This window comes from Hyperoodon ampullatus (genome assembly GCF_949752795.1).
Source record: "Hyperoodon ampullatus genome assembly, chromosome: 2".
NCBI classification, from domain to species: domain Eukaryota; kingdom Metazoa; phylum Chordata; class Mammalia; order Artiodactyla; family Ziphiidae; genus Hyperoodon; species Hyperoodon ampullatus.
Window position 1 is genome coordinate 161,901,494 of NC_136915.1, and position 261,415 is coordinate 162,162,908.

Here is a 261,415-nt window from a genome sequence, read left to right on the forward strand (position 1 = left end):
TATACAAGCATATGCATTACACAGGTAAAAGAAAAGATTTTGAGAAACATGACAGCTCCCAAATATTTGAAGGGCTGTTGTGTAGAAGAAAAGTGAAATTTATTCTATGTAGCTACTGGGTAGAACTAGGACCAGGGGTGAAACAGATGGAAGTTTCAGGGTGGCATGTGTCAGTTTACCTTTAGGAAGAACTTTTTGACAATTAGAACACTTCAAAATAAATGGAATCCCTCATTGGAGTTATTGTACAGGGAATTCCAGAAGATTATCCTAGATGACCTCTAAGGTTCTTTCTAATCCTATGACATTGAGCCATATGTCAAAATTAAACACATCTGGGGGATGTAGAGGGAGGTAATTGAATTTTATAGGCAAATAATTGTTAACCAGCTGTGGTTGTTTTAGGTATGGACCAAGTAGAGTACAGGGAAACTATTATGTCTCTATGGATAAGTCTGAGATTTTCCTAAGAAGGAGGGAGGATCTGAGTAGAACCCTGAATACTGTAAAGGGAGTCATTTGGGCACCATACTGGGGAGAATCTGAGTATTGCAAAAGTCAGAGTTAAAAGGAAGACATCCTAGAAATAGGCCTATTGGATAAAACATATATGCCTGCTATAGAAGGGGTGGGGATTTGAGGAACAGGAGCTGATGAACATTAGGCATTTATAATCCAGTGTATCCTGGAAAATAATTTTGAAACATCAGGTGAAAAATTTAGACATTGTACATGATGAGGGGAGGGGAAGCACAGTCAAAGCAATGAGAGGAAGAAGTATTTTTGTTTTAGTGAATTGCTTGGTGAGGAACCTAGAAAGAAAAGGCTAGCGGCAGGAGAATCCAGCAGAGAGATGATCTGAGTCTAAATGATCACTGTATCCATATAGACATAGAGAAAGAAATATTGACTAATATGTGAGAAAATGTAAGGATGTGGCAATAGCCTGGAAATCCAGATGGGTAAAGACAGGGATCAGTGAAGCATTGCTTACCAGTTCCCTGCTTCTGGAAATAGTGGCATTACTCCGATTATAGGGAAGGTAAAGATGATGAGCATCTATGTCTTCATTGTGCCTTGTTGGTGTTGATGATGGGTTTGATTTTTGGGGCCATCCCCTGGCCACGGTTCAGGCGAGGCTACCCCTGTGCTACTGTGCACCATCCCTGCTCCTTTTTTTCATCTGGTTTCTGCACCTGCCTGGAGTTCACAGCTGCCCTCATTTCAGCTTGAGCTAATACTACTTGGGATTGTTTTAAATGTTTTAATCGTTTTAAATGTTTAATTATAATTCTCAGGTGAGTCACTCGGGCTTGGTTACATTGAGATGAAATAGTGTCCTGCACCTAGGTAAGTAGGTTTCTCCCTGGTCTATCAACCGCCCCCCCATTCTGAAAATTCCCATTTCACTTTGAAAAACATCTCCACTTACAAGATATTTGCTTCAGTCTAGGCAGGATCTTAGGACTCTATGGTAGAGGAATCTTCATATGCTAAACAAAGGTAATATTTCACATGCAATAGTTCACATGTGCAGGTAACTGGTGATGACCAGGTAGGAATGACTAATAAAGTGATATATGATTCCACCTGCTTTTTATTGGTTGATTGGTGTTTTTGTTTTTAGTTAAATAAAGGTGGCAGGTGGTGGATGGGGGCTCACATGAATAAATACTGTAGAATTTGTTCTATTATCTAAGCATATACCACTTGAAAAAAATTAGGCCTGGAAAAGTTGATGGATTTCTGAAAACATTACATTTTTTGTACTAATAGTAAGTGCTTGTATGACGCTTTTTATATGCCAAATACTGTTTTAAGTGCTTTATGTATATTAACCAATTTAATTCTCACAACAGCCCTGTGAGGTAGATACTGTTGCTATCATCACTTCACAGATAAGGAACTGATGCACAAAGAGGTTAAATATTTGTCTAAGAGCAAACAAATACTGAGCCCAGTTTTGACCTCAAGCACTTAAGTGCCTCCCTTAACCACTGCACTATACTACACTTACCCGTTACATACTGTGAAAGAATTAGAGAAGCCAGACCATTATCCCCCAAATTAAATTCTCTGATAATAAAAATCAAACAACAAACCAAATCATGGCTCTATGACCACCTTTATCCCTTGCCAATGATTTTTTTTTCTCAGTAGTTGCAACACTTCAGGAATTAAAAGGAAAAGACAAAGTATTTTAAACACAGGAAAACTTTGACTAAATGGAAAATTCATATTGTATCCAGTGCTAAAGCATAGTGTTTCTGTTCCCATTTGGTGGGCAATTTCAGTTATTTCTGGTCATACCCTGGATGGCAATGGAATAATTTCAGAGCACTTTTATAGTAGTGAGTATTAATGGTTCATCTAAGGTCAGCCTGGTTCTATGAAAGACATGTAAAGGAGAGCTGTATCCACCTTTTTCCCTGAAATTTATCTTCCCAGTGGTTGTTTCATTTCTTCTTTGCAATGGCTCCCACATCCTCTGCTTTAAAGCAAATTTTCAGTGTGGTACCTCCAATAGTTGATGCTTTTTATAAAGGAAATAGGGAAGCTAAATGAATAGCTAAAGAATAATTATCAAATTCTTTGAGAATGTAAAAAACTGGATCAATATTAACATGCAAGAATGCTCAGTAGGGGGGAGATGGTAAGTGAATATTTATACATATATATGCATGTGTGCGCACATTAAAAACATTTCTCTTCTGCCTGAGTCACCGTCTTTAGACAACATAAGTTAAAGATAAGTTCTCATTCAGAAACAGGGTCAAAGGTAGTTTTATTTTTCTCCTTTGTCATCAAAGGAGACCTGACCACGTGCACTATATATAAAGCATGCCGGTAGGAAGATAAGCTTTACTGTCAAGCATGTTAAGGGTAACAGAAACACACGTGGTTACACGGTAAAGGAGTTCAAGAGGAATTCATGGTAATACAATATGAGGAACCGGGTCATAACTGCTTCTCCAATGAGACTGTAGAGTGCAGACAACCGAGGCGAGTGCAACTTAACATTATGAAAGTTTCAAAAAATTACAATGAAATAATGTACCTTTTTATTATCTTCATGTACATTTTATATCATTTACTTTTGACTGTAGGTGGGCTTGGTGACGAGGGTATTTAAAGGAATTCTCCAGGGCATTTTAGTGAGCCTCACCTGGATGGCAAGCACCAAACGCCTTGTGCTTTTCTGTCCCAACTGTGCCTGCTAAAGAGTGAGCTGTGCACCTGGGGCTCTCAGCGCGACTGATTGATTTGACAGGTGGAGGTGGGACAGGGAAGGCTTTAGACCATCCAACCCTAAAAAAGGCGGTAGCATGTAGAACCTAACGTGGGAGGGGTTGGCTAAGGCGGATTCGGATGTGGGAGGCCGAGGTGCCGCGAACGAACCGAAGGGCCGAAAGACCTGAAGCAGCGGTAGACGTGCCAGTGAGGTAGGTACGGGGGCTGCGGGGGGCGGGGGCGGGGGCGGGGGCGAACCCACCCTCAGAGAAGAAGGGGGCGCGCGGGCGGGCCGGGGCCGGGGCCGGGGCCGGGGCGGGGCGGGGCGGGGCCGCCGGGAAGCCCTCCCTCCGAGTAGCGGAGGTGACTGGTCGGGTGGGGGGTGGGAGACGCTCTGTCCCACGCTCTCCCAGTGCTCGGTGGTTTAAAGATGGCGGCGGCGGCGGCGGCAGTGTTGAGGGCGCGGAGCCGCGGGATGGGGAGGGAAAAGGAGAATCTGTGAGGCGTCGAGAGGCAGCGCGGCGGCTGCTGTGAGGAGTCGGGTGCGGAGACGCCGGTGGCCGGACCGCTCAGGGCCGGGGCCTCGACTGGGAAGGAGAGGCCGGAACAAGCGCCTGGAGCCCCAGGCCGGAGCCGAGGAGGAATGTGACCACGGGTCGGCGGGTGCGCGGGAGTACGCAAGTGCAGGGATGGGGCAGCAGGTGGGCCGCGTCGGGGAGGCTCCGGGGCTTCAGCAGTCGCAACCCCGCGGGATCCGGGGCAGCAGCGCAGCCAGGCCCTCCAGCCGCAGGCGGGACCTGGCGGGGCGCACCGCAGAGGCCGGCTTCAATATCTTCACCCAGCACGGTGAGTGTGTCCGGGAGCCGGCGTGAGGGCGTGGGGGAGGCCGGAGGTGGGGTTGGGGCGGGGTGGGAGGCAGACAGGCAGCCCTAGGGGGTCGAGGGGTGGAGGGGTGCCCAAGAGTGGGGGCGGAATCTGCTGCCATCTGGGCCAGTCACGGGAGGCGAGTCACACCCCTCCTCCCCCGCTCCCGTCTCTAGCCTGGCTGGCAGCTCCCGGGGGCGGAGGAGGAAAGAGAAGTGGTCTTAGGGACCTTGGATGGACTGTCCTCTGCACTGGGACGCGACTGTGCGGCTCGCGGAAGATGGTGGATAGTGTCCTCGGGAGAGAAGGATGAAGGGAGGTGTGAGCTCAGTCCAGGTGTTAGTATAAATTGGTCGTTAGCGAAGGGAGCATGAGTTGTGCCTCGAGGGATTGGGAAATAGGAACTGAATCTCAGCAGGTAGTGGCCTATGAAGTATATACGTATAAATCAGGCAATGAGCAGTGTCAGGATAGTGAACAGTGTCCTGAAATACCCTTCTACGGGAAAGATAAGGGTAGTATCTTAGCACTTTGAATTTTTTTTTTTTTTTTCAAACTGGAAATGAAGGGCTTTGCCAAACCAACCTCTGTTCTGCTCTTTTGATTAGGACACATTTCTGAGATGGCTGGTAGGGGTTAGAGGTTGGTGGGCATCGTTAGGACTTTGGATACAAACAAGAGTTTTTCTTCCTACCAGGTGTGCATATATATATATATATGTATCCACACATATACATACTTACATCCTCTATATGGCCTGGAACCTATTACTTTGTCCTCATTATCAAGGTATTTTTAAAACAGTTGTCTCCAGACTCGTGATCATGTACTCCCAAGAATTTATGTATCTTTATTACTGAACTAATGGGTAACTTAGAAATGTACACAGAAATAGAATTTAAGAAAGGATGAGATGAAAAAATAAATATAACAAGGGTTCTAATAAATTGTTTCCTGCAGCCCAGTGGATCCTTTTGCACTTCCTCTGAGCTGCACCCACACCACTTTTGAGGCCACTTGTCTAGAGGAAGGAAGAATGGAGAAGGGGGGAAAAAAACAAAATTAACCTTCATGGAGTTGAGATACCCTAAGACCTGATAGAGGCTGAAGAGATAGATGTGACTTCTGTATAAACGACTGGCTAGTTGAGGTTGGATGAGAGGTAGCAAACTGGACTTTCACTGAAGAGGCATATGGAAAATAATAAAAGATAAAAGAGGGTATTCTATACTGCATGGTGTAGGGAAGACGAGGAGGGAAGAGAAGTGTGAACTATTTCTCAGAAATGGAGTTTTGGAGGAAGTTAAGACAAATGATAGTATGCAGAGAAAGAGATGAACCTTAGAAGCTGTGGCTGCTAGGTGAGTTGTATCAGAGTTCTGGGTTTGGACTTTGTGAACAACCTGAGTTTCCTAATGGAAGAGATATAGGTGATTTGGGTCATTCAGGAGTTACGTGTCTACTCTAAAAGATGTGAGTGAGCTTCTCTTCCAGGTATATAAACATTTTATGAAGGTGCCATATAAGTTAGTCTGTATCGAAATCACTTCCAGAAACATTGGAGCAAAGAATGGGTAAATAGTTTTCAGGGAAGAAATGATCCAAGTAGCTTTGCTTTGTGGAAAGTGTTAGTTATGTATTAAACTTGGCCCAGTAGGTAGTGGTGATCCTCTTCCTCTAGCATCTATTCAGGACGTAAGATTTTCTGAGACGGAGGAGGTCCTGAAGAATGGAATAGGAGGAGATTTTGAAGGATGAATAGGATTTGGATCTATGGAGCAAGAAAAAGAGGGTAGGCTGTGCAGGAGAAACAACTTAAGTGTGAACAATTGAAATGAACGTAATTTGTTGATGGAACAGTGAGGAGACACATCTGTCATGAGTGAAGCAAATCCTCCAGGAGTGAATCCTAGAGCAAAAATTGCAAGAATCAAGTACTGGTCTTGGCTCCACCTGGCTGGGTGATTTAGTCACTTACCGTCTTTGGGTTTCTTTATCTGTTAAATGTTGGATTGGATGATCTCTAAGGTACCATCTGACTCTTAAGATGTTATGATTCTACTGATAATTGAGAAGCAGTGGTAAGAAAACTTTGAATATGTTGGGTTATGGGCTGGGTTATTGAAAATGTGGCAGAGGAGTTTATATCCATTTACCTGATTGGTTAGTTTATAGGCTATGTAAAGAAACCCAAGTGTGAGGTGCTGAAAGCCTTGGCCTTGAGCGGAGGCAGTGGAAACAGGTGGGGTGAGTTTGAGGGATATTTCATGCATTCAACAAAGAAAAGTTTTTTGAGCCCCTATTATGTACTGGGCCCTGGGGATGTTGCTGTGAGTATAACAGGGTCCCTGTCCTTGTGGAACTTAAGGATTTTATGATTTGGTTTAGAGGATGAAAGAAGAGAGGACGACTTTGGAATACTTAGGAGGCATTCTGCCTGGATTTGAAACCTGGCTTGACTGCTTATTATCTTTGTGACCCTGGACAAATTATTTAACCTTTTTGTGCCTTGGATTCTTCATTTGTAAAATGGGGATAATAAGAATACCTGGTATAATAGTACCTAGATTAATGAGTTAATATGTACAAGGCACTTAGAATAGTGCCTGGCATGTAGTAAGGGCTAAATATGTGTTGGCCCCAGCCATTACTACTACAACTACTACTACTATTAAAAATAGGGATGAGTCCAAGATAATAAATTTTGAAATTGGCTGTATTGACAAATTTGGAAGTCAGAAGCTGATTGAAAGGATGGGAATAGGGTAAGTTTGTTGCCAAAGACTAGTATGTAAAGAATAGAATTGGCAAATAATATAGGAAACAAAGGTTAAGTGAGTACTGTTTTTAGACAGATGGGTGTTTATAAACTTCTATAGCTCAGAGTTTCTCAACCTTGGCAGTTATTGCCATTTTGGGGTGGGATGTTCTTTGCTGTGGGGGTCTGTCCTATACTTTGTAAGATGTTTAGCAGCATCCTTGGCCTCTGCTCACTAGATGCCAGTAGCACCCCTTTCTGGCAAACTACCTCACCGCCCCCCACAAGTTGTAACAACCAGAAATGTTTTCAGACATTGCTAGATTGCCCCTAGGTGAGAACCACTGCTTAGAAACACATGATAAATTCTGGCTTGAATGAATAAATTCAGTTAGATTCAAAAGCTTCTCAGTGGACCTGTTGTTTGACATTTACACAAAAAACCTCGCAACTAGTGTACAAGTCACTGTCTTGAGTTTCAGTATTGAGGTATTAGCACATAATTTCGTATACGAAAGTTAGGTTTGACTGTTGAGTTTACATGTAGGTTTAAATATAGATTAAATATTGTACATAGTAAAAATGTATGTACGTTACAGAAATGGGTTTATCAGAGTCCATGATTTTTCTTCTGTAGATAAAAGAAATGGTGTAAATGAGAATGATTTTTTTTATTAATATGTAAGTTGTTATAATAATTTGCTTTGCCAAAAATGCCTTTTGTGAATGTAATTTAGAAGGAATAAAAATAATTGGGCTGTTTTTTGGTATGAAAGAGGTGAGTGCTGTGTGATTTTTCTGAAATCTGCTATTGAACCTTTTTGGTGAGCTGATGTTTTGTGACTAGTAATCTAGGGTTGAATATCTCCTTGTCTTTTTAATATCTGACATACATTACAACAGTTGAGTGATTTCACTTCAACTTCCTTCTCTCACTCATTTGCTGTAAATGCTATTAAAAATTAACCTTAAATTGTGAAGTTTTGAGTAATAAAACTTTTCCCTTAAACTCATCAGTTTAATTGGTCTGATTTCTTTATTTAGAATTTGTAGTTCATGTTTTAGTCTTTGCAGAATGAAAAATGTCGGCACCACAGGTTGAAAATGATACTGTAGAAAAGAACAGCAAGGCCGTTGCAAGAGAATTTTAATTATGGTGACCTAGTATAGTGGCTACTGGTTCTTATGAAAACCAGACTTTTAAAAAGAAATCAGCTGTTAGGTTTTTGTTAATGTCCAAATCTGTGTAAGTTACAGGTATCTGGGTGTGTCTGTATTTTTAGAAAAGTGACAAAATAATTTGTGGTACAGATTCTTTTATCACAAGCCCAGTTGACAGTAAGGTCCCAGGTAAATTTTGAAGTCTGAAGTTTCTCCTTAAGGGTCTTCAACTTGCTTTAAAAAGAAAAACCAGCATCTTTCCCCCTTGCAATTATTATACTGTATCATTTTTTTTTCTCTTCACTCTCTCTGTCAAAATCAGTAATGATGATGGTAATATTAATTTATATTTGTGTAGTTTTTTTTGAGTTTATGAACACCTTTTATGTCCTTTATCTTATTTGATCTTTACAATTACAGTTGGCCCTTGAACAACATGGGTTTGAACTTGCAGGGTCCACTTACAGGCAGATTTTTTTCAATAAATATGTACTATAGTTTTATCGCAGTTGGTTGAATCCACGGATGCCAAACCTGGATATGGAGGACCACCTGTAAAGTTATAAGAGGATTTTCGACTTCGTGGAGCGTCGGTGCCCCAACCTCCGAGTTGTTCAAGGGTCAGCTGTACTCTGAAATAGGTGGGGACAGATATTAATCTTCCCATCTTATAGATGAAGAGTTAAGAGAATTAAGTGACTTCCCAAGGGCATATAGCTGTTAAGTTATGGGCCTGAAACTCAAGCCTTTGTCTCCAAATCTTGCCATAGTGTAGAGATTTAGAGAACATGGATTTTATTTTATTTTATTTTTTAAATGCATTTAAAAAATATTTTTATTTGGTTGCATTGGGTCTTAGTTGTGGCAGGCGGGCTCCTTATTTGTGGCATGTGAACTCTCAGTTGTGGCATGCATATGGGATCTAGTTCCCTGACCAAGGATCGAACCCATGGCCCCTGCACTGGGAGCATGGAGTCTTAACCACTGTACCACCAGGGAAGTCCCAAGAAGATGGGTTTTAAAATTAGATAGAATTGGGTTCAGATCCTGCCTTGTGTCTGACATTAGTAAGTGGTTTACAACTCCAACCTCAGCAGGTTGTTGAATTAAATGATAAAATTTTGTAAGGCTCTAAGTGCTCAGTAAATAGTAGTTTTGTTGTTATCATTGTTATTTACCTCAAGATGTTTGTGAAGATTACATGAGTCTAATGTGAAAATGTTTTGTAAACTATCTCAAATGCTGCTATTGTCATCACAATAGCATGCTAAAGTGTAGAATTGTCTTAGCATTTATATATATATATATATATTTTAAATTAATTTATTTATTTTTGGCTACATTGGGTCTTCCTTTCTGCACATGGGCTTTCTCTAGTTGCGGTGAGCAGGGGCTACTCTTCATTGCGGTGCGCAGGCTTTTCACTGAGGTGGCTTCTCTTGTTGTGGAGCACAGGCTCTAGGCGCGTGGGCTTCAGTAGTTGTAGCATACGGGTTCAGTAGTTGTGGCTCGTGGGCTCTTGAGCACAGGCTCAGTAGTTGTGGCGCACGGGCTTAGTTGCTCCGCGGCATGTGGGATCTTCCTGGATCAGGGATCAAACCTGTGTCCACTGCATCGGCAGGCAGATTCTTAACCACTGCACCACCCAGGAAGTCCAGCATTTATATTAAGTCTCTGTTTTGTCTAAGTCTCTATTTTTCTCACAAGTGACTCTTGATTATTAAAGGACTTTCAGAAAGCAGCAAAAAGGTGGGGAAATGTTGGGGATCTGAAATCACCTTAGACCTGCCTTCCTTGAGGGTAAATGTTATCTTCTTAGGATTATTTGTCTTATGGGTCTTTCTTACTCTTTTCATACTGGTGTTTTTCTTCCTTCACAGAAGGTGAACTAGAAGCACAGGCCAAGGCATATGTAAAGTTTAGGTTGAGACCTCATTCTAAGCTGGCACATTTGTTTGCTATTTAATATTTAATGATTTTTTATATTGTAATCTCCTTCATCTAACATCCTTTAAGAACTTTTTGTGCCTCCTTATATTATTTTTACCTCTGGTTATAAAGTTTCTTGTTAAAAGCATTTTTTTTTCTTTTTTCGCGGTACGCGGGCCTCTCACTGTTGTGGCCTCTCCCGTTGCGGAGCACAGGCTCCGGACGTGCAGGCTCAGCAGCCATGGCTCACGGGCCCAGCCGCTCCGCGGCCCGTGGGATCTTCCCGGACCGGGGCACGAACCCGTGTCCCCTGCATCGGCAGGCGGACTCTCAACCACTGCGCCACCAGGGAAGCTAAAAGCATGTTTTAATAGAACTTTTATATTCTTAATTTTGTGAGTCAAATTGGGCTTTTTCTCATATACTATGTGTATAAGATTTCAAAATACGTAATGTTAACCTCATCAATCTTAACAGATTTCTTCTGGAATAGATAAATTTGGAATGTCACTGTTAATACTTCACCAGATCATATAGAACCATTCTCAAACTTTAGTGTGGAGACCCAGATTGCTGGGTCCCACCCCCAGAGTTTCTTATTTACGTCTGAGGTGAGATTCAAGAGTTTGCATTTTTGACAAATTTTTAGGTGTTGCTGAAGGCTGCTGGTTGGGGCCACACTTTGAGAACTGTTGGTAATGTGAGATTAAGAATAGTGGTGGATCAAAAGTAATTCAAAGTTTGTCAGTTGTCAGAAAACGTAATGTATTGACTCTTCTACTTAAAACTGGTTCAGAAGTCCATTTGTTGCAAGTCTAGTGTCCACATGCAGGTGTCCACTGTCTTATGCCACTTTTTTTGCGGCAGGAAGAGGTGCTTTGGCCTCAACTTTTTTTTTTTTAAATCTCTAAAAGTTCATATGTTGAAGGTCTGTTGAGAGGTGCACTTTTGAAAGAATCTTGTGTCAGGGAAAAGGGAGGTAAGACACACAGAGTTCTGCTTAGAGTGGGCCTTAGTCCCTGGAAGAAGCTGTGAAGAAATAATTGCCACTTATTGAGTGCTGTGTGCCAGGCATGTTCTAAGTACTTAATTGCAGGGTTTTTTTCACGTAAACCCCATAAAACCTTGCTCAAATTGAAAAAGATAAGAGACCAAAGAAATTGGGATACCTATTTGTGATTCTGTAGTTATGTGTGATGATGCCTAGTTACCTTTTGGGGTTTGTGTATATGTACATATGTATATGTATGTGTGTGTATATAGGAAGATTTTTAGTCTTTTTTTTACCCTATCTCTCTTGAGACCAATGATGAGGGTTTCAGAATGGTAGACCAGGGTTAGATCTATATACTTACTCTGTGGCTATGGATTGAGACTTAGATATTATGGCCTAACAAATGGAGCAGTAGGCGCTCATAGTGCAATTTGAAATCTCATGGTAATGTTGAACTATTGGCTTAACCTCTAGACTTAGTATTACTAATATTTAAAGACTTTTATATCCCCCACTCCCTGTTGATAGATTATAACTCTCCTTTTCTCCTTGTATTGGAATCTGTGTAGCCACTTAAAGTGATCTATTTAGCTTATTATTGTAATATGCAACTTATAAAGACATTTCTTTTTCCTTTTTAGATAATATGATAGAATTAAAAAAAACTAGTTTAACACTCTAGAGTATTTTCTGTGTTTCTTTATTCAGTTATTTTACAGTAATTGCCTATGTTAATATCTCAGAGAATTTTTAGGTATAATTTAGAATTGCTGTCAAAAAGAATGATGCTGCTTAAGTAGATATTGATGAACACTCTCATGAAACAGTTAATAAACTAGTCTTGTTTTGTGTGTCTGTGTGTGGGGAAGTGTGATATTTTGTATAATAACTGTTGGTTACTAATCTCTGCCTTTTTGGGTTGAGGGCATAATTTCAGTATGTAAATTTGTGATCGTTGTACTAATTAGAATGATTTCTCAGTTCAATTCTTTTCTTTTTTATAAATAAATAGATTTATCTATCTATTTATTTATTTATTTTTGGCTGCATTACGTCTTCGTTGCTGTGCACAGGCTTTCTCTCGTTGCAGCGAGTGGGGGTTACTCTTCGTTGCTGTGCTCGGGCTTCTCATTGCGGTGGCTTCTCTTGTTGTGGAGCACGGGCTCTAGGTGCACGAGCTTCAGTAGTTGTGGCTCGCGGGCTGTAGGGCACAGGCTCAGTAGTTGTGGTGCACGGGCTTAGTTGCTCCGCGGCATGTGGGATCTTCCCGGACCAGGGATCAAACCGTGTCCCCTGAGCTGGTAGGCGGATTCTTAACCACTGTGCCACCAGGGCAGTCCCAGGTCAATTATTGTCAATTGAACTTTCACTCAAATAAATGCACAGATTAATGCACGTTAACTATAATACTGTGACAAATTTAATTTTGGTTGCTTAAAAAAATGAGACCTATATTGAGCTTCTTCTCTGTCTTTGCTTTGTGCTGTAAATGTGCTGAGTCTATGATGGTGGTACTGCGGGCTCCTCTGTAGTGAACTCTGCCAGTATTGGCTTTTGATCCAGCAGAACACAAAGCTCAGCAGGCCCAGGCAATTTATATTCCCTGGTTTGCTTTTCCAAGGAGAGGGAGGATTTAGAAAACCTTTCATTTGATGTGGTCAAGGTCAAAGAAAATGTTCTGTGGCTTAATATAATATACAATATGTACATACACAATTTTGTTAACATGTTCCTTTCTCTATGCTAATTTCAGCAAATTAAAATAACAATACTGAGTTAGTACTAAAGATTGCCACGTGGCATTTTGTGGTTCCAGATAATTACTAAGAAAACTTGGTAATTTTCTTAGGAAATCTTAAAAATTTTCCTAAGACTAGCAGTACTAACAGGCATAATTCATATCACCGATCTTTTTCTTATAGGAAAGAAAGGTTGACACTTGAAGGTTTTTGTTATAGTAGCTTTCTTTTATTAATGTTGAAATTTGCATTTTTTAATTGTGTGAAAATATATAAAGAGGTATCTCAGTGTAAAAAAAAAAAAACCATCAGTACAGAAGCATGTAGATGAGACATGAAAGTCCTCTTTGATGTTCCAACCCATGATCCATATATTCCCTTGTTAGAGGAAACTACTGTTCATGGTTTGATATGTTATCTTCCCAGAACTTTTTATGTAATTACATTTGTGTGAGTGCACATATTAATATTTCTCTTGCCATTTCATAAATGCAAGTAAATGCATTATACAGTATGATTTTTTTTCTCCCAGATTTGGTTTTTGCATTTAATATGTCTGGAAGACTTTTCTATGCCAGGATGTGTACACTTCTCATTCTTTTCAATAGCTTTATAGTGTTCTGTGCTCTTGATATATATTTTAACCATTTTGTTTAGATGTTAACCATTTTCTTATTGATGAGTATTCGTTTACAAGATTATTAAAGATCTCCTGTTTTCCTCATATTTTTTCTTATTACCAGCTTGAACCTTTCTGAAATTTATATATACATATTTGAGGCTGGAACCAACTTAATGTTTTTCCATTGTACTAATAATTGAATAGTTCATCAATTTCCACTGCTTTGAAGAGCTGTATTTCTTATATATTTAATTCTCAAATGTCCACAAATCTTTTTAAAACTCTTTCCATTGTTCCATTCATCTTTATTTCTTCCTGCACATTGTTAACATATTTTAATTATGGTAACTGTATTATAAGCTTAAAGTGCATATGTTTACCTGGGTAGCTCCCTATTATTGTGTTACTTTTCAAAGTTTATTTGGATGTTATTGCATATTATATCTTCCAAAGATTCTTGGGACCAGATTGTTAAGATTGAGAAATCTTGATGGGATTTTGATAGTGATTGTACTGAATTATAGGTTAACTTGAGGGTGAATTGACATTGCTGCATTATTGTGTCCTTACATCTAAGAACATGGTGTCCCTTTGCCAGTCTAGGTCATCTTTGTGTCCTTAAGTAAAAGATTTTCCATTGGTTTCCCATTGTTTTTGGACATTTCTTGTTAAGCTTATTGGTGGGCTTCTTAAAATTTTTGTTGTGATCATAAGTGTAATTCTTCTGCATTACATTTCCTAATTGCTTATTGCTAGTATATGAGTAGTGATTTTTGTTTGTCAGCCCTGGGTCTGGTTGCCTTACTGTATTCGTATTGCATCTAATCATTTTCCCTTTAATTCTCTTTCTAGGAAGGCAGCCAGATTTTCTGTAGTAGTAACTTTCTACCAACATTTTTATTTTCTTAAAACTGATATTCCTAGAGGCCTTTTTTTAAAAATAAGGAAGAGTTTTAAGCTGTTATTACTATTCATTCTTTATCACACTTCTGTACTGTAAGGCGTTTGGTTGGAGGAGGCATGGTGGAAGTAGGAGTGGGCTGCAGGGAGAGAAACCGTCTATCCTTTTTCTTAATGAATTCTGGTTACTATTATTGGTGGTAACAGTACATGTTTTGTCCATTTATTTTCTACAAAATAGCTAAGGTATATATAGTACATATATCTAAAGTATATATGTGTGTATATATATATATATATATATATTTTTTTTTTTTTTTTTTTTTGCGGTACGCGGGCCTCTCACTGTTGTGGCCTCTCCCGTTGCGGAGCACAGGCTCCAGACGCGCAGGCTCAGCGGCCATGGCTCACGGGCCCAGCCGCACCAGGGCACGAACCTGTGTCCCCTGCATCGGCAGGCGGACTCTCAACCACTGAGCCACCAGGGAAGCCCTGCCTGGTATATTTTAATACGGCAACTAGAGAAATTGTTTCTCTACATTTTCATTAAGAAGTGTCATTATTGGTGACTAGCGTCTAGACTAAAGCATACAATTTATGTTTTTGCACTGAGGGGAATATTAAGTTTGGTAAATACATTCCTGATGTTGTTGACAATTCTTAGTCACAGTGCTACATCAGTAGTTGAGACCTCTGAACATTGATTTTTGGTAAACATAAACCTTTTAGCTATGAAAAAATGTATTCTGTGGATACTATAGAGGAGTTCTGGATTCCCTCCAGATAGCATCTGGACTTGTGTTTAGCTCCTGAATCAATATATATATTTTTAACTATGCCGATAATCCATTAGCTAACTCGAAGACTAGATTCAGTGTGGAATGATTAATTTTGTGAAACTGAGAATTAACTTTAAGGAGGTATGAGGAGAGAATATTTTCTTTTATAAAGATGTATATTTATCAGAAGTTAAGTTTCTGATACCAGTAAACTCTGGTCTGTTCTTCAGAAATAGAAATAAAATGTGAAGAAAGCATTTTTTTTTAAAAGGAAGTATTTCAAGCATACAGAAAAGTAGAGCACATAACAGAATGTCCAGGTACCCGCCACCCAGATTTAACAAATGTTAATGTTATGTCACATTTTTAAAAAAAGAAAACATTATAGAGACAGTTGAATACCCTTTGCAGGCCTTCTCAAACCCATTCTTCTCCCTTCCTATCCTGAGTTTAATACTACCCTGATGGTGTTTATCCTTCCCCTCTAAATAGTTGCATTTTATATTCCACTTGTAATTATCTGTAGAGGGTATGTGTGGGGTAGGCGCCAGTTTGTAGCTTTGTATGTTTGAAAGATTTACATAAATTCTATGCCAGGTGTATCATCTTGCAACTTTCTGTTTCTATCCTGTGTGTTTCTGAGATATATCCATTTGAAATAATATAGTTCAATATTCCGCTGTGTAACTATACCACAGTTTATTCAGAATTTTTCATATTGATGGTAGGTTGTTTCCAGTTTTGCATAAAATACGTGCTTGGAGTTGCTATTTGCTCTGACCAGGAAATTCTTTATAGTTATTTTTATCAGAGATATATGTGGAGAGTTTATAAATAGTCAAAGAATATGACAAGATTTGAAATGGAAAAAAAAGAAAGCAGCCCCGTCCCTCTTCCTAGGTTGGCACTGTCCAGTATGGCACCTACTAGCCACATGTGACTATTCAGCAAATGTCCTTTGTCCTCATTGAGAAGAGCTGTGTTAAAATACACACTACATTTCAAAAACTCAGTATGAAAAAAGAATGTAAAATATCATATTAATGTTTTTATGTTGATTACATGTTGACACGATAATGTTTTAGATATGTCAGATTAAATAGATTTAAAAAAAATAAATGTATTTACTTATCTTTGGCTGTGTTGGGTCTTTGCTGTGCGCGGGCTTCTCATTGTGGTGGCTTCTCTTGTTGTGGAGTACGGGCTCTAGACGTGTGGGTTTCAGTAGTTGTGGTTCCTGGGCTCTAGAGCACACGCTCAGTAGTTGTGGCACATGGGGTTAATTGCCCCATGGCATGTGGGATCTTCCCGGACCAGAGATCGAACCCGTGTCCCTTGCACTGGCAGGCAATTCTTAACCACTGCGCCACCAGGGAAGTCCCTAGAATAGATTGTTAAAATTAATTTTATGGATTAAAAAATTTAACCTAGCATCCAGAATATGTATTCACACATTTTTTTTTTTTTTTTTTTTCTTGTGGTACGCGGGCCTCTCACTGTTGTGGCCTCTCCCGTTGCGGAGCACAGGCTCCAGACGCGCAGGCTCAGAGGCCATGGCTCACGGGCCCAGGCGCTCCGCGGCATGTGGGATCTTCCCGGACCGGGGCACGAACCCGTGTCCCCTGCATCAGCAGGTGGACTCTCAACCACTGCGCCACCAGGGAAGCCCCAGAATATGTAAAATGACATATTTTTGCTCACATTTGTGGCTTGCATTTCTATTGGACAGTTCTGTTTTAAATGGTAAGCTCTATGAGAGCAGGAACTTGATCTTGTTCACCACCGGAGTCCCTGTACCTTTAACAGTGACAGGCACAAAGTTGACCCTCAATAAATTTAAATGAATTGGTACATTCAACAAGAGAAGGTATTTTTTGCATTGTTCACTTAGAAATATTATACCCGGCATGTTACAGTGCAGAGTTTATTCTGTAGAGGTGCTTTGAGTTTTCTTTGCAGTTACTGATTGGTAGAAAGTTACTTTAAATTTGGCTTTATTATCCAGTGTATGTTTTTCCTTTTACTACCCTATTTTTAGCTTAACTGCACTTTTAAGTCTTAGGATTTCATAATGTTTTCATTCTGTCTTTATCATTATATTTTTCATTTTCTATTTTATTCTGTTATTAATCCTGCTGTTTGGGAAAATTCTAATGGATTTGTAAGTTCTTTGATCTAATTATTTCAAGTTATCTGTTTCTTGAAATTACTAACTGTCTTCAAAGAGAAAAGTCATCTTGGCCATGGGCTGTATCAGGAGGGCTTTAGCTCTGGCAAATTTTCTACCACGCTGTTACTTTTTCAAGTCTGAGGTCATGCTTATCCTTTTATGTTTATCTGTTTATTCTTTTTTCTTGGCAGCATATAAAATCTTTTTATTTTAAAAATTCTTCCTCTTTTTTTCCTTCCAGTTTATTGGGATATAATTAACATATAACCTTATCTAAGTTTAAGGTATACAGCTATTGATTTGATACATTTATGTATTGCAGTGTGATTACCATCATAGCAATTAACTGACACTTGCATCAAATCACATAATTACCATTTCTTTTTTGTGGTAAAAACATGTAATATCTACTCTTTTAGCAACTTTCAAATATATAGTATTGGTATTATTAGGTATAATCACCATGCACTATATTAGATCTTCAAAACTTGTTAATCTTATAACTGGAAGTTTGTACCCTTTGACCAGTGTCTCCCCATTTCCCCCGCTTCTTAGGCCCTGTTAACCACCACTCTCCTCTCTTCTCTGAGTTTAGCTTTTTTAGATTCCACATATAAGTGATATCATACAGTATTTGCCTTTTTTCTGTCAGACTTATTTCACATAGCATAATGCTCTCAAGGTCCATCCAAGTTGTTGCAAATGGCAGGATTTCTTCTTTCTCATGGCTGAATAATATTCCATTGTGTGTGTGTGTGTGTGTGTGTGTGTGTGTGTGTGTGTGTGTGTGTGTATGTGTATCTCTTCCATCTTCTTTATCCATTCATCTCTTGATGGACACTTAGGTTGTGTCCTCTCTTGGCTATTGTGAATCACGCTTAGTGAATGTGGGAATGCAGATATTCCTTCAAGATGCTGTTTTCATTTCCTTTGGGTATAAACCCAGAAGTTGGATCACTGTTCATATGGTAGTTCTATTTTTAGTTTTTTGAGGAACGTCCATACTGTTTTCTGTGGTGGCTGCACCAATTTACATTCCCACCTACAGTGCAGAAGGGCTCCCTTTTCTCCACACCCTTGCCTGCCAACCCTATCTCTTCTTTTTCTTAAATGATAGCCATTCTAACCAGCATGGGGTGATATCTTTTTGTAGTTTTGATTTGCATTTCCCTTGTGGTTAGTGATGTTGAGCACCTTTTCATGTACCTGTTGGTCATTTGTATGTCTTCTTTGGAAAAATGTCTATTCAGATTCTCTGCTCATTTTTAACTTATTTATTTTTCTTTTTGTCTTTCTTAAATTTTTGGCCACACTGCACGGCTTGCAGGATCTTAGTTCCCTGACCAGGGATTGAACTGGCACCCTCAGTGGTGAAAGCGTGCAGTTCTAACCAGTGGACTGCCAGGGAATTCCCTGCCCATGTTTTAACTGAATTGTTTTTGTGTTACTGAGTTGTATAAAATTCTTCCTCTTAAAGCTTAAGAGCTTGGTAGGTAGATGTTTGAGGAGTCTGTCTTAAATGATTATTTCTCAGTCTTTATATCATATACCAACTGTCTTTGGTTTTTGGTTGTTCTTCTAGTTCAGGAAATTTTGACTCTTTCCCTGGTTTCCACATTATTTACCTTTTCTGTTTCCTCTGTTGTCCTTATATTTATAGATTAGTTCTCATTGATCTTTTTTCTGTACCTCACCATTGGTTTCTTACTATTATAAAGTTTCATCAAATTTATTTTTGATTTACTTGTGTTGAAGTATTACTCTGCTGTAGTCGATTCTTCTATCTTAGCAGTTTTCTGTGGGTAATGTATGTGAGTAGGACTCTTGGTTACAAGTAGGAGAGACCAACTCCATATTATGTAATACCTAGAAAATTTATATGGAGATAGTGGAGGCTCAAGAACAGGAATGCAGCTAGGCTGGCCCAGAAACAGGACGTGGAAGGCTGCTAAAAACTCAGGCAATATTTATTTTCTGTCTCTTGTTTTGGCTTCTGTTTGCTCACTTTATTCTTCTCTCTTAGACATTCAATTCATACCATACTTTTCTTCTTCTTCTTTTTTTTTTTTTTTTTGTTAATCTCTGACCAAAAAGATGGTCTATATTGAACTTTAATTTCTTAGTCTCAGTTCCAGATTCCCAGGAGAGTAGCTGTGATTGGTGGTCAGATCACCTCCATAATATTGACATTTTGGGTTGAATGGTTCTTTTTGTGGGTTGTCCTGTGCATTGTAGGGTGTTTAGCAGGATTGTTGGCCCCTGTCAACTAAATGCCAGTAGCGCTCACCTTCTAACTGTAACAACCAAAAAATGTCTCTAGATATTGCCAAAATCCCCTTGGAGATAAAATCACCCCTGGTTGAGGACCACTGATCTAGAATGTATTTAGCTACTCTGGGCCTACCACAGTGTGAGATTGATGTTTCAGGAGAGTCTTTGCGAGCTAGGCAGGTACTCAAAATGCTTTAAGTATTTTCAGTTTTTTGTAGCAACTATAAATTAGCACTGTTTTTCATTATTTTTAGGTGTTCCTTTTTAAAATAATTTTTTCTTATTTAAAGTATTTGACATTAGCATGTTTCTTATTAAAATATTCAACTGGAGGGACTTCCCTGGTGGCACAATGGTTAAGAATCTGCCTGCCAGTGCAGGGGACACGGGTTCGATCCCTGGTCCGGGAAGATCCCACATGCCACGGAGCAACTAAGCCCGTGGGCCACAACTACTGAGCCTGCACTCTAGAGCCCGAGAGCCACAACTACTGAGCCCATGCTCCACAACTACTGAAGGCCGCGCACCTAGAGCCCATGCTCTGCAGCAAGAGAAGCCACTGCAATGAGAAGCCCGTGCACTGCAATGAAGATTAGCCCCCGCTCGATGCAACTAGAGAAAGCCTGCGCACAGCAACGAAGACCCAATGCAGCCAAAAATAAATAAATTTTATAAATAAATAAATAAATAAATAAATAAAATCTTCAACTGGAGTTGTAGTGCTTAACATTTTTGGCCATTTCCCTGAATCTCTAAATTTTTCAATCTGCTACAGGTTTATATTTTTTTTCCTTGAGGGTGAGTGTATGTATATGTGACGGTATTGGTTGTTTTAAGATAAAATTTATGACTTTGGTAGCCAGACAGACAGAGGTATAAAAATTTAGAACTGGAAGAGACCTTAGAAATTATGTATTCTGGGACTTCACTGGTGGGCCACTGGTTAAGACTTCACCTTCCAACGCAGGGGGTGCTGGTTGCATCCCTGGTCGGAGAGCTGAGATCCCACATGCCTCGTGGCCAAAAAACCAAAACATGAAACAGAAGCGATATTATAACAAATTCAATAAAGACTTTAAAAATGGTCCACATCAAAAAAGAAATTATGTATTCTGATACACTTTTTTTTTTTTGGCTGTGCTGCACAGCTTGCCGGATCTTAGTTCCCTGACCAGGGATTGAACCCCAGGTGCTTGGCAGTGAAAGCACGGAGTCCTAAGCACTGGACTGCCAGGGAATTCCCAGTATTCTGGTACCCTTGATTTATAGGTGAATAAGCTAATGCTTAGGCAGATGAAACAAGTTGATCATGGACACATAGCTTAGTAGTAGAGCACAGAAAGATTAGAGTCTAACTTTTATTATTTTTCTAGGTTCAGTTTCTAGTTACCTTTGGTGCCCATTTTTTGCTTTTGGTAGTATTACTTATGTAGTAATACTTATTCAGCATTTATATGTTACTACTTCAGGTGTTATCTCATTTAGTCCTTGGCAAATAAATGATGAAAACGGTCTCACAATAAGAAATGTCTAACTCTAAACGTTTTGCTCTTAACCATTGTGCTTTAGCAGTATAATAGCATTGGGAAAGGATTGGATGCTGTGTCCTGGATACTTTATTCTACCCTATCACTTAATCCTCAACACAACCCCAGAAGCTATATATATTTCCTGGTTTTACAGATGAAGATGTTTAGCTAAGAGAGAGTAAGTCTCCTACCTTAAGGCCACATAACTAGTAGGAAGCAGAGCTTGACTTAAGTTTTGTGGTTTTCCCAAGTTTGTGCTGTACCTAGGGGGAGATGTTCTGCACTGATTCTCCACTGTCTTCCCAAAGCTTTCATGGTAATAAAATAGAAGGAAAAATACAATATAACATATACAATTCACTTTATTAAGGATTAATAAATATTACCATTTTATTTTGAGACTAGCCTTCATGTACTTGTTTTGTGCCTTCTTAGATATTTTTTATTTTATTTATTCTTTTTGCCATGCCGTGCGGCATGTGGGATCTTAGTTCCCTGACCAGGGATCAAACCCCCACCCCCTGCATTGGGAGTATGGGGTCTTAGTCACTGGACCACCAGGGAAGTCCCCTTAGATATTTTTTAGAATTGAATTTAAAAAAATACTAATAAAAGACAGCTAGATAATTACTATTAACAGGAAAATATTTCCTTGAAAAACTATATTTAAGAGATTACTGATCCTACCAGGAATGACTTTGTGTTTGTTCCCTAATCTTGATGTAAACAGATTTTTCACACTTGCAATTCTTGAAGCTTTGGGGTTTTCTAGTTGAGTGCTTTCAATTATAACATCAGTCAGTGCCATTTATAAGCATGCTGTTAATAGCTGTGGACTCTGGTGTTAGACTATGTGGGTTTAGATCCTGGATTAAATTTATGATTTAGCACACCAATATCTTGATATAGGTAGAAAATAAATAACTTGCATGGGAAGACATAATTTCTAAGGTCTCTTAGGGTTCTGAATTTTTTATATGTGTCTGTTTCCTCATCTGTAAAATAGTCATGCTAATAGTACCTGCCTCATAGAGCTGTGAGAATTAAATAAATATTACATGTAAAATTCCCAGAGGGTGCGTGGTGAATGGTAAGTACTCAAAAAGTCATAGCTATTAATGTTTTTTTAAAGTTGCCTTTCTAACATTTTTATTGGTTAATGTACTTAACAATTATGGTAGCATAAAGGCTGAGATAATCTTGAGACCTTAATACAAGATAGTATATTGTATTTAGGCTTCTGTCCCTTGGTTTAATTCCCAGATTTCAGTGCTTCTGGATATATAGTTAAGTATAATGTATAGTTTTATTTTGGTACAGTTATCAGCATTCTGATTGGATATTTCTAGCACTTCACTTAGGTAGATCAGTCTTTCTCTCTCACAAAGGGCACTTTTCTCTCTCACAAAGGTGTCATCCTGAAATACCTTTCCATTCATATGAATAGGAAAGTTAGTTGTAGGGGCCTTAAGAAAAAAAAAAGGAGGGCGGGGAATGGTGAACCAGTGGAGCTAACTCCAGTGGAAGTGTGTGTTGTGTGTGTGTACACTGGAGATCATGACACTCCGTCGGTTGGAGTCATGGTATGTCTGGGCCTCATGGAAACTGGAGCTAGTAAGCCATTAGAAATTAAGACTGCATACTCCATCTTTCTCTTTTAGGGGCTGCAAGGTTTTGGCATTGTTTTTGCTCTGTATATCTGTTCAGTTTTCCTTTCTTCCAGCTGGCTTTCTCGGTTTCAGCTTGTAGTACGTGGAGTGTAATGGCTGCTCAGCTTCTTTATCATGATAACTCTCAATGTATTCTTTTGGCATTTATCCCTGCTGCTAAATGGCTCAGTCTTTCTCTTGTAAAATTTAAATCATTTATTTATTTATTGAATGCTCAGTATCTTTGCATAGTTCAAAAATCAAATGGTATAGGGACTTCCCTGGTGGCACAGTGGTTAAGAATCCGCCTGCCCATGCAGGGGACACGGGTTCGATCAGTGGTCCAGGAAGATCCCACATGCTGTGGAGCAGCAAAGCCCGTGCACCACAACTACTGAGCCTGTGCTCTAGAGCCTGCAAGCCACAACTACTGAGCCTGCGTGCCACAACTACTGAAGCCTACACACCTAGAGCCCGTGCTCTGCAACAAGAGAAGCCACCGCAACGAGAAGCCCGTGCACCACAACGAAGAGTAGCCCCCAATCGCCACAACTAGAAAAAGCCCGCGTGCAGCGAAGACCCAATGCAGCCAAAAATAAATAAATTAATTAAAAAAGAAAATTTTCTTAAAAAAAAATCAAATGGTACAGAAGTGTTTCTGCCATCCCCTTTCCCTGGCCACTCAAATTTTGTCAATCCAAATCACCAGTTTCTTATGTATACTACCAGATAGGGGTGTGTGTGTATATATACACACATATATATACATATATATATATACACACATAACATACATATATGCATGTGTATATGCATGTATATGCATGTATATGCATGCAGGCTTTTTTTTTTTTTGAGAACAATGGAAGCATATATACTGTTTTGCACCTTGCTTTTTTTTTCCACTTAATTTATCTTGGAGATTCTTCCATGCTAATAAGTAAAGAACTTGCTTTTCTTTTTTTTAATGCATGGCATTTCATTGTATGGATGAATTATATAATTTGGTTGTTTCAAACAGTGCTGTAGTGAAAAATCTTATGTATCATTTGAAACGTGCTAGGTATAGCTGTAGAATAAATGCCTTGAATTGGAATTGCTGACAGAAAGGATATAGAGATTTCAAAATAGCCATTTATTGAATAAACTGTTTATTCACCTTTTTGTATAGTAAAACCCTGTGTGCATTTGATTCTGTTTCTGGATTTTCTGTTCTTTCTGTTGATTTGCCTAATTATGTGCCAGTATCACACTGTTTTAGTGTATTCTTATAATGTGTGGTATAAATAAGAATATATAGACTTTTGTGCTAAAGAATGGTGGTTAAGAATATATAGACTTTTGTGCTAAACTGCCTTTCTTTAAATCTTCACTTCCTTAGCTGTGTGATCTTGGGCAAGTTACTTAACATCCCTATAATTCAGTGTCCTTATTTGTAAAATAGAGATGATAATACCTATCTAATAAGGTTGTTATTAGGAGTAAATGAGTAAATTTATATAAAGTGCTTAGAAATAGTGTTTGGCATGTAATTAGTGCTTTATAGGTATTAGCTCTTTGTTGTTGCTGCCATCCAGTAGGACTAGTTCATTTCTCTTTATTTTCAGAATATTCCTGGCTATGCCTGCTTGCTTATTTTTTTATATTAACTTTAGAATCAGTTGGTTTGTCTAGTTAGATTAGGTTATAGGTTGGTAAGAACAGCTCCCCACCCCAATCTTAGTGCATTAACACATCAAAAGTTTGTCACTCACACTACCTGTTCAGTGTAGATCAGTGTGTGTTGGAGGAGGGGGTCTTGGCAGAGGTGGGAGAGGGATTCTGCCTATCTTTTCTCACCCAGAGACCCAGGCTGTTAGTCTTACACCGTCATTCTAGAATGCTGGCGGTTGCGTTGCAGAGGGAAAGAGAGAATGGTGAATCAAGTACTAGTGGAAACTTTAAAAACCAGAAGAGATGTTTGGCATCACATCATGTCAGGGGGTTGGGGAAGGTGCAGTTTTGCTATGAGCCTGGGAGGACAGCTAGAAATATTTGATGGAGAGCAGTAATGACTACCTTAAGTTTGCTCTGCTGGTTGCTAAATGTTGGGTCATTCTTTGTGTTGTATGCAACACACTAACCTCCTGCCTTAGAGAGAAGACCTAAATTTCTATCTAGTAACTATGTTGAGCTCAAACTCTAGAACCTCTGAGTCTGTCAGATTCAGAGGAGGTTCCTTTAGGCCCAGAGAGCTGTGAATGAAACAGATGTTATCAGCTGGACTATTAGAAGAGCATCCTATTAGTATCTTCTCAGGCTCCTTGGTGGTTGTGGGAGTAGAGATATGAAAGGAGCTTCCACTTTCAAATCTACATATGTCTATATTATTTGAAAAACAATTTTTTTTTACAGTTAGCAGGTGTTGTGTAAAGAGAAATATCTTAAGACAACCTACCACAAAAGAATCCTCTTATCTCCTATTTACACTAAATTAAATGATGTATAATAAGTGGCACCGCCAGAGCTGGACTGTAATGTAAGACTTACTTTAGCCCACTGTGCTTTCCAGTATATCAAGCTGCCTCTCTTAATGCATGAGCTTCTGTGTTATAGCTTTCTTTTTTTTTAAGACTATTTTAATATTTTATTTATTTTCTTATATTTTTTTGGCTGTATCGGGTCTTAGTTGCAGCATGTGGGATCTTCGTTGAGGCATGCGGGATCTTTCGTTGCGTGCGGGTTTCTCTCTAGTTGTGGCCTGTGGGTTTTCTCTCTTTAGTTGTGATGCGTGGGCTCCAGGGCGTGTGGGCTCTGTAGTTTTGCGGCACGTGGGCTCTCTCGTTGAGGCGCAGGAGCTCAGTAGTTGTGGCGTGGCATGTGGGATCTTAGTTCCCCAACTAGGGATCGAACCCATGTCCTCTGCATCGGAAGACAGATTCTTTACCACTGGACCACCAGAGAAGTCGCTAGCTTTCTAACAATAATATAAATGTAGTTTTTTTTGTTACTTGCAATGAATATAGAAAGAGAAAAAGTAGTTTACTTTGAGGAGGATAATTTTGGGGAAAATAATGGATGTGAAGAATGATCTAAGGTCTAAGGAGGACCTCAGTGAGAGGACAGTCTGTACTAATAGGGAGGGTGATGGTGCATGTTAACTGGCTTCTAACTTGGAGATCTTTCCTGGAGTATTTTGTTTTATTTTATTTATTTTTGATCACTGAGTTTTGAGGGGACAGCTTACAAAGCTAACAGAAGAATGGCCAGCCAAGTGTGAAATGTTTGCTTTTTGTATTACTTGTACAAGTATAACGTGTTTATTACAAAGATCTTGCTTCATCTTTAAACTAGAAAAAGGGGGAAAAAGCCATCTACTTACTACTCGTTTCTTTCATTTCTTTAAGGGGAAGGGAAAAGAATTATTTTTTTCTTATTACAAAAGTGGTATATTTCATTATAAAAAAAAAGAACATAAGCAAAAAGTAAAACATACCCCAAACCCATCTTCCTGTTTGGGGACAACAATCATTAAAGTCCTCGTGTGTAACCTTTTAAACTCTCTTTTCATAGTTTGTGTTGTTAATCAAAAAGTATATAAAACATACATGCAATTTTTGTTAACTGTCTTTTTTTCACTTCATATATTTTGAAACTTTGTAAATCTTAAAGGAGAAAGGGGTTTTATTTTTTTGGTCCTCTTAGAACTTCTTTTGCATTTATTCTTCCTCACATTATTTAACACCCATACTTTTGTCTTACACTTTTGTTATTCCTGTTTCCTTAGTTAGATAAGTTCTTCATTGAAGGCTTCTGTATTCTTCATTCTTCTGAGCTCATTATTAAGTTTATTTAAGGACAGGATACATTAGTGGGAGAGATTGTAGGGAAAAAAAGCAGATGACATTTCAGCAATTATTTCACGGTACAGATCCAGTCACTAATTCAGTCCAGCATTGCTTAATTTGCTGATATAACCCCAAAACTAAGAAAGTACAACCTTGTATATGTATATTTAAAAACCTTTCCTTTTTTAAGCTAAAGTAAAATATTCCTATGATGTTAATTTTTTAATATGACCCTTTGAACAGAACATACTTAGTCTGAGGCATTAACTCAAAAATGTGGAGGAGGACAGCAGGGTTGTGTTCTATTCCTTTTAAAATGTCATGAGTTGTTTAACTTCTTTCAAGAAGAAGGAAGCGTGGGTTTACTGTCTAGTTTTTTTTTTTAAATAAATTTATTTATTTATTTTTGGCTGCGTTGGGTCTTCGTTGCTGTGTGCAGGCTTTCTCTAGTTGTGGCGAGCAGGGCCTACTCTTTGTTGTGGTGCGTGGGCTTCTCATTGCAGTGGCCTCTCGTGTTGTGGAGCGCGGGCTCTAGGTGCGCAGGCTTCTGTAGTTGTGGCAGGCGGGCTCAGTAGTTGTGGCTCGCGGGCTGTAGAGCGCAGGCTCAGTAGTTGTGGCGCACAGGCTTAGTTGCTTCGCGGCATGTGGGATCTTCCTGGACCAGGGTTTGAACCCATGTCCCCTGCATTGGTAGGCGGATTCTTAACCACTGCGCCACCAGGGAAGTCCTACTGTCTAGTTTTTAGGTGGTGATTTATAAAAGGATAGTGCTCCAACAATGTTAGCAGCTAATTTGTAAATGTACATATTAACTAGAAATGTGTAGAAATGTAATGGAAGTGAGGTCCCCTTTTTTCCTTTTCCTTAAAGAAGCATTATAGTTATTGAGTCTGTTGCAGTATAAATGATCAATAATATCTATTAAATTGCATCAAATGATTTTATCCCAGTGTGCTAAGATTAATTTTTTACTGTCTTTAAATCTTAAAAGGATTTTTTTCTCACAGGTATTCTCCTTAAGGTTAGATACAGAATTTAATCATAACATTGTGTATCTAGTGTATTTGTGGCTTGTAAAAGAGTTTTAAAAGTTGGGCATAAGCAGCTGATAAGTTATAAAAAACATATACATCTCAGGAAAGGAAACTTTAGTTAAAATGACAGGAAATGGAGGCACTTTTTTTTTTTTTAATGTTTGGCTGTGTTGGGTCTTCACTGTTGCGAGTGGGCTTTCTCTAATTGTGGCGAGCGGGGGCTACTCTTCGTTGTGGTGTGTGGGTTTCTCATTGTGGTGGCTTCTCTTGTTGCGGAGCACGGTCTCTAGGTGCACGGGCTTCAGTAGTTGTGGCATGCGGGCTCAGTAGTTGTGGCTATCTGGCTCTAGAGTGCAGGCTCAGTAGTTGTGGCGCACGGGCTTGGTTGCTCTGCGGCATGTGGGATCTTCCTGGACCAGGGCTTGAACCCGTGTCCCCTGCATTGGCAGGTGGATTCTTAACCACTGCGCCACCAGTGAAGTCCCTGGAGACACATTTTGGATAGAAAACAGGGATCACCAAAAACAAAACAGCAGCGGTACGTTGTTTCCAAAGAGAACATCTCAGCGGTGCAGAAAAGACTGAACATAAGCAGGCTTGAGACCAATAATCCTTAGAACCCCCTGCTTACAAGGTTGGCCCTTGGCTGGTGTCTAGGAACTTTGATTTTGGGAGGGTTTCCACCATTCCCAGAACTGTGAAGAGTGGCTCACTGTGTCTAAACTGTTAGTACAAACAATGTGGTTTATGTTCAGCACCTACTTTCCTTCTGGGAGTCTGGAATTTTGCTACATGGTAGGTAGAGGGTGCCTATGTGACCAGCCCCTAAGAAAAACCTTGGGTACCGAACCTCTAAGGAGCTTACCCTGTAGACAGCATTTTACACATGTTGCTAAAACTCATTGTTGGAGGAGTTAAGTGTGTCTTTTGTGACTCCCCTGGGAGAAGTCTCTTGGAAGCTTGAACCTGATTTCCTGCAGACTCTACCCCATCTGACTTTTCCCTTTGCTGATTTTGCTTTGTATCTTTTAGCTTCAATAAATCATTACTATAAATACAACTGTGTGCTCAGTTGTCATAGTGAATCATTGAACCTGGGAGTGATCTTGGGGAAGCCCCCCAACACAACAGTGGATCAGATAAAATTATAACTGGAATCTACGATGCTCATGGGAAAAGCCTCTACATGGAAGTATCCAATAGGTAGATGTCATTTTTTTTGGTTTAAGTTATGTCTAAATAGGGTAGTAGATAGAATAAATGAAACTAAAAGTAATTTTGGGGTTTATAGGAGAGGGAATAAAGCTCTTAATCTGTGACTGAGAAACTTCTGTTCAAGGTTCTATTTTTGTGAAGCTGGATCTTGGTGTCAGGCTGTCTGCTAAGGTTCTGTACTTCATAAACATGTTATTCTAAAAGGAGAACTTGAGGCAACAAATGTGACTCAAAGCACTATGATGTAGAAAGTACAGGGGTTTTGGAGCTAGACAGATTTGGGTTAGAATTGTGGTTTATTAACTATGTGAATTGTTTGAACTTATTTCCTCATTATAAAATGAGGATAATACCTGCTGTATGGCTGGCTTGATTATTAAACAAGATAATGTATACAAAGTTTCTCCCACTGTCTTGCACAGAATTGTCTTAAAAATTGTTATACTTTTTCTGCTCTTCAAGATATAGAGAGATTGGAGAAATTTAAAGGGGAAAAAGGAGAGAACGTGAAGCTTGTGTTTCTCTTCTCCTTATTGTTTTGTTGTGAGGTTGGGTGTGAAGGTTAGTGAGGAGAGAAGAATCATTAAGTTTTAGAAAATGGAATTTTAAATTTATCTCCAAAATCACCCAGGGGAACTTTTCATAGTTTAAGAACTGAGAACATCATTAAGTACAAAGTCAAGAACGGGCTAGGGAAGGCATAGAAACTTAATGAATGTTTTTCTGTACCTTTATGGTGAGGTTGTCATGAATTAGTTGACACCTGTGTGTTATCAAGTTTCAGTAACTGATTAAATGCATCCAACCTCTATTCTCTCATGATGAATACTCCCAGGTAATAATGGGACAATTTGGACTAATTTATAGGCATGATTTCCTATTAGAATTTTTAGAATCAGTGTTTAGAAATAGTGGCATTTTAAAACAGAATTGTATAATTCTGATGTATGTATGTGTTTTTGTTCTTTTTATAACTTTATTTTTTAAATTTATTTTTATTTATTTATTTTTGGCTGTGTTGGGTCTTTGTTGCCGTGTGTGGGCTTTCTCTAGTTGCAGTGAGCGGGGGCTACTCTTCGTTGCGGTGCGCAGGCTCCTCATTGCGGTGGCTTCTCTTGTTGTGGAGCACGGGCTCTAGGCGCCGGGGCTTCAGTAGTTGTGGCACGTGGGCTCAGTAGTTGTGGCTCACGGGCTCTAGAGCGCAGGCTCAGTAGTTGTGGCGCACGGGCTTAGTTGCTCCATGGCATGTGGGATCTTCCTGGACCAGGGCTCAAACCCTTGTCCCCTGCATTGGCAGGCGGATTCTTAACCACTGCACCACCAGGGAAGCCCTATAACTTTATTTTGAAAGTTAACATTATAGAATAGTTGCAAGAAAAAATTCAGAACTCTTTTACTCTTTGCCCTGTTTTCCTAATTGTTAACATTTTGTTTTGTTTATTTTGTTCCCTCCCTCTCTTTCTACCTTTTCCTCCTTTGCCTCCTCTGCTTAACCAGGAGTATGTATCAACATCACCTGTAGAATATTAAAAAGAAAAAAAGTGCATTCCTACTGAACCAAGCAGGTGCATTTACTAGGCTAAATCCCACAGCCTTGAAGTATATCTGCTTTAGTGTTCACTTTTCTCAGTATATTATTTTATTATCCCCTGGGTTCCATTATTGCTATTGAGAAGTTAGCTGTCATTATAATTATCCTTCCTGGAGACAGTCTATCATTTCTTTTTGGTGGTTTTGTAAATCTTTTTGTCTTTAGTATTTAGCATTTTCACTACACAGTAACTACTAGGTATAGATTTCTTATTATTTATCCTGCTGGTAATTCTTTGTGCTTTTTTCTTTTTGGCCATGCTGCATAGGTTGCAGGATCTTAGTGCCCCAACCAGGGATTGAACCCTTGAGCCCTTGGCAGTCAAAGTGCCGAGTCCCAACCATTGGACAGCCAGGGGATTCCCTCTCTACTCTTTTCTTTTTCAACATTGTTTAGACATATGTTGGACCTTTTGTTCTATTCTCATGTTGCTTAACCTCTGTTCTGTATTTTCAGTTGTTGTATCACTGTGCTACATTTTGTGTATTTCTTCAGAGTGCTCTTTACCTGATCTAATGAGCTATTTAATCCATCAGACTTCTAATTTCAGTGATTATATTTTCCATTTCTGCAAGTTCTATTTGATCCTCTTTAAACTGTTTTTTTAAAAACTGTGGTAAAATACACATAATATAAAATTTACCATTTTAACAGTTTAAGTGTACAGTTCACTGGCATTAATAACATTCGCATTGTGTAACCATCGCCACTATCCATCTTCAGAGTTCTTTTCATCCTGCAAAACTGAAACTCTGTACCTATGAAACAGTAACTCCTCACTTACCCTTCCTCCAGTCCCTGGCAACCACCATTCTACATTTTCTCTATGACTTTGCCTACTCTAAGTACCTCATATAAGTGGAATCATACAGTATTTGTCCTTTTGTGATTAGCTTATTTCATTTAACATAATGTCCTTAAGGTTCATCCATGTTGTAGCATGTGTCAGATGATATTTCATTGTATGCATGTTCCACATTTTGTTTATCTATTCATCTGTTAATGGACCGCTTGGGTTGCCTCCACCTTTTGACTACTGTGAGTGATACTGCTATGAACATTGGTGTACAAATATGTCTTTGAGACCCTGCTTTATTATGTTGGGGGTATATATCCAGAAGTGGAATTGTTGGATTATATGGTAAATCTATATTTGAGGAAGTGCCATACTGTTTTCCATAGTGGCTGCATCACTTTATGTTCCTCCCAGTACTACACAGGGGTTCCAGTATTACCACATAGTCATCAACATTTATTATTATTATTATTTTTGGTGGTAACCATCCTAATGGGTATGAGGTAGTATATCATTGTGGTTTCAGTTTGCACTTACCTAGTGATTAGTGATGTTGAGCATCTTTGCATGTGCTTATTGGCCATTTATATATCTTCTTTGGAGAAATGTCTATTCAAGTCTTTTGCCCAAAAATAAATCAGCTTTATTTTTTTGTTAAGTTGTTGGTCTTTTTTTTTTTTTTTTTTTAATTGCGGTACATGGGCCTCTCACTGTTGTGGCCTCTCCTGTTGTGGAGCACAGGCTCCGGACGCGCAGGCTCAGCGGCCGTGGCTCACGGGCCCAGCCGCTCCGCGGCATGTGGGATCTTCCCGGACCGGGGCATGAACCCGTGTCCCCTGCATCGGCAGGCGGACTCTCAGCCACTGCGCCACCAGGGAAGCCCCTGTTGGTCTTTTTTGATAGTGTCTTCTGTTTCTTCATTTACTATCATCATCCTCTTTTTCTTTAAACATATACAGTACTTTATATATATTGCTGAGTAACCAGTTATTCCAGAGTTTAGCAGCTTAAAACTACCAATATTTATGATCTCACATGATTTCTCAGTGTCAGATATCCAGAAGTTTCTGAGCTCGGTGGTTCTGGCTCACGGTGTCTTGTGAAGTTTCAGTCAAGCTGCCAGCTGGAGCTGCAGTCATCTGAAGGCTTGTATGGGGCTAGAGGATCTGTTTGCAAGATGGCTTATGCATGTGGCTGCTGGTGGGAGGCTTCAGTTCCTTGCCCCATGGGCCCCTCTGCATGGCTGTCTGAATGTCCTCATAGTATGGCAGCTGGCTTTCCCCAGAGCAAGTAATCTTCGAACAGAATGTCATAATTCCCTTTATGACCTAGTCCCCAAGTCACACAACTTTACATCCATCTTACTCTATTTGTTAAAAGCGAGTCCCTAAATCTACTCCAAGGGTAGGGAATTAAGCACTGCCTCTTGAGGAGAGGAGTATCAAACAGTTTGACAAGGAATAGATGAGAACAACTCTAGTACTGTGTTAATGCTAGTAATGAAGTAGTTTTTAACAACAAACTAAAACTCTAGAGAATAATCTTAGATGACAGAAGCAAAGTTTACCTCTTACAGGTTTAATGGGGCCAATACTAATAGTATTTACATGTGGCTGGCATTGTTCTAGGTGGTTTACACACGTATCGCTTAATTTTCACAGCAACCTAATAGTAGAACTAATGATAGAACTCTCTAAGTAACCTAATAAAATGAGCAGCCATTATTTAAATAAGTCAATAAAAGGTGAGATACATAGTGCTATGAGAAGCAATAATAGTGAAATTTTACCTAGTCAGGGAGGTTAGTGCTGATTTAGTTGAGATTTGAAGGATGGAGAGTTATTAAATATATTAGTAGATAGGAGTGGGGAAGAGTGTTTCAGATAGAGGGAACAGAATGTATAAAGACCATGTGGATGGAGAAAGCATGGTAGCATTATTTTCAATGTGTTAAGTATAATTGAAAAGGCTTTGTATACTTGTATTCTTCATTAGATTTTGCTCGATTACTTGGCAAAAATATGAAATAGTCTATTAGTTTTATGTATATAGAGTCTTAAAAATTTGTTTTTAAGCCATTCTTCTTATTCTACATATTATCAGAAATTACGTGGTATGTAAAAACATTATTTTCAAGCCTTTGTCAGTAGTTTCTCAAATTCATTTTTTGTAACCACTAGCTCTTTAAAAGTATTCTGCTTAATATTCATAATTCGATTGTTCACATTTAGATCAGTGAGGTAATTTGAGTAATTTTCTTTTAGTATTCTCCCTTTATCTTTTAAGTTTTGTCATTTTGATTATAGTGTGTCTTGATGTCTTCCTCTGCGGGTTAATCCTGTATGGGACTCTCTGTGCTTCCTGGACTTGTGACTGTTTCCTTTCCCAGGTTAGGGATGTTTTCAGCTATTATCTCTTCACGTGTTTTCTCAGGCCCTTTCTCTCTCTCTCCTCCTTCTGGGACCCCTATAATGTGAATATTAGTGCGCTTGATGTTGTCGCAGAGGTCTCTTAAACTGTCCTCATTTCTTTTCATTCTTTGTTTTGTGGCGGTGATTTCCACTACTCTGTCTTCTAGTTCACTGATCCATCTTGGCTGCTCTCCTTTTTATGGTATTTTGAGTTTTATTTGTCATATGTTGAAATGCCCCAGGAACACTTTGGCCATATACTGGGTTACTCCCATGGAACCACTGCAATACCTCCAGACACAAAGCCTGAGGCTTCGGGCACCCCTGCCTGGCCACGGGCTTGGCAATCTCCTTCTTCCAAGTAATTTTTCTAGTAAACTTCTTTTGCTTTAAATTATGTTTTTAGGAAACTGTTAAAGAAGATTGATTTTACATTTCTAAATTCATGCCCAGTTTATAAAACAATTCTTGGAAGAGATTATATTTGAAACATTGGAAACAGTATTTTTTCAAGAAGCAGACTTGGTTCTGTCTTACAGGGCCCCTACTGACTTCAAAATTACGAAATTTAAAAAATATGTTAACATTGCTTTGACCATGGAAAAAATCTGCTTTTCAGGTAAGAGTTTTAGTGAATTTGTCATGCTCAAATACTTAAAAGTTCAATTTAATAACCAAAAAAACTGTTCCTCACCAGTCCACTAGGGGAGACTCCAGTACTTAGGAAGAAAATTCTTAGGAAGAAAATACAGTTGCTACTATAGTTTAAAAATCATCTCTTGCTTAATAAAATTATTACTTTTCTGCTTGCTTACATTAAAAAAAGTATACTTTTTAGGACTGGTTTGGGTTATTAATTTGACAATATTCATCTGTGGAAGAATTTACAGCATTTTTTTTTCAGCTTTATTAAGGTATAATTGACAAATGGTAATTGTGCATATTTAATTAAGGCATCAAGTTGTATGTTTGTTATGTTTTGATATATGTTGATGATACAACAGGCATGATGTTTTGATGTGTATACATTGTGAAATGAACACCACAGTCAAGCAAATTAACATATCCATCACCTCACAAAGTTATCATTTTCCTTTTTTTTTAATGTTGAGAACACTTAAGACCTACTGTCTCAGCAAATTTCAGGTATACATTATTATTATTATTATTATTTTTAGCTTTGAGGCATTTTATTATAAAAAGCTGGTACTCATATACATAAATGAGTAAGAACTTAAAACTCATCATGCATTTACTTCATTTTTTAGCTTGACCTTCTAGTAAATCTTTAGCTTCATTGATTTTGAGTGCTATATAAGGAGATCCTCCCTTGTCTGGGTGATTTAAAAGCATAATTCGTTGATGAGCATCTCTTATTTTTCCCTTATTGGCAGTAAGGCTTACATCTAGTATTAATGCTGCTTCCTGTTTTGTCATTTTGGGCTCAAACCCACCTCTGTAATAGCCACCACTGAAGGCAGATTTTGGTAGACTTTGAAAAACTTGTTTTACTTGAGGCTCCATATGCTTCATCCTTGCAAAGCGTAATGGCCTGCAAATCCTGCAGCAGCAAATGGTTCCTGCTCGGCTCCTCTGCTTCCACTGGGAGCGTGGTTCATCCCACCCCACCAACTCTATGCCTCTACCACAAAGCGACGCGGCCACCACCAGCACGTGCAAAACCCCAAATACATTATTTTTAACTCCAGTCACCATGCTGTACATTAGACCTCCAGAATTTATTCACCTTGCATAACTGAAACTTTGTACCCTTTGACCAACATCTCCCAGATTCAAGAAAGCAATTTAGGCTCTTGTGCTTACTAGGAAAAGTTTATCACACTTAATGTTTCAGAAAATACTTCAGTTAGCCAAAAATTTATTCTTTCTTTATTTTTCCTAAGCCCTTTTTTGATTTCGTCTATGATATGATTGTATGAATTTTCTACATATCATAGATTTCATTCCTGTATGCCTTGAACATAGATTCTTAAAGTGACTTTGTCAGATTTAACTCATCAATTCATCTGATTTCTGCTATTTGTAAGTACAACAGATGGGTGAAATCATGTGCCATCATGATAGCATCCTTTGAAAAATGTTTCCATTTTTCAGACAGTCTGGGATAAGAGCAAGTATATATATTTGTCCATTGAAAATAAAGGTGGTATAGGAATTACTGAGAGTTTGTTTTAATTTGAGCTTGGGTGATGATTTTATAGGATATTATGGTGATAACAGTGTTGGGTAGAAGGACTGTGTTTGACTTTCTCATATTGTGTTTTTTTTAAAAAAATCTTTATCTCCCTAGCAAAATGGGGAAAGAGCTAGAGAGTGTTGGGATAATCAGGGCTTTTAGTTATGCATCTGGTTAGATTGACTAGCATGACCTAGATACCAGCTATGTATACCTATGGTAGAATGAGAGCCAGAGTATTCCTATGAACCATTTTTCGTAACTAGTTCTGTAACTGCTGAGTATGGTTCAGTTCCCTGCTATGTACAATGATTAATAAATGAAATGTGACTGGTTCATGTTTTGTTGTATTTTGACTAGAGGAAAGGCAAAATGTCACAGTGTCACTGTTAGACTCTCTTGCTTTTAATACTTTTTTGTTTGTTTGCAGTGTGTTTTTTTTTTAAAGTAAACAAAACAAAAGAAAGACCATTATAGTATTTTTGCTTAGGTCCAAACTTAATTTTTATATGACAGGTTCCAACTGATCGTCATTTTTTTCCTCTGACTTCAGTTGAGGGAGTAATTAATTGTTCCATCTTTCATATAACACTATATAAACTGTTTCTTGGTAGTTTTGGGAAAACTCTTGGGTTTTAAAAAAATTTTTATTAAGTAGAGATTACTTAAATGTTGTGGGAATATGTGTATATAGTTAAAATGATTTCATACAGGAAGATTGTCATATCACGTAACACCTAATATTTTAATATACAAGAGTTGGAAAAGTATTCAGCATTATCTGAATTTGAAAATTAAGTGCAGTGGTCTCTTATGTTATAGCTGGCAGAAATCAGTGTTTATTCTTTCAAGTATGGTTTATAATTCTGATCCTTCGTGATATAATACAAGTATAAAGTCCTGGGAAGGTCCTTAAGTCTAGTGTTGATCTGTGAAAGATTTCATTACTATCGTCATGCTGGGTTTTCTCTTCTGAAGATGACCTTCTTCACAAGGCCTTCATGTCAGTTGAGAGGAGCAATGTTTTCAAGAGAACTGGGAGTAACTTCCTGTCTAACTTGGGGATTAGCTGTGGTTAGAGTAGATAACAGGAAGTGACTGAACAGCTGCTTCCACTTTTCCCTTCCCTTCTCACCAACCCCATTACCAGGGCTAGGACTTTAAATTCTGGCTATACTGGAGCATATCTTAGAATATTCTTTGTAATTGCTGTCTTTGGTGACAAAATTTCTGATAACAATGTCCTTGGCAAACAACCTTATAATTAGTTAGTAAAGGTATTACCACAGTTGGCTGTTTTACCCTACCTGAATGAACTAGTGAATGTAGCTAACAACTTTCTAGTGACTTACAAGAGTAAGAGAACTAGTTAATATGATTCAACAGTAAGGGAACATTTAAGAAGGGAACGTAAAAGTTCTTGTGCTCTGAGAAATTCCTGAAAAACCTTATTAAACTATCCCAGGACATGAATAATGTCATATTTTTACCAGTAGTGTTCCACATCTTGAAAATGCAGAATTGAACTGGGAAGTTTATGTAATTCCAGCATCAATATTACTATCAAATTTTAAAATGTTATTAAAATTAATAGAAAGTTAACACATTAATATAATTCAAGATTGAAGTTAACACATTACTATAATAAATGAAAAGTTAACACACTAATATAGTGTTAACACATTAAATAGTTCAAGATTTAAGAGGTATACATTTAATTGTCCCGTATCTCTCTCCCTTTAGCCATCCGGTTCTCTTCTCCAGAAGCAATATTTCCAGTTTAAATACACTTTGAACATTTATTATTTAAAGGACTTCTTTGGTATGTGTGAATAATTAAAGTTGATAGCATGGATTTTAGAGTCAGATGTTTAAATTTTTCATTTACAGTTGTCCCTCAGTATCTGCAGGATATTGATTCTAGGGCCCTCTGCAGATGCCAAAATCTGAGGATGTTCAAGTCTCATTTAAAATGGTGTAATATTTGCATATAACCTACGCATGTCCTCTGTATACTTTAAATCATCTTGTGATTACTTATAATGCCTAATACAATGTAGATGCTATGTAAGTAGTTGTAAATACTGTGTACAGTATTTTTGCCCTAAGAATCTTTGCTGCAAAGAATTATGCTGGAAGCAGGTTCACTGCACAACTACTTGACCATAAGACAATTTTGCCTTAAAAAATAACAAAAGTAAAAGAGAGACATTAAAAAGGACCTAATGAAACATGAAAAATTGAAAACAAAAATTTAAAAAGATCCTATTATGAAAAATGAAAGTACAAAAAATACTTGAATATATTTAAAGTGTTTGGAGATTCATGGTTATAGTTGTTTTCGGCTGTATTGGGAATAAAGTGATACTTCTTTCTCAAAGTCGAACATTGAGGATTCAGGATCTAATGCTGGATGTAGGTTCTTTACAGTATAAAAAAATTTGCTGTTAAGTGTCTTCAGCTCTCCCTAGAAGTAAAATGGAAAAGGGATGCTGCTATTTCTTATTAATATATGTAACGTATATAACTGGTAGTACACATCTGGACTGCATTTAAGTGTTCCATCACATGCCCAGTCCTTATATTTCATCATATCATCTAAGCCAGATTCAGTGCTAAATACCAAAATTCTGTCTACATCACGTTCTTCACTATTGAATAGCAAAAAATTTTCACCATTTTCAAGAAACTTATACTCATCAAGAATCACGTGGACTTCCCTGGTGGCGCAGTGGTTAAGAATCCGCCTGCCAATGCAGGGGACACGGGTTCGATCCCTGGTCCGGGAAGATCCTACATGCCGCAGAGCAACTAAGCCCATGCGCCACAACTGCTGAGCTCATGTGCCACAACTACTGAAGCCTGAGCGCCTAGAGCCCTTGCTCCACAACAAGAGAGGCCACTGCAATGAGAAGCCCACTCACCACAACAAAGAGTAGCCCCTGCTCACTGCAGCTAGAGCATTCAGCAACGAAGACCCAATGCAGCCAAAAAAAAAAAAAAAAAAAATCATGTAACCATTTCTTTTTGGGGGGATAGGAGGAGCTTGAGTCTTCTTTTGCCTCCAGCTTCTTATATCGAGTGATAAAATTGGTAAAGATGGCATTAGAGAACAAGCTGTTGTATCTGAATTAGCTAAAGAATCAATAATTAATGCTCTTGAAGGCTTGTGAATTATTAACTGCCTCTTTTGTGTTTGCTATAGCTTGGTAAACTTTTGGTTTTGTTGGGTGGGAAGGATGACTGTGCCCCCCAAAAGATTTGCAAAAACTGATAGGTTATCATTTTCTAGTGTAATGAAACCTAAACTGTTGATCAGTTATTTTATCTTTTATGCAAAGTGGTCTTATGGCCAACCAGTTGTTTGGCAAAACTGCTTGTGGCTAAGTGTCTCATGGTGAAAATACCTAGATCCTGTAAATACAGTATAAATGCTATGTAGATAGATGCTGGCATGCTGCAAATTGAAGTTTTGCTTTTTGGAACTGTCTGGGTTTTTTTTTTCTTCCCCTGATTATTTTCCATCTGTGGTTGGTTGAATCTGCCAGTGTGGAACCCACGGATATGGTGGGCCAACTACATTTAATAGTTGCGCTTTCTTGGTACTGGGAATATGGCATTGGACAAATGAAACCACCTACCTTCATGGAGATTATCTTGTAGTGGGTAGAGATAGGCTCTTTTTTTTTTAAATTTACTATATCATGTGGTGATGAGTTCTGAGAGTAATATAAAGCTGGTAAATAAGAGTGATAGGGGGAATGCTGTTTTGGATTGGGTGGTCAGAGAAAGCCTCTGGTAGGGTGACATTTCAGTTAGAGAATTGAATGATCTGAAGGAGTGAGACTTAGGACTTTCAGGAGAAAAAAAATATTCCAGGAAGAGGACCATCAAAGGCAAAATTCTGGAGAATATTTGTAAAGCAGAGGTTTTTATCCTTCCAGAATGGCGGAGGAGGCTGGACTGGATAGAGATGAGTGGCTCAGGCAGAGAATGCTAGGAGATAATACATACAGGGAGAAAGAAGGTAAAGATTGTGTGTAGGATGGGGATCTATTGGTGTAGGGGGGTTATATTTTAAAAGGTTCAATCTGTCCACTTTGTGGAGAATAAACTCTTGGGGGCAGAGGTGAAAGCAGAGAAACTAGTTATGAGTCTAAAATAGCCATAGGATATGCAGCAGTGTACTGGATACAAAGAGCTTTATCAAATTTAGTTTGGTGTCGGGCTTCCCTGGTGGCGCAGTGGTTGAGTCCGCCTGCCGATGCGGGAGACACGGGTTCGTGCCCCGGTCCGGGAGGATCCCACATGCCGCGGAGCGGCTGTACCCGTGAGCCATGGCCGCTGAGCCTGCGCGTCCGGAGCCTGTGCTCCGCAATGGGAAAGGCCACAACAGTGAGAGGCCCGCGTACCGCAAAAAAAAAAAAAAAAAAAATTTAGTTTGGTGTCACTTCTCTCTAGGATTTGACTTTTACTGTTGAATAATGGGGTAAGAAATGACAGTAAATTCATAATGCATATTCATTTTTAAATGGTAACTTTAGAAATTATAGTTAAACTCTGTACTGATTTAAATTTGTTTGTATAGATTCCCCAAGCATCACTTGCATCTTAAAGAAATATGGTAAGATTCCCAAAAGAACTTCCAATACCTTTTATAGTTATATTACAGTATGTAGTAAATTTTTTTCTTAGGCCTTCCAAAAAAGGCTATGTTGCAGATTTTTGACAAATATTGGGTGCTGTGTTTTCCTCTCCAGTTTGACTAGGTGACTTTTCAAATTTGAAACTGCTTTGGTTTCTCCAGCGTGTGTCGATATGCTAAAAAGTATTTAAAAGTCAAAATTCTTAGACTTTAAGCAAGTAGGTTGCTAGTGGTGAAAATAAATGGAATATACAAATGTCAACATGTAAAATTTAAACTTTCGAGTCACTGAGTAATATATCTGAATTTGCTAGCGAACTTCCTGTGTTTGATATTGTGGAAAGGAATTGCATCAAAGGAAATAAGTCTCAGGACTCTTAATATCTAAATGGGTGAATAAAGGCATTTTGAATCAAAGTTGAAGTCATGGATAAGGGAGACATAAAGATCCGACATGGTAAAGATGTAGGAAATAGAAAATTGAAACAGACACTGTGAAGCATACTTAAATATAGTTAGTGTTGGAAGGAGAAGAGGAATAGAAAATGAAAGTTAAAGGGAAAGCCTAGTATATTGAGAGTTTATGAAATCTTTTAAATAAGGAATTGCTGGATCCAGTCAAATTTAGGGACTGCGTTGAAATAACTAGCATCGTCATACACCCACTCAAGAAAGAACTCTGAAAGTGAATTCCAAAAATATTATATTACACATTATATAGTTATAGCCTACAAGGGCATTGATAATTTTCTCTATTCTTAATTTCTATTAATTTCATCTGCTTGTATAATGTTCCTATGACTTATACAGTAGCTATTAAAAGTTTCACATTGATGGTGTAGAAGATAATTTCAAATTTTTTCAAATGTTTACAGAAGGAACTTTATCCAGAGAAGTAGTATGTATTTTTATTTATATATTTTCATACCTTTTCTTGGATTTTTATTTTTGCCATAGTCTTTATCTACAACTATCTTTTAGATAGTATAAGGCTACCTTTAACCCCAATTATGTAATAATTTATTATTATTTCTATTTAAGAAAAGAAAATAAGATATAACCTCAGTTTGGTTCATGGAATCATAAGATTTGAGCTGCAAATAACCTTAGGATGATCTCTTCCCCTGCCCCTTAATTTTGCAGATGGGGAAATAGAAACACAGTAAATTTTCATATCTCTGATGGAGAAAAGATTATAGCTTAGGTCTTCTGATTTCTGATTCAGTGCTCTTCTGTAACATTTTGCTTTATGTTTGTTTTATGATTTTTTGACTGTTTCAGTTGTACACTAATAAAGACAGGAGTTATCCTTTTTTGTTGTTAAATTGCTGCTTTATGATTATCTTGAGTGCTTTGTGCATACATATAAAGATGCTCTCTTTATATTGAGAAGATGACAGCCTTGATTATCTTCCTCCAAGTGAAAGTCAACTTGGAATTTCTAGGAATACAGTATCTAAACCTTTTAATCTTAATTTCCAGCTTTCTAGTTATGTTTATTGCTTTCTTATTTATTTTGATTTGAATTAAATTTTACATAGTTAACTTTATTTAGAAGAGTTAAGTATGCAAAGTATAAGTGGAAATTTTTCTGTTAAAAGCTTAAAGGCCTTACTAATTTTAATACGAAGAACCAGTTTGGCTTTATAGAGTTGTCTGATTTATGGAATATTTTAGGACATTCATTATTTTTTTGAGGTATAAGTAACTGCAAGTAGATTGAATGGTTTTGCTTATAAGAATCATTGGGACACTTGATTTAACAAATAGCTAAGGATGTTGATAGCATTTTAATATGCTTAATAGTTTAAAAAATTAAATGAAGAAAGTATCTTTAATTAATTTTTAAATTTTAAATAATGTTATTCTTAAATTTTTATTGACATTATTATTTAGCAAGCCAAATATTTACAGATATGTAGAAACAAACTTGGTTAACTCCTAACAAAATAGTTACAGTTTCCAAAACTTTGAGGTAATGAGACTGTTAAAACACCCATAAATATTGAACTCTAAAGCACCCTGTTGGTATGTAAATTGGTATATCTAGTGATTCTAGCCAAAGTAGAGGAAAAAATGAAAGCTGCTTATAACTGAAATGTGCTCTTTGTGGAAGAGTTGTGAAAGAAATTGCTTTCTTGAGCAATGTTTGATACTAATCACAGGCAGACATAGCCAGCTATACTGACACTTGGTTATAAAAATAATAATTGGCAGGAAAAGTCACAACTATCGTTGGCAAAGGAAATAACACCTCACTCCTTAATCACCCAGCATCTGTCTTGAAGGTGATGCACACACAGTGTTTTCCTTGATTGTGAATTTTAACCAGTAGCATTCTATGCAGTATGAATTGTGTTCCTTGATTAGTCATATCCAATTCGAGTTTTGAAAACTTACTGTAGGAGAAACACCTGTGCCTACCCCATTTACTTGAAAGATTTTAACTGGAAAGCACACTACAAAAATAAGTTGCAGTTATTAATAGATACAGTAAAATACTGACCTGTAAATAGTTTCCAGTAAAAATAACACAAAACAAATATGTAGTCAAAAATTTCTCAAACTAAAAACAGCGTTGTTTGTTATACAGTAAATAAATTGAGTGGAAGAGTGGTTATATTTAGCATTAGTGTGTATTATTAGACTCAAATCAGTAGTTTTAATGGTTTAAGAATATAGTCATTCTTGGGACTTCCCTGGTGGCTCAGTGGTTAAGAATCCACCTGCCAATGCAGGGGACACAGGTTCGATCTCTGGTCTGGGGAAGATCCCACATGCCGCGGAGCAACTAAGCCTGTTCACCACAACTACTGAACCTGTGCTCTACAACCTGCAAGCCACAACTACTGAAGCCTGCGTGCCCTAGAGCCCATGCGCCACAACCGTTGAGCCCGCATGCTGCAGGTACTGAAGTGTGCATGCCTAGAGCCCATGCTCTGCAACAAGCCATTGAAGTGAGAAGCCCGCGCACTGCAACGAAGAGTAGTCCCCACTCGCCTCAATTAGGGAAAGCCTGTGCACAGCAACAAAGACCCAATACAGCCAAATATAAATAAAATTAAATTTAAAAAATATAGTAATTTTATTATTTTCTTATTTTTGAGACATCTTTCTTGTCCCTTACTTAAACATTTTGATGCAGTAATTTTCTTGTAATAGAATACTATAGAAACTGACTGTTAAATGTAATACATATCTTGTTTATCTTTTTGGTATGTAAGTTTTATCTCAATTCTGAATATAATGTAGATGTTTAAAAACTACAGTTTTTTTGGAAACTGTGTTTTAAGTTACTGAATCTAGCTAAGCTTCAGTTTCTGCATTTTTAAAATAGGGATAATTTTAGCACTTTTCTACTCGCAGGGTTGTAAAGATTTAATGAGATGTCCACTCTTGCCACTCTTATTCAACATAGTTTTGGAAGTCCTAGCAACGACAATCAGAGAAAAAAAGAAATAAAAGGAATCCAAATTGAAAAAGAAGTTAAACTGTCACTGTTTGCAGATGACATGATACTATACATAGAAAATCCTAAGGACACTACCAGAAAACTGCTAGAGCTCATCAATGAATTCAGTAAAGTTGCAGGTTACAAAATTAATACACAAATCTGTTGCATTTCTATAAACTGACAATGAAATATCAGAAAGAGAAATTAAAGAAACAATCCCATTTACCATCGCATCAAAAAGAATAAAATACCTAGGAATAAACCTACCTAAAGGACGAGACCTGTACTCCGAAAATTACAAGATGCTGATGAAAGAAATCGAAGACAACACAAACAGATGGAAAGATATGCCATGTTCTTTTATTGGAAGAAACAATATTGTCAAAGTGACTATACTACCCAAGGCAATCTGCGGATTCAGTGCAATCCCTATCAAATTACCAGTGACATTTTTCACAAAACTAGAACAAAACATCTTAAAATTTGTGTGGAGACACAAAGGACCCCCAATAGCCAAAGCAATCTTGAGAAAGAAAAATGGAGCTGGAGGAATCAGGCTCCCTGACTTCAGACTATACTACAAAGGTATAGTCATCAAAACGGTATGGTACTGGCACAAAAATAGAAATACAGGTCAATGGAACAGGATAGAATGCCCAGAAATAAACCCATGCATCTATGGTCAATTAATCTATGACAAAGGAGGCAAGACTATACAATGGTGGAAAGACAGTCTCTTCAACAAATGATGCTGGGAAAACTGTACAGCTACATGTAAAAAAATGAAATTAGAACATTCTTTAACACCAGACACAAAAATAACTCTAAACGGATTAAAGACCTAAATGTGAGACTGGACACTCTAAAACTCTTAGAGGAAAACATAGGCAGATCACCCTGACATAAATTTCAGCAAGATCTTTTTCAATCCATCTCCCAGAGTAATGGAAATAAAAAGAAAAATAAACAAAATGCGACCTAATTAAATTCAAAAGCTTTTGCACAGCAAAGGAAACCATAAACAAAACGAAAAGACAACCCACAGAATGGGAGAAAATATTTGCAAATGATGCAACCAACAAGGGATTAGTCTCCAAAATTTACAAACAGCTCATGCAGCTTAATATCATCAAAACAACCCAGTCAAAAAATGGGCGGAAGAACTAAATAGACATTTCTCCAAAGAAGACATACAGAGAGCCAAGAGGCACATGAAAAGATTCTCAACATCACTAATGATTGGAGAAATGCAAATCAAAAGTACAATGAGATAGCACCTCACACCAGTCAGAATGGCTATCATCAAAAAATCCATAGTCAATAAATACTGGAGAGGGTGTGGAGAGGAAACCCTCCTACACTGTTGGTGGGAATGTAAATTGGTACAGCCACTGTGGAGAGCAGTATGGAGGTTCCTTAAAAAACTAAAAATAGAACTACCATCTGACCCTGCAATCCCACTACTGGGCATATACCCAGAGAAAACCATAATTCAAAAAGACACATGCATCCCAGTGTTCATAGCAGCACTATTTACAATAGCCAGGACATGGAAGCAACCTAAATGTCCATCAGCAGAGGAATGGGTAAAGAAGATGTGGTATATATATACAATCTAACTTTACTCAGCCATAAAAAGGAACAAAATTGGGTCATTTGTAGAGACGTGGATGGACCTAGAGACTCATACAGAGTGAAGTAATTCAGAAAGAGAAAAACAAATATTGTATATTAATGCATGTATATGGAATCTAGAAAAATGGTATAGATGATCTTATTTGCAAAGCAGAAATAGAGACACAGGCATAGAGAACAAATATATGGATACCAAGGGGGAAAGAGGTGGGTTGGGAGGAACTGGGAGATTGGGATTGACACATATACATTATTGATACTATGTATAAAGTAGACAACTAAGGGGAAAATACTCTATAGCACAGGGAACTCTACGTAATGCATGTGGTGTCCTAAATGGGAGGGAAATCCAAAAGGGAGGGGATATATGTATATGTATGGCTGATTCATTCTGCTGTGCAGTAGAAGCTAACACAACATTGTAAAGCAGCTGTACTCCAATAAAAATTAATTTAAAAAAAAACAAACTAAAAACAGAGCTACCATATGATCCTGTAGTCCCACTCCTGGGCATATATCTGGGTAAAAACATGGTCAGAAAGGATACATGCACCCCAGTGTTCATTGCAGCAGTGTTTACAATAGCCAAGACATGGAAGCAACCTAAATGTCCATCGACAGAAGAATGGATGAAGAAGATGTGGTACATGTATACCATGGAATATTGCTTAGCCATTAGAAAGAATGAAATAATGCCATTTGAGAAATATCATCTGATATTGCTTATATGTAGCATCTAAAAAAATAAGTGCAAAAAAGATACAAAACAGAAACAGATTCACAGACTTAGAGAATGAATTATGGTTACCAGTGGGGAAGGGTGGGATTGACAGGTACACAGTGCTATATTTAAAACGGATAACCGACAAGAACCTACTGTGTAGCACAGGGAACTCTGCTCAATATTATGTAACAACCTAAATGGGGAAGGAGTTTGAAAAAGAATAGATACATGTGTATGTATAACTGAATCACTTTGCTGTACACCTGAAACTAACACAACATTGTTAATCAACTATGCTCCAATATAAAATAAAAAGTTAAAAAAATTCAATGAGATGTGTATTTTGGTTGGTACATAATAGGTGTATCGGTTAAGAATGTAGACTTTCTGAGTTAAATCCCATGTCTGCTACTTATTTAGTTGCATGACCTTGCAAAAGTTATGTTACCCTTCTTAGTCTCTTTGTTCCGTCCCCTTGAGTCTTCCTTTTCCGTAAAATACAGCCTGTGTTTGCAGCTGAGTCATTTTCTCAGCCTGTTTCCTCCTCCTAGAAATGTGGGGAATCCAAAGGCCTATTTTCATTTTATACTGTCTCTGTTCTCTTTAGTTCAACCTGGCAGTGCTTCTGCTAGTACACTTTTTGTGATAGGAGAAGTTACAGCATTTTTGTACGTACTTCATATGCTCATGGAAGAGATCTAGAAGAAAGGAGGAGAGGGAGATACTGGTGATATAGAAGAGAGCAGAAGAATTGCTGGAGCTGATATTGAAAAGCGAACAGATAGTTCATTTATTATAACAAGAAGGAAGGCAGAGCATTTAGGTACAGATAGATGCTGATACTGTGGGTGGATATGGTAGTAATTCCTGGAAATTCTGATTTCTTTAATTTTCTGAGCAAAGTTATCAGCTGAGGGCAAAAAAGGGTATGGAAGAAGGCATTAGAAGTTTGAGAAGAGAGGAGAGCGCATGTAATTGTCATTTAGAGAAATGGGAGAGTGAAATGGCCTAGGAAAATACAGTATTATTCCCGGGCAGAATTAAGGGCTTACTTGAAGTTAAAGGTCATGAGTTAAAAGTGTCACCAGTCAGCTTGGTTGTGTGTGTGTGTTTTTTCTCCATCCATATTGATTTTAGGAGTAGGAGAATAGAGAATTTAATTTAATCAAGCTTGTGATTTTGCAAAGTGAGTGTATCCAAGTGAGAGGGGAGCGAGTGATTATGTTCATGGGTCATGGAACTTAAACTGGGTAGAGAGAAGAGGGGACTTCAAGGGGTGAGGGACAATGAAAAAATAGTTGAGTCGGTAGATTTGAGGTCCTGATGGGATCAAATTATGATAAGAGTTCATGTACTGGAAGGGATGAGTTAGTAAGATAGAATATGTATTCAAAATGAGTTGCATGAAATTTAGATTATTGAGAAAGGTGCATTGCAGTGTGTGGCTGAGGTAAGGTTAAATTTAGTTCTCTGATCTTCACAGCAACCCTATAATGTAGGTTGTGTAAGCATCATTGTTCATGTTTTATAGATGAACAGACTGTAGCTCAGAGAGGTTGGACAATTTCCCCAAGGTCACAAAGCTAGTAAGATGGCTACCTAGGACTCAAACTCTGTTACTTTCTCAATACTCACTCCTCTACCATACTGTATCAAGTTTCGAAAGATGGTGACTTGTTATCTTCTCTTTGAGCCTAAATGGCAGTCTCAAGTCAAGACTTTTGAGAAATACACATGAAAAAAATTATTTTCCTCTTCAGGAATCTTCAGAGACTAACATAGCGATAAGGGTGATGTTAGAGGGGTTCATTGCTACTGTTATTACCTAACTGATCTTACTGAACACACACACACGCACACACACACACACACATTAGATGCTTAAATAAGACAGTTTTTTGTTTAAACGCCCTTTTGTAAGGGGGCTTAGGGTGGGTGGGGGACAGGACAAGTAGGAATGTACTATTGTTTCAGCAGCACGCCTGGACAGACAGCTGTGCTGTTAGAATGTGTCTGCCCAAATTCATGTGCATTCTTTATGGTGGCAGTTTGCACCATGGCAAGTCTCTAGGAAAGGATAGTGGGCTACTGGATGGTGTCCATTTGGGATATGATTCTCCTCTCTCCCCCAGTAAGATAGTAATTATCATACTTTTTCTTTGTGGTCTTAAACATTTTGCTTTGTGGTAGGAGGCAGACTTTGAAGAGTTCTTTAATTGTGAAGGAAGAATGAGGGAATTATAATTAAGTATAGTATGAACTAATGTGTTTACATTTTTGTAAAATGTTTGCCAGAGTAGAAAAAATAGGGTGCCTAAATTGCAGTTGTTTTTCTTCTCTTTTTTTAAAATTGTTTTTAATTGTGGTAAAATACATACAACATAGAATTTACCATCTTATCAGGTAATGTTTTAATATGCTCTAGTTTTATTTTGTTAATATAATATTCTGTTTAAAATTAGTAGTTCCCTGTGGATGGCCCTTATGAATTTTGGCCAGAGGAATTCCTCTACATTACCACTCTTCTATCTTCTACCTGCTACTGGTATGGAAACTTTGTACCCCATTAGAGTGGAGTCTAGTGACAGAACAAGAGAAGTAGTAGACTTTAGCTGCTGATGTTCATACAGTATCTTTGAAACATGGGTCATATCAGCTCCTTCCTTCTTTTCCCTTTGAAGCCTTCATGCCAGCTCCTCAGAGAGATTGTATAGGAAAGCCTGAATCAGAGTGCATTGATCTTGATCAGAGTGTATCTGATCTTGTCATTTCCTTAATAGCTTTCATTGATTTCTTACCATCTTCAGGATGAGGTCTAAACTCCTTAGCAGAGCCTCCAAGGCTTTCATAATCTGGTGCCTGCCTAGTCTCAGACATGCTCTCTAGGCTTCAGCCATACTAAAATACATGTTGTTCTCTAAACATGGCCTGTGCCTGGCAAGTAGTAGGTAGTCTAGAAATATTTCTTGAAAGAATGAAAAAAAATACATATATGTATATATATGTACGTATCACAGTTGTACTTTTATACATGCTAACATGCTGACTTTTATTCCACGGCTAGCTCTTGGCTTTCCTTTAAGACTCAGGCCAAGAATCCTCTTTTAAGAGGCCTTCTCTGTTTTTGGCTATACTAGTTGGCACTCTTGCTCTATGATACCAAAACATTCAGGCCACATCTCTGTATGTAACCATGATAATTACTTTTTTATTTCTCCCACTAGTATGTGAGGTTCTTGAGGGCCAGGGATCATGTCTTATTTACCTCGGTACTCCCTAGCTCTTGGCTTATTCTTCACAGATACTTTCTATTACAGAAAGCTTTTTTTTTTTTTTTTTTTTTTTTTTTTTTTTTTTTTTTTTTTTTGTGGTACGCGGGCCTCTCACTGCCGCGGCCTCTCCCGTCGCGGAGCACAGGCTCCGGACGCGCAGGCCCAGCGGCCATGGCTCACGGGCCCAGCCGCTCCGCGGCATATGGGATCCTCCCAGACCGGGGCACGAACCCGTATCCCCTGCATCGGCAGGCGGACCCTCAACCACTGCGCCACCAGGGAGGCCCCAGAAAGCTTTTAAGATAGCTGTTCCTCTTGTTTCCTAATATTTACATTATGTAGCATTATATATTGAATATTCCTGGCTTTTAAATTTCACTTCTTCGCCTTCCCAAAGCGAAAATTGCTTCGGCACTTGACTTGTGAAATAATCAGTGTTCCAGTGAGTATGTGTCATAAATCAAAATCAGTGTAATATGATTGCTTATTATGGGATTGGGATGTTAGGTAGGAAGATTAGAATTGCAGACTTCATCTTCATTTGGAGGAATTATCTGAGCTCTTTAAATAATTGAACAAGATTATGTAAGTGTTACCCTTCTAGATCAGTACATCTGAGTTTGCACATTTTAAATTGGTGATTCATTAAATTGTTCCTACTTAAGATGTAACTATTGTTAATGCATTTGTGTTTCCTAATTTCCACTCTTTTTGTCAATCTTGCTTTCCTTCCTATTCTTGACGTCAAAAGTTGTGTCATCTGGGTATTCCTTAGAATTAATGACTTAGTCAGTGGGTGATACATGTTCTTACAAGATGGCTTTATGATAGATGTTCTTCCTTATTAGAGTCCAGAATCTTAATCATTTTACTGTAAGTTTTTACTCTCTCTGTTACTAAATTTAGTTGTGAAATCATTAGGTGAAACAATATTCAAGGAGAGTATAAGCATACTAAAAATGTCTTGGATTTTTTGGCATGAATCTAGGCACCATAAATATTTATTATATAAGCAGCAACTGTGTGAAAACCTGAATTTATTTAGATTTATTTAAATTTATTTATTTATTTTTGGCTGCATTGGGTCTTCGTTGCTGCACGCAGGTTTTCTCTAGTTGCGGCGAGCCGGGGCTACTCTTCATTGTGATGCACAGGCTTCTCATTGCGATGGCTTCTCTCGTTGCGCAGCATGGGCTCTAGGTGCATGGGCTTCAGTAGTTGTGGCTCACGGGCTCAGTAGTTGTGGCTCACGGGCTCTAGAGCTCAGGCTCAGTAGTTGTGGTGCACAGGCTTAGTTGCTCCGTGGCATGTGGGATCTTCCCAGACCAGGGCTCAAACCCGTGTCCCCTACATTGGCAGGCAGATTTTTAACCACTGCGCCACCAAGGAAGTCCCTAGATTTATTTAAAATAATTAAAAAAAACTAAAGTGTGGGATTGAAGACATCTCTGTTGTGTTTTTTCCTGGAGTAGACCAGATTTTCTGTGCCAGAACTACCTGACTCCAGCACATCAGCTTTTATGGGATTTACTCTTAAAATTTTTTTGTAGTGCTATAAAATATATATAACAGAGTTTGCCATTATAACCACTTTGAGTGTACAGCTCAGTGGCATTTATTACATTCACAATGTATTGCAACTCTCACCACTATTTCCAAACCTTCTCTAACAACCCAAGCAGAAAATATCACCAGTAAGCAATAAATCCATTCTTCCCTCCTCACAGCCCCTAGTAACCTCTAATCTACATTCTGTCTCCATGAATTTGCCTAGTCTAGATATTTCATGTAAGTTGAATCATACAATATTTGTCTTTTTGTATCTAGTTTATTTCAATTAGCATAATGTTTTCAAAGTTCACTGTGTTGTAGCATGTGTCAGAACTTCATTCCTTTTTATGGCTGAATAATATTCTATTGTATGTATATACTACTTTTGTTTATCCATTCATTTTTTTCTTTCTTTTTTAAAAAATATTTATTTATTTATTTTGGCTCTGCTGGGTCTTAGTTGCAGCATGCAGATTCTTAGTAGAGGCATGCATCCGGGATCTAGTTCCCTGACCAGGGATTGAACCTGGGTCCCCTGCATTGGGAACGAGGAGTCTTACCCACTGGACCACCAGGGAAGTCTCTCCATTCATTTCTTGTTAGGCACTTGGGTTTTTTCTACCTTTTGACTACTAGGAATAATGCTGCAATGAACATTGGCGTGTTAAGTATCTGTTTGAATTCTTATTTTCAGTTCGTTTGAGTATATACCTGGGAGGGGAATTGCTGGGACACGTGATAATTCAATGTTAAGCTTTTTGAGGAACAACCAAAATGTTTTCCACGGAAGCTGACCATTTACATCCTTACCTGCAATGTACTGGGATTCATTCTTAGGAGATAATTCTACCTATAAGGCCTTTAACTAGTTATATATTACCTTGGATGAGTCTGTTAATTTCTCTTTCTATTTCAGTTACTTCATCCTTAAAAATGGGGCTTGAATTAGATAATCTATAAAGTTTCTCCTGTCTCTTAAATTCCATGGCTGACATTACAATGAATTTCCATGATGTTTACATTCCCAGTTCTTTTGTCCTCTCCTCCCCTTTTTTTAAAAAAAAGAGCAGTTTGTACAGTGGGAGACAGAACCTCTATATGCCTGGTGGTACAAGTATATTCAAGTCTCCAAATACTTTCTAATTCTTATTTGTTAGATATGTTCATAGTTCAAAGTTAGTTTATTGAAGACTTTTCAAGCACATCTCCATTGAAATATCATAAACTTTTATTAAATTGTATTCTGTGGCTATGAAAATCATAACTTGGGCAGAACTTTACTTTTTGCACAATTTATGTCAAAAAAGGTTTTGCTACACACCATTCTACATTAGTGATATATATATTGTATTTATATATTATATGTCGTATATATTGTATATTGAATCACATAGTAAAATACTTATCACTTATAAGAAAGTAGGTTACTTTTAAGAGTGTAGCACCATTTGCATATAGATAATTATCTCTAGATACTTAATGAAAACTTGAAATAAAGGGGAGAAAGCCATCGAGGATAACTGCAAACTTAAAACACACACAAGTATATTTACACATAGCACTTCAATTACATACCAAAATGTATTACACATATAATGAGTAGAGAGACCAGAAGTCTTGGATCTTGTGTTATGGGCATTCTGTTAGAAGGCCATGACACTTCAATAGGCCATAATGTGTTAAGGTAAAGAAGTTTTAGTAAGAATTTTTTCCTTGGCTACTGATGACTGAACAGGGGGAACAGTATGAGTAGCTCTTATTCCTGGACCAAAAACTCACTTTTAAACTGGTTTTGTAACTTGTTAATATACAGTTGACCTCAGCTTTGCAGGAAAAGGGCCATCTTTTATTCTTAAGTATTTTAAAAGTTGATTTTAGCACCTGTTGTTTTCCAGGTAGCCCCAGAAAACAAGATTTGTGAAAGAGGTAACAGTTTTAGTCTGTTCTTGCTGTCCCCAATGAATTACATGAAGTAAGTAATTGCCATTAAATTAAATGAATTGGTAATTCCCTGGCGGTTCAGTGGTTAGGACTCCACGCTTTCATTGCAGGGGGCATGGGTTCAATCCCTGGTTGGGGAACTCAGATCCTGCAAGCTGCGCAGTGTGGCCATGAAAGTAAATAAATAAATATATAAATAAAATTAAGTGAATTAATTGCTATTAAATCCAAGGCTCCTTACTTTCCTGTTTATTTGGGTTTCAGTGGATAAAGAAGGAAGCAGTGATAACAACTCATTGACCTTCTGATAGTGCCTTTAGACCCAGGGCAAGATACTCCCAAAGACCGACAGTCTTCCTGAGGATGACTGTAGTTGGAAGGGGATGGTATGTCATGACTATTCTTGGAACTTGACTTGGCTGTTTCTATACTTCTTTGGCAGAAGCCAGAGGGTTGGGTTGGATCTCAGGGCATCTTTGGAATAATCAAGATGCTTGGTGTAGCAGCCCAGCTTGCAACCAGTTTTTGTTTTATTTTGTTTTACAGTGTTTTTGTTTGTTTGTTTTTTAATCTCTTACAGTGTTTTTAATCCTTGTTCTTCTTGCCAGTAACAGACACCTGTGCCTCACTAGTCCCTCCCTTTCCCCTAGGCAAAGGTGTTAAGTTAAAGTTGATTTTTTTCTATTGATATACTCACTCCTAAGTTTGGCTCATCAAAATCTAGAGTTTTACTTTGAAAAAGTGATCAACTACTTGTATTTTTTTTTACCATAGGAAAATGTAACAACATTAAAAACTAGCTGCTGTTACCACATAGCACAGGGAGATCAGCTCGGTGCTTTGTGACCACCTAGAGGGGTGGGATAGGGAGGGTGGGAGGGAGACGTAAGAGGGAGGAGATATGGGGATATATGTATATGTATAGCTGATTCACTTTGTTATAAAGCAGAAACTAACATGCCATTGTAAAGCAATTATACTCCAGTAAAGATGTTAAAAAAAAAAAAAGGCTGACAGCACCAACAGTATATCAACTGGACGTGGAAAAATGGAACTCACAAATGTTGCTGATTGTAGGGCAAATGGTATAACCACTTTGAGCAACTGTTTAGCACTTCTGCTTTTACTGTTAAGAATACACCTATCCCATGACCACCATTTCATTTCTAAGTATTTACTGAAAAGAAATGAAAGCAAGAAAAAAAAGCAAAAAAAAAAGGATGTTCATAGCAGTTTTATTCTTGTTTGTTTTTTTTTTTTTTGCGGTATGCGGGCCTGTCACTGTTGTGGCCTCTCCTGTTGCGGAGCGCAGGCTCAGCGGCCATGGCTCACAGGCCCAGCCGCTCTGCAGCATGTGGGATCCTCCCAGACCGGGGCACGAACCCGTGTCCCCTGCATCGGCAGGTGGACTCTCAACTACTGCACCACCAGGGAAGCCCCCAGTTTTATTCTTAATAGCGAAAAACTGAAAACAGCAAAATTGCCAATCAGGTTAATGTATAAACAATCTGTGGTATATTCATATAATGGAATATTAGTAACAATAAAAACATTTTTGATATACAAAAAAAAAACTAGCTGCTGTTAATAACGGCCTAATAAGGCTTTTGTTTTCTTGAATAGCACTTGACTATGCCAGATATTTGCCTTCATCTCCCAAAGTGAGAGGCTTTTAGAACTTTAAGAACTCTTCTATGCGTATAGTTAAAAAGGAGTGATAATTGATTTCTATCAATTTCTTACAACCTCTTTTGATTATGGAGAGAGTGGTAAGAATTTTTCTAACCAGTAATCTCCTTTATTAATTTGCTTCATCATCCCTTTCATCAGCCTTAATGTCTTACTGGCTAGGGCATGAGCTCACATTCTCATTTATTAGACTTACAAGACAGCATGCCAGACAGTAGTAAAACTTCCTAGGATATTTGTCTGCTGAGAGATTAAGAGCTAGATGTTTATTCCTTTTTTAAAAATAAATTTATTTATTTATTTTTGGCTGCATTGGGTCTTTGTTGCTGTGCGCGGGTTTTTCTCTAGTTGCGGCGGGTGGGGGCTACTCTTTGTTGTGGTGCGAGGGCTTCTCATTGCAGTGGCTTCTCTTGTTGAGGAGCACGGGCTCTAGGTGCACGGGCTTCAGTAGTTGTGGCACACGGGCTCAATAGTTGTGGCTTACGGGCTCTAGAGCGCAGGCTCAGTAGTTGTGGCGCACAGGCTTAGTCGCTCTGCGGCATGTGGGATCTTCCCTGACCAGAGCTAAAACCTGTGTTTCCCTGCACTGGCAGGCGGATTCTCAACCACTGCGTCACCAGGGGAGCCCTAGATGATTATTCCTTAAGGACATCTATTTAAGGAGAGTAGCTTCCCCCTCCCATCCTACTCCTCAGATAGCTAATTTATTTCCTTTAGGTAGCTTCAGACTTGTCTGTTCTAATATTCTAAATAAGCCACCAAATATTTGGTAAACTTTTACTATTGTGAAGTATCCTTGGCTGTGGAAGTCTAGTGTTTACCAGCTCCAAGTGACTGGTGGTGGCTTTTCTTTTTTGAGGCTGGCCAGGGAACAGAAGGCCAATTCAAGTGGTAAAGGGAATAGGGTAAAGGAGCTAGCTCAACATCCAATATCAGCCTGGTCTAATATTCTGCTCCTCTTTATTTTTTTTCTGGTTTTGGCATCCCTAATTTCCTATTCCTTCTCTGGCCATGTACATTTTCCACCTTGCCTATTTGTGCCCAAACCCAAAAACAAACAAAAACCCCAAGAACCCCCTATCTTATGTATTTTCTCCAGTTTTTGAAATAAAAAGTGCTCTAAGAAATTTCACAGGGAGTAGCAAAAAGGTAAAGGCACTAAGAGGAGGTCAGGGGATAATCTCTCTTTTGTCTTTCTCTACCTTCTCTATTTTTGCTTAGAATCAATAGAAAAGTTGAGGGATATTAAAAGAAGTTGTAGAAGGTTTTAAGACTATACTGTGGACTGAATAAAGTGTAATCATATATATTTCAAAATATTTCAAACTAATTCTCAGGTGTATGTACTAGTAGAGGGGATTTCAGCGAAGAATATCAAAGAAGAATGAACTATAGTCCTGGAATGGCTTTGGGTGTCTGCAAGTAGTAGGGATGGGGTAAGCTTCTTATTCCTTAATCCAAGGTGAGGAGGTAGTAGTAGGGGAGTAATATGTTTCCAGGGCATGCAGGGGAGGGGAGGGAAAGTCAGAGACAAAGGAAGAGAACATGATATGAGTGAAGAGATGCTCCACAGCTGCTTTTAAGACATATACGTACATAGGTCAGAATACAAAAAAGTGGAATTTTTTTCTTCTTTACCTGAAATTTGATATGAATACATACATGCACACACACAAATAGTTAATAAGGGGAAACCGTAATAAAAATGGTGGTTTACCAATATATTTGAAGCTTTTTTTTTCCTCCTTGCAAGCATGAAGTATCATGCTTCAGGGTTTTTTTGAGTGTTATTGTAATTTATTCTTTTAAAAAACATTTATTTGTTTTGCTTCTGTATAGTCATATATCCACTTAGGTTCAGAAGTCATTCTCTTCTGAATTAGTATCCAGATAAGACCTATTTATCACAATGACATTTTAAATAATTGATATAACATTTGATATCATATCTAATGGAATTGATATGTATCTTAAATCTTCATCTTTAGGTTCTCTCCCTTCACTATTTTTTTTTTTTTTGTCTGCGTTGGGTCTTCACTGCTGTGCGTGGGCTTTCTCTAGTTGTGGCGAGCGGGGGCTACTCTTCATTGTGGTGTGTGGGTTTCTCATCGCGGTGGCTTCTCTTGTTGTGGAGCATGGGATCTAGGTGCGTGGGCTTCAGTAGTTGTGGCTCGTGGGCTCTAGAGCGCAGGCTCAGAAGTTGTGGCACACAGGCTTAGTTGCTCCACGGCATGTGGGATCTTCCCAGATCAGGGCTCGAGGGAACCCATGTGCCCTGCATTGGCAGGTGGAGTCTTAACCACTGAGCCACTAGGGAAGTCCCTCCCTTCACTCTTAATATTGTTTTGTGCAAAGGAAAAGGTTATTATTTCTAAAAAGACAGTGAAGGCCTTTGTAGCTTTAAAATTTGTTACTGTGTTACTCTAATTATATCAGCTATTTCCTAGAAAATGCTTCAAAATATATCCTGATGGTTTTGGAAGAATGTATGGAAGTTTTTTTTTTTTTAACTAAAACTTTTCTTTATAATTTATGATTTTTTAAAAAATTTATTTATTTATTTATTTATTTGGTTGTGCTGGGTCTTAGTTGCAGCAGGCCGGCTCCTTAGTTGGGGCTTGCAGGCTCCTTTAGTTGTGGCTCGCGGGATCCTTTAGCTGCGGCTTGTGGGCTCCTTAGTTGTGGCACACGAACTCTTGTTTGCGGCATGCATGTGGGATCTAGTTCCCTAACCAGGGATCGAACCCAGGCCCCCTGCATTCGGAGCATGGAATGTTAACCACTGCACACCAGGGATACATCTTGAAGTCCCTAATTTATGATGTTTAATACAAGTTTCTAAATGTCCAGATAAGGTTTGTTATATACGTATTTTACCGAGCAGAGTTCCCCATAATATTCTGGGTAGACATTTGTCTGACCATTTTAATTTAGTATTTTCAGAAGAGATTTGCTTGCTTTTTGGTCAGAGTTAAAACAGAGCTAGTCCATGTGTATTTTTTAATAGGGATAGAAGAATAGGCTTTATGGCATGATTTTAGGAACACCAGCAGTGTCTCTCTGTCTGCTAGTTAATGACTAAAATTCTTTTTTGGGGGGAATTTCTTTCATCTTTCACTGTGTAACCTATTAAGATGTAGATATCATTATAGTTAGGGAGGTGGTGGGATTCAGTGCCATTGTATGTGCATTAACATCTTAGTAGGGACTTCCCTGGTGGTCCAGTGGTTAAGAAGCTGTGCTTCCAATGAAGGGGGCATGGGTTCGAACCCTGGTCTGGGAACTAAAATCCCACATGCCGCATGGCCAAAAACAACAACAACAACAACAAAAACATCTTAGTAGAAGTTACTTATTATATTATCCTTAAATTCTGAGGCTCTAGAGCACAATTTTTCTGGAGACCTTGCCTGGAGGAGTAAACACCCTTAGCTCTTGTGTCTTGAAAATAAATGGAGTCCATTCTCTTCCCCCTAATACCACTCTCCAATCAAAGATAAAATCACTTCAGTCCTTCATATAGAAAGAGATCGACCTGGGACAGTGTGTACGTGCATTCATGTATGTGTGCATATAGAGGGTAGTAGGAGTATCGTGAGGGGTGAAAGTCCTTGGGAAGTAAGGAGACAAATTCATAGAGAGGTCAGGAAAGGAGGGTACCTGTCCATCAAGGCCTACTTTATGATCTTCCTTAGAACAAGACCTGATTAAGGAGTTACTTTTTCTTGAAGTGCAGCATATACCAACTTTTAATTCTGGTCTTCGCGATTTGAAAATGCTGATAACCTCTTATTATTTTTAGGATGATTTAATTTGCTTTTTACTTTGCCATGAATTATTATTTTTTGTTTGTTTGTTTTTTGTGTTTTTTTTTGCGGTACGCGGGCCTCTCACTGTTGTGGACTCTCCCGTTGTGGAGCACAGGCTCCGGACGCGCAGGCTCAGCGGCCATGGCTCACGGGCCCAGCCGCTCTGCTGCATGTGGGAGCTTCCCGGACCGGGCCACGAACCTGTGTCCCCTGCATCGGCAGGCGGACTCTCAACCACTGCACCACCAGGGAAGCCCTGCCATGAATTATTTTAAGCTCTTGATCTGTGATCAGTTTTAGTGAGGAGAAAGGTAGTTATATGTGGTCTCTGTTGGGATTTCCTCCACTGTGGGAGTGTTTCATAGCATCAATAAGGAACATTTGTGACCAGTAGTTAGGTTTGATGATTTTATTGTTCTTTTTCTGGGTACATGAAAACTCATTCTGTGAAGTTTGACAGAGTTCCTTACAGAATTTTATGTCCATTTCCTTGTATTTAGGTGTAGCATTATTAAGTACACGTTGTACTTTTATTTCATAGCAGTGTAAAATGAACCTATTCTAACCAAATCTCTAACTTAGATGTTAAGCTCTTTGAGAGCAGTCTCTATATCTTTCATCTTTGTATCCCCCTTAGTATCTTGCTAACAGTAAAACCCTGCTGTAAGTGGGTTCAAAATGTGGTGTGTTATGAAGAGGTTAGTAGAATTATCAACGAGCTTCTGCACAAATGGCCCATCACCAGTCAGGTTATGTCACAATTATAGTCCCTGGAACAGAGTAGTAGTTTAAACATTTTTGAGTGAATGAGGATTTCTGTGTGTATTAATTAATGCTAACACAGATTACTGCAGTTTACACTTTCCACTTAATTCTTTTATTCTCAGATACAACTGTGTTGGGGATTTGTATTGTGTATTTTTTTTTAGAGAGAGGTATTATTTAATGTTTTGGTCTTAATGACTAAAATAACCTACCTTGTTAGCAGGTTTTTCTATAGAGTTGGATAGAATGAAAACAGCGTTCTTAATTCAGCAAGAGCTACTTTAGGTTATTTCCTGTATTTGACTTTCTCTGCTTATAGTTTACATAATTGTTTAAAGTCCCTTGGTTTTGACTTTCAGTGCTTCTCCTGGTATGCTTGGTGTTTTGAGAGACTGGTTAGATTCCTTTTGTGTGCAAAAGGGTTTATTCTTGTTTGTATTACACTTTGATGATTTTCATCTGGAATTGCTCTTTAGAAGTGATATTTATCTAAATCTCAACTTTCTGAAAAATTAAGGCAAGCAGAAAATGGGAGGAAATTCTAACTCAGAGGTCTTTTAATACTTAATCAGTATAACCAAGCAAACCTGTTTAAAGATAAGAATAGTTTCCAGATTAAGTTCATCTATATCATCCTCTGTGAGTATTGTGGAGAAACTTAAGTTTCAACTGTAATGAACTCTGAGTCAGTAAGTGTGTTAACCAACTCAGTTTTGACTGACTTGAATATATTATTTGGCCCCCAGCGTAGATTTTACCATTACTTATTGGATATTTTTGGCATTATTAATATTACTAAATGAACTAGAATTTGGCTGAAAATTTGAAGCCTCAGTAACTGGACAAGTAAGTCATGCTAGTTAGTGTCATACAGCAGTGTTTTTCATACTTTTTTGTTCACATATTTCCTAAAAGGACCTCTGGAAGATCTAGGTTAGAAGAGGATGTAACTGTAAAGGGGTAGCATGAGGGGGATGTGTGTATCTATTTTGTATCTTGTACAAACAGGTGGTGATTACATGAATCTATACATGTATTAAATTCATAGGACTGTACACCAAAAGAAAGAAAATAGATGTGTACTCTCTTGCACATGTTTTTGGTGACATCTGAAAACTTTTTTCATCATAAGTTTAAATAATTGCAAATTATATAATTTTTGATGTTATAAATAATGATATTTTAAAACAAAGCCCTTACATCATTTTAAAAGAGAAAGTATCCAGGAATCTAAGTACCGCAGTGATTTATCACTTACCATTACCATTTAACAGCTGAAAGTTGTAAATTATTCTTGTTTTCTTCGGATTTGTATTTCTGTCCTACTTCCCTCATAGAATTTTATCTTAATGCCACGTTATATTGACTCCCCAAATACCATATCATAGTTCTCTGCACCTAAGATAGGTATATAAATTGAAATTGGATATTTTTTAGTTTCTCTATGTTTAAAAATTTTATGATTGATTTAGGATTTAAACCTGTTAGTGCATAATCAAAACAATATGAATATATTTTTGATAATTAAAAGTAAGATTTTATTGGAAATGCATTATATCAGCTATTGCTGCAAAAATGCTATGTAGTAAATAATCTGAAAGTTTCAGTGGTTTAGAACAATGTTTTTTCCCTCTCCCTCATGGATCTCTGGGTCAGCTGGGTTTTGGTTGATCTCAGCTGAGTTTGACTGGGTTCAGCTGGATTTGACTCCAAGCTAAGGTCTGCTCTGCATGTCTCATAATCTTCCTGTGGAGAAAGTGGAAACACAAGAAGGGTGAGAAACAAACACAAATGAAAGCTCTTAAGGCTCTAATTCAAAATTGGGGGACTTTCCTGGTGGTCCAGTGGTTAGTACTCTGCGTTCCCAATGAAGGGGGCCTGGGTTCGATCCCTGGTCAGGGAACTAGGTCCTGCATGCATGCCACAACTAAGAGTTCACATGGCGCAACTAAGAAGCCTGCCTGCCACAAGATCCCGTTTGCCACAACAAAGATCCTGTGTGCCGCAACTAAGACCCGGCACAACCAAAATAAATAAATAAATGTTAAAAAACAAAACAAAACCAAAATTGGGCAGAGAAAGTCATATGATCACGCCCAACATCACTGAGGCCAGGAAACATACTTTCTATATTCTAGTGGTAGGTAACTGCAGCATCTTTTGGCCAAAGATTTGGATGTATAATTCTATAACAGGGAGGAGCTGAAAACCTGGGAACAAGAGTCCAACCTATTTTGTGCATCTTTTAATGAGATGCTTTCTCTCATGTCCATGGATATTATTTACTAGAATGAGATACCTAAATTGAGATCTGAAGCAGTAGGAGTTAGCCAGGAAAAATCTGGGTAGGGGCAGTGGGGCACAAAGTATTTGGGGATGAGGGAACAATATTTGCCAAAAAAAAGAGGGTTTGGGGAATTATTGAGTATGTGCAAAGCATAAGATGAGAGGCCAGGTGTTTACCAAAAGGAGAATGGGTAGGAGAGTAAGGCCGAGGTCCCTGCAAAAGATCCTTTTATGCCATGTGAGGGAGATTAGACTTTAACTTGAATGCAATGGGGAAATCATTGGAAGGTTTTAAACAGAGTAGTGATGTAATCAGATTTTCCTGTGAGCTAGAAGAAAAAAATCATCTTTGGCTGTTTATGCATATTAGATTGATGTTAGATAAGACCAGAGGCTGAGAGACCAGTGAGGAGACCACTGCAAAAACCCAGGTGAAGAACGAAGGTGGCCTAAACTAAGGTTGTGGAATTAGGGCCAGAAAGAGGTATTGTTGAGCCACAGAGAACTAATTTGATCTATTTTTAGCCAGCGAGTACATTGGTAACATTCTCTCATTTATATGTAATTTGAATGTTACAACAAGGGCAGTTTTTCAATTAACATATGTCCTCAATCTTTAATTTTATAAAATGGTGTGAATGTTATCAATATCTGTTAAAAATGATTTTACTATTTATTTACTATTTGTAAATAGTAAAGTTTAATACAGATGTCAATTATTAATATTATGCAGGATGTTCTTCATTTGAATTCCTTGGGAAAAGAGTTAATAAGTGAATATGTTGTTCTAGTGAGGCAAAGAGAAATACTATTTAACTATTAGCTCAGTGACGTAGTGTGTATTGTGTGTATTTTCTATTTCCTTGGTTTAACTATTTGTCCCTTCCTCCATAATCCAGAATATTCAAAATACATATTTGTCTGAAAGAAAAACTCTTGAAATTGTTACTGCTATTAATGGCTTCTAATTGCCAACAAGATAAATCTGAAATTTTTGGTGTGGCATTCAGGGTTCTCCAAGATTTGGTCCTTGCTTACCTCTCCTACTTTAATTTTCTTAGCACATCATTTCATGCACATACCTGCCTCTGCACAAAGAACAAACAGAAATCCTGGGGCCGTACTAAGTTTTTTTCTGTTTCCATCATGTGCTATGCAGTTTGGTGTCATTGATCTCACTTTACTTCAGATGGTTGATGTAAAAATGACTTGTATGTCTTTAAATTGGAGGTGATGGATGAGGGCCAGATTTCATCTTTCCAGTTTACAGATATATCCCAAGTGCTTGTTATAGTGTTTGGTACAAAGTGGATGTTTGATAAATATTTGAATAATTAATAAATTGATGAATTAATACTGAGAGTTAGGCATTTTAGAATTTCCTATGGATTGAGCTATATTGTTTCTTTATGTGGGCACAGACACATCATATACATTCCATGCAGAAATGTGTGTGTGAATGTGTATGTGAGTATATGTAAGCAGTTGTTGCATGCTTCCCTAGTCTCAGTGAAACAGCTGACTGCTTGGATTACAGAGGATTGTATTGTAGATCTTTAGGAATGATCTCGGTTTATTTGTGAGTCCCTCCCTAGGAATGTCAGCTCTGAGCTTGCATTGAAGTCATTGTACCAGGTGCTAGTTACATTGACTTTGAGAATTCCATGAGGGAAAGAGGATTGGCACATTCCTTTCATCCCTTAGATATTTCATTATCTTTTGCCTAAACAACATAGGCAATGATGTGTTTCTGCTAAGATGCAAAGATCTTGGAATGCTGAATTCCACACATTTTATGTGTTTAGGAAGGCTATTACTTTCCTCTAAACTTTTGTCACAATTCTGAACAGAAGGGTATTTATATCTAAAATAAGTGTGGAAATTTTAGATTGTCAAGTTAAGCTGTAAATTCTCATCTGTAGGTATTACTAAAATTTAATGTTCTGTGATATGATATTTACGGCATGGCTTTTTATTATTTTCATGTAACTGGTGTGAAAATGGGCTTCAGCCCCATTTTTTGCCTTTTTTCTCTTTATTTTTAAAATTATCATACAGTAAAATTGATTTTTGTTTGTTTTACAGTTCTTTGGATTTTAACCCCTGCAGATCTGTGTAATCCCATAATCAGAGCAGTTACATCATTCCAAAAAACTTACATGTGCAGTCCCTTTGTAGTCCCATCTTTCTTCTACCCCTAACCCCTGGCAACCACTGGTCTGTTCTCTGTCACTACACAATTGACCCTTGAATAACGTGGGGGTTAGGGGTGTCAGCCCTGTGAGCAGTAGAAAATCTGGATATAACTTCACAGTTGGCCCTGGTATCTATGGTTCCACATTCATGGATTCAACCAGCCACAGTTTGTTGTAGCACTGTAGTATGTATTCAGGGAAAACTTATGTATAAGTGAACTTGCACAGTTCAAACCCATGTTGTTCAAGGGTCAACTGTAGTTTTGTCTCTTTAAGAAAGGCATATAAATAGAAGCATATAATGTGCTTGTGAGACTGGCTTCTATTGTAAATTTAGCAAAATGCCTTTGAGATTCAAATTGTTATGTATATCAATAGGTCATTCCTTTTTTATTGCTGAGTAGTATTCCATTGTATGGATGTACCACAATTTATTTGTAAATCTGTTGAAGGACATTTAGGTTATTTCCTGTTTGGGGCAGTTATGACTAGAGCTGCCATAAATGTTTCTGTATGGGTTTTTGTGAATACAAGTTTTCATTTCACTAGGGTAAATACCTGTGAGTGGAATTGCTGAGTCATATGGTAAGTGTTTGTTTTACTTTATAAGAAACAGCCAGGCTGTTTTCCAGAGTGGTTGTATCACTTTGCATTCTCCCTAGCAGTGTTTGAGAGTTCCAGTTGGTCAGCATCCTCAGCACTTGGTATTGTCAGTGCTTTTCATATTAGCCATTCTAATAGGCATGTAGTGGTATCATTGTGGTTTTAATTTGCATTTTCTTAGTGGCTGCTGATGTTCAACATCTTTTCATGTGCTTATTCACCATTTATATAACCTCTTTGGTGAAGTGTCTGTTCAAGTCATTTGCCTGTTTTTTTTAATGGGTTGTTTTCTTAGTGTCTCAACCCATTTTTGTTTGGCCTTTGTATACCCTGAGTAAGTAATGTTTCTTGTTCTTATCACTTTTCTTATTAAAAGACAGTGTCACAGGACTTCAGAGAAAGACCAGCAGCCAGGTTTTAAAAGTGGGTTACTCTAGGGATGTCCCTTGTGGTCCAGTGGTTAAGAATCCGCCTTCCAATGCAGAGGACGTGGGTTCGAGCCCTGGTCGGGGAACTAAGATCCCACATGCAGCGGGACAACTAAGCCCGCGCGCCACAACTACTGAGCCCGCACACTCTGGAGCCTGTGTGCCACAACTAGAGAGGTGCCTGTGTGCTGCAATGAAGAGCCCGCTTGCCACAACAAAAGATCCCATGTGCCGCTACAAAGATCCTGCATGCTGAAACTAAGACCCAATGCAGCCAAATAAATAAATAAATTAATTAATTTTAAAAGAAGTGGGTTACTCTGTAAGTCATCCTGTGATTTTGGCTACATTATTTACCTGATAAGATTATTATAAAAATTAGATAATTTTAATCATGTGTATGAAGTGCTTGACATAAAGGTGTATCCAAACCTTTCTCATCCCCCTCAGTTCATATTTCAGAGTGCCTTCCCTGGAATACTAGTTGTTTGTTTGTTTGTTTGTTTTTTAATATCTTTATTCGAGTATAATTGCTTTACAATGTTGTGTTAGTTTCTCCTATACAACAGAATACTAGTTTTTTGAGATGCTTAAAAATAGCAGACTGAGGGCTTCCCTGGTGGCGCAGTGGTTGAGAGTCCACCTGCCGATGCAGGGGACACGGGTTCGTGCCCCGGTCTGGGAGGATCCCATGTGCCGCGGAGCGGCTGGGCCCGTGGGCCATGGCTGCTGAGCCTGCGCATCCAGAGCCTGTGCTCCGCAACGGGAGAGGCCACAACAGTGAGAGGCCTGCGTACCGCAAAAAAAAAAAAAAAAGACTGAGAAAAGAAATCTGAGATGTGCTACATGCTGTAGCTGCCTTTTGGATGGCTGCTATAAACATGAGTATATTAATGACTCTAATAAGTTAGACATTTCTTTGTTGTAAGACTTGTTTTATTCAGTATTGTCCTGTGACATCTACTCAATCTACTTTCATGGAACATACTTTGGGAAATACTGACTTATTAGTATGTTACCCCAAATAGTGTGGCACATGATAAACACTCATTATTTGTTAAATATATAGATACATGATTTCATTTAGTTTTAAGTCTTTGAAACAAGCATTTAAAAATCATATGCTTTTTTTAAAAAAAGAAATCTCTTTTTATGACTCATTTATTCCATTTCTAAGGCAGTTCTAGGCAGTAGTTTGAATGTTTGATTCCTATACCAGTACCATCAGTTTCACCTCTGGGTGATAGTAGAAATGCAGATTCTCAGGTCCCACCCTAGGCCAACTGAATCAGAAACTCAGAGTGTTTTCTCAGAGGAAAACCTGTGTTTTCCAACAGGTTCGTCAGGTAATTCTTGTGTGCGCTAAGACTGAAGAAACCCACTCTAGGGAATCACTCAGTTTGGGGTTTTGTTAGCAGAGGAACAACAACTGAGAAGAGAAGATTCAGATCATCTAGGTCTGACTATGATTAACCAGAATATCTTTTTGTACTATCTACTGATGTTGAAAAACTTTATAAAACACATTAGAAAACTCATACAACAGATTGACTCGTTTTATTGCCTTAGACAGTAGTTTTCCAATTATGGGTTGTGAAATCAGTCCAGTGGGGAGCCACACTAGCAGTTGAGATGGTAGAGAGGAAAAGAAAAGGCAACATAAGAATGCGTCACATGTTGTAAAAATGTTTTATGACCGTTTCATTTGTACATGTTTGTAAGCAAGGTCACACTATCACATATTTTCCTTGGATTACGGGTTGGGAGCATATAAGGTAGAGCAGAAATGCTGTAGAGGGAGGAGCACTGGATTTAAAGTCTGAAAACGGGCTTGAGTACCACTCAGTTAGGATTTTTGTTAAAGCCCTATATATTGTAGGATTGTTGTAAAGATTAACAGCGGGGCAATTTGCCATCCAAGGGACATTTGACAACCTTTTGAGGCATTTTTGGTTTTCACAGCTGGGGATGGGGTGCTATTGGCATTTAGTGGGTAGAAGCTAGGGATGCTGCTAAACATCCTACAGTGCACAGGACACCTCCCCAAAACAAAGAATTATCTGGCCCAAATGTCAGTAGTGTCATGGCTGAGAAACTCTCAATTAAATGATTCCATTAAAAAAATTGTAAATTGTCATAAAAGGTACATACTATTTTATTACTAATTTAAGTATTTTAGGAACACGTTTCAGTATTATCTTTCAAAGGTGAATTTTTATCATAAAGTATAACATGTAAGGAAGATGAAGGAAATTGGAGCAAATCTATGTGATCTTGGATAAATTATTTACCTGACAGGATTATTACGAGAATTAGATAGTTAGATGTGCACTAATTAGATACATACTTATACGATAATTATATATATATTTATACATGTTCCAAAAGGTTGGTATTCAATTTAAATAGTGTTTTTTTAAGTTGAATTTTATTTTATTTTATTTTATTCTTTTGTCTAGAAGACAGTAAACAAAGCAATATTTCATTTTTAAACCATACGACCTCTTTATTTTATTTAAAAATATATATTTATTTCGGCTGCGCTGGGTCTTAGTTGCAGCACGTGGGATCTTTAGTTGCCATATGCGGACTTCTTAGTTGTGGCATGTGGGCTCTTAGTTGTGGCATGCATACGCGATCTACTTCCCTGACCAGGGATCGAACCCTGGCCCCCTGCATTGGGAGTGTGGAGTCTTACCCACTGGACCACCAGGGATATCCCTTAAACAGTGTTTTAAAAAAATTTTTTTAACATCTTTATTAGAGTATAATTGCTTTACAATGGTGTGTTAGTTTCTGCTTTATAACAAGTGAATCAGCTATACATATACATATATCCCCACATCTCCTCCCTCTTGAGTCTCCCTCCCACCCTCCCTATCCCACCCCTCTAGGTGGTCACAAAGCACCGAGTTGATCTCCCTGTGCTATGCGGCTGCTTCCCACTAACTATCTATTTTGGTAGTGTATATAAGTCCATGCCACTCTCTCATTTCATCCCAGCTTACCCTTCCCCCTCCCTGTGTCCTCAAGTCCATTCTCTACACCTGCGTCTTTATTCCTGTCCTGCTCCTAGGTTCTTCAGAACCATTTTTTCTTTCTTTAGATTCCATATATATGTGTTAGCATACGATATTTGTTTTTCTCTTTCTGACTTCACTCTGTATGACAGTCTCTAGGTCCATCCACCTCACTACAAATAAGTCAATTTCATTTCTTTTTATTTCTTTAATATTCCATTGTATATATGTGCCACATCTTCTTTATCCATTCATCTGTCAGTGGACACTTAGGTTGCTTCAACGTCCTGGCTATTGTAAATAGAGCTGCAATGAACATTGTGGTACATGACTCTTTTTGAATTATGGTTTTCTCAGGGTATATGCCCAGTAGTGGGATTGCTGGGTTGTATGGTAGTTCTATTTTTAGTTTTTTAAGGAACCTCCATACTTTTCTCCATAGTGGCTGTATCAATTTACATTCCCACCAACAGTGCAACAGGGTTCCCTTTTCTCCGCACCCTCTCCAGCATTTATTGTTTATAGATTTTTTGATGATGGCCATTCTTACTGGTGTGAGGTGATACCTCATTGTAGTTGTGATTTGCATTTCTCTAATGATTAATGGTGTTGAGCATTCTTTCATGTGTTTGTTGGCAGTCTGTATATCTTAGGAGAAATGTCTGTTTAGGTCTTCTGCCCATTTTTGGATTGGGTTGTTTGTTTTTTTGGATACTGAGCTGCATGAGCTGCTTGTAAATTTTGGAGATTGGTCCTTTGTCAGTTGCTTCATTTGTGAATATTTTCTCTCATTCTGAGGGTTGTCTTTTCGTCTTGTTTATGGTTTCCTTTGCTGTGCAAAGGCTTTTAAGTTTCATTAGGTCCCATGTGTTTATTTTTGTTTTTAGTTCCATTTCTCTAGGAGGTGGGTCAAAAAGGATCTTGTTGTGGTTTATGTCATAGAGTGTTCTGCCTATGTTTTTCTCTAAGAGTTTTATAGTGTCCAGTCTTACATTTAGATCTTTAATCCATTTGGAGTTTATTTATTTATTTTTTTGCGGTACACGGGCCTCTCACTGTTGTGGCCTCTCCCGTTGTGGAGCATAGGCTCCGGATGCGCAGGCTTAGCGGCCATGGCTCACAGGCCTAGCCGCTCCGCGGCATGTGGGATCTTCTCAGACCAGGGCACGAACCCGTGTCCCTTGTATTGGCAGGCGGACTCTCAACCACTGCGCCACCAGGGAAGCCCTGGAGTTTTTTTTTTTTTTTTGCGGTAGGCGGGCCTCTCACTGTTGTGGCCTCTCCCCTTGCGGAGCACAGGCTCCGGAGCACAGGCTCAGCGGCCATGGCTCACGGGCCTAGCCACTCTGCGGCATGTGGGATCTTCCCAGACCGGGGCACGAACCCGCGTCCCCTGCATCGGCAGGCGGACCCTCAACCACTGCGCCACCAGGGAAGCCCCTTTTTTTTTTATGTATGGTGTTAGGGAGTGTTCTAATTTCATTCTTTTATCTGTAGCTGTCCAGTTTTCCCAGCACCACTTATTGAAGAGGCTGTCTTTTCTCCATTGTATATTCTTGCCTCCTTTATCAAAAATAAGGTGACCATAGGTGCGTGGGTTTCTCTCTGGGCTTTCCATCCTGTACTATTGATCTATATTTCTGTTTTTGTGCCCGCACCATACTGTCTTGATTACTGTAGCTTTGTAGTTTAGTCTGAAGTTAGGGAGCCTGATTCCTCCAGCTCCATTAAACAGTGTTTTGATAGGTAGGAATGGTGCAGAAAATAGAGTAGTTGTATAAAAAAATGATTCTGTATCAATACAAGCAGCTTCAGAGAAGCTTATATTTAAACACATACATAATCCAGTTCAGGTTATTTGAGAGATTAATATAGTTCTATGTTAGCCAAGTATAAGAAAGTGTAGCTACCCATGGCTTTTAATCAGAATTCCATGAAGGCTGCAAGGTAATGATATTCAGTAAAACAACCCGAAATGGCAAATTTTGAAGGGATAGGCAGAGATCCCACCATATTCTCTAGCCTCTTTCTTTTTTATTGAAGTATAGTTGATTTACAATGTTGTGTTGATTTCTGGTGTACGTCAAAGTGATTCTGTTTTTTGTATATATATGTACAGACACGTGTGTATATATATATATATATATATATATATATTCATATATATTCTTTTCAGATTCTTTTCCATTATAGGTTATTACAAGATATTGAATATAGTTTCGTATGCTATACAGTAGAACTTTGTTTTTTATCTATTTTATATATACTAGTGTGTATCTGTTAATCCCATGCTCTTAATGTATCTTCCCCAGCTTTCCCTGTTGGTAACTATAACTTAGTTTTCTAAATCTGTTTCTATTTTGTAAATAAGTTCATGTGTATCATTTTTTTAGATTCCACATGTGATATCATACAGTATTTGTCTTTCTCTGTCTGATTTCACTTAGTATGATAATCTCTAGGTCCATCCCTATTGCTACAAATGGCATTATTTCACTGTTTTTTGATGACTAATATTCCATTGTATATATATATATACCACATCTTCTTTATCCATTCATCTGTTGATGGACAGTTAAGTTGCTTCCATGTCTTGGCGGTTGTAAATATTGTTGCTGTGAACATTGGGGTGCCTGCATCTTTTGGAATTAGAGTTTTCTCCAGATACATGCCCAGGAGTGGCATTGCTAGATCATATGGTAGCTCAATTTTTAGTTTTTTAAGGATCCTCCATACTGTTCTCCATAGTGGCTACACCACTTTACATTCCCACCACCGTTGTAGGAGGGTTCCCTTTTCTCCACACCCTCTTCAGCATTTATTATTTGTAGACTTTTAATGATGGCCGTTCTGAGTGGTGTGAGGTGATACCTCATTGTAGTTTTCATTTGCATTTCTCTAGTAATTAGCAGTGTTGAGCATCTTTTTATATGCCTGTTGGCCATCAGTATGTCTTCTTTGGAGAAATATCTATTGAGATCTTTCGCCCATCTTTTGATTGTTTTTTTAAAAAATATTTTTCTGTTTTTTTAACTTATTTGGCTGTATTGGGTCTTAGTTGTGGCATGTGGGATCCCTCGTTGTGCCGGGCGGGCTCTTTGTTGAGGCGCGTGGGCTTCTCCTTAGTTGTGATGCATGGGCCCCAGAGTGCACAGGCTCAGTAGTTGTGGCACCCGGGCTCTCTTGTTGTGGCATGCGGGCTCTAGAGCACTCAAGCTCAGTAGTTGTGGTGTGCAGGCCTAGTTGCCCAGCGGTATTTGGTATCTTAGTTCCCTGACCAGGGATCGAACCCACGTCCCCTGCATTGGAAGGCAGATTTTTTTTTTTTTTTTTTTTTTTTGCGGTACGCGGGCCTCTCACTGCTGTGGCCTCTCCTGTTGCGGAGCACAGGCTCCGGACGCGCAGGCTCAGCAGCCATGGCTCACGGGCACAGCCGCTCTGCGGCATGTGGGATCTTCCTAGACCGGGGCACAAACTCGTGTCCCCTGCATCGGCAGGTGGACTCTCAACCACTGCGCCACCAGGGAAGCCTGGAAGGCAGATTCTTAACCACTGGACCACCAGGGAAGTACCGGGTTGTTTGTTTATTGGTATTGAGCTATATGAGCTGTTTGTATATTTTGGAAATTAATCCCTTGTCGGTTGCATTGTTTGCAAATATTTTCTCCCAGTGCATACGTTGTCTTTTTGTTTTGTTTATGGTTTCCTTTTGCTGTGCAAAAGCTTGTAAGTTTGATGAGGTCCCATTGGTTTATTTTTGCTTTTACTTCTTTTGCCTTGGGAGACTGACCTATGAAACATTACTATGATTTATGTCAGATAATGTTTACCTATGTTCTAGGAGTTTTATGGTGTCATGTCTTATATTTAAGTCTTCAAGCCATTTTGAGTTTATTTTTGTGTATGGTGTGAGCAAGAGTTCTAGCTTCACTGATTTACATGTGCCTGTTCAGTTTTCCCAGCACCACTTGCTGAAGAGACCATCTTTTCTTCATTGTATATTCTTGCCTCCTTTGTCAAAGATTAATTGACTATAGGTGTGTGGGTTTATTTCTGGGCTCTCTGTTCTGTTCCGTTGATCCATGTATCTGTTTTTGTGCCAGTATCATGCTGTTTTGATTACTGTAGCTTTGTAGTATTGTCTGAAGTCTAGGAGGGTTATGCCTTCAGGTTTGTTCTTTTTCCTCAGAATAGCTTTGGCAATTCTGGGTCTTTTGTGGTTCCATGTAAATTTTAGTATTATTTGTCCTAGTTCTGTGAAAAGTGTCATGGGCAACTTGATAGGGATCACATTAAATCTATAGATTGCTTTGGATAGTATGGCCATTTTAACAGTATTAATTCTTCCAATCTAAGAGCATGGGATATCTTTCCATTTCTTTGAATCATCTTCATTTTCCTTTATCAGTGTTTTATATTTCTTAACATATAAGTCATTCACCACCTTGGTCGGGTTTATTCCTGGGTATTTAATTTTTTTGATGTGATTTTAAAAGGGATTGTGTTTTTACTTTTTCTTTCTGATATTACACTGTCAGTGTAAGGAAATGCAACTGATTTCCATATGTTAATCTTGTACCCTGCTACCTTGCTGAATTCGTTTATCAGTTCTAGTAGTTTTTGTGTGGAGTCTTTAGGGTTTTCTATATATATAGTATCATGTCATCTGCATATAGTGACAATTCTACCTCTTTCCTTCCAATCTGGATACTTTTTATTTCTTGTCTGATTGCTGTGGCTACGACTACCAAAACTACATTGAATAGAAGTGGTGAGAGTGGGCATCCTTGCCTTCTTCCAGATGTTAGCAGGAAGTCTAGCCTTTTTCTTAAATAGATTAATCTCTTAAATTCATAGGCAGAAAATCAAGAAATCACCTGAACCAGAAATCCCATCATAAACAGCTGTTGCTGATAATTTATGAAACAGTCTGTTTGAGGCACTCTCTTGTCTAGGACTACTTACCACTCCTTCACCAGCAAGATGTGATAATCTTCATGTGCTCTGTGACTATTACACTGTCTGTTACTTTAGTTGTGAGAAGAAAAGAGTTAGCATAGATCCCCTCTGTGAACTGGAAAATTAATTGATCTTGAACATCATGTTCTAAGGATTCCAGATTAAAGAGATTATCTGTCCTTAGAATATGCGTCTTACCCACATTAAAGTTGGATGAAACCAGCTTTCATCTGATCATCCAGTACAGTCTGATAGAAAAGGCAGAAACTTCATTGCTAAGGTCTGAAGATAGGGCTTGGAGTACATTCCTTCTAATTAGCCTTTTCATCTTCACCAACCAAATAACTAACTTTTTATACAGCTCTTATTTTGTATCAGACACTGTTTTAACATCTTTACATACAATAACGTTTAATTCTTATGTCTCTTCTATAACAGTAGGTACTATCATAGTGTCCATTTTTGGTTGTGGAAACTGAGGCACAGAAATGTTAACTTGATGAAGGTCACAAAGTTACTAAGTGTAGAACTAGGATTCAGACACAGGGAATCTGGCTTCAGAGTCTGCGCTCTTAACTACTATGCTCTACTGCCTATTTATACTCATAACAGCTGTCTTGAAGGGCAGTTTTAATTAAATCAAATTTTAGGTGCCTAACACTTCACATGTGTTAGGTACTCACTAAATCAGTCATGATATTATCATATATTCTTGTTAAACACAACTAGAAAGAATTCTGCAAAGCATGACTTCAAAACGCCTCTTTTTATTTTTTTAATAACAGCTGTCTTTTTTTTTATTTTGGCTGCTCTGGGTCTTTGGTGTGTTGCTTGCAGCGCATGGGCTCTTTGTTGCGGCGCACAGGCTTCTCTGGTTGTGGTGCACGGGCTTCTCTAGTTGTGGCACGTGGGCTTAGTTGCCCCGCGGCACGTGGGATCTTAGTTCCCCGACCAGGGATCAAACCTGTGTCCCCTGCATTGAAAGGCGGATTCTTAACCACTGGACCACCAGGGAAGTCCCTAAAAATCTCTTTTTAAAAGCTAGAAATTATATATCTAAATAGGAATGCTTTAGAAAAATTTTCCCATGTAATAAGGAGTTATTTTGAGATGATCATATGTTTTTTTCCCTTTAATCTATTAACTTGGTGTATTGCATTGATTGAATTTTTAAAAATTTATTTATTTATGGCTGCATAGGGTCTTTTTTTTTTTTTTTTTTTTTTGCGGTACACGGGCCTCTCACTGTTGTGGCCTCTCCTGTTGCAGAGCACAGGCTCCGGATGTGCATGCTCAGCGGCCATGGCTCACGGGCCTAGCCACTCCGCGGCATGTGGGATCTTCCCGGACTGGGGCACGAACCCGTGTCCCCTGCATCGGCAGGCGGACTCTCAACCACTGCGCCACCAGGGAAGCCCGCCGCTGCTCTCTTGATCTGGGCCCAGATGTCCTGGTGAAGCAATTCTACTAGCTCCTGCTCTTAAGGGTTCTGTATTTTTATCTTTTGGATACCTCTAAAGTATTCTTTTTTCCTCCTTTCCTCCCTCCTCCCTTTTCCTCCCCTTTCTTCCCTTTTCACCTACAGCTCTCACCTGGATATTTGAACTAGTGACCTGGAAAGACATTATTGGCAGTGGTGGTGGTGTTAAAGCAGAGTTTTTTTGTTGCCCTGTATGATTTTACCCCACATCATAAATTAAGCCAGTGATAATAGTGAACTTTGAGTCATAGTACACAGTTACATAATACATAGTATTTATGTAGTACTTATAGTACTGTGTATTCTCAGACAGATCTTTTAGTAAAAATAACTCTGAGAGCTTTATTGACTAAGATGTATCTTTAAAAATTTTCAGTAATTTCATAATTTCACTGGTAGTCTTGTTTTAAGCTGGAGAGAAGTACAGAGTTTAGCAATGAAATCATACGGATTGAATCCTGAGCATGTTTTTATAGATTATTTGAACGAATATATATATATTATTTTGAGCCCTAAACCAAAAGAATTTTGTAATTTGAAGTATGTTTCTTTTCCTTCTTACCTCTAACACTCGTGCTGTAGGGAGGGTTCTATTGCTTTGAACAGCCATTGCTGCTGAAATAAGGGTAATGAATCAGGTCTTTGTTTCTTTTAGTTAAGGCCATTGGAAATATCTGAATTCAGCCAGCAGGAAATAGCTTGCAGCCAGGACCCAAGTATAGAGAGTGTAGTATATACCCATACACATGCCTCTTCATAGACATTGGAAAACTAGCTCCACCAGTCGGAAACAGGAAAGACCAGCTTTTTTGATTTTTAGCATCACATGAAAGGATTATGTTACTCAGTTATCTGCAGGGCAGTGACAGGTGTCCTAGAGGATAAGGTTAGAGGACCTTTAGAACTATAAGAAATATTTCCTAATGAATGCCCACATATACAGTATTTTTTTTGTTTGAGATGTTTGTGAGATGAGCCGTACATTAAAGGAAGCCTTTTGTTCAGCTCATTCTTTCACATTTGAGGACAAATCAAAAGTAAAGACACAGTATTTTGTTTTGGTCTAAATAAGATTCTTCAAAGAAGAGATGAAAGTTGTCAGTTAAAGAAAGGTTATATTTTTGGATGCATTCTGAGTTCGGGCATGACCTACACAAATTTTTAAAACTCTTCTGAGTCATTGTGCCTTAACTCTGGAAAAATTTGTAATTACTCTGCTGCTGGGAGTAAATTCCAGCAGTTTCCAGTTTCCTTTAATGGAATCCATTGGTTGGTGAGCACATGTATATCATTCTGATTAGTCTCTTAGGTTTGACTCTTAAATGTCATCCTATGTATGGACAGATGAATCAAGTTCGTTCCAGTTGGGGAGTCTCGCTGTCTTAAAATTCTTCTCTAGAAGGTAAGAAGAAAACATTTCCCAGTAGTTGTTTTTGTACCACTCTCTATTGAGGCAGCCTTGAATAGCAAAAAGAGTATGGGCTTTGGAGTTACACATGACCTATGGTTTTGAATCCTGGCTTCACCAACTAGCTCTGGAGCTTGAATAAGATACTTAGCATTTCTGAGCATTTGTACATTGGTGATAATAAAGCCTGTCCTTCAGGGCTATAGTTAATAATATTATAATTTGTAATATATCAATTAAAGTGTGTAAAGTGCCTGGTTTATAATACGTGCTCCATAAGTGGTAGCTATTATTATAATCAAAGTGTAGAGAGAGCTAAAATTGCTTTGAGTCTTTTTTTTTTTTTTTTTTTTTTGTGGTTCGCGGGCCTCTCACTGTTGTGGCCTCTCCCATTGCGGAGCACAGGCTCCGGACGCGCAGGCTCAGCAGCCAAGGCTCATGGGCCCAGCTGCTCCGCGGCATGTGGGATCTTCCCGGACCGGGGCATGAACCCGCGTCCCCTTCATCGGCAGGTGGACTCCCAACCACTGCACCACCAGGGAAGCCCTGCTTTGAGTCATTTTTAATTTGCATGGAAAACTCATGCTGGCAGAGTTTTTTGTGAACAGTAATTAAAAAATACTGAGTGCCTACTATGTGCAAGGTACAGAGATTAGTGTAGAGGAAAATTAGTGATCACATTGTTGAATGCAAACAGCTATCTGTTTAAATAATCTTATCTGCAAATGGCTGGGTGACTCTTTCCCAAATGCAAATATTTTAATACTATCTCACGACAACTATACCTTCAAAAAGAGGGCAAATGATAGTGTGAGAAATAATGAGAAGGGGGTGCTATTAGGGGATGATATTAAAGAATTCTCTTAGAGACAGCACAATCCCTAAGTTCCCCCTATACCACTCCTTTAAACAGGATTCTCTTTCAAGAATGACATCTGCACATGGAACTAATAAGCAAGGCAGGATACACTTTCTGTTATTAGAAGGAGTTTTTGCTTCAAGCCTATTGAAGAAATATAGTTAGCTAGGACCAAGTTATAGATCTTACCTCTTTTGTTGCATGAAAAGACCATACCTTCTAAAAAGAAACAGGAGAAAAACACAGTAGACAGAGAAAATGTGGCCCAGTCAACGTCTCTGAATATAATAAATTATAGCAAGTTCTCCATTTTTTTGAGGGTGGAGTTGAAAGTGAAGATTCTAGTTCATTTTTGTGAGGAGAATAAAGATCTGCGAATGGCGAGGAGACATCAACTTGTCTTTTCATGGAGACCAATACATAATTAAGTGTGGCATTTGAAAATAATTAAAATTATAAGCTCATTAGAATAAATTTCTGAAATATTCAGACTTTGGAAACTTTGCTATTTGATTTTGGGAACATGTGAGGACTATTTTTACTTTTGGGCAGTTGATATTTTGGCCACAAAATGGGTAAAATACTTTAGGATAGATTATAACATATGTTTCTTTTAAATTTTGTTCATCCTTGAAAATTAAAATTGTTTATGCTTTATAAAGATATAAAAACTACTTACCTATTGATAAAGTTGCTTTGAATTTCTTTCTAAAAAGCATATTGCTTTTATAAATTTTGGATCTTAGGAATCTGAATATGTAGAACAAAAATCTAAGTGAAATAAATCAAATTTGCACATGTCCCAAACAAATCTATGAACGGAGTTCTTTCTATTGCCAAGTTCCAAATCTTAAGTTACAGGAATTGGTAGATTATATATTAATTTTAATCTCAAGGCTAAAAATTGATGTAAGAGTATGCATTAGAGAATATATTTAAGAACAAGATAAGAGAGAGACTGGTTATAAATGTATGAAAAATATTATCAGTAGTTATTTCTGGGTGATGGGATCCTGATTGCTTTTACCTCTTTTTTTTCTTTTTTTTTTTTTTTTTGCGGTACACGGGCCTCTCACTGCTGTGGCCTCTCCCGCCGCGGAGCACAGGCTCCGAACGCGCAGGCTCAGCGGCCATGGCTCACAGGCCCAGCTGCTCCGCGGCATGTGGGATCCTCCCGTACCGGGGCACAAACCCGCGTCCCCTGCATCGGGAGGCGGACTCTCAACCACTGCGCCACCAGGGAAGACCCTGATTGCTTTTAATTGTCTTCCTTCCTGTGTGTTTTGGATTCTAGAAGATGGGCAAGTATTGCTTCTAAAATTAGGAAAAATGATATGTCAACAGATATTAAATACATATTTTAGGAAAATTAATGAGTAAGGCATATAATGTGCAAATATTTTCTCCCATTTATAGCTTATCTTTTCATGCTCCTAACAGTATCTTTCGGAGAACAGAAGTCTGGTTTTGCTTGTTTTTTTCACCTTTTATGCCTTACTATAAAAACTTTATTGGGACTTCCCTGGTGGTGCAGTGGTTAAGAATCCGCCTGTCAGTGCAGGGGACATGGGTTTGATACCTGGTCTGAGAAGATCCCACATGCCGTGGAGCAACTAAGCCCGTGTGTCACAACTACTGAGCCTGTGCTCTAGAGCCCGTGAGCCACAGCTACTGAAGCCTGCTCACCTAGAGCCAGAGCTCCACAACAAGAGAAGTTACCACAGTGAGAAGCCCGCACACCACAATGAAGAGTAGCCCCCGCCCTCTGCAACTAGAGAAAGCCCATGGGCAGCAACAAAGACCCAATGCAGCCAAAAATAAATAAATAAATAAATTTATTTTTAAAAAAAGAACAACTTTATTGACTTCTTTTTTTTTCTCTTTCTTTTTTTTTCCTTTGTGTAAATGAGAGTTTATTTATTTATTTTTTTTTTTTGCGGTACGCGGGCCTCTCACTGTTGTGGCCTCTCCCGTTGCGGAGCACAGGCTCCGGACGCGCAGGCTCAGCGGCCATGGCTCACGGGCCCAGCCGCTCCGCGGCATATGGGATCCTCCCAGACCGGGGCACGAACCCGTATCCCCTGCATCGGCAGGTGGACTCTCAACCACTGCGCCACCAGGGAGGCCCAATGAGAGTTTATTGACGAAGACAAAGTCAAGCTTCCCCAACTGCCACCCTACCCGAGAACAGATCCCAACAATAAAAGAACAGTAAGCATTCTTAGGGCAATACTTGCCCCCGCCTCCCCAACTCCAGAGTTCCAAGGTTCACAACACAGGCACACGAAACTTAGGCAAGGACAGACACTTAGGGAATCTCTGACCAGCAAGAGTTCTGGGTGTGTGTGGGCTTCCCTTGCCCTTTGTAAGACACCAGCTGACGTTATAAAGACATATTGAGGCAGAGGAAAGGGGAATGCAGGGCAGTCTCCTCTCTGTCCCCAATTCATTCCCCAGTTCGGCCAAGCTTGAAATGAGCCCAAAGGGAAGCTGTGATGGAGGCAACAGGCTCTGTCTCTTTAGGAGAGAGGTCCTTTTCCATGGAGCAGAATCCCTCCCTAACTGCTCAGGGGCAAACTGGGATGCAGCCTCTTCAAGGAGTGAAGAGTTCACGATTGGCTCAAATATTTTATTGACTTATGATTTACATTCTATAAAACTTATATTTTAAAAGATGTACAATTCAGTGCTTTTTAAAAAATGTACGTAGTTATGCAGCCCTCACTACAATATAGTTGTTAGAACGTTTCCATCACCCATAATGTCCCTTGTACTAGTTTGTAGTCAGTCAGCATTCCTAACCCAGTCCCAGGTAACCACTAATCTCCTTTTCTCTACATATGCTGTTTTTGGAGATTTCATATGAATGGAGTCATGCAATGTGTAGACTTTTAATCTGGCTTCTTTCATACAGCATAATGTTTTTAATGTTCTATGGAGATATAGATCCACATATCATAAAATTCACCCATTTAAAGTGTATAATTCAGTGGTTTTTAGTATATCCACAGAGTTCATCAACCATCAGTACAATCTAATCTTAGAACATTTTTATAATGCCCCCAAAGAAACCTTGTAGCCATTAGCAGTCATTCCATATTCCTCCCCACACCCCCAGTCGTAGGTTACCACTAATCTACTTTCTGTCTCTATGGATTTACCAATTCTAGACATTTCATCTGAATGGAATCACAGAATATATGTTCATTTTGACTGGCTTCTCTCACTTGGCTTAATGTTTTCAAGGTTCATCTATGTTATAGCATGTATCAGTACTTCATTCCTTTTTATTGCTGAGTAACTTTATCCATTCATTAATTGATGGACATTTTGGTTGTTTCCACTTTTGCGTGTTATGAATAATGCTGTGAACGTTCATGTACAGGTTTTTGTGTGGACATACGTTTTCACCCTTTTATTTTTAACGTATGTGATTATATTTGAAATGAGTTTTTATTAGATAGCCTATAGTTGGATCATATATCTGCCATATGTCTGTGTTTAGGCCATTGTCTTTTTTTTTTTTTTTTTTTGCGGTACGCAGGCCTCTCACTGTTGTGGCCTCTCCCGTTGCAGAGCACAGGCTCTGGACGCACAGGCTCAGCGGCCATGGCTCACGGGCCTAGCCACTCCGCGGCATGTGGGATCTTCCTGGACTGGGGCACGAACCCGTGTCCCCTGCACTGGCAGGCTGACTCTCAACCACTGCACCACCAGGGAAGGCCCCATTGTCCTTTAATGTAATTATAAGTATGTGGATTTAGGTCAACCATTTTATTTTTTTATGTTTGTTCCTGTTTCCCTTTTCCTGCTCTTTCTTGGGTTCACTTTTTTTTTTTTTTGTAAGTATTGCATTGTAATTTATCTGTTGTGTTTTGAGCTATATCTCTTTGTATAGGTCTTTCTAGTGGCTGCTCTAGGGATTGCAATATACATATTAAACCACATTCTACTTAGAGTCAACATTTTACCACCTCAAGTGAAATATGGAAACCTTACTGTCATGTAATTTTCTTTCCCCTCTTTATGTTGTAGTTGTTACATATTATATCTATATACATTGAAGAGTCCCTACAGATGGTGTTATACTTTTTGCTTCCAATCATCAAGCATATTTTAAAGAACTCAAGAAGAGAAGAGTAGTGTATTCTATTTACTATTTTTGTTTCTCTTTCTTTATTCCTAATGAATAAAGTTTCCTTCTGATATTTCCATTCTGTCTGAAGAATTTCCTTTAACAATTCTTTTAGAGCAGGTCAGCTGTCAATGAGTTCTTTCCTTCAACTGAGAATGTCTTTATTTCACCTTCATTTCTGAAGGATGTTTTCTGTGATTATGGAATTTTGGGGTGACAGTTTTTTCTCTCAGCACTTAAGATAATGTTTTTTCATTTCTTTCTAGCCTCCAAGGTTTCAAATGCCAAATCTGCAATATTCCAGTCATTGTTCTCTTGTAAGTGTGATCCTGCAGTGAAGTAGTGAAACTCCCCACCTTACCTCAACCTGTTACATTTATCTCTTATGGACTTTATTTCTCACCTAGCACTTGATATATTCTGCCTAGCAAAATGCTTTGCACATAGTATCCACTCAGTAAATAATTGGCTGAATGAATGAAATATGCAGATTAAAAGGGCCAATATTTTAATAATTTAATAAGTGGGGGTGTAGAAGTGGGTAGTGTGTCATCTATTTATATATAGTTCCCAGATTTTCTATAATGAGTATATATTGCTTTTATAAACTGAAAACAATTTAAAAAGAAAACATGTCATACTAATAATTTTGTTGCATTTAATCTTAGGCTTTCATTTATCATTTTTTGGTGGTTAGTTTTTCATGGGCACTTTTTCATTTTATTTTTTTCTCTAAAATGTTAAAGGTGGTATTAGATGGTTTAGATAATTAAAAGCAGCATAGAATGACAAAAGTATCTTTTCATATTTTACTTTTAGAGTATTTTTTTAATATCTTTATTGGAGTATAATTACTTTACAATGTTGCGTAGTTTCTGCTGTATAGCAAAGTGAATCAGCTATATGTATACATATATCCCCATATCCCCTCCCTCTTGAACCTCCCTCCCACCCTCCATATCCCACCCCTCTAGGTCGTTACAAAGCATTGAGATGATTTCCCTGTGCTATGCAGCAGCTTCCCACTAGCCATCCATTTTACATTTGGTAGTGTATGCATGTCAGTGCTACACTGTCGCTTTGTCCCAGCTTCCCCTTCCCCCCACCGTGTCCTCAAGTAGAATGTCTTTTCTTAATTTTTGTAGTTTTCTAACTTAGATGCTGTCGTCATTTAAGTTTCATTTCCCACAGAGCTGTTTGCACATCCTTTGTATGTCTTTAATGACTTTGACTTTTCTGAACCTTGCCTAATTTTTATTGTGGGAGTTGTGTAGGTTTTCTCCTTTTACTTTTTTCTTTGACCAGTATTTAATGTAAGGGTGCTCCTGAATGTCCTATCATTATTGTAACTATTCTTTTCTTACCGACAAATTATAAATAGAAAGGTACTTATTGTCTGAACTTGGTTTTGTAGAGAAATGTTGAATTATTGAGACTTTTTTAGGGGTCCCTTATTCAGTTCTGTACAGTGCAATTCAGAGGGAGGTCAATACGCTTTAGCAAAAAGTATATGTTGATTTGTGTTTGTGTGCGTAAGTTGATAACAACTGGAGATGTCTAGTTGCCTAAATAGGAGTTGAACAACATAAACAGCACTGATTAGTTCTTCTCCAACTTCATGAAGGAGCCATTTAAATGTAACTGGCATTTTTTCACATTCATGATCCAGAATAAAGAACCTTACTATTTATTCTAAATTGTCCTCATTTAAGAGTGTGGCAATTGGCATGAAATATTATGCAGCTGTACATAGGAACAGAACTATTTCTGTGTGCTACTGTGGAGTGATCTTATAGTTAAGTGAGAAGAGCAAAGTGGAGAAAGAGTGTGAAATATCCTACTGTTTAAGAAGAAGGAAGGGTTTGTGAGTATGTATCCATTTACATTAAAACAGTGTTAAGAATAAAACACTTAAATTCATGTTACCTCTAAGGAAGGAGTGAATAGGGTAGAGAGGGGAGGGTACCACATTCCGTAGATTCAACTTTGGAACCATGTAAATATTTTATGAAATTTTAAAAGCAGAACTTAAAAATTGAAAATAAAATGAAACATTAACTCAGGTGGATATCCTAGAGGCAGCAATTCTCAGAATCTGTTTGTGGGGCTTCCCTGGTGGCGCAGTGGTTAAGAATCTGCCTGCCAATGCAGGGGACATGGGTTAGAGCCCTGGTCCAGGAAGATCCCACATGCCACAGAGCAACTAAGCCCATGTGCCACAACTACTGAGCCTGTGTGCCACAGTTACTGAAGCCCGCGCGCCTAGAGCCTGTGCTTCGCAACAAGAGAAGCCACTGCAGTGAGAAGCCTGCGCACCGCAACGAAGAGAGCCCCCGCTCACCGCAACAAAGAGAGCTCCCGCTCACCGCAACTAGAGAAAACCCGCACGCAGCAGTGAAGACCCAGTGCGGCCATAAATAAACAAACAAACAAACAGATTGTGTTCAACAAATCTCTGTGCTGACATTTGCACTGATGGTGCCAAAGCACTACAGGTAAAACTGTTTATGCCCTTAATAGAAATCAAAGTAGTGACATTAAACAGTACCTAGTAGTCATTGCATTGTAGTTGCCACGTTCTTGCAGTTAAAAGTCAGTTTTCAGATTGGTTCAAGATGGCAGAGTAGAAGAACGTGTGCTCACCCCTTCTTGTGAGAGCACTGGAATCACAACTAACTGCTGGACAACCATCCACAGGCAGATGCTGGAACCCACCAAAAAAGATACCCCACATCCAAAGACAAGGGAGAAACTGCAGTGAGATGGTATGAGGGGCACAATCATGATAAAATCAAATCCCATAACTGCTGAGTGGGAGACTCACAAACCGGAGAATAATTATACAGAAGTTTTCCCACTGGAGTGAAGGTTCTGAGCCCCACGTCAGGCTTCCCAACCTGGGGGTCCGGCAACAGGAGGAGGAATCCCCAGAGAACTGGACTTTGAAGCCAGCAGGATTTGATTACAGGACTTCCACAAGACGGGAGGAAACAGAGACTCCATTCTTGGAGGGCACACACACAGTCTTGTGCACACCAGTACCCAGGGGAAAGGAACAGTGACCCCATAGGATACTGAACCAGACCTACCTGCCAGTGTTGGAGGGTCTCCTGCAGAGCTGGGGGGCAGCTGTGGCTCACCACAGGGACAAGGACACTGGCAGCATCAGTTCTGGGAAGTACTTATTGGCATGAGCCCTCCTGGGGGCCGCAGTTAACCCCACCAAACAGCCTTTAGGCTCCAGTGCTGGGTCACCTCTGGCCAAACAACGAACAGGGAGGGAAGACAGCCCCACCCATCAGCAGACAAGCTGATTAAAGTTTTACTGAGCACGGTCCTGCCCACCAGAGCAAGACCCAGCTCTACCCACCACCAGTCCCTCCTGTCAGGAAGCTTGCACAAGCCCCTTACATGGCCTCATCCACCAGAGGTCAGACAGCAGAAGCAAGAAGAACTACAATCCTGCAGCATGCGGAATGAAAACCACAATCACAGAAATTTAGACAAAATGAAAAGGCAGATGATTATGTCCCACTTAAAGGAACAAGATAAAACCCCAGAAAAACAACTAAATGAAGTGGAGATAGGCAATCTACCTGAAAAAGAATTCAGAATAATGATAGTGAAGATGATCCTGGATCTCAGAAAAAGAATGGAGGTGCAGATTTAGAAGACGCAAGAAATGTTTAACAAAGACCTAGAAGAACTAAAGAACAAACAGAGATGAAGAATACAATAACTGAAATGAAAAATACACTAGAAGGAATCAATAGTAGAATAACTGAGGCAGAAGAACAGGTAAGCGACCTGGAAGACAGAATGGTGGAATTCACTGCCACGGAGCAGAATAAATAAAAAAGAAATGAAGACAGCCTAAGAGACCTCTGAGACAACATTAAGCGCACCAACATTCGCATTATAGGGGTCCCAGGAGGAGAAGAGAGAGAAAGGACCAGAGAAAATATTTGAAGAGATAATAGCTGAAAACTTCCCTAACATGGGAAAGGAAGCAGTAAACCAAGTCCAGGAAAACAGAGAGTCCCAGGCAGGATAAACCCAAAGAGGAACATGCTGAGACACATAATAATCAAATTGACAAAAATTAAAGACAAAAAATATAAAAGCAACAGGGGAGATGCAACAAATAACATACAAGGGAACACCCATAAGGTTATCAGCTGATTTCTGAGTAGAAACTCTGCAAGCCAGAAGGGAGTGGCATGATGTATTCAAAATGATGAAAGGGAAGAATTGACAACCAAGAATACTCTACACAGCAAGGTCCTCATTCAGATTTGATGGAGAAATCAAAAACTTTACAGACAAGCAAAAGCTAAGAGGATTCAGCAACACTACACCAACTTTGCAACAAATGCTAAAGGAACTCCTCTAGGCAGGAAAGAGACTAGCAACTTAAAACAACCTTGTACCTATATAGACTGCTATATCAAAACCTCATGGGAGCAGCAAACCCCAAAAGTACAGTAGATACACACACAAAAAAGGAAGAGCAGCCCAAACACAGTAATAAAGAGGGTCATCAAACCACAAGAGAAGAGGACAGAAGAGGAAGGGAAGAAGAAAGACCTACAGAAACAATTACGAAAATGGCAATAGGAACACACATATCAATAATTACCTTAAATGTAGATGGATTAAATGTGCCAACCAAAAGACATAGACTGGCTGATACAGAAACAAGACCCATATGTATGCTGTCTACAAGAGACCCACCTCAGACCTAGGGACACATACAGACTGAAAGTGAGGGGATGGAAGAATGTATTCCATGCAAATGGAAATCAAAAGAAAGCTGGAGTAGCAATTCTCATATCAGAGGAAATAGACTTTAAAATAAAGACTGTTATAAGAGACAAAGAAGGACACTACATAATGATCAAGGGATCAATCCAAGAAGAAGATATAACAGTTGTAAATATATATGCACCCAACATAGGAGCACCTCAATATATAAGGCAAATACTAACAGCCATAAGGGGAGAAATAGACAGTAACACAATAATACCGGGGACTTGAATACCTCACTGATCATCCAGACAGAAAATCAATAAGGAAACACAGGCCATAAATGACACATTAGACCAGATGGACTTAACTGATATATATAGGGCATTCCATCTAAAAGCAACAGAATACACATTCTTCTCAAGTGCACAGGGAACATTCTCTAGGGTTGGCCACATGCTGGGCCACAAAGCAAGACCTGGTAAATTTAAGAAAATCGGAATCATATGAAGCATTTTTTCTGACCACAATGCTATGAGATTAGAAATAAACTACAAGAAAAAAACTATAAAAAACACTAACATGTGGAGGCTATACAATATGCTACTGAACAACCAATGGTTCACTGAAGAAATCAAAGAGGAAATCAAAAAAATACTTAGAGACAAATGAAAATGAAAGCACAACAATCCAAAACCTATGGGATGCAGCAAAAGCAGTTCTAAGAGGAAAGTTTATAACAATACAATCTTACCTAAGGAACCAAGAAAAATCTCAAATAAGCAACCTAACCTTTCACCTAAAGCAACTAGAGAAAGAAGAACAAACAAAACCTAAAGTTAGCAAAAGGAAGGATATCATAAAGATCAGAGCAGAAATAAACAAAATAGAGACAAAGAAGACAATAGCAAATCAATGAAACTAAAAGCTGGTTCTTTGAAAAGATAAACAAAATTAATAAACCTTTAGCCAGACTCATCAAGAAAAAAAGGGAGAGGACTCATCAATAAGATTAGAAGTGAAAAAAGAGAAGTTACAACTGTCACCACAGAAATACAAAGGATCATAAGGGACGACTATAAGCAACTGTATGCCAATAAAATGGACAACCTGGAAGAAATGGACAAATTCTTAGAAAGGTATAGTCTCCCAAGACTGAACCAGGAAGACATAGAAAATATGAGCAGACTAATCACAAACACTGAAATTGAAACTGTGATTAAAAAACTCCCAACAGGGCTTCCCTGGTGGCGCAGTGGTTGAGAGTCTGCCTGCCGATGCAGGGGTTGCGGGTTCGTGCCCTGGTCCGGGAAGGTCCCATATGCCGCGGAGCGGCTGGGCCCGTGAGCCATGGCCGCTGAGCCTGCGCGTCCGGAGCCTGTGCTCCACAACGGGAGAGGCCACAACAGTGAGAGGCCCGTGTATCGCAAAAAAAAAAAAACAAAAAAAAACAACTCCCAACAAACAAAAAGCCCAGGACCTGATGGCTTCACAGGCAAATTCTATCAAACATTTAGAGAAGAGCTAACACCTATTCTTCTGAAACTGTTCCACAAAATTGCAGAGGAAGGTAAACTCTCAAACTCATTTCTACAAAGCAGCAGTCACCCTGATACCAAAACCAGACAAATACCACAAAAAAAGAAAATTACAGGCCAGTAATTCACTGATGAACATAGATGCTAAAATTCTCAACAAAATACTAGCAATCCGAATCCAACAATACATTAAAAGGATCATACACCATGATGAAGTGGGATTTATCCCAGGGATGCAAGGATTATTCAGTATCCACAAATCAATCAGTGTGATATACCACATCAACAAATTGAAGAATAAAAACCATATGATCATTTCAATAGATGCAGAAAAAGCTTTCAACAAAATTCAACACCCATTTATGATAAAAACTCCCCAGAAAGTGGGATAGAGGGAACATACCTCAACATAATAAAAGCCATTACAACAGAGCTACAGCTAACATCATAGTCAACGGTGAAAAGCTGAAAGTATTTCCTCTAAGATGAGGAATAAGACAGGGATGTCCACTTGCCATTTTTATTCAACATGGTTTTGGGAGTCCTAGCTCTAGCAATCAGAGAAGAAAAAGAAAAGGAATCCAAATTGGAAAAGAAGAAGTTAAGCTGTAACTGTTTGCAGATTACATGATACTATACATAGAAAATCCTAAAGACACTACCAGAAAACTACTAGAGCTCATCAATGAATTTGGTAAAGTTGCAGGTTACAAAATTAATACACAGAAATCTGTTGCATTTCTATACACTAACAAAAGATCAGAAAGACAAATTCAAGAAATAATCCATTTACCATCACATCAAAAAGAATGAAATACCTAGGAATAAACCTACCTAAGGAGACAAAAGACCTGTACTCCAAAAACTATAAGATGCCGGGCTTCCCTGGTGGCACAGTGGTTGAGAGTCCGCCTGCCGATGCAAGGGACACGGGTTCGTGCCGCGGTCCGGGAAGATCCCACATGCCGCGGAGCGGCTAGGCCCGTGAGCCATGGCCACTGAGCCTGCGTGTCTGGAGCCTGTGCTCCGCAATGGGAGAGGCCACAACAGTGAGAAGCCCGTGTACCGCAAAAAAAAAAAAAAAAAAAAAAAAAAAGAGTCTAACAAAACAGTTTTACTTAAGAATTTCCTTGATTAAGCAGTAAAAATGATTAATTTTATAAAAATCTTGATTCTCAGATACATGTCTTTTTAGTATTCTATGTGACAAAATGGAAAGTATGCATAAAGTACTTCTGCTGCTTGCCAAAATATTGTGGCTGTTTTTAGAGAGAGCCATGTGCAATTTTTGTGTGTTTTGAGCTGAACTGGCTGCTTTTTTCATGGAACACTATTTTCACTTGAAAGATTGAACTATTCAGATTTGGGATTTGGTAGACATTTTCTCAAAAATAAATGAAGTGAGTTTGCTCTTTCAAAGAAGACAGGTATTAATTGTTGGAAATGGTAGAATTTGAGCTTTTAAGCAAAAATTATAATTTAATAAAATTAGTAACCATCATTCTGCTCATGACAACTTCTTACTTAAAACTTTTGTGATGAGATTGATAGTGATGGTAATGAATAGAATGTTTCAATGTTATATAATGAAGTATATCAACATTTAGTGAATCATGATTTCCAGATGATCAATGCATGATGTTAAAAAATGCAAAGTACAGAATAGACCCATTTCAAGTACAAGGTAAACCCACAAATTTTAATTCGACAGATTATGAAAATTTTGTCTGTGTGGTTTCAGATTTCAGTTTACAGTTAACCTTTGTTGAGTTTGGTGTGGTATCAAAGAAGAATATCCATAATAATCTGAAAGAATGTTAAAATATACCTTCCTTTTATACCTCCATATCTGTGTGCAATAAGATTTTCATATACTTAAACAAAAATAACATCACAACAGATCAAATGTAGAATGAAGATTCTACTGTCTTGTTTTAAGCTAGATATTAAAGAGATTTGCAAAAAATGACAATGTTACTCTTACCTCTTAATTTTCTTTTCAAGGGTAGTTATTTTTAATAAAATATGTTAACATGAGTTTATTGTTATTTTAAAATTAATATTACAGTTTCTTAGTTTTAATTTCAAATATGGTAAATAATGATAGATGTAACCCACATAACAGAGGTCTTTGGAGACATCAGTAGTTCTTATTTTTTAATTGAAAAATTTTAATTATAAAATATAACATAAAACTTACCTTTTAAACTATTTTAAGGTGTACAGTTTAGTAGCCTTAAGTACAGTCACCCATTTCCAGAACTAGAACAATTTCTAGGTATTTCACATAAGTGGAATCATACAATATTTGTCCTTCTGTGCCCGACTTATTTCACTTAGCATAATGTTTTCAAGGCCCATCTATGTTGTAGCATATATTAAAATTTTATTCTTTTTTATGGTTGAATAATATTCCATTGTATGTACCACATTTTGTTTATTTGTTCATTCCCTCTGTACTCCTGGTAACAATATAGGAGCCTTAAAAAATGTAACTATTAATTATTGGTAATTTAAATAGCAGATTTACTGATTAAATAGTAAATCATATGGTACAGAATATAGATATGTATAAAATATGAATTATGGAGCTCCTTTGCCTTTTATTTTGTGTAATTTAGGGAAGGAGAAATTCAACCCAGTATTTGGAATTCTGAGTCATTAATTTGAGGTAACCCATTAGTCATTTAACTCTTGCTTTCCCCATGATGTTAACAGTACTGGCTTCATAAAGGTTAATTTCTTTGAGTGCATAAGGTTTGTTTTTTTTACACTGTTAATAATTACCTACATCAAAGTCATTCTTTCTTTAAGTTTACATTATAATTTTGTAACATCTTTATTGAAAGCTATTTCAATTCTACTATCTATAATTTTACCGTTACCTTTATTGACCTGGAACCAAGCACAGTGGCTGGTACATAGTAGGTACTTAGCAAATATTTCCTGAATCAGTGAGTGTTCTTAGGTGTACAGTAACACATTCTTGTATTATTTTTGTAGATTATACCACTAAAGTCATCCATGATTTGTAGATTTTACTAATTTCCTATAAGGTTCTTAAGTTTTATTTAACTTTGTTCCTATGTATTAGGAACAAAGATTAGGCTTTCACTTTTAAAAGTTTTAATACTCAAAAGTTTTCAGCACTATCATGCCATGTTTTTAACCTTTATTAAGCTATAATAGAGCCAAAATTTTACTGAAGGCCGTCATTTCCTGGTTTCTGTGCTTATGAATCAGATTGTAACTATTTCTTTGACTTCGGATTTGTGGTTTCGTGAACTAATTTAAGTGATGCAAAAGATGAGTCTTGTTAGGCGTTTCCTCTCTTTTAAAAGTGTAAACACTTTAATTGTAAACGTGTTTTCTTCAAGGAAACTTTTCTCTACAGTCTTACTTCATTATCACTTAGGAATGAAACCCCACCTATATGTGCTAATCCCTACGTGTTTTATTATTTGTTACTCGTGTGTCGGTTTTTACTTATTTTTTGAAAATGTTCCAGAGGTTTTGAAGTATCTCCATTCTGACTCAATGTTTTGCTAATTACTAGACATTTTCCTTTATGTAACTCTTCACCCACTTTGGACTTGTAAATGCTTACCCTTCCATTGGTTCCTTCTGGCTACTGAGTACATGAATGAGTGTCACATGCATATGGTATTGCTTGTCAGAGAGTGGAATTCCAAGACTTCCTCTGTACATAGATCAGTTAAACTTTTGTGCTTCTGGGCAGAGGAATGGTCTTTGGGGCAGCTCTGCTTCTACCTAATTGTTATGGCAGAGATCAGGACACATTGCTTTGCTGCCTGTGCAGTGAGGCCTCAGAAACTGCTCTACCCAACTTGACGGGTATGGTATAAGGATGATAGTTTGGGGAGGGTACATAATCACAGTAATCAAGCATGAATGGAGATTTCAAAAAATTAATATTATCTACTATTATCATCTTTATTCTTGGCCAGTGAAGCTTCATGTGTTTTTTTTTTCCTCGTATTTCATAGTAGGGCCTTAGTAAGTACCTATTGAATGAAAGAAGAAATGAATAACATATGATATTTTGTAGTATTAAGATACATATGGCTTGATATTGAGAGCAATTGATTTATCTAACCACCTTACACAGTTTTTAAAAGAGGTGTTAAAAAGTATTAGTTTCTTAGGGACTTCCCAGGTGGTCCAGGGGTTAGGACTCTGCTCTTTCACTGCCGTGGGCGTGGGTTTGACCCCTGGTTGGGGAACTGAGGTCCTGCAAGCTACGCGGTGCAACCAAAAAGAAAAAAAAAAAAGTATTAGCTTCTTAGAGAATATGCAATCAGACAAAGTAGAATTCTAGCAAGATAAGTGTTCGTAAAAATGCTTGGAAATGCCTAAACTGAAAATTTTGAATATTAATTTCTCCAATTACTACCTGACAAACTTCTACCTAGAAATTTCTTAAACTTAGAAATTTCTGCTAGAAGTTATTGAATGACTAATTGGTAAAAAGTGATTTTAATAAAATTAAACATTAATTTTAATTAAACAGACATTTAAACAGTAATTAAACATTAAACGTTAAATTTAGGAATTATCTCTGAATTTGAGTTTTATTCTGGATTTTAACTTGTTTAATCCTGATAATTTACTTTGTACAAGCTGCTACTTCTATGTTTTACCTTATTTTTATTGTTTGCTACAAGTGTATTAGTAGAAAAAAGTAATAAAATTACCTCTTCTTAATAGTCACAATGTATTTCTGCTACCTGGGTCCTATATTCCATAAGTAAAAATTAGAGTCTTCTGTTGTGTCATCTTAAGTCCATGATATACTTCAACAATAGTGAGTAATGAAAGATAACTCACTATCTAAGTTACCTCATGTATAGTAGTCACTTGACATTGTTCAAAAATAAAACATTCCCAGCCTATACACTTGTATTTGGGCGGGTGCAGTACATCTGAATCATCTGGATTTGACTGTCTTCAGCCGATGAGGAAAGTGGCATAGACTAGACCTACTGGGTAACACGGTGGCATTTACTTCCTATAGGTCCTCCCCCCTCTTTTTGTCTTCATTCCTTGGCTTGCTCTCCCCCATTTAGTTCTTTAACTCTTTATGATTTAAAACATGTTCATTCCTGGCCTCAGGAAAATGTTAGGATGTTTCTTGTCTTTGAAAAATTACCCCTTTTGTTTGGTGCTAGTGGGTAGGATGGTGTTTAAGTGGATATCCTGTGCAGGCGGATTGTACAGGAAATAGAGCCTTAGTACTGTGAGAACAAAAGAGTGGGAAGAAAGAAGAAACGAAGGAAATAAGATCTTTTGACTTGACCAAAAAGACTGTAAAACCAGAGATGGGAAGAAGGGGATTGGGGAATAAAAAGGATTGTTTTCCAAGTTGTGGTTCTTTTAGTACTTTGGTCTCAGAAATGACTGTTTTCCTGTATTTATTATTTTGTATATATTACAGAAATGTACGGTACTTTTTGGCCTGTATATATGTTTTAAGTTTTCATAAAATTGTGCCATAGGTCTCATTCTCTTTTCTCCTTTTGTCAAATAACATGGTTTTAAGAAGCCAACTTGCCTTTAAAAATCCTCCTTTGAGCTTGATGGCGTTCCTCTCCAGTACAGATGAATCACATGTCATAGACATGTTCTTGCACTTTGACAGTCTGTCATTCTACTCTCATCAGAGCAGAATTCCTGCTCATCCAATTTAAATGCTTTCTCTTCTCTGAAACCTTTTCTGACTGCAGAGTTTTGTTTTCTTATCCTGTCCTCTCATAGCATCCTCTGTGAGTATAGCAGTATGCATGGTTCATTTATTCAACAAATTGTTTTTAAGAGCCTCTTATATGCATTCACTGTTTGGGGTGCTTGGAATTTATTAGTGAACAAAGCAGGCAAAAATATCTGTCCTCCTGAAACTAATATTCTAGTGAGGTGAGGTAATAGTTGATGTGAATGTGATGATAAATAAATTACATATTTTGTGGTAATAAGAGTGATGGAGGGACTTCCCTGGTGGTACAGTGGTTAAGAATCCGCCTGCCAATGCAGGGAACATGGATTCGAGCTCTGGTCCGGGAAGATCCCACATGCTGCGGAGCAACTAAGCCCGTGAGCCACAACTACTGAGCCCACTCGCCGCATCTAGAGAAAACCCACGCACAGCAACGAAGACCCAACACAGCCAAAAAAAAAATAATAAATTTATATTAAAAAAAAAGTGATGGAGAGAAATACATTAGGAAAGGAGGCGTGGGGGATGTGGAAGTGTTGTCAGGAGTAGATGCATTTTAAAATAGGATGGTCAGAGAATGCCGTACCAAGAGGGTAACATTTTTTTTTTTTTTTTTGCGGTACGCGGGCCTCTCACTGTTGTGGCCTCTTCCGTTGCGGGGCACAGGCTCAGGACGCGCAGGCCCAGCGGCCACGGCTCACGGGCCCAGCCGCTCCGCGGCATGTGGGATCTTCCCGGACCGGGGCACAAACCCGTGTCTCCTGCATCGGCAGGCGGACTCCCAACCACTGCGCCACCAGGGAAGCCCTCAAGAGGGTAACATTTGAGTGAAGTGTCATGTGGATGTCTTGGGGAAGAATGTTTTAGGTGGATGGAAAAGCCAGTACAAAGGTCCTGAGGTAGGAGTGTGCCTGTATTGTTCAAGCAACAGCAGGGATGCCAGTAGTCAAAATGAGGTAAAATGGGAGAGGAATAGTAGGAAGATGAATTGGGAAAGGTAAGTTGCAAAGGGCCTTGCAGGCCCCTTGTAAGGACTTTAGGTTTTATTCCAAGGTAAGGAGCCATCAAAGAGTTTCGAGCAGAGGAGTAAAACAATCTGACTTATGCTTTAAAAGCTGGTTGGTGTGTTGAGAATAGACAGTAGAGAGCTAGGATAAGAAGCATGGAGATCAGTTAGAAGTCTGGTGAAATAATCTAGCTGAGAGATGATGCTGGTGACAGGGCAGTAGTAGTGGAGGGGGTGAGAAATGGATAAATTCCAGGTATATTCTTGGAGGCAGTGTCAATAAGATTTCCTGATGGATTGGATGTTGTATTGGAGAGCAAAAAAGGAGTCATGAATGATGCCAAGGTTTTTTGTTTTTCTTTCCCCACCTTTATTGATATAATTGACATGTAACATTGTGTAAGTTTAAGGTATAATAATACGTAAGTGTTGATTTGGTACACTTTAGTAATGCAAGATGATTACCATCATAGCATTAGCTAATACCTGCATCATGTCACATAATTACTATTTTTTTTGTGGTAAGAACAATTTCAATCTAGTCTCTTAGCAATTTTAAAATTTATAATACAGTATTATTAGCTATAATTACTGTGTTATACACTAGATCCCCAGAGCTTATTTATCTTACAGTTTGTACTCAAACTTCCAAGGTTTTTGGCCTGAGGAACTGAAAAGATGGACTTGCCATTAACTGAGGTGGAAAATTCTGTGAGAACAGCACATTTGGGGGAAAGAATGGATGCTAGTTTTTTATAGTAAGTCCAAATAATGTTATTTGTGATTTTTAATCTTTATATTCTGAGGCCCAGCATGGTGCCTACTGTATAGTAGATGTTCACTAAAATCATTAGTTTTGTAAATCTTAGATTTTTAATATACTGGGTTTCACAAAGTAAGGTATAAATATACAGTATTTGTTGTTTTTAGCCTGATAGGATTTAAGAGTTGGCTTCAGTGTCTACTTGATTACTGTTTCTGACTTGGTAGTACAGAAGTTCTTGTTACCCTTGATTTTTGTTCCTCTTATAATGTCAAACAAGGGGGACTTTCTTTTATCTAAAAAGAAGGAAATATACTTGAACTGTTTGACAATCATTAAAACAAATAATAATCATAAAACATTGTAATGTGTTACCACTATCACTGGCAAGAAACATTTATCATTGTGGATGGAACATGTGATATTCAGTATAGAACCTAAAAAATATTAGAATATTCTCTGTACTTCTTTTTGGCAGTTCTTTTCATGTTAATAAAGTAGCCCAATGGAAATTCCATTAGAGTAGATAATATTTCATTAGAATGAAGAAAAACATAGTACCTGAGACCAGTTTGAAGCATGTTTTATATGATATAGTATTTTGTTTGTTTGGTAATCCTAATTTGTTATTTTAGTATAATACAGCTGTTCCTATCCCACTATAATTCTGCATTTAAACAAGAAGCAAGGTAATCTGTTTCAAATTAACTTTTCAGGACATATGGACATATCTTCAGGTTTGTTGTAACATTCTTAATGTAAAACAATTTAATTAGCTGTGAAATTTAAAAAATATATTCTTTTTAAGAGGAGGAAGGAATGTGAAGAAGTGAAATAAACTGTTAGAAGAACATTCAACCTATAAGAGGAATTTCTGTCTATATGATACAGACGGTTATGAAGCCATTTTAAAAACATTGGTTAATGCTATTTTAAGTTTAAAAGACATCTCACTGTTTCCTGTCACTTATATTTTTGTGTAATTTGGTTATTCATTCAGTCAACAGTTACTGAACACATATTATGTGACTCTTGCTAGAAAAGAGATACAGTTCTTATGCCAAGGAGCACATTGTGAAGTTGGGGAAACAAACATAAATTGAGGATAAAGATAGGAGGTGTTACTGCAGCAAGTGTAATGCTTTTGTGAGCACAGGGAGGAGGAGCATGTGAGGCTTCCAAGGGGAGGTTATATTGGAGTTGAGTGTCATATCAATAAAATGAATAGAAGTCAGCCAGTCAAAAAAAAGGGTGGAATGAGTTCACATTCTAGGTAGATAGGACGATGTGAACAAAGGCAAAAAGGTAGGAAGCATCATGGTGTATGTTCAGATGTAAAATTTGAGGTGTGGAATGGGGGAGAGGTGAAACTGGAGGAATAGGTAGAGATCTGATAATAAGAGACCTTGTAGGCCATGTTAAAGAGATTTTAGCTTGATGGTGAACTATTAAAGAATCTTAAGAAGAGTGACATGGTCAAATTTTTGTTTTAAATAGATCACTTTGCCAGCTGTGTGGAGGATGGATTTGAGGGAGACAAGACTGGAGGCAGTAGTCCAGGTGAGAGATCATGGGAATCTGAACTAAGACATTGGCAGTACAGAAGGAGAGGAGGGAATGGATTGGAAAAGAAATAAAATCACAGATTCAAGGGTTTTTTTTCTTCATGTATGATAAAACCAAGTTTAAATTAAAAATGAGTGGAAGGAGAGGGAGAGAGAGACATACTAGAAAAGTGTTGTTTTTATGACAGAGGCAGTTGGATAGTGGCAGATTGCCACAAAAACCAGTTTTTAGTGATTAAGAACATTGCTACTGAAAGATGAGTGTATTTTTTTGTATAATTATCCTGAACTGTGAGAAGCAGGTGATCTTTAACTAAGATGGTATAGGGATCACCTGTTTGTGTAGTATAACTAAATCTAAGAACCACAATGCCTTGAGGAAGAAACCAGGTCTTACGGGGCTTCAACCAGTACACATGATAGAAACTCAATAAATCATGTCCACTGCTGGCAGTATTTTCTAGAGCCCTAAGTTAGTTATTTTATAAAAATGTACCACTTAGGAAAAGAAAATAGGGTAAAAAATTTTTTTTGATTAAAACAATTAACAATTGAAAGCTGTTATGTTATAGACAGTGCATGGTAACACAAAGGTATTTTGGGATGCCAAAAATATTTTGTATTAAACCAAAATATTTTTCTGTTATTTAATAGATAATTTTAGGATTTTTTTCTAAAAGCACGATTTCTGTAATTTTCTATATGTAAATGGAAGGTCTGGATTAATACAATCTGTACATATTTCTTATAATCTGTTATCTTTTCCACAATTTGTTTTATATGGAGAGAGTAAGGGGAGAAAGGTACTTTGGGAGGACTTATAAAACATAACTATTCCTTCTTAAAACCACCGTCACCTAGACAAAATATCTTGTGTGTTTTATAAAATGAGCTGCCATTTCTTTTTGAGATTTCTTTTTTTTTTTTTGAGGAAACTGTGCCTTTCCTATTCATTTATTTCTGATTTTGGTTAATGCAGATAACAGCTAAATGCTCGTTTTGTGTTCTTTTCTCTATCTTGTTGTATTTTCAACAAGTAGACTTCTCTCCTGCTTAGGAGATGGTGCTATTTTGCTCATTCTTCATGACTCCACAACTATGTGTACAGTTTTGTTCCACCCTGGAGCCATCAGTATAATGCCAGCAGCTAAAATATTGTGTATGTACTGAATTCAAATGAATTTCCATCTCTTGGACTTACTCTTTATGTTCTTTCTCCTTTTGTCTTTCAGAAGCCTTGCACCGTCCCTATGGTTGTGATGTTGAACCCCAGGCCCTGAATGAAGCCATCAGGTGGAGCTCCAAGGAGAACTTGCTTGGAGCCACTGAGAGTGACCCTAATCTCTTTGTTGCACTTTATGATTTCGTAGCAAGTGGTGATAACACACTGAGTATCACTAAAGGTGAGCTTCTATGTAACATCCTCTCACTTTTCAGTTTTTATTAGTGGTTAAGAAATAAAGGGGTGTATTCTAGATTCTGCCTCTGACTAAAATTAGCTAGGCGGTTTGGGCCCAGATACCTTTGGTTCATTCTTTTTTTTTTAAACCTGTGTCGGGGATAATGCCACTTTATCTACTTTATAGGATTTTTATTAAGGCTAAAATGAGACCAAGTACTTTAGAAAAAACACCACACGATATATACATAAACTTTACTCATTCTCAGAATTCTGTACTATATGTAATATGCCAGCATTCACCTGCCACAAAGGTAAGGTTTACCGTACACCTCTTCTCACTGAACTGTGGCTAAGATGTCATGTTGCCAGACCCCAGTGCTACTCTAAGTGTCGTTCGTGGACTGACTGCCTACTTGAGAACCATTCGTTACCAGTCTGCACTGAGATTAAGAACTTTCACTCAAAATGTAAAACAACTACATTGCTAAGTACACTATTTATTATTTAGTTCAGCTGACATTTTCCTTTTTTGGAACAAGACTTTCACCAGGAAGAAAGTGATTCACATTCTGGCACAAGCATCTTGTTATGGACCTGCTTTGAGTAACACTGGCCTAGACAACTTACCAGTCATTTGTGTTTATACGGGTTAGTGAAATGACTAGTAGGAAGGGTTTCTATTGTAGTAACACTCTCAACAGAGCAGTAGTTTATTTTCAGTAGTAAATTCTTAACAAAGGGAACATCGAGAACATGTCCAGGTAAAACCAATCATTATTGGTTTTTTGGACAAGGACAGAAAACGTGAAACTTTTCTGAGAAAGAAATAGTATAGGACATTCTCATTGTGTACGTGAGTTGGATTGCTAATCTGCTTAAGCTTTTCTTGTCTTTTGCATTTATGAAAGCTTCCTACTGGGAAAAAGTAAGATTCAGGATAATTTTCAGCTAAATGAAAATGTAACTTAAATGATTATTTGTCGAACATATTCTTTTTATTTGTTAGGGTTCAGAATGAGGTATTAAATGGGAGTGCATATACCAAATTAAGAAAACAGGTCTCCACTCAAGGAATCTTACCGTTAAATAAAATTTTTATATACATCAGTTTTTAAAATCCAGCCAGATTCTTCAAAAGCAGAAATCCTTAAAACTGAGTTTCTCAAACTGGGGTATAGGTATGTCCCAGAGGTACATGTGCAAGGAGGTACAGGAAAAATAAAGCGCATTATTATCTCCTAACATCAATTTACTTAAAGATTTTGGGTAGTTTTGGGGGCAGCCGGTTGGTGATGGTATTTGTACATGTGTGGGGGGCTGTGTTTTATGGTGGGAGGAAAGTTTTACACAGAGGTTTAGGATAAAACAAAGGACTTCAAAAGCATTTTATACTGTGTGGTAGGTAGTCTCTTTGGGCTACAACACACTCTTTTACCTTAAGATGCTTAAGTGGAGAAGTTGGTGAAGTGAAGACTCAGAACATTCTTTCCTAGTTATAATTTTCATGTCAGTTATTTTCCAAGATAGCTCAGTCACCAAGGAAACATTGATAAAGAAAGCCTGTTGATTCATCAGTTACCAGTAATGGCAACTACTAGTGTGCAGCCCAAGAAGTGGGATTCCCGTTATCTTATGACCAACAATGATTTCTTTTAAAACCTACGAAATGCCAGGTTTTTATCCAGGTTCTTATTAATATAAAACAATGTCATGCTAAAGCTAATTTATTATTTTAAAAGACAAGAAAATATTTTAAAAATAAAATAGCAATACTTATTTTAGTTCCTTCTTCAAAGATAATATTTTTCTTGAATTAAAAAACAAAGTTCTCCCAGGATTCCTCTGGCAATAGGGCCAATGTTTATATCCATTGTCAATTTCCATGGTATTCAAAACTTCCAGAGTGGAAAATTCTCCTCCTAACTGCTAAAATGAGAAAAACAAACAACCAAAAACCTAAGGAGTTTGACTGTATCCTGATTATGATGACATGTCATTATCAGTTCTTTGTAAGGAAGCAACAGTAATGTACTTGGTAAAGAACTTAGTCTTTAATTCTCATTCTCATAGAGTAGTGGAGAAAAACTACAGACTGACAAATCTTATTTAGCTTTTCTGGCAGCAGTAAGATTTTTTTTCCCCTGCAGATATGGTTGGGGAGTATTTATCAGTACACATGCATTTCCACCACCACATGCACATACACTACTATATACCTATACGTATGTATATTTTTTGTATGTGTGTGTGCGCAGATGCATATACTCATGTTTTTTCTCATTGAAGTGTCTCACATCTCAGGGTCTTGGGTGAGGTGGTAGGGGCTAATAGAAAGTTACCCTATGGCAAACATTTCTGTAGACCACTGAAAAAAGTTAGATGGCTGCCAGAATAGTAATTTTGAGTTTTTCCTCAACAGCCTTTGCCTGATAACTACTGAGCCATGTGCTTTTGATCGCTCTGGCTTTCTTCTGTTTTCTGACACTGAGAAGTCAATGTGAACTCTGTAGGAAGGCTTGCATCTCTCAGATATGGGAGCCTAAGGCCTTATAAGGATTCTTTAAGTTATCATTTATCACTAATGATACCTCTTTCACCTTCCCTGTTTTGCCTGTGCTGCAAGTACAGGGGCAGGGTGTATGTTTGGGGAGTCTAAAGTTGATGTTCACAGCTTTATTAGATAAAGAACATTGAAGTTGATAGCAAAGATAACTCCGAGTAACTTGTGTCTTGTGTTCCAACTTCAGACTCAGCTTCCCTTTGCCACACACTAATTTGAGAGGAGCTGATAGGGGTGATTAATTCATCATGGGGAATGGGAGGGAAATTGGGAAATTCTAACTGTTTTAAAACTTGAGTCCTGGAAAAGATTGTGCTTCGGAGTCCTCACTGCCCACCTCCACCTCCAAGTACTTTTCTTTCTGAAAATGTTGCTGAAAGCTCTGTGGTCGGTTCCTTTTTGTTCTTTGTTTTTTTTACATTGATGGTTTTTGTAGCCTTTGTGCCAACTGAAATTTAGAAGTAACTTTGTATTTTACATGTCTTATCCCTAATCCTTGATTGTGGTTAACACTGGACCATATATAAGATACATTCCCTGACAGACTGTTTTGAGGAAAAAATTAATTTCATTTTTTTGAAGTGAGACTGTGTCATTTTCCAGACATTTGAGGAACCTTTTTATCTTTGTATGCTACCTTAGTTGCATACATGGAGTTTCTGGTTAAAAACCTTTAAAACTCTGTAGGTAATGTCAGAAAACCATCTCTTAACTATGCTGCTTTTGTTTAAGCTACGAGCTAAAGATATCAGTCAGGCTATGGTGACAGCCAAGTTTTCATTATTTTTAAAAATTTTGTTGGCTTAAAAGTTCTTGATTCATTTTTCAGTGAGTTTTAAGTTTGACAGTAGACTGCTTCCGTTTGAGATAGTCTTAACATCTTTTCTTTCATTCTGTAATGACCTCCTGGCCAGGTGAAAAGCTACGAGTCCTTGGTTACAACCAGAATGGTGAGTGGAGTGAAGTTCGCTCTAAGAATGGCCAAGGCTGGGTGCCAAGCAACTACATCACCCCAGTGAACAGCCTGGAGAAACACTCCTGGTACCATGGACCTGTGTCTCGCAGTGCAGCAGAGTACCTACTCAGCAGTCTAATCAATGGCAGCTTCCTGGTGCGAGAAAGTGAGAGCAGCCCTGGGCAGCTGTCAATCTCGCTTAGGTATGAGGGGCGTGTGTATCACTACAGGATCAATACCACCACAGATGGCAAGGTAAGACTGGCTGGCAGCCACCTCTAGGTGTGGACTGGCTACTCTTTAGAAACAATATTCAGAACGACTAAAGAATATAGTTTTTATGTCTGACATGAAATAAACTAATCACTGACGTGAGTTTGAGCTATTTGGCCTGTGAGAGAGAGCTTACTCTTTCCAAAAGAATATGGTAATGGAAATTAAAAACAGTATTATGTTAATAGTTTAATGATGAGCTAGATTTGAAGGTGAAGAATGAAGAAAACAGCTGTATAAGTTAACTGTTATCATCATCATCAGTATACAAGTATGCATATATGCATCCAATACATTATGTTGAATTTATAAATTAAACCTTGTATCTATGAAAATTATAATGATCTCTACCAGAAAGTTTACCGAGTAAGAATTTAGGCTTCTGAGACTGATGTTGATCATTAATGTATGTTAATATAAATATTTCAATCAGTCATTTAGCAGTTTATGTGTTAGAAAGACCAACCATATAGAAATGGCCATATTAGAATGGAACTGTTTTACTTTATAAATGGTAAAGTATAGGCTTATGTCAGTTCTTCTGTTGAACCGTAAATTTAGATTGAATTGTTTCTTCCACTCTTTCTCTCTTTGTGATATGCATAGTAGGGGCAAAGCACACAGGCTTTAAAGCAAGCAGATCTGGTTTGCTGGGTAACTCCATCATTTATTAATGTTGTGACCTTACTTAAGCCTCAGTTTCCCATCCCATATTATTGGATTCTTGTGAGGATTCAGTGAGATAATTTCCATAAAACAGTCGCTGGTAAAAAGTAGGAGATAGTAAATTATTAATTTTCTTTCTCTTTTGCATCACCTTACAGACATATTTTTTCTTGATGAAACCAAATAGAATCAGATAATGATATAAGAGAGACTCAACAGATCTACTTCTGGTTGTATACCCAATAGTAATGAGTGCATATGTGTACAGAAGACATGTACAAGAATGTTCACAGCAGCATTATTTATAGTAGTCAGAAACTAGAAACACCCAACTGTCTAACCACAGTAGAATGAATTAATACATTGTGGTATATTCATAAAATGGAATCTCATACAACAGCAAAATTAACATAGTACTGCTACACACACTCTCAGGAAGAACTGTGACCCACCAGCTGCCTACTTTTGTAAATAAAATTTTATTGGAATACAGATACACCCATTTGTTTATGTATTGTCTACGGCTGCTTTCTCAATATTATGGCAGATTTGAGTAATGACAGAGACGCTATGGCCACAAGCCTAAAATATTTACTATCTGGTCCTCTAGAAAAGTTTGCTGACCCCTTTCATAGATGAATCTCATACACATAAAGCTGAGCGGAAGGGGTTAGTGATTGCCAGGGGATGGGGATGAGGGGAGTGGGAATGACTGCTAATGGGTATGCGGTTCTTTTGTAGGGTGATGAAAATGTTCGGGAATTAGATAGTGGTAGTGGTTGGACAACCAGTGAATATATTGAAAAACACTGTATTGTACACTTGAAATAATGAATTTTATGGTGTTATATATGAATTATATCACAAAAAAAAAGGTTGAGTGAAAGAATGCAGGCACAAAACAGTACTTATTGTGTGATACCATTTGTATAGGTATAGTTCACAAGCAGGCAAAGCTAATCTAAGGTGTTAGAAGTCAGCAGAGTGGTTACATTTGCAGGGGTAAATAGCTGGGAGGGCACAAGGGAGGCTTCTGGGTGCTGGTAATATTATAATGCTCCATGTGGGAGATGTTTACATGGGTGAGTTCACTTTATAGAAATCATCAATTCTCCATTTATTAATTGTATACTCTTCTGTATACACTAGAAATTTCTTTTTTAAAAAAATAAGCAAGCTCCCTTGGGAGATAAGGCCCAAAGACTGCTATCTTACTTTATACTTCTTACTGCTTATCACAAATTAACTACTATTTTGTTAACAACTCTCTGAAATAAAATTGTGGCTTTTTGTAAAATGGCCTAGACGCTCAAAAGCACATCCTAATGAAATAAAAATTATAAGATATTTGAATACCCTCTCCCTACCAAAAAAACTGAAATCAGTGTTTTTCAAATTATGTTCTGTGCAGGATTCTGAGGTGGTATTTCATAAATTTTTACAGGAAGCCAGTCCCCTCTTACCTACTTTAATCAGCGTTTCTCTTCCTTTATCTTACATATTTGGGTTCCGTGGTCTTTTTGCATAAAAATATTTGAAGACCAGTGATCTTGGCGATCCAGAGAGAGATTTTGGAAGCTTTTCCCCCTCAAGACTAGAGCTACTTTAGGAACCATAGGAAGAGTGGTTTAAATGAGATTAAACTGAAGTCTGTTTCTCCCTGCCATCATGGTTTAATTCTTCCATTTACCTCAATAAGATAATTCCTTATTTTCATATTTTTAAATCGATATTTTTTAAACTGAAGTATAATTGGTATACAATTGTGTTAATTTCTGCTGTACAGCAAAGTGATTCAGTTATACATATATCGACATTCTTTTTTTATATTCTTTTCCATTATGTTTTATCATAAGATATTGAATGTAGTTCCCTTTGCTATACAATAGGACCTTGTTGTTTATCCAGTCTATATATAAATCTTACATCTGCTAACCTCAACCTCCCACTCCATCCCTCCCCCAGCCCCCTCCACTTGGCAACCACCAGTCTGTTCTCTATGTCCGTGATTCTGTTTCTGTTTCAGAGATAAGTTCATTTATGTCATATTTTAGATTCCACATATAAGTGATATCATATGGTATTTGTTTTTCTCTTTCTGACTTACTTCACTTAGTATGATAATCTCTAGTTGCATCCATGTTGCTGGAAATGGCATTATTTCGTTCTTTTTTTATGGCCAAATAGTATTCCATTGTATATAGGTACCACATTTTCTTTATCCATTCACCTGTCAATGGACATTTAGGTTGTTTCCATGTCTTGGCTATTGTGAATAGTGCTGCTTATTTTCATATCTTAAGACCAGTGAAATAATGACCTCTTTTAGGTTGGTTTAGCTTTTCTCCACTCTCCTCACCAGGTGTACGTAACTGCTGAGAGCCGCTTTAGCACCTTGGCCGAGCTTGTTCACCATCACTCCACAGTGGCTGATGGACTGGTAACAACACTACACTACCCAGCACCCAAGTGTAATAAGCCTACAGTCTACGGTGTGTCCCCTATCCATGACAAATGGGAAATGGAACGAACAGATATTACCATGAAGCACAAACTTGGGGGTGGTCAGTATGGAGAGGTTTACGTTGGCGTCTGGAAGAAATACAGCCTTACGGTTGCTGTGAAAACATTGAAGGTGGGTTGCTGAGAATTACAGTTTTCAGGCCTCTTTTTCTTTTGTGCTGAATCACTTGGACATATCAGCTTGCCCTTCTTTAGCTTTGGAATGCTTTCCACCCACTGGTGCCAAGCACATCAGCAAATTGTGATGATTAACCCTGGTGCCGTTGCTGACAATGCAGGGGCAGATTATTCACTGAAATGCAGTGAAATCCACATGTGGGGAAGGTTTGTCTCTGGAGGCTGTTGATGTAGATCTTGGTGGGAGGTTAGAAGCACATTATTACTTGTAAAAGCAAAGCAAGCTGCTTTCCTTCCTCAGAACAGCCCCTGCTGGACAGAATTCTTCATGCATTGTTGGAGAATCATGGGCACTGTCTTGTTCCGTCCTTTATCTCCCTGCTGCTTGCTCCTCCCATCTCCATGAGATTAGATCACTTTTTCTTGTTCTTCATATTCACAGAAATCTTTTTCCTGATGCCACCCTCTTTCTCCTTTAAGCATCCTGGTATCAAATTACAAGTTTTGTCACTCATTCCATTCTCTGAAGATTTTCTCCTGTGCCTCAGTAGCTCTGGCATGTCACTCGAAAGGACTGCTCTTCACCTATGAGTAGTATTCAGTTCTTTTGCAAGCACTTATTAACTGCTTGTTCTGAGTGTGAAACAGTATGTACAGCCTTGCAGATATGCTTTGCTCCTTAAGGAATTTGTCAGGAAGACAAATGTGTAAACAGCTAACTGTTCTGTCTCCTCTTTCAGAGGCTTGAGGTATCTAGGGAAGTAAACTAGCAGAGAACTGAGTTATATATCCAAGTCTTTTGTGTTTCACTTGTGATAGGACATGATTGCTGAATTTTACTCACACTACTAAATTTTACTCCAGTTTCAAATATTGAATAAATTCAAGGAGACATTTTTCTTTCTTTTTTTTTTTTTTTTGTGGTACGCGGGCCTCTCACCGCCGCGGCCTCTCCCGTTGCGGAGCACAGGCTCCGGACGCGCAGGCCCAGCGGCCATGGCTCACGGGCCCAGCCGCTCTGCAGCACGTGGGATCCTCCCAGACCAGGGCACGAACCCGTGCCCCCTGCATCGGCAGGCGGACTCCCAACCACTGCGCCACCTGGGAAGCCCACATTTTTCTTTCTTAATTGGACATGGATAGAGCATATTATTTTGTGATAAAATTTCTTGAAGTAAGTGCTAAAATATTCAAAAGATACCACCTTTTAAAGCTGAAGTTTTAGGATTGTGAGTTGACTCAAATGATTAAGATGGGGCTTGTCCCTTTCCTCTTTTTCTTTCTTATCTTCCCCCCTTTCCAGGAAGATACTATGGAGGTGGAGGAATTCCTAAAAGAAGCTGCAGTGATGAAGGAAATCAAGCATCCTAATCTGGTACAACTATTAGGTGAGGACGCTTGCCTGAACTATAGGTTTCTTCAAAGATACTTGTCCCCCAATCCCCTGTTATCTCCAAATCCTCCTTTTGAATCACCATGCTGGAAGCTCCTAGTACAAATCTATTTCAATAAATGGTTGTTGTTTTAATCAGCAGTCTCTGTGTTTAAAAATTACCCAACAAACAGTGACCTGGATTGATTGCAATGTATAAAACTGCCCAGCTTATGGTAATTGCCCCAGACCAAAGTTCAGAATCATTCAAAATGATACTAAACCAAAAACTGTCCCAAATTTTTTTGCAAAATAAAGAGGCATTAAGCAAAGGACTATGATTAAAGTCCTTCTTTTATCATAGTCATGAAGAGGCATTAAGCAAAGGACTAAGATGAAAAATTGTGACCACCCATCAGTTTACCTTTATAAGCAGAAAGTGCTGTGCTGTGATAGACTGGCTTCTCACCTGTTCAGATCACAGAGAAACCTTTGACTGAAACCATTGCCCTTTTAAAAATAGGGCCAGTTTCTTCGGGTGTTCATTGCACCAAACTATCCCAAAGGAAGTAGTTTCTTTTGGTTTTTTACAAGGAGTCCTCCATGTATTAGTGAAATCCTTAACTATGGAAACAGTTATAATCTTTTTAAAAAGCATTATTACAGTCTGGGCTCACATAGCCTTCAACATATGCACAATTGCTATTACTTTTAGATAAACATTGTTAGCATGCAGTTGAGGATGGGAATTGTGGGCATGTACAGAACTCTAGAAGTATTGATAGTCCTGACCCCTTATGGAATTAATACAAGTAACTCTGCTTTTGCTCAAACAGGCACATACTCAAAATGCATGTGAATTTCCAGAGTGTGATATCAATGGAAGTAGAGACTTCCTATGAGCCAGCTTCTTAACTTTGCTGCATTATTTTCAGAGAATGACATGGCAAGAAAGGAAAAGATTACTGCTGAACTAGACTTTAAAAATTGTCCATTTTTCTTGCCAAAGTGGTTTGGAGTGTTTGAATATATACTAATAAAGCAAGCTCTATTTGAACTATCAGGTGTATGTACTTTGGAGCCACCATTTTACATTGTGACTGAATACATGCCTTATGGGAACTTGCTTGATTATCTCCGAGAATGCAACCGAGAAGAGGTGACTGCAGTTGTACTGCTTTACATGGCCACTCAGATCTCTTCTGCAATGGAGTATTTAGAGAAGAAGAATTTCATCCATAGGTGTGTAAAACCTGATTATCGCCTGTGATTAACCATGAAGCTGCCTTGCCTGACATGCAAATAAAGGAAAGAATATGAGAACCTTCCCAGAAATTTTCAGATAACTCAGGAAAGTAATTTTCTCTTTCACAGGGACCATTGTAATGTCATTTCCTATAAACCTACTGTGTGTTCTGATTAAAGTATTAATGCAGGGCCTTTGCTGTTCTCAGAACAGAAAGCTGTTTATTTTGCCCAAGACTATATCCAAGATCTTTTTGCTCCATCTAGCGGCTTATGTTTAAAAATAGCTTTCTGTCTTAGTAAAGAACTTGAAACCTTGTAGAAGAGCATCTGTTACTCACCTCTGAAACCTATCCCACTGTACTTACAAATAGGAACCCGTTTTCTGAAGCCTGCTTTATTGTGGCATCACATAACTGCCTCTTGATGAGTACTCTACAAGTGATGTATAATTAGTGGCTTTCTACCATGTCAGCGATTTTCATAAAATACCTTATCTGTCAACAGTTACTTATCAACTCTGCTTGTAGCACAAAGAACCGATAACAGAGCATTCATGACCATTTTCCAGAACCATCCGATTGGAATCACATTTGGCTTCTCTTTCCCACAGAGATCTTGCAGCTCGTAACTGCCTGGTGGGAGAAAACCATGTGGTAAAAGTGGCTGACTTTGGCTTGAGTAGATTGATGACTGGAGACACCTATACTGCTCATGCTGGAGCCAAATTTCCTATTAAATGGACAGCACCAGAGAGTCTTGCCTACAATACCTTCTCAATTAAATCTGACGTCTGGGGTAAGGTTGGAAGGGACATTTTTCTGTGTTTTGTCATTTTCTTTATAAGTAAATGCTTAATTCTTTAGAGGTTCTCTTTTATATGATCAGTATCCTTTGCCTTTACACCCATCCTTCTTCAGTCATTCAAGCATTTATTAAATATTTACTATCTGCCAGGCATTACTATCTGTGAGGCATTTACCGTAGAAAGAAGTGGTAAAGAAAAAAGTAAAAAAAGTCCCTGCCTTCAGAGCACTCACAGTCTATGTATTATATTGCACTGAAGTTCTAATGATCCTCTCTCTGAAGCTCCCTGTTTTCCACATTAGACTTTATTGCTTGTTTCTAGAGCACTGTGACACAGAGTAGAAACCTCTTTTCAAGGAAGGCATGATGAAGTTTCATCTAGAATTTGTCCTTGTAACTGATCTTGTTTCTACTGCCCTGAAAAGAAATATGATTTAGTAGAGACTCAGAGGAAAGAACAAGTCTAGAAGTTTGGATTGTGGGCCAGTAGAAATAGTTGAGGATTCTAGGGCATATTTTACCAGAAGTCTCAAACTCAGGAATAACCTGTGAGAAAATCAAGCAAATTCTTTTTTCACATGCAAATTTTATCTGATTTTAAATGAGTCCATTTTTATATTATTCCTCTAGTATTAGCTGACTTAAAAATTGTGAAATTCATTAAATGGATCATAAATTGCTCTAAGAATAGTTTGCTTATGTCCCAGACTTCTTATATGGTCATAGTTTATTTTCCCTCATTGAAGTAAAGGAAATCCAAATAAAAATTGGGAAATTTAAAGAAAACTGTCTTTAAAGTGAAGTGTTCCTTCAGTGAAGTGTTCCTGTGGAAGATATCTTCAAAGAACAAGTCATGTTGTAATATAAGAGTATACTAATGTTGTAATAGTGTGAATGTTACCCACAATTTGAAAGAGAAGTTACCTAATGGTATAAAATAAATAATAAATCAGAAGAAATATAAAGCTCTTTTTTTTTCATCCCTTTTGCAGCTTTTGGGGTGCTCTTGTGGGAAATTGCTACATATGGAATGTCACCATATCCAGGTATTGACCTGTCTCAGGTCTATGATCTACTGGAAAAAGGATATCGAATGGAACAGCCTGAAGGATGTCCCCCTAAGGTGTATGAACTTATGAGAGCATGTGAGTATTTTTGCATATTTTAATTTTGAAGGTTTAAGTGAGCAATTCAGGATGATTAACAAAATTGAAAACATTTTTCCTCTCAGTGTTTTAAGATTGTGTCCAGCCTCATGACATAGAGTTAGTCATTGATCAGCCAGTTGGGATATCGTATGCTGTACCAATGAGTCTTATTGGAATCTGAAGAGTCATTCTCTGTGGCCCAAATATTCACCCAATTTTCCACAAATATTTGCATATATAATAGGATAATAAGAAATTGGGTTTGGAGATTAGGTAGGGGAGGGCTGCTTTCAGCTACACAAAATGATGATTGTTAAAGACTATGGAGAATGCATGAAATTGAGTTCTGTGATGAATAAACAAAAGCATCTGACTTCTTAAAGATGAGAAAGTAGGAAGGTGAGTAGTGAATTAAACTGCAGTGTGTTTGAATATGTCTTGTTATTTTCCCATTGAGCGTTGGTGTTGCCTACTGCCCTGTCTTTGTCAAATGTGAATTCCAAGCTCCACCTTTCTGATATACTGTTACGTTTCCAAATGTGTACAACTGATTATAAGAGTGAGTTTAAAGACAGGTTTTACTACTTTTCATTTTTCCATTGGAAGAAAACTTGTCATTTTCTAAACCATCTCCCCACCCTTCTCCATCCTATAGTAGAGGGAATAGGAGCTGAGGCTACATAGAAGGACTGGCCCTAGGAAGTGGGTTCATCACACCTCTGAGTCTGGAACTAAGAAACAGCTGCCTCACTATCATTGTGAACTTGCTGTAACTCTGCTTTAAACAAGCATGTGACCTAATGCATGGAACTCACCATCAGGGTGCTCCTGAATATTTAATTCCTGCAAGAAGCTATTTTAATACTGTTCTTCTTTTGTTACATAGGCTGGAAGTGGAGCCCTGCCGACAGGCCCTCTTTTGCTGAAACACATCAAGCTTTTGAAACCATGTTCCATGACTCCAGCATTTCTGAAGGTGAGAATCTGGTGATTTACTGTCAGTGGTGGCTAGTTCTGAGTGCTGGGGATGATAAAAACATTTCAAAAATTATAGATTCTTATAATTTGGGACTCCATTTCAAGATATTGAATTCTTGGCCTTTATTATTCTTGTTTTGCTTTTTTTTTTCTACTTTAAGATGTATCTTTGTGTCTCTAGCTCATATTAATTAGAAATTAATTCAGTCTTTTCAGGAAGAGAATAAGTTCAAGTTCAGTGGTTAAGCATTAACACGATGCAGGAAAGAGAAGAGGAAAAAATGAGAATGAAAAATATTTCAACTCTCTAAACCACACCTATCAAGGCAGAACCAAGTCATAAAAGCAATATCCAGAAATTCCATTTCTGGAAATAGATCTTAAGGAAATAATTAAGAGTATGAACAAAGATTTAGCTGTAAGGATGTTACATCAGAGTGTAGTTTATAATATTGGAAAATTAAGAACATTCTAAATATTTAGTGTGCTAATTATTATATCCATGTAATTGAGTAGTTAAAATGATATTCTTAAATATATTGGCACAGAAAGTTTAGAATGAGAACGTTAACCTATGAATAGTGAGAACCTTTTTCTTATCTAAAAAACAAACAAGTATATGGACACATACAGGAAGTTTTCTACTTCTGTGTATAATGTCTCTTTAAAATTATCTGCAAAAGTGAAACAATAAACTTACTTGTTATAAAGAGAGGGAGACTATTCCTTGAGAGCTAAAAACAAACAACTCTTAGTTATACTTGCCTGTTAGACATTTTGGTGTAGTTCCAGAATTGTATACATATTTTTCAATTTTTTTTCTTCATAATTGAACAGAGAACTTACTGTTTAAGTTCAAGTTAAAAATGTTAGAAGAGGAAATCAGCTAAGTTGATTTTTGTCTGCTTCCCTTAGTGATTTATCATGTCTAGGTAAGAAGAAAGGAAGAAGTACAACACCAAAGTTTAATGAAAAGTATTTTCATCCTCGTCCTTTGATGTATGGAACTTCTGCAGCTTGGGGAGGGCACAGCTCGCCCTTTGGGCCAGATTGAGCAGCTGCCTATCACAGCACTCTTCTTTCCTCTGTCGCTTTATAGCCTATGCAGTCAAAGTGGTAGAAGTCGTAAATATGGGTCAAAGAATTGGGTGCTCTGTGTAAACGTTTAACTTCTGTTGAATCCTTAGCTAAATATTGCTGCTTCTCTTGAAAATGTTATATCCTGTTAGAAAAGTAACCGTATCAATTTTCAAAGCTAATTTCAATTAAAAATTGCTAAGCAAAAAATTTAACATTATTTAACCCACATTTTATTAAGTATTTAATCTGTGGTAAGCACTATACTAGGTCTGAGGACATAGAGATAAGACACAGTTCTTACCTTAAAAGGATGTATATTGGTTGTAAGTGAAAGAAACTTAGCTCAAACTTTTCTTAAGCAACAAGAGGAGGATTTATTGCCTCATAACCAAACCATGGAAAAGCAGGGATGGCGCTAACCTCAGGGTCACTTGAAGCCATGGACTCAAATAGCTTCAGGTCTCTTTCCCTCTTCTCTTTCCTTCCTTCCCACACCTTCTCCCACCCAATATCTCTTTACATTTGTTTCTACGTTAATCTCATCCTCCAAATCCTCCAGGGGGCATAGAACACAGTTGTCAGCATCCTCATGTCTGTCTCGCAGCTGCTCTGTAAGAAAGGAATCTCATTGGCATGGCTTGGGTTATGTGCCATGTCCCCACGCTTGTGGGGGGTCAGTTTTGAAAAATAATTACCAAAAAAAGTTGTAAATTAATTACAAAAATTCACAATTTAATTGATCCATACTTCATTTTTGTTCAGGAATGAATAGCAAAGTATGTCTGCCTTATTAGTAAAAGCCGCAAAACCCATGACCACTTTTAATCAGCTGAGGCTTACTAATGGGGTGAACACATTTTCAGGAGCCTCATTTGCTTCACTGGCATGAAATGGAATGGATTTTATCTACCTTTTTATTCAAGGCGCAACCTGAAAATAAAAATATGTGCAAACATCCGTTTGCTTTGTTCAACCTCTGAACAAGCGCTTAGTAAACAAGGATATCCAAATGACCAATGAGCACACAAAATCACCCATCATCAGAGAAATACAAAATAAAACAGTGAGATGGCCACTACACATCTATCCCAGAATGGCTAAAATTAAAATCAAACAAAAAAAACTAACATCAAACTTTGGTAAGCATGCATGGTAACCAGAACTTTCATACAAGTTAGTGGGGATGTAGATTGGTCCATCCAGTTTGGGGAGGTTTGGCAAGACACAACAAAGCTGAATTTATGAGCCCCCGTGACCTTCCTGCTCCTATACCCAGCAGACCTGCATGCCACTGTGAAGCCAAAGACACATAGTACAATAGGATGTCCCTAGCAGTATATTCATAATAGCCAAAAACTGGAAACAAATATTCATGAAGAAGAGAATGGATGAATTTTGGTGTATTCATGCATTTGAACAATACACAGCAACAAGAAAAACCCTTGCCACATGCAGTAACAGGGATGAATCTACAGATAGAATGCTGAGCAAAAGAAGCCAGACACAAAGAGTGCATAGTGTGTGATTCCACTTAGATATTTTATACTCCATTCTTCAGTTCTTCTCAGTTGTATGCCTTTCTGAAAAGAGAAACTCCCATTTTTTGGTCATGAAATTGTTCTTTTTATCATTCCCCTTGCCATCCTCACAGAGGTAGCCGAGGAGCTTGGGAGAGCTGCCTCCTCCTCATCTGTTGTTCCATATCTGCCCCGATTACCTATACTTCCTTCTAAGACCCGGACGCTGAAGAAACAGGGAGAGAACAAGGAGAATATTGAAGGGCCACAAGATGCCACAGAAAATTCTGCTTCCAGTTCAGCACCAGGTATGAATGAGTCCCTAGGCAGGTAGAGTCAAACTGCCTTTAAAAAAATTTTTTTTTGCGGTACGCAGGCCTCTCACTGCTGTGGCCTCTCCCGTTGTGGAGCACAGGCTCCGGACGCGTAGGCTCAGCGGCCATGGCTCACGGGCCCAGCTGCTCCGCGGCATGTGGGATCTTCCTGGACCGGGGCACGAACACATGTCCCCTGCATCGGCAGGCGGACTCTCAACCACTGCGCCACCAGGGAAGCCCCCAAACTGCCTTTTTAAAAGAGTCTTGGGGTATGATGCTTTTATTTCCACTTTCCTGCCCATCTTCCCTGAGGAAAGTGTGGCTGGCATCTGTTTTATTTACCACTCTAGTCCTCAGCTCTGCATTGCCAGTGTTAGCAGTCCTGATCTGTCCGTCCAGCATACAACTCTGCCTCCCACTCCATTTCCTAAACTCCTGATTCCCAAATAGTTACTGTCTTTACAGTTCCGGCAAAAATTTCTTCATTGAGTCTGATAGATGAAGCCAGGTTGTGCTGTAGTTTATAGAGAAACGTTGAATGCCGAGGTAAAAACCAGCGGATTATTTCTTTCCATTTATATCCCATATTGCATTTGGAACAATAGTGTGAAATGATAATGTATTTATTAGTTTCCTCTGAGTCCTGCTAACACTTGACATTTAATAGATGCCGACAGCACTCTTACAGTTCAGCCTTAGTAACTCAAATGAGTCACTTCTTATTTTTCACATTACTGATTGGCCGTTTTTTATCAGGGTTCATTAGAAGTGCACAGGCCCCCAGTGGGTCCCCAGCACTGCCTCGAAAGCAAAGAGACAAGTCCCCCAGCAGCCTCTTGGAAGACGCTAAAGAGACATGCTTCACCAGAGATAGGAAGGGAGGCTTCTTCAGTTCCTTCATGAAAAAGAGAAATGCTCCCACACCCCCCAAACGCAGCAGCTCCTTCCGAGAAATGGAGAATCAGCCCCACAAGAAATATGAACTCACGGGTAACTTCTCATCTGTTGCTTCTCTACAGCATGCTGCTGGGTTCTCTTTTACTCCTGCCCAGCAAGAGGCGAATCTGGTGCCACCCAAGTGCTATGGGGGTAGCTTTGCACAGAGGAACCTCTGTAATGACGACAGTGGCGGGGGTGGGGGCAGTGGCGCTGCTGGGGGTGGGTGGTCTGGCATCACAGGCTTCTTCACACCACGCTTAATCAAAAAGACGCTGGGCTTACGAGCAGGTAAACCCACAGCCAGTGATGACACTTCCAAGCCTTTTCCAAGGTCAAACTCTACATCTTCCATGTCCTCAGGGCTTCCAGAGCAGGATAGGATGGCAATGACCCTTCCCAGGAACTGCCAGAGGTCCAAACTCCAGCTGGAAAGGACGGTGTCCACCTCTTCTCAGCCAGAAGAGAATGTGGATAGGGCCAATGACATGCTTCCCAAAAAATCAGAGGAAGGTGCCGCTCCAACCAGGGAGAGACCAAAAGCCAAACTTTTGCCCAGAGGAGCCACCGCTCTTCCTCTCAGAACCCCCTCTGGGGATCCAGCCATTACAGAGAAGGACTCTCCAGGGCTGGGGGTGGCTGGAGTGGCAGCTGCCCCCAAGAGCAGAGAGAGGAATGGTGGGGCACGACTTGGCATGGCTGGAGTCCCAGAGGATGGCGAGCAGACAGGCTGGGCTGCCCCAGCCAAGGCTGCGGCGGTCCTCCCAACCACTCACAACCACAAAGTGCCAGTCCTTATCTCACCCACTCTGAAGCACACTCCAGCTGACGTGCAGCTCATTGGCACAGACTCTCAGGGGAATAAGTTCAAGCTCTTATCTGAGCATCAGGTCACTTCCTCCGGAGACAAGGACCGACCCCGCCGGGTAAAACCAAAGTGTGCCCCACCCCCGCCGCCAGGGGTGAGACTACTGCAGCATCCGGCCGTGTGCTCAGACTCCACGGAAGAGCCCACGTCAGAAACACAGGAGGGAGGGAAGAAGGCGGCTCCAGGGGCAGTGCCCATCAGTGGGAAAGCTGGGAGGCCTGTAATGCCTCCACCTCAAGTGCCTCTGCCCACATCTTCCATCTCGCCAGTGAAAATGGCCAATGGCACAGCAGGTACTAAAGTGGCTCTGAGAAAAACCAGACAGGTGGCTGAGAAAATCTCAGCTGACAAAATCAGTAAGGAGGCCCTGCTGGAATGTGCTGACCTACTGTCCAGTGCAATCACGGAACCTGTGCCCAACAGCCAGCTGGTGGACACTGGACACCAGTTGCTCGACTACTGCTCAGGCTATGTGGACTGCATCCCCCAAACTCGCAACAAATTTGCCTTCCGCGAGGCTGTGAGCAAACTGGAACTCAGCCTGCAGGAGCTGCAGGTGTCTTCTGCAGCTGCTGGTGTGCCAGGGGCAAACCCTGTCCTTAACAACTTACTGTCATGTGTACAGGAAATCAGTGATGTGGTGCAGAGGTAGCCACCGTTAGCCGGGTGGGAAGATGCACACATTTCTGAGGGGAGAGGAAAAGGGACTTGTTTTCCTGTGTTCTCGTTTCAAAAAGTGGAAGACTGATACTTGAGTGTGTTTCTGTGAAGTACCTCAGATCTCTGAGTTCTCACGTTTACAGGTTCATCTCAAAAATAACAAAAAGCAAAACCTATAGGAGAGGGAAAATAGATGGGGGCAGGGCAGTTGTGGACAGGATTGGAAGCTGCACTGGGACATCAGGGAACATGCATATGTTGTGCCATGAAGAACCAAATCCAGCCCGTTCTTACCTGGAGTGATGTGAGCTGGTTAGGGCTGCTCCAGCAGGGCCCCAGGGACCGTGCCCAGACAGTGCATTGGCTGTGGCACTCATTCTGCACCACACGGAAGGGAATTGACTTGGGGCCGTAGTAGGTACTAATGGTGATTATGCTCCAACTCATCTAACTGATTGGGTGGGACAGAAGAAAGCTGGGAAGGTGCCAAGAGAAGTTTTGTTCAAGGCTGTTGGAAGCTGCTGTTAGCCTTGCTTCCACAGGTCACTGCTGCAGTAAGAACTGCAGATCAGATGGCTAGATGCAAAACTGGGAAATGTGGCTCTGTCACTATGCTCCTGTCCTGTTTTCTATTGGTGTATTAATTGGTGCAGGAGGTAAAGAATGCTAGGAAGTATATTTAGGGAGATTGAAACCTTCTCCCAAAATCTTACATTACTTAGCAGAAGCCACTTCTCCCAGGCTAGTATATTGTTTCCAAATGGATCAGGATCGGCTTTCCGCTTGTTGGTGCCTATCTTGTAAACCATAGGCATAGGAGTCTCTTTGGTGATTCTTTTCTGCCCCTTGCTGGGCAGGCTGTCTTCCTTTATTCCTGGCAGCATTCAGGGCATTAACCAACACTGAACATTATTGAAAACAATGGTCATGTACAGGTCTCACAGGGGAATCCTTTTCTGTTACAGTGCCCCTGCATACTGACATACTGGCAAAGGACTTGAGCAGCTATATGTTTCTTTATCAACTAAAATGCCAGGGAAAGGGTGTCTTCTTGAAACCCAGTGGTCAGCCCAGAGGTCTGTGACTGAGAGGAGAAGCTGGCTTGGTCCTAATGGCTGTTTCCCCTCCCCCCCTTATCACCTTAGACCCAGTCTAGGTAGAGAATAGGGAGACGCATTCTCTCACTCTGTACGGTTTCAAATGAATCACCCTAAATTATTCTCACCTGCTTTTCTCCTCGCACATATTCCCCCTGCCAATGGTTGTGCTTGTTTGTAAAGATCATATTGGGAATATTCTTTGATATTTATTTTATCATTTCACCTCTATTTTAAGAATGCATAGTTGAAGGAGCAGTTTATTTTCGGGGGACACCAATTAGATCCCAGAAACCTAATGGTTCCTTTTCCTTCCCTATTCAGTTATTGTTATGGAAGTTAATTAGGATCGCTTCTTAATTTAGAACCAAGTCTAATTGGTTAGATATTATTAATACTCTTGATATCAGGTCTAATTCCAGTGACCACTTCATTCTCTTTTTAAAACTTTATGCCCCCTCCATTCCTGCCTCCAAGGAGAACGCAATAATAAAAAAAATACATTATTTTTTCCTCCCAAAGGAATATTAACTTAGGAAGATAGGAATTCAACATTGATGAACAGTGAGTTTTCTTCCTGGCTCTGTCATCGATCCACTGTCAAGCCATAGCCCCGTCTCTTAATCTATTAAATGGAGGTAATGATACATGTTCTCAAGGGTGTTTTGCAAATAAGTGTATAGTTATCCCTTTGAGACCCTCTCTGGAAAGTTCTTCAGTGCAGTATTGTTATATATGAATACAAGTTTTTCATTCTCTTCTTTGCTCAGCAGCAGATAATGAAATTTAAAACTGCTGAGATTATACTAATTGGGCTAGAATACTAAGGGGGAAAAAGCGTTTTGGATAGAGTTTGGCATCTTTGACCAAGGAGGAACTTTAGTTTTCATTAGAAAGAAAGGAACTGATTCTTACTGTGGGTGTTCCAGACGAGTCCCAGGCCAAGAGAAGGATAAGAAGGGAGGAGACAATACGGGGCATTCCTTTCAGGGGTTGGGTGATCCCTGTCTGTTGCTCCTACAGGTGGAGCACAGGCAACTAGTGTCTGGCTAATCTCCCTGTAATGGTTGGAAGAGTTCCCTTTAACTTGGATTTAAAAACCAACAGTCCTTCTACCTTCTTCTTTGCCACTCTCCTTCATCATATATTTCCATAAACTTGAAATCGTTTTAGCAATTAGCCTTTTAAGGGTGGGGCAGGGAAAGCTAAAACTTTGGAATATTGTTATGCTGCTTTTTAAGTTTATCCCTGTCATTGTGGATGCAACTTGAGGGATTCTAATTGTTTTTCAGGGGATTTTTTTTTTTTTTTTTTTTTAAAGCAAGGGATCTTTCCTTGAGAGCTCTGAAAATAAGCCTTGGAGGAACACTACTGAGTGTATTTAAGCTCCCTGGTTTTCTCATCGAAGAACAGTCTTTGAGGGTGGGGGCTGGGTCTTTCTCAGGGGCCGCACCTGGCTCTGCCTCGTCCGCAGTAGGTGCTCAGTACGTTCATGAATAGAATGGATTTTTTTCTCATCACTGTCAAGAGTAGCATTGACTGTTGTAGCACACCCAGCCACGTGATGCTTTAACTGTGTAACTTCAGGAGTTGAGGGCTCAGGGTTCAGGTTAAAGAGGCACTGTCAACTTACTATAAAAGTGTAACTTAGGTTTTTTCCATTATCTACTTGAAAAGGACCAGATATTTAAAATAACCATAGGTAAATTTAAAAGTTTGAATTCAAAGCAGAGAAAACTGCTTTTAGAAACTAAAAATGTAGTTTAATTCTGTCTAGTTTGAAAACAAAGCAGATAGCAAAAGCCCTTCTACGAGGTGTTGAAAACTTTCTAAAGTGGTTATACGTATTGTATACCTTTGGGGTTACCACAGCTTCAGTCTTTTCATGCACAGATAATATGATTTCAGTTTAGATTTACTACCTTAAAATGCAGTGTTTAGAATACATCTTGATTGTGCTTTACGTGAAGTATTTTCTTAAAAGGCTTTGTGTAAAATTAAAATGTGTATATTTTCCTACAGACCTCCATCATGATTTTCAGAGATATAGCCTTAAAAAAAAATTGGCCCTGAGAAATTTATTCAGTATTTCTCCAGATGACATTGAGGTTCTTATAGTGGAGACCCTTTCTCAGCTGAATTACGGGGTTTAAGTTAGAATTTTCTTACAATTCAGTTGCAAGTTAGCTAGTAAAATAGTGCCCAGTTAATAAAATGCTGACTTTCCTAAGGCACCACCCATATTTATTTAACAAAATCATGGAGATTTTGAGCTTCAAGGATACAGTTTAGATAGTGATTAAGAGTTCAGACTCTAAAGCCAGTCTAGAAGACAAGTCACTTAACCTTCCTGGGCCTTAGTTTCCTCATTGGAAAACAGGGATAATAATAGTAACTACCTCAGGGTTGTTGTAAGAATTAAATGAGATAATGTGTGTAGGATAGTTAGCTTGAGTGCCTGGCATGTAATGAGTACTCCATAAATGTTAACTACTACTACTATTATTATTAACGCTTATTCCAGTGAGTCTTAGCCAAGGATGTGCAACAAAATTTCCTGGGGTTTAAAAAAAGAAAAACAAAAAACCTGATGCGTTGGCTTCACCCCAGATCAAGAATTCACTGTGGGGTTGGGTCTCAGCCAGTGTGTTTTCCAAGAATCTCTCTAGGTGTTGCAGACACCCAATACTGTGTGAACACTAGCAATACCCCAACTCTTTTTTTTTTTTTTTTTACAGCTTAAGAAATTGGAAGAAAGGATGGTTAAGTTACTTGCCCATACTCTCAGAGCAGTTAATTAGTGGCAGAGCCAAGGCTAGAGTTGGGTCTTATTCACTTTCTCATTGTGGGGTCTTTCCACCATTCCTGTTGCCTTGTGAGACGCTGCAAAAAAAAAAAAAAAAAAAAAAGTGGCTCATTTAGACAATCAGTCTGCACAGTGCTGCACACTTTCTAAAGCACACGTTCCTGGCACTCCCTGACCTTAAGGGACTTGAATGTTGAGTAATGGCAACACTAGCAAAGCAGGCATTCAGTAAAACTCAGTAATTTAAAAAATTATATGGGGTCATTCTTTTGGACAGACCTCAGCGACACAGCAATCTGCACTTTGTAATAAAGAAACAACAACTTAAGTTTTAAAAAACCTAGTCCTACATTCCTTTTTCTTAAAAAAAAAAAGCAAACTTTATTGTTCCATATCATTTTGATAACTATGAGGTAATGTATATGAAAGCACTTTGAGAAAAGTATCAAGTGTAATATAACTATAAAGTTGTATTATTAATGTCTATTGAGAAGTTAAAACAGTTAATTAGATGTTGATTGACTTACAAGCTTTTGCCTGTGGGGGACCTGAAAATGCAGATATATGAACAATCAGCTCTGTAATTTATCACATTTATAAATATGAAACTGCTAAATGAATATGTGCAGGTATAGTAAGTGTTTTGCTAAAATTGTAGCTCAGTGTTGAATAACTTCAGAAAACTAGGGACCAACTTTCTGGTTTAATTATGATCTTTAAAAAATAGTAACATGTACTCACTGTAGAACAAAGAAGCTCTTCTAGGGACCTTGACTCAAGAAGAGTGAGGCCCTCTCATCCTTGAACGTTTGTCCAGCACATGCTCAGCCATTTAGTCCCCCAAATATGGTGGGAGCAGACTCGTTACCTGTTCATGTTGACAGTGTCTTTTTTAACCTATGTCCTGCATAGTTTTGTTGGGGTTTTTTTGGCGGGGGGGCAGAGATGGGATGGCTGTAGAACCAGTGCACTTTGGGAATTACTTTTCTGGGATTTCCTACCAGATGTAGATGAGCTTGATATTCATCATCCCTGTTTTTTTTTTCCCCCCTAAGAGGAGTAGCTGAACATAACTCACCTATTAAATAATTTAAAAAAGAGTAAATTGCATTGGTGGCCACACCTGAGTTGTAGCTCTACTGCATGCTGACCTCTCCCACTCCCTTCCATTTTTGCTACCGATGTCATCGTTACTATCAGGCTATGCTCCCACAGGAGTCCATATTGAGCTGACAGGGTTGTCTACATTTTTATTCTTGATGATCTTGGGGTTTCATCATCTTGCTTACATTAACTTGTTCTACCTGGATTTGGGAGCCATCTCTGGCCATGCTCCAAGCATCTGTTATGACCAGTCATCTTTAGGTAAGTTTCTCCGGACATAAGTTTCTTCGTATGTATTGGTGGACTTCAGATATCTAAATCTCTGTCTTAGCTTCTGTCAAGCTAGTAGCTCACTTCTTTTGTAAATTCCTGCTTCAGTCTGGGATATGTGGAAGCAGGGGAGAAATAGGGAAAGGCAGCCCTAAGGTTACCTGTACCTTCCACGTGACAACACAGGGAAATTGCTGTAGGCCTCACTAGTCAGAGAGGAGAGGCCTTGGGCTAGTTCTGAAACTTGTCTCACTCTTAACAGTCAGGACAGAGTTCCAGTTTTCCAGCTATCAGACTTTTAAAAATATAATACAAGGCTAGCTTTTTTTGGCAAGCCAACAGTGCCTGGAGTAACAATTACTGTTACCTGCTTTGTTGCAGCTCTGTTACAGCCAGAACTTCATTGCCATCCTCTGCCCTCCTGTATTACTTGGCAGGGGCAGGGGGTAGATTTCAGGGCTGCGGAATGAGCTGCACCCTGCTCCAGAGCATCTACCCAAGTGACTGTCTTAGCTCCACCCTGTCTTTTGCGAAGTTTACTGCAATGTCCCAGAAGATGAGTTTCTGCTCTGGGGCTGCTGGTTTCCATGCCACCCAACTGAGGTGTATATGTTCTATTGTATCTTGAGATAACAAGTGTGCATGATATTTCCTTCACTTCTGACTCAATATCCTAGATCCAAAGGACAGGAAATTAGGGAAGATTCCACCCTGTGATAATCAGGGTAAGAAGATCCAATGTTTCTCTCCGGGTGAGAAGGCCTGGGCAGGTCTTCTTGATTCTGGGCTGACTTGGAGTGGTAGAGATCATTCCTAGAGGATTGTGCCTTCAAAGGTGGGTTTCATGTGTTTTGCAGAGGAAAAGATTGTCAGCTAGGTTGATGTTGCACAATTATCAAACTAAAACTGGTGGAAATGAACTTTTTGATAGCAGTGGCTCAAAGCCCCTGTCAGTGAGATGTTCTCTCCACACGGGGGGCTGATTTGGTAGATTGCTGCACTTTTCTCCATCCCCTTGGTGAGCTGGGGGGAGGACGCTCTAACTGGACCCTTCCCACCCTCCAAGTGCACTATGTACAATTATGAATTTGAAATTGTTTACCTCTCCTAGAAAAATTATATCCTTTAACCCTCTCCATTGCTCTGTGACCTGAACACAGTAGCAAGGCCCTGTTACCTCAGCCTGAGGTCACAGATGGCGTGTGAGCAGATCTTCAAACCTGCAGACCATCTAAGGGAAGGGATGTCTCCTTGTAAACTGAAAGGCCAGGCCCCACACACGTACACACCGACTATGTCTGTTCTTTGAGATTCTTTGTTGATCATTGTACTCGAAGCAGCAAGTTTCCGGATCCTGCATGTCATTCCAAGCTGCTGAGTTATACACACAGGGCTTGAGGTCTTGGATCTTCTAGTTAACTCTTTAAAACACGGTGAAGTTGGACTGTCAAATGCCAGCAGGCTTTAAGAAAGGAAATATGGTTGGAGCTTGCTTAGATTTGCTTCTGAGCCTCAGGATAGGAGTTTTAAATCATGTAATTAAGCACCATAAACTTTAGTTGCAGAATGGGACTTCTGGTTAGTAAAATTTTCACATATAAAGGCAATTAGTCTTCAGCAATTCTAACACAACAATAACAGATAATGCCAAATAAATTTATTCTTGATTCGGAAGATACTGCAGGATCCTGCAATGCTTTAGGGTCATTGGTGGAGAATCCATATTCTGTTCTGTACAATTCTGAAGTACCGTACCATGTGTTGTAAGTGGTAAGAATGCCAAGAGGCAGATGTTTCCGGTAGATGAGGGCCAGATAACCAGCCTTCCTCCATTTTGACAAACCAGTTTTCACTATGGCCACTCTTCTTGGGACTTCATCATGAGGGAAATTTGCTGAGGTCTTGAGAAATCACCCTGATTAGGCTGATTGTCCTTCAGAGAAATGAGTATTCAGCAGCTAGAAGGAACCATGAGGTACTCATCTTACAGTTCCTTAGGGCGTATGTTTGAAAACCCTCATATCTCAGATCTGTGTAGAGGGTACATGCGATTGATTCCACATTACGTACATACACTGTTGTGCTCACTAAGAAAGGAGGGGAGCGAGAGAGGAGTTAATCAGATCTTTCCCTGTGGTGAATGGAAGCTGTGCCCTGGTTAGTGTGTTTGCCATGAACAGGCCGACTGAGCTGTTAATGCATGCTCAGAACCCCCTGTCTCCTGGATAGACCCCACGCTTTTCCTTCTTTGCAGTCTGATTCTGTCATGACTATCAGTGGAGAAACCCTCGTTTTGTGCTTGCTTGGCAAAAATAAGTTTGAACATTTCAAGGTGGTTGATGGAAGTTTGTCCTTAAAACATATGATTCAGATTCTTTAAAACTTAATATTTATACCAAAGGTCACGCTCTGCAGGTGTATGTGTGGTGGGTGCACAGAGGGGGAAGTCTGGAGGGCCTACCCCTGTGTGCATTGCTAAGGGGACACAGTGAGACAATATGGGATTTAATTGAAAACACATCAATCATGGGTCACACTACCAGTGTTGTCAGGTATTTGTTCTTAATTGTTATTGTAATATATTTTCAGGTGTTTTGTTTTTCTAATTTAATACTTTCACCCTGTTGTCTGACTGTGAACTGCTAACAGTGTTAAACTTGATGTAAATAATGAGGCCCTTGAAAGGGGAATGCTGTCTGCCTGTTGTCTCACAAGGCTTGCCAACTTGTGTTTTATTTTAAATAAAGGTTGCAATATTTTATTGGCAATGTGGGCTTGTGATTGGAGTGTTTCTCCTATAATTTTAACTGATGGGTAATCTAAGCATAATTTCTCTCTCTCTCTACATAAAATAGATATCTGTAAGGTAAAGAAGCTGATTTTAGCAAGCATCCCTCTGGCATATTCTTTAGAATGGTCCTCTATGGGGGTGGCTACTCACCCTTTGATGGATTACAGTTTTGGACATGGCCAAAGGCATCATCTGGAACCCAGCTGATACATAAGGTGGGTGATGTGTGTGTGGGTCTGTCCATCCATCCAACATGAGGTGACTGTAAAATGAGGCTTAATTCTCTCAAAGTTCATTCTGAGGACAGCTTCAAATAAGTTGTAAAAATGTTTTGAGCCAAAGCAGCATTAATGGAGTAAGTGTAGAACCTCACAGGGAACATTCTAGTCTTGTTTGACTTGGTCTTCAATTAAAAAAAAAAAAAAGAATGACTCATTGCTTTTAGAAGTAACATTTTAATTCCGGATGAGTAGGATATACTCAAGCGATGCACACATACGGTCCAATCAGAATGGCTGTTGTAGGGGAGCGGAATTTGCCACCCCAAAATATGCCTCTTTCGCATAAGGGTTATTTTAAGCTGGTTATCTTTAAGAAACTGCAGACACAGGCGAAACCTGAGTAACTAAGTTACCCTTTTGTAAGAGCGATTTACAGTTGTGAGGGAAATCTCCATTTGTTACGGATGTCTGTCTCCCTTGCTCTGCCAAGAAGAGGAGGATGACCAAATCTTCAGAAACTCATCAGTGGAGAAGGTGAGGACTTACATTTGCATAACAACCTCACAATTGTTTACTGTGCTTTTCCTGGTAACCGTCCATAACTGACCTCCCAGCCCCAGTATCTGCTTTTGTCTTTAGCTGAAAATAGTAGTTAAGGTGATAGTTTCTGCCATTTTGGAGTTAGTTTTCCTGGGTCTCTCCCATGTGTACATTTTACTAAACTTTTGTTTTTCTCCTGTTAATCTTATGTCAATTTAATTATTAGGCCAGCCAAAGACGCTAGAAGGGGAAAAGGAAAAATTGTCCTCCCTGACCCTGTTAGCATCAGTTTATACACCTCCTTAGCACGCCACTTTCAGTCCTTTTCTCTCATGCATTTCTGGTTTAGTTTAGGAAGGTTTGTTTCAGAGTCATTCAAGGAGAACCTCCCATTGTTTCCACCCACTTTCCAACCTCCCATTGTTCCACACACTTTCCACACCCGAGGCTATGGCATTTGCCAAGAAAATCATTTTAGAAACATTAAGTCATTAATGCATAGGAATTGGAGTTGGACTGCCCGGGTTGAATCCCACTCCTTCATTGACTAGGTCTGTGACTTAATCCAAGTTATTTAACCTCTCAGAGCCCCAATTTTCTCAGTCATTAAATGGTGATGAAATTGGTCCCTAAGTGTTAAGTATTACATGATGTATCGACTAGGCTATAGAGCGCTTAGCACGCAGTATGACACATGGTATGTTTGCAAATGTTACCTAAAACAAAACTCGCATGGTTCCACGAATTAGAATGGAGGGAAAGGCCCAGCCTGGGCTTTGAGTATGGTGCCAAAACTGACAGCAGTTTTACTAGGTTTTATTATTCTTAAAACACCTAAAGCTCTGTGTCCTGAGTACTTGATAAATATTAATTCATTTAATTCTCACAGCCCTGTGAGGTGGGTACAGTTATGCTTTTACAGAAGTGGAAACCAAGGTTAAACTGAAGCCAGTAGCTTTCCCCGTGGTCTCAACAGCAAGCGGTAAGTGGCGGAGCCGCTGAGCAGAGGAGTCTGGCTCGAGAGGAGTGTTCGGAACCACTGCAGTCTGCTGCTTGTTCTGGATCCCGAGGTGTAAGAGATTCAGACCCACTGTTTATGACATCAAACATGGCTGGCCAGTGCTAAAAGCATGTCAGCTGCTCTGTGGCTCTGAGACCTAAAGCTATAGGACATACCTTTTAAAGTGTGTATTTACAGAGTTTAGATCTGGGTGTTACAGGATTGGGTGGCTGCATGCTATTCCTGAAATGCTCTAGAGTGAGACAGGGAGCCAGCACCTAAAACTGGCCCCCATTTTATTGTGCAGTTAGGCCAGGTTTACGTCTGTCCCATGGGTGGTGTAAAACTAAGTTCCTTTAATTCGTGTGAGTATTGATTGGGTATCTAATGTTGCTCAGGCTAGGTACTGCCTAACCTAGAGGTAAATGAATTCAAGTAAATGAATGTAATAAAGTGTTAAACAGGAGAGAAGCAGAAGTTTTCCATTTTACCAGGGCTAAAGGTGAGAGGGTTGGGCGGACTGTAAATAAGAGGGCCACTTGAGGTGATGACACATATAAAAGAGCCGTGTGTATTCCAGAAGTGTGGTAGAAGGGAAGAATCAAGGGAAGGGGAAAAACACATAATGAGCACCTCCAGTGTATACAGGCACAATGTACACATTTACACATGGCCATTCAATCCTCAACGATGACTGTTTTTCTTTTTAAAGCTGGGAGCACAGGAGTGCTGTTTTCTTATATATAAGGGCAATATGCTGTGGATGTCTCTTCAGTAAGAGGTTGAAATAGCCTGGCTCAGCTGATGTGGTCTCAAAGCAAACTGAAGTAAACTGGCAGACCCGGCAATCACCCTGTCAGCTCTGTGAGTGCCAGTATATGTCCCCCGTCTCCACCAGTCCCCATCAATATTACCTGGCATGTGGAATTTTGCTGAGTGAGCACGATTACTAGGGCTCAGTAAGAAGGTAAGTAAGCCGAGGGTTTTAGAAAAATACAAAATTTTAATCTTTACATATGATACAATCATGTCAAGGTCCCTAACTTTAAAAAATTCTTTAATTTTAATTGATTTAAATCTGCAGAGCAGAACAAGGCTTAGCCTACACTGACCTGATTTTAAAAAAGAAAAAAATCTTCCTCTGTGCACTTTTTCCTTCAGCCTGAGGCTCTTTCCTGATCTCACAGATAGAAGCTGATCAGCTTCCCTCTGGGAATAACAACTTGAAAGCTAACCCACCCAGTTCCTGCCACTGGTAAGCAGAAGTTCATTTTTCCCTTCCCTATCACTGAGGATACTGCAGCCTCAGGCCCAACACCCACGTCCAGGCATCTGCAGGCAGGAGCTGATATGCTAATAAATCCTTGGGATTTATCTCCCACATGACTTTCTCCAACCAGCTGGCCCACATTTTGGAATGTGGCTCTGTAAGGCACCAAGTGATTTTAAGAATTGGCTCTGTCTCTGATTTAAGGCCTCCCTTTTACACACCACTTGTGCTCGTGGCTGCTGGATGCTAGCCTGCCCCTCCAACCCGTTACGTCCTGGACAGTGTGCTGACAGGCCCCAGGATCCTGTTAGTGGAAGGAAGGCAGCTTTGGGAAGTTTCCATCTAGCCTCAAGGCAGGAAATAGTTAATTCTCTGGGAAATAGATTTGCATCCCTGAGAAGAGAAGAGTTGTTCCTCCTTGGGGACGTACACCATCATCTTGGCGATTTCATCTAGTGCCTCTTCCGTATACAGGAGCTCCTGGCTCAGGAAAGCATCACGTGCACACAGCCTCACGTGGCGGTACTCCAGTGGCAGGAAGGGGATGAAGAAGTCAATCAGGTTTTCCTTCACCAGACAGCTGTGTCCAAAGCCACTGTCTAAAATCAAGAGCAAAGTTACCTGGAGTCTGACCTGGGGCTGAACCCAACTGGAATTGTGAGGTGTCCCCCACCCTTAGGCCTGGGTAAGGTTTGTTCTCATATGCCAACTCCAGGAGGGCTGTCTGAACTTTTATGTCAAAAACTACGCAACTGTGTCTTCCTTTAGGGAAACAGGGCCATGATTAACTGGATGTGTGAGAGGGGGAGAGGGGCTATGCCTGCCAGGTTATGGTTTCATTGGATGGCAGAAAGCGGAAGGTGGAGTGACCCTACCTATCCAACTGGAGGCTGAGCCACTGAGGCTCTCACAGTGAGACTTTCTTCCTCAGGGTTTGCATACTCCATAGACCACTGCCTGTATGGCCACGGCCAACTACTCCCTTACAAAGGACTTTCAGAAAAGGACTTCAGCTTTCTTGGCACTTTTCTAGTGCCTATCTGAAGTTGACAACAAGATGATTATATGGCGCATCCTCTGTGATCCTGAATACCCTATCTCATGAGTACACCTTCTAGTACATACACATTACCCTCCTCCTCCCCTCTCAACAGAGGCTTATTTTCTGCAAGGCTGGGAGTCACTTACCTGTGGATTCCACAATCTCATCCTGGAGTTGGGGCTCCAAGTGCTCCATCCCAATTTCTTCCCGGGACCACCCAGCCTTAAGCAGGTTCAGGACTACCTCATTGATGATATTGCCCCCAAGGTTACTGAAAGAGACAAGTCCGGTTAACAGATTCTGTTGTTGATTTTTTTTAATTGAAGTAGAGTTGATTTACAATATTGGGTTAGTTTCAGATGAACAACAAAGTGATTTAGTTTTTTATATATATATTTTTTCAGATTATTTTCTATTATAGGTGATTACAATATAGTTGGGAAATTGTTCCATTATAGGTGACTATAATATTGTTGTTGGGGATATCGTCCCCTGTGTTATACAGCAAATCCTCGTTGCTTATCTATTTTGTACAGTATCTGTAAATCCCGTACCCCTAATTTATCACCCCCACTTTCCCCTTTGGTAACCAGAACTTTGTTTTCTACGTTTGTGGATCTATTTCTGTTTTGTATATAGATTCATCTGTATTATTTTTTTAGGTTCCATATATAAGTGATGTCACATAATATTTGTCTTTTTCTGACTTACTTCACTTAGTATGATGTTCGCTAGGGCCATCCAGCAAACGCAATATTTCTTTATTATGGCTGGTTAACATTCCATATTGTGTGTGTGTGTGTGTGTATACCACATCTTCTTAAACGAATCGTCTGTTGATAGGCATTTGGGTTGTTTCCATGTCTTGGCTATTGTAGAGTGCTGCTATGAACACTGGGGTGTTAAAGAACAGCACACTAGTGCTGCTAAAGAACACTGCATGTATCTTTTCAAATTAGAATTTTTATCATTTCTGGATATATGCTTAGGAGTGGGATTGCTGGATCACATGATAGCTCTATTTTTAGTTTTCTGAAGAACCTCCACAGTTTTCCATAGTGGCTCTACCAATTTACATTCCCATCAACAGTGTAGGAAGGTTCTCTTTTCTCTACACCCTCTCCAACATTTATTATTTGTAGACTTTTAGATGATAGCCATTCTGACCAGTGTGAGGTGATACCTCATTGTGGTTTTTTTTTTTAAATTTATTTAACTAAATAATTTATTTTTGGCTGCGTTGGGTCTTTGTTGCTGCACGCGGGCTTTCTCTAGTTGCGGCGAGCAGGGGCTACTCTTCATTGTGGTGCGCCGGCTTCTCATTGCAGTGGCTTCTCTTGTTGTGGAGCATGGTCTCTAGGCCTGCGGGCTGATCAGTAGTTGTGGCTCGTGGGCTCTAGAGTGCAGGCTCAGTAGTTGTGGCACACGGGCTTAGTCGCTCTGCAGTGTGGGGGATCTTCCCGAACCAGGGATCGAACCCATGTCCCCTGCATTGACAGGCGGGTTCTTAACCACTGAGCCACCTCATTGCTTGGGTACTATGAGGGGACCAGGAAAGTCCCCTCATTGTGGTTATGATTTACATTTCTCTAATAATTAGCAATGTTGAGCATCTTTGGATGTGCCTGTTGGCCATCTGTATGTCTTTGGAGAAATGTCTATTTAGGTCTTCTGACCATTTTTTGATTTTTTTTTTTTTTTTGATATTGAGTTGTATGAGTTGTTAGTATCTTTCGGAAATTAAGCCCTTGTTGGTTGCATTACAAATATTTTCTCCCATTCTGTAGCAGGTTGTCTTTTTGTTTTGTTGAGGGTTCCTTTGCTGTGCAAAAGCTTTTAAGTTTGATTAGGTCCTATTCATTTTTGCTTTTACTTCTTTTGCCTTGGGAGACTGATCCAAGAAAATATTGCCACAACTTACGTCAAAAATGTTTTGCCTATGTTCTCTTCAAGGAGTTTTATGGTGTCATGTCTTAGATTTCATTATTTTTTTTTTTTTTTTTTTTTTTTTTTGCGGTACGCGGGCCTCTCACTGTTGTGGCCTCTCCCGTTGCGGAGCACAGGCTCCGGATGCGCAGGCTCAGTGGCCATGGCTCACGGGCCCAGCTGCTCCGTGGCATGTGGGATCTTCCCAGACCGGGGCATGAACCCGCGTCCCCTGCATCGGCAGGCGGACTCTCAACCACTGCGCCACCAGGGAAGCCCAGATTTCATTATTTTTATATTTGGCTTCCAAATGGGTAAGCTGACCACTGAAGCCATTGCATTGGTGACTGGAAGAATGGAGGTTGAGGGGCCTGGACCTGCCCTCCTCAGGGAAATCTTACCACAACACACCATCCTGCTTTGTCACCCATTCTCCCTGCCTCACTCTCTTGTGACAAACACTGAGACGGTACTAGGTGCAGAGTGCACAAAGATGGTATGATGTAGTTCTTTCCCTTGACTTCTGTGTGGAAGGAGAGGCACATGTGTGTGTGATTCCAGGACAGTTTGGCAAGGGCCAATGTAGGAGCAACTAGGGCCCAGGGAGAAGACTTCAGAGGGAAGATGAGAATTCTGGGCAAATGTAGACTGAGTAGTGATCGTCAGACACAAGGCAGGGAAGGCCACGTGTCCAGGCACGGGCGATCAGAGGGCTTGTGGGGTTCAGGGGCTGCAAGTAGCTTGGAGAGGCTGGAGGAGCATAGGCATGAAAGGTAGGCTGAGCCTGGCCTCAGATCTTTGTGAGCCATGCACGTGGATTTTAGCTTATGCGCCATGGAGAGCTGTTGAAGGGTTTTGAACTTGAGAGTATAGGGTAGTAGGGTAGTCTGATCCACTTTACTTCCTAAGAAAATCATTCTTGGGCCACAGTGGCTGGATTGAAGAGAAAGCCAGTCAGGGAGCTTTTTGCAGTAGTCCATGTTTGGAGGTGATGTAGGCAATGGAGAAGGGTTTAGAATTAGTGTGGGAGGCACAATTGACAGGACCTTGTAACTAATGGATGTGAGAAGTGAGAGAAAGGAGGTCAACAAAGAAAACAAGTGTCTGCCTTGAGTGGCCTGCAGCCCCCTCAGTGAAAGTGGAATATAGGGGAAGGGTGGAGATGCCAGCTTGGATTTACACACGTTTGAGTGTTGTGCACTTGCCTGTGACCTCGCCAGGGGTTGTGATTTCATTGGGCAACTGGAATCGTGGGTCTAAATACAGGAAAGGGGAGTGAGTTAGAGAGATGAAGGGGAGAAGAAATCTTAGAGCTGGGAAGGAGGGAGGGGAGGCTGGGACTGGCAGCACGTCGTCCTCCCCACCCCACCGCACTCATCTCCCCTCCCAGGCCGTCTGCCAGCTCCTTAAACCAAGCTCTGCCCTGCTTTTTCCTCAGGCCCAGCAGAGTGAGGGAGTATAAAGAGTGAAGGAAACAAGGAGACAGGTGGCAAGTGAAGGGGCGGGGATCTAGTATTTCCATTCTGTTCTCATCAAGCTCTGACACTCAGGTATGTTAGCTCATTTGTCTTCTCATTTAGCATTTGAGTGTATCCTAGGGGCCAGGCTTGGGACACAGAGGAGGAGCTGGGTGGTTCTCTCCCTGCCTGCCTCCATGGACGGGCAAGGAGAGAGAGGCTGGGGCAGGCATCCTTTCCTGCCAAGTGGTCCAATCTTCCTTCTTGTAGGGGCCAGTGTGGCCCCTCATGGCTAGATTTTACCTGAGGCCATGAGTCCCCAGCTAGAGAGCCTGGGGGCTCCCTGCTCAAGTTCAGCTGCTCAGCCAGACTTCCCCTGGCATCTGTAGCTGGGGAAGCTGCTTATGATGACACTCTTCTACTTCCTGAAGCTGTGGCCCTCCTCCTCCTCCGGCAGGAAGGCCTGCCAGGCAGGTCATCTGTGGACACGCAAGACCACAGTTGCATCAGCTGAGGCAAGACCTGCCCACTGCCAAGGGATTGCCCAATCCTGCATTCCTCACAGGAGGCAAAGGAGGGTTTACCTTTCCATGGGCTACAGGACAGGCATCCAGGGTGAAAGGGAGAGGAAGAGGATTCACTTGCTCAGCCCCAGGGGCACAGACTCTGGTGCCTTCCCCATTTCTACCCAGAAAGCCACCTGACACCAAGTTTCTTGAGAGCATAAGCTTAGCCTCTTTGTGGTAACCCAGTGCCTAGCACCTGTCAGGCGCTCAATATTTATTAAATGTTTGTTTATTGAATAAATGGACATCTCTGCATGTTTGTCTACACTATCTCCACCTCCCTTCTGAATTTCTCCTTTTCTTTTGTCCCACAGCCAATGTCCCTCTTCTTCCTCCATGTTACAGGCTTTATCTCACCCACCAATACATAACCTGGGCCCCTTTTTTATTCCAACCCCACCCCCAGTCTTCAGCTCCTCAGGCACCAGCAATTACACCTTTAAACAGATGTTGCCTTCCCGGAACACTTCAAATCCCTTGCACAGCCCCCCAGGTTGCCTGCTGACTGGGAGGTCTGAAGGGATCAAGGGACAGAAGGCACCTCTAGAGATGACCCCCCTCCCGGCTCTGGGACAGGACGACACGAAATCTCACCACAGAGGAAGGAGGCTCAAAGGCCTCTCCAGAACTGTGGTCACAAAACCCAGCCTTAACTGCTAAGTAAGTCTTCCCTGAAGAAGAGATACAAACCTGACTCAATCATAATCTCTCTGAACCTTAGTTTCCTAATTTGTAAAATGAGAGACTTGAAGCAGACAAGTTAAGAAGCCCTCCTTAGGTCACCTTGGATTCAGTGGTCAGTCAACAAATAGACACTTCTGTGAGCACCTGCTATGTGCTGGGGTACAAGGCCTTTGATTCCATGAATAACTGACATTTGTATAGTTCTTTGCATTTTTCAAAGCCCTTTCTATCCATTCTTTTTCTGACAGCAGCCCACAGAGAACAGGCATTAATTACCCTCTTCACTTTACAGCTTCAACGGGAGAGGCCAGTAGCTCTGATCCCCAGAGTTTCACTGTGCCTGTCCTGCCCCGTGACTCCATTCCCAGAGCCTTCTGGACTTGGTAGAAATGGGCAAAAGTAGTTAATGTTACTAACTACTAACCAAGTAGTTAGTACTTGGCCAGGGGCCCCAAATTCCTCAGGCCCAGATGAAGGACTGGCTGAGTGAGTGCTGGGGCAACTCTAGCCACAGCCCCGCTCCCCACTACACCCCCTGCTTCAGCTGCTACCTCCTCCTTCTGCCATCTGACACCACCACTTTGCAGGGGGGCCAGCAGAGCTGCTAGCACTTCAAATAGCAGGTTTAGGATTTTTTTCAGGATTAAACCACTGGCCTTACACTAGTGATTTGTTTACACCATCAGTTTGAATCAGCTGTGCTTTTCTTTTAAATATGAGTCCTCACCACAGGTAAGGTTATTGTAGAAATCAAGTCCAGAGACACCATCTTCCCCCACCTATCACTAGACTAGCTGAAAACTTCGGGGTTTAGAGGTGCTGCTTTCTGGCTGCCCAAGGCAGGGGTGCAAGGTGCTGCACCGCACTGACAGCCTGGCTGGCCCACGGGCTCCAGACAGTCCACCCAGGCCTGTTGGGGACCACTGGCTCTCACAGGCCAGGCCCACACCGGGGCCACTGGAACTGGAAGCCATGTCCTCACCTCTCTGTCACCAGTGTGCATCCTCCCTAGGGGCTCAAAGGCTCCTTCAGGGCCAGTGCAGCCTCTGCATCCCCTGCCACAGTAGGCCCACAGGGCAGCTTGTCTGCAGTGGCTCTCTTCCTGGCCATGCCTCCACTCTGCCAGTTTCTGGTCATCAGGACCCCGTGGCCTCAGACAGTGCACAGACGCCAGGTCACTAGGGGGAAAGGGCAGGTGGTGGGACGGGCACTGCCAGCAGGTCAATGACCAAAGTACTACAAATGCAAACATTTGCCTAGAGATAGCAGGGTCACCTGCGTCGCATTAGGAAGTCCTGGCAACAGCAAGGGTGAGGTTTTCCAAGCTGAGAACTGGTGGGGAAGTCAGTGCCCTGGCACCTCGAGCCAAGCTGGGGAAAGGTCGGCCACAGCCACAAGGCAGAAGCGGGCTTGGCCTGGTAGGAGGAAGGAACCAGGCAGTGGAGGGGGCAGGAAGAAGCCACGTGCAGAGTCAAAGGATCCCTGCGATAGAAAGGGCGTCCTGAGGTAGCTGGGCACTAGGCTTCCTTCTGTTCTGAGGGAAGGACTCTGCCTGCAGGAATGGTTCCAGGGGTCCCCTGCCCCCACCCCCTGCCAGGGCTTGGGTGGAGAAGCCTTGGGGAACCAAGGTGATTCCTTTTTTTGCCTCCTCTGCGTTTTAGAGCCCCTACCTAATTCACTGCAACAGGAAGAGATTTGCAGTTCTGGGCTACCTCAGAAGGTGATAAGTAGTATCACAGAGTTTACTGTCCTTGCCTCCTAATTCTGATCACTCAAGTCATATCAGAAAATCTTTCTCTGCTTTTCTCTTACAATCACCTTTGGGGGCTCCCAAAGGCCCTCCTTTGCAATGCATTGTAGTGTCCCCTCAGCCTTACTTACAGACCAGGAAGGACTTGCCACTAACACACCAAAATCCCAACTCCCAACCCAGCAACAGTTTAAACCGGTTCCACCTTGTCTTGTGGGTCCACAATGAAACAAGATTTGCCCTCCACAGCTCACTCCTTCATACACTCCAAGCCTGGATAAAAACCCCTTACTTCTCCTCACAGGGTGTACCCTAAAGCTGGGGGAAATCCCCTAGCAAGCATGTACTGGCCTGTGGGAAGCAGGTGACAGTGGGGAGGAATGGTTTGGCTTCCACTGAGTGCAAGAAGCTGCTTGTGAAGCATTCAAGTTGGGCCACAGGGACCCAAACTTGACTGCTAACAGACCTTAGGCAGGACTTTCTGTTGGAGCTGCCATGAAAAGATAGGATTGGACAGCTTAATTTCAAAATTAACTTTTTGCAAGCTATTTCTAGAGCCTGTGGCACACAGAGGGAACTCCTAGTGTGTACATTTCCAACTACATTACAAAGCTTTAGCAATAAAAGCAGTATGGTATTGGCATATAAACAGACACACAGATAAATGGAACAGAATAGAGCCTGGAAATAAATCCACACACATATGGTTAATTAATTTACGACAGAGCTATAAATATGCAATGGGGAAAGGACAGTCTCTTCAATAATTGGTACTGGGAAGCTACATGCAAAAGAATGAACTCGACCACAAAAAAATGCTGGAACTGACCAAACAAGATATCCTACAACCAAAGAAGAAGCCACAATGAGACGGTAGGAGGGGCATAATTGTGCTAAAATCAAATCCCATACCTGCTGGGTGGGCAACCCACAAACCAGAAAATAATTATATCACAGAAGTTCTCCCACAGGAGTGAAAGTTCTGAGCCTCACGTCAGGCTCCCCAACCTGAGGGTCTGGCAACAGGAGGAGGAGCCCCAAGAGAATCTGGCTTTGAAGGCCAGTGAGGTGTGAACACAGGAATTTCACAGGACTAGGGGAAACAGAAACTCCACTCTTGGAGGGTGCACACAACATCTTGTGTGCATCAGGACCCAGGGAAAAAAGCAGTGACCTCATAAGAGCCTAGACAAGACCTGCTTGCTGGTATTGGAGGCTCTCCTGTGGAGGCAGGGGGCAGCTGTGCCTCATTGTGGAGACAAAGACAATGGTGGTGGTAGTTCTGGGGAGTGCTCATTGGCGTGAGCCCTGCTGGAGGCTGCTATTTTCTCACCAAGGCCTGGTCCCACAACAGCCTTCAGGCTCCAGTGCTGGTACCTCAGGCAGAACAGGGCAGGAATACAGCCACACCCATCAGCATACAGGGTGCTTAACGTCTTCCTGAGCATACAGCTACCTGCTAAACACACCCCTTAATAAGGCCCTGCCCACCAGAGGGACAAGACCCAGCTCAACTGCAGTCACAGAAAGTTATACAAAATGAAAAGGCAGAGGAATGTGTCCCAGCTGAAGAAATAAGATAAAACCCCAGAACAACAACTAAATGAAGTGGAGATAGGCAATCTACCTGAAAACGAATTCAGAGTAATGACAGTAAAGATGATCCAAGATCTCAGAAAAAGAATGGAAGCACAAAGATCAATAAAACTAAAAGCTGCTTCTTTGAGAAGATAAACAAAATTGATAAACCATTAGACTCATCAAGAAAAAAAGGGAGAAGACTCAAATCAATAAAATTAGAAATGAAAAAGGAGAAGTAACAACTGACACTGCAGAAATACAAAGGATCATGAGAGATTACTACAAGCAACTCTATGCCAATAAAATGGACAACCTGGAAGAAATGGACAAATTCTTAGAAATGCACAGCCTGCCAAGACTGAATCAGGAAGAAATAGAAAATATGAACAGACCAATCACAAGCACTGAAATTGAAACTGTGATTAAAAATCTACCAACAAACAAAAGCCCAGGACCAGATGGCTTCACAGGCGAATTCTATCAAACATTTAGAAAAGACCTACCACCCATCCTTCTCAAACTCTTCCAAAATACTGCAGAGGAAGGAGCACTCCCAAACTCATTCTACGAGGCCGCCATCACCTTGATACCAAAACCAGACAAGGATGTCACAAAGAAAGAAAACTACAGGCCAGTATCACTGATGAACATAGATGCAAAAACCCTCAACAAAATAGTAGCAAACAGAATCCAACACCACATTAAAAGGATCATACACCATGATCGAGTAGGGTTTATTCCAGGAATGCAAGGATTCTTCAATATACGCAAATCAATCATCGTGATACACCATATTAACAAATTGAAGAACAAAAAACATATGATCATCTCAATAGATGCAGAGACAGCTTTCGACAAAATTCAACACCCATTTTTGATAAAAACCCTGCAGAAACTAGGCATAGAGGGAATTTTGCTCAACATAATAAAGGCCATATATGACAAACCCACAGCCAACATTGTCCTCAATGGTGAAAAACTGAAAGCATTTCCACTAACATCAGGAAAAGACAAGGTTGCCAACTCTCACCACTCTTATTCAACATAGTTTTGGAAGTTTTAGCCACAGAAATCAGAGAAGCAAAGGAAATAAAAGGAATCCAAATTGGAAAAGAAGAAGTAAAGCTGTCACTGTTTGCAGATGACATGATACTATACATAGAGAATCCTAAAGATGCTACCAGAAAACTATTAGAGCTAATCAATGAATTTGGTAAAGTAGCAGGATACAAAATTAATGCACCGAAATCTCTGGCATTCCTGTACACTAATGATGAAAAATCTGAAAGTGAAATCAAGAAAACACTCCCATCTACCATTGAAACAAAAAGAATAAAATATCTAGGAATAAACCTACCTAAGGAGACAAAAGGCCTGTATGCAGAAAATTATAAGACACTGATGAATTAAAGATGATACAAATCGATGGAGAGATATACCATGTTCTTGGATTGGAAGAATCAACATTGTGAAAATGACTCTACTACCCAAAGCAATCTACAGATTCAGTGCAATCCCTATCAAACTACCACTGGCATTTTTCACAGAAATGGAACAAAAAATTTCACAACTTGCATGGAAACACAAAAGACCCCGAATAGCCAAAGCAATCTTGAGAACAAAAAACGGACCTGATGGAATAAGGCTCCCTGACTTCAGACTATACTACAAAGCTACAGTAATCAAGATAGTATGGTACTGGCACAAAAACATAAATCTAGATCAATGGAACAGGATAGAAAGCCCAGAGATAAACCCACGCACATATGGTCACCTTATCTTTGATAAAGGAGGCAGGAATGTACAGTGGAGAAAGGACAGCCTCTTCAATAAGTGGTGCTGGGAAAACTGAACAGGTACATGTAAAAGTATGAGATTAGAACACGTCCTAACACCATAAGTTCAAAATGCATTAAACACCTAAATGTAAGACCAGAAACTATCAAACACTTAGAGGAACACATAGGCAAAACACTCTATGACAGAAATCATAGCAACATCCTTTTTGACCCACCTCCTAGAGAAATGGAAATAAAAACAAAAATAAACAAATGGGACCTAATGAAACTTCAAAGATTTTACACAGCAAAGGAAACCATAAAAAAGACAAAAAGACAATCCCCAGAATGGGAGAAAATACTTGCAAATGAAGCCACTGACAAAGGATTAATCTCCAAAATTTATAAGCAGCTCATGCACCTCAATAACAAACACCAAAGCAACCCAATCCAAAAATGGGCAGAAGACCGAAATAGACATTTCTCCAAAGAAGATATACAGACTTCCAGCAAACACATAAAAGAATGCTCAACATCATTAATCATTAGAGAAATGCAAATCAAAACTACAATGAGATATCATCTCACACCAGTCAGAATGGCCATCATCAAAAAATCTAGAAACAATACATGCTGGAGAGGGTGTGGAGAAAAGGGAACACTCTTGCACTGCTCGTGGGAATGTGAATTGGTACAGCCACTATGGAGAACAGAATGCAGGTTCCTTAAAAAACTAAAAATAGAACTACCATATGACTCTGCAATCCCACTACTGGGCATATTCCCTGAGAAAACCGTCATTCAAAAAGAGTCATGTACCAAAATGTTCATTGCAGCTCTATTTACAATAGCCCGGAGATGGAAACAACCTAAGTGTCCATCATCCGATGAATGGATAAAGAAGATGCAGCACATGTATACAATGGAATATTACGCAGCCATAAGAAGAAACGAAATTGAGCTATTTGTAATGAGGTGGATAGACCTAGAGTCTGTCATACAGAGTGAAGTAAGTCAGAAAGAGAAAGAGAAATACTGTATGCTAACACGTATATATGGAATTTAGGGGAAGAAAATGTCATGAAGAACGTAGGGGTAAAATAGGAATAAAGACACAGATGACTTGAGAATGGACTTCAGGATATGGGGAGGGGAAAGGGTAAACTGTGACAAAGCAAGAGAGAGGCATGGACATATATACAGTACCAAACGTAAGGTAGATAGCTGGTGGGAAGCAGTCATGTAGTACAGGGAGATCAGCTCAGTGCTTTCTGACCACCTGGAGGGGTGGGATAGGGAGGGTGGGAGGGAGGGAGACGCAAGAGGCAAGGGATATGGGAACAGATGTTTATGTATAACTGATTCACTTTTTTACAAAGCATAAACTAATACAGCATTGTGAAGCAATGATACACCAATAAAGTTGCAAAAAAATAAAAATCGAGAAACAATAAATGGTGGAGAGGGTGTGGAGAAAAGGGAACACACTTGCACTGCTGGTGGGAATGTGAATTGGAACAGCCACTATGGAGAACAGAATGGAGGTTCCTTAAAAAACTAAAAATAGAACTACCATATGACTCTGCAATCCCACTACTGGGCATATTCCCTGAGAAAACCATAATTCAAAAAGAGTCATGTACCAAAATGTTCATTGCAGCTCTATTTACAATAGCCCGGAGATGGAAACAACCTAAGTGTCCATCATCCGATGAATGGATAAAAAAGATGTGGCGCATGTATACAATGGAATATTACTCAGCCAGAAAAAGAAACGAAATTGAGCTATTTGTAATGAGGTGGATAGACCTAGAGTCTGTCATACAGAGTGAACTAAGTCAAAAAGAGAAAGACAAATACTGAATGCTAACATATATATGGAATTTAAGAAAAAAAATTTCATGAAGAACCTAGGGGTAAAACAGGAATAAAGACATAGACCTACTTGAGAATGGACTTGAGGATATGGGGAGGGGGAAGGGTAAGCTGTGACAAAGCGAGAGCGAGGCATGGACATGTGTACACTACCAAACGTAAGGTAGATACGTAGTGGGAAGCAGCCACGCAGCACAGGGAGATCAGCTCGGTGCTTTCTGACCGCCTGGAAGGGTGGGATAGGGAGGGTGGGAGGGAGGGAGACCCAAGAGGCAAGGGATATGGGAACAGAGGTTTATGTATAACTGATTCACTTTTTTATAAAGCAGAAACGAATACAGCATTGTGAAGCAATGATACACCAATAAAGTTGCAAAAAATAAAAATCAAGAAACAATAAATGGTGGAGAGCGTGTGGAGAAAAGGGAACACACTAGCACTGCTGGTGGGAATTTGAATTGGTACAGCCACTATGGAGAACAGTATGGAGGTTCCTTTAAAAACTAAAAATAGCACTACCATGGGACCCTGCAATCCCACTACTGGGCATATACCCTGAGAAAACCATCATTCAAAAAGACTCATGTACCAAATGTTCATTGCAGCTCTATTTACAATAGCCCCGAGATGGAAACAACCTACGTGTCCATCATCCGATGAATGGATAAAGAAGATGTGGCGCATGTATACAACGGAATATTACTCAGCCAGAAAAAGAAACGAAATTGAGCTATTTGTAATGAGGTGGATAGACCTAGAGTCTCATACAGTGTGAACTAAGTCAAAAAGAGAAAGACAAATACCGAATGCTAACACATATATATGGAATTTAAGAAAAAAAACTGTCATGAAGAACCTAGGGATAAAATAGGAATAAAGACACAGACCCACTTGAGAATCACTTGAGGATATGCACAGGGGGAAGGGTAAGCTGTGACAAAGCGAGAGAGAGCCATGGACATATATACACTACCAAATATAAGGTAGATAGCTAGTGGGAAGCAGCCACGTAGTACAGGGAGATCAGCTCGGTTCTTTGTGACCGCCTGCAGGAGTGGGATAGGGAGGGTGGGAGGGAGGGAGACGCAAGAGGCAAGGGATATGGGAACAGATGTTTATGTATAACGGATTCACTTTTTTATAAAGCAGAAACGAATACAGCATTGTGAAGCAATGACACCAAAAAATTTGCAAAAAAAAAAATCGAGAAACAATAAATGCTGGAGAGGGTGTGGAGAAAAGGGAACACACTTGCACTACTGGTGGGAATGTGAATTGGTACAGCCACTATGGAGAACAGTATGGAGGTTCTGTAAAAAACTAAAAATAGAACTACCATGTGACCGTGCAATCCCACGACTGGGCATATACCCTGAGAAAACCGTAATTCAAAAAGAGTCATGTACCAAAATGTTCACTGCAGCTCTATTTACAATAGTCCGGAGAGGGAAACAACCTAAGTGTCCATCATCCGATGAATGGATAAAGAAGATGTGGCACATGTATACAATGGAATATTACGCAGCCATAAAAAGAAACGAAATTGAGCTATTTGTAATGAGGTGGATAGACCTAGAGTCTGTCATACAGAGTGAAGCAAGTCAGAAAGAGAAAGACAAATACCGTATGCTAACATATGTATATGGAATTTAAGAAAAAATAATGTCATGAAGAACCTAGGGGTAAAACAGGCATAAAGTCACAGAACTACTTGAGAATGGACTTGAGGATATGGGGAGGGGGAAGGGTAAGCTGTGACAAGGCGAGAGAGAGGCATGGATATATATACACTACCAAACGTAAAGTAGATAGCTAGTGGGAAGCAGCCACATAGCACAGGGAGATCAGCTACGTGCTCTCTGACCGGCTGGGGGGGTGGGATAGGGAGGGTGGGAGGGAGGGAGACGCAAGAGGGAAGGGATACGGGAACAGATGTATATGTATAGCTGATTCACTTTGTCATAAAGCTGAAAGTAATAAACCACTGTGAAGCAATGATACTCCAAGACAGTAGTAAAAAAAAAATCTCAAAACAATAAATGCTGGAGAGGGTGTGGAGAAAAGGGAACACTCTTGCACTGCTCGTGGGAATGTGAATTGGTACAGGTACTATGGAGAACAGTATGGAGGTTCCTTAAAAACTAAAAATAGAACTACCATGTGACCCTGCAATCCCACTACTGGGCATATACCCTGAGAAAACCATAATTCAAAAAGAGTCATGTACCAAAATGTTCATTGCAGTTCTATTTACAATAGCCCAGTGATGGAAACAACCTAAGTGGCCATCATCTGATGAATGGATAAAGAAGATGTGGCATGTGTAAACAACGGAATATTAGTCATCCATAAAAAGAAAGGAAATTGAGCTATTTGTAATGAGGTGGATAGATCTAGAGTCTGCCATAGAGAGTGAAGTAAGTCAGAAAGAGAAAGAGAAATACTGTATGCTAACACATACATATGGAATTTAAGGGAAAAAAATGTCATGAAGAACGTAGGGGTAAAACAGGAATAAAGACACAGACGACTTGAGAATGGACTTGAGGATATGGGGAGGGGGAAGGGTAAGCTGTGACAAAGCGAAAGAGACGCATGGACATATATACACTACCAAACGTAAGGTAGATAGATAGTGGCAAGCAGCCGCAGAACACAGGGAGATCAGCTCGGTGCTTTGTGACCGCCTGGAGGGGTGGGATGGGGAGGGTGGGAGGGAGGGAGATGCATGAGGGAAGGGATGTGGGAACAGATGTATATGTATGACTGATTCACTTTGTTATAAAGCAGAAACTAAAAAAAAAACAAAAAAAAAAAACAATAAATGCTGGAGAGGGTGTGGAGAAAAGGGAACACTCTTGCACTGCTGGTGGGAATGTAAATTGATACAGCCACTATGGAGAACAGTATGGAGGTTCCTTAAAAACTAAAAATAGAACTACCATGTGACCCTGCAATCCCACTACAGGGCATATACCCTGAGAAAACCATCATTCAAAAAGAGTCATGTACCAAAATGTTCATTGCAGCTCTATTTACAATACCCCCAGGATGGAAACAGCCTAAGTTTCCATCATCCGATGAATGGATAAAGAAGATGTGGCACATGTATACAATGGAATATTACTCAGCCAGAAAAAGAAACGAAATTGAGCTATTTGTAATGAGGTGGTTAGACCTAGAGTCTGTCATAGAGAGTGAAGTAAGTCAAAAAGAGACAGACAAATACCGAATGCAAAAATATATATAGAATTTAAGAAAAAATAATGTCATGAAGAACCTAGGGTTTACAGGAATAAAGACACAGACCCACTTGAGAATGGACTTCAGGATATGTGGAGGAGGAATGGTAAGCTGTGAGAAAGCGAGAGAGAGCCATGGACATATATACACTACCAAATATAAGGTAGATAGCTAGTGGGAAGCAGCCACGTAGCACAGGGAGATCAGCTCGGTGCTTTCTGACCGCCTAGAGGAGTGGGATAGGGAGGGTGGGAGGGATGGAGACGCAAGACGGAAGGGATATGGGGATAGATGTACATGTATAACTCATTCACTTTGTTATAAAGCAGTAACTAATACAGCATTGTGAAGCAATTATACTCCAATAAAGTGGTTAAAAAAAATCTAGAAACAATAAATGCTGGAGAGTGTGTGCAGAACACGGAACACTCTTGCACTGCTGGTGGGAATGTGAATTGGTGCAGCTACTATGGAGAACAGTACAGAAGTTCCTTAAAAAACTAAAAATAGAACTACCATATGACCCTGCAATCCCACTACTGGGCATATACCCTGAGAAAACCGTCATTCAAAAAGAGTCATGTACCAAAATATTCACTGCAGCTGTATTTACAATAGCCTGGAGATGGAAACAACCTAAGTGTCCATCATGCGATGAATGGATAAAGAAGATGTGGTCCATGTATACAATGGAATATTACTCAGCCATAAAAAGAAACGAAATTCAGCTATTTGTGATGAGGTAGATAGACCTAGAGTCTGTCATACAGAGTGAAGCAAGTCAGAAAGAGAAAGACAAATACCGTATACTAACATATGTATATGGAATTTAAGAAAAAATACTGTCATGAAGAACCTAGGGGTAAAACAGGCATAAAGACACAGAACGACTTGAGAATGGACTTGAGGATATGGGGAGGGGGAAGGGTAAGCTGTGACAAGGCGAGAGAGAGGCATGGATATATATACACTACCAAACGTAAGGTAGATAGCTAGTGGGAAGCAGCCACATAGCACAGGGAGATTAGCTCGGTGCTCTCGGACCGGCTGGAGGGGTGGGATAGGGAGGGTGGGAGGGAGGGAGACACAAGAGGGAAGGGATATGGGAACAGATGTATATGTATAACTGATTCACTTTTTTATAAAGCAGAAACGAATACAGCATTGTGAAGCAATGATACACCAATAAAGTTGCAAAAAAATAAAAATCGAGAAACAATAAATGCTGGAGAGGGTGTGGAGAACAGGGAACACACTTGCACTACTGCTGGGAATGTGAATTGGTACAGCCACTATGGAGAACAGTATGGAGGTTCCTTAAAAAACTAAAAATAGAACTACCATGTGACCCTGCAATCCCACGACTGGGCATATACCCTGAGAAAACCATCATTCAAAAAGAGTCATGTATCAAAATGTTTACTGCAGCTCTATTTACAATAGTCTGGAGAGGGAAACAACCTAAGTGTCCATCATCCGATGAATGGATAAAGAAGATGTGGCACATGTATACAATGGAATGTTACGCAGCCATAAAAAGAAACGAAATTGAGCTATTTGTAATGAGGTGGATAGACCTAGAGTCTGTCATACAGAGTGAAGTAAGTCAGAAAGAGAAAGAGAAATACCGTATGCTAACACATATATATGGAATTTAAGAGAAAAAAAATGTCATGAAGAACCTAGGGGTAAAACAGGAATAAAGACACAGACCTACTTGAGAACGGACTTGAGGATATGGGGAGGGGGAAGCGTAAGCTGTGACAAAGCGAGAGAGAGCTATGGACATATATACACTACCAAATATAAGGTAGATAGCTAGTGGGAAGCAGCCACGTAGTACAGGGAGATCAGATCGGTGCTTTCTGACCGCCTGGAGGGGTGGGATAGGGAGGGTGGAAGGGAGGGAGACACAAGAGGCAAGGGATATGGGAACAGATGTTTATGTATAACTGATTCACTGTTTTATAAAGCAGAAACTAATACACCATTGTGAAGCAATGATACACCAATAAAGTTGTAAAAAAATTAAAATCTAGAAACAATAAATGCTGGAGAGGGTGTGGAGAAAAGGGAACACACTTGCACTGCTCATGGGAATGTGAATTAGTACAGCCACTATGGAGAACAGAATGGAGGTTCCTTAAAAAACTAAAAATAGAACTACCATATGACTCTACAATCCCACTACTGGGCATATACCCTGAGAAAACCATCATTCAAAAAGAGTCATGTACCAAAATGTTCATTGCAGCTCTATTTACAATAGACCAGAGATGGAAACAACCTAAGTGTCCATCATCCGATGAATGAATAAAGATGATGTGGCGCATTTATACAATGGAATATTACTCAGCCAGAAAAAGAAACGAAATTGAGCTATTTGTAATGAGGTGGATAGACCTAGAGTCTCATACAGTGTGAACTAAGTCAAAAAGAGAAAGACAAATACCGAATGCTAACACATATATATGGAATTTAAGAAAAAAAACTGTCATGAAGAACCTAGGGATAAAATAGGAATAAAGACAGACCCACTTGAGAATGGACTTGCGGATATACAGAGGGGGAAGGGTAAGCTGTGACAAAGCGAGAGAGAGCCGTGGACATATATACACTACCAAATATAAGGTAGATAGCTAGTGGGAAGCAGCCACGTAGTACAGGGAGATCAGCTCGGTGCTTTGTGACCGCCTGCAGGGGTGGGATAGGGAGGGTGGGAGGGAGGGAGACGCAAGGGGCAAGGGATATGGGAATAGATGTTTATGTATAACGGATTCACTTTTTTATAAAGCAGAAACGAATACAGCATTGTGAAGCAATGACACACCAATAAATTTGCAAAAAAAAAAAATCGAGAAACAATAAATGCTGGAGAGGGTGTGGAGAAAAGGGAACACACTTGCACTACTGGTGGGAATGTGAATTGGTACAGCCACTATGGAGAACAGTACGGAGGTTCTGTAAAAAACTAAAAATAGAACTACCATGTGACCGTGCAATCCCACGACTGGGCATATACCCTGAGAAAACCGTAATTCAAAAAGAGTCATGTACCAAAATGTTCACTGCAGCTCTATTTACAATAGTCCGGAGAGGGAAACAACCTAAGTGTCCATCATCCGATGAATGGATAAAGAAGATGTGGCACATGTATACAATGGAATATTACGCATCCATAAAAAGAAACGAAATTGAGCTATTTGTAATGAGGTGGATAGATCTAGACTCTGCCACAGAGAGTGAAGTAAGTCAGAAAGAGAAAGAGAAATACTGTATGCTAACACATACATATGGAATTTAAGGGAAAAAAATGTCATGAAGAACGTAGGGGTAAAACAGGAATAAAGACACAGACGACTTGAGAATGGACTTGAGGATATGGGGAGGGGGAAGGGTAAGCTGTGACAAAGCGAGAGAGAGGCATGGACATATATACACTACGAAACGTAAGGTAGATAGATAGTGGGAAGCAGCCACTTAGCACAGGGAGATCAGCTCGGTGCTTTGTGACTGCCTGGAGGGGTGGGATAGGGAGGGTCGGAGGGAGGGAGATGCAAGAGGGAAGGGATTTGGGAACACATGTACATGCATAACTGATTCACTGTGTTATAAAGCAGTAACTAATACACCACTGTGAAGCAATTATACTCCAATAAAGTTGTAGAAAATAAAAATCTAGAAACAATAAATGCTGGAGAGTGTGTGCAGAACAGGGAACACTCTTGCACTGCTGGTGGGAATGTGAATTGGTACAGCCACTATGGAGAACAGTATGGAGGTTCCTTTAAAAACTAAAAATAGAACTGTCATATGACCCTGCAATCCCAATACTGGGCATATACCCTGAGAAAACCGTAATTCAAAAAGAGTCATGTACCAAAATGTTCATAGCAGCCCTATTTACAATAGCCCGGAGATGGAAACAACTTAAGTGTCCATCATCAGGTGAATGGATAAAGAAGATGTGGCACATGTATACAATGGAATATTACGCAGCCATAAAAAGAAACGAAATTGAGCTATTTTTAATGAGGTGGATAGACCTCGAATCTGTCATACAGAGTGAAGTAAGTCAGAAAGAGAAAGACAAATACTGTATGCTAACACATATATATGGAATTTAAGAAAAAAAAAATGTCATGAATAACCTAGGGGTAAGACAGGAATAAAGTCACAGACCTACTAGAGAATGGACTTGAGGATATGCGGAGGGGGAAGGGTAAGTTGTGACAAAGCGAGAGAGAGGCATGGACACATATACACTATCAAACGTAAGGTAGATAGCTAGTGGGAAGCAGCCTCATAGCACAGGGAGATCAGCCCGGTGCTTTGTGACCTCCTGGAGGGTTGGGATAGGGAGGGTGGGAGGGAGGGAGATGCAAAGGGAAGAGATATGAGAGCACATGTATATGTGTAACTGATTCACTTTGTTATAAAGCAGAGAGTAACACACCAGTGTAAAGCAATTATACTCCAATATATGTGTAAAAAAAAAAAAAAAAAAAAAAGAATTGAAGCACAGATCTAGAAGATATAAGAAATGTTTAACAGACACCTAGAAGAACTAACGAATAAGCAGACAGGGCTTCCCTGGTGGTGCAGTGGTTGAGAATCTGTCTGTCAATGAAGGGGACACGGGTTCGAGCCCTGGTCTGGGAAGATCCCACATGCTGCGGAGCAAGTAGGCCCGTGAGCCACAACTACTAAGCCTGCATCTGGAGCTTTTGCGCCGCAATAAGAGAGGGAGAGGCCCGCACACCGCGATGAAGAGTGTCCCTCAGATGCCGCAACTAGAGAAAGCCCTCGCACAGAAACGAAGTCCCAGCACAGCCCAAAATAAATTAATTAATAAATTCAAAAAAAAAGAATCTGTTACAAAGTGAGGAAGGGAATCCTCATAAAAGTAAAAAGAAAAAAAAAGCAGACAGATGAACAATACAATAACGGAAATAAAAAATACACTAGAAGGAATCAATAGCAGAATAACTGAGGCAGAATAACGGATAAGTGAGCTGCAAGACAGAATGGTGGGAATCACTGCCATGGAACAGAATAAAGAGAAAAGAATGAAAAGAAAAGAGGACCGTCTAGGATACCTCTGGGACAACATTAAATGCAACAACATTCGCATTATAGGAGTCCCAGAAGGATAAGAGAGAGAGAGGACCTGAGAAAATATTTGAAGAGATAATAGCTGAAAAATTCCCTAACATGGGAAAGAAAACAGTCAACCAAGTCCAGGAAGCATAGAGAGTCCCAGTCAGGATAAATGCAAGGAGGAACATGCAGAGACACACAGTAATTAAACTGACAAAAATTAAAGACAAAAAATACTAAAAGTGGGCTTCCCTGGTGGCGCAGTGGTTGAGAGTCCGCCTGCCGATGCAGGGGACGCGGGTTCGTGCCCCAATCCGGGAGGATCCCACATGCTGCGGAGCGTCTGGGTCCGTGAGCCATGGCCGCTGAGCCTGCGCGTCCGGAGCCTGTGCTCCGCAACGGGAGAGGCCACAACAGTGAGGGGCCCGCGTAAAAGCAAAAAAAAAAAAAAAAAAAAAAAATACTAAAAGCAACAAATGACACACGAGGGAATTCCCATAAGGTTATCAGCTGATTTCTCAGCAGAAACCCTGCAGGCCAGAAGGGAGTGGCATGATGTATTTAAAGTGAAGAAAGGGAAGAACCTAAAACCAAGAATACTCTACCCAGCAAGGCTCTCATTCAGATTTAGTAGAGAAATCATAAGTTTTACAAACGAGCAAAAGCTAAGAGAATTCAGCACCACCAGACCAGCTTTTCGGCTTCTCTAGGCAGAATAGAAAAGGCCACAACTAGAAACAAGAAAATTATGAAGGGAAAAGCTGACTGGAAAAGGTGAACATACAGTAAAGGTAGGAAATCACCCACACACAAATATGATATCAAAACCAGCAATCATGAGAAAAGGTGAGTACAAATGCAGGATATTGGAAATGAATTTGAAATTAAAAGACCAGCAGCTTAAAACAATCTTGTTTATATATAGACTGTAATATCAAAACCTCATGGTAACCACAAACTGAAAATCTACAATAGATACACAAAAGAAAAAGGAATCCAAAAACAACACTAATGTTAGTCATGAAATCACAAGAGAACAAGAGGAAAGGAAAGAAAAAAGACCTACAAAACGAATCCAGAACAATTAACAAAATGGCAATAAGAACATACATATCAGTAATTACCATAGGGGCTTCCCTGGTGGCGCGGTGGTTGAGAATCTGCCTGCCAATGCAGGGGACATGGGTTCGTGCCCCGGTCCGGGAAGACCCCACATGCCACGGAGCAGCTGGGCCCGTGAGCCATGGCCGCTGAGCCTGCGCGTCCAGAGCCTGTGCTCCGCAACAGGAGAGGCCACAACAGTGAGAGGCCCGCGTACCGCAAAAATAATAATAATTAAAAAAAAAATTACCATAGGACTTCCCTGGTGGCGAAGTGGTTAAGAATCTGCCTGCCAATGCAGGGGACACGGGTTCGAACCCTGGTCCGGGAAGATCCCACATGCCATGGAGCAACTAAGCCTGTGTGCCACAACTACTGACCTTGCACGCCACAACTACGGAGTCCACGTGCTACAACTACTGAAGCCCGTGCGCCTAGAGCCTGTGCTCCACAACAAGAGAAGGCACCGCAATGAGAAGCCCGCATAGCGTGATGAAGAGTAGCCCCCACTCGCCACAGCTAGAGAAAGCCTGAGCACAGCAACGAAGACCCGACATAGCCAAAAATAAATAAATAAAAAATAAATAAATTTATTAAAAAAGATTACCTTAAATGTAAATGGATTAAATGTTCCAACCAAAGGACACAGACTGGCTGAATGGATACAAAAACAAGACCTGTATATATGCTGTCTATAAGAGACCCATTTCAGACCTAGAGACACATGCAGACTGAAAGTGAGGGGATGGAAAAACGTATTTCGTGCAAGTGTAAATCAAAAGAAAGCTGGAGGAGCAATACTCATATCAGACAAAATGGATTTTAAAATAAAGACTGTTACAAGAGACAAAGAAAGACACTACATAATGATCAAGGGATCAATCCAAAAAGAAGATATAACAATTATAAATATATATGCAACTATATATTTGAGCACCTAGATACACAAAAGGAGCACCTCAATATATAAAGCAAATACTAAGATCCATAAGAGGAGAAACTGACAGTAACACAGAAGAGTGGGGGACTTTAACACCCCATTTTCATCAATGGACAGATCATCCAGACAGAAAATCAATAAAGAAACAGAGGCCTTAAATGATATATTAGACCAGGTGTACTTACTTGATATTTATAGAGCAATCCATCCAAAAGCAGCAGAATACACATTTTTCTCAAGTGCACATGGAACATTCTCCAAGACTGATCACATGCTGGGCCACAAAGCAACCCTCGGTAAATTTAAGAAAACTGAAAGAATATCAAGCATCTTTTCCAACCACAACACTGAGATTAGAACTCTACAGGAAAAAAACTGTAAAAACACAAACACATGGAGGCTAAACAGTATGCTACTAAACAACCAGTGGATCACTGAAGAAATCAAAGAGGAAATAAAAACATACCTAGAGAAAAATGAAAATAAAAGCATGATGATCCAAAACCTAGAGGACGCAGAAAAAGCAGTTCAAAGAGGGAAGTTTATAGCAATACAGTCTTACCTCAGGAAACAAGAAAAATTTCAAACAACCTAACTTTATACCTAAAGCACTAGAGAAAGAAGAACAAAACCCAAAGTTAGTAGAACGAAATAAATCATAAAGATCAGGGCAGAAGTAAATGAAATAAAGACGAAGAAAACAGTAGAAAAGATCAATGAAACTAAAAGCTGGTTCTTTGAAAAGATAAACAAAATTGATAAGCCTTTAGCTAGACTCATCAAGAAAAAAAGGGAGAGGACTCAAATCAATGAAATTAGAAATGAAAAAGGAGAAGTTACAACGGACACTGCAGAAATGCAAACCATCATAAGAGACTACTACCAGCAACTCTATGCCAATAAAATGGACAACCTGGAAGAAATGGACAAATTCTTGAAAGGTATAACCTTCCAAGACTGAACCAGGAAGACACAGAAAATATGAACAGACCAATCACAAGTAATGAAATTGAAACTGTGATTAAAAATCTTCCAACAAACAAAAGTCCGGGACCAGATGGCTTCGCATGTGAATTCTATCAACCATTTAGAAAAGACCTAACACCCATCCTTCTCAAACTCTTCCAAAAAATTGCAGAGGAAGGAACACTCCCAAACTCATTCTACGAGGCCACCATCATCCTGATACCAAAACCAGACAAAGATACTACAAAAAAGAAAATTACAGACCAATATCACTGATGAATATAGTTGCAAAAATCCTCAACAAAATACTAGAAAACAGAATCCAACAACACATTAAAAGGATCATACACCATGATCAAGTGGGATTTATCCCAGGGATGCAAGGATTCTTCAATACACACAAATCAATCAATGTGATACACCATGTTAACAAACTGAAGAATAAAAGCCATATGATCATCTCAATAGAGCAGAAAAAGCTTTTGACAAAATTCACCACCCATTTATGATAAAAACTCTCCAGAAAGTGGGCATAGAGGGAACCTACCTCAACATAATAAAGGCCATATATGACAAACCCACAGCAAACATCATTCTTAGGTGAAAAACTGAAACCATTTCCTCTAAGATCAGGAACAAGACAAGGATGTCCACTCTTGCCACTATTATTCAACATAGTTTTGGAAGTCCTAGCTACAGCAGTCAGAGAAGAAAAAGAAATAAAAGGAATACAAATTGGAAAAGAAGAAGCAAAACTGTCACTGTTTGCAGATGACATGATACTATACATAGAGAATCCTAAAGATGCCACCAGAAAACTACTAGAGCTAATCAATGAATTTGGTAAAGTTGCAGGATACAAAATTAATGTGCAGAAATAGCTTGCACACCTATACACTATCAACGAAAGATCAGAAAGAGAAATTAAGGAAACAATCCCATTCAACACTGCAACAAAAACAATAAAATATCTAGGAATAAACCAACCTAGGGAGGTAAAAGACCTGTACTCAGAAAACTATAAGACACTGATGAAAGAAATCAAAGATGACACAGACAGATGGAAAAATATGTCATGTCCTTGGATTGGAAGACTCAATATTGTGAAAATGACTATCCTACCCAAAACAATCTACAGATTCAATGCAATCCCTATCAAATTACCAATGGCATTTCTTACAGAACTAGAACAAAACGTCTTAAAATTTGCATGGAGACACAAAAGACCCCGAATAGCCAAAGCAATCTTGAGGGAAAAAAACGGAGCTGGAGGAATCAGACTTTGACTTCAGAGTATACGATGAAGCTACAGTAATCAAGACAATATGGTATTGGCACAAAAACAGAAATACAGATCAATGGAACAGGACAGAAAGCCCAGAGATAAACCCACACACCTATGGTCAACTAATCTATGACAAAGGAGGCAAGGATATACAATGGAGAAAAGACAGTCTCTTCAATCAGTGGTGCTGGGAAAACTGGACAGCCACATGTAAAAGAATGAAATTAGAACACTCCCTAATACCATACACAAAAATAAACTCAAAATGGATTAAAGGGGCTTCCCTGGTGGCGCAGTGGTTGAGAGTCCGTCTGCCGATGCAGGGGACACGGGTTCGTGCCCCAGGTCTGGGAAGATCCCACATGCCGCGGAGCGGCTAAGCCCGTGAGCCATGGCCACTGAGCCTGCGCGTCCAGAGCCTGGGCTCCGCAGCGGGAGAGGCCACAACAGTGAGAGGCCCACGTACCACAAAAACAAAACAAAACAAAATGGATTAAAGACCTAAATGTAAGACTGGACTCCATAAACCTCTTAGAGGAAAACATAGGAATAACACTGTTTGACATAATTCCCAGCAAGATCTTTTTTGACCTATCTCCTAGAGTAATGGAAATAAAAACAAAAATAAACAAATGGGACCTAATGAAACTTAAAAGCTTTTGCACAGCAAAGGAAACTATAAACAAGACGAAAGGCAACCCTCAGATTGGGAGAAAATACTTGCAAATGAAATCAATGGACAAATGATTAATCTCCAAAATATATGAACAGCTCATACAGCTCAATATTAAAAAAACAAAAATCCAAAAATGGGCAGAAGACCTAAATAGACATTTTTTCAAAGAAGACAGACAGATGGCCAAGCGGCACATGAAAAGCTGCTCAACAGCACTAATTATTAGAGAAATGCAAATCAAAACTACAATGAGGTATCACCTCACACCAGTTAGAATGGGCATCATCAGAAAATCTACAAACAACAAATGCTGGAGAGGGTGTGGAGAAAAGGGAACACTCTTGCACTGTTGGTGGGAATGTAAATTGATACAGCCACGGTGGAGAACAGTATGGAGGTTCCTTAAAAAACTAAAAATAGAATTACCATATGACCCAGCAATCCCACTACTGGGCATATACCCAGAGAAAACAATAATTCAAAAAGACACATGCACCCTGATATTCACTGCAGCACTATTTACAACAGTCAGGTCATGGAAGCAACCTAAATGCCCATCAGCAGATGAGTGGATAAAGAAGATGTGGCACATATATACAATGGAATATTACTCAGCCATAAAAAGGAACGAAATTGGGTCATTTATAGAGATGTAGATGTACCTAGAGACTGTCATACAGAGTGAAGTAAGTCAGAAAGAGAAAAACAAATATTGTATATTAACGCATATATATGGAATCTAGAAAAATGGTACAGATGAACCGGTTTGCAAGGCAGAAACAGAGACATAGAAGTAGAGAACAAACGTACAGACACCAAGGGGGGAAAGCAGTGGAGGGGTGGGGTGGGGTGGGATGAATTGGGAGATTGGGATTGACACATATACACTAATATGTATAAAATAGATAACACGGGGTCTACTCTTCATTGCAGTGTGCGGTCTTGCATTGTGGTGGCTTGTCTTGTTGTGGAGCACGGGCTCTAGGTGCACGGGCTTCAGTAGCTATGGCACATGGGCTCAGTTGTTGTGGCTCATGGGCTCTAGAGCGCAGGCTCAGTAGTTGTGGCGCATGGGCTTAGTTGCTCCGTGGCATGTGGGATCTTCCCAGACCGGGGCTTGACCCCGTGTCCCCTGCATTGTCAGGCGGATTCTTAACCACTGCACCACCAGGGAAGCCCCCCCATTTTCGCCACTTTTATTCAACATAGGTTTTGGAAGTCCTAACCATGGCAATGAGAGAAGAAAAAGATATAAAAAGAAAAGGAATTCAAATTGGAAAAGAAGTAAAACCATCACTGTTTGCAGATTACATGATACGATACACAGAAAATCCTAAAGATGCTACCAGAAAACTACTAGAGCTCATCAATGAATTTGGTAAAGTGACAGGATACAAAATTAATACACAGAAATCTGTTGCATTTCTATACACTAACAACAAAAGATCAGAAAGGGAAGTTAAAGAAACAATCCCATTTACCATTGCATCAAAAAGAATAAAATACCTAGGAATAAACTTACTTAAGGAGCCAAAAGACCTGTACTCCAAAAACTGTAAGATGCTGATAAAGAAATCAAAGATGACACAAACAGATGTAAAGATATACCATGTTCTTATATTAGAAGGATCAATATTGTCAAAACGCCTATACTACCCATGGCAATCTACAGATTCAATGCAATCCCTATCAAATTATTGTACCAATGGCATTTTTTCACAGAAATAGAACAAAAAATTTTATAATTTGTATGGAGACACAGAAGACCCCAAATAGCCAAAGCAATCTTAAGAAAGAATAACAGAGATGGAGGAATCAGGATCCCTGCCTTCAGACTATACTACAAAGCTACAGTCATCAAAACAGTATGGTACTGGCACAAAAACAAATATAGATCAATGGAACAGGATAGAAAGCCCAGAGATAAACTCATGCACCTAAATGTCCATCAACAGAGGGTTGGATAAAGAAGATGTGGTACATATATACAGTGGAATATTACTCATCCATTAAAGAATGAAATAATGGATGGAGCTGGAGATTATCATACTAAGTGAAGTAAGTCAGACAGAGAAAGACAAATATCATATAATATCACTTATATGTGGAATCAAAAAAAAATGATGCAAATGAACTTATTACAAAACAGAAACAGATTCACAGACTTAGAGAATAAACTTATGGTTACCAAAGGAGAAAGGTGGGGGGGGCATAAACCGGGAGCTTGGGATTGATATATACACACTACTATATTTAAAATAGATAACCAACAAGGACCTATTGTATAGCACAAGGTACTATGCTCAATATTGTGTAATAACCTAAAGGGAAAAGAATTTGAAAAAGGATAGATACATGTATATGTATAACTGAATCACTTTGCTGTACACCTGAAACTAATACAATATTGTTAATCAACTATACTCTAAAAGAAAATTAAAAATTTTAAAAAATGGTTTAAAGACTTGAACTTAAGACCTGAAACCATAAAATTCCTAGAAGAAAACATAGGTGGTAAGTTACTTAACATTGGTCTTAGCAAATATTTTTTGGATTTGACACCAAAAGCTAAGGCAACAAAATCAAAATAAACAAGTGGGACTACATCAAACCAAAAAGCTCCTGCACAGCAAAGGAAGCCATCAACAAAACAAAAAGGCAGGGATTTCACTGAGGTCCAGTGGTTAAGACTCTGTGCTCCCAATGTAGGGGGCCCAGGTTCGATCCCTGGTCAGGGAACTTGATCCCGCATGCTGCAACTAACAGCCCACATGCCGCAACTAAAAGAGCTAGCATGCCACACCTAAAGATCCTGCACGCAGCAACGAAGATCCTGTGTGGCACAACTAAGACCCAGTGTGGCCAAATAAATAAATAAATAAATAAAACAAAACAAAACAAAACAGCAACCTATTGAATGGGAGAAAATATTTGCAAATCACATATCTGATAAGGGGTTAGTGTCCAAAATATATAAAGAACTCATACAACTCAATAGCAAAAAAATAATCCAATTAAAAAATGGGCAGATCTGAATTGACATTTTTCCAAAGAAAACATACAAGTGGCCAACAGGTAGACAAAAAGGTGCTCAACATCACTAATCATGGGGGATATTATGGAAATCATAACAGGCATGGATACCACCTCATACCTCTTAGGATGGCTATCATTAAATAGACAAGAAATAACCAGTGCTGGTAAGGCTGTGGAGAAAAGGGAACCCTTGTGTATCATTGGTGGGAATATAAATTGGTGCAACCACTATGGAAAACAGTATGGAGGTTCCTCAAAAAATTAAAAATACATCTACTATATGATCCAGCAATTCCACTTCCGGGCATTTAGCCAAAGATAATGAAAACACTAACTTGAAAAGATATCTGCACTCCCATGTTCACTGCAGCATTATTCACAATAGCCAAGATAAGAAATAACCTGTGTCCATCAACAGATGAATGGATAAAGAAAAAAATGTATATGTGTGTGTGTGTATACATACATACATACATATGCACACACACACATTTTTTTCTATATCCATTCATCTGTTGATGGACACAGGTTTTTTATATATATATATATATATATATATATGAATATTATTCAGCCATAAAAAGGAAGGAACTCTTGCTACTTGCAACAACATGGATGGACCTTGAAGGCATTATGCTGAGTGAAATAGGTCAGACAGAGAAAGACAAGACAAATACTGTACAAACTTCAAGTAATAAATAAGTCATGGGGATGTAATGTACAGCATGGTGGCTTTAGTAAATAATACTGTAGTGCATATTTGGAAGTTGCTAAGAGAGTACATATTAAAAGTTCTCATCACAACAACAAAAAGGTTTTGTAACTAGTATGCTGACAGATGTTAACTAGACTTACTGTGATCACCTCACAATATAAACAAATAGCTAATCACGTTGTCCACCTGAAACTAATATGTCAATTATACCTCAATTAAAAAAGAACACAATGTCCTTCTAAGAGGGGGCTCCCAGTGTCCCTCCCTCAGGAGGCTATGTACTAACTGGGGAGTCTGAGGGGAGCCTCCCCATCCTAAGAGAACCATGGACGAGGTCAGATGAGGGACAGCTTGTCCTCCCCAGGCTGGTCCTGGGAGCTAGTTAGCTGGCCTGGGCTGGGGGAGGGGATGTCAGAGCCCTTCAGAAGTGCTTGGCAGAATCAAGGCAGGAGCAGGGAGACCTAAGGCTCTCCGCCCCTGCTGCCACCCAGTCAGCTGGGCTTCTGTTTTCTCTCCCGGAGTTTGTGTTGGTCTCCCTTGTGGAAAAGGGTGGGCAGCATAGGAGAGTGTGGAAGCCCTCCACCGCTGGCTTACAGGCCAAGTAACAGCTCCCAGGCCTGGTACACACAGCACCTGGACAGGGTTCTCCCTCCCCCCACCCAGTCCTCCTGACTTTTGTTGCCCAGACCTTACCTGAGAAAAAGAAAGATGGTTCTCGGGGACTTGGCCCTCGGGTTCTCGGGGGCCTGGCGTTCCAGGTGTGGCCTGAGGGCCTCTAGCAGTCCTGAGTGCAGCTTCTCAGCCTCATCTAAAATGAACAGGGTCTGGTGGCAGTGCTCCTGCGTCTTCCTGATCTGGCCTGCCAGCTGCTCCTGCACAGAATACAGGGAGCTGCTGAGGTGCAGTGGGAGGCACCTTCTAGCCCTGAGGACCCTGGTGAGGCACTGGTTTCCCCAGGACGCCTGCAACGGATCACCTGGAGCTGGGTTCCACCGCAGAACCACCAATCCAAACCTCTGGGGGTGGAGCTAGGGCATCTGCCTCTAATGAGCTTCCCAGGTGATTCTCCTGTGCCCTGAGGTTTGAAAGCCAACTAGGTGGAGCCAGCCTGGGGAAAGGGAGAGGGACCTTGGGAAGTGGCCCCAGCCATGCTCCCTCCCCTTCAGGATGAGGTTGCCTCCCAGAACTAACCCTAACTCACCCTCCCCAGGAATAGGATTCAGGCTCTCACAGGGGGGTGATAGGCAGAGATAGGCTTAAATGCCCACAGGTGCCGTCTTGAACTCCAAGCACAGCACCCGCTGGCACCAGGCTGGGCTCTCAGGGAAGAACCCAGGGGAGGACCTGTTTGGGACCCAGCCAACTCAAAACTGGGGTTCCCCACCCCAGGCAGGATAGTAAGCCCTCTAGTGAAAAGATGCTGCTCTACAGGGTTCAGGAGAACAGGGCCAGCTCCTGCCCCAGGGTGGGGTGTTTTAGCAGAGCCCACACTCACCATCCACCTCTAGCCTTCCTGGATTCTGACTTCAGCCCCGTCTCCCCATAGTGTATGTGAGAGGACGGGCAGGGTATGAGAGAGAGTACACACGTCGATTTTCATAGTGGGGAAGCTGAGATTCACAGCTGTTTTACTGCAAAGCCAGCCAGTTCTTTCTGGGAAGGCCTGGCTGACCAGCTGCCTGCCCTCAGAACACGTTAGCCTACCCCTGCCCTCCCGGGCTGCACTGAAAGATTGCCAGGCAATCTGTGCTCAAAGGCTTACATAATCTTCCCAGGTTAACACACTCCAGATATTGGAACTAAAAGCCAAAGGTAGACACAGCCACCTCTGTCATGCTGCAATGGGGTTTGGTCATCGTCTGGCTAACATGTCTGAATGGAACCCAAAATAGCAGAGCAGCAGAGACACTTTCTGCCCTCCACTTGTTGACATATAATGAGTAGTTTGGGGAAGACATGGAAAAATCACTTACGATAAGCCTGTTTAAAAAAACAGTGGAATATGCAACTTTCTGTCCAATATAATTACAGTGACATAAAAGAGCGCAGGGGAACGGCCTGAAGGAAGTACACCAAAATGCTAACTGTGGTGGTGTCCGTGTGGGGAGATCATGATAAAGTTTTTGCTTTCTCTGTTCCACACTTCCTGAGGCACTTCCACAACTCCTGCGACAGAGAAAATCAACACACGAAGTCTCTGGTTAAGCTCAGTGTCTGGCCTCTCCTGTATGGCTGGGAGGGCGACAGCTCGGGACGAAGAGCGTTTGGGACATCACTCTTTCCTCCACGTATTCAGGGCCTCATCTGTGTGGAGTGGATGCCTCTGTGGGTTACAGGTTCCCTCACAACGGCGCCCCTGTCCTCCAACCGCCACAGCCAGGGCTGGCTTCAGCCCCCCTCCCAGCACAGGGGCCTGCGCCTCAGCTGCCGGAGCCTCAGCTGGGCTCAGCCCTGCTGGCCCAGCTCCCCGGCACGGCCGGCCTCACCTGGTACAGGTCCACATACTTGTGGTGAGGGAAGTGCAACGTGGCGATGAACACCTTGACACAGTCGCTCCTCAGCCCGTCCCGGTACAGGTTCTCTGCCAGCATCCGCGCCACGAAGTTCTTGCCTGTGCCAGACCAGCCGTGGAACGACAGAGCCAGGGCCTTGTCTGGCCGGGGCAGCTCCAAGTAGCCTCTGGCTGCTGTCAGGACCAGCTCCTGGGCCAGGTGCTGGCCGTGCAGGCGCACGCGCAGGTCCGCCTCTAGGCCTAGGGCCAGGAAAGAGCCATGCTAAGAGGTGCCCACAGGTGCGTCCCCACCAGGCTTGGCGATAGCCGAGAGACTGAGCACTGATAGACTGAGCATAGACTGAGCGTCTATGAGGTGGGAGCCATCCTGTTTGGTGGCCTCAGGACAAGAAGCCACTGGGCAGACATTACAGCGGAAGAGATTCAGGGCTATTTTCTGAAGAGTTTGAGAAATCAAGGTTGACTTCACCCTTTCTGAAGGTCCTGAAGACACCCCAGAAGGGTTGGCAGAATCCTATCCGGATAAGGAAGTTGCTCCCACCCAGAAGTTTCAGGACCCCCTAAATATTTTATGGAGACACCCTCATTTTATTCATTCTAAATCAATTCAGCAAACACCTACTGGAGGCAGCTAGTGTGTGCAAAGCCCTCCTCCAAGGCTTTCCTTCCTCTCAGCCTTGAGGTTGCAGGGTTTCGATCAGGAGCCGTGGTGGAGACAGGGAGGGTGTGCTGCCAGCTGTGGGCAGGCTGAGGTTGGGTCCCTTCACCCTAGCATTTTCCTGAATTGCCTCCCCTCCCCACAGATTCCTGGGCCTTAGGGCCATGTAAGGTCCAACCTGTGAAGTTATTGATGATCCTGCAGTCCCCACTGTCACAACAGTCCTGGAAGCGGCAGTACCAGGTGGTCAGGATATCCAGGTACTGCTGGCCCAACAGGGGAAGGCTCCAGCCTGGAAAAGGAGGAGCTGTGAGATAGGGACGGAGCCCAGGGCCCAGGGAGAGCTGAGCACCGCCTCCCTTCTCCCGTCCTCTCTCCAGAGCCACTCCCCGCTGCTCTGCCCTGGGCCTTCCGTGTGCCGCCCTAGGGAATGGGCACAAATGGGCACCTCCGGCTATGAGGAAGTAGATGGCCTTGCTATATACAGATGCAGCTCCAGCTGCAGCAAAAGCTCGGTTTACTCAACAAATAAGCCTTAAGCATTTGTGCCAGACGTGTAAGAAACCCAAGCCCTGCCTGCAAGGAGTTTGGAGCCTAGGAAGGAGACACACAGTAACTGGTGATTATCATTCTTCCTTCTTGCTTTGGATTGCAGAATCATCTGATCACGGCCAACCCCAAGTGTCTCAATTCTTTGATCAAATGTCAATTTGAATATGCCCAGCATTAGCAAAAACGAAACAAAAACCATTCACTGGAATTTAGAACTCTCGATTTAAATGGAAGATGTTTCTAGCACCACTGCAGCATTACCATTACAGTACTATTACAGGACCTAGAAATAACGGCATCGACTGCAAGGAGCTTCAGAGATCACTGGGTCGTGACAACCCTGCCTCACAATTTGTCAGTGACAGAGAATAAATCAGAACTCAGGTCCGGTGGACTCATAGCCCAGCCTCCGCCGCCATAAGCAGCAAAGGGGAAGAAGGTACTTGGGGTGTATCCAACCGGGGACTTTCCTTAAAGCCATCAAGAAGGTGGGCAAGGGCAGCTCCTTGGAATAATGCCAGGGCAGGTTCGGAGACAGCAAGGAAGTGTGAGCCGTCTGGAAGAGTCAAGAACGGGCGACATGGGGAAGCGCAGCCAGGCCCACGCGTATGCACTAGGGCGCTGCGCCAGGGCTGGGAACGAGGGCAGTGACGGGCCTTCCTGGTCCCGCAGAGGCTCCCTGCCCTCAGCCTGGCCCAAAGGCTGGGCGGAATAGCAAAGCCGGCGGCTAAGGCGCCCGCCTGGAGACCCCGATCACAATGGCCCAGGGCAGGCGTGAGGCTCTGACCTCCGTGCCCGGATTCCATCGTGCCTCGCGCACCCAGCCCGCGCTCTCCCGCCCTCCTGAGCCGGCGGGTCTTACCCAGGGGCCGCGCCGGCGCCTCCTCATCCTGCCTGCATCCCTCGGGCCACACGCGGCAGCTGAAGAGAGCCCAGTAGCGTCTGCAGAGGGCGCCGGCCGCCCTCAGCCGCTCCCGCAGGCCCTGGAAGGCCGGCCAGGACCCGGCCGAGCCCGCCTCCTCGGCACCCTCCCTCGGCCTCGCGCTGCCGCCGTGTCCCCACGTGCCCGGGGGCGGCAGCAGCAGCAGGAGCAGTAGCCAGGGCGGACTCCGCGGCCCGCGACTCATGGCCGGATCCGCAGCCGACCCCTCCGCCGCCCGTCCTCCACGGCCCTTTCCAGCCCTCGGTGGGCGGGCGGACGCCGGCACTTCCGAGGCCCGGATTGGCCGGGGATTGGCCGGGGATTGGCGTTGCCACGGGAACCGCAGTTGGGCAGAGCTCGCCTCCCATGTGACCCAGGGCGAGCCAGACGCCGGCCGGGAACCGAAACCCGGACGGTGCACCCCGGAGGGCATCCCGAGGCCGCTTGCAGGCGCCGCCCACCCACCGGGGACTCGCTGCCAGGCAGCAAGCAGTCTCTTCTGGGTGATTGTGGTTGCAAAGAAGTTGAAGTCAGGCCTTAAGATGGCCACTGTCAGTAATCACCCAGATAATTTTGGGCAGCTCTGGTGGCCCATCTGAGGCCTACCTAACATGGGCACCCACTTGTGCCCTGTCTCGTGTCTGCAGATCAACTTCTTGCCAACCTGTTAGACAAAGTCGGGCAACCATCTCACCCAGGAGCTTGAGTTGGCCAGGGCAGTCAGCCCGGGCGTGGCTCCTCTACAAAGGGAAATGAAACAGAGCAGCAAATCATCAGCAGGTTTCCACAGCTGGAGTCCACCAAAAGCAAGAGGAAGCTGGTGGGCTTCAGTCTGGAGATATTTGGGTTTTGGAAGCTCCCAGAGTCATGGGAAAATCACGAGGTCTCATATCAATGTTATCATAGCCCATTAAAAACAAGTTAGGCCGAGTACTGGGTGCACTTCCTTGGCTTTAAGTTTGCAACTTTCAAATGCTTGTGGCTGTGAGCTGCTTCTCAGACACCACTGGCAAAAGACCTGCGAGGCTCTTTCCTGGGACTCTGTTCTCATAACCTGAGCAGGTAACAAGGTCGCTAGATTTTGGAAGAGCTTAATGCATTTTTCAAAATCACCTGAGTTATTGAAGCCACTGGCCTAAGAGCCATCTTGTCCTAGGAAGAAACTGCTGTCTCGAAATCAGGGGACTTGACTAATTTCATAGGCTCAGTGGCTTTGAGGCTGGCCTCCCCATACAATAAGGTGAATCCTAGCACCAGATGTGTCACAGCCAAATTGATTCATATGTTCATTCCAGTCTCTTAGATAACACTCAATGCCAGGTCTGTTCCTTCCTCAAGAGCTCACCAAATGTGCTCCTGCCTTTAATTCAAACAGCAATAGAGAAAGAAAAAGACTTACAAAAACAATTAACAAAATGGCAATAAGAATATACATATTGATAATTTACAAAAGAGGAAAGAAAAAAAAAGACAAACAGCTGCATATATCAGATAAGCACCTGTGTGAGGATACCAAGGAAGTGAAATTGAAAAGCTACATTATGCATGCATATTGTATGTTTTAGGCATTCAGAGTGATGTCAGAACTGAACTCAAACCTTCCACAGAGCAGTCGCTAGTACACCAGTGCTGAGTTATTGCAATCAAGCTCGTGAAACCCTTGGAAGGACAGTTAACAAGGAACACACCATTATGCTTATTTGGAAATTGAAAACATTAACTCATTCAATAAATGTTGTTTGAGCATGAATGGCAATCTAGTATAGTGATTAACTGAATGGCCCCTTTTCTGACATGTCACTTTGGGTGTTACTTAACTGTTCTATGCCTCAGTTTCCCCACCTCTAAGATGGGGATAATAAAATGGTCACTTCATAGGCATGCTGTGAGGGCTAATGAACTTATTCAGTTCTACATTAACCTTTATTATTGTAAATGGCCCCACCTTGGAGGAGACTGGATGGTCTACACAGGAGGCTTTGGAAGACTTTATTTACACTTGTGAACTTCACAGGTGAATTTATGGTGATAAAATTACTAGTATTTACCCTGGCTTCTTTTAAAAAAAAATCCATGTTTTAAGACTGTGGAAATAATTCTCTACTGGTAACTTTCATGTAGGTCTGCTAATTTTTGAGATTGGATTTTTATTTGGATTTCACATTTCATGGTAAATAAAGCAGGTAGCTTGGAAGTTCTTGGACAATTTGATTTCAAGACATCTTTTTCCTGAAAGAGTAAACTTTTTTTTTTTTAAACCAGATCAGTCCCACATAGAAACAATGAATCCAAACACCAGTTTTTAGCTAAGCCTCTACTTCAAGTAAATTGCTAATATTTCATTCTCAGTGCTTGGAAGCTACTGGTTGTAACTCTAGGAGCAAGATCTCATAGATGATGGGGACATCTAGAGGCTTTTGTGAAAACTACGGGTAGCTTTGATTCCTTAGCAAGCAAACTCAGTGCTACTCATGAAAGGCCCAAGGACCAGTGGCCCTGGCATTGCCCTGGAGCTTGTTAGAAATGCAAACTCAGGCCCCAAACCTACTAAATCAAAATGTGCATTTTAGCACAGTCTTTCAAAGAGAAAATGGGCACACAGCACCTTTATTGAGGTCATCTGAATGGGACCTAGCTTAGCAATTAGACAACTTCCCTACCCCGCTGAAGGCCGTCGGAACACCATCCGCCTTGAAAACAACCTCTGGGTAAAAATCAAGTCTTTATCTCCAAATAAATTTGGCATGTAAAAAGCAAACTCTGAAAAGATAAAATGAATGTTTCACAGCTAATCTATAAGACAATGGCTCCTTTAACGTCTATGAAGTAGGGCAACTGAAGCATCACAGTGGGCTGAGACTTCCTCTCAAGAGGCAGGGCACACCTGATGAAAACCAAGGAAACCCCTGAAGGGTTATTTCTGGTGACCCAGGTACTGAAAACAGAATACAGGCCCAGGAAGCTCTGTATCTTCCACACATACGGCTTTGCATTTCTGGAGTCAGGGGTTCTACACACACCACATGTCAAGCCTGGATTGATCTCCCCTTCTTCCCCAAGGTAGGTCTGCCTACCTCTCACTCTCAACCTCCTGTGAGTCTTTCCTGCTCCTTATTTCCACTCTAATTCACACGACTCCTGAGGCATTTGGTACTTCACAAGTAGTCTCTTCTGCTAGGACTATGGGCTCCTTGAAGGAAGGGACAGTCATTATCATCTTGATGGCCTCCAGCACAAGGCCCAAATGTCTACTGAAGACCAATACTTTACACACTGTGACTTCATTCTCTAATTCCCTCGCATTTATAAAGCGGCTTATCTTACAGAATTCACCCATGCTAAACCAGTGGTTATGACCATTCTTGTCCATTTTACAAAATGAGGGCTGCTAAAAATCAGTTTTTATAGGCAGATACAGTGGGTAAAAATGAGCCCATAACAGAACCTCTCCCTCCCTACTCCCAGCTGCCTTTTCAGGCTTTAATACTGGTCTTTCTGGTATGCTTGAGAAGAAAATGAAGCCTGAAATCTCTCCTGGAAAATGATCATATGAGGTGAGTCAGCGAGGAACCTGTTAACTAGGCTTTAGCCTCCCTTTGGTATTCAAGTACAAGTGACAAAAACTGGCACAAACATAAATGCTACAAATCAAGTAAAAATCTTGAGAACTCTGCTCAGTTGTCTGGTTGAGGTGTATGATGCTGCCTTTCCATTTCAAAATTTAAAAGTCTGGGTGTCCTAAGAATTATATAATCAGGGCAGCTGGTCTTTTCTTCCAGGCCTCTATGATACTGTGCTGACAAGTTCTTTGGGATTCATAATTCTTTCTCTCTAAAGAAGCTGCAAGAAAGAAGTTAACTATTAAATAAACAAAAAGCACCTAAGAATTATCCTACTGAAATTCTCGGTTCAGTCACAACCTGATATGGGCCTTCTGAAGACCAGTGAGAAGTGTAAAGGTCTTATCCATAGATTCTGTGAAACAATCCCTGTGGAAGTTTATGGGGATGCAGAAGATGTAATCTTCTGTCCCCTAACAAAACAGGAAACTGGAACTGAAAACAGTGGAAGTATCCCGAGCCGGGGTGGGGAGGTGGGGAAAGAATGAGGAAAAGATGGTACATCAGTACTTATTAAAATCTTTATTCATTTTCTTTCTTTCAGAATTGAAACCCATAGAACACATAAGAAATTTAGGTGCGTATCTGTCTTGTTTGGTATCTTACCAAGCACAACCTCTATTTGTGCAACAGCTCTGAGAGGAAATCCTTGGCAGATCAAAACAGAGGGTAGTGGTTCCTACACCTCTCTTTGAAGCAAATAAATTAACTTCCCAGTAAGTTATTCTCAGTTCCCCCACAGACATTTTGTATTTGTAACACCTTAGTTCCTTAAAAACCTGTGGCAGTAGAGTATCCAGCCCTCACCTTTTCAGCCCAGACTTGAGGCGTTGAAGGGGGAAAGCTGGCCTTCCCCTGTACAACAGTCTCATGAGGCAGGTCTATGTGCCTCGGGCGTCGGCCCTGGCTAGCACAGGAGGTGTTTGCTGAATGGATATCTTTATGTCACTTAGATTCACTCTCAGAGACTAAGAGAACCTTTTCCTAGCTTCAGGTTCTTCAGCAACAGTGTTTCCCTGTGTCAAAATAAATACATTTTTTCTTGTTAGAATACATATATGACTATATATATACATATACCTTGACTCATGTTTCCTGAAGCCCAAGCTCACAAGACGACTCACATAAGACAGCTCACTGATAGATGCTGTTTACCATCATTTGAGGTGTGGTCAGGTAATGGTCAAACAAGAATACGGAAGCTGTGGAGAAGGGAGGGTGAAGGAACATGGTGGATGGGAGGGGAAGGCCAAAAGCTTTTTTTTTTTTTTTTTTAAAGAAAGAAAAAGATGGCTTTCTGTGGAAGAACATGTTGCCTTCAGGTGACACGGAATTTCTGCCATGTATAGGATTCATCTTTCCCAAAATAACAGGATGTACCTGAATTCTTCCATTTCCTTATTAAATTTCATTTGACATATTAATCCTGAGTGCAAATAGGGAGAAATGCCTTATTAATAAATTATTGAGCAATACTCTAAGTAAATCAGATCCTATTAATGTTTTGCACAGAAAATTATTTACCCCCAAAACCCAAAATACAGCTTCATATTAAATTACAATTCTAGAATGAAACCTCTATACCCATATTCGCCCAAACTATGGAATAAATATATTGGGTTGGCCAAAAAGTTCATTCAGGTTTTTTGTAAGATGGTGTGGAAAACCAGAATGAACTTTTTGGCCAACCCAATATTTAAGAAGTGGAAGAAAGGGGGCAGGAAATGGCACTCAGTTCTGGTTTTCTTAGTTTTATAATATTAAAATGTACCCACATCTACCTTTAGATGTTAGCTAGGCACGCCCAGCTTAGGACTGATCAAAAACCCTTCCAATGACCTGTTTGATTATAATAGTCCTTGATTCTAAAAGATAAACCATCAAGAGGACAGTGTTAACAAAACTTTAAAAAAAAGATATCTACCTCTTTTTTGAAACAGAATTTAGTGTTTATGAATTTTAGGGCTATAAGCTTATGGGTGGTTTTTTTCCAAGATTCTAAACGTACTTTTGCAGCTTAATCCGATCCTGACTTAGAACATATATTTATATTCTAAGCATCAGTTCACACCACTCTATTAGCATAATTCTAACTTTAACCACTATACATCTGAACACCTTTTAAGATCATGAATTTTAAAATAGGGAAAGAGAATGAGATTATACATTTTCTGCAATGTTTGGAAAAAAGAATGAGGCATTTTTCAAAGCAGCTTTTCCTCCTGCTTTTTTCCTTAGCAGAATCTTCTGTCTTCAACATCATGAATAAAGTTCCCAGTTTGAGAACAGCTCTTATTCATTTCACTGGGGCATACTGAAGGTATCACATGTTTGAAAGAAATTTAGTTCAGCTAACATTTACCAAGGAGAGCAGCGTTGACTTCCTTCCCACTGTCCCTCCAGCTGGCTCCCTGATGCTCTGAAGTAAGCACCATCCAAGGTATTCTCAAGCTCAAATGTGAACTTCCCTGGATGCACATAGTAAATGAGTTTAAAATTGGAATTAATGCTTCCTTTTGTTAACCCTAGCTCAGTGTTTTGTGCTACTACCTGACTTCTTAAATTCAATACCTTTTTAAAAATAACTCAGCCCATTCTGTGTACATCGCCAAATGTACATACTAAGTACAAAAGTGTCCTAATTTCATGTTACTTTAAAGTAGTTATGGGGTACTCAGTTATCTTTCAATTTGAGAAAATTGGGGCATAAATTCTAAACTGTTTTTGAAAGGGTGGTTACCTAAAACTGGTCTCCAATGGCTGGCAGTAAATTTGTTCAACCACACTGTTTAAATATTAGTCTGCTAATATTTAAACTGCTTCACAGAAGTCAAAACCAGAACAGTCCCCAGACAAAATGCAGGAGACAAGCACCCACCTCTGAGGGCACGTGAGTGGGCACACCAGGCCTAGTTTCCTCTGCCCTGTATTTTAATGCAAGTGCTTATATGTCAAATCACTTTGGCAGAACACAGAACTAAGCCTGTTTTAGCAACCTGAAATTTGAAAGTGCTAACAGGAGACAGAAGGACAATACTACATCGTGGGTTCAGAACTCCAAACAAGATTAAATGATGAAATCAGGGTTTGAAATAAATCAAAATCTTAAGGCTCTTCCTGGTAACCACCTTAATTTTAAGGCTCAGAAGGCTTAAAATCTTTGTTTCCAGCCTTCCACATGGCCCAAATCACAAAATAGGTCCAGCCACCAGCAGGATCTGAACTATATTATCCGTAGGAGCGAGCTGGCTTTCCTCACAAGAAAGGCACAAATAGGATCGCCAATCTCTTGGGAACAGCAGCTTTAATGACCAAATGCCTTGAAGACAGAAGTGGAAATTCATTTTAGAAATCAGGATGGCAGAGAAGACAGGCAACCTAACTCTTATTCAAGCTGTTATTTCAGTTTGCTTTGATAATTTGCAAAGGATTTGCCTGCTTTGGGCAAAAGGAAAAAAAAGTCTCCATAACGGAATTGCGCTTGGGTTGTAACGGTGGGTTCTCCAGGGACACTCTTTTGGATTAATTTGGACACAATTATGAGAATGCAAATCTTACTTAGGTACAAGTCATGCTTGCTTTTATATACGTTAAGAACTTAATACAGGGGAACCTGTTTTTCACTAATTCAATCACCGCCTTGGTTCTGGTTCTACCAAGTAGGTCTCTCTCTCTTCTCCCCTCCTTTAAGAATCATCAAAAGCACCACCTACTCAGTTAAAAGCCCAAACATCTTTCCTGCTTTTGTCCTTCCTCTAATTCTATCTTAAAAACATAGTCCCTCCAACAGAGCATGCTACTTTGGCTCAACAGAATGCTGGGTTACTTGCTGCCACTCCTTAGGAAGCAGTAAAATTCCCAATTTGAATAGTCCTGGTAAAAAAGGACTCAAGAGATTACAAAGTGTTTTCGGAAAATCCACAAGTGTGGAGAAAGGATTATAAGGATGGACTCAAAACACACACTCCAGAACCAACCCCAACATTAACCTATTCAAATGTCACACCTCTAATTTGTCCTTTGGCATGAGAATTAATACTGACCAACTGTGACGCCCACTGCTAGAACGGGCATACGCCAAGGAAGTCAGAAGGTGGTTCAGCAGGTACAGCTCCGTGGTCTGAAACTTGTAGTCTTTGCTTCAACTTCTACTACAGCAAACATCAAAGAAATCGAAGGCCACCCTGTCCCCTATCACCAGAACGTGCTGCTGGCCATTTCCAATCCACCTCATACCATTCAGAATTGATTGTGCTGTTTCTCTATCTTTGTAAAAACAAGTTTCACTTATTTTGTGGAGAATTACAAGTGGGAGAGAGGCATCCTGTCTTCCACCAGCACTGCGTCCATCCCAAACTGGTCAGTGCACTGCTTCACGGTGGCCAGGACACTCAGGAGCCGCTGGTCCACAGCGTCTAGGTGAGGATCGGAGAGCACTGGGGAGATGGGGTCATGGGCCATGGCAGATTTTAAGGCAGACCTCAGCACACCATTCTTCAGGGAGTTCAGTCTGTTCCAGGTAGAAACCCGAATGCTGGGAGAAAAAAAGTTTTAGGACAGGTTACATAAAACCTCTCACTATCAAATGGAGATTAAAGCCCACATGGCAGACAAAAGTAAAGAAATAATTATGTAAAATATCTCAACCAGAAAAATCATTTCTGTTTTAGAAGTAGCTCTACATTATAAGTAACATTACCACATTTTGATATTTCTTTCTCAGTAATTAATGAGAAATGTATACAATATTTACACATGTTCATTGCAGTGCTATTTGTAACAGGAAAAATGTGAAACAATCTGAATGTCCAACAACTGAGAAATAGTTAAATAAATTATGGCTTATCCATTCAAGGGAATACCATGCAGCCATTAAAAGCAGTTATGAAAATTCAGTGGCATGGGGAAATGCCCATGATATAATATTGAGTCAGGGAAAATAGTTGGAGGGAAAACACTCTTTTACTCCAAACCTGTGGGGAAAGAAAATGTGTGTATAAGCATACACACAAACATACACACACGATTACAATGAAATCACTAGAGTGTTAACAGGAGTTATCCTTACATCTTAATAATTAATTTAATTTTAATTTCCTTCTTTTTATGTTTCTTAATTAAAAATTCTAGCATTAATATTATAAAAAGAAAAAGTTTAAGGATACCTATTTTTCTCAATTATTTTACCAACTAAAGAGGATCTTTTGTTATCTTAGAAAAAAAGTATTTACCTCCCTGTGGGTAATGTGGGAATTACTAGGTATGCATTAAAGTCTGACTCTGCATGAGGCAGGCAACTTGTTCTGCAACCATTTAAAAAGGAAGAAAGTAAGGATCTTCGGATAAAGCATGGCAGGGATGGACAAGCACAGAGGCAGTGTGGTTTTACTCTTCTGAAAAATACTACAAGTGCCTAGAGCATTAGAGTTCCCCCTGTGTGACAAAGGTATCACTTGATTGCCTCTCAGCTCCAAATTCACTCTTCATATATGCCCTGCTATAATGGACAGAGGTCCTTTAAGCATCTCTCCTCTTAAGCTTTCTTGGTAGAGGACACTGGAAGGAGACTGCAGAAGCAAGAGGTTCTCCAGACGCTTCTGGCTGCTGTACAGTGAGTGGGTCAGTAGTGTGTGGGGAAGGTCATCAAATGAAACTCTGCCTTGGCCCCATTTCCAGAACAGGCAGGCCCACCATGATGTTGCGGCCTTGGACTGGCTTGGTGATAACTTTCCTAAGGCCCTCTTGACGTGGAAACCAGAGCCCCCAAAGCCACGCACCCATGCTGGTGCCCCAATTCCCTGTGCAGGCCCACAAATAAGGCTTGCCTGTAGCCTGGAGGGTTTCTACTGAGTTGCTGCTCTCTCGGTATGCCGTGCTACCACCTGCTGATTGCTTGTACCCTGCCTGCATTCTGGAGGGCTGCTTCCTGCACTCCCAGCACCTGCAAACTAGCACACTTCTCTGCTATTCAGTGGGCTGAACTATACCTTCTCCACTGAGGTCAAAACCCCAGGCTTGGGGAGGCGGATCCCCTTCCAAGTTTGTTCTTCCTTGTTCTTCTGTTCTTCTTTGTTCTTCCCTCAGCTCTAGTTTTCTTTTATAGTCACTCTTGTATGAAAGAGTTTAATAATCCTTATACTAAACTTTCCTCTTTAATCCACCATGTCTTTTCTGTCTCCTGACTGTACCAGACTGATAGCACTATTAAAACAAAAACATCCTCCTTCACAGAAACAGGTTTTGATTGGATGTATCACTGCTTCCCAATATTAATGAAGATAATTAAGGGTTGCCTAGGTAAACACTTTCTGCAGAATATTGTTGTTATGAAAAAAAGAAAGAAAAGAAAAGTAAAACAGACCAGTCGCCAGAAGAGGCAGTCTCACATGACCAGTGTGTCTCTGGGAGCCGAGCAGTAGGAAGCGGCTCTCCTGGACCTGCACTTTTGTGTAGCCAAGCAAGGTGGGTCCCAGCTGATTCTTAGTGCTCACGCTTTTAAATCATACTGGCAATGAAGATCTGAAAAGGAGCTCCTGAGAGTCCAGTCTTTATCTCATTTTCTTGATTTACTTTTTAATTTCTTTGTTATCTAATATAGACTTTAAAAAAATCAATTACTAAATACCTATGGAGAAAGCTACTTTTGGTTTATACAATTTCAAACTGAGATAAGCAAACCACAGGTGGGTTGTGGTGTTGAGTGAGGACTTGAAACCACAAGGTAAACATAGTACAGCAACTAGGGGCATGGGCTGCACTAGATTTTGGGTGGGGGGGAGTGAGGACTATATTCTGATATTAAAACAAACATGGATATACACTATTGGATAAACTGAAAATTTCTACTCCTACAAAACTCTAAATGCATTCTGAGCTTTGGGCTACACTGCTGTGGAAACCTTTCCCTGATCCCCTACAGCTCGGGATCTCCAGGGGGTTCGGGGTTAGAAAAGCATGAAAAGCGCTGCTCAGGTATTAGGAAGTTTTAAAGCCAAGAAAACTGATGTACTGTTACCTGAGCCTGGAAAGGAAGGCAATGCAGGCAAATGTACTTGACTGCATAACTTACATGCAACACTGATAGAGAGGGGCAAGAATGCTTCTTTCATCCAGCGAGGGGTTCCCAAAGCTGAAAATTAAATGGAAAGTTAGTGAATTAGGTGGAAGCACCTGTCCCCTGCTTAGCATCAAAGCAAGAACAAATTCTATAAGAAACCCGAATGTGATCCTGGATAATTTCATGCTCCCACAGCTCAAATCACTTAAATTAAAAATAAACAGGGCATGACCAATTAGACACAGGATTCCTAACAGCTTGTACTGCAGCATCAAACAACAAATATACTCCTTTACAAGGATCCTTTCTCCTGCCAGGATACTGAAAGGTGTTGAAGCATAACCATCCTAACATGGTATGGAGTCCACAGACCCACAGACCAAGGGAGAACCTGAAGACCCCCAAACCTGAGAAGGTTTTAAGGGTATATAGAGAAATAAAGGCTATTGATATCAGGTTCTCGCAAACAAGCAGAAGGTCATTACCTGTAAAAAGAAGTTATACTTGTTCTACTTTAATACTACCAATCAGAAAAAGACTTAGATTATCATATTCCCTACAAGAAAGTATATGGTCAGATTCAAACTGGAAAAACTGCTCACAGAGGCTGAGAAAACAGTGATTCAAAGCAGATGTAAAAATGCTCTTAGTAATTCCGAGTTAGAAAAGGAGAACTGATTCTGGAAAAACTGTCAACCTTCTACTCTTTTCCTGGAAGTTCACCTTAATAGGTGGAGGGTCTGGTAGCCCTCAGCACAGGGCAGGCCCTCAAATAATAAAAGGCAAAGGCAATTATTTCAATGTGTATTTCCACAGCACACGATCATTTTTACAAGTAAGGATAAAGATATTCAGGAACTGAAAATATAGTATAAATGCAAATGAAATACATAGCACTGGTCACTACCTGCTTTGCTGGGAATGGGAGAGGCAATGTTTGCTGGCCTCTCACTCTCTGTAGCTGTCGCCCCCTTTCATGGAGTATGAGGCACCTGGTGCTCAGTATGAGGTGGTGGCCTCCTTAGCAAATGCTGCCCAAGCATTCTTCGCTGAGTGTCCATGTCTGAGCTTATTCTCAGCAACCAACGTTAACAATAGTGACTCATCTTCTTTATCCATTCGAAAGAAGATATGGTACATATATACAATGGAATATTACTCAGCCATAAAAAGGAATGTGGATGGATCTAGAGACTGTCATACAGAGTGAAGTAAATCAGGAAGAAAAAATCAAGTATCGTATATTAACGCATATGTGTGGAACCTAGAAGAACGGTACAGATGAACAGGTTTGCAGGGCAGAAATAGAGACACAGATGTAGAGAACAAACGTATGGACACCAAGTGGGGAAAGCGGTGGGGGGCGGTGGTGGTGGGATGAATTGGGAGATTGGGATTGACATATATACACTGATATGTATAAAATAGATAACTAGTAAGAAACTGCTGTATAAAAAAGTAAATAAAATAAAATTCAAAAATACAAAAAAACAACCAAACCCCCCCCCCGCAAGAAACCAATAGTGACTCAGAGCCTGACAATTCCAGCTCCAAGGAAGTATTCTATTTAGCAAACATTTATTATGTGTAACTAAAAGTGTGGCACTTAACTGGGTACCATGGAGAATGCAGAGTGCAAACTGAAAATACAATGTGCTCTTCAAATAGCTCAGGCCTAAATAAGGACATTCCACTTATTCAAAATTAATAAAATTGTCTTATTCAAGATAAAAGTAACTTGTCTTTATATATAATCACTAAGCAACTAACTGCTCTCCTACTCGTAACAGAAAAAATCTGGGCCTAGGCTGCCATAAAAATAGTAAAAACATCCTATCAAATAAACTAATGTTTTAAACTGTATGAACCTTTGGATAGAATAATTTAACAACAGCTAAATTTCATGTTCCGTTAACTATGTATTTCTCAAGATTCTAAACATCCTAGTCAAGAAAGAATGATGTAAGTAGCAATAAATAGAAGACCTTGGTTTCCAGTTGTCTGTGAAGAGAATCATACTCTTTGACTCTTTGGAAAAAGTGAGTTTTCCACTTTTTTAAAGTCCTCAGGGGCTTCCCTGGTGGCGCAGTGGTTGAGAGTCCGCCTGCCAATGCAGGGGACACGGGTTCGTGCCCTGGTCTGGGAGGATCCCACATGCCACGGAGCGGCTGGGCCCGTGAGCCATGGCCGCTGAGCCTGCGTGTCCGGAGCCTGTGCTCCGCAACAGGAGAGGCCACAACAGTGAGAGGCCCGCGTAATGCAAAAAAAAAAAAAAAAAAAAGTCCTCAGATCCCTGAAGGTGAAAGGAGTACAAACTCTGAACAGGTTGGAAGGATGGGTGCCAATGGCAAAGACTCCGAGTGGAAACAAGAAAGATGCCTTCTGTTGAGCCTGTTCTGGAGGCTTTCCAGGATACCCCAGAAAGCATTCTTCTTGTATACACAGGACCCCTAACTGACAAGGAGAGTCCTGCTGGTCCTACCTTTTGGCATTATCGAGAAGGATGAGCATGCTAGCGCCTTCATCGTCTTGAAAACTCTCGTAGTGATGGCGGTCAGCATTGCCAATCAGGTAATCAAAGACAGCTGTATCAATGATGTCCAAGAGGCGAGGGCCGGAGTCATAAGGGGATGTTTTCTTCACAGCGTCACAGTAGCTCTCATCATACTCCCACCTGGAGGGAAGCAGCATCACCAGGGTTGTTCACTGAGTGCCAGCACCACATGTAACATTGTTTAAAACACAGAGAAGGGCTTCCCTGGTGGCGCAGTGGTTGAGAGTCGGCCTGCCGATGCAGGGGACACGGGTTCGTGTCCTGGTCCGGGAAGATCCCACATGCCTCGGAGCGGCTGGGCTTGTGAGCCATGGCCGCTGAGCCTGCGCATCCGGAGCCTGTGCTCCGCAACGGGAGAGGCCACAACAGTGAGAGGCCCGCGTACAGAAAGAAAAAAAAAAAAAAAACACAGAGAAGAGAGAGTCCCTGACTAGCAGGTTTCCCCCTGAATCCCCCATAGTCCTTTTTAGTCTTGGACAGAACCCTGGCTCCTACACAGGGTTGGCACCTGTCCAGGCACAGGAGAGAATGAAGTAGTGGCTCACAGGAGCACTTACCTGGCTAATTTGCCCTCTCGGTAAGTCCTGCCCCATGGGTGTCGGTGTTTCTGTAGAGGCCACACATCTGGAAGCCAAAGCGTGACAGACCCCTCCATCGTGTCTCCATCAGCACAGGCTGGCTCTGTTTCTCGGCAATAATAACACTTCCCATAGAAACAAGTATTATTTCCTAAAGGAGAGAATGGAACCATATACAATTACAGAAAAAGGATGACTCCAAATTCTCCCCAAACAATGAAGAGAGCAGCTCTGTGTGAAAACAAAGATCCTGAGCTTATTTTTAAATCTTTATTTATTTTCTGTATAGGAAATAAAAGCACATGGTGTAAAAAAATTCAAAAGGATATATACGAAAAAGTTAAGTCTCCCTTTCCCTCTCTGTCCCTTCTACCCAATCTCTCCCAGAAGTCAACTACTGTCACAAGTATCTTTCTGAACTCACTTTAAGCAATGTCCTCTTCTCCTTCAGCAGGACTGACATTTTGGCCAGAATGCCCAGGGGAGGGAGAGAGGGCATGTACGAGGCCAAGCCATGGACCAGGACTTTGGTTACATACGGAGTGGGGAGTAGGGTCTAGAGCAAATGAGTAAACAGACTGAGGATAATGGGAACCAGGTTTCTCATAGGTGGAGAAGGGAGTTTAACATATAAAATGAGAGAAGGCCAGAGTAAATCCTGCAGTGTTGAATTAGAACTGGAGATATTGGTTTGAATTGATAGTTTTAAAACACAGAGATACAAAATAAAGTACAAATGTTTGTGTGTGTATATGTATGCATATATGTACATACGCATGTATATATATACATATTTTACCCCTCTAGAAAACCTGGAAACAATAACACTCAGGTAGTAATGAACACCCTCACATATCAGTTTCTAGATATCATTTTAATACTACATTAAAAGGAACCAGGGCTCCTTGGAGAAACAGATGACCCCTAGGGCAGGGACAGGGAAAGTACAAGATGAGCCTGGGTCATATTCCTATGCCAGCTGTAAGGAGGCACTCAGAGAATGACGGGGACATTCCAAATAACACAAGAGACAGTTTGTAGGGGTTCCCACTGGCCAAATCTGGGATAGTTTGAGCATCAAAATAAATAATAATAGTAACAAATTGTAACTGAGTAAATTAAGAGTCTACGTGTTCATTGTGATATAAATAAATAAGTAAGTAAACAAAAGTGGGGCAGGGCGACGGGAGTTCTACTCATCAAAAGAATGGCAACCAGTAAGTCTAGAAGAAATGACAGAATTAGCAAATCACCATTTGGCAACTATCACAGTAGTAACTGATTTGGGTAAGAATTATCAATGAATTCTAAAACTGGTGGGCACAAGTTTCATGAGGATAGAATATTTATATAGTTTTGAGTTTCTCCCTACAAAGTACTCAGTAATTACTTATTAGTCACTATAAAATACTGGAGAAACCTTGCAGACACTCACCATCTTAATCAAGTGATGAGTTAACATCACCAGCAATGGGACCAACATCACGTGCCTCTTGATATGATGCACTGAGAAGTGAACAATAGCACTTTGCTAGCGTTTCCACCAAAGTTTTTTTTTTTTTTTTTTTTTTTTTTTTTTTTTTTTTGCGGTACGCGGGCCTCTCACTGTTGTGGCCTCTCCCGTTGCGGAGCACAGGCTCTGGATGCGCAGGCTCAGCGGCCATGGCTCACGGGCCCAGCCGCTCCGCGGCATATGGGATCCTCCCAGACCGGGGCACGAACCCGTATCCCCTGCATCAGCAGGCGGACTCTCAACCACTGCGCCACCAGGGAGGCCCTCCACCAAAGTTTTTAAATCATGAAGAAACATCAGACAAACCTAAACTAAGAGATATTCTAGAAAGTAACTGGCCTGCACTCTTCAAAAATGTCAAGGTCTTGAAAAACAAGAAGAGTGAGGAATTGTTTCAGCCTGATGGAGGCTAAAAAGGCATGACAAGTGAATGCAACTGAATGCAATATCCTGGATTGAATCCTGGATGTACATAGGCAATTACATGGACAAGTGGCAAAATCTGAATAGGATCTATGAATTAGATAGCAATATTGGATCAATGTTCATTTCCTGATTTTGATGGTTGAATGCTGTTGTGTAGGAGAGCGTGCTGGTAGTTGGGATATACTCACTGAAGTCTTAAGGGAGCATATAATGCTGTAATGGATATTCATGTCTGCAACCTGTTCTCAAATGATTCAGAAGTATTAACAGTTGAGGAATCTGGGGGATTCTGTGTCATTTCTGCAACTTTTATGTAAATCTAAAATTATTTCAAAATAAAAAGTTAAGGTAAGTAATGTTTTCTTTGCTCTCCACCTCTACAAAATAATAGCCATCAAATGAGCTAATTCCCTACACCCAGAAAACCTCACATACTCTTTTAATGATTGTTTATGTTCTCATGTATATGTGTCCTTGAAGAGACAAACAGCATTCAAACTTTTTAGTATTTCCAACCTCTGGCATAGTACACACTAAATAGAAACTAATCCACTATATACCCACCCACAGAGCTGATTCTATCACTCTCCGTTACTTTACAAACTTTTCTAGGTAAAGAAGATTGGAACACTAATTGAAAGATATACCACATTTATTTTTTAATTATAAAAATATAAACTTGTAAGTTTAACTTGATCCATCAGAAATACCAACGGATCTTTTAGAGGGTAACTAGGTATGACAATTTTAAAGACCTACCAGATATCAAAACATAGTATAATGCCTCAATAATTAAAACATTATAGGGGACTTCCCTGGTGGTCCAGTAGGTAAGACACCACACTCCCAATGCAGGGGCCGCGGGTTCAATCCCTGGTCAGGGAACTAGATCCCACATGCATACTGCAGCTAAGAGTCCGCATGCCGCAACTGAGAGTCTGCATGCCACCAGAAAGATCCCGAGTGCCGCAATGAAGACCCAGAGCAGCCAAAATAAATAAATAAAATAAATATTAAAAAACAACAACAACATTATAGACCAGCTCATAAACAGATTTAATGTCCAATGGAGCAGAACAGAAAGTCCAGAAACTAAAGCTAAATAAAGAAACTAAATAAAGAAAATTTACTACAGGGAAAAACAAGAGACTCTTTAACAAATGCTATTGGGACAACTGATAGCTATCTGGGAAAAAAAAAAACAACAACAGTGGAGCCATACTTCATTACATATACCAGAATAAATTCCAACAATATCAAAAACTTAAATGCAAAAAATAAAACTATAAAGGTACTAAAAGAAAAAAAAAAGCAGAATTCCTCCATAATGTTGGAGTGAGCAAGGCTAACTATGATTCAAAATCAGAAAATCTATCAGAAAAGATGGACTGATTACATTAAAAACAAAAAGTTTCTGTAAGGTAAACCCCCCCCCCCAAAAAAACAAAACAAAAAACTATAAGCAAAGTCAAAAGAAATTAAAGAATTGGGGAAAATATTTATATCTCATATCACAAAGGGCTATTATCCTTCTTATGTATGAGCTCCTGTAAATCGATAGGACTAATGACAAAGCTAAAAATGAGCAAAGGGGACTACCCGGGTGGTGCAGTGGTTAAGAATCCGCCTGCCAATGCAGGGGACACGGGTTCAAGCCCTGGTCCAGGAAGATCCCACATCCCATGCAGTAACTAAGCCCACGTGCCACAACTACTGAGCTGGTGCTCTAGAGCCCGTGCTCCATAACAAGAGAAGCCGCCGCAATGAGAAGCCCACGCACCGCAATGAAGAGTGGTCCCCGCTCGCTGCAGCTAGAGAAGGCCCGCTCGCAGCAACAAAGACCCAATGCAGCCCAAAATAAATAAATAAATACATAAATATATTTTAAAAAATGAGCAAAGGATATGCAAAGACAAAATACAAATGGCTCTTAAACAAATAAAAAGATGCTACATGTGAAACAAACAAAACCCAAAGTTTGATAATACGTTGTTGTTGAGGCTAGCAGGGAAGAGGCATTCTCATACATCACTGCTGAGAATGTAAACTGATTAAACATCTATGTAAAAATGTATGTGCCCTTTGACCCAGCACTTCCACTTCTGGATATATTTGATCATGTATGAAATAAAATATGTACAGGGTAATTTTGGGCAACAGTGGTTGTAAAAACAAAATACTGGAACTTTTATGTCCAACAAGGGCCTGGTTAAATGAATTATGGTAGGTCCATGCAATGGAGCATGATGTAGCTGGTAAAAAAAAAAAAAAAAAAAAAAAGAAACTCTTTACATGAGATAATAGATTTCCAAGATGTATTACATAAAAGAATAAGATGCAGAAGTATGTACAGTATGACATATGTTGTATAAAATAGTAGAGTTAAATAAAAATATATATTCATATTTCGTACAAAAAGGACATAAAGAAATTACTAATAGAGGTTACCACTAGGAGGAGGGAGAAGGAATGGTCGGATGAGAGGAAGGCTTTTCATTGCAGTCCTTTCGATATTTTTTAAAAATTGTGAGTTGTGGGAATGTATTACTGATTCAAAAAACATAAAAAAACAAAACAAAACATTGCTTGGTGTAGGAAACCTGTTGCCTATGTGACAAAATCCAAACTTCTGAGTTTGGTAAATAAGACCCTTTATAACTGAATGGAGTCAGGTGTACTGGCTAAAAGTGCAATCTAAGGTCAGGTTTGTGGGATCAAAATATAGACTCTAAATAGTCATTAGACTGCATGACATTGGGCATGTAATTTCACCTATCTAAGCTCCCTCTGTAAAACGGAGATAATGTAACAGTTCTTCCACCCTTGGGTTGTGAAGAGTGAAGAGACAATCCCCAGTAATTCTCAGCACAGTGCCTGACACATTGTCAGAGACCAATCAATGCCAGCTATTTATTATGAATAATCTGGTTCCAATCTACCTTTCCAGACCTCAATATTCCAGTTTTATAGCCATGAACCTGAGGCTCCGAATCTTTCACTATTTCCTGGATGCGCCAAACTTTTAAAACTGGTTTTCTGATGACCTCGATCTCCACGCTCTCCTTGGATGAGCTAACACCTATGATAATAAAATCTACAGCTCCAGCCCACACTCCTCGCCTAAGCTACAGATTTTAGCTCCTAAATAACTAGTCAACATTTACTCCTGGATGTTCCTGTCAAGGTGAGATTTCACTGTGTGTGGGTTTTCCCCCACCACCAAGCAATTCCTGGACACCAGCTGGGTGTCCTACAATTTAACTTAATTCTAACACTATCTACCCGGAGATAGCATCAGACTCCACAGGTTAAGGGCTCAGTCCCATAGGACTGCCCTCCACTTCAGATGGCAATTGCAAGTCCAGGTTGTCACCTGTGCTTCTGACCAGCTGGCTATAAATTAGAGGTCCCTATGAGCCCCTGTTTGGGTTCGATTAATTAATTAATTAATTAATAATTAATACAACAGGGAGAGGACAGTCTCTTCAATAAATGGTGCTGGGAAAACTGGGCGGTCACATGCAAAGGAACAAAACTGGACAACTATTTTATAACATATGCAAAAATTAACTCAAAATGGATTAAAGACTTGAACTTAAGACCTGACACCATAAAACTCCTAGAAGAAAACATATGCAGTGAGCTCCTTGACATTGGTCTTGGCAATTATTTTTTGGATTTGACACCAAAAGCAAAGGCAACAAAAGCAAAAATAAACAAGTGGGACTACATCAAACCAAAAAGCTTCTGTACAGCAAAGGAAACCATCAACAAAACAAGAAGACAACCTACTGAATGGGAGAAAATATTTGCAAATCATATATCTGATAAGCGGTTACTATCCAAAATATATAAAGAACTCATATAACTCAATAGCAAAAAAATAATCCAATTAAAAAATGAGCAGATCTGAATAGACATTTTTCCAAAGAAGACATACAAGTGGCCAACAGATACATGAAAAGGTGCTCAACATCACTAATCACAAGGGAAATGCAAATCAAACCACAATGAGACCTCACCTCATACCTGTTAGAATGGCTATCATCAAAGAGACAAGAAATAACCAGTGTTGGTAAGGCTGTGGAGAAAAGGGAACCCTTGTGCATCACTGGTGGGAACATAAATTGGTGCAGCCACTGTGGAAAACAGTATGGAGGTTCTTCAAAAAATTAAAAATAGAACTGCCATATGATCCAGGAATTCTACTTCTAGGTATTTAACTGAAGAGAGAACAAAAGCCCTAATTCAAAAAGATATCTGCACCCCCATATTCACTGCAGTACTATTTACAATATCCAAGGTATGGAAACAACCTAAGTACTCATCAATGTATGAATGGATAAAGAAAAAAAAAATGTGGTATATATACAATGGAATATTACTCAGCCATAAAAAAGAATAAAATCTTGCCATTTGCAACAACACTGATGGCCCTTGAGCGCATTACACTAAGTGAAATAAGTCAGAGAAAGATAAATACTGTATGATCTCACTTACAGAATCTAAAACAAAACGAAACAAAATAAACCCAAGTTCACAGATACTGAGAACAGATGGGTGGTTGCCAGAGGCTGGGGGGTCGGGGGGTGGGAGAAATGGGTGAAGGGAATCAAAAGGTACAAACGTCCAGTTATAAAATAAGTCATCAGGATGGTGACTATGGTAAATAATACTGTACTGGATATTTGAAAGTTGCTAAGTGAACAGATCTCAAAAGTTCTCCTCACAAGAAAAAAAAAAAATCTGTACCTATATATGGTGATGTTTGTTAACTAGACTTATTGTGGTGATCATTTCACAATATGTACAAATACTGAATCATTATGCTGTACATCTGAAACTAACATAATGTACAATTATACCTCAATAAAAAAAAAATTTGCTAGGGCGGCTCACAGGTCTTGGGAAACCAGGTTACTCCCTAGATTACTGGTTTATTACAAACGGTATCAATCAAGAGCCAATGAAGAGATACATAGGTTGAGGTCCTGAACAAAGAAGCTTCTGTCTTTGTGGAGTTTGGGGCCTGGCATGGTGGCACATGGAAACTTTTGGTTCACCAACCTGTAAAGTTCCCCGAACCCCGTACTGTTGGAATTTTTATATAGGCTTCCTTACGTAGGCAAGATCAATTAGTAACTCCAGCCATCATCAGTTATTTCCAGCTCCTCTCCCCTCTCTGGAGAAAGGGCAAGGGTGCGGGGCTGAAAATTCCAAGCTTCTAATTATGGCTTGTTCTTTCTGGTGAACAGCCTCCATCCAGGAGGCATCCAGGAACCAACCCAGAATCACCTCAATAGAACAAGATATGCTCCTAGTGTTCCTACCACTTAGGAATTTACAAGGGTTTTAGGAGCTGTGTGTTAGGAACTGGGGACAGAATCCAATATATCTATTTCTTATTATTTTACGCAAGGAAACAAAATATCCAGAATTAAATTCATTATCTTCCTCTGCTCCATCTCCCTAAGTCTGCTCCTTTCTATATATTCCTAAGATAGCTAACAGCGTCATTATACACTTAGTCATCCAATCCAGAAATTTAGGAGTCATTTTTAACTTTTTCCTTTCTCTCAACTGTCTCACTCAGCCCAAATGTTCACCAAGTTCCTTCCATTCCAGTTCTTGAGTATCCCCTAGATGTCCAGGTTTTAGTTTGGACTCACTGCATGTGCATTTACTACAACAGCCCCCAAGGGCTCTCATCTCAGCTTGCCCTTCCCCATTCATCCTCCACAACGCTGCTACAATTCGTTTTCTGAAACTCAGATCTGATCTTTCCACATTCAAACTCTTTTCCATGGCCTCCCAGTGCCTAAGGAGAAAGTCTCTACTTCAGCTCAACCACACAGTCTCCTGCGCTTGCCATGCTCTTCTATCATTTCTTGTCGCTCTTGTCTCTGCTCTGTCCTCCACCTAGAACAGGGTTAACTCAGGGAGCCTGTGAACTGGATGGAAACAAAATTACATTTTTATTTTCACCAACTTCTACCTGAAACTTAGCATTTCCTTCAGTTATGATGGTAGGCAGCAAACCACAGTATTAGCATTACCTGTGACTTTCTCAACAGAAGAAATCAATAAATTTTTCATATCATATTAGCATTGTTGCCGACACTGCAAAGTATCATTTATATTTATGGTCTGAAATTATGGTAGTTACTAGATCACTCTAAATCTTGTTATTTAATGTGTAAATAACGAAGCACATGTTACTCTATCACAAATTAGCTTTTTGTAATTTTAGGTTAAAAAATATATACTTCAATATTATTAGTTTTGTTTATAAGTCTACGTATTTTAATTTATGTATTTAAAAACATTATTTTGAGAAAGGATTCAGAAACTTCTCTAGACTGCCAAAGGAGTCACTTGCACAAAAAAAGGTTAAGAGTCCTTTTCCAAACCTAGGGTGTTCTTTCCCACTGTATCTTCCTGCAGGATTGCTATTCACCCTTTAAGACTTTGTTGAAACTATCACTCTAGCCCTAACTTCTAGACACCCTCTTCTTCCCCTCCACATTCCCACAGGCCCTCTGTATATGTCTGGCTCCCCCATTAGATAAAGCTCCTTGAAGGCAGGAAGGTGTCATTCATTTTTGTATATTCAACACCTAGTTCAGAGCCTGCCACACAGAGTGAAACAAAATTTTGTTCAATAAATAAATGAATGAATATAGAAGAATACAAGCAGATCAAATATTTTATTCTCAAAATCTGGGTTTGAATCCTGGCTAACAATTAGTAGCTTTGTGAATTTGGGAAAGTCATGTAACTCTTTTAAACCTCTTTCTCGGGTCTGAAATGTGGATAAATCTCCCCTACTTATTGCACTCTTGTCAAGAGGATTAAATAAGGTAACTGTGTGAAAGTGCTTTGTCAAGTTGCAAGGGCTATACAAAATTTAGTTATCATTATACCAAGTTATCCAGTAATACATTTTAAAAATTGTGCTAAGGTCAGTCCATTATTTAAAACCCATCTCCAGCCAATCCCTCTACCTGCCTGCTATGGACTGAATGTTCATGACCCCCCTAGAATTCACAGGGTGAAGCCCCAATATGGTGGTATTTGGAGGTGGGATTTTGGGGAGGAGTCCTCATGATGGGATTAGTGCCTTTATAAGAAGAGACATGATAGAGATGATTCCTCTTTCATTCTTTCTCTGCAATGTGAGGATACAGGAAGAAGACTGCTGCCTGTGAATCACAAAGAGGGCTTTCACCAGAACCCTACCATGGTGGCAACCTGATCTTGGACTTCCAGTATCCAGAACTGTGAAAAATAAATCCCTATTGTTTAAGCCACACGGTCCATGATATCTCGTTATAGCAGCCACACTAAGACACTGCCCTATGCTGTAGAGTGTATCCAGGAGCTTTTCTCTAAATGTACCAGTCCTTTGTACTTTCAGGTCTTTGTGCCCTCACTTCCATTATACTTCCTGTTATTTTGCCCAATGCCCTTCCCTCTTGGCAGCCTGGGTAGCGTCTATGGATTCTTCAATACTCAGCCCAAGTGTTAATAACCTCCTCTACAAACCTTTTTCTGGCCTCTCCCTTCCCCTGCACCTTGCACAATATATGAGAGTTAACCTTCTCTGAGTCTCTAGACAGCAGGCCTATTCTTCTCATCCATCAGGAATGCATGTTTGCCTAAGCATAAAATTGGACAAGCAGAAGTGATTAGAAAATATATGAAATGAATCAGTGACACTGTATGCTTCTGGTTATTTGTAAGAACAGCAGAGCCCTAGCCTGATAAGTTTAAATTCTGAATGATGAATCTGTCAAAAGTGCTTTAAATATTCAGTTTCACCTCATTATAAATGTAAATCCATTCACTCTAGCAAAGCAAGTTGAAGTTCATCTTGCAATGTCTATTTCAACAGTCATATCAACGCAGAGTACTGTGTCATTGAAAATAGCACCCTGAGGAGGCTCAGACAAGAGACCACAGCACCTCTGAATTCCTCCCATTCTCACTATGTCTGCAAGGAGAACAGGAATGAGAATTCTAGCCCAGACCCCTTATCTCAGAGTGTGACAATGGAGAACAGAGGCCAGAGGGATGGCAGTCAGTTCCACACACAAAGAGTTACATAGGCTAACCTTTGCAGAGTAGGAGGAGGCAGTGGTGATCTTCCAGGCCCAAGGGCAACTCTACAGGGGAATTTCTGACCCTCTTATAGAGTTGCCTTAAGGTTTGCTCAATTCTCAGGAGACAGGAAACAGTTCCCAAGAAAGCACAGGAGTATGATAAAAACCACCAAGGCAATGATACACAGACAGTAACTGATTTAGACCAAATTTCAAGTTTGAGATTTAGTTTAAGATCAAGCAGAAGGAAATAAAGTTATCCCCTAATTACACTGTCGTAAATGATCTCACTTCCTACTTCAGAGACACACAAAGCGTGCATTAGGGAAAACTTTCAATTTCCTGCCATCCACCTTTAGATCTATTTCCCCCAGTACTCTGAGAACAAGTTGCCTGATTTGCTTTTGTAGTCCCTTGAGTTCTTCAGTTCCTAAAAGTCATGAGCCAGCTTGCTCAATGATGCCCCATTTAATTTATTAACTATTCCCTTACCTAAACGTCCTCTATAACCTCCTTACCTACAGTTAGGAAGGTGCTCAAGAGCTGCTCCGTGGCAACAGGCTTGATCTCTGTCCGCAGATTAACAAATCTGCCAACCACCAAGGGGGCTCGGCGGAAACCCAGAATCCTGGTTTGGAAGGTTGAACAGAAGAGAAAAATCTTTGGGGATATATTTTAAACAGTAGTTTTTTCTTTTTTTTGGCTGCATTGTGCAGCTTGAGGGATATTAGTTCCCCAACCAGGGATCGAACCGGGCCCCTGGCAGTGAGAGCGCAGAGTCTTAACCACTAACCACAGGACTGCCGGGGAATTCCCTGAACAGTAGTCTTAAAAATCATGGTTAATCATATTAGGTGTGTAAAGGTATTGCTGATTGCTGGTAAGGTACATATTACATTACATTTTACAGGTTTACATTACATTTACATTACATTTTAGAGGTACATATATTTATGAATTTAATATCAAGATGTAAATAATTTATGTAAGACAAATCTAGCAAAATGTGAGCAACTGTTAAACCTAGGGAGTGGGTATATGGGTTCACTATACTATTCTTTCTACGTCTGTTAGAAATTTTTCATAATAAAATTTTAAAATTTAACAAAGCATTAAAAAAAAATTGGGCCTAAACCCATACAGGGCTTCAAACCTTTACATAAAACATTGACAGAAAACTATACAGATTAATCTAAAAGGATAAACTCACGGGACAACTTAAATATAGATACATTTGAAGATACTTCTAATGGTCTAAGAGTGCAACCTTATCGTTGAGCACCATCATTTTTTTTAAAAAAGGAAATTTTCTGGCTAAAAAATACACACTCGCTGAAGAACAGTTGGAGGGGCAGGATTTCGAACACACAGAAAATTTATGGGAGAAAATTAAAATCATCCATAATTCCACAACCGAGAAGTAACTACTGCCATTTCGGCATAAGACCATTTTTTCCTTCACATGTATATATAAACACATACTCACTCTTGTGTGTATATACACAATTGAGATTATGTTATATGCACTTCTGTCTCCTGCTTTTCACTCATCATTGTATCATGAGCCTTTTCTCATGTTATTAGAAAAGCCTTTAAAAATGACTGTGCACATGGGCATATGTATATGTATAACTGATTCACTTTGTTATAAAGCAGAAACTAACACACCATTGTAAAGCAATTATACTCCAATAAAGATGTTAAAAAAAAATGACTGTGCAATAAATAATCCATTGTTCAGGGCTGCTGACTGACTCTGTCCTAAACTTATTTTTAGAAAAGCCACAAAAGCAAGGAGATCAATAGATGTCAAAATAACATAAAAGGGCTTCCCTGGTGGCGCAGTGGTTGAGAGTCCGCCTGCCGATGCAGGGGACGCGGGTTCGTGTCCCGGTTTGGGAAGAGCCCACATGCCGCGGAGCCGCTGGGCCCGTGAGCCATGGCCGCTGAGCCTGCGCGTCCGGAGTCTGTGCTCCGCAGCGGGAGAGGCCACAGCAGTGAGAGGCCCGCATACCGCAAAATAAATAAATAATAATAAATAAAATAAAAGAAGCCTTAAAAAAAATAATAATAACATAAAAAATGAGAGAACTTCCTGAAGCCAGAGGAGGTGGTTAAATCCTAATGTAATGGAGAAATAGCAACCCAGAGCAGAAAAGTATAAGGTGGGAAAGAAAGTGGGGAAGTATTTTTTCTCCCCATTGACTGTTGTCAGACCTTCAAAGAACAGCAGCCACTTAGTGCTGGGAAGCCATGTCCAGTGGCACCTGAGCTTGGGTGCGGCAGTTAACAAAAGGGGTAGGGGGACTGGCCACAGAATATCTTTCAGACTCTGAGGGAGGGAAGGGCTTTAAAATACAAGACCCCCAAAGCACAGGTGATAAATTGAAACGTTATAGAGACTTCCCTGGCAGTCCAGTCGTTAATACTCGGTGCTTCCACTGCAAGGGGCACAGGTCAGATCCCTGGTCAGGGAACTAGGATCCTGCATGCTGTGTGGCGAGGCCACAAAAATAAATAAATAAATAGAAACGTGATTACATTTAATTAACATCAAAAGTAATTTCCATACAAAGACCACTTCACTCTAAGTTAACAAACAGGTGTTGTGCTGTGCAAAGGAGGTACTAATCTCTACCCATAATTGGGGGAATATAAAATAACAATGAGATACCACTTTACATATATTAGATTAACTAAAATTAGTATGTTGGATAATATAAAATATTGGTATGGATATAGGAAAAAGATCTTCATGAACTGCTGGTGTCCATCAACAGAGAAACAGGAAGGGGTCTAGGGATGAAGAAAATAAGGAAACAAACGAGGTCTTGGAAAGACTGATACTAATGTGCAATTAAGTGATGAGTAGGATTTATCCAACTCTTTCCCACTAGGCCTTAGAAGAGGCAGTGAAAATTCATGGTATTGTGAACAAACATTTATTTAATTCTTCCCTTTCATTAGATGTTTAGATTGCTTCCATATTTTCACTACTGAAAATACTACCAGCTAAGATCTTGGTGTATGTATCTTTGAATTTCTGATTCTCTAGGGTACTTCCTAGAACTATCTGGGATGTTTGCATAAAAAGGTAGTTACTCATTCAAAGGGTATGAACATTAAGGTTTTTGATACATAATGCCGGAGTTCTTAAAAGAATGACTGAACCAATTAACAATGACAGAAGCAGTATACGAACGTTAATGTATTCCTGCCAATAAAGTATTATCTTTTTTCTAATCTTTGCCATTTTCAGTAGGAGAAAATAGTATCCCATTGTTTCAACTGGATTTTTTTTTGGCCACGCTGCATGGCTTGTGGGATCTTAGTTCCCTGACCAGGGATTGAATCCTGGCCCACAGCAGTGAAAGTGCAGAGTCCTAACCACTGGACCACAAGGGAATTCCTTGGATTTTATTTTATTACTAGTGAAGATGAACTCCCTCTGTCATATTTATTAGCAATCAATAATTTCTATTCAACCAACTGTGTTCTTAGACCATTTTCTACTAGCGTTTTAGAGCATGTATAAGATTTTCTAAACATTTATATATTAAGGCTATTAATGCTTAGATTATATTAGATTCAAGTATTTTCCTAAGTTTGCTTTTAAATTTTGTTTGATGTTTCTTGACATGAGTTAATTTTTTTTTAATTTAGTTGAATCTATTTTTTTCTTTGTGATTTTTAAATTATGGCTTTTATGCTTAGAAAATCCTTCCTAATCCAGAAAAAAGACAAAAATTCACCTTTATTTTCTTCTGGTTTCCTTATAGATTCATTTTTAAAATATTGTGAATAATTTCTTTTAAAGTCTACCAATATGCCCTGATTAAAGAGCTGATCAGAGGAGCAACTGGGATATTAGACAATTCAGTTACAAGGATCCTGACTAGTAACTTGCTAAAAAAATATTAATTTTCCTAGTTAACTTATACGTTTAGAATTCACATCTATTTTCCCTGTTAGAATTATCCTCGTTATTGAAGCTGTGCATATTTTGTATGAAGGACAATAAAATTCACATATATGTCATGCTATATGTTTCTAGCATATGAGGATAAGTGAGTATTATTTAAAACAAAATCAAAACAAAACAAAAATCAGGACTGCCAGGCCCAATTAGTGACCAGTTCAATTTAGGGACTTGAATTCAAACTCTGGTTTTCTTCCTGCCATTTTATTTACCAAGAACATCTTCACTCATGCCAATGAGAGAGGGCATAACAGAATGAAATGACAATGAAATGACCTAAAAAAGCCTGGAGTTAAGACATTTACTTTGGTACTCCTAGTACCACCCAAATAATGAGGAACTCATACAAATTTAATGGAATTAATCAGTTATCTAAAGTAGGTAACAAGTTATTAGATTTCATTTTTTTATTACATTCCTTTGAAAGGCGTCCACAAGTCCTCTCCAAGATATTTCTAAAAGGAAACAAAATGAATGTAACCCACTGTGATTACACATACCTGTCCAAATGAAAGGCTGCTACCTCTGCATTGTGTCTATCATAACCAGCATAAGGTTCCCCTTCTACCACATAGTCTCGGTTATACCTGCAGAGTGAATGGGAAGCACAGATGTAGACATGAATTACATCAGTACCAGAGGCGACAGCACAAGAGGCAGAATAGAAATTTGCAAGCCTAATTTTGCTCTAGAAAACTTCTTTGTCAATCCTGAGAACAGTCATGGATTAGCATAGATCACTGGTTGATGTGATGAAGATGAAGTGGAGAAGAAAACTAGAATTATACATCTACCTCTGCAATCATTCTATGAATAAAACACAGATGTTATTTTTATCCCTCTAAAAGACTTTCAATGTAGCTTAAGTAAAACTATAAGGTACTTTTCTGGAAGGTGAGGACCATCTTTGTACCTTCAGCACAGTGTTAAGCCTATAGTTCATGCTTAATAAATGTCTACTGAAATGTTTATTAGACTAAGCTGAAGTAAAAGGAAAATATGGCAAGGCTTACCAGAATGGCTATGGCAAGGCTTATTAGAGAAGTTTAAATTTCTTGGGGAAAAAAATGGTCTGGATATGCCTCTGTTTTTGTTAACAAGGAGGCAAAGGTACATTTGCCTTCCCTGTTAATGGGAAGAACTAGACACAATTCACCTATGACCTCTACTGTTCACTTGCATTTCCTCAATCAAAAGGAGACCTATCAGGCTTTACAAGACAGAAATAAGTTGAGAATGACGTGAAGAGGAGCCACTCCACTAAGGACACTTGGATCTCCAATGCTGAAAAGGCCATGGGGAAGTGGGAAATGGTACTATACAAGGCAGTGACCTTCAACATAAATGACCACAGAATAAAAGTAAAACCATGTCCACCAAACACATTTTCAAATCAAAGTGATGAAACATTTATGTTAGAAGACAGACACGCAAAACCACCTGGTTGGACACCAGTTTCTTCCTAGCATGGTCAATATACTCAAACATGGGCTTCCCTGGTGGCGCAGCGGTTGAGAGTCCACCTGCCGATGCAGGGGACACGGGTTCGTGCCCCGGTCCGGGAAGATCCCACATGCCGCGGAGCGGCTGGGCCCGTGAGCCATGGCCGCTGAGCCTGCGCGTCCGGAGCCTGTGCTCCGCAACGGGAGAGGCCACAACAGTGAGAGGCCCGCGTACCGCAAAAAAAAAAAAAAGAAAAAAAATATATATATACTCAAACATATTTTTTTGTTTCTAGTGTCAAAGCATCATTTAGGCTGCCAAGGATTACACCTGTTACCTCCAAATTAAAAGTCTCAATTTTTACACAGGACTGCAGCAAAAGCTGACACTATTCAAGCACTTCTCTCTCCACTACAGCTGCAGGCTGTCCATAAAGCTGGGCGACAGTCCTTGAATACCTTATTTCTCAGAACTCCAGAGGAGCCACAGGAAGATTTGTGGTGATGTGCAGTCCATTCCTTTCAGTGAAACATTAGAGAACTTTCCAGTACATGGAAAGGCTGCTTGGAGTGAAATGTAAAACCCTAGAAAAATCCAGGAACTTTGGGAGTAGGCTGGAGAAACAGGGAGGGAAGGAAAAGGGAAAGGAAGAAGAATCAAAATGAAAGAACTGCATTGGAGTCCAAAGGTGTGAATCCTTAGTTCATGCTTTGGTTATGAGAAATACGGAAAGTCAGAACTCTGGATCTCATTTTCCCCAGCTGTAAAATGAGTAGTTGGACTAGCTGACCTCCAAGGTCCCTTTCAGCACTTCCTAAGATCAGTCACTGACTTCTACCCACCCCCAGGCCCTTGCCGTCTTGTTCCTTTCCCACCATAACTGCAGTTTTTGCCTGTGAAAATCAATTTACTTCCAGAAAGGATACAGCTATTGGGTTGGCCAAAAGGTTCGTTCAGTTAGTGAACACGCTGTTCAATAAAGATCTTCGTGAAAGTGAAAAACGTCTTTTTTTACTTAAAGCCCCATTAACTTTTTGGCCAACCCAATATACTGAAAAAAATCACTTTTATAATAATGTAGTAAGGAAAAATGTGCAAATAAAGGCATCACTGTATTCCTATATATTTCATGTACTATACAAATCTTCCATCTCTGGCAGGAGGACATGGACAACCAGGCTCCAGAAATGCTGAACCACAAGTGGCTGTTAAAGAAACGTGCACGTCTCGACTTAGCAGAAAGGTCTCAGATCCTCCTCTCAACAGAGCAATCCATCTTAAGTCACTGACAGAGCAGCAAAATTCATACAGTAACTGCCAATAAATCACTCCTATCCTTCTGGTGAAGGACATCAGAATGTGACCAAGAACATTAATTTGCACTTACACTAGGACTAAATAGCCTCAGAGGCCCGCAGGGTCAGAATAGCAATTTGCTGGGTGTTTGGGGGCTGGAGTCAATTTCTACAAGCACTTAAATGTGCACCCACTTTCCCCACCCCGGGAGAGTGCCGGGTGTAATCAGCCCAGGTCAGTGTGTGCAGTGACCAGAGCGCTATCACCTACTGCAGGGGCTCGACAGCTTGCGGGAGGTGGGGCAGGAGCATCTCTGGAGCTGGGCGTAGACAAGGGCTCTGCAGAAGGTGACGGGGGAGGAAGGGGCCGCACTGACAAGAATAAAGAGCTGGGTGTAGAGAGGAGGACCAGGCTGTGAGGGGCTGGCCACTAGGCTGTGCAGGCTGGGTTTTGTCTGGTGAGCAATGGGAATCCCTGGATGTTTTAAAGTTGGGGAGCACAGTGATTATATGGGTATTTGGGAGAAGAATGAAAGCGGATTCCAGGATGGTCTGGAAGAGGAAAGTAATGGGAAGGCTGCAGTGGTAGTAAGAGATATGAGATGAAGCAATAGTGACTAAGGTTAGCTTATGCATTTATCTGCTGCCACGTCCACTAGTCACCAGTCTGGCCTCTTCCTCCCTCCAGGTATGCTTTGTCTGAATACCCCAGCCCTATCTGCAAAGCACCTGGACTAATACTAATGTTGTGCACCGTCAGTAATATCTGCCTTCTAACACTTCCTGCTGTCCCATCTCACCTTCGATTCTTAGTGTACAGATAGTCGGTGTGGAGAGGGTATCCTTTTATTTAAACACAAAATGCCTGCAACTCATCTCTTTTTACATGAATTTAATTTTTGTTTTTAGTCTGTCTTCCTTCCATCATCCTGCTTATGCTGCGATCTCTCAGGCTACAAATCAAGAGGTCAAAGATCGTATTTCAAAAGGAAAGTAGCAAATTTTTGATGATGGGTGATCCATGTCATCTCTCTTACAGGAAGGCCAACAAATTTAAGAGAATCACACGTGTGTGGCAGAACACAAGCTGCTCACACTCTGACAGCTCCCTTAGTTACTGCAGGGTGATCTTGTCAAGTTGTTCTTTCTCAAGTTATTCTTTCTAAGTCTCAGTTTCTTACGCTGGAAATAAGAACTGCAACTGCCCACAGTTGTGACAAAGGTTAAAAGCATCAACAGATACAAAAGTACTTAGTGTAATGCCTGGCAAATGGTGCGCATGCAACAGAAATTAGATCCAAGTCCCACATAACTATGCTTTTTCCTCATTACCTGCCAATCAGACTTTCTATTCTCCAAAAGTCTACTGCATTTTAAAACTTTCCTGATTTCCACATCTTCCACACACCATGCTTCCCAGTTCCAGGGAAATGCAGATCCCTTCCATTTCTGGAATTCCAATAATATTAGCTCTCTGCTTGCCTATTATCTACTGATATTTGGCTCATGAAGGGAGCTAAGCCAACTACTCTGGTCACAGTTGGTTTCTGCACCCCTTCACCCCATATTTCTTCTCCCACTCCAGCAAGAGACCCAAAGTTATGTGTTATAATTTTCTCAAAAGCTCTACTGAGGAATGAAAAAAATGTTTAGTACACAGAAAATTTTAGACATTACAAATTTTGAGAAAATCCACTAGTAACTAATTCCTGTCAAAAGAATATAAATCACCACCATGTTAACCTATTTCAAGTTCATATACAAACAGAAAACTTTAAAAAAATTAATTATACTGTAGAATGGCCACATGAATGATCTCTGTAGATCCTTAAGAAAGTGATCACTGTGTAACAACACATGATCTAGCCCTCTCTAGTTCAAATTTGGACTGAGGCAACTAAAATGGCCCAGTTCTTGTTGTTGTCACTACACACGTATTAGAATGACCAAAATCCAAAACACTCACAACACCAAATGCTGTTGAGGATGTGGAATAACAAGAACTCTCATTCGCTGCTGATGGGAATGTAAAACGTTACAGCTACTTTGGAAGACAGACTGGCAGTTTCCTATAAAATTGAACATACTCTTACCATATGATCCAGCAATTGTGCTCCTTGGTATTTACCCAAATGAACTAAGAACTTATATCTGCACAAATCCTGCACATGAATGTTTATAGCAGCTTTATTCGTAACTGCCAAAACTTGGAGGCAACCAAGATGACCTTGAGTAGGTGAATGGATAAACCAACTGTGGTACAGCTATACAATGGAATATTATTTAGCAAAAAAAAAAAAAAAAAAAAGCTATCAAGCCACAAAAAGACATGGAGGAACCTTAAGACACAGAGAGAAGCCAATCTGAACAGGTTACAAAAGGTATGATTCCAACTATATGGCATTCTGGAAAAGGCAAAACCATGGAGACAGTAAAAAGATTAGGGGTTGCCAGGGGTTCAGGGGGAGGAAGGGAAGGATGAATAGATAGAACACAGGGGACGCTGAGGCCAGGGAAGCTATTCTGTATGATACTGTAATGGTGAATACTTATTATAAGTTTATTGAAACTCTCACAGAATGTACAACACAAAGAGTGAACTTAATGTAAATTATGGGCTTTAGTTAATAAATTAATATTGGCTCATCAACTGTAACAAATGTACTAATTTGATGGAAGACGTTAATAATTGGAGAGACTGGGGAAGAGAGGGGAGGGGTATATAGGATCTTTCTGCACTCTCCCCTTGATTTTTCTGTAAACCTAAAATTGCCTAAAAAATAAAATAAAGCCTATTAATTAAAACAAAAGCAAAGCTCAAGTGAAAGAATCACAGCTTTAGTGCTAAAAAGGACTTAAGTCACCCACCCAAAACCTACTCCAACTGTGGGTAACTCCTACTCCACAGCATCCCTGACATGTGGTTGCCCAGTCTTTAATTGTACACTTATGGTGACAAGTTGCTTATTTCCTAACCAATTCATTTTGTATCTCTAACATCTGGCACATAGTAGATACTTGACAAATTTCAGAATCAAGGATAGCTCTAACTGTAAAATGTGCAATCTAATATTGAACCAAAACATATTCCTATAAATTTCCCTTACTCAAAGAATCATGGAACATTAAGAGCTAGAAGAGACTTCAGAGATCTTCTGGTCTCTCCTTCCCATTTTACTGAAGAGAATACCAAGAGAGGGAGATAAGCACTCATATAAATCCCAAGTTACAACTAAACAGCACAGATAACTTCAAGATGAAGACTTACCGCTTAGGTTTGAAGACAACTTTCTGTCCTCCTTCAAGTATCAGTAAGGCTTTCAGTTGTGTCCCTTTATAACCTACATCAGCTTTAATGATTTTCTTGGTGGCCATGGCATGCATGATTGCCCCCAGCTCTGGTGTCTCTTCAGGGTACACTTCCCGGGGAACCACCCACTGGGCTGCAATCTCCCAGGGAGACTGCAAGGTGTGGTCCAGCTTGGACACCAGCTCTACCCGCAAGCCAGCCATCATTCGGTGAAAGGCCCTCTGGTCCTCCCGGTTGGCAGCTGATGTATCTAAGTTGTCAATTAGGAAAACTTTGGTGAAGATAAAGATGACAAGGAGAATTGCTAACAGCACGACTCGCTGCTTTAGCTTCATGTTGACCTCTTTTCCTTCTCCCCTGACTACTCTCTCTCACTTATCAAGGAGAGCAGGTGGTGATTGTCAGCAAGGAGATTCCATGATTATACACACTGGTCCATTTCTTCACTGAGGTGCCTCCCACAATTCCTGCAAGTCCAAGTATAAAGCACAATTCAATCAGAAATTCTGTCCTTCCACCCCTGAATCTTTTGCAAGCCTCAAATATATTACTCACCATTTTAGCCTTGCTAATCCTATGCCCGAGAAGACCCAATAATTTAAAATGAACTGGTCCAAGGAAGGACCTAATAGTTAAGAACCGGGTACAATGAAAATTTTAAAGCAAATACTACCATTTTAATAGGGTGCAGAGCCATCTAGGAGCCATTTGGATGGCTACCAATTCCTAGAAACCAAAACAATAGGAAAAAGCACAAAAAAGTAAAATATTAAGATAGCATAACTCCTTAACTTTTATTTTTACCTTTCAAAATCCATAAAGGACTTTTGAATATCCAAAACCACCAGTATTTGGTAACTTTTCAGTTATATCCTCCAAATATAAGCCTTATGACATGTTATAAGACAGGAACTCCTAAAAATGCCAAAGAGGGTACAGAGGAGAGTGATAACTCCCTCTCCAAATTCAAATACCTAGCAATCCTGGACATGTCACATCTGCTATTCATGTATTTAAATACAACGAACACCCAGATATGTATCTCTACTTAATCAGTCTTCTACTAATTATTTTTCAAAATTAAAAACCCTGTAAAATATGGATAATCAAATCTGGATAAATTAAGTAAAGGAAAAACATATCCCTATACCATCTGGCTATTAGTAGAACATGACCAGAAAACTAATGAAACCTGGTACTAGAGCAACACTATGAAATCTGGACTGGTCAGGCACATAACAAACATACTGATGCTACAGACATAAAGAAGTGCTGCTTCCGGTGTGGGGCACACCACCCTCTGGTCAATTCTGAAGCTAAAAGATTCCAAATACAAGATTTTTGCAAGGGTGTCAAGAACATTCAATTCAGCCTCATTTGCATGCTGACAGGTTGCTTTCCACTCCACAGGGCCATTTAAAAACGTGCACAAGCTCACTTTGCTACATGCCTACAGGCAGCACGCACAGGGCTAACACAAAGATGACAAGAAGATAACAGGGTGTTGCTTCACTCTCCAATTCATTTAACAACTCAAACCATTAATTGAAGAAATAAAACCAATACAAAAGATAGGACAAACGATTCAGGCTGAGACACTCCCACCCAAACTGGAGACTGCTCCCCTAATAACAGCTAGAAACACATCCAAAAACAGTCTACTAGAGCAACAGTGTGTTCTAAGGGCAGCACCTTGCTCAGAGCTTGCTGACATGCAGTTTATTCGTGGTGATTAACCTCTCTTCCCATTCATTTTCATAAAGATGGGAAAGCGAGAGTCACATTCAAATTGTAATTATCTCCAGCCACCTGTTTTGTTGTATCATCATCTCCCAGAGAGTACATAACACCATTAGCTGAAACACAGGCAACTCAAGTACATCCAAAATGTAACTGTGATGGTATCAAGTTTGGTGTGAAACTCAGTAGAACAGTTCCCTGTGATTACTGATAACAGCAATGCTAGTAGAGCAGATTTCAGAGATTTTTGCTAGTTCCAACATGACCTAAACCACACAACTTCTTCAATTATTTGTTCAGCAGTACACATCTCTGGCTGCAGTGGTAAAAGGTAACATGGAAATCTCCCTGTGTCAGCAATCATTTCCTCAGCACCTCCAGCTGCAACTACCTCCTACTGAGGTACAATTCTGGCACAAAGGGGTCAGATGAACAGCCGTTCACTTCCTACAAAACCCTCCTCAGGACTAAAGACTGGTTAACCCGTGAACTTCTAATGACGCTGCTCATTTCCTTTAGAACGAAGAAAGTCCTCCGGTATGCTATATAAACAAATTATATCTAAACATTTATCACAAAGGTTAGGGAGAGTGAGGGCTCTTTGTTTTTTTTTTTTTTAATCACCAATGCAATAGGAAGTTCTAGTAGCTCCAAAATTCAAACAAAACACACTGAGTCGGTATGCTTTTCAATTCTGAAACCTCATTACCTTCTGATGGGCCTCAGAAGAGCACATGCATCAGTTCAGGGCTGCAGATAATTCATCCACTCAACTAGGACAGAAATTTCTATTGTGAGCTGAAGAGTTCAACTGCTACCTCACTTCACTGTTTACCTCTGCAGATTAGTAGTGAGGGCAGGTTTAACGAAGGGGCTGAACAAGCTTTCTTGTTTGGGATTAGTCACCACACCCTGGTAGAACAAGTAAGATTGCAAATTGACACTGTTCTCGACAACTGCCCGTCATGCCCACAGCCATTGACTTCATTTAGTGCTCAGCACCTTCTACTGGATCCCTGAAAGAACTGCCTCTGGGCCTCCAGGTCCTCCGATCCAGACTAGATAATGCAGCAAAATCATTTTTCTAATCACACACCGTTTCTGAGTTCTATAAATCCCTTAGCAAGGCATTAAAGCCCTACCCTAAATGACTTCGGCCAGTCTACATTGCTAGGCATCACTCTCATTCTCTTCACTCATCACTTGTCAGCTTCCACCACAAACGTGGTCCCCTAAGTCACTCCTCACTGGAACTCTCTCAAAATTCCTCTAGCTCTTTTCTTCCCAACTTCTCCTGTTTAAAGCCTATTTAAGCTTTCAAAGGCCATCTCCAAAGCCATTTCTGGTCTCTCCTCACACTCTATAGTAACTAACCTCTCTCATCTTTAGACCAGTACTTAACTACATTCTGCCTCATCCAGTGTCTTCTTGTATGTCGTTCTCAATCCCCCTCTCAGAATCTTGGCTCCTTAGTGATGGTAACTACCTTTGCACTCCCTGCAGTACGTAGCATAGTAAGGGTAGATGCATTATTCACCTAAACTGAACAAACTACTGCAAATGAGGCTATGCAAGTATCTTAGGACTCTGCTGTTAATTTCCTCCGTATTCGGTATCAAATGAGTGTGTATTAACTGGCACCTTAATGCTGGCTGTCCTCAATTAGCTCTCCTGTGTTTGGGAATCTACTTCTCTACCAACACTCTACTCAATTTAGTTGGCGGTTTCAGAGTACAGTCTCTTTTTCTGAGTACTGACAGTTCAGAAAGAGGTTTTCCTTTAGCTGGAAACCTGCTACTCCTTCAGCCTACAGGGCAAGCACAATGATATTCAAGAAATCGACAATGTAGAGGTTTTAGCGGAATTTTTACAAAAAGTCTATGAGTTTGCAAGACTCCTATTCCAGAAAAATGTATCAGATGCACGATACAGAATAATTCCATCCTCTAATAACGGTAGACTCTTTCACTCTTTACAATGACCCCCTTCTCTCCTGTATGCTTGAGAGGGGAGGGTACCCAAGACAGTTTCCATGCTGTATTATCTTCTTTTCTTACTTGAGACAACAGCATACTATGTACACTCTGCAAACTGGGTTTCTAAGAGGATCCCCCCTTTCAGATACTAAGAAAATGAAAGCAAGATCACTGGGTATATCCCAAGTTATTCATGAAAACTTCTCTTGCATTCCCAGGAGCCTGCCTGCTACATTTCATGCCCTCACCTCCTGTATAAATGCATCCAACAGTGTAACATTGTCCAGTTATATTATGGTCATTTATTTTAATGTTTCGGTTATGTGAAACAGAGCCTACCTCAAAGAACAGTCTCAAGGTAATAACATAACTCAAAAAATGTTAAATATAAAAAGGCAAGTGTGTAAGTCTTCACACTAAAAGCTGGTATAAATTCCCAGACTGGAGTTCTGGAAGGTAGAAGCTTATTAAGGAATTTTCGTACTGAACCCTGGTTTCACTCTCAGCTCCATCAGTGAAATGAGGCTTGATATGGAAGCTAATATTTCATTCCTCTCTCACTCTCCCTCCCTCCCTCCCTCTCTCTCTCTCTCTCTCTCTCTCTCTCTCTCACACACACACACACACACACACACACTATCTTACACATTTGATAAGTGTTTCATAAGGATAAACTTATGACTAAAAATTGTTTTGCAAGAAACAGGTTCACATAGAAAAAGGTGAAGTCTTAGTATAAAGACTAGAATCCTCTGTTCAAGAATCTGGCTGATGTCTGGAGGAACACATACAGAAATACACATCAGTGCAAAGATCTGTTAGTCATCAGCTGATAAAATTCAATATATGTGGCTGCTGAGGAACATGCAAAGACCTCACCCCAACACTTATTATCTTATCAAGGGCTCCCACAAGCCACCAGTGAGGTTCCAAGCCTTATCAGTAGCAGTGCCACGTTGAATCGCCCTCTGATCAAGTGACAACCTCACGTTACTTCTCCGAAGGTCACGGAGAAGAAATCCCAACTTCTGCTCATAGCAACTAAAGTGAAGCCTTCAGTAATACTCTTTAATGAGTAAAGAAAAAAAGCGGTCAGCGGTCAAATCAAGTTCTTACCACACGAAGGGAATGTAACATGCTTTGTGAGTGTCAAATACCGGAAGAAAACATTCCGTATGAACATTTCATGCAGAGGGCTATTAACAAAGGAGATGGTGAAGGGGGCTGGATTTATTATATAACTAGTAAAACATCTTATCATGTTTTACTCACACAATCTCCTCACCCTTGATCTTAGTAGAAATTACAAGGCCACTTTTCCAAACTTCTTTGGTCACTGTTGGTCTCAGCAAACCTCTGAAGGTTTGGTTAGTATAAAAGGTAAGACCTGAATTTAATTAAGAGTTTTTGGTTGACTGTCTACAAAGACAGACACCAACAATTCCTCCCATCGGGAGGTGGAATCTATTTTTCCTTCCCCTGAATCTGGCCTAGCTTTGTAACTTGCTTTGATCAACAGAATGCTGTGGAAGTGGCTGTGTGCTAGGTGTCTTAAAAGACCTAGCAGCTTCCATTTGGGGCCAAGCTACTATGTAAAGCAGCTCAGGCTAGACTACTGAATGATGGGAGACCTGGCCAGCCCCTAGTTATTCTGGCCACTCCAGCTAAGTGCCAGACACAGAAGTGAAGCCATTAAGGGCATTCCAGTTCCAATTGAGGCCCCAGCTAAATACAGCCACCCATCTGACTCCAGCCTATATCATTTGGGCAGAAGAACCAGTCAGCTGGGCACAGTTGATCTATATAGTCATGAGAAACAACAAATCGTTTAGTCTTACCCCCACTACATTTGGGGGTAATTTGTAAAACCCAGCATTCTCACATCTATTCTGTCCACATCAACTATTTGGGAGACATTAAATTAACCATTAATACAAATAAAGATTGGATTAATAAATAATTAAGGTCTCTTAAAGGTAACACAAGAAAAAACCAGAATCTCAAACGGATCATTTACTAAAGTCCCTTTACATACTTTAGAGCAATCAAGGCTAACCTTACACACTCAGAGACTCATACAACTATACACACCCAGTTTATAAAGCCTAACCTTTAAACTTCAGCCAAAATTACAACCCTTTAGTACAACAACAAAAAAAATTTAAAACACACATACTTTCACCTTGGGGTAAGTCTGATATACTGCCCTTTTGTTAATTGGTGGTGAAATTAGAGCACTGTGCTACATTCTTACCAGCTACCCCCTAGAAATAAATGCAGTCTCTCCTGATGGTTAGTGACAATTACTATAAGTAAAATAAAGAGCATTCAGAAATCTCTCCACTTATCATTGTGTTTCTAGCTAGGAAGTCAAAACCTCTCATACCAAATGGCATCTAGTTTTTATTACATGAATAAATCCCTATTATCCTCAGAAAACCAGCCTACTCCTGCACTGCCACCACTGCCCACAACAGCATAATACTGTTCTTCTTCACGTTCAGTTGGGAGTCTTCAACTAAGACAAAATCTAACAACAAGTAATATCATAAATCAGTATCTACATAGTTTTCCTTTCCCTGCTAATTCTCCACTTAAGAAACAGCTTAATTCACCTTCTTTCTAAATATAAACTCTTCTGTAGCAGAGGGGTTAAGAATATGTGCTCTGGATTCAGAATGCCTGGGTCTGAATGCCTGCTAACCTCTCTGGGCCTCAGTTTCCTCATATGGAAAATGAAATAAGAACACTACTACCTGACTCACAGAATTGTTAAAAATGAATGTCATTACCATGTGTACTGTGCTAAAATTAGTGCTTGGACAACCTATAGTAATTCTTGTTGGTCATTATTACCGTATCAAAAACCCAAAGATGACTTCCTGAGGAGAAAGAATGACAAAGAAAATAACCCTCATTGGTTATGTTGTCTTCTGGGTTACACAGTCAGGGGCTGGATACCTATGTTGCATTACCAAGAGTTCTAGTAATCTTATATTCCTGAACTAAATCCTTTCCTAAATTTGAGGAGTAGCTAAGGCTGGAAGCAAGTAGGTTTCTTCAGAGAGGGTACCAAGTAAAGCAGAAAACTGGGAGGTTATGTCACTAATCTGACCAACCTGTTTCTCTTCTCTACAAAGTTCAATTCTACCACATTCAATGTAAGTGAAACAGATGGGGAGCATGAACTTTTTCTATTTCACAAAAACGGCCGAATAGAATGCCCTTCACGATATTCTTCAGTTTGGAAAATTAAATCTGTGCTTTAAAGATGACAGCTTTGCAGGTCCTAAAGCTTTTAAGATAAGCTCTGAAGTAACCTAAGTTACAGGTACAGAAAATCAAATCTCCATATAGTCTGAATTGGTTCAAGTGTTATATATTCCTCACAGTTTTCACTTCCACTTAAATATTTATTCACATATGTAAACTTTTTTTTTCGGGAAATCCTCTAACAGCTCCCTGTGAAGGAAGGAACGAAAATGATCACCAGGCATTAATGAAGCAAAAAGTAGCCTTTCTTCCTGGTGTGAGAGTAAAACTGTAACAGGCTATGGACTATTTGTTCCCTCTTTGAAAAAAAATCAATTCCTGCAACCTATCCCATTTAAACCTTGATTTAGGGCAACCCTCTAATGCTCTTCCTTGAAAAATGAAAAGAAAAAACCTTCAGCTCATACTGCTAGTGAGATTTGTTCTAAAAAACCAACACATGCAGTGTTCATTGATTTAGGAAACTCTAAGGAAATGCCTAAGAATCTGCATTCTCTTTCAAATGGACCAGGTATAATGAACTTTCCTAAGTTCCAGGTATTTCACTGCTCAATTATCGGTATCTAACAACCATTTAAGGCTATATAGAATATAATTACTATATAGCATAGAAATATGGAATTTCAAATCATATAACGTTTACTTCAGATTTTCATGTTTTCCATCTTTATTGTTCAGTTCACTACAGTTCTTGAAAAGGTATGTCAGCTTTATTCAACAGTGACACCTCACACTTTTAACTTTATGTTCTAGGGTATGTCAAGCTGACAGGCCACAGATCACTTTAGAAATAGGAACCCCAAGCAGGTCTGTGCTTAGTTATGGCTGAGTGGCTCCAGGCACGATCCCTTGTTATATATGAATATAAATGCACATACACACATATATTTTTTGGCATGCCTGTCTCCTCTACCCTATTGTAAGTTCCTCAAGGACAGGGGAAATATTTTACTCTCTTTGTAGTTCCAAGTAACCTAGCACAGTGCAGGGCACATGAGAGGTACTGGATAAAATGCTTATTGAATAAAAGAAGTGAAGAGCAAGGGAGAGAGACCTTTATGGTTATAAGAATTTCTTCAGCTCTTTGGTTTAAAGATGGCTTTTTTTTTTAACAGACATAGGGAAACTAAGTCATGTAATGAATTCAGATATACAGTACAGTAAGAATGTTGAAATGTCAAATATGTATACCAACTTTATATACTCAATTTTAAATTGCTGCCTTCTGTATACCTTACTTCCATCTTTCAAGGCAACTGCTATTGCCAAGCTGGTGTCTGGTGTTGGTTGGGACTGGGAGTAAAGATGATCTGGAAATGCTAAGAGGAAGATTGGAGATGGTCCAACATTGCCCAAGAATGATACAAGACCAGGCTGGAATCAAATTTTCAAGTATTATTGGCAATGCTTTCTGAAACGAGAACCAACACTGGTATTTCCGTATCATTTTCTTTTTTTCTACAGAAAGAACTACAGGGACATAAATGCACCTATACAGAGTGCAAATTCACTATCTAAACCAAGGATAAGAAACAAGAAATGAACAAAAGGTCTTTGGGCAGCCAAAATAATGGTCACAAAGTTCATCCACTAATACAGAAGAGGCAGGCAGACCCTCACTAAGCCTATTTAGCTGTTTTGCATTCAGTTTCAGGAAGCAGTGTTATCTGGGTTGCTACTCCACAGAAGATCAGAAGCTGCAAACATTTTAAAAAGGGCAGCAGGGATGCTAACAACAGCAAAAGTACAGCTTTTTCACCTCTGAAAGAAGAGACAGATTGACTTCTGAAAGCAAATTCAAGAATTCAAAAAGCAGAGGGGACAAACAACTTACATATTTCAATCACCTCAAAGCCCTACAGGATTACTGTCTGTAACCATAACCTCAAGTCTATAAAGGTTACACTACATTGCTTAAAAAGCAAACAAAACATATAATACATTGTAAAAAATTCTGCACAAAAATATAGCTAAAATAAGAATTTTTGCACCCAATATCTTATTCCCACGCTGCTATATAGATAAAGCAGAAAGTTAGCATTTAAGAACATGGAATGATCAACTTCACTGCCTCATCCTGTACTTGGTTGTGTTTCACATTCATAATTTCATATTCCTTGATCTCCTTTTAAAATGTACCCAAATTAACACCTTCCCCTCCACTGGGTAGTTACCTTGCCAGAAAGTAGGCTGCTAAACACACAACAAAGCTCAATGTCTTTCTTCATCAGCCTTCATTTCTTATCTCATACTGGGATGACAGATGCAACGCCCCAAACTCACCAGGTCCAGAGCTAGGCCTTCCCTCTTCTGGTTTTGGATACGAATGACAAAAATCACAAGTGAGAGCTTTGCATTACATTCTCTCCTAAATGGCTCTAGCAGTCATGCTGACATTATAAGTTGGTCAAAAGCTAGTTTCAGTTGCAAAGTAAGGTCTTCTGTTCTGTACCCCAGGTCTGTGCCAATGAATTCATTACTCCCTGAGTGTTACAGAGGCAGCTCAAGGAAGGAAAAGAGGGAGAGATTTACAGGTGTGGAATGAGGAGCACTTCCGGGAGGGATAACTCCCCTCTCCCGCCCCCAATATGAAGGACCAGAAGATGGACAGTCAGGGTCAATGATACCGACATGGCCAATACCAAGAGCTCTAGTTCTTCTATTAGTGCAAAATTATTGTCTACCAATCCAACTGCTCGGTGAGCCTAGCCAGAGAAAGGTGCAGGAGCAGGTCTGTGAAGCTGCACCCAGGCTGCAGGTGGCTAGAACACCACCCAATCACAAAATTAGATCTCAAGGCAGCTCCAGCAAGTAACACCCTTTACAGATACCCATCTCAACAGAACTATTTTCAACAGGAATCAGAAACACACTTTCTTGGCTTTTTTTTTCTTGTAAAAAAAGAGCTAAACAATTTATCATCTGCACTAGAATATTTCCTCCTCCCGCATACCGTTTTCCATTCATTCATTCAACCACCAAACATTTACTGCACACCTACTATGCACTATGCACTGTTAGGTGCAAAAAGAAAAGTACATCAATCATCATCACTACTACACCGAACTGTAGTGCCTCATTGTAACTGTGCTTCTCACCCCACCACTACCTGGCCCTTAGTCCCACCTTCAGAAGACAGTCTCCTTTTTACTGTTTCCAACTATGGCCACAGAATACAAAGAGCAGCCTCCTGTTTCTATTATGAGATTGTAACAGTCACCGAGAGACACCACTGTGATTGCTATTTTAAAAAGCTGTCAATTCAAGAGCTGAAGTATCTGGCTTCAGGGTTTATACCATTAAAATGATGGTCACACAAAGTGTAGGAAGCTGAAGTCTGCCCTGCAAGTAGAGGAAACAGAAAATTTCATTTAGAAATTCAAAATTCAGAAAAGACAAAAAGCAGAGGCTTTAACGCTGTGTGAAAGAACTGGAGTCTACAAATGGAAGTCAACAGAATGAACTAAAAGTCAAGGAATTATCAACTCAACATAAAGAAATTCTATGACATAAAGGATTAGATGATAGAAACAGGGATCTGTTTGTTCCCTATTCAAAGAACCCAGGGTGTGTGTTTTCCAATTTTCATTCTTTAACTAAATCATGGCTATTTTCCTACTAGCTCCAGAGAAACAAGCAGAACAAATCAATCTCACATTTTTACCAGTCACACTGAAGAAAAGTTATGAGCTCCAAGATTTCCTGATCATCTTTTACCACCATTCATTTCTATCATTGCACTTTAATGTAAGTGAGGCTGACTCTGAATTGCTTGCTTGTGCCTCTTAATTCTCTTTTGACAAGCACTTTCAAAGGTGGAAGGCCCTCCTGTTGATTGATTCCACTGAACAGTTCTAGGGGCCAAAGTCCAACATCTCCACAAACTTCAAAAGTTATTAATTTAACACAAAACAATTTTAAATCTACCTTATACTGGCTCTAAGTCTAGGCAAATAACTTAGCATCTTTAACATCTGTATCTCAGTTTCTCAAGGACATGTCTTGATGATAAATAACAATATCTGTGGAAGAGCTCTAAGGCTTAGCTCAAAGGTCCTGCATAAATTCCAGGACTGCAATACATAGAGCACACTGAGGTCTCTAATCCAATTTAAAATAATCAACCCCATGGGACTTCCCTGGTGGTCTAGTGGTTAAGACTGCGCTCCCAACGCAGGGGACCCGGGTTCGAACCCTGGTCAGAGAACTAGATCAACTAAAAAGATCTCGCATGCCGCAACTAAGACCCGGCACAGCCAGATAAATAAATAATAAAAAATAAAATAATCAACCCCAATGAAATTTATGCATTAATTTACAACAAAAGGAGGATAGGAATAGTTAGTAAACAGTAATCATAGTTATTGTTTTACATCAAGTCCTGCAATTTGAAAGCTAAAAGACCCACATTCCTGTTCATTCTTTTCAAGGTGAGAAATCAAACCTCTGAAGAGAAACTAGCTAAGTGGGGATGATACTGGTACTTGGTCCTAAACTCAAGTCACTGTACCCAGCATCCCCCGTTTTCCCAAATTATAAACTCCTCACCCTTCCAACTGACGATATGGCCATTTAAAGGACTAATAATTCCGTAACAACCAATCACGTCTTGTCCCCTCCACTTTCACTCCAACATCCTCCTACCCCTTCTCTTCCTACCGGGAGACTTGCAGGTAACAGAAGCTTGATTAGAATGAAACTCTTATCAGACCCCACAATCAAGGACGCAACTTGACAACTGCTCACGCTCATCATTAATGGCAACGTTTCGGTTCGCTTTTAATTGCGGGACCACAGCACCCGGAAATGAAATCTCAAGCGCAACCCACTTGGGACAACCGTATCACTTCCTTAAGTTGTGCTCGACTGCGAGCGCGGGGTGCACGACCCCGAGGAGACCGCGGACCCCTAGGCACGGTTACCCTGCCTCCTGCCTCGGGCCTGGAAGTCACTCGCGCTTCTCGGCCACGAGGTGAGCCCGCGGGCGCGCGATACCCCCCCACCCCGGGCCGCCGCAACGGGCACTCGGCGGGACACGAGGGCGGCACCAGGGCCAGTCGCCTCTGGGGACCGCGTCCGGGCGCGAGGGTGGGTCACTGGACGGATCCCGGGCGGCTCAAGGCGCCCCCAGGTAAGGCCCGCGCCTCAGGCGGGCCGAGGAGGCGACGGCCTCGGCCGCGTCCCTCCAGCCACGACGGCCGGTAGGAGCCCTCCCGGGGTCAGCGAGGCGGGGCGCGCGGCCCGGGCCGGTCTCTGAGGCAGCCGCCGCTCGTGGACCGCTCTGGGCACTGGTGCCCGGCCCCTCAGGGAGGCGCCCGGCCCCCAGACGGCCCCAGCCCGGCGCGCGCCACGCACCGCGCCCCTCCCGCGGGTGGGCCTGCACTTTCCCGCCTGCCCTCGCGCCCCCAAGCCGCTCACCTGCGACGCCCTAGGCTCGCTCCATGGCCGCCCGCAAGGTACGGTGCGGTGCGGTGCGGCGCGGCCCCGGCCGCCCCGGCCGCCCCCGCCACCTCCGGGAAGGGGCAGCCCCACGCCGCGCTCACCGCCCCCAGCCGCTGCTACTGCGGCTCCCGCCCACCCCCGGCCCGGCCATTCCCTGGCCACCTCACCCCGCGGTCCCACACCCACCCCCCCGCCTCCGCGGCTCGCGACTGTTGGTACCTTCCTAGCGTAACGCCTTCCCCGCGGCCAATCCAAGGGCTTCTTCCGCGAGGCCACACCCCCGCCCCCCGGTGGGCGGGCCTACCGGACCTGATCCGGACCGCCCGCCTTAACCTTTTGCGTCCCGGACCGGGCCGCTTAACTCTCTTGACGCCGGCTCACGCCTCTCCTGCTTCTCCCTGCCGCCCCGCCCCGCTTACGTAAATGGACCTCTAACCTCTCTCTAGCCTTAGCTTTTTCTTTCCTGGTTTTCGTGAGCAGCTAGGCAGCCAGTCAGCGGGACTGGAAGTAGAGGTCCCTTAGGTCAAGTTCTGTTTGTGAGAAGCAATTTCCGTCCTCCTTTTGCCCTTTTCATTTGCCTCGGCTTCTGCTTCTGCCTATATAAGTGAATCCCTTTGCCCCAAAGAGGCCAGCCTTACCATAGTGAGCGCTCTTACTTCGGACCAGAGCAAAGCTCCCTGCTACATTTTGTAGCATTTAATAAAAGTGTGACTAATTTATTGTAATAGTTTCTTAACGTCTGTCTTTTTTGCAATGGACTGTAAGGCGCATGAGGACAGGGTAGTCGTGTCTGGGTCTCCAATGCCTGACACATAGTAGACTCCCTATAAATTGTCTTGTTTTGTTTTGGCCTCGCCGCGGGGCTTGTGCAATCTTAGTTCCCTGAGGAGGAATCCAACCGTGCCCACGAAAGCACCAAGTCTTAACCACTGGACCCCCAGGGAGTTCCCTCCTTATAAATAGTTTGAATTAAAGAGTCTTCCTTCTCTTAAACTGTCTGCTTTCCACTGACTCCCTACGGTGCATCCGCTGTATAACGCATCCATTCATTTATTCATCATATACTAAGCTTGGACTTAGTGTGCCTGTCCCTGAAATATTATAATGCACACTGATGCATGCGATAAGATGTGTGACGGGAGAGACCCGGCTGACACTTTTTTCAGGCTCCATAGTTCATTTAAGCAAAGGAAAGAACTCCTTACTGGCTGTATGATATCAGGTGTGCCACTTAATCTTTCAGAGTATGTTTCCTTACCTGGCAAATGGGAGTTTATCGTAGTACATACCTCACAGGGTTGTTGTGAGGACTAAATTAGGAAATGTGTGGGGAGAGTACTTGCAGATTATTGTATAATGTTAGTTATTATTCATTTGTGTATTTTTTGAGCACTTAGTATCAGATGATCCTAGAGAAATAATTGGTTTTGATAATCTGCTCCAGACAATCTAGTTAGGGAGGCAGCCCCTTTGCAGAAAACATTACGTCATTGCAAGGAGTACACAGTCAAGTGCAGGAGGAGTTGTATCAGCCTTTTACTGGATGTATTTGAAAATGCTTGGCGGTCGTTTTCTGACCATGGAACACATAATTCTTGGGGAAATGATCTGGATAGTAATGAGAGTCCACCTTATTTCTCTACACAGTAACATTGGTCTGCCTGCAGTCAGCTAATCCTCCTAAACCTTGTTCATTACATCCGGAGATCATAAAGCAAAAGGGCAAATCAATATTTCCTCTAAGATGCTTTACCCCCAAAGGACTCTTTCTTACCTGTAACTCTGATAAAGACAGCAAGGATGGACTGTCCAAGTGCTACCCCTCAGGAGGCCAGTCAGTGCATCCTGCACCCTCAGTTTCCTGGTGATCCCTTTGTCTTTAGGGACATTCAGAGAGAGGGGTTCATGACCTCTCTAGGCAACCCACTCCTCTGCTTCATTTCACATCCATCAAATCCTTCCATCCACCCCACATGCTGCAGGACAGACACACCTTCTCTTCTTCTGTCCTCAGAGGAGGAGAATCATGGATTTGGGGCCTCTGTGTCAGAGGCTTTCAGAGAGCAAAACTGTTTGGTCCCCCAGTTTTCTCTCCACTGGGCCCCATTATCCAGGCTCTTTGTGCATGTATGCACAGCACTAGCACCGTGCCTGCCACCCCAGGATGTGAGTTTCTGCCCCTCCCTCCTGTAATGGGCCTTATTTCCCAACCAATCAACAGTCAATATATTCTAGGTATTACGGGGGATGCAGTCATTTAAGAAGGGGACTCCGCCTTCAAAGAGTTTACATGACTAGCACACAGGAAGCAGCTGCAAGGAATACGGAGTACTTAAATTATGCAGCACAGACTCTGTGATCACTGAAGGAATCGAGGTCCAGGAAGATAGTGTGGGCTGGTATTGTCAGCCCACACTAACAATAAGGGAGGGAGAACTGAGGTGAGCAAAATATGGGTGGGAGCAGAGAGGGACAGTAAGAACCAGAGTTGGGCAGTGCTACGTGAATTTAAAGCCAGACTTCCTCAGCAAATGATGGGAGAATTCTTCCTTCCTTCCTCCCATCCTCCCTCTCTCCCTCCCTCCCTTTCTCCCTTCCACCTTCCTTCCTTCAACGAATGTCTATCAAGTGCCAGACACTGAGCTAGATCCAGGGCATGCAAAGACAAAGAAGCCCTGGTCCTCGTCCTTGAGAATTTTACAGTCTAATATTGAGAAACGGAATGGAAGGTCAGGCAGAGCCCCCGTTAGTTAGGTCGAAGCACTTTGCCAAGGCTTCTGTGATGCTTTTTTTCACAACGCATGTGATATCTTGGGGTACTAGGTATCTTGGTCTAATCTCCCCCTTTGCCTCTCTCTTCCCTGTCCTTGAATTGCAAGGCTTTTGAAGACACAGACTGACTTGACTTCACCTTTATTTCCACCTGTGGACTGCCTCACGCAGGGTAGTGTCTCTGCACTGATGTGTTGAAGTGCATTGAGTTGAAATCAGAGCAGGGATCTGGCTGTCCCCCTCCAGCCAAGGGCAGCGCACTTCCTGCAGGACTCCCGCCTCACCCCACCCCGACCTTCATCTGTGAAAATGTTACATATCTCTCTAAAGTCATTTGCTCAGGAAGGCTCTCCTGACTTTTCTAACTGTACATGTTTTCCTGGGCATCTGAGACTCAGTACTTTGTACCTCTCTCGCGGTATGCTTTGTATTGATGTCTTTGGGGATATGTCTGACCTCTTCCCCTGAAGAGTAAACCCTTTGAAGCTGAGGACAGTGTTTTATTCACATCTGTATCTCCCATAGCACTAACCCTGTACATGGCGCATGGTAGACCCTCAACACTTGAAAGAGCTTTAGGAGAGCAGGTCCTGCAGACCTGGGGAATCGGGATCACTGGAGGTTTCTTTCTTGGCCCCTTCATCACTGTAAGCATTTTCCTTCAACTCTTTCAGAATTTCTAAGTCTCTGACATCTGTCAAGCCCTAGGTACAAGGGGAACATAACAGTCCAGCAATCCCAAGGTATGAGGGGAGTGCTGTCTCAAGGTGCCTGCATACACGAACACAGCACACACACTCCTTCTTTTCAGAGAATACACCCACAGTGATGGATCCTAATGAAACTAATTAAGTCATTTCTGCATCAAGAAAATTGAAGGGAGCTGTAAGAGAGCTCACGCTGGTCTAAGGTGCTCCAGCCTGGGAGGAGGTGGCGAGAGGATTAGTAAGTGAAGGAGCACACGTGTCCTTCTGTTCCCTGCTAGGAGGTGTGCTGTGTCTCGTTGCCTCCGGGGCAGGTTTTTTCCCTGCATGGGGCTCTCTATGGATGCTGCTTCTGCATTTCTTTCCCAACGGGGCAAACTCCTTTCTCTCATTTTGCCACCGGCTCTGCAGAGCGACTCCTAGCCCACCCCTTGCTTACAGCATCGGGACTGCCCACTTAACCCTTCCTGTGGCACCTCTGTCAGTGCCTTCTGAGGGAACCTCTCAAGTCCCAGGGACAGCATCTCTCATACACACACACACAGACACACACACACACAGACACACACACACACACAGCTTCTTTGCCAGGAAATTCAGAATTTATATTAACTGTTTTCAGTTCTTTTTTTCAACCCGAGTATTATGGTTGTTTTTTTTTTTTTTTAAAGAGCAGCTTTATTGAGCTATAGCTTACATACCATAAAATTCACCTGTTTAAAGTGGACAATTGAATGGTTTTATTATATTTAGAGTTGAGCAACCATCACGTAATCTAATTTTAGAACAGTCATCACCCCAAAAGTAATATATGCTATCTTCTCTTTTATTCTAAATATGTATTTATCTATTTATTTAGTTTAGTTTTTTTAAATCTGCTCATTAAAAGAAAAAAGACATTAAGGGGAAAGTGAAACTCCTGGAATTACTAAGAATGCAATGGAGTTATAACTCACAAAGAGTGTTTCACTAAACTGCCATGTATGGCTGGAATGATTTAATTAGCCCGGCCAAAATGCACACTTTGTTGTGGTGTATGCTCTTGAGGGCATGTCCAGGGCCACATCTTTGAATGTTTTTCCAGTTTGTTGTGTCTTTCTCTAGTGCCACTGGGCTCTTCAGTGGGTTTGGCAGAGACAATATTGCAAATTCCAGATTGCTAATTCTCACAAGGCAGTCATTTTGTAATGTGCTTAGGATGGTACCACATGGACATGTGTATTTAATACACTTTTTTTTTTTTTGCTGTGATGGAAATTCTTTAATTTTTATTAACGCAGTTTAACGCATGAAGTAATTGCAGCCACATGGAAGCTCTGGGCTCCTAAAACTCAACTCCCATCGCCCGCAGGTAATATGCTAAGGAGTTAAGCTGAAGACTCGTTTTGAGCCTCTCTCATGACTGACCCAGTGATGTGCTAAAGCTGCAGTCCTTAATCTGGCTGCACAGGAACTTTAAAAATATCCCTGTGCCTGCCCCCATCCTCAAACATTTGAATTTAATTGTCTTAGGGGGAGGTCCTAGCAAGGGTAGTTTTAAAAAGCTCCCAGCTTATTCTAATTTGCAACCCAGGCTGAGAACCACTGTTGTACTAGTGACTAAGTCAGGATCATGTTAATCAGTTGAACCATGTGAAATTACCATCTTCAGGGGGCAAAACCAGTTCAATATCGGCAATTTCATACAATTCAGTCTAATATATGGGCAATTGGTTTTTATTTTTGAGGGGGAGGTAAGATTGTCCTTCCAAAGGCATTCTACAGGAAACCCCTGTCCGGTGACAGGGAAGCCAATGACCTATTCTGTCAAGATGCTGCCCCTTGATGGACCAGACCCCCTGCATCTCCCCTTCCAGTGGAGCATAGTTCAGAAGCTTGAAGCTGCCAGGCATGAAGGGAAATGAGCAAAGCAGGCCAAGGGTGAGACAACCAGAGGTTTCCAGGGAACATGACAAAGAGAGAACCTTGGTCCCTCCTTCAAAGGCATTTACATTTAAGAATATATATATTTTGGGGCTTCCCTGGTGGCGCAGTGGTTGGGAGTCCGCCTGCCGATGCGGGGGACACGGGTTCGTGCCCCGGTCCCGGAAGATCCCACATGCCGTGGAGCGGCTGGGCCCGCGAGCCATGGCCGCGTAGCCTGTGTGTCCGGAGCCTGTGCTCTGCAACGGGAGAGGCCACAACAGTGAGAGGCCCGCGTACAGCAAAAAAAAAAAAAAAAAAAAGAATATATATATTTTAAATACAGGGCAGGCCAAATAAAACACATGGTTGGGGGAAATCTGGTGCTCAGGCCTGCAGTTTGTGATCTTGTCCTGAAAGGTAGATGTTCATGGAAGAGGGAGGTGGCCCAGAACAGGAGAGGACAGGATACTCAACACAGCAGGCCTAAGAGCCCAGGGAGAAAGCAGCCAACAGCTCACTGCCATGCCTGGTGTGCTCCGGGGGACCCTGTGCGAGAAACAGGGAGGCAAGACACGTTGGCACGGGGCCCTTTGGGGAAGGGAGTGCAGGGGACCCATGAGGGGGGTGTGTAAGCATTTCGAGAGAGGTTAGAACATCCCTGGCAGAAATGGTACTACCAGGATAGCATTTCCTCCAAGACAATGCACAAGAAAAGGGGGAAAAGAAAAACAGTTTAAGACAATGCTCAGACACCCTCTGACCTGTTTCTCCTCTGGCATTCTGGTTTTCATTCACTGTGGCAAGCACTCAGCCAAATCCAAAACACTGGGTGTCCTAGACGCATCGACCTCACCCACCTCCAATCGGTACCAACTTCCACCAACCCTGGCTCCTAAAGACTCCTCCAATCCAGCTCCTTCCCTCCAGCCTTACCACCACTGCTCCTGTTCAGGTTCAGGCTCCATTTTCTCCCCCTGGATTATGGCAGTGATCCTTTTTCCAGCCTCCCTGTCTCCAATCTTTCCACCTTGACTCCTTGCAATCTGTTCCAGAATATCCACATAGACAATTCCATCTGGAAGGATCTTTCCAAAAGGAAATCTGAACCACATTATAGGCCTGCTTATAACCTTTCAGTGACCCAAAGAATAAAGCCGAAGGTTCTCAGCAGAGCATATAAAACCCCCAGGGTTGGGACCCACTTGCCCCTATGGCCTTCTCAGCCTTCTTTGCCGCACACTTTACATTCTGGAAACACTGAACTGTGTAAAGCTCCCCTGCATACCCCATGCTAGTTCATGCCTGTGTGCTTTTGCTCAAGTTGTCCTCTGTTTGGAATTCCCTTCCCACGTTCCTCCAGCCTTACTCATCCTTTAAAATGTCATCTTTATGGAAAAGCTAAGTACCCCATCTCTCAGCTCCCCTAAGCCTCTGCACATCCCTCTATCTTACAGTGATTTAAGATCTTTCTTCTGTTTAAAATATAGGCATTTACTATATGTTTCCCTCTAAACTTTAGATACGTCCTATAAACTTTGGTATCTTGCATTTTGTTTTCATTTTCTAATTTCCCTTGTGATTACTTCTTTGATCCATTGGTTTTTTAGGAGTATGTTGTTTAATTTCCACATGTTTGTGAATTTCCCAAATTTCCTTCTGTTATTGATTTCTAATTTCATTCCATCATGGTTATAAAACATACTTTGTATGACTTTAGTCTTTTTAAATCTATTGAGGCCTGTATTATAGCCTAACACATGAGCTATCCTGGAATGTTTCTACTACACTCAAGAAGAATGCACATCCTGTTTTTGTTGGGTGGCGTGTTCTATAGATCTCTAGGTGTAGTTGGTTTATAGTGTTGTTCAAGTCTCCTAGTTTCTTGTTGATTGATATTCTGTATAGTTGTTCTTCCATTACTGAGAGTGGGTATGTATTAAAGTCACCAACTATTATTGTTGAATTGTCTATTTTCCCTTCAATTCTGTCAGTTTTTGCTTCATGTATCTTGCGGCACCATTATTAGGTGCATATGTGTTTATAGTAGTTATGTCTTCTGGACGGATTCTGAACCTTTATCGTTATAAAATGTCCTTCTTTGGGACTTCCCTGGCCTTCCAGTGGTTAAGATTCCACATTTCCATTGCAGGGAGCATGGGTTCGTTCCCTGGTCGGGGAACTAAGATCCCACATGCCGCACGGTGCAGCCAAATTAAAAAAAATTTTTTTTAAATAAAATGTCCTTCTTTGTCTTTAGCAACATTTTTTTAAAAAGTCTCTTTTGTCTGATATTAGTATAACCACCCAAACTCTTTTTGGTTACTCTTTGCATGGAATATCATTCTCCACTCTTTTTCTTTCAATCTAAAGTATATCTAAAGTATCTCTCTTGTATATATCATACAGTTGGATTGTGTTTTTTAATCCATTCTGGCAGTATCTGCCTTTTAATTGGAATGTTTAATCCAATGAATGTAATTACAGATAAAGTAGGATTTGTTTGCCATTTTAATATTTGTTATCTCAATGTCTTATGACTTTTTGTTCCTTTATTCCTCCATTAATGCTTTCTTTTGTGTTAAATCAGTATCTTCTAGTATACCATTTAATTCCTTTGTTTCTTTTACTATATAGTTTCTGAATTATTTTCTTAGTGATTTCCCTGGTGATTACAATAAACATCTTAATTTATCAGTGTAGTTCAAATTAATGCCAACTTTATTTTAATAGTACATAAAGATTTGCTTCTATATAGCTTCATTCGTTCTTCTCTCCTCTGTGCTGCTATTGTCATATAAGTTAAATCTTTATGCATTGTGTGTCCATCAGTACAGATTTATAATCATTATTTTCCTCTTAGTATTGTGAAATCATCTGTTTCTCACAGTGACTGAAAGCTCTTTGAAGGTATGAACTATGTCTTACTCATATATGTATACCTAGGATCTGGAAGAGTGTCTGGTACACAGTAAGTTGCTCAATAAATATTTGTTGACCAAAAATAGAATGAACTGAACACTGAACTGATAAACTGAGACTATAGAACTTTTGCCAGATCACCGAATAAGGATGCACTGGTGGTTGAACTTAATTCGCTTCATCGTTAATTGTGATGCTTATATACCTATTTAGGGAAGTCAGTTAGTGAGTTATTATTAAGTTATTCTAAGGCAAATCCATTTGTTTAGTTCTAGGAAAGTATTGGTTATATAAAAAAATTTGATTGTGGGTAGTACTCATGTGGTATGTTGGGAGGGTAGTGGAGATGGATTACTCCCTGGTTAGGTCTAACAGGTGTGAGAGAGAGAGAGGAAAGACGATGTCAGAAGGATGGAGAATTGTTGTGAGAACGGTGCTTCAAAAAAGTGCTTACAGGGCTTCCCTGGTGGCGCAGTGGTTGGGAGTCCGTCTGTCGATGCAGGGGACGCGGGTTCATGCCCCGGTCCAGGAAGATCCCACATGCCGCGGAGCGGCTGGGCCCGTGGGCCATGGCCGCTGAGCTTGCGCGTCCAGAGCCTGTGCTCCGCAACGGGAGAGGCCACGGCGGTGAGATGCCCGCGTACCGAAAAAAAAAAAAAAAAAGTGCTTACAGAAGGAAGCAAACCAACCTCAAAAACACCAAAAGGGAAAACCTTTCATAATAACAGTTGGGCAACATTATGTAATGTCAGCAATAAAAGCAGTTCAATGTCCTCCTTTCAAGGACCTTGAAGTAATGAAGTTTCATGCAAGATGTACTGACTTTGGATTTGGTCCAGTCTCCTCATGTTACTGATGTAGAAACAGGTCTAGAGTTGAAGTAAGTTGCCCACAGTAACACAACTGGTTAGAATAGAGTGGGAACTAGAGATGGGATTCCAAGTCCAGTTTTCCCTCCTAGTACCTACTTGATGGGGCTCTCTGATATCCTAGGACCACCTTCTTACCTCACTTAGCCCTCCCTATCAGAAAGGAGCTATATCTCTCTGGATCTGGCTAGTGATTAAGTCTTTCAGCAACAGGTATGACTCTTACTATATGGCGTGGACACTATTGGTTTCCCATCCTATAATCGTTCCTTCAAACTTCCCTCTCCTTTCAGCCTCTGGTAGGGGGCTGGACATGCCAAAAGTTGTGTTTCCAGCTTCCCATGCTGCTAGAACAGGGGCATATGACCAATCCCAATTGATGGGACCTGAGGAGAAATCACCCAGAGGGTTTCTGGAGAAGGTTGTCCTCCTTACTAAAAGGAGAATGACAAGGAAAAATGCCCAACTTCCTGCCTTTGGATGCATCCCTGTAAAGAGTTTATGTGTGCAGTCTGGCAGCAACTTTACAACTATGAGGGTAGAAGCCTGAAAATAGGGCCAACCATCTGAAGAAGACAGAAAGGAAAAATAGAAAGTACCAGACACTTTTTTCTCCCATTTTTAAACTTCTGAAGTATAACATATATGTAGAAGATTATAAGCATACAGCTCCATGAAATTTCACACATTGATCACACCTGTGTAAGCAGCATCTTCTAATCACTACCTTCCCCCAAGGGTAGACACTATCCTGACATCTAACATCATAGACAAGTTTGTCTGCTTTTGTACCTCATATAGATGGAAACTGATTGGATCCCAACAAGTCCTTTTCTGAATGCACAGTATTCATCTGCGTCTGGTGTCTTTCACTTAACATTACATTTGTGAGATTCATCCATGTTGTATGTAGTTACAGATGATTCATTCTCATTGCTGAATAGAATTCCACTGGGAGAATATGTTACAATTTAGTTATCCATTTTTATTCTTGATGGACATGGGGATAGTTTCCAGATTTTGGCTGTTACAAATATTGCTGCTATGAGCATTCTTCTGCCATGAAGAGTGTTTTTGTCACCTATGAGTGGAGCTGCTCGGTAATCGGGTATGTTTATGTTCAGACTTAGCAGATAGTGCCAGTTTTCCAAAGGGATGGTACCAATTTACACTCACACCAGCAGTGCATGAATGGCAGTAGCTGCACGTTCATGCCACCTGGATCCTTTCTGAGCCACTGAATTGACCTGACCTGGAATGGTCTACTTCCAATTGTGTGAGTGTTCAAGCAATGGCTAGCCAGACTCTCTGTTACCTGCAGCCCAGAGCTTTCCAACTAAGGCATTCTACAAGGGTAGATCCTGTGCTTTGCTCTGAAGACATCTTTCCTTAAAGACCAACCACTTTCTGACCTGGTGGGTCACCCACTGCCATGGCTGAGGCCTTAGTGTTTCTTTAGGGTGTGGCTCCACCCACCCAGACCCTCCTCATTTCTTTCCTAGGCTATTGAAATTCTCTGCTAATGGATTTTCTCATCGATCTCCTAACTCCAGTATATCCACATATATTGTCACATATACCTCACAGTTGAACTCCTGAGGTCTCGTGGATAATCGAAAAAGAACTGAGGGCTTCCCTGGTGGTGCAGTGGCTAAGAATCCGCCTGCCAATGCAGGGGACGCAGGTTTGAGCCCTGGTCCGGGAAGATCCCACATGCCACGAAGCAACTAAGCCTGTGCGCCACAACTACTGAGCCTGCGCTCTAGAGCCCGAGAGCCACAACTACTGAAGCCTGCGCACCTAGAGCCCATGCTCCGCAACAAGAGAAGACACTGCAATGAGAAGGCTGCACACCGCAGTGAAGAGTAGCTCCCATTCGCCGCAACTAGAGAAAGCTCGTGCACAGCAACAAAGACCCAACACAGCCAAAAATAAATAAAGTAAATAAATTTTTTTAAAAAGCTTTAAAAAGAACTGAAATTGTTTTCTTTGATAATCCATTTAGCTACCCAAGAATACACTGAAAGTGTTCTTTGCTAACAGCCAACTAATCACCCGGTAGAGTAACTACCATTAACTGAGAACTCATTTTATTTTCCAAGCCCTGTGCTAAGAGCATCACATATTTTATCTGATTTTATTCTCACAATAAACTTAAAAAAGATCTTTGTGCCAGTTATCAATTTATGGCCTCTCAGCTCCAATCTACCCTTCATTGCCTGCTCTGTGAGAATCATATTGGACCTTTTAAATAGTTTTCCTTTGCTGGGTGGCACCACGTTAAGCCCTGTCAGTAGCAGGTGCCGGAGAGACACTGCAAGAAGGAAGGGGCTTTCCATCTCTATTCTACTGTGCCCGTCTCGGATGTCCAGACTCCTGTAGTGCACAACGGCCAGGGGCTTCCCTAATTCCCCTTCTGGTGTCTCTAGTGAGACACATCTCCATAAATGGCTTTTTCTAGAACCCTAGAGGGTGGGGTTTTAAGCAAGTTTAGAGATTTCCAGCAAGTCCCTCTGTCACAGCTCCACGGAGAGTTCTCCGCTACTCAGTGAGCTGGATCTTAGTCCTGGGAAGGGAGGGGCTTCCTTGGTGCTTTATCTCAGCTGGAGGGGCTGGTGGCTGCCCCTTGTGTCTGCTATTTTTGAACGTTATAGTTTTCTTCACATTTTACCAGCCAATCCCTCCTTACACCAATCCACTATTATAGTTAATAACTCTTTCAAATTACTGTATAACTTCTATTTCCTGCTTGGATCCTGATGGATATAGTCCTTGTCTGATTACCTTTTTTTTTTTGAGTTAATGATTGTTTTTCCTTTTTATTTGTTTAGTTGTCCTTATTATTATTTCAATCCCCAAATCTCTGCCAGTTGCCTATATCTCCTCTCTGTAAAGTCAAACATATTAGTTATTCCAACAATTTCACCTTCCTTAAGAAATCTTTCCTTGGAGCCTTCTGATTCACTCCTACACAGACTTTTTGCCCTTTTTACTTGGTATCCCTTCAACATCAGGTTGGGAATCTCCTTGGACTCTCCTGTGTGGATCACTCATCCATGTGCTTCCAAATTTTGTCACTTTCTTTTTTCCTCCCTATGTTTGCAAGTGTATGCCTTTAAAAATACCCTTTGAGGCCATAGTTACAGGCCCAGGTTTATGTTCCTTCAGTCTTGCTTTAACGCAAATTTTCATTGTTTGCTATCTGTTTTAGAGAATCTGTGTTTATTAATATCACTGCTAAGTTTCTAACAAAGAGCTTATTTCATTTAGGAAAAAAAATCATTTCATTGTTGTTTTAGCAGGGTTTGGGGAGGAGCCAAAAAAATACACGTGTGTTTATTCTGTCATCTCTACCCAGAATTCCCTGTATATTATTCCTTTGAAATCTACTTTTTATTTTTAACTTAACAGTATATCATTAACAACTTCCCACACTATTACATATTCTTTCATTACATTTTCTTAAATTAGTAAAACATTTAAAAATATCTTTGGTAACCTCTGCTGAAGATATGCTATAGTTTATTTAGCAGTTTTCCCTTTGTTGGACATTTAGGTTGATTGCATTTGTTTGCTCCTGAGAAATTTTTATAAGGGTTGTGGGGTAGACCAGCACAACAGAGAGAGGGGTGCTCACCCAGGACCCTGGCAGACATGACACAGAGACCGCTTGTCATGTTCACAGCCCAGTTATACTCCCAGGGGCTCTGGAGAATCCATAAATGACTAGAATTATCTTCTTTGATGACCCATCCAGCTGCCAAGGGCAGAACATCCTGACCTCCGTCTTAGCTAGCTGCCTGCTAATCAACAGCTTACCCAAGAAAAGGCAAAGTTCATTATTTCCAACTTGTCTTCAGTTTTTCCTTCTCCCTTTCTCCTCTATTTTGCATTTAACTCCTAATTTTGCCTTCACTATATGAAATAGATCTGCTATTGGCTTCCCTTGAACACAAGTACGTAGTGTGCTCTTAATTAATTTTCTGTCTTGGAGTTAATATTTGACACTATAACCTACAATGTTTCTGTGCTCATTCTCCTGGATAAATCAGTGTGTTCATCCAGGACCATCTTCCATGGATAAATGAGGCCCCGTCTAACTTCTGGGTGGGTCTGGATTCTGTGGCGCCATCTTGGCTCATCTGACTTGAGCACATAAGCGGGATAGAACAATTTTAGCATCTCTGGTCATAAAATGCACCAAATAATGGCATAATTACACAGAAATAAATATAGGATGCTCAATGAAAAGCTAAGTTGTGGAGAAATTTACAGGGAAACTGAAAATAGTTTTGACCCTTCAAGTCTTTACCCTCCTCTATACATAAACACAGACTGGCAATTCACAAGTAAATGCAAGGTTTTCAACATCCAGCAGTTTGGAGTAATAAAAAAAAGGTCAGAAGTAAAACATTTTACACAGTGCCTTTCCTTGTCCTTTTTAAAATGCGAAAGAGGATCAAGCAACAACATTCTCCTTCTGAGTTGAAACCCACAGGGGCTGAGGCTGCCCTGGGACAGTGCTCCTTTCATGAACTATGAGTGAAGACTGGGCTTATTCATAGAACTTGCTGGGCAGTTAGACCACACCCTTCCTGGGCTGCTGCTTTTGACCCAGTCTGTGGTGTAGGCTGGGCCTTGATGGCATCACTGACCTCCAGAGGGCAAAGCGGGACCCGCTTCTGAAGTGGCCTTCTTTGGGGAAGCATGCTGAAGGGGGAGCTTTAAGGTCAGGTATGATCTGTTGCTCCTGGTAGTCAGGCTTTCAACCTGCAGTTCCTGAGCTGCTGCCACGTGCAAGGCCCGGGAACAATACAGAGCACCAGTCTAGTGGGGAGACAGACATGTACAGATAGAATCACAAGACGGTCTTTTCACACTCCTTGCTCAAATAACAAACTCCTACCCACCAGCTGTGTGTGCCAGCTCCACAATTTCAATAGAGAAGAAGTTTAGGGGAGCCTGTCTGGTTGGAAGGGCATAGCCAGGGAACTGGATGGAACAGTTTCTTCTTAGATTGTATACTGCACACCAATACATATGGCAAAGTTTTCCAAAGATGCTTTCATTGGTGTATATAAGGTTGAGAAAATGTCAGTTTTCCATATTACATATTTCACCACATTTTAAAATGTTTTTCTTATTTTGTTATTATGCAAGGAGGTAGGGGAGCCAGGGGTGGAGAGGGTAGGAGGGCAGCTAAAGCCCCCAAGCCCACCTTGTGCTGCCTCTAGCCAGGCCCTGCGTTAGGCACAGAGGACGTTATCCAGCACTGTCCCCACTGCAGAGGTTACCGTGTCCAGGAGACTCTCCATGCAAATAAAAAAGGCCATAGATGGGCTTTCCTGGTGGCGCAGTGGTTGAGAGTCCGCCTGCCTGGTCCCGGAAGATCCCACATGCCGTGGAGCGGCTGGGCCCGAGAGCCATGGCCGCTGAGCCTGTGCGTCCGGAGCCTGTGCTCTGCAACGGGAGAGGCCACAACAGTGAGAGGCTCGAGTACCACAAAAAAAAAAAAAAAAAGGCCATAGAGGGTAATAAGTGCTGATTATTCTTCCACTGTTTATTGAATACCTACTGCAAGCCAGCCACAGGGCTGGGCCCTGAGGGTACAAGAGTCCTTGTTCCCTGATCTCACGGGGCAGGGAGAGCCTAGGAGTGGGGTTGTCTGATTTAATACAGGACAGCCAGTTAAATTGGAATTTCAGAGAAACAAAGCACAATTTTTTAGTACAAGTTATGTTCCATGCAATGTTCTGATTTGCTAAGTCAGACAGCAGATAGGAGAGCCCATAAAGAACGCAAAGTGCTCAGGAAGAGGGAGAGGCAGGGATGCCCTATGTGGCATCTCCTCAGCGAGGCCACCGCGACCGGCCCTGCACCTTCATGGCTCTAAAATTACAGTACGTGTGGGTGTGTTTATCATCAGTCTCGCCCGGGAGAATGGGAGCTCCCCCAGGGCAGCGTCCTTATCCATCCTACCCACCATTCTGATTTCCAGCAAGCAGGTGTTCAGGAAATACTTGTTGACTCCATGAATGTCCCTGGGGAGATGGAAGGAGGGCATGGTGCTCAGGGGAGGTGGGATTGGAGTCGGGTCTTTACTAAATAGACAGAGGGGTAGGAAGGGCCTTCCAGGTAGGGGGACCAGTGTGAGCAGGGATGTGCAGGGGCCGAAGAGCGGGTGGCTATGTGGTATGGGCGTGTAGGGGATGCGTCTGGGAAGGAGGTGGGAATGAGAAAAGTATCAGGGGTCTGGCTGGGGCAGGTTCTCGTGTGCCTACCCCACTGAGGGGGAACCATGGGAGGCTTTAAGGTTTAAGGGAGAATCAGAGAAGTGTGCGGTCAGAGCAGAGAAGGTGGCCTGGAGGCTATCTCAGCCTCACGAAGGTCTGAGTGAGAGGGTCTGAACTGAGGCCAGGATGGTGCTAGTGCAGAAGAGGGGACCATTGGTGGGTATTTAGGGGAAGAATCAGCAGGACTTGAGTATGCAAAGTGCTAGAAGACAAGGTAACGGATTCTGCCTTGGTTGGGGGGAGAGAGGGTGACATTTCAGCAGGGTCCTGAACACTCCAGGGGGGCAGGGGCAAGGTCTTGGGTTGGGAGGAAGGAATTCTAAGCAGAGCCAACCATCACAAGTACATGTGTCAAGGAGTGATGGGACACAACCTGTGGGGAACGGTGGGCACTCTGTATAAATAACCAAGAACAACTGACCTGCAATTCTCTCCATGTGGATAAATAACAGCTCACACCCTGACCCCACCAGCTGGGAGGAGCCCTGGGTTATGGCTACGACAAGTCTAGTACGTGATAAGTTTTCCCCCAAAGGGCCATGACCTCAGAGAACAAATTCTCCCTTGGAGAGTCACGTGGGTAGCTCAGCTGTTTCTGAGTGGTGAGGTCTAAGGATTAAAAAGCAAACATGCAGAGATGGACAGTGAGCTAATGGCGTTTCACAGGACAGTGATGATTCTAAAGCCATGTGAACGGTTGGATAGGAAATTAAGATCATGAATATCTGCTCTGAGCCAGGCCCAGCCCTAGGCCTTGAGGTCTCTGCCATCTGCCCTTCCTGTTCGAGCTTAGAGTGAAGGTCAGGGTTGGTGAAGAGAGGACAGAGTTTTATTGTGGATCTTTGTTTTTATGTATCATTTTATCTTATTATTTTTATTATTTATTTATTTATTGTTTATTTATATTTTGGCCATGCCACGTGGCTTGTGGCATCTCAGTTCCCCGACCAGGGATTGAACCCAGGCCATGGCAGTGAAAGCCCGGAATTCTAACTACTAGGCCACCAGGGAACTCCCTTGTTGTTTTTTGCTTTTACTAAATTGTTTTTTATTTGCATACAGTGAAAGTCACTTTTTTGGGGTGTATAATGTATGCATTTTTACACACCTATAGATTCTTGTGACCTCAGACAGGGTATAGAACAATTCCAACACCCCAAAGATTTCTCTAGTGATGCCCCTTTTGTATTCAGACATTTTCTCCCATCTCTAAACTCTGGCAACTACTACTCTGTTCTCTGTTCCTATATTTTTGTCTTGTCCAGAATGTCATAGAAATGGAATCATGTAGTAGGTACCTTCTGGAGATTGGGTTTTTACTCAGCACAATGCATCTGAGATCCAACCATGCTGATGCAAATGTCATAGTCTATTCCTTTGCACTGCCCAGTAGTTTTCCGTGTATACTTGTAACAGTTTATCCACTCGCTGTTGAAAGACATCAGGTTATTTCCATTTTGGGGCCATCATCAATGATTCTGGTATAAACATTCATATACAGGTTTTTGTGTGAAATACATTTTCATTTCTTTAGGATAAATACCAAAAAGTGGATTGTTGGCTCCCATGGAGATGAAGGTTTAACTTTTTAAGAAATTGCCTGTTTTCCAGAATGACTGTACCATTTTGCCTATGAGAGGGCCAAGTTTTGTTGATTTTTCTTTTCATTTGTCTCTTCCTTTTTTTGTTTCTTCTTTCTTTCTTTTAAATTTTTATCGAAGTAGAGCTTACATGCCATCTTTTTTTTTTTTTTTTTGGCCATGCCATGGAGCTTGTGGGATCTTAGTTCCTGACCAGGGATCGAACCCTGGCCCCCTGCAATGGAAGCATGGAGTCCTAACCATTGGACCACCAGGGAATTCCCTTACATGCCATCTTAAATGCAACATGTATAAAACTAGATGAACTTTTATCTATATACACACCCATGTAACTACCACCCAGATCAAGATATAGAACCTTCCGAGCACCTCCTCCCAGTAAATACCCCACAATCCAGCAGGGGAATTGCTATCTTGACTTCTATCACCGTAGATTAGTGTTGCCTGTTTTAGAGCTGCATTTATATGGTATCATACTGTATGTAATCTTGTGTCTGCCTTCTCTTCACTCAACGTCACATGAAGTCCATCCAGGTTGATGTGCGCGGCAGTGTCTGTCTTTTTTGTATTGCTGAGTAGTGTTGCAAGTGTATGACTATGCCTCAATATTCACTCTCCTCTGATGAACATTTGGGTTGGATCCAGTTTTGTGGCTGTTAGGAATAAAGCTGCTCTGACTATTCCTGGGTGTTTCTGTATGTTTTGGGTAGCCACAAGCACGCATTTCTGTTGGGTGCACACCCAGGAATAGAATTACTGGGTATGTTTAGCACTAGTAGAAACTGCCCAAGAGTTTTCCAAGAGGGGAACCAATTTACAGTCCCACCAGCAAGGTAGACATTTGCCCTGCAACCAGACACTTGGTGTCGTCAGGTCTTTTCATTGTAGCCATTCCAAGTGGAAGTGTAGTCATATCTCATTGTGCTTTTAATTCTCATTTCCCTGATAACTAATGATATTGAGCATCTTTTCACATGTTTCTTGGCCATTTGTATATCCTCTTCTGTGAGGAGCCTGTCTAAATCTTTTGTCCATTTTTAAGGTTGGGTTATCTTGTTGACCTGTCTTTGCAGGAGAACGGAGGCCGTATGAAGTATCTAAACTTAGCCAGTGATCACCTCAGAGAGAAAACTGACATTGACCTGGGGGCAAAGGATGTTTTCTGGGGTGTGAGTGGGAAGAAGGGAGAGGGGAGCTGTCTCCCCTGAAATCTTGCACAGCCTGAGTCTATGGGGGGTTCTATGTAGTTGGCCCACCGGCCTCAAAGATCTGGAAAGCCCCTTTCCCACTCCTGGTCTTTATCACAAGCCCCTTTGGTAAATATTGGGAGATTGGGGTCTGGGGAGGGACCAGCCTCTCCTCCCAGATCAGTGCTGACTGCTCTGCACAACAAGCTGGGCCCTTGATTGAGTGAGGACCATTCTGGAGGGCAGAGTGAGACAGGGTGCTGTCTAGGGCTCCTCTAACGCAGTGAGACACCCTGAGAGAGGTGTGTCACCCCGGGCCCCTGGCAGGGTGTCCAACGGGGCTTACGGGACAGCCGGAAGGCTTTACCTACCACACCCCTGGGCCTGTGACTGTATCTGACTGTGTAAGTTATACCTACATCACTTGTCTTTTGGGGAATAGAGTCTAATCACTGAAACAGTTTTGTTTTTTTTTTAATTGAAGTGAAATGTGTTTACAGAAAAGTTTAAAAATCAGAAGCTAACAGATAAATTATCACAGAATGAACACACCCATGTAACAACCACCTAGGTCAAGAAATAGAACATTTCCAGCATCCCAGGAGACCCACCTACCTTCTCCCAATTGCTGTCTTGTTTGTCTTTCTCGAAGGTAACCACTATCCTGGCTTTTAACAGCAGAGATAAGTTTTGCCTGGGTCTGAACGGACGCTGTTTCTGGATAGTGAGAGGGGTGTCAGAGCAAACCTCTCTTAGGGATACCCCTCTCAGTGCATACTGTTTTAGAAAGTGCTGGGCGTGCTCATTTGTTTAGCAATATTATAGCATTCCCTCACTGAGTTATAAACCACGTGGGGTCAGGAATTTTGCCTACCTTGTTTACTGCTATATTCCCAATGCCTAGAACAGTGCTTGATACATACTGGGAGCTCCATAAATATTTGCTGAGTGAATGAGCATTGTTGAGAGGGCATCAGTGTGTCACTGCTCACACACATGAAGTCCATAGACCTGGATGTGGAGAGGAAGAAACATGGCTGTGGGCTAGAGAAGCAGCAAAGTCCAGAGAAGAAAGGGAACAAGCGGAACCAGAGACTTGGGAGGGAGCGGGAATGGAGAATGGCGCAGCTGGCCAGGCAGACTCATGCCCATGTCTGATAGGTCACAGACAGTTGAGGTCTCCAAGGTGAAGTTTACACCTAATGCCCTCTCCTCCTCCTAGCCCCAGGGTCTCCCCTCACTTTGAAAAAAGCCTAATCCCAACATCGGAAGCCTCTCTCTCCTCTGCTTATTTTGCTAAAGTCTGCTCTGCCCACCTAAAATCAGGCCCTAACCAGACAGAGTCTAGATGAGACTAAACTTCCTCTTAATGGAAAGACAGGGGAGTCTTTTTCTCTAAGGTCTGGATCTACAGGCCAAAGGAAAACACACAATCCCTTCAGCAATGAGGACATCATAGAGGCCACCAGATGTTAGCTAAGGTTGACTTCCCACAGAAAACAATCAAGTGGAAATTTACCTCATTACCGAAGCTTCAATTTCCCTTAAGTCTGGGAGAAGAAGGGAGTTATAAAATGCTGTATAAACACAGTCACCAAGATAATAATAACAACATGGAGTGTGAGTGAGCTAGATTAATCATTCCAGCTTGGGGGCAGAGCAAAAATTAACACCATTCCAAGCACATTCATTTCATTCGCTGATTTTTCAAACACTGGCTCAGCACCTGCTTTGAGTTAGACATTCTAGGGCTCCGTTGTACAGAAATGAACAAGATGTTGGGTCTGTCCCCAGATTTTATGGTTTAGTGGAAGTCAGCCAACTTCTGTACCTGAGACCATACGTGCGTAAGTTTTGCCACTCTGGGTCAAAGACTTGCCGTCAGAGAACTCCGTCGTCTTTCCTGTTGTTAACCTCAGAAGTTTTGAACTTGCCGTGATGTATCCTAGTTCCCCTATGCTCTGTCCCTCCTAACTCTCGGACCCACCTGCCTTTTGTGATTCTGGCTGTAGTTCCAGCCTCTGATCCGGCCTCTTAGGGTAATGAGTCCTGGAATCCCATTCCCTGTTGGGGGAACTGGGTGACCCCCTCTTTTGGTTTCATAAGCCTATCTCTCCCACTTTAAGGGGGATCCTCTAGTGAACAGTTTCCATGTGTGAACTCACCATGTTTCCTCCAGGCTTGCTCTTCCCACTGTATTTCTCATGCCTTTGAAGGGCATCACCGTTCACTCCATTCTCCAAGTCAGGAAACCGAGATGATGCTCTCTTCTCCCGTCCCCCATTGCTCATGGCCACCATGCGACATCAGAGTGTGAAAGCAGCACTGGGTCCGAGCAGCTGGGGGTAGGAAATGGAGTGGGGAAGTGGTTCATTGGCTGTGTTGATGCCTAGGGTCCTACAAAGACTGCTCTTTAACCTCTGGCCCTAACTTAGTCCTTTAGTTCAACTAGGATGGGACCCAGAGATCTCATCATCCCACCTCTGCCTCATTCTCTCCTCTTCCTTTTTAGGTTCTCCTGCCCAAAACAAAACACTCTGTCTCTTTCATTTGGCCAACAAACACAAGCTTCTGGTGAAAACAAGATAACAGACCCAAAATGGAGTTGCTTTTGCTAAGCCCATGTCACCAACCTGAGACTTAATTGTGCTTTTGGCTCTCCCGGAAATGGAATCGTAAACCAGTCAAGCAGGAATTGCTTAATCGGCATTAGTTAGGTAATCTGCCTGATAGGCCCTGCCATCCACTAAAGGAAAGTAACTTTGCCATAACAAACCCACTGTTTTCTGCCTAGTATAACTTCCTTGTTCCTGCTCTCTTTTCCCTACAAAAGTCTTTTATTTGGTAAACTCCTTGGAGTTCCTTTCTATTTTCTAGATTGGATGCTATCTGATTCATATATCATTGAATAAAGCCAATAAGATCTTTAATATTTACTCAGTTGAATTTTGTTTTTTTAGAACTTCTATTCATATAAGCTCATGCAAGTAGCTACTTTGGAGAAGACGTGTCTCTAACATGGCAGACAAACCTTATGTTCAGACAGTGATCTGATATTTGGTAACTGAATGAATGAATCGATACTATTTATGTTCCAACAGCTTTGAATCACATACGTTTTCACTCTTCTCCCTTATACACTGAAGAGGCCCAGGGTCTGAATTTTATTTCTTCTTCGCCATTTAAACAGATTCTCCCAAGACACAGTGGTCTTCAGAGGATTCCCGGAGCAGACACAGCACAGCTCTACATAAGGCAGAACAATATGCGTTGTTTTGTTTCAACATATATTTTCAACAATTTGCTTCTTTTCTGTCAACTAACACAATCTGGCAGGATTTTCATTCAATCATTCAATAACAATATGTTGAGAATTTACTCTGTGCCAATGAGTGTGCTAGAGGCCAGGGTACAAAAGTGAACCAAATACAGTACAATCTCAGCCCTTAAAAAAATTCACAACTCACAGTGCAGTAGAGTCAGTGCTAGAGTGGGGTTGGGGACAGGCTGGGATAGGAAGAGGCACATAGGAGAGGATCCTAACCCAGGCTTTGGTTTTTTAACCTTTTTCTTTTGGAAACTTCCAAACATATACAAATGTTGTGAGCACAATGAACCCTCATGTAGCATCTATCATCCAGCTTCAACAGTTATCAATATCCTGCCATTCTTATTTCATCTATCTCCTGATCCCACATTTTTTCTTGAGTATTTTAAAAACCAACCCCAGATATTATATTGTTTCTCCCATTTTGATTTTCTGTTTGCAGCTCTAACCAATGAGGCATGCCCTAACCAGTCTCAAAGGGGACAGGAAGGCTCCCTGGAGGCAGTGGCATCTAATCTGAGGTCTGGAAGAGTAGGATTGGCAGCCACGTGGGTAAAAATGACAGAGCAGGAGGAGGAGGGCAGGAAGGGGCAAACATTTCAGACTGAAGGAAGAGTTTGTGCAGAGGTCAAAGGTGAGGGGAAGGTGACGTGTTTAGCACTTTGTCACTCACCTGTGGTCTATGGACCAGCAGAATTGGCATTATCTGGGAGCTTGTTAGAACTCTAGAATCCAGAGCCCCACCCCAGGTCTAGGGAATCAGAATCTGAGCTTTTATCAAAGTCCCCAGGAAATTCATTTGCACATCAGGTCTGAGAGGTAGTGGGTTAGGGGACTGTCTAAGGATCAGTGCAGCTAGAAATTAGAACGGCCTTGAGGTTGGAGCAAAAGGGGCAAGGTCGGGAAGGCCCCTAAAGCCAAGGCAAGGTCTTGGCGTTTGCCCTGACACCAGAGGAGAGCTGCTGACGGGGTTGAGCAGGGAGTGATGTGGTCAGATTTGCCTTTTAGGCGGCAACTCTGCTGCAATGGGGAGAGTGGATTAAGGTGGAGGAGGTGGGAGCCCCGGAAACGCGTCAGGGTTTTGTTCCCTTTGAAGCTACAGGGTGCAGGGGCTGGACAGGGACTCTGGAGCCCAACAGCCTCGCCTGTGTTGTATTTCCATTGTATTATTCAAACCCCAACCTGGCTTCTTACAAACAGAATAGCTGTGGCTTGAGACAAAGCTACTTGACTTGTCTGAGCCTCTCTTTCCTCACCTGTCCCAAGCATGGCACTTTCTTTTTACGGGACTTTGATAGCAGCATCAAAGAAGAGTGAATGCTTAGAAATAGAGCCTGATTTTGATACGTTTGGAATTCAAACAGCCACAGAAATGCTACAACTGCCTGGCTCTACACCCACCCCGCCTCTAGCCCAGACTGCAGCATTCGGGCCCCCTCCCTTCCAGAAAGCCCTGTGGTCGGGGAAAGACCACAGAATTGGGGCTGGAGACTCAGCTTCTAGAGAAGTCAATTCAGAGCCCCACCTATCCTGGAACCTTTGCTTCTCGAGAGGCAGTGCCCCTGGCCAGCCCTCCATGCCTGTTCTCACACCTGCCTGCCTGCCTGGGCTCAGGCCAATTCTCTCACCTGGAGTGCAGGTGTGCGGGCATCTGCTTACTCCTCACTATCAAGTAAGCCACTATGTTTGGGACATTGTGCTCTGTGCTTTGGGGACCTGAGGATAAGTGAGGAACAGAACTCTCCTCCCCTCAGCCTATCAGAACCCTTCCTGTTCTTTGAGCCCAGGTCCACCCCCTCAGTGGCACCTCTCCTGCCCACGTTGAGCTCAAATGGCTGGTGAAACTGCAGCCCAGAAACAGCATGGAGGTGAGTTCCTGATGGGGACCTGTCACCAGAGGAGAACAGTTAGCAGGCCCTGAGGGGCCTGGATCCCCCCACGCCCAAAGGTCATGTGCTGTGAGTAGGGACCAAACTTAGCTGATCAGGGAGGGCCTGAAGGGGTCATTTGCCTGAGGTCAAAGGGCCAAGGGACCACACCAGCGGGTGCCTGACTCCCTTTCCTTTCTCTCCTGGTGCTGCACCTCCACCAGTGGCCACAGGGGGTCAGTGTTCTTTCATGCTTGGGTTGGCACAGTTGGCTGGGGACTGCCCTGGACCCCACAGCTCTCTGTAGCATCCCTCGACAGAGAGTTCTGGCTAACTGTGCAAAAAACTTCCCTAAGGCTTGGAGCAATGTGGTCAGAGGGACCCAGTAGTCTGGGTGAGGAAGAAGAGCAGCAGGTTATTTGCACAGTCACGTTGTTTCACTGAGAGGAGCCACAGGACCCTGCCCAGATGCCCTGCACAGGCTGGCTCCATGCTCTCTGACTATTTAAAAACAGTAGGCACTCGAGACTTCCCTGGTGGCGCAGTGGGTAAGACTCCGTGCTCGCAATGCAGGGGGTCCGGGTTCCATCCCTGGCCAGGGAACTAGATCCCACATGCATGCCACAACTAAGAGTTCGCATGCCACAACTAAGGAGCTGGCGAACCGCAACTAAGGAGCCCACATGCTGCAACTAAGGAACCCGCCAGCCACAACTAAAACCCGGAGCAACCAAATAAATAAATAAATAAACAAAACAGTAGGCACTCACTTGGGCCGATGTGGGGTGAGCAGGAAATTGTGCAAAAACAGGCGAAAAGCCTGAATTATGCAAGTTTAGGAAGATGGAGTGTCATGCCCCTCAGGAACATCTGGGGGTTCCAATCAGCTGCAGCCCACCTCTGCTGGTCCTGTTTTTAACAGCTACAGGACACCTAGTCTCAGGTAGTTCTGGTTGTTGGGGTCTCAGGCCAGGCCATGAAGCCTGGGGGGCTCACTTGTAGAGTGTGGTGTGTGCTGTGTGTGTGCTGACACAATGGCCAACCACCCTGCTGACAGGGCTTTCTGAAGGAAAGTCCCCAGAGGCCTAATCCAGCAAAGGCATGTCTCACTGGCTGGCAGACCCTCCCACTCCCCAGAGGGGTGAGGTGTTCCTCGGCTTCAAGTTGTTGATGGCTCCCACGGCCTGAGAGATGAGGCCAGGATGGAGACTTTGGAGGAGGAGTGGGCTGCGGACCCCGGGGACTCTGAGGACCGAGACTGGCCCCAAACCTGGGCCCAGGCCCAGATCTAGGCTTTGTGGGTCTGAAGCTTTTACCATTTGGGTATCTCTTTAAGAAAAATAATATAAAATTACAAATACAAAATTGTATTTGTAAATACAATTTTATAAGTATTTACTTAGAATGAGATTTTTACTTAGAATGAGAAATAAATATTTACTTAGAAATAAATAGTTCCTGAGAATGAGACAATAGGTGACATCAAATTACAAATTTTAAAAAGCTGACAAATAGCACAAATAGCACAAAACCTAGAAAAATAATCTTTTTGTTAACTGACCATTACACCTCTATAGTATTTTCCCAGGTGTTTTGGCTGCATACTCTTTGATAACCACTTCATTTGCCAACAATTTTGTAATATTTTCTATAGGAAGAATAGGAAGATAATTCAATCTTTACTATGGTTGATCAAAATTTTATGTAATATTGCTACAGGTTTATGCTTACAAACTCAGGAATTCATACATTCTATTTTGTCAATCCCAACAAAGAGAGAAAACATGTGATGTGCTTATAATTGTAATATGCTGCATTATTAAGTATATTCTTGACAAGAGAGAACCTCCTGGCAGAAGAAAACTTTGACTGGACATTGCTGAGAACCAAACTCTGTCTTTTACATTTATGATGACTGGAGGAATTTTCCACAAACTAGCTTCTGATTCTGTACATTTTGAACCTTGTTTCTCTCACATTTCCCACCTACTTCCGGTACTAGGTGCCGAAGGTCACATACATATTTCAACATGGCCTTTGGTCATGACTCGTGAGTGGACAGGAGGAACACTGCTAGGAGCCATTTCTACACTGGGGAAAGGGTGCTAGAAATTATTTAACTATACTAGGAAGTCACTGCAAATCGCACATATAAATGCACTCTGGGCACAATTTCCCCTTAGCCAGATACTAAAAATGCCCATAGCCATTCCAAACACAGCCCACCATGAAAGGAAGTGTGACCAACAGATGGCAAGTTGGGAAAAGACTATAGCCTTTTTTTTTTTTTTTTTTAGGGGATGGATATTTTAATTAAGTCAAAGGGGGAATCTTTTCCCAATGTATACATATATCAATCATCTAAGATGATAGTCTTAATTGATAATGGTTAATATATCTCATTCTTCCAAATTTTACAAATTTTAAGCAACTGCTAAGGGCCTCTCCCAGGTCCTTGCCAGTGAGGGGTCCTGAAGCTTGTGCTTCATTAGGTTCAGGCTAAATCCACCCTTGCCTAGAACCCATCACTCTCTCCCCGCGTCTTCCCTCTTCCAGGAGTTGGCTTGCCTTCTTTGCTCTCCACCGCCCAACTTGTGTTCCTTCTGGTGGAGGAATTTCTTTCCCTCCCAGATGGAAGCCAGAGCAGATCTGGGTCCCCAGCCTCTCTAGGACCTTGCCCTTCCTTCCAGTAAACATACGGCCCTTCTAAGCTTTCCACTGATTTGACAAGTAGAGACAAGAGACATAGGAAATAAAACAAATCCTTCTAACTCGCCTTCATCTTCTTTCCACTTGGGTGTCCCAGAGAGACAAAGGCACACCTTTGATGGTATTGATGGTGCACCTTTAGCGGTGACCAGAGGGCTGAAGTGAGTAATCATATTTCCGAGGAAAACATATCTGGGATCTCCACAGGCTTTTCTCCCTGGAGTGAGGGTTGAAGCTCTAGGTTGACAAGATGAGACAGAGGCTGGGACAACTGGTGGCTGATGCTGGGGTCATTGCCATTTCCCCCCAAGGCCCCACCAGACCCTACCCTGAGTTGTCCTTGGATGAGACCAAATCTCCTGATGGCAAAGGCTGTGTCTTACTTATCTACATACATGTCCCCTGCACCTAGCATGCTTCTTGGTATGTAGTTGGTGCTCAATGAATGTTGAATTTGAAGAGCAGAATGGGGTTGGGGGATCTGACTGCTCCCAGGAGGACCCTGAGGGCATAATAAAGGCTGTTTTGTGCCTGAGTGGCCATGGGTGTAATGAGGGTCAGGGGACAGCCCATTAAACGCAGCAACCAGGGAACCGGGGCCAAACCAGCTGCCTTCCTTCCCTTTGCCCACCTTCTCATCTACAACACTATTTTGTTTAACAAGGTTCTTCCTTCAGGCAATTTCCTTCAGAAATCAGGCAAAGACCAACTGCAGCCTAGTGTTTATATGCAGACATTTCTTGGAAAATTAGTATGCTTTAACAAATCCTGAATCCTGAGAAAAATCAATCTGGGAAACAGGGAAAAGTATTATAATTCTCCTGTGAGAATCAAAGCTTAACAGTCAACACAGAGACATGACTGGTTTGAAGGATTCCACTGACATCTAGTGAAATCAGAAGCAGAAAGTGCTGATAACTCCGAGTTGAGGGTTAAGGTCGACATTTTTGGGAACAGTGATGGCAGCAGAGATGTGGTCACTATATAATCGGTCTTGCTTAAAGCTGTTATGATATTATGAGCGTGTGTTTGTGGCCCTGTTTGGTGCTTGAGTTACTACTGCAAACAACATAAATATTAATAGGGTTATATACTTTGTATACTTTTTTCAAAGCCTATGAGTGGTGTTCCAAGAAATAACGAGCTTTGAAAGCAAAAATAAGTTCCTAAATTGGCAATTTTAACACAATTCTGTGTAGCACTGTTTACTTTGTTAGAAGATCTGAATGTTACATTATCCAAATATAACACAACCCAACAACACACGTTGTCTTCCCATGTTTGAATATTCACTATAGGCCATGATTCTTTGTGAATACCACTAAAGTTACTATTTCTTATATATTAAACAAAAATTTTTAGATATACATAATAATGAGTAAAGAGTATCAAGAATGTTGAAAGTGTTTTAAGAATAACTTACGCTTTGGAAAATTTCCAAGAATTCCCAGGAATTTAACTTCTTGTTCCTGAATCCTGAAGTTAAATACCTGTCAAGAATTTGGAAACACTATTCCAGCCTCCGTGAGGATCCAATTTTGAGTTAGGGGACTGAATGAGTCAAGTTTTATGGACTAGGACACTGGCTGGGGGAGCTGTTAGGGTCACCTCATTGTCTCCTGATAAACATCCAGGTGGAAATCTCAGCCCAGGGCACATAATTCGTGTTTGGGTCGGTGGGTTGCACTGAAGTAAGGAACTGAGAATCGCAAGGGATATGGGGGGGTGTCCAATGACCTTGCCCTGGGAGAGCACCCATGACAGACAAGCCTACACCCACTGTTTCCTTACCCATGATCCCCCAGGCTCCCCACAGCCTCCAGCCCTGCAGAGGGGAGCACTCACCTTCTCCCAAGGAAAGTAACTTTCTTTTGTGCTGCCCAGGTCAGGGATTTGGAAGGCAGTACGATCGCCCCTCATCCCTCAGTATCCATCAGGGATTGGTTCCAAGACCCCCAGGATCTCAAAATCCCCCAATCAAGTCCTTTATATAAAGTGGTGTTGTATTTGCGTATAACCTCTTCCTATATCCTTTAAATCATCTCTAGATTACTGAACATACCTAATGCAGTGTAAATGCTAAGTAAATTCATTGTAAATACAATGTAAATGCTATGGAGATAGTTGCCAGCACACTGCAAATTCAAGCTTTGCTTTTTGGAACTTCCTGGAAATGTTTTAAAAATATTTTTATCCGCAGTTGGTTGAATCCACAGATGTGGAACATGTGGGTACAGAGGGCCCACTGTATATGATTCTTTAACTTGAATTCTCATGAGGAAAGAGCTCTGGGTCTGATTCGATAACCCAGATTTGAGTCCCGTATCTGTCAAGTACAAGCCTTATCACACTGGCCTCTGTCTGTTTACATGAGTGTTCCACCAGGCTCTGAGGCTGGGGTACTGAAAAAATACTGGTTAAATAAATGAATAGATAAGCAAATAAATGAGTAGTTGGGAAGGCATTTGTGAAGGAGCTGGAGTCTGATAGGCACAATATCTGGTCATCACAAAAGAAAAATGAGAACTTTGGGTTAAACAAGATGGATTGAAAACATATGTATCTCTCCTCCCTCCACAAACTCCATCTAAGAAGAAGTTTCATTAAAAACACTGGGACTTCCCTGGAGGTCCAGTGGTTAAGACTCCGTGCTTCCACTGCAGGGGGCACGGGTTCAATCCCTGGTCAGGGAACTAAGATCTTGCATGGGACACGACATAGCCAAAAAAAAAAAGAAGAAGAAATACAAAAGGTGTAAACTCCCAGAGACAAAGATAAGAGATGTCAACAACTGTTTAAAAGACAGAATAAGTGGAACTGGCCTGTCCGGGCCAAGGAGGCTGCAGTAGGTGCCAGCTTCCTCAGAAGGTGGGGGACGAAATGGGGCAGAGTACGCAGGGAGAGTCGAACCCACCTCTCCTGTCCTCACCCTTGTGGGAGATGGGACGTTTATTCACTGCAGAAATAGATCAGACAGACCACCTTCCAGGTCACAAGGCCCAGCGGACTGGGAGGAAGGCACCCACTGAACTCAAGGCAATTGAGTACAAGGCCTCACACTATCCTCTGAGGCCCCAGGGGCCCTTTTCCACTCTGATCTGAGCAGCCCAGCAATTGTAGGTGCTTCCAGGTTGGCAGCTGGAGGGTTCTTCTCTGGAAAAACTGACCAGCTTGAGAGAAAAGACCTACAGCTTCTGAAATTTGGGTCCTCCCAACAAAATAAGCAGGTCTCAGCCTGGTCACTCTGTAGAGAGCTCCAGCGGGCCCTATGCCTGGTCCACCACTCAGAGAGGCCCACTCAATCACTCCCAGACAGCCCAGGGTCACCAGAGTGGGAGAAAATCATTAGTAAACCAACAAACACAAACTTGGCCTTATATCCAAGTTTTAGGGAAAATGCTCAGAAAACACTATCTAGGCATAGCTTGGAGATATTGCAGGTTCGTTTCCAGACCACCACGATAAAGCAAATAAAGCAAGTCACCTGAATTTTGTTGTTTCCCAGTACATGTATTAGTTATGTTTATACTACACTGTAATCTATTAAGTGTGCAATAGCATTATGTCTAAAAAAAGAATGTACACCCCTTAATTAAAAAATACTTTATCACTGAAGAATGCTAACCATCACCTGACAATGCAGAGTTGCCACAAACCTTCAATTTGTAAAAACCTCAATATTTGCAAAGCGCCATAAAGCTAGGTATGCCTGTGAATATTTAAAACAACTACCACTCTACTGAAGAAGTAAGAGAACAAGTAGAATTATCCTGATCTGCTAGTTTACATTGAGTTTTGAAAACCATGCTTTTTATGAAAAAAGGCTTATGTGAACTTCAAACCATTAATATTATTCACATAGTCGTAAATTTATGATTAACATAATTATCTAAATAAGGTTTCACAAATCTGATGACTAATTCAAGAATAGGAGGTGTTTTCTATGTGTTTCTTATATTAAAAACAAGTTTTAATGCAAATAAAGTTTCTTATTTTTTATTCCTTAGGTGTCAGGAGAGTTTAAGAACAGAAAATACAGTGTACAGCAAAATGCAATCTGATTTCGGATTTTAAATTTTACCCTAGTGAGTTTACCTGGCAAAGCATTTTATTGAATAAACCCCTAATTTCTTTTCCTTAAGAGGGGAGCTTATATATATTTTTTATTATATTTTATTTCTAAAGGGAGGCTTATTTATGTTTTGCTTTTTTGGCTTATGTAATTTTTATCCATACCAGACAACCCCCAATGTTAAAGATGGAGACAAAACAAGCAAAATAAATAAATAAATAAACAGAAATCAAAAAGAAATTCAGGAAACAAAGATAATGTGAGATACAGAAGAAAACTTAAGCAATTATAATGATCCTCAGAAAGATCAGGAGCCGTAAAAAAGAGGGCAACATATACACCCAGAGAACAAAAAATAGTTCTTGGAAATATGATAGTGAAAATAAATTCAGTAGGAGGGGTGGAATGTAAATTCATGGAAATCTCTCAGAAAGTAGAACAAAAAGAGAGATGGAAAATAAGGTGGTCAAATAGCATATACTAGAGAAGTTTCAGTGGAAGAGACCAGGGGAAATTGAGGAAGACATTATCAATAAACTAATACAAGAAATATTTTCAGCAGCTTGAGGCCATAAATCACCAGTCTGAAAGGTCCCACAGGGCACCAGCAAGAAGAATGAAAATAGAGCCAACCCAAGGTACTTAATCTTGAATTGTCAGAACATCCAGAATAAAGAGATGATCCTATCAGCTTGTGGAGTCAAGGAATAAAGTCACAGGCAAAGATCAATAGTGAGAAAGGGATGAGGTTTCTCACCAGCAGCGCTGGGAACCAGAAGACAAGGAAATGATCCCTTCAAAATAATGGGAGAAATGCCTTCCAGTTTCAGCTTCTATGTCCAGCAAAACTCTTTTTTTTTTTTTTTTTTTTTTATTAGTTTCTGCTTTATAACAAAGTGAATCAGTCATACATATACATCTGTTCCCACATCCCCTCCCTCATGCATCTCCCTCCCTCCCACCCTCCCCATCCCACCCCTCCAGGCGGTCACAAAGCACCGAGCTGATCTCCCTGTGCTCTGCGGCTGCTTCCCACTATCTATCTACCTTACGTTTGGTAGTGTATATATGTCCATGCCTCTCTTTCCCTTTGTCACAGCTTACCCTTCCCCTTCCCCATATCCTCAAGTCCATTCTCAAGTAGGTCTGTGTCTTTATTCCCGTTTTACCCCTAGGTTCTTCATGACATTTTTTTTTTTTTAATTCCATATATATGTGTTAGCATACGGTATTTGTCTTTCTCTTTCTGACTTACTTCACTCTGTATGACAGACTCTAGGTCTATCCACCTCATTACAAATAGCTCAGTTTCGTTTCTTTTTATGGCTGAGTAATATTCCATTGTATATATGTGCCACATCTTCTTTATCCATTCATCCGATGATGGACACTTAGGTTGTTTCCAGCTCCGGGCTATTGTGAATAGAGCTGCAATGAACATTTTGGTACATGTCTCTTTTTGAATTATGGTTTTCTCAGGGTATATGCCTAGTAGTGGGATTGCTGGGTCATATGGTAGTTCTATTTGTAGTTTTTTAAGGAACCTCCATACTGTTCTCCATAGTGGCTGTACCAATTCACATTCCCACCAGCAGTGCAAGAGTGTTCCCTTTTCTCCACACCCTCTCCAGCATTTATTGTTTCTAGATTTCTTGATGATGGCCATTCTGACCGGTGTGAGATGATATCTCATTGTAGTTTTGATTTGCATTTCTCTAATGATTAATGATGTTGAGCATTCTTTCATGTGTTTGTTGCCAGTCTGTATATGTTCTTTGGAGAAATGCCTATTTAAGTCTTCTGCCCATTTTTGGATTGGGTTGTTTGTTTTTTTGCTATTGAGCTGCATGAGCTGTTTATAAATTTTGGAGATTAATCCTTTGTCAGTTACTTCATTTGCAAATATTTTCTCCCATTCTGAGGGTTGTCTTTTGGTCTTGTTTATGGTTTCCTTTGCTGTGCAAAAGCTTTGAAGTTTCATTAGGTCCCATTTGTTTATCTTTGTTTTTATTTCCATTTCTCTAGGAGGTGGGTCCAAAAGGATTTTGCTGTGATTTATGTCATAGAGTGTTCTACCTATGTTTTCCTCTAAGAGTTTGATAGTTTCTGGCCTTACATTTAGGTCTTTAATCCATTTTGAGCTTATTTTTGTGTATGGTGTTGGAATGATCTAATCTCATACTTTTACATGTCCCTGTCCAGTTTTCCCAGCACCACTTATTGAAGAGGCTGTCCTTTCTCCACTGTACATTCCTGCCTCCTTTATCAAAGATAAGTTGGCCATATGTGCGTGGGTTTATCTCTGGGCTTTCTATCCTGATCCACTGATCTATCTTTCTGTTTTTATGCCAGTACCACACTGTCTTAATTACTGTAGCTTTGTAGTATAGTCTGAAGTCAGGCAGCCTGATTCCTCCAGCTCCGTTTTTCGTTCTCAAGATTGCTTTGGCTATTCGGGGTCTTTTGTTTTTCCAAACAAATTTTGAAATTTTTTGTTCTACTTCTGTGAAAAATGCCAGTGGTAGTTTGATAGGGATTGCATTGAATCTGTAGATTGCTTTGGGTAGTAGAGTCATTTTCACAATATTGATTCTTCCAATCCAGGAGCATGGTATATCTCTCCATCTATTTATATCATCTTTAATTTCTTTCATCAGTGTCTTATAATTTTCTGCATACAGGTCTTTTGTCTCCTTAGGTAGGTTTATTCCTAGATATTTTATTCTTTTTGTTGCAATGGTAAATGGGAGTGTTTTCTTGATTTCATTTTCAGATTTTTCATCATTAGTGTACAGGAATGCCAGAGATTTCTGTGCATTAATTTTGTATCCTGCTACTTCACCAAATTCATTGATTAGCTCTAGTAGTTTTTCGGTAGCATCTTTAGGATTCTCTATGTATAGTATCATGTCATCTGCAAACAGTGACAGCTTTACTTCTTCTTTTCCAATTTGGATTCCTTTTATTTCCTTTTCTTCTCTGATTGCTGTGGCTAAAACTTCCAAAACTATGTTGAATAAGAGTGGTGAGAGTGGGCAGCCTTGTCTTGTTCCTGATCTTAGTGGAAATGGTTTCAGTTTTTCACCATTGAGGACAATGTTGGCTGTGGGTTTGTCATATATGGCCTTTATTATGTTGAGGAAAGTTCCCTCTATGCCTACTTTCTGCAGGGTTTTTATCATAAATGGGTGTTGAATTTTGTCGAAAGCTTTCTCTGCATCTATTGAGATGATCATATGGTTTTTCTCCTTCAACTTGTTAATATGGTGTATCACATTGATTGATTTGCGTATATTGAAGAATCCTTGCATTCCTGGAATAAACCCCACTTGATCATGGTGTATGATCCTTTTAATGTGCTGTTGGATTCTGTTTGCTAGTATTTTGTTGAGGATTTTTGCATCTATGTTCATCAGTGATATTGGCCTGTAGTTTTCTTTCTTTGTGACATCCTTGCCTGGTTTTGGTATCAAGGTGATGGTGGCCTCGTAGAATGAGTTTGGGAGTGTTCCTTCCTCTGATATTGTTTGGAAGAGTTTGAGAAGGATGGGTGTTAGCTCTTCTCTAAATGTTTGATAGAATTCGCCTGTGAAGCCATCTGGTCCTGGGCTTTTGTTTGATGGAAGATTTTTAATCACAGTTTCAATTTCAGTGCTTGTGATTGGTCTATTCATATTTTCTATTTCTTCCTGAGTCAGTCTTGGTAGGTTGTGCATTTCTAAGAATTTGTCCATTTCTTCCAGGTTGTCCATTTTATTGGAATAGAGTTGCTTATAGTAATCTCTCATGATCTTTTGTATTTCTGCAGTATCAGTTGTTACTTCTCCTTTTTCATTTCTAATTCTACTGATTTGAGTCTTCTCCCTTCTTTTCTTGATGAGTCTGGCTAATGGTTTGTCAATTTTGTTTATCTTCTCAAAGAACCAGCTTTTAGTTTGGTTGATCTTTGCTATCGTTTCCTTCATTTCTTTTTCATTTATTTCTGATCTGATCTTTATGATTTCTTTCCTTCTGCTAACTTTGGGGGTTTTTTGTTCTTCTTTCTCTAATTGCTTTAGGTGCAGGGTCAGGTTGTTTACTCGAAATGTTTCCTGTTTCTTAAGGTGGGATTGTATTGCTATAAACTTCCCCCTTAGAACTGCTTTTGCTGCGTCCCATAGGTTTTGGGTCGTCGTGTCTCCATTGTCATTTGTTTCTAAGTATTTCTTAATTTCCTCTTTGATTTCTTCAGTGATCACTTCATTATTGAGTAGTGTATTGTTTAGCCTCCATGTGTTTGTATTTTTTACAGATCTTTTCCTGTAATTGATGTCTAGTCTCATAGCATTGTGGTCGGAAAAGATACTTGATACAATTTCAATTTTCTTAAATTTACCAAGGCCTGATTTGTGACCCAAGATATGATCTATCCTGGAGAATGTTCCATGAGCACTTGAGAAAAATGTGTATTCTGTTGTTTTTGGGTGGAATGTCCTATAAATATCAATTAAGTCCATCTTGTTTAATGTATCATTTAAAGCTTGTGTTTCCTTATTTATTTTCATTTTGGATGATCTGTCCATTGGTGAAAGTGGGGTGTTAAAGTCCCCTACTATGATTGTGTTACTGTTGATTTCCCCTTTTATGGCTGTTAGTATTTGCCTTATGTATTGAGGTGCTCCTATGTTGGGTGCATAAATATTTACAATTGTTATATCTTCTTCTTGGATCGATCCCTTTATCGTTATGTAGTGTCCTTCTTTGTCTCTTCTAATAGTCTTTATTTTAAAGTCTATTTTGTCTGATATAAGAATTGCTACTCCAGCTTTCTTTTGATTTCCATTTGCATGGAATATCTTTTTCCATCCCCTTACTTTCAATCTGTATGTGTCTCTAGGTCTGAAGTGGGTCTCTTGTAGACAGCATATATATGGGTCTTGTTTTTGTATCCATTCAGCCACTCTGTGTCTTTTGGTGGGAGCATTTAGTCCATTTACATTTAAGGTAATTATTGATATGTATGTTCCTATTCCCATTTCCTTAATGGCTTTGGGTTCGTTATTGTAGGTATAGTCCTTCTGTTGTGTTTCTTGCCTAGAGAAGTTCCTTTAGCATTTGTTGTAAAGCTGGTTTGGTGGTGCTGAACTCTCTCAGCTTTTGCTTGTCTGTAAACGTTTTAATTTCTCCATCAAATCTGAATGAGATCCTTGCTGGGTAGAGTAATCTTGGTTGCAGGTTTCTCTCCTTCATCACTTTAATTATGTCCTGCCACTCCCTTCTGGCTTGTAGAGTTTCTGCTGAGAGATCAGCTGTTAACCTGATGGGGATTCCCTTGTGTGTTATTTGTTGTTTTTCCCTTGCTGCTTTTAATATGATTTCTTTGTGTTTAATTTTTGACAGTTTGATTAATATGTGTCTTGGCGTATTTCTTCTTGGATTTATTCTGTATGGGACTCTCTGTGCCTCCTGGACTTGATTAACTATTTCCTTTCCCATATTAGGGAAGTTTTCAACTATAATCTCTTCAAATATTTTCTCAGTCCCTTTCTTTTTCTCTTCTTCTTCTGGAACCCCTATAATTCGAATGTTGGTGCGTTTAATGTTGTCCCAGAGGTCTCTGAGACTGTCCTCTGTTCTTTTCATTCTTTTTTCTTTATTTTTCTCTGCATCAGTTATTTCCACTATTTTATCTTCCACCTCACTTATCCGTTCTTCTGCCTCAGTTATTCTGCTATTGATCCCATCTAGAGTATTTTTCATTTCATTTATTGTGTTTTTAATCGATGCTTGATTCATCTTTAGTTCTTCTAGGTCCTTGTTAACTGTTTCTTGCATATTGTCTATTCTATTTCCAAGATTTTGGATCTGGGAAATAGAATCTTGGATCAGCTTTACTATCATTATTCTGAATTCTTTTTCAGGTAGACTGCCTATTACCTCTTCATTTGTTAGGTCTGGTAGGTTTTTATCTTGCTCCTTCACCTGCTGTGTGTTTTTCTGCTTTCTCATTTTGCTTATGTTACTGTGTTTGGGGTCTCCTTTTTGCAGGCTGCAGATTCGTAGTTCCCGTTGTTTTTGGTGTCTGTCCCCCGTGGCTAAGGTTGTTTCAGTAGGTTGTGTAGGCTTCCTGGTGGGGGGGACTAATGCCTGTGTTCTGGTGGTTGAAGCTCGATCTTGTCTTTCTGGTGGACAGGTCCACGTCTGGTGGTGTGTTTTGGGGTGCCTGTGGCCTTATTATGTTTTTAGGTATCCTCTCTGCTAATGGGTGGGGTTGTGTTCCTGCCTTGCTAGTTGCTTGGCATAGGGTGACCAGCACTGTAGCTTGCTGGTCGTTGACTGAAGCTGGGTGCTGGTGTTGAGATGGAGATCCCTGGGAGATTTTCGCTGCTTGATATTATGTGGAGCTGGGAGGTCTCTTGTGGACCCGTGTCCTGAAGTTGGCTCTCCCACTTCAGAGGCACAGCACTAACTCCTGGCTGCAGCACCAAGAGCCTTTCATCCACCCAGCTTAGAATAACAGTGAGAAAAAGTAGAAAGAAATAATTAGTAGAAGAAAGAAAGAGAGATTGAAAGAAAGGAAGAAGGGAAGTAAGGAAGGAAGGAAGAAAGAAAGAAAGGAGGGAGGGAGGAAGGATGGAAAGAAAGGAAAGAAAGGAGGGAGGGAGGGAGGAATGAAAGCAAAAGGAAGAGTGAATGGAAGAAGAGAGGGAGGGAGGGAGGAAGGAAAGAAAGAAAGAAAGACAGGAGGGAGGGAGGGAGGGAGGAAGGAAAGAAAAAGAAAGTGGAAAGAAGAAGGGTGGGAGGGAGGGAGGGATGGAGGAAAGAAAAAGAAAGAAGGAAAGGAGGAGCGGATGGAGGGAGGGAGGAAGGGAAGGGAGGAAAAAAAGAAAGAGCAGGTAAAGTAAAATAGAATAAAGTATGAAATATAGTAGCGTTATTAAAATTAAAAAGTAATTATTGAAAAAAAACACGGACCGAAAGAACCCTGGGACATATGGTGGAAGCAAAGCTATACAGAGAGAATCTTACACAGAAGATTACACATACACATTCACAAAAAGAGAGCAGGGGGAAAAATCAAAAATCTTGCTCTCCAAGTCCACCTCCTCGATTTGGGATAATTCGTTGTAAAAAGAGGAAAAGGGCGAAAAGTCTGAAATCTTGCTAAGTCCACCTCCTTAATTTGAGATAATTCGTTGTAAAAAGAGGAAAAAAAAGGGGGGGAAAGTCTTAAATCTTGTCCTCAAGGTCCACTTCCTCAATTTGGGATGATTCGCTGTCCATTCATGCACTCCACAGACGCAGGGCACATCAAATGGACCGTGGAGCTTTAATCCGCTGCCTCGGAGGCTGCACAGAGAGATTTCCCTGTCTCTGCTCTCACAGCTCCCGGGTCTCAGCCTTGGACCTGGCCCTGCCTCTGCGCGTAGGTCGCCGGAGGGCGTCCGTTCTTCGCTCAGACAGGACGGGTTTAAAGGAGCCGCTGATTCGGGGGCTCTGGCTCACTCAGGCAGAGGGGAGGGAGGGGAATGCCCTCTCCTCGCGCACCAGGCAACAAAAGGGAAAAAAGTCTCTTGCCTCTCCGGTAGCTCCAGACCCTTTCCCCGGACTCCCTCCGGGCTAGCACTAACCCCTTCAGGGTCTCTTCCTGCCGCCAGCCCCAGTCCTCTCCCTGCGCTCCGACTGAAAGCCGATACCCGAGCCTCAGCTCCCAGCCCCGCCCGCCCTGGCGGCCGAGCAGACAAGTCTCTCGGGCTGGTGTGTGCCTGAGGGCACCGATCCTCTGTGCCAAAATCTCTCTGCTTTGCCCTCCGCACCCCTGTTGCTGTGCTCTCCTCCGCTACTCCGAAGCTTTCCCCCTCCGCCACCTGCAGTCTCCGCCCGCGAAGGGGCTTGTAGTGTGTAGAAACCTTCCCTCCTTCACGGCTCCCTCCCACTGGTGCAGGTCCCGTCCATATCCTATTGTCTCTGTTTATTCTTTTTTTCTTTTGACCTACCCAGGTATGTGGGGAGTTTCTTGCCTTTTGGGGGGTCTGAGGTCTTCTGTCAGCGTTCAGTAGGTGTTCTGTTGGAGTTGTTCCACGTGTAGATGAATTTCTGATGTATCTGTGGGGAGGAAGGTGATCTCCGCGTCTTATTCTTCCGCCATCTTGAGGATGTCCCCCAGCCAAACTCTTAATCTTGGGAGGACAGACTAAAGGCATTTCAAACCTGTAGGGTTTAAAACAATGTACCTCCCATGCACACATGTCTCAGGAAGCTACTGGAGCAGGAGCTCCAGCAAAATGAGGGAGTAAACCAAGAAAGAGAACTCCAAAGGGAGGTGAGGGGAATCTCCAGGATAAGGTTGAAGACAAGTCCTGGCTGGCAGCCCTGACCTCCCTCAGGCCCAGGTCAAGGCCGAGGCTGGGAGCTGGCGGACGGGGTGTCTCAGAGGAAAAACAAACGTGGCCCATTACCTGGGTGTCAGATCACATAGAGAGAGAGGGATTTATGGAGGAAAATTAATGATAGGTACATAAAGAAGAAAGCAAACAAAAAAAGGCAGTTCTGAATGTACGGGTCGGGTAGAGGTGAGGAAGCTGCACAGGAAAGAAAGTGTAATGTGGAGCCAGGAACCTCAGCTGGGAACAGTATCTACTTAGTGATAATACAAATACTGAATATTGATTTTTAAATACTGCCGTACAACTTACCATGAGGTGGGAGAGTAGGAGTGTGTGTATGTGAGTGTTTGGGTGGGTGGGTGGGGGGCGTGTAAGAGAGATAAATTCTTATCTTTTGTGGTAGAAGTCAATAAAGGATGTCTAGAATGAAAAATAAAGAAATAGCCTTTTAAAGATGGAGATACATTTTAAAAAATAGCTACAGGAAATAAAGGTGGCTTCCCCTGGGGTTGGGGCTCAAAGGGGGATAGGAGTGGTGGAGGACCCTTGTTTTTTTTTTTTTTTTGCGGTATGTGGGCCTCTCACTGTTGTGGCCTCTCCCGTTGCAGAGCACAGGCTCTGGATGTGCAAGCTCAATGGCCATGGCTCACGGGCCCAGCTGCTCTGCAGCATGTGGGATCTTCCCGGACTGGGGAACGAACCCGTGTCCCCTGCACTGGCAGGCGGACTCTCAACCACTGCGCCACCAGGGAAGCCCGAGGACCCTTGTTTTTTATTACAAGCCTTGAAATACTATTTAGCTGTGAAAACCATGTATCTGCATTAGTGTGCCAAAAACAAAAACTGATGGCAATTCCCCAAACTTCTGCCCTCCCCACTCTTTATACTACAACCCAACCAGGCCCTCTGCACACAGAAACCAGGTCTCCATGCATCTAAGAAAGGGCTTCTCAAGTCCCCTGAAGCCCACCAGTCACCAAAAGCAGAAGCAGCCTCTGTGCCCCTTCGTGAGAGAGAGAGAAACTCAGCCAACAGCGCAGCAGCCAGTGGAGAGGGTTTATTCCCTCACCTTCCCTCTACGCTGCTGGGCTCCTGCCCAGAGTTGATTCTTTACTAAATCAAACCCTAAATCTCCTGCCTCACCCTCACACCAGATTCAGCCAAACTAACTTTGCAGGAGGATTATTAAACTGTAGGCACTTACAAAGGGGAAAACACACACACAGGCGCGCGTGCGCGCGCACGCACACACACACACACACACACACCTCAAACCACAAGGCACCTTCGGATGCCATTGTCCTCTGGAGAGAGCAGGATGGATGGGCTGCCCTGGGAGATCCCGCAGATCGGAAACTCATTACAGATGTGAGACTCAGAGTAACAGGGACACTTGGAGATCTGAACCGTTTCAGGAGTTTGGGGGTATTCACATGTTGCCTGGAAACCAGAGACCAAATAGGAAACAGGAAGCCCCAAGAGAGAGAGGCTTAAATATTTCAGCATCATTTCCAGAGTTGAAGGCTGCCTGCCAGGGCCTGAGGGCAGCTGTGGTCCTTATTTTTCCTCAGCCTCAGATCATCAGAACTCCTTGAACCTCATGACCCACCCATCCCAATCTCACTTTGCACCTCTTAGAGGTAGAGGTTAGATTCTTAAAGGGCCCACATTGGAGTCCATGTACACACACACACACACACACACACACACACACGGCTGCAAAGCCATTTTCTGGCACTGGCACTGGTTTCTGATGAAGTTGGAAGTTTAACAGAAATGACGGCTCACATGTCCAGGCTTCCTGCAGCTGCAGTGGCAGCTTGTTCAGGGCTCTGACTTACTGCTTCCATTTGTGTGACCCTGGGTGAGGCTGAGTCCATCCCAGAATCTGTAGCGGGAGCAGAGTGTGGCCAAACTTGGAGACTTCCTGGGACACAAGGGAGCCCAGAGCATGAAACTCAAGTAGCCCCCATCTGAACACACCAACTGTGTCTTTCTCTGCTGCAGACACAGACCAGGCCAAAGGCGTACCCTTCACTGTGCCCTGTCCCTTATGCCCTGTGTCCTTCTCTGTCACTGCAAACTCGTGTGGAATCCCCTCCCCACTTCCCACCTGAAGACCTCCGTGGGGGCTCTGGCGTTTTGTACTCACCCCTCCTCCACACCCTGCAGCTCTGACTACAATTCTCATTTGGCTCTAGCATCTGCACACTTGGATGCCTGGGGCATGTGTGTGGGGTGAATTTCAGGGTCAGGCAGACCTCATTTTCCATCACCAGTTGGATCTGGGGCAACCTAACCTCTCTTAGTCTCAGTTTCTTCATCTATAAAAACATGCGCAATCCTTTTCTTTCAGTTGTGAGGACTGGGGATTATGAAATATCTGGGTCCTGAATAGACCTTTCTCCAAAGATACACAAATGGTCAACAAGCACTTGAAAAGTTGCCCAACATCATTAGTCATTAGGGAAATGAAGATTAAAGCCACAATGAGATAACACTCCACACCTACTAGAATGGCTGTAATAATAAAAAGAAAAATGAAAAATAACAAGTGTTGACGAGGATGTGGAATAATCGGAACATTTGTACGTTGTTGGTGGAAATATAAAATAGAGCAGCTGCTGTGGAAGACAGTTTAGTAGCTCATCAGAAAGCTAAAAATAGGGCTCCCCTGGTGGCGCAGTGGTTGAGAGTCCGCCTGCCGATGCAGGGGACGCGGGTTCGTGCCCCGGTCCGGGAGGATCCCACGTGCCGCGGAGCGGCTGGGCCCGTGAGCCGTGGCCGCTGAGCCTGCGCGTCCGGAGCCTGCGCTCCGCAACGGGAGAGGCCACGGCAGTGAGAGGCCCGCGTACCGCAAAAAAAAAAAAAAAAAAAAAAAAAAAAAAAAAAAAAAAGAAAGCTAAAAATAGACTTACCATATGACCCAGGAATCCCACTGTTAGATATATATCCCCGAAGAATCAAAAACAGATACTCAAATAAAAACTTGTGCATGAATGTTCATAGCAGCATTATTCACAATAGCCAAAAGGTAGAAACAACCCAAATATCCTTCAACTGATGAATGGATAAACAAAATGTGGTCTATCTCCCCAATGGAATATTATTCAGCTGTAAGAAGGAATGAAGTTCTGATACATGCTACAACATAATAAACCTATGCTAAGTGAAAGAAGCCAAAAACAAAAGGTCACTTATCATATGGTTCCATCTACATGAAATATCCAGATTAGGTAAATCCACAGAAACAGATTTTTTGGGGGGCTGGTAAATATTTTATTTAGTGGTGCCCCTGTGACTATTTCTGGTGCAGATCTGACTCTTCTGTAAGGGAATTTCCAATGTGAATGTGAGAAGACAAACCCACAAAGAAGCCCTGGTAAATACAGTAAATAGGATAAATAGCAGGACGTGTGCACAAGGTTTCACAGGAAATTGGATGACAGAGTGGTTCATTCCACTTTGAAGATTGGGCACCTTGGCTAGTCTTTGAAATCACCAGGTAAACATGAGCAGAAGCCCCCTCCAAGCAAAGGACACGGCATGGGTAGAAACGGCAGACTAGCACTTGCCAGGGGCTGGGGAGAATAACTGCTTAATGTGTACAGGGTTTCCTTTTGAGGTGATGAAGATGAGCTAGATAGAGGTGGTAGTTGCACAACACTGTGAATGTAGTAAATGCCACTGTATTGTACACTTTAAAATAATTGATTTTATGTTATGTGAATTTTACCCCAATTAAAAAAAAATCTCTACTACAGGCCCATGTTTGATAATGGATGAAGATCTTTGGTTTTCAAACTTGGCTGCACATAGGAGTCACCAGTCAATACTGATGCCTGGGTCCCACACCCAGGTTTCTAACATAATTGGCATGAGGAGAGGCGTGAACACAGAGCTTTATGAAAGCTGCTCAAGGGATCCCAACACCAAGGACCTTCCCTTCTATTTCCACTGGGCTGGCACCTCTTCCTCCCAGCTTGCAGGCTTGCTGAAGGCTCCAGGGCAGCTAGACAAATTGTCCTTGGCTGACCTTGGTTGTACTTCATCATAATTGTGTAACAGGGTTTAGTGGCCCTTGTACTTGAGCATGTGAATGTGGGAAGCAGTGAAAAGTTAGATTTATATGTGAACATGTAAAGAAATGTACAAGGCCTCTGGGGTGTGAGATCTGTGTCTATGATGGTAAGTAAGGGTGGCCAGCCATGGCCTTAAACCCTTCTACCTTGAAGAAGTTCCAGTATTTCCTATGCAAGTCACCTGTGCAGCCAACCCCAAAATGGTACAGTAAGCCAAGGGAGGAGTGTGTCTAGTTCTTCTGGAAAAAAGTGTTGGGGAAATTTTCAACATGATTTTCCAACTTAATTCTGACCAAGCACAAAAAATTGGAAAGTACAGATGGTAGATCTTGTGGGGAGGTCACTGTGCCATCTTAGAGCCAATGGTAACTAGACAGCCAGGGAAGCACCAGGACTGCAAACACAGTGCCTTGGTTATCCACTGCTGCATGACAAACTAACCCAACACCTCACAGCCACTGAGATGTCTACTCTTAAACAAAAACCTGAAGAACAGAAAATAGTAAGTGTTGGTGAGGATGTGGAGAGATTGGAACATTTGTGCACTGTTGGTGGAAATGTAAAATGGTGCAGCTGCTATGGAAAACAGTACGGCAGTTCCTCCAAAAATTAAAGACAGAATTACCATATGATCCAGCAATTCTGCTTCTGGGTTTATACCCCCCAAAATTGAAAACTTGGAAGAGATATTTGTACCCACATGTTCCTAGCAGTATTTTTCACAATATCCTAAAGGTGGAAGCATTCCAAGTGTCCATCAATGGATGAATGGATAAACAAAATGTGATATGCACATATACACAATAGAATATTATTTAGCTTTAAAAAGGAAAGAAATTCCGGGACTTCCCCAGTGGCACAGTGGTTGAGAATCCACCTGCCAGTGTAGAAGGATATGGGTTCGATCCCTGGTCCGGGAAGATCCCACATGCCGCAGACCAACTAAGCCAGTGAGTCACAACTACTGAGCCTGTGCTCTAGAGCCCACAAGCCACAACTACTGAGCCAACGTGTGGCAACTACTGAAGCCCGCATGCCTAGAGCCAGTGCTCCACAACAAGAGAAGCCACCTCAATGAGAAGCCCACGCACTGCAACGAAGAGTAGCCCCTGCTCACTGCAACCAGAGAAAGCCCATGCACAGCAAGAAAGACCCAACACAGCCAAAAATAAAATAAATAGATTTTTTTTTTTTTTTTTTTTTTTTTTTTTTTTCCGGTACGCGGGCCTCTCACTGTTGTGGCCTCTCCCATTGCGGGGCACAGGCTCCGGACGCGCAGGCTCAGCGGCCATGGCTCACGGGCCCAGCCGCTCCGCAGCATGTGGGGTTTTCCCGGACCGGGGCACGAACCCGTGTCCCGTGCATTGGCAGACGGACTCTCAACCACTGCGCCACCAGGGAAGCCCAATAAATAGATATTTAAAAGAAAAAAAAAGGAAGGAAATTCTCACACATGTTATACCATGACGACACTTAAAGACATTATGCTAGGTGAAATAAACCGGTCACAAAAGGACAAATATGATATAATTCTACTTGAATGAGGTACTTAGAGTAGTATAGGGTTGGCCAAAAAAGTTCCTTCGGTTTTAAAGTAAAAATAAAAGACACATTTTTCATTTTCACCAAGAACTTTATTGAACAACATATTCACCCTTTTGTTCCACTGCCTTCTGCCATTTTTCAGGCAACTTCATAATTCTATCTTCCCTAAACTTTTAATCTTTTTGAGGAAAGAACCGTTCCAGGTGCCTTTTACAGTCTTCCAGGGAATTGAAATTTTTTCCATTAAGAGAATTTTTAAAGACCGAAGTAAATGGAAATCCAAAGGTGCAACGCCTGGTGAATATGGCGGATGAATCAGAACTTCCCAGACAAGCTGTAACAGTTTTGCCTGGTCATCAAAAAACATGCAGTCTTGCGTTATCCTGATGGGAGATTATGCGTTTTCTGTTGACTAATTCCAGATGCTTTTTGTTGAGTGCTGCTTTCAGTTAGTCTAACTGGGAGCAGTACTTGTTGGAATTAATCATTTGGCTTTCTGAAAGGAGCTCATAATAGATGACTCCCTTCCAATCCCACCATATACACAACATCACCTTCTTTGGATGAAGACCGGCCTTTGGTGTGGTTAGTGGTGGTTCATTTCTCTTGCCCCGCGATCTCCTCCATTCCATATTATTGTACAGTATCCACTTTTCATCGCCCGTCACAATGTGTTTTAAAAACGGAATGTTTTTGTTACGTTTCAGTAGAGAATCACATGTGGAAATATGGTCAAGAAGGTTTTTTCGCTTAACTTATGTGGAACCCAAACATCAAAGTGATTAACATAACCAAGCTGGGGCAAGTAATTTTCAATGCTTGATTTGGATATTTTGAGTATGTTGGCTATCTCCCGTGTGGTATAACATTGATTGTTCTCAAATAATGTCTTGATTTGATCGCTATCAACTTCAACTGGTCTACCCCACCATGGAGCATCGTCCAGCGAGAAATCTCCAGCGTGAAACTTCACAAACCACTTTTGACACATTCGATCAGTCACAGCACCTTCTCCATACATTGCACAAATCTTTTTTTGCATTTCAGTTTAGTTTTTACCTTTCTTGAAATAATAAAGCATAATATGCTGAAAATGTTGCTTTTTTTCTTCCGTCTTCAATATTAAAATGGCTACACAAAAATTCACCAATTTTAATAAGTTTTTTTTTAAATGCACGCTGATGTGACAGCTCTCACATACAATCTAACAAAATTGTTTTGACTGAAGTTAAAGACACCTAAGTGCTACCAGAGCCATCTTACAGAAAAAACTGAATGAACAGTTTGGCCAACCCAATAAAATTCATAGAGACAAAAAGTAGAATGGTGGTTGCCAAGGGCTGGGGCAACAGAGTTACTGTTTAATGGGTACAGAGTTTTAGTTTGAGAAGATGAAAATTATTCTGTGGATGGATGGTGGTGATGGTAGCACAACAATGTGAATGTACTTAATGCCACTGAAACTTATACTTAAAAAGGTTTAAAATAATAAATTTTATGTATTCTTGCTCCAATTAAAAAAAAAGTTTATATACTCCCCCCCCAAACCCCAACCAAGACCCATTTTATTATCTCTCATGATTCTGTGCATTCCCTGGGCCTGCCTGAGAGGTACTTTTTCTCCATGTGATGTCTGCTGGGGCTGCAGTCATCTGGGGCTTGGCTGGGACTCACTCACATGGTTGGCACTCCGGGGGGAACACCTGGAAGGTGGGCTCAGCTGGGACACTGGGGCGACTGGGCCTCTCTCTCCTTGTAGACTCAGGGCCTCATCCTCCCCAAGAGGCCTCTCCAAATGGTCACTCCACACTGTCATTCCAGCAGGGTAGCCAGACTTCTTACATGGCAGTCTGGGGTTCCCAAAGGTGCAAAGGCAGGAGATGCCAGACTTTCTTATGGCTCAGGCCCTGACCTGACACAGCATCAGAGCCACCACATCCCAATGGTTAAAGAGACCCATAGGCCCAGCCTGGATTCAAGGGAGTGTCATATACTAGGTGGTGAATACTGGGAGGTGGTGGGTCCTTGGGGACCATTTTTACAGACTCACTGCCAGGCTCAGCATTTCTAGAACTGGAGTTTATCACCTCCTCCATTCTCCTCTACCAATATCTCTGTCTGCCCAATCTGCCCCTCTTCTTGGGTTCCTCATCTTGAGGAGGGGCACAACCATCCAGTCCCCTAACACTGAGCCCAGACTCTCCCCTGAAGTTCCCCTCTCTTCTCTGCCCCTCCCCCAACAAACTCAGTCACCAGAAAGTCCTGCTTGTCTGTATCCTAAACACCTCCACTCTCCTCCAACCCCCTGTCATGGTCTATCCTCTAGGACACTGCCATCCCATGCATGGGCTACTGAAAGCACCCCTCTACCTGACTCTCCTCCTGGACTGGCCTCCTCCAGCCCTCCCCAACACTGCCCCAGAGAGAGTAAACTACAAAGTCAGTGGGTCCTGTCCTCTTGAAGTCTTCCCCACCTTCCTGACTGTTCCTAGGGCACAGACCAAGCTCCTGTGCAGGGCACAGCAATCGCCTTCCCTGGCCACCCAATCTAAAGTGGCTCCCAGGTGCTCTGCCTGATGGGGCTGGCTTTTATGTTCATGACAGAGCTTCTCCTTATCCACTATCCTTTTATTTATTTGTCCCTCTCCTCCTTGATGCCTCTTCTCCTTGCTTCTGCTTCCTGTTGTGTATTTTCCATACTTGTAGTTATTTACATGTCTTCTCTTTCCTTAGGTTGAACTGTATGGAATTATTAATGATCTCTACTTTAAAAAAATGCCAGTTTCATATGGTCCAGGCCAATGGATTATGAGCTACGTGTAAGTGAGTGACTTCGTATCTTGGTATCTTAACTAGTCATTCCCATGTATCAGGCCTTAGGGAAGGATTTCAGAAAGTCCAGAGGAAAGGCAGGCATGACCCCAGAGACACGAAAAAGCAATACAATGTGAGAGGGACAGGAGGTTCTAGAAAAGAAAGTTCTGAGAGTTTAACCAGGAATAACCTCAGTGAAGAAGAGTGGCATGTCTAAATAAATGGAACAGGGTTCTCTTTAAAAAGCTCTTTATCTGAAAGAACACACATCAGTCCTGGATGGGGGACAGAGAAGCAAGGACAAACTCAAAGGAAGAGCAAGAATACTTTCAGAATAGTGTCAGGAAAGCTAAAGCTGAGCTTTGAAAAAACAGTTGTTCTTGTTTGGTTGTTTTTGTTTATTGTTTGTGTATTTGTTTCCTATTGCTGCTGCAACAAATTACCACAATTTTAGTGGCTTAAAACAATACAAATTCATAATCTTACAATTCTGGAGATCAGAAGTCTAACACGAGTCTCAATCAAGGTGTTGGCACTCTGTATTCCTTCTGGAGGCACTAGGGGAGAATTTGTTTTCTTGTCTTTCCAACCTTCTAGAGGTTGCCCACATTCCTTGGTTAGTGGCCCCTTCCTCTATCTTCAAAACCAGTAACATCGAGCCATGCCTGTCTCATGCTGCCATCTCTTCTATCTCCCTTTATTGCCTCCCTCTTCTACTTTTAAGGACACTTGTGACTTCCTTGGCCCACTAGGATAGTCCAAGATAATCTCCTTATTTTACAGGCAGCTAATTAATAACCTTAATTCTATCTGCAACCTTACATTCCTTAATTCCATAGATATCCTCTTTGCTAAGTAACATAACACATTCATAGATTCTGAGGATTAGGATGTGGGCATCTTTGGGGGACCATTCTGTCTGTCATAGTTATTTTAGTTTTGTTTGGAAGAGTAAGAAAGATTAATAAGAAAGGGGTAGACCCACTGCTTGGTGGTAAATGCTGATGGATGTCAGAGCCCACTCAGATGCTATCTGCTCCATAAAGGGGAAAACAAACAACTTTAAGAGGAAATTGCAGCACGACATGGAGTGAGATAGTGTGGCCCATGAGAATCTTGGTTCACAAATTCAAATGTGCACGAAAGGTCACATTTCTCCATTTTCTTCCAATTGGCAAATTCCTATCCTGCCACGTTGGCAGGAAACCCAATTTGAATTATTACCCAAGGCTCCTTCTTTCCCTGGAATTCAGAGGCTGCACTCTGAACAATCAATCATTCCCATCACTACAGTCCTACCTGCCAGGCACTGCTCTAAGTATTTACACATATGAACTCATTTAATCCTCGTAACAATCCTGACACAAGTAATACTAACATCTCCTTTTTACAGATGAAGAAACTGAGACCCAGAGAGGTTCAGGAACTTGTCCAAAGTCACACAGCTCTAGGCTCGTATGCTTGTGGCTGATATCTTCCTTGTCTGAACTCAGAGTGATCCCTTGAAGGTTTTCTCTGTTTGAATGCCACGTGTGGGTGTGGAAATCGTTGATGAGATGGGGCACCCTGGTACCTGTGCTCTAGCCTCTCCAGGGGTACCAGGCAGCCATTGGCCCAGGACTTGCTACTTCCTCAGCACTGCCAGTCCTGCTCCTTCCTATCTTTTTTTTTATGAGGTCCATCAAGGCACTTACCCTGCATCCTTCCTATCTTGATTGATGACTATTTTTTTTTGCCTCAGGGAACTCTGTCCCCTACTCTTCCAATTGCCATAAAAATATTTATCATAATCTTTTCAACCAATTCCAGAATAGACAGCCAAGTGAGTACTTCTATTTTGGGCCTCATTGTAAAAAACTCCCATAGAAGGTAACACATAAGGACCCAGCTACCTTCACCAATCTTGGGACCAGGACATTTATTTTTTTAATATTTATTTATTTATTTGGCTGCTCCAGGTCTTAGCTGCAGCACCTGGGATCTTCGTTGCCCGGGCAGGATCTTCTTTGCTTCACACGGGCTCTTAGTTGCGGCACGAGGGATCTAGTTTTGACCAGGGATTGAACCCGGGCCCCCTGTATTGGGAGCACAAAGTCTTAATCACTGGACCACCAGAGAAGTCCCGGGACCAGGACATTTAAAGGAGAAATTATCCAGCTACACAAGGAAGGGAGTTCCTGGCACCTTTAACCTAGTTCAGATACATCCCAGAGCATGGACAGAACCTGCAAAGAATATCCCCAGATTCTGATTGGTCCTATTTGAGGAGTCCACGGGAGATAATTAGATGAAGTCATGAGGGTGGGGTCCTAATGGTGCGATCAATGCCCTTATACGAAGAGGAAGAGACACCAGAGCACCCTCTTTCTCTCTTTCTTCACCGCATGAGAACACAGTGAGAAGGTGGCTATCTGTAAGCCAGGATGAGGTGTCTCACCAGAATCCGACTCTGCTGGCACACTGATCTTGGTCTTCTAGTCTACAGAACTGTGAGAAAATAAAATCTCCATTGTTTCAGCCATCCAGACTGTGGTATTTTGTTATGGCCGCCCAAGTTGACTAATATAGATGGGCTTGTAGGCTGCTTCCACGAAAGTTCTTGAAAAGGGCTTATTAATGGAATTCTATCGAGGGGGTGGGCAGGGATCAGGGCAGACCTAAATTGACATGTACAGGGTACTTAGGTCTTGTGCCTCTCTTGCTGAGAATAGTAGGCAGGGGTACCACGAGGGAGTGGAGAATTGTTTTTAGGGTGCAGTGCCTAATTTAAATCAAGGTGGGGAGGATGAAGCAATACTTCTTTTCAAAATGCTTTAAACTAACAATGTTTCCCACCCCACATGACCATCACAGAAGGAACCCTGACCCCACAGCCAGAGCCCATTGGCTCAAGATTATGTCTACAGAGGGCCGGGGTTGGAGATACCAGTAGGGCTGACCAAATGTCAGCCATTTCAGGGGGGAACAAGCACACTTGCCCAGAAACAGCGAGTCATGTGCATTCTTATCACAGAGGGAGGCTGGAGCTGTCATTTCTCTCCTAACTGGTCTCCCTGCTTCTCTGAAGTCTACTCTCCACATGGCAGTCAATTAGCCTTTTCAGACTTAAGTCAGAACTCTCCAGTGGCTCCTCATCCCATCAGGGTAGAAGCCGAAGTCCTCCCCTCGGAAGCCCTCGGGGGTCTGGCCTCACCTTCCTCCCTCTCAGCTCAGCTCCCGCTGCCCTCCCCTCGCTCACTCCACCCAGGTCCTGCTGGCCTCCTTACTATTCCTGCAACACACCTGGCTTTGGGCTTTGCACAGGCTGTCCCCTCTACTTACAACACTTTCCTCCAGATGCCTGTGTGGCTCCCTCCCTCAACTCCTTCAAGTCTTTGCTCAGGTGTTGTCTTCTCAATGAGGCCTACCCTGACTATCCTATTTAAAATTGCAGCCCTTGATGGCCAAAAAAGCCCATGAACAGATGCTCAGCATCACTAATTATCAGAGAAATGCAAATCAAAACTACAGTGAGGTATAACTTCACACTGGTCAGAATGGCCATCATCAAAAAGTCTACAAACAATAAATGCTGGAGAGGGTGTGGAGAAAAGGGAACCTTCTTGCACTGTTGGTGGGAATGTAACTTGGTACAGCCACTATGGAGAACAGTATGGAGGTTCCTTAAAAAACTAAAAATAGAATTACCATATGATCCAGCAATCCCACTCCTGGGAGTATACCTGGACAAAACTGTAATTCAAAAAGATACATGCACCCCTATGTACACAGCAGCACTATTCACAATACCCAAGACATGGAAGCAACCTAAATGTCCACTGACAGAGGGACGGATAAAGACGATGGGGTACATATATACAATGGAATATTACTCAGCCATAAAAAAGAATGAAATAATGCCATTTGCAGCAACATGGATGTACCTAGGGATTATCCTACTAAGTTAAGTCAGACAGAGAAAGACAAATATCATATCTTATCACTCATATGTGGGATCTAATTAAAAAATGTTATAAATGAACTTATTTACAAAACAAAACCAGACTCACAGATTTTGAAAACACACTTATGGTTACCAAAGGGGAAACGTGGAGGGGAGGGATAAATTAGGAGCCTGGATTAACATACACACACTACTATATACAAAAGAGATAACCAACAGGACTACTGTATAGCACAGGGAACTCTACCCAGTATTTTGTAATAACCTCTATGGGAGAAGAATCTGAAAAAGAATAGATATATGTATATGTATAACTGAATCACTATGCTGTATACCTGGAACTAACACAACATTGTAAATCAACCATACTCCAATAAAATTTAAAAAAATAAAATAAAATAAAAATAAAAAACTAAAAAAAAATTGCAGCCCTCAACTTATGATGTTTATTGTCTTCCTCCCTTAGCTAGATGGTCAGCTCTCTGAGGGCAGGGGTTTTGGTCTATTTTGTTCACTGTTATATCGCAAGCATCTAGAGTAACAGCTGGCCCATTGGATTCCTTAGTAATCTCTGCTGCCACTTCCTGTTCTGCCTCTTCTGGTACAGGGTAGAACCACACTCTCCCCACTCCCCTGGAATGGCCATTGGATTTGTTTTGGCTCCTGAAATGTGAGTAAAAGGTGACATGTGCTACTTCCAAGAGGGACGTTTCACAGCCAGTGTGTGACTTGCCCCCTGCATCCTGTATGTTTGCCCTCAACCCTTAGGACCGGGTGGATCAGAGCCCCTGCAACCTGAGGTGCACAGTAGCATTGGCAAGAAAGACACCTTGTTGTTTTGAGTCACTGAGATGATGGGGATGTTTGTTACTGCAGAATAACCTAGCTGATCTTGACTGATACATTAGGCCCTCAATAAATATTTAATGAATAAATAAATAGTCAATGAATCCTTTGGTTGTCTTCATAAAGTCGTGAGTTAAAGAACTCCACTCTAGGTATTGATAGATATATCATATACAATAATAACATTAGTTATTATCAGTATTATTAGGTTTTTTTTTTGAGTGCCAAACACTTAAAAGGTTTGCAAGGCACAGATCTAAGCATTTTACGTGTACATATTCATTTAATATCTCAAAAATTAAATATGAGATAAGTGCTATTATTATTCCCGTTTGTCAGATGAGGAAACTGCAGCATGGAAAAGTTCAGGCCAGATCCACCGGTCACCGCTTGACTTTTATTAGTCAACATTCTGGAGCTCACAGTGGATGAACCCCAGCTCCAACAGACCTCAGTCAAAGCATGCCAGCTGGTGGTGGGAATACCTGCAGTCATCATCTCCTCATATCTCTGCAGCCTCTGGGTGTGGAGCGAGGCAGGAATGTGTGCTCAGAAACAGGGAGGGGCTGACAGCTTGGTAACCTGCAGAGCTGGGTGATAGATCACTTGGATGACTCCATGTCTGGTTAATATCTCAGGGTGTTGTAAGTGGTTTGGCTGCCAGTAAAATTCCCCAAAATATGATTGGGAAACACCCAATCATCCAGGAAAAAAAAGAATCCAACCCCCACCTTAGCCCTTTAATTTTTAAATTCTTTGTGTATTCTTTGGGAAAATTCAATCCATATGTTTCTCAGTCTTTTATACACTGAAATGTTTCCCAGGGAGTTTTGACTTCCCCAAACCTCAGAACCTTCCCCCACTTTCCTCTCCCTGTCTTCTGCATTATCCCATCTCTCCCAACACTTTAGAAGTGGGAATTCACGTTCCAGCAAAAGCCAAACTTGGGGGAAACACTAAGGCTATGCCCTGAGAAGCGTGAATGGCTTTGAGCCACTGAGATGCCTACAGGGGCCTCCTCCAGGGGCCGTCACCTCCGAGCCTCACGCCGCATCAGACAGACTGCCCTCATCCATTCCCTGTGTGTCCCACTCCCTGAACGTTGCTTTTGGAGCTGTGGAAGCAGCTTTCGGGACCTCGATGTCTCTTTACACACTTGGAATCAGGACAGTACAAAGCCAGATAGTACAAAGCCTTATGTGAAACCAGACAGGGATTCACATTTTTTTGGGAGCCTGGGGTCTTGGCCAGGAGAATCCCAAGATAGCTCTACCCACTCCTGATGGCGGCTTTTCATCGAGGGCCAGCTGGGGACAGGCGAGTGGAAAGGGGAGCGTGTGTAGTGCAGTGGGGCTGAAGTGCGGTCTACATTGGGGCTTCAAGCCAAGCTCCACATGGTGGAAGTGATAATAATTATTAATGCCTGACATTTGTGTAACACTGCATAGTTTTAAACATGCTGTCAGCGGCTTGATATAGCCAGTATTTTGGAGCCAAAATGTTTAGATTCCCATTCTTTGTCCTAGCTGTGCAACCCTGGGCAAATCACCTAACCTCTCTGAGCCTCCATTTACTCATTTGTGAAATGGGGAAAATAATGATCCCTGTTTCATAGGCTAGTTGTGAATCTCATGGGCAAACTCCAGCAAACTCACGTTCAAGTTGTAAAGTGCTAACAGCTGAAGGTGGCTGTTGTGGAGTTGACACCTCATCTCACTTGACATTCAAGTTTTTTTTTTCACTTTTTAAAAAAATTGAAGTATAGTTAATTTACAATGTTGTGTTAGTTTCAAGTGTACAGTAAAGTGATTCATTCATATATATATATATATATATTCTTTTTCAGATTCTTTGCCATTATAGGTATAGTTTCCTGTGCTGTACAGGTCATTGTTATTTACCTATTTTATATATCACAATGTGTATATGTTAATCCCAAAGATGCTCAAGTCTTGATGCTCAAGAGCCTGACCGTGCCCAAAGATGACAAACGAATTTTCAATTTTCCATATATTTTTTCTACAAAGGAAAGCAGATGTCACTCTCTGGCTCACCTTCCTGTCTTGAGTTCTCCTGGTTGCCAGCAGTACGTGTGGGTCCCAGAATTCTGGGCGCTGGGGGTCTGCTGGGGCCCATTTCTAGCAGGGACCATGGATCGCCCCCAAGGGAGAACATCCTGATGGAGGAAAGGGTAGAAGTCAGGGCTTGGGGTGGCTGTCTGGAGGGGAGGGGGGGCTTTGAGTACCTCTGGGGAATCCCAGCAGGAAGGTTAATAAACACAAGGGATGGCATAATTTCCCTAAGTTCCTTCTCAGCCCAGGAGGACAGGCCTGCATGAAGCTGAGGCCCCTATGGTGAGGTGCTGCATGGAGAAGCCTCAGTACCAGCCAGGGGCCCAGGGACCCTTCTTGGGCTCCGGGGAGCACTCGGCAGAGGATGCCTTTACAGGGGCTGGAAGAAAGGCACAGTAAGAGTGGGGTAGGCACCACAGTGCTGCCTTGGTATGGCCAGAGACAGCCCCA

The 261,415-nt window shown here is 41.0% G+C and overlaps 4 protein-coding genes across 10 annotated transcripts; 1 reads left to right on the top strand and 3 right to left on the bottom strand.

Annotated features, from left to right (window-relative positions):
* Positions 1 to 3,920: 3,920 nt before the first annotated feature.
* On the top strand, positions 3,921 to 115,290 carry ABL2 (ABL proto-oncogene 2, non-receptor tyrosine kinase; the record flags this gene model as incomplete). 7 transcript variants are annotated; one of them, XM_079697771.1, is made up of 13 exons in its annotated part: positions 3,921 to 4,077; positions 95,807 to 95,869; positions 97,107 to 97,277; positions 100,751 to 101,046; positions 104,093 to 104,365; positions 105,674 to 105,758; positions 106,807 to 106,984; positions 107,601 to 107,785; positions 108,787 to 108,939; positions 109,829 to 109,918; positions 112,652 to 112,825; positions 113,591 to 113,824; positions 114,134 to 115,290. In XM_079697771.1, the coding sequence occupies 13 exons, from the start codon at positions 3,921 to 3,923 to the stop codon at positions 115,288 to 115,290; spliced, it is 3,216 nt and encodes a 1,071-aa protein (XP_079553897.1). The 7 variants fall into 7 exon arrangements, with proteins under 7 accessions (XP_079553897.1, XP_079553894.1, XP_079553898.1 ...); XM_079697773.1 differs by lacking the exon at positions 3,921 to 4,077 and adding an exon at positions 90,553 to 90,664; XM_079697768.1 differs by having other exon boundaries at positions 113,591 to 115,290.
* On the bottom strand, positions 34,728 to 35,003 carry LOC307049247 (mitochondrial import inner membrane translocase subunit TIM14-like; the record flags this gene model as incomplete). Its single annotated transcript, XM_079698700.1, has 1 exon — positions 34,728 to 35,003. One exon carries the CDS (start codon positions 35,001 to 35,003, stop codon positions 34,728 to 34,730), a length of 276 nt encoding a protein of 91 aa, XP_079554826.1.
* A 10,820-nt stretch (positions 115,291 to 126,110) lies between the features above and the next one.
* TOR3A (torsin family 3 member A) lies at positions 126,111 to 160,967 on the bottom strand (the record flags this gene model as incomplete). Its single annotated transcript, XM_079696856.1, has 6 exons — positions 126,111 to 126,996; positions 127,586 to 127,710; positions 156,812 to 156,990; positions 158,605 to 158,870; positions 159,467 to 159,580; positions 160,703 to 160,967. 6 exons carry the CDS (start codon positions 160,965 to 160,967, stop codon positions 126,746 to 126,748), a joined length of 1,200 nt encoding a protein of 399 aa, XP_079552982.1. The 3' UTR covers positions 126,111 to 126,745.
* Positions 160,968 to 168,006: 7,039 nt separating this feature from the next.
* On the bottom strand, positions 168,007 to 194,974 carry FAM20B (FAM20B glycosaminoglycan xylosylkinase; the record flags this gene model as incomplete). The annotated part of the gene is made up of 7 exons (XM_079696652.1): positions 168,007 to 168,916; positions 171,452 to 171,511; positions 173,922 to 174,113; positions 174,551 to 174,722; positions 185,131 to 185,240; positions 189,092 to 189,178; positions 194,598 to 194,974. 7 exons carry the CDS (start codon positions 194,972 to 194,974, stop codon positions 168,685 to 168,687), a joined length of 1,230 nt encoding a protein of 409 aa, XP_079552778.1. The 3' UTR covers positions 168,007 to 168,684.
* Between the last annotated feature and the right edge of the window lie 66,441 nt (positions 194,975 to 261,415).